General features: G+C 47.3%; 1 protein-coding gene across 1 annotated transcript; it reads left to right on the top strand.

Annotated features, from left to right (window-relative positions):
- Positions 1 to 105,888: 105,888 nt before the first annotated feature.
- Positions 105,889 to 266,241, top strand: LOC135057537 (T-box transcription factor TBX10-like). Its single transcript, XM_063963385.1, has 7 exons — positions 105,889 to 106,037; positions 122,487 to 122,588; positions 143,953 to 144,124; positions 249,862 to 250,017; positions 252,225 to 252,292; positions 252,795 to 252,851; positions 266,123 to 266,241. The coding sequence occupies exons 1-7, from the start codon at positions 105,958 to 105,960 to the stop codon at positions 266,163 to 266,165; spliced, it is 678 nt and encodes a 225-aa protein (XP_063819455.1). The 5' UTR covers positions 105,889 to 105,957; the 3' UTR covers positions 266,166 to 266,241.
- The last annotated feature ends 22,117 nt before the right edge of the window (positions 266,242 to 288,358 follow it).

The following is a 288,358-nucleotide window of genomic DNA, read 5'->3' as shown; positions in this document are numbered from 1 at the left end:
CTCTCTACTTGTCACCCCTGCCTCAGTCACCAACTCTACCTGTCACCTCTGCCACAGTCATCCACTATCTCCCTGTCACCCTGCCTCAGTCACCAACTCTACACGTCACCCCTGCCTTAGTCATCTACTCTCTACTTGTCACCCCTGCCTCAGTCACCCACTATCTCCCTGTCACCCCTGCCTCAGTCACCCACTATCTCCCTGTCACCCTTGCCTCAGTTACCCACTGTCTCCCTGTCACCCCTGCTTCAGTCACCCACTATCTACCAGTCACTCCAGCCTCAGTCATCTACTCTCTAATTGTCAACCCTGCTACAGTCACCCACTATCTCCCTGTAGCCCCTGCCTCAGTCATCCACTATCTCCCTGTCACCCCTGCCTCAGTCAACCACTATCTCCCTGTAGTCTCAACCTCTGTCATCTACTCTCTACTTGTCAACCCTTCCACAGTCACCCACTATCTACTTGTTTCCCTTGCCTCAGTCACTCACTATCTCCCTTTCACCCCTGCCTCAGTCACCCACTATCTCCCTTTCACCCCAGCCTCAGTCATCTACTCTCTACTTGTCACCTCTGCCTCAGTCACCCACTATCTCCCTGATGCCCATGCCTTAGTCATCTACTCTCTACTTGTCACCCCTGCCTCAGTCACCAACTCTACCTGTCATCCATGCCTCAGTCACCCACTATCTTTCTGTCACCCCTGCCTCAGTCACCAACTCTACCTGTCACCCTACCTCAGTCACCCACTATCTCACAGTCACCCCGTCCTCAGTCACCCACAATCTCTGTCACCCCTGCCTCAGTCTTCCACTTTCTCCCTGTCACCCCTGCTTCAGTCACCCACTATCTCCTTGTCTCCCCTGCCTCAGTCACCCACTATCTCCCTTTCTCCCCTTCCTCAGTCACCCACTATCTCCCTGTCACCCCTGCCTCAGTCTTCTACTCTCTACTTGTCACCCCTGCCTTAGTCACACACTATCTCCCTGTCACCCCTGCTTCAGTTACCCACTGTCTCCCTGTCACCCCTGCCTCAGTCTCCCACTAGCTCTCAGTCACCCCTGCCTCAGTCACCCACTATCTCCCAGTACCCCGTCCTCAGTCAACTACTATGTCCCTGTCACCCCTGCCTCAGTCATCTACTCTCTACTTGTCAACCCTGCCTCAGTCACCAACTCTACCTGTCACCCCTGCCACAGTCACCCACTATCTCTCTGTCACCCCTGCCTCAGTCACCAACTCTACACGTAACGCCTGCCTTAGTCATCTAATCTGTACTTGTCACCCCTTCCTCAGTTACCCACTATCTCCCAGTCCCACCATCCTCAGTCACCCATTATCTCCCTATCACCCCTGCCTCCATCATCTTCTCTCTACTTGTCTACCCTGTCACAGTCACCCACTATCTCCTGGTCACCCCTGCCTCAATCACCAACTCTAGCTGTCACCCCTGCCTTAGTCCTCTACTCTCTACTTGTCACCCCTGCTTCAGTAACCAACTTTTCCTGTCACCCCTGCCTTAGTCCTCTACTCTCTACTTGTCACCCCTGCCTCAGTCACCCACTATCTCACTTTAGCCCAAGCCTCTGTCATCTACTCTCTACTTATCACACCTGCCTCAGTCACCAACTCTACCTGTCACCCTTGCCACAGTCACCACTATCTCTCTGTCACCCCTGCTTCAGTCACCAACTCTACACATAACCCCTGCCTTAGTCATCTACTCTCTACTTGTCACCCCTTCCTCAGTCACCCACTATCTCCCAGTCCCACCATCCTCAGTCACCCACTATCTCCCTGTCACCCCTACCTCTGTCATCTTCTCTCTACTTGTCAACCCTGCCACAGTCAACCACTATCTTCCTGTCACCCCTGCCTCAGTCACCAACTCTACACGTCACCCCTGCCTTAGTCATCTACTCTCTACTTGTCACCCCTGCCTTAGACTCCCACTATCTCCCTGTCACCCCTTCCTCAGTCACCCACTATCTCCCTGTCTCCCCTGCTTCAGTTGCCCACTTTCTCCCTGTCACTCATGCCTCAGTCACCCACTATCTCCCTCTCACCCCTGCCTCAGTCATCTACTCTCTAATTGTTAACCCTGCCACAGTCACCCACTATCTCCCTGTCGCCCCTGCATCAGTCACCCACTATCTCCCTGTAGTCCCAACCTCTGTCACCTACTCTCTACTTGTCACCCCTTCCACAGTCACCCACTATCTCCTTGTTTCCCTTGCCTCAGTCACCCACTATCTCCCTTTCACCCCTGCTCATTCACCCACTATCTCCCTTTTACTCCAGCCTCAGTCATCTACTCTCTACTTGTCACCTCTGCCTCAGTCACCCACTATCTCCCTGTTGCCCCTGCCTTATTCATCTACTCTCTACTTGTCACCCCTGCCTCAGTCACCAACTTTACCTGTCATCCCTGCCTCAGTCACCCACTATCTCTCTGTCACCCCTGCCTCAGTCACCAACTCTACTTGTCACCCCTGCCTCAGTCCCCCACTATCTCTCTGTTGCCCCTGCCTTAGTCATCTACTCTCTACTTGTCACCCCTGCCTCAGTCACCAACTCTACCTGTCACCCCTTCCACAGTCACCCACTATCTCCCAGTCCCACCATCCTCAGTCACCCACTATCTCCATGTCACCACTGCCTCTGTCATCTTCTCTCTACTTGTCAACTCTGCCACAGTCAACCACTATCTCCCTGTCACCCCTTCCTCAGTCACCCAATATCTCCCTGTCACCCCTGCTTCAGTTACCCACTGTCTCCCTGTCATCCCTGCTTCAGTCATCTACTCTCTACTTGTCACCCCTGCCTCAGTCACCCACTATCTCCCTGTTGCCGCTGCCTTATTCATCTACTCTCTACTTGTCACCCCTGCCTCAGTCACCAACTTTACCTGTCATCCCTGCCTCAGTCACCCACTATATCTCTGTCACCCCTGCCTCAGTCACCAACTCTACTTGTCACCCCTGCCTCAGTCACCCACTATCTCCCTGTTGCCCCTGCCTTAGTCATCTACTCTCTACTTGTCACCCCTGCCTCAGTCACCAACTCTACCAGTCATCCCTGCCTAAGTCACCCACTATCTCTCTGTCACCCCTGCCTTAGTCACCAACTCTGCCTGTCACCCTGCCTCAGTCACCCACTATCTCCCAGTCACCCCGTCCTCAGTCACCCACTATCTCTGTCACCCCTGCCTCAGTCACCCACTTTCTCCTTGTCTCCCCTGCCTCAGTCACCCACTATCTCCCTGTCACCCCTGCCTCAGTCACCAACTCTACATGTCACCCTTACGTAAGTCATCTACTCTCTACTTGTCACCCCTGCCTCAGTCACACTATCTCCTTGCCTCCCCTGCCTCAGTCACCCACTATCTCCCTTTCACCCCTGCATCAGTCACCCACTATGTCCCTTTCACCCCTGCCTCAGTCATCTACTCTTTACTTGTCACACCTGACTTAGTCACACACTATCTCACGTTAGCCCCAGCCTCTGTCATCTACTCTCTACTTGTCACACCTGCCTCAGTCACCAACTCTACCTGTCACCCCTTCCACAGTCACCCACTATCTCCCAGTCCCACCATCCTCAGTCACCCACTATCTCCATGTCACCACTGCCTCTGTCATCTTCTCTCTACTTGTCAACTCTGCCACAGTCAACCACTATCTCCCTGTCACCCCTTCCTCAGTCACCCAATATCTCCCTGTCACCCCTGCTTCAGTTACCCACTGTCTCCCTGTCATCCCTGCTTCAGTCATCTACTCTCTAATTGTCAACCCTGCCTCAGTCACCCACTATCTCCCTGTCGCCCCTGCCTCAGTCACCTACTATCTCCCTGTAGTCTCAACCTCTGTCATCTACTCTCTACTTGTCAACCCTTCCACAGTCACCCACTATCTCCTTGTTTCCCTTGCCTCAGTCACTCACTATCTCCCTTTCACCCCTGCCTCAGTCACCCACTATCTCCCTATCACCCCAGCCTCAGTCATCTACTCTCTACTTGTCACCCAAGCCTCAGTCACCAACTCTACCAGTCATCCCTGCCTCAGTCACCCACTATCTCTCTGTCACCCCTGCCTCAGTCACCAACTCTACTTGTCACCCCTGCCTCAGTCACCCACTATCTCCCTGTTGCCCCTGCCTTAGTCATCTACTCTCTACTTGTCACCCCTGCCTCAGTCACCAACTCTACCAGTCATCCCTGCCTCAGTCACCCACTATCTCTCTGTCACCCCTGCCTTAGTCACCAACTCTACCTGTCACCCCTGCCTCAGTCACCCACTATCTCCCAGTCACCCCGTCCTCAGTCACCCACTATCTCTGTCACCCCTGCCTCAGTCACCCACTTTCTCCTTGTCTCCCCTGCCTCAGTCACCCACTATCTACCGGTCACCCCTGCCTTAGTCCTCTACTCTCTACTTGTCACCCCTGCCTCAGTCACCCACTATCTCACTGTAGCCCCAGCCTCTGTCATCTACTCTCTACTTGTCACCCCTGCCTTAGTCACCAACTCTACCTGTCACCTCTGCCACAGTCATCCACTATCTCCCTGTCACCCTGCCTCAGTCACCAACTCTACACGTCACCCCTGCCTTAGTCATCTACTCTCTACTTGTCACCCCTGCCTCAGTCACCCACTATCTCCCTGTCACCCCTGCCTCAGTCACCCACTATCTCCCTGTCACCCTTGCCTCAGTTACCCACTGTCTCCCTGTCACCCCTGCCTCAGTCACCCACTATCTACCAGTCACTCCAGCCTCAGTCATCTACTCTCTAATTGTCAACCCTGCCACAGTCACCCACTATCTCCCTGTAGCCCCTGCTTCAGTCATCCACTATCTCCGTCACCCCTGCCTCAGTCAACCACTATCTCCCTGTAGTCTCAACCTCTGTCATCTACTCTCTACTTGTCAACCCTTCCACAGTCACCCACTATCTACTTGTTTCCCTTGCCTCAGTCACTCACTATCTCCCTTTCACCCCTGCCTCAGTCACCCACTATCTCCCTTTCACCCCAGCCTCAGTCATCTACTCTCTACTTGTCACCTCTGCCTCAGTCACCCACTATCTCCCTGTTGCCCATGCCTTAGTCATCTACTCTCTACTTGTCACCCCTGCCTCAGTCACCAACTCTACCTGTCATCCATGCCTCAGTCACCCACTATCTTTCTGTCACCCCTGCCTCAGTCACCAACTCTACCTGTCACCCTACCTCAGTCACCCACTATCTCACAGTCACCCCGTCCTCAGTCACCCACAATCTCTGTCACCCCTGCCTCAGTCATCCACTTTCTCCCTGTCACCCCTGCTTCAGTCACCCACTATCTCCTTGTCTCCCCTGCCTCAGTCACCCACTATCTCCCTTTCTCCCCTCCCTCAGTCACCCACTATCTCCCTGTCACCCCTGCCTCAGTCTTCTACTCTCTACTTGTCACCCCTGCCTTAGTCACACACTATCTCCCTGTCACCCCTGCTTCAGTTACCCACTGTCTCCCTGTCACCCCTGCCTCAGTCTCCCACTAGCTCTCAGTCACCCCTGCCTCAGTCACCCACTATCTCCCAGTACCCCGTCCTCAGTCAACTACTATGTCCCTGTCACCCCTGCCTCAGTCATCTACTCTCTACTTGTCACTCCAGCCTCAGTCACCCACTATCTCACTGTAGCCCCAGCCTCTGTCATCTACTCTCTACTTGTCAACCCTGCCTCAGTCACCAACTCTACCTGTCACCCCTGCCACAGTCACCCACTATCTCTCTGTCACCCCTGCCTCAGTCACCAACTCTACACGTAACCCCTGCTTTAGTCATCTAATCTGTACTTGTCACCCCTTCCTCAGTTACCCACTATCTCCCAGTCCCACCATCCTCAGTCACCCATTATCTCCCTATCACCCCTGCCTCCATCATCTTCTCTCTACTTGTCAACCCTGTCACAGTCACCCACTATCTCCCGGTCACCCCTGCCTCAATCACCAACTCTAGCTGTCACCCCTGCCTTAGTCCTCTACTCTCTACTTGTCACCCCTGCTTCAGTAACCAACTTTTCCTGTCACCCCTGCCTTAGTCCTCTACTCACTACTTGTCACCCCTGCCTCAGTCACCCACTATCTCACTTTAGCCCAAGCCTCTGTCATCTACTCTCTACTTGTCACACCTGCCTCAGTCACCAACTCTACCTGTCACCCTTGCCACAGTCACCCACTATCTCTCTGTCACCCCTGCTTCAGTCACCAACTCTACACATAACCCCTGCCTTAGTCATCTACTCTCTACTTGTCACCCCTTCCTCAGTCTCCCACTATCTCCCAGTCCCACCATCCTCAGTCACCCACTATCTCCCTGTCACCCCTGCCTCTGTCATCTTCTCTCAACTTGTCAACCCTGCCACAGTCAACCACTATCTTCCTGTCACCCCTGCCTCAGTCACCAACTCTACACGTCACCCCTGCCTTGGTCATCTACTCTCTACTTGTCACCCCTGCCTTAGACTCCCATTATCTCCCTGTCACCCCTTCCTCAGTCACACACTATCTCCCTGTCACCCCTGCTTCAGTTGCCCACTTTCTCCCTGTCACTCATGCCTCAGTCACCCACTATCTCCCTGTCACCCCTGCCTCAGTCATCTACTCTCTAATTGTTAACCCTGCCACAGTCACCCACTATCTCCCTGTCGCCCCTGCATCAGTCACCCACTATCTCCCTGTAGTCCCAACCTCTGTCACCTACTCTCTACTTGTCACCCCTTCCACAGTCACCCACTATCTCCTTGTTTCCCTTGCCTCAGTCACCCACTATCTCCCTTTCACTCCAGCCTCAGTCATCTACTCTCTACTTGTCACCTCTGCCTCAGTCACCCACTATCTCCCTGTTGCCCCTGCCTTATTCATCTACTCTCTACTTGTCACCCCTGCCTCAGTCACCAACTTTACCTGTCATCCCTGCCTCAGTCACCCACTATCTCTCTGTCACCCCTGCCTCAGTCACCAACTCTACTTGTCACCCCTGCCTCAGTCACCCACTATCTCCCTGTTGCCCCTGCCTTAGTCATCTACTCTCTACTTGTCACCCCTGCCTCAGTCACCAACTCTACCAGTCATCCCTGCCTAAGTCACCCACTATCTCTCTGTCACCCCTGCCTTAGTCACCAACTCTACCTGTCACCCTGCCTCAGTCACCCACTATCTCCCAGTCACCCCGTCCTCAGTCACCCACTATCTCTGTCACCCCTGCCTCAGTCACCCACTTTCTCCTTGTCTCCCCTGCCTCAGTCACCCACTATCTCCTTGTCACCCCTTCCTCAGTCACCCACTATCTCCCTGTCACCCCTGCCTCAGTCACCAACTCTACATGTCACCCTTACGTAAGTCATCTACTCTCTACTTGTCACCCCTGCCTCAGTCACACTATCTCCTTGCCTCCCCTGCCTCAGTCACCCACTATCTCCCTTTCACCCCTGCCTCAGTCACCCACTATGTCCCTTTCACCCCTGCCTCAGTCATCTACTCTTTACTTGTCACACCTGACTTAGTCACACACTATCTCACGTTAGCCCCAGCCTCTGTCATCTACTCTCTACTTGTCACACCTGCCTCAGTCACCAACTCTACCTGTCACCCCTTCCACAGTCACCCACTATCTCCCAGTCCCACCATCCTCAGTCACCCACTATCTCCATGTCACCACTGCCTCTGTCATCTTCTCTCTACTTGTCAACTCTGCCACAGTCAACCACTATCCCCCTGTCACCCCTTCCTCAGTCACCCAATATCTCCCTGTCACCCCTGCTTCAGTTACCCACTGTCTCCCTGTCATCCCTGCCTCAGTCATCTACTCTCTAATTGTCAACCCTGCCTCAGTCACCCACTATCTCCCTGTCGCCCCTGCCTCAGTCACCTACTATCTCCCTGTAGTCTCAACCTCTGTCATCTACTCTCTACTTGTCAACCCTTCCACAGTCACCCACTATCTCCTTGTTTCCCTTGCCTCAGTCACTCACTATCTAACTTTCACCCCTGCCTCATTCACCCACTATCTCCCTTTCACTCCAGCCTCAGTCATCTACTCTCTACTTGTCACCCCTGCCTCAGTCACCCACTATCTCCCTGTTGCCCCTGCCTTATTCATCTACTCTCTACTTGTCACCCCTGCCTCAGTCACCAACTTTACCTGTCATCCCTGCCTCAGTCACCCACTATCTCTCTGTCACCCCTTCCTCAATCACCAACTCTATTTGTCACCCCTGCCTCAGTCACCCACTATCTCCCTGTTGCCCCTGCCTTAGTCATCTACTCTCTACTTGTCACCCCTGCCTCAGTCACCAACTCTACCAGTCATCCCTGCCTCAGTCACCCACTATCTCTCTGTCACCCCTGCCTTAGTCACCAACTCTACCTGTCACCCCTGCCTCAGTCACCCACTATCTCCCAGTCACCCCGTCCTCAGTCACCCACTATCTCTGTCACCCCTGCCTCAGTCACCCACTTTCTCCTTGTCTCCCCTGCCTCAGTCACCCACTATCTCCTTGTCACCCCTTCCTCAGTCACCCACTATCTCCCTGTCACCCCTGCCTCAGTCACCAACTCTACATGTCACCCTTACGTTAGTCATCTACTCTCTACTTGTCACCCCTGCCTCAGTCACACTATCTCCTTGCCTCCCCTGCCTCAGTCACCCACTATCTCCCTTTCACCCTTGCCTCAGTCACCCACTATGTCCCTTTCACCCCTGCCTCAGTCATCTACTCTTTACTTGTCACACCTGACTTAGTCACACACTATCTCACGTTAGCCCCAGCCTCTGTCATCTACTCTCTACTTGTCACACGTGCCTCAGTCACCAACTCTACCTGTCACCCCTGCCACAGTCACCCACTATCTCCCAGTCCCACCATCCTCAGTCACCCACTATCTCCATGTCACCACTGCCTCTGTCATCTTCTCTCTACTTGTCAACTCTGCCACAGTCAACCACTATCTCCCTGTCACCCCTTCCTCAGTCACCCAATATCTCCCTGTCACCCCTGCTTCAGTTACCCACTGTCTTCCTGTCACCCCTGCCTCAGTCATCTACTGTCTAATTGTCAACCCTGCCTCAGTCACCCACTATCTCCCTGTCGCCCCTGCATCAGTCACCTACTATCTCCCTGTAGTCTCAACCTCTGTCATCTACTCTCTACTTGTCAACCCTTCCACAGTCACCCACTATCTCCTTGTTTCCCTTGCCTCAGTCACTCACAATCTCCCTTTCACCCCTGCCTCAGTTACCCACTATCTCCCTTTCACCCCAGCCTCAGTCATCTACTCTCTACTTGTCACCCCTGCCTCAGTCACCCACTATCTCCCTGTTGCCCATGCCTTAGTCATCTACTCTCTACTTGTCACCCCTGCCTCAGTCAGCAACTCTACCAGTCATCCCTGCCTCAGTCACCCACTATCTCTCTGTCACCCCTGCCTTAGTCACCAACTCTACCTGTCACCCCTGCCTCAGTCACCCACTATCTCCCAGTCACCCCGTCCTCAGTCACCCACTATCTCTGTCACCCCTGCCTCAGGCACCCACTTTCTCCTTGAAACCCCTGCCTCAGTCACCCACTATCTACCGGTCACACCTGCCTTAGTCCTCTACTCTCTACTTGTCACCCCTGCCTCAGTCACCCACTATCTCACTGTAGCCCCAGCCTCTGTCATCTACTCTCTACTTGTCACCCCTGCCTTAGTCACCAACTCTACCTGTCACCTCTGCCACAGTCATCCACTATCTCCCTGTCACCCTGCCTCAGTCACCAACTCTACACGTCACCCCTGCCTTAGTCATCTACTCTCTACTTGTCACCCCTGCCTCAGTCACCCACTATCTCCCTGTCACCCCTGCCTCAGTCACCCTTGCCTCAGTTACCCACTGTCTCCCTGTCACCCCTGCCTCAGTCACCCACTATCTACCAGTCACTCCAGCCTCAGTCATCTACTCTCTAATTGTCAACCCTGCCACAGTCACCCACTATCTCCCTGTAGCCCCTGCCTCAGTCATCCACTATCTCCCTGTCACCCCTGCCTCAGTCACCAACTCTACATGTCACCCTTACGTTAGTCATCTACTCTCTACTTGTCACCCCTGCCTCAGTCACACTATCTCCTTGCCTCCCCTGCCTCAGTCACCCACTATCTCCTTTTCACCCCTGCCTCAGTCACCCACTATGTCCCTTTCACCCTTGCCTCAGTCATCTACTCTCTACTTGTCACACGTGACTTAGTCACACACTATCTCACGTTAGCCCGAGCCTCAGTCATCTACTCTCTACTTGTCACACCTGCCTCAGTCACCAACTCTACCTGTCACCCCTGCCACAGTCACCCACTATCTCCCAGTCCCACCATCCTCAGTCACCCACTATCTCCATGTCACCACTGCCTCTGTCATCTTCTCTCTACTTGTCAACTCTGCCACAGTCAACCACTATCTCCCTGTCACCCCTTCCTCAGTCACCCACTATCTCCCTGTCACCCCTGCTTCAGTTACCCACTGTCTCCCTGTCACCTCTGCCTCAGTCATCTACTCTCTAATTGTCAACCCTTGCCTCAGTCACTCACTATCTCCCTTTCACCACTGCCTCAGTCACCCACTATCTCCCTTTCACCCCAGCCTCAGTCATCTACTCTCTACTTGTCACCCCTGCCTCAGTCACCCACTATCTCCCTGTTGCCCATGCCTTAGTCATCTACTCTCTACTTGTCACCCCTGCCTCAGTCACCAACTCTACCTGTCATCCATGCCTCAGTCACCCACTATCTCTCTGTCACCCCTGCCTCAGTCACCAACTCTACCTGTCACCCTACCTCAGTCAACCACTAACTCACAGTCACCCCATCCTCAGTCACCCACAATCTCTGTCACCCCTGCCTCAGTCATCCACTTTCTCCCTGTCACCCCTGCTTCAGTCACCCACTATCTCCTTGTCTCCCCTTCCTCAGTCACCCACTATCTCCCTTTCACCCCTCCCTCAGTCACCCACTATCTTCCTGTCACCCCTGCCTCAGTCTTCTACTCTCTACTTGTCACCCCTGCCTCAGTCACGCACTATCTCCCTGTCACCCCTGCTTCAGTTACCCACTGTCTCCCTGTCACCCCTGCCTCAGTCTCCCACTAGCTCTCAGTCACCCCTGCCTCAGTCACCCACTATCTCCCTGTACCCCGTCCTCAGTCAACTACTATGTCCCTGTCACCCCTGCCTCAGTCATCTACTCTCTACTTGTCACTCCAGCCTCAGTCACCCACTATCTCACTGTAGCCCCAGCCTCTGTCATCTACTCTCTACTTGTCAACCCTGCCTCAGTCACCAACTCTACCTGTCACCCCTGCCACAGTCACCCACTATCTCTCTGTCACCCCTGCCTCAGTCACCAACTCTACACGTAACCCCTGCCTTAGTCATCTAATCTGTACTTGTCACCCCTTCCTCAGTTACCCACTATCTTCCAGTCCCACCATCCTCAGTCACCCATTATCTCCCTATCACCCCTGCCTCCATCATCTTCTCTCTACTTGTCAACCCTGTCACAGTCACCCACCATCTCCCGGTCACCCCTGCCTCAATCACCAACTCTACCTGTCACCCCTGCCTTAGTCCTCTACTATCTACTTGTCACCCCTGCTTCAGTAACCAACTCTACCTGTCACCCCTGCCTTAGTCCTCTACTCTCTACTTGTCACCCCTGCCTCAGTCACCCACTATCTCACTTTAGCCCAAGCCTCTGTCATCTACTCTCTACTTGTCACACCTGCCTCAGTCACCAACTCTACCTGTCACCCTTGCCACAGTCACCCACTATCTCTCTGTCACCCCTGCCTCAGTCACCAACTCTACACGTAACCCCTGCCTTAGTCATCTACTCTCTACTTGTCACCCCTTCCTCAGTCACCCACTATCTCCCAGTCCCACCATCCTCAGTCACCCACTATCTCCCTGTCACCCCTGCCTCTGTCATCTTCTCTCTACTTGTCAACCCTGCCACAGTCAACCACTATCTTCCTGTCACCCCTGCCTCAGTCACCAACTCTACACGTCACCCCTGCCTTAGTCATCTACTCTCTACTTGTCACCCCTGCCTTAGACTCCCACTATCTCCCTGTCACCCCTGCCTCAGTCACCCACTATCTCCCTGTCACCCCTGCTTCAGTTGCCTACTTTCTCCCTGTCACTCATGCCTCAGTCACCCACTATCTCCCTGTCACCCCTGCCTCAGTCACCAACTCTACTTGTCACCCCTGCCTCAGTCACCCACTATCTCCCTGTTGCCCCTGCCTTAGTCATCTACTCTCTACTTGTCACCCCTGCCTCAGTCACCAACTCTACCAGTCATCCCTGCCTCAGTCACCCACTATCTCTCTGTCACCCCTGCCTTAGTCACCAACTCTACCTGTCACCCCTGCCTCAGTCACCCACTATCTCCCAGTCACCCCGTCCTCAGTCACCCACTATCTCTGTCACCCCTGCCTCAGTCACCCACTATCTCTCTGTCACCCCTGCCTTAGTCACCATCTCTACCTGTCACCCCTGCCTCAGTCACCCACTATCTCCCAGTCACCCCATACTCAGTCACCCACTATCTATGTCACCCCTGCCTCAGTCTCCCACTTTCTCCTTGTCGATTCTTTTATTAGAAAACTTGCAACATAGAATAAATAAATAAATAAAGCATAAAACCAAGCCAAAACACAATTATGGCTGAAAATAACATGTCATAAATATAAATCAACAGAATCTTACATATATAATTTCCATGCTTTAACAATTTGTTAAGCCCAACAGCCTATACTAGACAACACACAACTATACACAATATACAAATGTAACCACAGCACTACAAACCACTTACATTAAATTCAAGTAGAGAGAAAGTAAAGGGCTTTTAGCTGCATGTAAACCATTTTAAACAAAAAAACAAGTCCAAAATCTACAGGGAGTGAGAAAAATAGATAGCCAAAAGATGGAGAAGGAGAAGATGTCTGCCACCCACTCAAGGAGGCTTCAGGTGGCGCCAAAGCCTGGACCACCCAACAGCATCCATCCTCTCCTTATCCATATCCATCAACCTCTTCACCTCGTGTAGAATGCTTTCCACCACCACTTCGCAGGGGAGAACTTTCTGTCTAAGGGATACCTGACACCGTGCTCTCCACGTGTGATGTCTAACAGCTAAGCTAACTATAAAAATAGTGGTCAAATCAAATCTCCTATACCCTTTAAATGCCCCATAAGCGCACTCAGGGTAACTAAGCCCCGAGAGGCACGGGATGCGTAAGGCTCTTGAAACTCCCTTGTAAACTTTTACATTGAAAGGACACTCAAGAAAAAAATGGTCTAACGTCTCCTCCTCCCCTAGACATTCCTCACGCGGGCAGCCACAATCACCGGCACTTTTAAACTTGAGATTACCTTTCACGTAAAGCTTCCCATGAAAGGAGAGATAGCAATGTCCCTGAACTTCAGTGGGATCCTCTGAGAATTGATCTGAGATAACCCATCTGAGCAAACATTACCCGGGCAGTCCCTTAGCGACAGCGGAACAAAGAAGTGAGTTCGCCAAATTCTTCTCTCCAACTCCCTTCTGGAGAAGTTTTTAACTTCACCCTCTTCCAGCCCCCAACGCCTTGTCATCTTCAAGCACAAGATGACGTAGATCGGGAGGTAGCCATGCCGGACCCAGAAATTTTTCACTTGACCACCATCAAACCAGAGCTTAAGGAAGGGAAACACCCATGCCCAAAAGCTCTCGACCCATCGAGGGGGGGAATCTAAAAATAAACTCCCAAGGTTATGTTTTATAAAGGTAGAAGCAAAAAACACCACAGGGTTGACCATACTTAGGCCACCCTGTTCCCTCGACAATAATAGGAAGAATAAAGAATTCATCCTGGTCCACAAGGACTCTGGCAAAAAGCACACGTAGCTGACATAGCGAAACAAAGGGATCAGGTAAGTTTTGCACAAGTCAATCCTCTGCCTGTAAGAAAGCTGCCACTTTCTCCAAGACTGCACCTTCTTGGTAGCATCTTCAAGCCTTTTCTCCCAATTTTGAGTGGCATAATCACCACGGCCAAATCGTATACCTAAAATTTTGATCTCTGGGCTGGCCCGGGGGAGGCTGTCCGGAAGGGCAAATTCATCACCTTCCTCTCCCATCCAGAAAGCTTCACACTTGTCCTGGTTGACTCTGGAACACGAAGCTTCAGAGTACTCACAGATAAGATGTTCCACGTCACGTGCCTCTGCCACAGATGACAGGACAAGAGTGACATCATCTGCATAGGCCACCACCCTCAATGGAGACTCAGGGCCCAGCTGCACCCCCTCTACAGTGCCACTCTCAATCCTCCTCACAAAAGGATCAATTGCAAACACATATAAAAGGGGGCTCAGAGGACATCCCTGACGGACACCCGAATCAACAGTGACAGCAGGGCCTACCAAGCCATTAACCAGTGGGAAGCTCTCGGCCTGATTATAAATAACACGCAGCCAATCTACCACCCGCACAGGAAGACCATACCTTTCCAATACAGTCCACAAATACTGATGATTCACACGGTCAAAAGCTTTGGACTGATCCAATGCAAGGAAATACTTCCCCCACTTTTCAGCACGACATCGTTCCACGGCCTCCCGGACGCCAAGGACAGCACTAAAGGTGCTACGGCCCTTCACGGTGCAATGCTGAGATGGGGAAAGCAACAGTCCGGAAACTTCCATCAACCGATTGAAGAGTACCTTTGCCAGAATCTTTCTGTCCGTATTGAGAAGAGCGATGGGGCGCCAATTCTCAATACGGGCTGGGTCCTTACCTTTGGACAACAATATAAGAGCAGAAGATCTCATGGAGGGAGGGAGCAACCCCTCACCCAGGCTTTCATTAAATACCTCTACAAGATGAGGAGCCAAGATGTCAGAAAACACTTTATAAAATTCAGATGGTAATCCATATGGGCCTGGAGACTTCTTCATAGACAGACTGTCTATGGCATTCTTGACTTCCTCCACTGTTACATCACTACCCAAAGAGTCAAAAGAGGGATCAAGCCCTTCAAGCCCAGGTGTTTCCCTCAGAAAATGCTCCATCCTCTCTCTGATAAGTGGCTGCTCAGATAAGAGGTTGGAGTAGTAGGACCTAATGACTCCCAAGAAACCTTCCTTATCCTCACGAAGAGTACCCTGTTCATCATACAGGCCCCGGACCTCCCTCAAATCTACTGATCTGCTGCAACTCTGGTAGGGATCCGGTGAGTGGTATTTACCGTAATCCCTCTCCAGAATCAATGAAGACAGACGATTGTACTGGTATTCCTTCATCTGAGCCTTCACTCGAGAGATTTCCCCACTATCTCCACGCTCAGAAATCAAGAGATCAAGTTTCCTTCTCAAGCTCTGGTAGATGCACCTTTTTGACAAGCTTTTCCTGGCTACCAGCCTTTGGAAAAATTTCTGGGTCCTCTTTTTACACTCCTCCCACCACTCAGACCTACTCCAGCCAGTGTCCAGAAGTGTCTCTTGTAATTGAAGAAAGTCTCTAAAGGACTGTCTGACCCTCTCCTCCTTTAGGAGCTCGGAGTTCAAACACCAAAGGCCCCGCCCTTTCTGAGGGGTTTCTGAGGCATTTAAAGTAACACTGAGAAAAACGTGATCAGAGAACTCTACTGGCTTTGTCTCTGGAGGCAAAGTTTTCGAGGACTCCTTAACAAAAATCCTATCTATCCTAGATCTACGACTACCACTATGAAAGGTGTAACCTGTGAGGTCTGGGAAATGGCGAACATGCACATCCACCAGACGTGCCTCTCTAATCATACTAACTAAAAAGTTGGAATCATAGCCCAGGGTTGCTCTGGTGTCTCCTCTGTCTTTAGGCCTAATGATGGTGTTAAAATCACCTCCAAAAACAATCTGCTGGGCTGTAAAAAGAAACGGCTTTATCTCCCTGAAAAGACATTTCCTGTCCCACTTTGACTGGGGCCCATAGATATTAATCAGCCTCAGGTCATGTCCTCTCAAGTTGACATCCAGAACCATGCACCTACCTACCTGCAACTCTATAATCCTGTGCACAGTTACCATACCAGTAAAAAGAACTGCCAACTCACCATACAGCTCAGCCGCAAGAGACCAGAAAGAAGGCCCCCTCCTCCACTGAGATTTGGCCCGATGGAGTGTGGCCAAATCGCCCACCCTGGTCTCTTGCAAAAATAAAAAATCGACATCAACCGCATCGAAAAAATCAAAGGCCATAAATCGAGCTTGTTCGGAAAGCACGGAAGCCACATTAATGGTGGCACATCGTATAGGTTGGGGATCCATGGTTCTTGGATTATAGAAGTAGGACCCATTTACTTTCTCTTTACTTCTTTCTCACAGTCCTCATCGGAGGACCCTACCCTCTTACAAGACAAACCAAAGGGAATTACATCATCATCCTCCACAACAACCTCTTCCCCAGCACTTTCTCCCACCCCACACCCACCACCAGAATCAGAAGCCACAACCCCATCATGTGGGCTCTTAGGTCCCACTGTTCCAGGAACCTCCTTGGTATCAGTTTCAACCCCACACCCAATCTTTTCTGGGGGAGGATCCGGATCAGGAGGCTTTGGGTCTACACCTGGGTCATCCCCACCATCAATCCCCTTAAGGGGGTCCAGTGAAGAAAATCCCTGGCATCCAAGTTCTTGACTAGGAGTTTCCTCCACCACCATCTGGCTCTCGTTCCCTTCTTCACCCTGTCTACCTTTAGCTTGCTCATCCAACAAGGATTCCAATGCCTGACTAAGCTCCGTCCCAGCTGGATCCCACTCTAGATCATTTTGAGTGGACTCTCGCTTAGCCTTCTTAGTATTTCTACCATTCCTCCCCCTCTTATCCTTAGACTCCACCCGCACAGCCACATCACTCACTAGTAAGCTGGAGCTCTTCTTCACATTTTTAGGTCTGCATTTACTTGGGACAAAGATAAGCTCCTTGCCACCTACCATCACAATCTCACCTTCACCCTCCCCCTCATCCTCAGAAGAAGCCAAGACATTGAATTTATTTGCACAAATAACATCTATGTTCTTTGTCTTTGCCTTCTTCTTTCCTCCATTCTTCACAGTCTGAAAGGGCACTTCACTAGACTCTGGCTGCATTTTGCTTCCACCTTCCACCTGTTTCTGTGACTTACTAGCCCTCTCCTCCAATTGCTGTAACATTTCCTGGTGCATAATTGCCTCCAACATGCTTTTATCACCAATATCATTTACAGTCTTATCTACCGTCACATTAACATTGTGTGATGCATTTGGGCATCTGCTGTAGGGGTGCCCTTCAGTGCCACAAAGGTTGCACTTGACCTTTACACATTCCTTTGAAACATGGCCTGTCTGATTGCATAAAGCACACTTAACAACTGTGCAATCTCCACTAAGATGCCTAAAATCCCCGCACTTGTGGCAGGTCCTCGGCTGCCCCGGGTAGAAACATTGAAGCCTGTCTCTACCGATATAGGCAGCCGAGGGCAAATGCTGGGTCTCTGCACCACTAGAATGAAGACGCACAAATGTGGAGTAGGCACCCCCCAAACACCCTTGGTATGGTCAAACTTGATCAGTGGAGACAGCACAGAACAATATCTAGACAGCCAGAAGACAATATCAGCAGTAGGTAATGATTCATTCCTCACTAATATGGTGATTTTAACCTTATCCGGCCTAGTGACTGTGTTTGTTTTGAAAAATATGTAAGGTTCTCCCATTTTGTACAGAAAGCTTGGAGACCATTTAATGACACAAAACTTAAGTCATATTCAGGGGACTTCACCGGGTGTATGCAGGCATAAAGATCAGCTGCTTCAACCCCTAAAGAAAAAATTAAGTCCAGAAAATCAGATTTAGAAGGGGGAACCCCATCACCAACCCATCTAAACTGTATTACATTCCTCCTTTTAATTGACTGACCCCCACTTGCTCTCACCTAAGGCGCAACACCTATAGCCTCAGACACCGCTCGAGCATAAGACACGGGGTTGGGTTTTACTGGACCAGAAGAAAATTGAGGAAGGGATAAAGAAGTCTGTACATTCACCCCCTCCCTTTCTTTATTTACTGCACTAGCAGTGGCTTCTGATAACCTAGCCTGATTGGCACAGATAAGGTTGACAGCTGCCATTACCCTGGCTGGGGCAATCATATCACCATAAATAGTCTCTGTAACAGCAGACTTCTCAGGGGTTAATACACGTTTGTCCAGTGCAGGCAGTCCTTGTGCCTTAGCGTCCATACACCCCGGCTGCGTAACAGTCTCTCTGCTACCCAATGACATCACCACTTGTGCGTCTTTGGCCACGCCCCTTACCGCCTCCGCAACGACCAAGCCGGAGCTGCCGCTACAGGTATATGGTGGAGACCAGCCTCAGCACGGCCTACCTTTCCAGGCAGACTACCAGCCCGCGCTGGACCCTCACTCGCAGCCTTCGGGTTAGGCACCGGCGGAGACAGACCCTGGGAAGCTGCTACAACTGAAATGGATCCGGTGCTAGCCATTACCATATCAATTGATGCGCCCCCACCCCGCTACCGCCCGGCACTGCCCCCAGGAGAGACGCCTCCCCTCCACCGTGGAACGCACCGCAAACCGCATCTGTCGCCATTTTAGGTTCCTCAGCATTCCGGTTTTCACTGCTTTTTGCTGCCTCTTCCAGGTTGCCTGTCTCCATTGGTATACTGACTTCCATCATTGGCTCCCCAGGAACATGGTCACTGTCCTGCACAGGCAATTCAGCTTTCCTAAGTTCTTTCTGTTTCTGCAGAAATGCTTCTGCTTGCAGAGTAGTGCACCTGCTTTTAGCTTGAAACAACATTTCATTTAACTGCTCCAGCTCCTCTCTCAAAATGGGCCGCTCCCAGGTGCGGCAGGAGTTCCTTTTTCTCCTTTTAGTACTGATTTTATATTGTATTTTCCTTATTTCTTTCTTTAGCTCATCCAAATTTAAATGAGAAAACATTTCTTCAGAGGGCTCAGATTCATCTGGGCTGCTACAAACATCCTGCAGATTTTCAACACAATTCCCCGCTTCACTACAGGCAAATGTAGATGTCATTTCTCTTACCTGAGTTACTTCACTCAGAGAGTCAGCAACCTGCAGTTTGGGGAGATCCAATTGGGGATCCTGTTCCTTCACAGGACCCGAAGTCATCAGACCACCTTTCACAGATGCACGGTCCCCATCAACATCAGACTGGGCTGTTGCCATCACAGCCTTTGCCAGGCCCAGATCACTAGGGCCTCCACCAGACCCTGAAGCCAGGGGATCGCCTTCATCATCCTCCCCAGGGGGATCCATCCTCCCCTGGGAGGCCTTCCAGGAAACACTGCAGGCTCCAAAAACTTCCAGAGGCCTAGGAGCTCAGTAGCACAGGTCTGCCCCTGGTGGAACATACAGCAACACTGTCTCCCCTGCCTCAGTCAACCACTATCTCCCTGTCACCCCGTCCTCAGTCACCCACTATCTCTGTCACCCCTGCCTCAGTCACCCACTTTCTCCTTGTCTCCCCTGCCTCAGTCACCCACTATCTCCTTGTCACCCTTTCCTCAGTCACCCACTATCTCCCTGTCACCCCTGCCTCAGTGACCAGCTCTACATGTCACCCTTACGTTAGTCATCTACTCTCTACTTGTCACCCCTGCCTCAGTCACACTATCTCCTTGCCTCCCCTGCCTCAGTCACCCACTATCTCCCTTTCACCCCTGCCTCAGTCACCCACTATGTCCCTTTCACCCCTGCCTCAGTCATCTACTCTCTACTTGTCACACCTGACTTAGTCACACACTATCTCACGTTAGCCCCAGCCTCTGTCATCTACTCTCTACTTGTCACACCTGCCTCAGTCACCAACTCTACCTGTCACCCCTGCCACAGTTACCCACTATCTCTCTGTCACCCCTGCCTCAGTCACCAACTCTACACGTAACCCCTGCCTTAGTCATCTACTCTCTACTTGTCACCCCTGCCTCAGTCACACTATCTCCTTGTCTCCCCTGCCTCAGTCACCCACTATCTCCCTTTCACCTCTGCCTCAGTCACCCACTAACTCCCTTTTACCCCAGCCTCAGTCATCTACTCTCTACTTGTCACCCCTGCCTCAGTCACACACTATCTCCCTGTCACCCCTGCTACAGTGACCCACTGTCTCCCTGTCTCCCCTGCCTCAGTCTCTCACTATCTCTGTCACCCCTGCCTCAGTCATCCACTTTCTCCCAGTCACCCCTGCCTCAGTCACCCACTATATCCCTGTCACCCCTGCCTCAGTCACCCACTTCTCCCTGTCACCCCTGCCTCAGTCACCCACTATCTCCTTGTCTTCCTTGCCTCAGTCACCCACTATCTCCCTGTCACCCCTGCCTCAGTCATCAAAGGGAGATGGGAGAAGAGCTTTCAGTACTTGTTGGACCGATGCACATTTCCTATTCTAGCCTCCAAAAACAGATTCAGTTGCATTTTCCAGCGTGTTTTGGATGCGCCTTTGCAAATGTGTTACATCAACAAACTTATTTAGTACTATTTTGCAAATAGGGTTACAATGTCGCAACATTGTGTTCCCTAATTGCTTGATTTTTTAAATGCAACAATTGATAAAGACACCTGAAAACTGCTCTGTGGAGTCTTATTTTGTGTCTACTTCTTATCTACATTTAATTCACTACCTCTAATCAGGGCATTTTTAAATGCTCGGGGCTGCCAGGACGTGAGGCCTACCTAGACTTTAGATCTGAATTTTAATGTACTTGGGAACTAACTTAATTTCCTACTTCTAAATTCATTCCTAAATTCAATACTTACATTAATCCTGTAGTTGGGCATTTTGGGCCTTCGATTGTGGGCATTGTTTTGTGTCCAGACTAGCAGCAGGTGGTGTGCATTTGCTGGAAAGGCATCGAAGACCTCCGATATGCTGCATCTCCTGATGTGTGTCTCCCTCAAGTGGCTGTCAGCAAATGCATACTAGACACCCCATTCCAAGCTGATTGTGACATCATGGAACATGCATCATAGAACAGGCATGCTAGAAAATGGGTCTGCGACCCTCCAGTTGCTGTGGAACTACACATCCCAGCATGCCCTGCCTCAGTTTTAGCATACCTTAATAGCAAAACTGTGGCAGGGCATGCTGGGATGTGTAGTTTCACCGCAGCTGGAGGGCCACAGGATGAAGACCCATGTGCTAGAGCCAAGCCGCAGGTACATTGAATGCTAGCAAGCTGAATGTTTAAATCCTTTTTGTTCCACAGCATTCCAATGCGGAAGATTCCATGGAACCAGAGATCCTTCCATTGAGAAGGACATGCTGCCTGGATGACTGCACTGTGCAAATTAAATCACGGAGCCAGTTGGCTTGTGGGTGGCCCTGGTGACTTAGTGGTTGGGTGGGCGGTGTGTCGGAAGTGGAGCACATGCAAATGATTGTGTATCATCCAGCTAGTGAGAGAGAAAACTCACGCAGGAGTGTGCCTGCTTGTCAGTGGGTTATGCACCTTGCCAGACGTCAAATCTACATGGAGCAGCTGGAGGGGACAAGAGCAGGATTACAAAATATAAATAGAAGAGCATATATGCTGGCGCATTCTCCATGATTGTGTCAGCTTATATTTTGGTGCACTGCACTTTCCTCCATCCAATTTCAGCCTATAGCTAAGTTTTAGCCATTTTGGTTAAGATCGAGTGTAGTCGCTTCTCGGCCTTTTGGCTGTGATCCTGTATCGTGGTTGAAGGGTCTGCTGGAGGGATTGTTTTCTTCATTAATGAAAGACCGAAGATATTCCAGGATGGAAGGCTTGGGAACACTATCTGTTTTTCAGTTGTGGAAGAGCAGAAAGACCGGATTGGACTACATTCTATAGTAAAGGATATCTTCTCCCATCTCCCTTTTCTGAAAAGCCATTTAATATATGGTCCCAGATAGGGGACATATCAGATATTGGCTTTCAAAAGCAGCAAATATCATACCACTTCTATTGCCATCAAAGATAAACATTGATTGTTTTCAGATATTGGATTGAAAAAGCAGTCTTTATTGACATAAAGAAGCAAAAAAACATACATAAACATTACACACATAAGTACCGTGTTGCAGCACAGCCAAAACACAATACAAATGCTGACATTATAGTACAGTCAGAAAAGGGTGGGGGGTTTTGGGTTTGGGAATACCGCACAGGATCAAAAAGAGACATTATGATGAAAACAATAAATGAAATATTCGCTCCGAGGAAAACTGACAAATTAGACGATAGTCTAAAATAGATCACCTTCTACCATCAGAATAAATATCTATGGGCAGAAAAAATGGTGATTGTCAGCGGTGCTCCCAAAGGTCCGACCATGTTTGAAATTAAAGAGAGAAGAAAAAATGACCTTGGTTGGGAGCACTCATTCCCGGAGAGTTATTTGCAGATATAGTGTCTGTGTGAATAATAATGTGATAATGAAGTAATTAAAACATAACTTTTAATAGTTTATATGTAATAAAAAACTAGGTACACTAATTGAAATTACTAAGAAAAAATAATAAATAAAAAAACCACAAGATACCCAATTTAATGATGAGATGGCTTAAAACTTTCTAAGTCATACATAAAGTAAAATCTGCGAATATATTTGATGGATTATTACTGTGATAATTCAGTGTCTAGCAAGCAAATGCCCATCCCTCATTATAGTACAGTTCAAGAACTACAGCACAGGCCAGCCTACACTATAAATCATGAACTGCACTATACATTTAAACTATACAATAATACAACAGTTAATAAGGCTATGGGTGTGGAGTGTAAGAGGGTGAGGGAATCACAAGCCCGAAGCTTTATTGTAACACAGACACATATAAGGGGAGGGTCAATAAATAGAAAGATATCCTTTACTATAGAATGTAGTCCAATCCGGTCTTTCTGCTCTTCCACAACTGAAAAACAGATAGTGTTCCCAAGCCTTCCATCCTGGAAAATCTTCAGTCTTTCGCCAATGAAGAAAACAATCCCTCCAGCACGACCCTTCAACCACAATACAAGATCACAGCCAAAAGGCTGAGAAGCGACTACACTTGATCTTAACCAAAATGGCTAAAACTTAGCTATAGGCTGAAATTAGGTGGAGGAAAGTGCAGTGCACCAAAACATAAGCTGACACAATAATGGAGAATGCGCCAGCATATATGCTCTTCTATCTATATTTTGCAAACCTGCTCTTGTCCCCTCCAAGCTGCTCCATGTAGATTTGACGTCTGGCAAGGTGAATAACCCACTGACAAGCAGGCACACTCCTGCGTGAGTTTTCTCTCTCACTAGATGGATGATACACAATCATTTGCATGTGCTCCACCTCCGACACACCGCCCACCCAACCACTAAGTCACCAGAGCCACCCACAAGCCAACTGGCTTTGTGATTTAATTTGCACAGTGCAGTCATCTAGGCAGCATGTCCTTCTCAATGGAAGGATCTCTGGTTCCATGGAATCTTCTGCATTGGAATGCTGCGGAACAAAAAGGATTTAAACATTCAGCTTGCTAGCATTCAATGTACCTGCGGCTTGGGTCTTCATTCTGTGGCCCTCCAGCTGCTGTGAAATTACACATCCCAGCATGCCCTGCCACAATTTTGCTATTAAGGTATGCTAAAACTGAGGCAGGGCATGCTGGGATGTGTAGTTCCACAGCAGCTGGAGGGTCGCAGGTTGAAGACCCATGTTCTAGCATGCCTGTTCTATGATGCATGTTCCGTGATGTCACAATCAGCTTGGAATGGGGGGTCTAGCATGCATTTGCTGACAGCTACTTGAGGGAGACACACATCTGGATATACAGCATATCGGAGGTCTTCGATGCCTTTCCAGCAAATGCACACCACCTGCTGCTAGTCTGGACACAAAACAATGCCCACAATCGAAGGCCCAAAATGCCCAACTACAGGATTAATGTAAGTATTGAATTTAGGAATGAATTTAGAAGTAGGAAATTAAGTTAGTTCACAAGTACATTTGAATTCAGATCTAAAGTCTAGGTAGGCCTCACGTCCTGGCAGCCCCCAGCATTTAAAATGCCTTGATTAGAGGTAGTGAATTAAATGTAGATAAGAGGTAGACACAAAATAAGACTCCACAGAGCAGTTTTCAGGTGTCTTTATCAATTGTTGCATTTGAAAAATCAAGCAATTAGGGAACACAATGTTGCGACAATGTAACCCTATTTGCAAAATAGTACTAAATAAGTTTGTCACAATAAGACATTTGCAAAGGCGCATCCAAAACACGCTGGAAAATGCAACTGAATCTGTTTTTGGAGGCTAGAATAGGAAATGTGCATCAGTCCTAAAAGTACTGAAAGCTCTTCTCCCATCTCCCTTTTCTGAAAAGCCATTTAATATATGGTTCCCAGATAGGGGTGATAATGTCAATTATTATTTTAAAACTCAAAGCTATACAACTAGACCTTCTATTGCCTTTGAGCCGCTATGGCCGCTAGACCAATTACACACACTACGTACTAAGTACGCTATTTGCGTACTGAGTACCGTATTGATACGCACTTTGCGTATCAGATGCCGTGCCGTGGGCACAACGTACACGCTGCACGTTCGCACACGATTCACGCTACGTACTAAGTACGCTATTTGCGTACCGAGTAACGTATTGATACGCACTTAGCGTACAAGACGCCGCGCCGTGGGTACAACGTACACGCGACACATACGCACACAGAGTGATACAATGTAAACCTTATTGATAACACAATACAATAGTATGATTACACCTTACCAAAGCTTATATACCTTATATCGATTAATACACTATAAAGCCCTTTGCGGGAAAGTGAAAACACAACACCGGTTTGTGGTAAACCACTGGGCTCTAACACCACAGTGGATTATTCAGAGAAAAAGGTAAACAATACACTTCATAGACTATAGGCTAACAAGTAAATCTAAACAGAATAACGGAATAATGGCAACAGAGAATGTACATATGTGAGAATCATTCGCAAGCGCGTCCTGGTCCAGTCCTCCGCTATCAGGTAGATAGCGTTCAGAGTCTTCTGACCGGCCAGGCAACAATGGTCTTTTTATACCTAACATGCATACACAATACAATGGTCGCTGTAATCTCATTGTCCATTGGACACAGGGATATGTCTTTACATTACAGAAGAGGTCATAGGTGGATTTGAATAGGTGGGCGATGTCTTTCCTCAACTGCTCTTGTGGGAGGTATCCTCTGGATTCCCGCCGCATACATAATATACAATAAACACAGTCTGTAACTATATTATACTTTTGCACATAACTATACGCTGGGACATGCAATCTTTTCATAACTAACACCGGAATGTTACCCTTAAAATACCTTACAGCTGGATACTAGACATCACCTTCCAACCTTTATCTGACCCTTCCTATCATGCAAAGGCGAATCTCTCCGTCCAGGGATTGTTTAAACTATTAATACTCGCTGAGGTGGTGCAAGGGAACTGTGGGTACAAAATGCACTATTTGGGTTAAATATGCAATGTTCTAGTAACACGCTACACGTTCCCAAACTCCGTCGTAAATACCCATATCACGCGCAGGGTCGCCGGAGCGACTCCAACGTAAACTGCGTATCACGCACAGGATCGCTGGAGCGACTCCTACGCAAATTGCGGATATGTGCACGCACGGAGGACTGAGTGCACGAGCAGCGGGCATGTGCATGAGGTTAGTTCAATACATATGTATAACAATATGTTTCGACTTTAACAGTCCACCCTTTGGCAGTCAACAATAACTGCCATTATCTAAACATTAAACAGGAAAAATATTCAATACAATATCTACAGATGGTTAGATTAAAAGAAAAACAATACAATAAATTGGACGTTAGGAGGAGAGGGGTAGGTGGGAAATATATGACCTAGTGGGATAGTAAAAGTATGAATGTTTGAAATCCATGTCTGAGGGGCATGTATCATCATGCCGTACATGTTCTAGATAAGCTTCGAGGTGTTGCGAAGTATTCATTAAATCCTTCTTATCCCGTATTAAGGGTCTGTAAGTGGGCCAACAAACACTACTGAGCTCTTTTCAGCTTCTTGTTCCAACAAATGGGGTGCACATTTAGTTGATGATACATGAAGGGGGAACATATGTGAATGCTAATATGTGTATATATATATATATATATATATATATATCGCCTGTCGACTATGTGTGTCACTACCTGGAGGTTGTAGAGATGAAGATAAGAAACATATCACAAATACATTCTCATAACATTTATGCAGTTGTCCTTGGGTGTTGATTGAAGTCTTGTCCGGATGGGTGTATCCTTGCTGTGGGTGGTAATCAAAGTCTTTCAAGTGTCCATAAAAAGTCTTTAAAAGTCTTTAAAGTGTCTATCAACGTCTGTAGAATGTCCATCAAAGTCTGTAGAAATGTCCATCAAAATCTTCTTCCGAATGGATGTATTTTTGCTTGGGAGAAAAACAAAGGAGAAACGGATGAAAGAAACGGACCGTGCAATCACGTCTTATCACAACATTGTCTCAATTGATGGATCATAAATTAAATCAGTTGTTTTAACAGTGCCCCCGCTCCTTAAACTCATCACTTTGGTACTATGCTTGCGCCACATTAAAACTCGAACACACCTAAATATCAAACCAATCATTATGACAACTACCAGGATACAAAAGAGAAACTTTCCTATACTCACGATAACATTTTGAGCCCATTCTCCTAAACCTGAGAACCAATTGCGTGGGTTCAACCATGAGACCCAGCCAGTCAGTTCATTACTCACAGCCATAAGGGTAAGGTTGTGTCTCCTTCTGAGCTCCCACTTCAACTGTAAGATATCGTCCATCTTTTGATCTATGACCTCGGTTGGGTCATCAGTGCTGTTTGTAATATACATGCAGCACTCCACACCATACTGAGTTGCTAGGGTGACACAATACCCGCCTGTCACCGCTGTGATGTAATTGAGAACCATCCTGTGCTGGATCAGTTCCGTTTTGTAAGCTTGCAATTCCCTCCCAGTATACCTGAGGGTGTCATCATACATCTCGGTGATATTTTATCTATCAGGTTCACTAGCACATGAATATACCTATAATTTATAATTCCTCTGGCGGTATGGGTGATATCTAACGCGAGTAGGAATTGAATCCCGGTGGATTCGTGGATCATATCAGAGGCTGCGTGCTCTGTCCTATCTATAAGGTGTCTTTTAACGATGTGTTCATAGTGAGTGTGAGTGTAAGGAGCTTGAGCATTGCAGTGAATGTCTTTCATCTTATTATGGGTTATGGTCATTACTTCTGGCAACACTCTTCCAATGTAACACAATCCCTCTGAGTTTGGGGCAAGCCATTTATACGCCTTTCTCCCGCATATGAAATATGCATCATCGGGGAGAACATATGGGACAGAATATGACATCACCATATTACAAACCTTCCAAGTGAAAAATCCTATCCCTATCTCCCTCATCTGATCAGTACACGTATCAGGCTGTATGATATGCGCACAGTATCCTGGTGATACTTCTCCAACCCGCATGATCCTACTTCCTAGAGTATACCTATACCGAAAATACCTTCCACTGTTGGCTATTTGGTGTATAAGTTCAGGGTCTACAGGCATTCTGTCGGCTCTATGTGAAAATGCCATGGTTTGGTTATTCCATGTCACTTCCCAATTTCCCGGCTTTCGGGGATTGGAAATGTTGAAACATACTAAGGACCTATCCACGTGATATTGGTGGAGCTTCAGACTAGGGGCGTAGAAATATTAAATTTTCTGTCCACCGGCCTCCCACCCCGTAATTCAAGTACCTCATCTTTTGCTAAAGGATATGGCACTAGTCCTGACTGACTCTGACCTTGAGGTACTTGTGAGCACACCCAGCATTCTGTTTGGTTTAAAACCTTACCCACTAATGAGTGATAGTCACTCAATGGATGACGGTCCATGTTGATATTAAGACTGGACTGACATCTTTGGATGCACCCGTCCTCAACTATGTTTTCACAATTTCTACAGATACAATTTTCCTCAGCCAATAACCCTTCACAGTGCTTTCTAGCTTCATGATTACCAGATCGTTTTCTGATACTCGCCTTTGCTCGGTGATTGTGTTGCTCTTGGAATTCTACGAATCCGTCCTTGTCATCAGAACCCATTCCAGATCCTTTCTCGACCTCTCTGGTACTCTCACTGAAACAGACTGCTCTGGTCAACAACAGGGTCAACAGGAAAGCCCTGATCACAGTCTCTTGGTGTAAGTCCATCTTGTTAAAGGAAGAGAAAAAGAATGAGATGGGGGGGGAAAGGAGGGTGATGGGAGGTGGAGAAAATAATAAAAGGGAAAAAGAAAACTGGTGCGACAACCGCCTCCAGTCGTATTGTTCTCAGTGCTCAGGTGCTGTCTCAGCCTTCCCGAAACAGACACTCCAGTGATACGATTTCCTTTACCGTCTGTTCTTTGTCACAGGATCTCTCTGGGTCAGCGACCTTCTTACAGTGTGATGAGTGGACCCAAGTCTCTCTTTCGGCAACCTTTAATGCTGTCATGCTGGTCAGTAAGACTTGGTACGGTCCTTCCCATCTGTCAATAAGGCTTCCTGAGCGTAGAAAATTTCTAATCAATACATAATCCCCAGGTTCAATGTCATGACAATTACTGTCTGGTAGGTCAGGGATCACCAGCTTTAGATTTCTATTCTGATTCCTCAGTTGCTGGCTCATCTTAACCATATATCTTACAGTCACCTCATTATTGCATTTCAAATCATCCTGGGGGTCAATCATTACATGGGGTTGTCGACCAAAAAGAATCTCAAAAGGTGATAGGTTAAGGGGGGACCTGGGAGTGGTTCTGATGCTGTACAATACAAGCGGCAAAGCTTCTGGCCACAACAATCCAGTCTCAGCCATCACTTTACTCAGCTTGTTCTTAATAGTGTTGTTTACTCTTTCCACCTTCGCACTCGCCTGTGGGCGGTACGGAGTATGCAGCTTGCTATTAATTCCCATCAGTTTGCACATTACCTGAAAGACTTCACCTGTAAAATGGGTACCCCTATCACTTTCAATTATCCTAGGGATACCATATCTGCACACAAATTCCTGCACAATTTTCTTTGCCGTAAACGTAGCAGTATTTGTGGCAGCCGGAAATGCTTCTACCAAATTGGAAAACACATCAATACATACTGACAATGTCTATAATATTTGTCCTATTAAAAACACGTTAAAGGTTAAAGAACACAGTACGCAATTGGCGCAAAAAGTACCGCAAGGGTACTCCCTTAACTATACCTTAAGGAATGTACTTATACTGTAAACATTTGTGCAGTGACAATGTGTAGATGTAATGCAGTGTAACCTTATTAACTTAAAAGCTGTTTGAGCGTCACCGACGCTCTGTGAATACTTAACATTATAATAAATACACAACTACCGGGCTTAGGGTCTAACGCCTTATATGAATGTTATACTTGCAAAAGGAATAATACAGTACAAGTCATACACTACAATATAACATAGACTAACTAACCAGGTAACTACACAGGAAATACAATACAATACTATTACGTTTAAGGGAAAAAATGAGGGAGAAAGAGGAGAAGAGAGAGACAGACAGAGAGAGAGAGAGAGAGAGAGAGATATGGCTCACAATAACTATAAAGACAATATGGTTTCAGAGAAGCTTACACATGTGGGGAACAATCGCTGCGCAGTTAGTCAATGCTGAAAATCTTTGTGGAGAAAATACTTGAGCTTACCCATACTGGCTGTCCCTATATACACAACCCTACAATACCGCATGGGACAGAAGCTAGACTCCATTTTGGGAAAACTCCAATGATTCCAAAGACTGCAACACATGGTTGAAAGGGGGATGCTAGCAGCCATTTTAGATTTGCAGGTCCAAACACATGGCACTCTCTGCTACACCACAATCACATAGCAGAAGACACAAGACTCCATTTTATTCCAAAATGTCCAAGCCTCAAAACAATGCATATGTTCTATTTTACAATTCCAAACCATCTAAATCACCTTTCACAATTTCAAGCAAACACAGTATCTCAATAACCAGAGCATATGAGCTATCACAAGACCAGACCACCAGGTACCCACAAGTATCAGCCTGCCATTGCTACAAGCACATATTCAAATGTAACTGCATGGTGGTATTCATGATTAACAAGATATATTATAACAAACCAGCACAATCTATTTTAAATCACCATAGGCAAACAAATACCACAAATGCTATGCTACAGGTTGTCTAATGTCCCAGCTACCATCACAGATTCCCAGATCTATCACACAAACAAGTTACAATATCCTATTTAAACCAGCACCATTGACCTTAAAGCAATCTGTCTATATTTCCTTATCTAGCCATGTGAATTCAATACTTAGCCTTTAGCTTGGAGGTCAGTCCTGGGGATGTAGCCGTCATGCTGCTGGGTGCCAGGTAGCTGTGTGAGTGAGTCTGAGCCCTGTGATTTCCAGTGGATAATATCATACCTGCATTCCAGCTGTGGGGGTGTGTCAACCACAGGAAGTGTGTCTTTCTTGTATCAGGGAGCTGAGCATGTGAGCTTGGTTATGCAAAATGTTGGGTGATGACTAACACATTCCTGTCTTCTGGAGAGCTATTGTTTGGTGAATACAAAACAAAACCCTGTCTCTGGGTTTTGTTCGATATTCATGATGTCCACTTTCAGTTGAGACAATGACATCTCAGCAATCATTCTTCTGGAGACAAATCCAGCCCCATTTCGTAAACACAGGTGTTGGCCCTCCTCATTGAGTCTCAAAGCTCAGTGTAATTAAAGGCTATTGTACTCCGTCTGCGGGAAAGATACTGATTCGGAATACAATTAATCTTCAATTACTATTCCTGTGCTTAACTATGCATATGAAGATGTGAAGCCCTCCCAACATGCAAACTATTGTTTGGGGAATCTCTAAGGTCAAAGAGCCATTTGAGACCCACTGATACCTGCTGGACTCAGGGGAATATTAACTTATAAAATACATTATATGGTTAAATTATGTAACGATTGAGTCGCACGCTATGAACACAAACTCTACCGTAAATGCGCATACCGTGCGCCTGCGGGTGCACGCAACAGCGAGTATGCGCACGCACGGGAGAGCTCACGCATGCGCAGCGCGGACATGTATGAGGTGCAAATATGGCAGTGTGCATAGTGATATTTTTCTGACTTTGACAGTCCACCCTTTGGCAGTCAACCATAACTGCCACTTTCTAAAACATTTCAAAAAGAGAAAAATATATGTCAGGGGTTAATACATTTCCATGGTTGGGTAAGGGAGGAGAGAGGAGAAGGTGTGAAGAGGGTATGACCTAGTGAGATAGCAGAAGCATGTGTGTATGAATCCATGTTTGGGGGGTCATGTATCATCGTGCCGTACGTGTTGTACATCAAGCTTCGAGGTATTGCGAAGTATACATTTGAATTCCTTCTTATCCCGCGGTACGGGTCTGTGGATGGGCTGTCAAACTTTACCGAGCTCTTTTCGGCTGTGGTTGTAACAAAATGGGGAGCACATTTTAGTTGATGATACATGAATGGGGGAATATGTGATTGCTGATATCTGTGCCTGTATTCCCTATCGACTATGTGTGTAATTACCTGAAGGTTGTAGAGATGAAGATAAAGAACACTTATGGTAAAATGCAGTGGTATTCTATGTCAGGTTAATGAACATTTGTCGGATGAAGTCTTGTTCGGTGTCTGTTGAATGCAGTCTTCTTTGTGCTTTTGCCAAAAGGCGTGTGGGCAAAAAGCTTTGTCAATGTCCATAGACTTACAAAAGTGTTGGGCTAGCGTAATTTTAAAATTTCTAGGGAAACTGGGGGTCCATGGCAAAGTTCATCAAATATCTGTATATAAGGTTGTCAAAACTTCTTCTTTAATCCATCAGTTGTCTGTATACAGGATCATCAAATTCCTCGTCCAAGTGGGTCTTTTTACCTTGGAGAAAACGGAAAAACAGGTGAAAGAAACGGACCGTAGAAATCGCATTTTCATCACATCATTGTTTCTACATTTGGGTCATAAATCAAATCCATTGGAATTACAATTTCCTCACTCCTTAAACTCATTACCTCAGGTAGTACTTTTCCAATATAACACAATCCTTCAGAGTTTGGGGCAAGCCACTTTATACGCCTTCCTCCCGCATATGAAATATGCATCATCGGGGAGGACATATGGGACGGAGTAGGACATTACCATATTACACATCTTCCATGTGAAATCTCCTAACCCTAATTCTCCCATCTGTTTAGTACACGTATCAGTTTGTACGATATGTGCACAGTATCCTGGTGATACCTCTCCAACTCTCGTAATCCTACTTCCTAGGGTATACATATACCGGAAAGATTTTCCTCTACTGGCTATGTGGCGTATAAGTTCTGTATCTGTTGGCATTCTATCGGCTCTATGTGAAAAGGTCATGGTTTGGTCACTCCCTGACACTTTCCAATTTCCCGGCTTTCGGGGATTGGAAATGTTAAAACATATTAGGGATCTATCCACATGATATTGGTGGAGCTTCAAGCTAGGAGGACTGGAGATATTAAACCTCCTGTCCACCGGTCTCCCACCCTTTAGCTCAAGTACCTCCCCTACCGTTAAAGGAAATGGTACTAGCCCTGATTTGCTATGACCTTGAGGTACTTGAGAGCATACCCAACAATCTGTCTTATTTAACACACTACCCACTAAGGAGTGATAGTCACTCAATGGATGCCGGTCCATGTGGATATTAAAACTGGATTGGCATTTCTTAATGCACCCATCCTCAACTACATTGTCACAGAGCCTACAGATACAGTTTTCTTCAGCTAACAATCCTTCACAATGTTTACAAATAACATGGCTGCTAGATCGTTTCCGGTACTCGCCTTTGCTTGGTGATTGTGTTGCTATTGGAAATTTACACCTCCGTCTCAGTCATCGGAACCTTTCTGGATCCTTTCTCGACCTCACTGGTACTCTCACCGAAACAGACTGCTCTGGTCAACATCATGGTCAACAGGAAAATCTGGATCACAGTCTCTTGGGGCGAGTCCATCTTACAGGAGGAGAAAAAGGAGAAATTTGTAATGGGGGTACAGGAAAACAGTTTGAGGGGGAGAGAAACTTGTTACGATAATTAGTTCTCTAGTCTTGTTGTTCTTAAGGTGCTGTCTCTCAGTCTTCCAAACGAACATTCCGGTGATGCAATATTCCTTCCAAACCAGCGAACTTTCTGTAAGGAGCAAAAATCTTGCATTACTATTTGTCTAACTGATGTGTGACATACCATCTTTAAAACATGAAAACATGAGTGAGAAGAGAGAAAACAAAAAAAAACAAAAAAGAGAGAGAGAACAATTCATATATATATATATATATATATATATAACATAACACATCAATAAACAACAACAGGAAAAAAACATTTTTCAAACATTTTAAAACATTGTCAGATCATCAGGCTGTCATATCTACATGTCCAATGGTATCCTTGCATAGTCCCTCCCACCAGCACCTCCATACTCTGTATCTGGCCAGGATACATTGATGCGGATAGGTCATGCTGGGGTTTGGTAGACTTCTGCAAAGACCAAGCAGATATGCAATGTTTGAGTCCTATCAATAATCGTCAGAGATGGGGAGAGAAAAGAAACATTTCACAGATACATTTACAACGTTTCACCCGGTCATTCCTGTGTCTTCAGGGAATGACCTCCCAATTTATTAACTGTTACCTCAGGCTTACCATCAGTCCTAATGATCACCTTTTATAGTTTGGTGTGTCATATTCATGCTCATATTCATGTCTAGGGGGTCTGACTTTATGTGGGCTGTTGCAGTTACTGGCATAATGCCCTTCTCTTTTGCAAAGATCACAAACCCTGGGCTTCCTCCAAGTGTCAGTGAAATGGGGTCTTGGTTGATTTGATGCCTCCTCAAACGCTTGGATGCTCATCACCATCAACCGCTTTCCCTGTACCTCCCTGATTCCTTGGATACCATGATTATGTCGTTGTCTAGGGAGTTGATATACCTTCTGTGAATCTTTGATCATACACTTAGATCTTTCCTAGGATCTGGGAAATCAGACATGATTGGTCTCAATTCTGTCCGGGACCAGGGACGGCGCATTGCACTGTCCTTGACGGGAATGATTCCCTGATCGTCAGTCTTCCCATTGGGGACTGTGATCACCCTGACAGGACTAAATTCAATTACATCACCTTGTGTTGGTCTTACAATATAGGGTACATTTGTTTGTGCGTGATATAAAACATTGTACGTACCTGTGGACACGACCTCACCTGACCCTCCGTTAGGGGGTTTGATTATTGCCTTTACCGATTTGGTCGCGTCCACCTGGATGTCTTGTAGGATGGCTTCTGGAAGAGATGCCGACATCGTTCTGGGCTCACTTTCTTGTTTGTATTCCTGAGGGAAGTTTGACATGGGGTGCGACTTGCACAGGTTAACATTTGTGATTTTTACACTTTCATTTTTATAAACATTATTACATTTGTTACTTTCGTTCTTAATACAGTTACTAAGTGCATTTTTATCGTACAACATTGTGCCATTTCTCTGCAACCATAATCCTCTCCATTGCCATGTCTCTCTTCCCAAGATGAGGGTCAGATATGTAAGTTAAATTTCTTTGCATTTCACTTTCCTGTTGCCATAATTTTAAACAATCATAATGTTTGTTCCGTCTCTTTACTGATTTAATGAGACCTATCCTTCTCCTTAGATTTAGTAACACTTCTGGGCTAAAGCTGCCTACTCTTGGGAATTTCTCCCCGTCATGTACAGTCATTCTCTCCCATTCATCACACAAAACTTCTGTGTGTGAGCCGTATTTTTCACACATTACGTACCTTGCCGACCCGATTGGTCGGTTCACTAAATCAACCCGAACCGAGGTTGATCGCCCCCTTCCTGAACAACTGGCCCCCATAATTTGCAGGTGTTGCTTGCTCTACCTCTGACCTTTATATCAGGGTCTTCAGCGAACCCTTACAAAAAACCAAAATGTTCACGATAGGCTGACGGTGGTGGTTTACCGAGTACCCCACTTACTCGCCCACGCCGACCAATACGCCCACACACTGATATAGTGCTGGCGTACTTGACCCAGGGCCCCTATGAACCTTCGTTTACTGGAACATGTGGGTGTGATCCGCAGAGCATTAACCCTTTCCAGTAACTGTGGGGTTGTTGGATAATTCCTGAGTGACCAGCGAACTTCCCTTTTAAAAATAAAAAATTACACAAATCACGTCAGAATGTACAAATAGTGTTTATGACCGGTTTCGTACACAAATGGTACTGGTCAGACTAACTAGTGCACACAATTACGTGCGGTACAATCGTTCAGCACATAAGCAACTAATCTTATGTGCAGAGCGACCAGTGGAATCGACATTCAGCAGCTGCGAATTCCTTCAGCCTGAGCTTTATGGCCTATATGGGTTCCGCTCCAACCCTTCTTGGTGTTGGGCTACTTGACTCTATAGCGGACTTCCTTGTCTGCTGTACCTGGACCTCCTGGTCTGTTATGCGACCTCCTGGTCTGTTACAGTATGACCTCCTGGTCTGCTACACTCTAATGCTCTTTATATGTTTAACAAGGGATGCCTCCCTAGCCACCATGTATGTCACTTACACGTATGTACTTCACGAGAACTCGATGATTTCTGTGGTTCAATCCCCAAAATTGTAAAACTTATATAATTGCAAACACTCACTCACCACATGTACACTTTTGTTTCTATTTCTATTTCTGCGCAGAAATTTTTTTCTTTAGACCAGATGTGTTGTAAATTTGGAGAAGGATCTGTTAATTTAAATTTCGGATATTAAAATAGATTTGCGCTATTTATCGCCTGTTGCGCTATTTATCGCCTGTTGCGCTATTTATCGTGTTTTGCGCTATTTATCGCCTGTTGAAAATCAACACTATCGTGTGACTTGAGTTACGTGGGCGTACCCAGACGCTCTGTTGCGTAATTTACGCTGCGTGCGTCGGCCTTTGCGTACGCGAGTCTCAGCCCTTTGTTAGAGACACGTGTACACAAAACCAATGTCCACCGTAACACAATGTACACGTTTATCAATGTAGATGATCCTCGATCCTCTACTGAACCCCACACCAATCTCTCCTTGTACCTTTAGGTAGAGTTGCGTGTGCGCTTTACACTTTATCCCTTAACGCATTACTTTTACACTTTAACTATGAAATAGCGACAAATCTCTCTTAGCACGTTTTATCAATTATAAAATGGCAAACAGGAAAGTGAGATGTGAAAATTACACAAATGAACATGCAATTCTAAATTTAATCTAATAACATACATTGATGTAAGCACACGCATATAGATATTACATATAAGTACCAATCACTATTACTTATGATTGACTATGATATAGATTAAATAAATGCATAAAAAAAAAACTCATTAAATGATGATTTCGTTTTGACAATGGATGGCTGATTATTTCCTGAGTCAACTGAAAATCAGCCGCTTAGGGAGAAAAATAAAAAATAAAAAAATGTGACCTTCCCAAAATGGCCGCTGCTCCTCCCCCTTCCACCTCCATGAGGGTCACACAAAATGGTGGACAGACCATGCTGCTTCTTGTCACAAAGAAAGTCATCATTCAAACTCCTAAAGTTATCATGCTATGCAGAGCGATTAAAAATAATTTTAAACCTATTTAAACAGACAAACCATCCAATCTGCGTGTGTAGTTGGCACCAAATAGAAATAAAAACCAGATTTACAAAGACAATAACGTACTGTTCTTACCTTCCAGTTCCGGATTACTTCAGCACCCTTTACTAAGCGAAACAGACGCTTATCCAGACAGCACTACGAGGAATATAACCTCCCGCCCTTTGCTGAAGGATAATGTCTGCTGGGATTACCTAGTATAGATATGTGAAGGACCGACGAGCCGCCAATTGACAATGTCTGTAATATTTGTCCTATTAAAAACACGTTAAAGGTTAAAGAACACAGTACGCAATTGGCGCAAAAAGTACCGCAAGGGCACTCCCTTAACTATACCTTAAGGAATGTACTTATACTGTAAACATTTGTGCAGTGACAATGTGTAGATGTAATGCAGTGTAACCTTATTAACTTAAAAGCTGTTTGAGCGTCACCGACGCTCTGTGAATACTTAACACTATAATAAATACACAACTACCGGGCTTAGGGTCTAACGCCTTATATGAATGTTATACTTGCAAAAGGAATAATACAGTACAAGTCATACACTACAATATAACATAGACTAACTAACCAGGTAACTACACAGGAAATACAATACAATACTATTACGTTTAAGGGAAAAAATTAGGGAGAAAGAGGAGAAGAGAGAGAGAGAGAGAGAGAGATATGGCTCACAATAACTATAAAGACAATATGGTTGCAGAGAAGCTTACACATGTGGGGAACAATCGCTGCGCAGTTAGTCAATGCTGAGAATCTTTGTGGAGAAAATACTTGAGCTTACCCATACTGGCTGTCCCTATATACACAACCCTACAATACCGCATGGGACAGAAGCTAGACTCCATTTTGGGAAAACTCCAATGATTCCAAAGACTGCAACACATGGTTGAAAGGGGGATGCTAGCAGCCATTTTAGATTTGCAGGTCCAAACACATGGCACTCTCTGCTACACCACAATCACATAGCAGAAGACACAAGACTCCATTTTATTCCAAAATGTCCAAGCCTCAAAACAATGCATATGTTCTGATTTTACAATTCCAAACCATCTAAATCACCTTTCACAATTTCAAGCAAACACAGTATCTCAATAACCAGAGCATATGAGCTATCACAAGACCAGACTACCAGGTACCCACAAGTATCAGCCTGCCATTGCTACAAGCACATATTCAAATGTAACTGCATGGTGGTATTCATGATTAACAAGATATATTATAACAAACCAGCACAATCTATTTTAAATCACCATAGGCAAACAAATACCACAAATGCTATGCTACAGGTTGTCTAATGTCCCAGCTACCATCACAGACTCCCAGATCTATCACACAAACAAGTTACAATATCCTATTTAAACCAGCACCATTGACCTTAAAGCAATCTGTCTATATTTCCTTATCTAGCCATGTGAATTCAATACTTAGCCTTTAGCTTGGAGGTCAGTCCTGGGGATGTAGCCGTCATGCTGCTGGGTGCCAGGTAGCTGTGTGAGTGAGTCTGAGCCCTGTGATTTCCAGTGGATAATATCATACCTGCATTCCAGCTGTGGGGGGGTGTCAACCACAGGAAGTGTGTCTTTCTTGTATCAGGGAGCTGAGCATGTGAGCTTGGTTATGCAAAATGTTGGGTGATGACTAACACATTCCTGTCTTCTGGAGAGCTATTGTTTGGCGAATACAAAACAAAACCCTGTCTCTGGGTTTTGTTCGATATTCATGATGTCCACTTTCAGTTGAGACAATGACATCTCAGCAATCATTCTTCTGGAGACAAATCCAGCCCCATTTCGTAAACACAGGTGTTGGCCCTCCTCATTGAGTCTCAAAGCTCAGTGTAATTAAAGGCTATTGTACTCCGTCTGCGGGAAAGATACTGATTCGGAATACAATTAATCTTCAATTACTATTCCTGTGCTTAACTATGCATATGAAGATGTGAAGCCCTCCCAACATGCAAACTATTGTTTGGGGAATCTCTAAGGTCAAAGAGCCATTTGAGACCCACTGATACCTGCTGGACTCAGGGGAATATTAACTTATAAAATACATTATATGGTTAAATTATGTAACGATTGAGTCGCACGCTATGAACACAAACTCTACCGTAAATGCGCATACCGTGCGCCTGCGGGTGCACGCAACAGCGAGTATGCGCACGCACGGGAGAGCTCACGCATGCGCAGCGCGGACATGTATGAGGTGCAAATATGGCAGTGTGCATAGTGATATTTTTCTGACTTTGACAATACTAATACATATTTAAAATTTCTGCAGGGTGGTAACTATATGAAATCAATCTGTATTACCTGAAAAGGGCTGTCTGTTGGAGGGATATGGGATGGTTCTGTTGGTATTGACTTTCCAATATTCTTTCTCAAGCAGATAAGGCCTGTCATTGCTCTTTTACCCGCATGAGAAGAGAATCCTGGCGCACACCAGTAGGCTCTTACCAACTTACACATACCTTCTTTGCCTAGATGAGTCAGACCGTGTGCCGCCTCAGCTAAGCTTGGAAGGTATGCTCTGGGGGCTACTGGCTTGCCCTGTCCATCTGTCCAGAGTCCTGAGGACTCCTGGCCATATCCTTTTGACCTCCAGACTGCCTTTTCCTGTGGAGAACAAAAATTTTGCATTTCACTTAATTTTTGTGTATTCATGGTGTTGAATACTATCAGGTTTGTGGTATCTGTCCGTATGGGGGTGCTGGCTGCTGATTTGGCAGCTTCGTCTGCCCTGCTGTTACCAAGTGACACTGGGTCCTGACTGTAACTGTGGGCTTTGCACTTGATAACGGCCACTCTGTCTGGTTCCTGTATCACTGTTAGAAGCCTTTTTATGTGGGATGCATGCGCTATGGGTGTGCCAGCTGTCGTCATGAAATTTCTGAGGCGCCATAGGGCCCCGAAATCATGCACTACTCCAAAGGCATACCTAGAATCTGTATATATATTGTCTGACTTACCCTTAGCCAATTCACACGCTCTAGTTAGGGTGACCAACTCAGCGACTTGTGCTGAATGTGGTGGGCCCCGGGGGTTCCGCTTCTATGGTACCTCTGTCATCTACGACTTCGTATCCAGTACACAAGTCTCCTGAGTCCGTCTGTCTGTGGCAACTACCGTCAGTGTAAAAGTAAAATTTACGCCTTCCAGTGGGTTGTCACTAATGTCGGGTCCAGCAGTAAAAGTTTGATTCAGATATTCCATACAATCATGTGTGTCAGTGTCTGTACTAAATCCTCCTTCACCATCACTCTTATCCTCCACCCTTTGTGCCTGTCCAGGCACACCTGGTAAATAGGTTGCAGGATTTAGTGCACTGCATCTCTTTATGGTGATGTTTACAGGGGCCATTAGTGCTAATTCCCACCTTGTAAACCATGCTGATGAGACATGTCTGGTTTGGGCAGAGTTTAGTGAGGCTGACACTGCATGAAATGTATGGACCGTCAGATTGTGTCCTAACACCATGTGTTCGCTTTTACTGACTAGCAAAGCTATCACTGAAACACTTCGCAAGCATGTGGGGAGAGACCGCGCTACGGTGTCCAACTGTGCACTGTAGTAAGCTACCGGCCTGCTGGCGTCACCATGTCTATGGGTTAAGACACCTGCCGCACACCCAGCACTTTCCGTACCGTACAATTCAAAGGGTTTCCCATAATCTGGCATGCCTAATGCTGGTGCTTGTGATAGGCACTGCTTGAGTCTCTCAAATGCCAGTTCGGACTCATCAGTGTGCGAGATCCGATCTGGTTTGTTCGAGGAGACCATTTCTTGTAAAGGTAAAGCCAGTATGGAGAACCCTGGTATCCACTTTCGGCAGTACCCACACATTCCAAGGAAAGTGCGGATCTGCTGCTGGGTTTGCGGCAGTCATGTCGCGAATCGCCTGTATTCTATCAGCGGTGAGGTATCTGAGTCCTTGTGTCAAGCAATGTCCCAAATATTTTACCCTGGTCTGGCATAACTGCAACTTGTCCTTTGAAACCTTGTGTCCTGTGTCAGAAAGGTGAAACAGAAGCTGTTTCGTGTCTCTTAAGGATGATTCGAGTGAATCAGAACACAGCAGTAAGTCATCTACATACTGTATTAATACTGATCCGCTTTCAGGTTGAAAGGATTGTAAACAGTCATGCAAATCCTGGGAGAAAATACTTGGGCTGTCAATGAAACCTTGGGGAAGACGAGTCCAGGTGTACTGTACTCCCCTGTATGTGAATGCAAACAGATATTGGCTGTCAGGGTGTAGAGGGACCGAGAAGAAAGCGGAGCAGAGGTCAATAACAGTGAAAAATTTCGCAGTAGGGGGAATTTGCATAAGGATGACAGCTGGATTTGGCACTACTGGAATTGGCTCTCAACTATTTTGTTTATCCCCCTTAGATCCTGCACTAGCCTGTAACCCCTCCCCCCACTTTTTTTCACAGGGATGATGGGACTATTGGCAATGCTGGACGTCCTAACTGGGATGCCCTGTTGCAGCAAGCGCTCTATGACTGGGTACACTCCTAATTCCACCTCTGGCTTCAGAGGATACTGTGGGAGATCCTGCACTAGCCTGTAACCCCTCCCCCCACTTTTTTTCACAGGGATGATGGGACTATTGGCAATGCTGGACGTCCTAACTGGGATGCCCTGTTGCAGCAAGCGCTCTATGACTGGGTACACTCCTAATTCCACCTCTGGCTTCAGAGGATACTGTGGGATTTTTGGAGCTATCCTACAATCTTTTACTTGCACTTCTATGGGAGCTACATTTGCAATTAATCCAGTGTCTTGTCCATCTTTGGTCCAGAGGGATTCCGGTATCTGGGAGATCATTTCCTCTACCTTGGATGGACACTTGTCTATAACAGCAGAGTGTGACATTAACCTTTGTGGGGTGTCTAGCACATCCTGCACTTCCTGAACGTGATTCTCAGGTATATCTAAAAAGACACCTTCAGGAGCACAGTATATGACACACCTCATCTTACATAATAAATCTCTCCCAAGTAGATTAGTTGGAGCCGATGCAGCCAGCAAAAAGGAGTGCTTGGTTTGCAAAGGCCCTATCGTAATCTCCGCGGGTCTACTTAAAGGGTAGTGTTGCACTATTCCTGTTACTCCCATTGCTGAAATTGTTTTACCCGTGGTTTTCATACCTACCGTCGAATTTAACACTGACCTGGCCGCCCCTGTATCTACAAGAAAAGGTAGTGATCTACCAGCTATATCAACTGTGACCTCAGGTTCACTTCCAAGGCTCGCAATTAACTTCACTATTTGCAGACTACAGGTGTGGCCCCACCCCTATTGTGTGTGGTGACCCTCCCACAGCGCGCTGGCAGCTACAATATGTGAGGGGGGTAACTGAGAATTTTCAGAGACCTGCCAGTCTCTCTTTGGTGGGTACCTCTTTGTTTCCCCTGCATGCGGTCCATAACTTCTCTTCTGCGATCCCTGATCCCAATTACGTTTATCATAGTGTGGTTCGTGTTCTGGTCTAGGGGGTCGATATACCTTATGTGTACTTACAGATCTGCAATTCCGTGCAATATGTCCTTCCTTTTGACAGTTATAACATTTTAATACATACGACTTACCATCAGGGGTCTGGGGTTTCAGCTGATGTGGCCTCGTTGTAAGGGCCTGTATACTTACTGTCATCAGCTTATCCCCCTGTGACTCCCTGTGTTTAATGATGTTCCGATCGTGCTCAATAGCGGACTTAAGGCAGCCACCGAGATACCTCTCCAGCCAGGTTGAGTGGTTTGTACCCTGGTTCTCAACGCTTCCTTTAACCCGTCCATTAATACGGACACAGCTACCTCCCTCTGGGATGACGATCGACTCCCAGCAGCAACAACAGCAGCACCAGCAGAAGGAGGCGTAACACTCAAGGATGCATCGGAGGAATCCCAGGCAGGAGAGGACTCGTCAGACTTGCCAGTGACATGACCTGCAGGACTATTGGCTTTCCTGTGTAAGGAGGAAATTGACACTGAGGGAGTTGGTGGTGTGGTTTGCAGGAGCTTGGTTACAAGAGGAAGGGATTTAGTGGTCAGTGGACTGCTTCCGCAGTCATCCAAAGTTTTTGAACTTGTCACTGACTTATGATGAATGCGCTGCAGGTGATGTATAAGGGAGGATGTTCCGAGGTGGTTAACGTCCTTATCCCTACTTATTACAGCTTGACAAATGCAACACATAGCTTGACACCTGTTGTCCGCATTTGTGTTAAAATAATGGTGATTTTTTTTTGTAATTTGACCAGGCACGTCAATAGCCATATTCGTCCTACGGACAACAGGTGTCTCCCCGGGTGCCTGACAAACCACCTCCCCATCAGAATCCTCCTTGTCAATTTCCTCCTCAGCGCCAGCAACACCCATATCCTCATCTTGGTGTACTTCAACAGTGACATCTTCAATTTGACTATCAGGAACTGGACTGCGGGTGCTCCTTCCAGCACTTGCAGGGGGCGTGCAAATGGTGGAAGGTGCCACCTCTTCCCGTCCAGTGTTGGGAAGGTCAGGCATCGCACCCGATACAATTTGACTCTCCTTGGGGTTTTGTGATTTAGAAGAACGCACAGTTCTTTGCTGTGCTTTTGCCAGCTTAAGTCTTTTCATTTTTCTAGCGAGAGGATGAGTGCTTCCATTCTCATGTGAAGCTGAATCACTAGCCATGAACATAGGCCAGGGCCTCAGCCGTTCCTTGCCACTCCGTGTCGTAAATGGCATATTGGCAAGTTTACGCTTCTCCTCAGACGCTTTTAATTTTTGGGTCATTTTACTGAACTTTTGTGTTTTGATTTTACATTCTCTCTACTATGACATTGGGCATCGGCCTTGGCAGACGACGTTGATGGCATTTCATCGTCTCGGCCATGACTAGTGGCAGCAGCTTCAGCACGAGGTGGAAGTGGATCTTGATCTTTCCCTATTTTACCCTACACATTTTTGTGTTCCATTTTTTAATGTGTGGAATTATATGCCAGTATCAATAGCAATGGCCTACTACTATATATACTGCGCAAAACTGAAATGCACCACAGGTATGGATAGATAGTATACTTGACGACACAGAGGTAGGTAGAGCAGTGGCCTACTGTACCGTACTGCTATATATTATATACTGGTGGTCAGCAAACTGCAAAACTGAAATGCACCACAGGTATGGATGGATAGTATGCTTGACGACAGAGAGGCAGGTAGAGCAGTGGCCTACTGTACCGTAATGCTATATATTATATACTGGTGGTCAGCAAACTGTGCAAAACTTAAATGCACCACAGGTATGGATGGATAGTATACTTGACACAGAGGTAGGTAGAGCAGTGGCCTACTGTACCGTACTGCTATATATTATATACTGGTGGTCAGCAAACTGTGCAAAACTGAAATGCACCACAGGTATGGATGGATAGTATACTTGACGACACAGAGGTATGTAGAGCAGTGGCCTACTGTACCGTAATGCTATATATTATATACTGGTGGTAAGCAAACTGTGCAAAACTTAAATGCACCACAGGTATGGATGGATAGTATACTTGACAACACAGAGGTAGGTAGAGCAGTACCGTACTGCTATATATTATATACTGGTGGTCAGCAAACTGTGCAAAACTGAAATGCACCACAGGTATGGATGGATAGTATACTTGACAACACAGAGGTAGGTAGAGCAGTGGCCTACTGTACCGTACTGCTATATATTATATACTGGTGGTCAGCAAACTGTGCAAAACTGAAATGCACCACAGGTATGGATGGATAGTATACTTGACGACACAGAGGTAGGTAGAGCAGTGGCCTTCTGTACCGTACTCCTATATATTATATACTGGTGGTCAGCAAAATTATGCACTGTTCTCCTACTATATACTACAATGCAGCACAGATATGGAGCGTTTTTCAGGCAGAGAACATATAATACTGTTGGTCACTGGTCAGCAAAACTCTGCACTGTACTCCTATATAATACTGCTGGTCCCCAGTCCCCACAATAAAGCAGTGTGAGCACAGATATATGCAGCACACTGAGCACAGATATTGAGCGTTTTTCAGGCAGACAATGTATACTGGTGGTCACTGGTCAGCAAAACTCTGCACTGTACTCCTATATAATACTGCTGGTCCTCAGTCCCCACAATAAAGCAGTGTGAGCACAGATATATGCAGCACACTGAGCACAGATATGGAGCATTTTTCAGGCAGACAACGTAAAATACTGGTGGTCACTGGTCAGCAAAACTCTGCACTGTACTCCTCCTATATAATACTGCTGGTCCCCAGTCCCCACAATAAAGCAGTGTGAGCACAGATATATGCAGCACACTGAGCACAGATATGAGCGTTTTTCAGGCAGACAACGTATACTGGTGGTCACTGGTCAGCAAAACTCTGCACTGTACTCCTCCTATATAATACTGCTGGTCCCCAGTCCTCACAATAAAGCAGTGTGAGCACAGATATATGCAGCACACTGAGCACAGATATGGAGCGTTTTTCAGGCAGAGAACGTATACTGGTGGTCACTGGTCAGCAAAACTCTGCACTGTACTCCTATATAATACTGCTGGTCCCCAGTCACCACAATAAAGCAGTGTGAGCACAGATATATGCAGCACACTGAGCACAGATATGGAGCGTTTTTCAGGCAGAGAACATATAATACTGGTGGATTGTCATATACCTTCTGTTCTTCCGTATAATACAGGTGGTCACTGGTCAGCAAAACTCTGCACTGTACTCCTCGTATATAATACTGCTGGTCCCCAGTCCCCACAATAAAGCAGTGTGAGCACAGATATATGCAGCACACTGAGCACAGATATGGAGCGTTTTTTAGACAGACAACGTATAATACTGGTGGTCACTGGTCAGCAAAACTCTGCACTGTACTCCTCCTATAATACTGCTGGTCCCCAGAATAAAGCTATGCAGCCCCCTGAAACAAAGTGAGAGGACGCCAGCCACGTCCTCTCACTATCATTTCCAATGCACGAGTGAATAATGGCGGCGACGCGCGGCTCCTTATATAGAATCTGAATCTCGCGAGAATCCGACAGCGGGATGATGACGTTCGGGCACGCACGGGTTAACCGAGCCATACGGGAGAATCCGAGTATGCCTCGAACCCGTGTAAAATGGGTGAAGTTCGGGGGGGTTCGGTTTCCGAGGAACCGAACCCGCTCATCTCTAGTATACTGTAGTCATAAACCTTTTCTGCAAATAGATTACTATTGCATAATAATAATAGTTGGTCAGTTACCTATGCCGGTACTGTTGGATGAGCGCATGGACTGGGATATGCAATCATTTGTAACTGTGTTCTTGGGCCGTACAGTTATACAGATGCTACTAAACTTGCCACAGGAACCACCAATAAGCCTTGGATTGCTTGCACCCAGCCTGCGGGTCTCCAGTATAATCTATGCTATAGATGGATAAGTGTACATAGGGTAGTGATCAATAGTTCTGATGTGCCAAGCCTTTTTGCTGCTGCTTTCATGCCGGAAGCACCTCTCATTAATCAGGGCTTGTCAGGGAGAGATTAATGGAGCCTGTTAGAAAGTGTGACTGCGAATGGCAGCCTCAAGATGGATGAGAGACTGCTAGAGGCAGAATGAGAGCACACCTGCCAGAAGTGTGGCATTGCTCACTGCTTCTTGGGCTCAAGGGGCCTATCCCAATACAGCTCTCGCTATCTTCCAAGTCACATATGTGTAGGTGTTGAGTGCCAGCTTTTATCACTAGCACAATAATCTCATTATGAGCAATTGATTGAGTTTAGAACATCACTCTGCAGAACATCTCTGATACTTAGTATAGCCTTACTTGCCCTCCTGTCATTGGGATATTTTGTCACACCAGGGAGCCCATAAAGTGAGAGAAAGGGGGGAAGGGGGAGTTAGAGGCGACACACACACGGACAAACGCACACAGGAAGGCAAAGAGACTCCAGAAAGAGAGATTTTAAATGACAGTGTGACCGAAAGTGACCACGGATTAAGATACAGTGCAGAAAAACCCACATTACTCAGGTGCCTGCAAAGCCAGCAATGCACCATTCTCACGCAACAGGTAAGATATAGAGAAAATACTTAAAATGCTTATCATACTAATCAGATGAGCCAGTAATGTTTATTAACATATATTCAAAAGTAATTGCTTTTTGTTATTATTTTGTTTACTTTTTTAAGTTTTGTTGTTAAAAATAACAATTTGTCCTTTTACAGATAATACTGTACCTGGTGTATTTTATTACTGAGCTACTCAGACCTATACAGGTTGAGTATCCTATATCCAAATAGTTTTTGGAGTGAGACTGAGATAGTGAAACCTTTGTTTTCTGATGTACACAAACTTTGTTTAATACACATAGTTATATAAAAATATTATATTAAATGAGCTTCAGTCATAAGGTGTATATGAAACATAAATGAATTCTGTGCTTAAACTTGGGTCCCATCACCATGATATCTCATTATGGTATGAAATTATTCCAAAATACGGAAAAATCCGATATCCAAAATACTTCTGGTCCCAAGCATTTTGTATATGGGATACTCAACCTGTACAGAACTTTCCAATGATCCCCAGATCTTGTCGCCATTACACATAGGCATATACTGTAGTAAATATTGTCTATGACAGATGTGGCGTGTGAGTCTGTGTGTTATATTATTGCCCAGCAAGTGTAGTTAGAGACTGCCTGGGAATTTCAGAATTAGTTTCTGTGTTGTCCTAGTAACAACATACCTACAGAAGCTTATTAAGGGGGACATTTATTAAGCAGTGATAAGAGCGGAGAAGTGAGCCATTGGAGAAATTGCCCCATCAACCAATGTGTTACTTCAGTGCTGATTGGTTGCCATGGGCAACTTCTCCACTGGCTCACTTCTCCGCTCTTATCACTGCTTAGTAAATGTCTCCCTTAGTCTTCATTGTTTGAGACTAGTGCATCACTCACTGTACTGTATGTATTCCCTGCTGAGACAAGTCTATGGGCAGCTGGCTGAGTAACCACTGTAAGAGGCTGACCATTGTTTTAGTAGCCAGTTTATATAATCATGTATAAACTGCTGGGCTGATGTCTAATGTTTTCTCAATCTCAATGACTACTGAAAAATGTAAAACTTTTAAACAGTCACTATTATAGTCCAGCAATAAAAACAATCTCTCTCTCTCTCTCTCTCTCTCTCTTCTTACTAATGGACTATATTTTTATATTTCAAACAGTTTTTAATAAGAAATCACTTGTTAAGGATCACTGTCTTACTATATATCCTTTCAGGTGATATAGAGACCATGATAAACTGTACTTGTTACTTACATGGATAAAGGGGGGTACACACGGGAGTTTTCTCCCGGAGATGTGTGCTGAGCGATCTATCGCAGACCACTCAGCACACATCTCTCCCCTCGTTCAGCACACGCTGAGATAGGGGCGGGGTGGGGGGCAGGTGGGGGCAGGGGACCGCTCATTTCACCCAGCGATGAAATGAGCGATCTCACTAGATTGGGCATGCAAGCTTTGATAAATACCTCCTAAGATTGTAACCTGATGCCTTGAATACTGATTGCACATTCTGCTTATTTGCTTGTAACCATAGCTATTTATTATCAGCCTGGTGTTACGATAATAGAGTTTAAAAAATTAACTATTTTTAAACCCTTGATAAGAATACATATATATATCTAATAGACAGGAAAAAAACAGACACCAAACCGACTTTTCAAACATTTGTATTCCCACCATAGAGTGGGAATAGAACCTGTGGAGAGCGCAGTGAACCACCGAGCCCACTGCTTGCGAGTGTAGTGAGCCCGCAAGGGGCTTTGTTGCACTCGCACCCCCGCCGGCATTCTGCTGTCGGGATCCCGGGGTCGGTATGCTGACCGTCGGGATCCCAAGTGCCGTTCTCCCAGCCCCAACCTATCCAGGCAATAGTACAGTACAATGATCCTGATGCTTTCTACCTTACGGAGCATATTGCTCATATACAGTAGTATCACCTGCCATCTGTACTACGCAGAGACCGAATACTGAGTGCAGTTAAAACACGTGGGTAATGCATGTTATCTTTTGTAATGCATCCTGAAGTTTGATAATAAATCCTGCATGTCTGTGGTATTCGTGAAGCATGAGTGAAACATAACTGCACATGCAGTATCGGACTGGGGCATGAAGGGCCCATAGGGGGAATGCTGCTATAGTGTCCCATACTTAAAAGGTGTAGCCAGCCACCACAGAGGTTTGGCTAACCATTACATGTTCTGTGCCCCTTGGTAAATATTAGAGATGAGCGGGTTCGGTTCCTCTGAATCCGAACCCGCCCGAACTTCAGGTTTTTTACACGGGTCCGAGCAGGCTCGGATCTTCCCGCCTTGCTCGGCTAACCCGAGCGCGCCCGAACGTCATCATCACGCTGTCGGATTCTCGCGAGGCTCGGATTCTATCGCGAGACTCGGATTCTATATAAGGAGCCGCGCGTCGCCGCCATTTTCACACGTGCATTGAGAGTCATAGGGAGAGGACGTGGCTGGCGTCCTCTCCGTTTAGAGAAGAGAGAGACAGTATTTTCGGGGAGCATTATTAGGAGGAGTACTACTGTATACTACTATACTACTTGCTGAAGTGATATTTATAGATTAGATAGTGTGACTGTAAGTGTATTATCTGACTTGTGGGGGAGACACTGACAGTGGGGAGCAGGACTCAGGAGTACATATAACGTACAGTGCACACTTTTGCTGCCAGAGTCAGTGCCACACTGCCATTGTTGTGACCACACTGACCACCAGTATAATAATATATTTTGTGATTGTCTGCTTAGGCCTCGGAGTACTAGTTGCAAGTTGCAACGTGACCTGTCCTGAAGTGACCACCAGTTTAATAATCAATCACCACCAGTTTAATATATATATATATATATATATATATATATATATATATATATATATATATATAATATTGTATACCACCTACCCGTGGTTTTTTTTTTTTTTCATTCTTCTTTATACATACTACTATAGTAGCTTACTGTAGCAGTCTGCGGTGCTGTGCTGACCTGACAGTGTCCAGCAGGTCCGTCATCAGTCATTACATAATAAATATATATAGTACCTGTCCGGCTGCAGTACTAGTGATATTATATTGATTTCATCTCATTATCAATAATTTATCATCCAGTCTAGACTCTATATTAGCAGCAGACACAGTACGTTAGTCCACGGCTGTAGCTACCTCTGTGTCGGCACTCGGCAGTCCATCCATAATTGTATACCACCTACCCGTGGTTTTTTTTTTTCTTTCTTCTTTGTACATACTACTATAGAGTATAGTAGCTTACTGTAGCAGTCTGCGGTGCTGCTGAGCTGACAGTGTCCAGCAGGTCCGTCATCAGTCATCATTACCTAATAAATATATTATCTACCTGTCCGGCTGCAGTACTAGTGATATTATATATACATACATATATATATTGATTTCATCTCATTATCAATCATCCAGTCTATATTAGCAGCAGACACAGTACGTTAGTCCACGGCTGTAGCTACCTCTGTGTCGGCACTCGGCAGTCCATCCATAATTGTATACCACCTACCCGTGGTTTTTTTTTTCTTTCTTCTTTGTACATACTACTATAGTATAGTAGCTTACTGTAGCAGTCTGCGGTGCTGCTGAGCTGACAGTGTCCAGCAGGTCCGTCATCAGTCATCATTACCTAATAAATATATTATCTACCTGTCCGGCTGCAGTACTAGTGATATTATATATACATACATATATATATTGATTTCATCTCATTATCAATCATCCAGTCTATATTAGCAGCAGACACAGTACGTTAGTCCACGGCTGTAGCTACCTCTGTGTCGACACTCGGCAGTCCATCCATAATTGTATACCACCTACCCGTGGTTTTTTCTTTTCTTTCTTCTTTGTACATACTACTATAGTATAGTAGCTTACTGTAGCAGTCTGCGGTGCTGCTGAGCTGACAGTGTCCAGCAGGTCCGTCATCAGTCATCATTACCTAATAAATATATTATCTACCTGTCCGGCTGCAGTACTAGTGATATTATATATACATACATATATATATTGATTTCATCTCATTATCAATCATCCAGTCTATATTAGCAGCAGACACAGTACGTTAGTCCACGGCTGTAGCTACCTCTGTGTCGGCACTCGGCAGTCCATCCATAATTGTATACCACCTACCCGTGGTTTTTTTTTTTCTTTCTTCTTTGTACATACTACTATAGTATAGTAGCTTACTGTAGCAGTCTGCGGTGCTGCTGAGCTGACAGTGTCCAGCAGGTCCGTCATCATTACCTAATAAATATATTATCTACCTGTCCGGCTGCAGTACTAGTGATATTATATATACATACATATAAATATTGATTTCATCTCATTATCAATCATCCAGTCTATATTAGCAGCAGACACAGTACGTTAGTCCACGGCTGTAGCTACCTCTGTGTCGGCACTCGGCAGTCCATCCATAATTGTATACCACCTACCCGTGGTTTTTTTTTTTTCTTTCTTCTTTGTACATACTACTATAGTATAGTAGCTTACTGTAGCAGTCTGCGGTGCTGCTGAGCTGACAGTGTCCAGCAGGTCCGTCATCAGTCATCATTACCTAATAAATATATTATCTACCTGTCCGGCTGCAGTACTAGTGATATTATATATACATACATATATATATTGATTTCATCTCATTATCAATCATCCAGTCTATATTAGCAGCAGACACAGTACGTTAGTCCACGGCTGTAGCTACCTCTGTGTCGGCACTCGGCAGTCCATCCATAAGTATACTAGTATCCATCCATCGCCATTGTTTACCTGAGGTGCCTTTTAATTGTGCCTATTAAAATATGGAGAACAAAAATGTTGAGGTTCCAAAATTAGGGAAAGATCAAGATCCACTTCCACCTCGTGCTGAAGCTGCTGCCACTAGTCATGGCCGAGACGATGAAATGCCAGCAACGTCGTCTGCCAAGGCCGATGCCCAATGTCATAGTACAGAGCATGTCAAATCCAAAACACCAAATATCAGTAAAAAAAGGACTCCAAAACCTAAAATAAAATTGTCGGAGGAGAAGCGTAAACTTGCCAATATGCCATTTACCACACGGAGTGGCAAGGAACGGCTGAGGCCCTGGCCTATGTTCATGGCTAGTGGTTCAGCTTCACATGAGGATGGAAGCACTCAGCCTCTCGCTAGAAAACTGAAAAGACTCAAGCTGGCAAAAGCACCGCAAAGAACTGTGCGTTCTTCGAAATCCCAAATCCACAAGGAGAGTCCAATTGTGTCGGTTGCGATGCCTGACCTTCCCAACACTGGACGTGAAGAGCATGCGCCTTCCACCATTTGCACGCCCCCTGCAAGTGCTGTAAGGAGCACCCGCAGTCCAGTTCCTGATAGACAGATTGAAGATGTCAGTGTTGAAGTACACCAGGATGAGGAGGATATGGGTGTTGCTGGTGCTGGGGAGGAAATTGACCAGGAGGATTCTGATGGTGAGGTGGTTTGTTTAAGTCAGGCACCCGGGGAGACACCTGTTGTCCGTGGGAGGAATATGGCCGTTGACATGCCAGGTGAAAATACCAAAAAAAATCAGCTCCAGTGTGAAGGTATTTCAACAGAAAAGCGGACAACAGGTGTCAAGCCGTGTGTTGCCTTTGTCAAGCTGTAATAAGTAGGGGTAAGGACGTTAACCACCTCGGAACATCCTCCCTTATACGTCACCTGCAGCGCATTCATAATAAGTCAGTGACAAGTTCAAAAACTTTGGGCAACAGCGGAAGCAGTCCACTGACCAGTAAATCCCTTCCTCTTGTAACCAAGCTCACGCAAACCACCCCACCAACTCCCTCAGTGTCAATTTCCTCCTTCCCCAGGAATGCCAATAGTCCTGCAGGCCATGTCACTGGCAATTCTGACGAGTCCTCTCCTGCCTGGAATTCCTCCGATGCATCCTTGCGTGTAACGCCTACTGCTGCTGGCGCTGCTGTTGTTGCTGCTGGGAGTCGATGGTCATCCCAGAGGGGAAGTCGTAAGCCCACTTGTACTACTTCCAGTAAGCAATTGACTGTCCAACAGTCCTTTGCGAGGAAGATGAAATATCACAGCAGTCATCCTGCTGCAAAGCGGATAACTGAGGCCTTGACAACTATGTTGGTGTTAGACGTGCGTCCGGTATCCGCCGTTAGTTCACAGGGAACTAGACAATTTATTGAGGCAGTGTGCCCCCGTTACCAAATACCATCTAGGTTCCACTTCTCTAGGCAGGCGATACCGAGAATGTACACGGACGTCAGAAAAAGACTCACCAGTGTCCTAAAAAATGCAGTTGTACCCAATGTCCACTTAACCACGGACATGTGGACAAGTGGAGCAGGGCAGGGTCAGGACTATATGACTGTGACAGCCCACTGGGTAGATGTATGGACTCCCGCCGCAAGAACAGCAGCGGCGGCACCAGTAGCAGCATCTCGCAAACGCCAACTCTTTCCTAGGCAGGCTACGCTTTGTATCACCGCTTTCCAGAATACGCACACAGCTGAAAACCTCTTACGGCAACTGAGGAAGATCATCGCGGAATGGCTTACCCCAATTGGACTCTCCTGTGGATTTGTGGCATCGGACAACGCCAGCAATATTGTGTGTGCATTAAATATGGGCAAATTCCAGCACGTCCCATGTTTTGCACATACCTTGAATTTGGTGGTGCAGAATTTTTTAAAAAACGACAGGGGCGTGCAAGAGATGCTGTCGGTGGCCAGAAGAATTGCGGGACACTTTCGGCGTACAGGCACCACGTACAGAAGACTGGAGCACCACCAAAAACTACTGAACCTGCCCTGCCATCATCTGAAGCAAGAAGTGGTAACGAGGTGGAATTCAACCCTCTATATGCTTCAGAGGTTGGAGGAGCAGCAAAAGGCCATTCAAGCCTATACAATTGAGCACGATATAGGAGGTGGAATGCACCTGTCTCAAGTGCAGTGGAGAATGATTTCAACGTTGTGCAAGGTTCTGATGCCCTTTGAACTTGCCACACGTGAAGTCAGTTCAGACACTGCCAGCCTGAGTCAGGTCATTCCCCTCATCAGGCTTTTGCAGAAGAAGCTGGAGACATTGAAGGATGAGCTAACACGGAGCGATTCCGCTAGGCATGTGGGACTTGTGGATGGAGCCCTTAATTCGCTTAACAAGGATTCACGGGTGGTCAATCTGTTGAAATCAGAGCACTACATTTTGGCCACCGTGCTCGATCCTAGATTTAAAGCCTACCTTGGATCTCTCTTTCCGGCAGACACAAGTCTGCTGGGGTTGAAAGACCTGCTGGTGAGAAAATTGTCAAGTCAAGCGGAACGCGACCTGTCAACATCTCCTCCTTCACATTCTCCCGCAACTGGGGGTGCGAGGAAAAGGCTCAGAATTCCGAGCCCACCCGCTGGCGGTGATGCAGGGCAGTCTGGAGCGACTGCTGATGCTGACATCTGGTCCGGACTGAAGGACCTGACAACGATTACGGACATGTCGTCTACTGTCACTGCATATGATTCTCTCACCATTGAAAGAATGGTGGAGGATTATATGAGTGACCGCATCCAAGTAGGCACGTCACACAGTCCGTACTTATACTGGCAGGAAAAAGAGGCAATTTGGAGGCCCTTGCACAAACTGGCTTTATTCTACCTAAGTTGCCCTCCCACAAGTGTGTACTCCGAAAGAGTGTTTAGTGCCGCCGCTCACCTTGTCAGCAATCGGCGTACGAGGTTACATCCAGAAAATGTGGAGAAGATGATGTTCATTAAAATGAATTATAATCAATTCCTCCGTGGAGACATTGACCAGCAGCAATTGCCTCCACAAAATACACAGGGAGCTGAGATGGTGGATTCCAGTGGGGACGAATTGATAATCTGTGAGGAGGGGGATGTACACGGTGATATATCGGAGGATGATGATGAGGTGGACATCTTGCCTCTGTAGAGTCAGTTTGTGCAAGGAGAGATTAATTGCTTCTTTTTTGGTGGGGGTCCAAACCAACCCGTCATTTCAGTCACAGTCGTGTGGCAGACCCTGTCACTGAAATGATGGGTTGGTTAAAGTGTGCATGTCCTGTTTATACAACATAAGGGTGGGTGGGAGGGCCCAAGGACAATTCCATCTTGCACCTCTTTTTTCTTTAATTTTTCTTTGCGTCATGTGCTGTTTGGGGAGGGTTTTTTGGAAGGGACATCCTGCGTGACACTGCAGTGCCACTCCTAGATGGGCCCGGTGTTTGTGTCGGCCACTAGGGTCGCTTATCTTACTCACACAGCTACCTCATTGCGCCTCTTTTTTTCTTTGCGTCATGTGCTGTTTGGGGAGGGTTTTTTGGAAGGGACATCCTGCGTGACACTCCTAGATGGGCCCGGTGTTTGTGTCGGCCACTAGGGTCGCTTATCTTACTCACACAGCTACCTCATTGCGCCTCTTTTTTTCTTTGCGTCATGTGCTGTTTGGGGAGGGTTTTTTGGAAGGGACATCCTGCGTGACACTGCAGTGACACTCCTAGATGGGCCCGGTGTTTGTGTCGGCCACTAGGGTCGCTTATCTTACTCACACAGCTACCTCATTGCGCCTCTTTTTTTCTTTGCGTCATGTGCTGTTTGGGGAGGGTTTTTTGGAAGGGACATCCTGCGTGACACTGCAGTGACACTCCTAGATGGGCCCGGTGTTTGTGTCGGCCACTAGGGTCGCTTATCTTACTCACACAGCTACCTCATTGCGCCTCTTTTTTTCTTTGCGTCATGTGCTGTTTGGGGAGGGTTTTTTGGAAGGGACATCCTGCGTGACACTGCAGTGACACTCCTAGATGGGCCCGGTGTTTGTGTCGGCCACTAGGGTCGCTTATCTTACTCACACAGCTACCTCATTGCGCCTCTTTTTTTCTTTGCGTCATGTGCTGTTTGGGGAGGGTTTTTTGGAAGGGACATCCTGCGTGACACTCCTAGATGGGCCCGGTGTTTGTGTCGGCCACTAGGGTCGCTTATCTTACTCACACAGCTACCTCATTGCGCCTCTTTTTTTCTTTGCGTCATGTGCTGTTTGGGGAGGGTTTTTTGGAAGGGACATCCTGCGTGACACTGCAGTGACACTCCTAGATGGGCCCGGTGTTTGTGTCGGCCACTAGGGTCGCTTATCTTACTCACACAGCTACCTCATTGCGCCTCTTTTTTTCTTTGCGTCATGTGCTGTTTGGGGGTTTTTTGGAAGGGACATCCTGCGTGACACTGCAGTGACACTCCTAGATGGGCCCGGTGTTTGTGTCGGCCACTAGGGTCGCTTATCTTACTCACACAGCTACCTCATTGCGCCTCTTTTTTTCTTTGCGTCATGTGCTGTTTTGGGAGGGTTTTTTGGAAGGGACATCCTGCGTGACACTGCAGTGACACTCCTAGATGGGCCCGGTGTTTGTGTCGGCCACTAGGGTCGCTTATCTTACTCACACAGCTACCTCATTGCGCCTCTTTTTTTCTTTGCGTCATGTGCTGTTTGGGGAGGGTTTTTTGGAAGGGACATCCTGCGTGACACTGCAGTGCCACTCCTAGATGGGCCCGGTGTTTGTGTCGGCCACTAGGGTCGCTTAGCTTAGTCATCCAGCGACCTAGGTGCAAATTTTAGGACTAAAAATAATATTGTGAGGTGTGAGGTATTCAGAATAGACTGAAAATGAGTGTAAATTATGGTTTTTGAGATTAATAATACTTTGGGATCAAAATGACCCCCAAATTCTATGATTTAAGCTGTTTTTTAGTGTTTTTTGAAAAAAACACCCGAATCCAAAACACACCCGAATCCGACAAAAAAAATTCGGTGAGGTTTTGCCAAAACGCGGTCGAACCCAAAACACGGCCGCGGAACCGAACCCAAAACCAAAACCCGAAAAATTTCCGGCGCTCATCTCTAGTAAATATATAATAAACCAAATTATTTGTATAATGTAACATATGTATAATGCATAAATCCAGTGCACTATGATATTCTGGAACTTGATCCCACAGGCAGTAGGGCCCGCCGGTGCTTTCCCCTGTTACCCTGTGGGCAAGTCCGACCCTGTGCACATGTATATGTCACGTACTGTCCCGTGACTTCTGTAAGTGAAGGTTCTGCCAGCCAATCAGGGAGCGCCACGTCATGGCACTCTCCTGATTGACAGTGCAGGAGCGCACAGCCAATCAGGAGGAGTACACTGGTTACAATGTAGCGTAGCGCAGCTCTATTGTAACCAATGATGGGAACTTTGTGGTCTGCGGTTTACCGCAAAGTTAATTGGGGTCACTCTTGTGGGTTACCCCAATTAACTCCGCGGTTAACCGCAGACCACTATTAGCTCAGTGATAGGGATTGCCAAAAGAAACCTGGATGTGTGTTTGAATGATGTTTGACTGACATCCTTACAATAAATTAGAGCCCCCCCCCCCAGAAATTAATTGCGAGTTTCATTTTAAAGACTTTAGAGTCACAATACACAGCAGTAAAATAGTAAAAGAAAATGTCAGTGAAAGGATGAATTAAGGTGCCAATTCACGAAGGTTAGCATATTCTGCTAATAAGCAGAATTTGCTAACCATTAGCATGCATGCTGGGTCCGCCCAGCGCTGGGCAAGGCCGTCCAGCATGCTGACTGGCGCCGCCCCCCTGCTTCAAGCAGAAATTGCGAACAGCACGCAATTTCTGCTTGTTAGCAGAAATTAAGGATGACTCCTGCCAGCGCAGCTTAGCTGCAGCTGCAGGAGTCCCGGCGCAATTTTTGCTGTTGCAGCAGCTGCGTGTGACATCACGCAGCTGCTGTGGCCGCTCCCCCGACACCCACCTTTCGCGCATACCAGCCCACCGTTTGTGCTGGCACTCCCCCGCAACTCTCTGTTTCCACCCAGAAAACGGAGCATTGCCGCCCCGCGACCGCTTCTACCTGTCAATCAGAAATTGCGGGCGCATGCGCAGTAGGGCATTCCGTACGAATCGCTATTTGCGATTCATAATGAATTTGCCCCTGAATCTATTATTGGAAGAAGATATAAAACCATTGGAAGATTAAAAAAAAGATTTAGAACCAAATGTCATAAAATTGGAAGATATAAAACCAAATGTCAAACGTAATTACTGAAATTTAGAAGTGATATGTGACACAAGTTGATTCCCTTGACCTTTATTATATTCAGTAGTAATATAGGAGTGTCTTATGTATTTCCTACAATATTTAGCGGTTTATGGTTATTTCCTAAATAAAATAGATTCCAAGAGCCTGTGTGCACCGCACATCCTGCACTCATTATAGATACACCACTGTTTCCTATCTATTCCCACCTTTCTTAAATAACAGTGATCCCATGTGATGTTTAAGATAGCAGAAGAACTGAGAATGTATGAAATATACTGTGTTCCACACAACGAGTGCTCTTAAAAATATGAGGTGAATGCATAAAAACAAAGTAAGAACAGATTATGCAGCATTAAATATTGCTATGCTGTGTCCTGTGCTACCTTTTAGGCTGCTCACATTACAACACCAATAACAGCATTTCGTTTATGCGGTACTGTACTTACACATTTTATACCTTGTTTGTGGGAGACTTCTTATTTTCAGAAAATACCATGAGTTTGCTTAGTCCTTCTGACACGACAAAGAAAAGCTAGGATTTTCTTCACCTAAACATTTATTCTGATTGGAATTAGGTGCATAATAAGGGTGGTCAGGTGAGTTGACTTAGTAGGTAATAAATGATATTATTAAATTATGGGAAAAAAACTATTCCTTTTTGGCAATATATGAGATGAGGTGTTGCTAAAATGTGATAACTATTGGATAACACAGCCAGGCTTTCACAAGGATAGGTAAGAAAGGCTGTAATCAGTGCTATGCTAACCTTACAGTAACAACTACTGAACACTTGTGCAAAGGATCCCAGTCCCAGTCATACATTTTCCTTTTACTGTCTAACTTCTACAAGATCATTCAAAGCTAAATGCTGAGTGGTGGTCATGGATCAGTTTACTTTTGCATTTTGCCAAAAAATAACCCACATTGGTTACTCTGGAATCCAATCATGATGTCAGCTGCAGCATTCAGAATGTCAACATAACATGCCACACCCAAATAATATTCGATTTGTAAACAGACATCTTGACAAGTACGATGCAGATAAAAGAGAAAATGAGGTGTACACTCTAAGGGGGTCATTCCGAGTTGTTCGCTCGCTAGCAGATTTTAGCAGCATTGCACACGCTAGGCCGCCGCCCTCTGGGAGTGTATCTTAGCTTAGCAGAATTGCGAATGAAAGATTAGCAGAATTGGGAATAAAAAATTCTTAGCAGTTTCTGAGAAGCTTGAGACTTACTCCTACACTGCAATCAGCTCAGCCCGTTTCGTTCCTGGTTTGACGTCACAAACACGCCCTGTGTTCGGCCAGCCACTCCCCCGTTTCTCCAGACACTCCCGCGTTTTATCCTGGCACGCCTGCGTTTTTCCACACACTCCCAGAAAACCGCCCAGAAACACCCACTTCCTGTCAATCACACTCCGATCACTTCAACTATGGAAATTCTTCGTTCGGACTAGTGACGTGCACCGGAAATTTTTCGGGTTTTGCGTTTTGGTGTTGGATTCGGTTCCACGGCCGTGGTTTGGATTCGAACGCGTTTTCGCAAAACCTCCCTGAAATTTTTTTGTCGGATTCAGGTGTGTTTTGGATTCGGGTGTTTTTTTTCACAAAAAACCCTCAAAAACAGCTTAAATCATAGAATTTGGGGGTCATTTTGATCCCATAGTATTATTAACCTAAATAACCATAATTTCCACTCATTTCCAGTCTATTCTGAACACCTCACACTATTATTTTTAGTCCTAAAATTTGCACCGAGGTCGCTGGATGACTAAGCTAAGCGACCCAAGTGTCCGACACAAGCACCTGGCCCAGCTAGGAGTGGCACTGCAGTGTCAGACACGATGGCAGATTTAAAAACTAGTCCCCAAACAGCACATGATGCAAAGAAAAAAAGAGTTGCAATGAGGTAGCTGTGTGACTAAGTTAAGCGACACAAGTGGCCGACACAAACACCTGGCCCATCTAGGAGTGGCACTGTAGTGTCAGACAGGATGGCACTTCAAAAAATAGTCCCCAAACAGCACATGATGCAAAGATAAATTAAAGAAAAAAGAGGTGCAAGATGGAATTGTCCTTGGGCCCTCCCACCCACCCTTATGTTGTATAAACAGTACATGCACACTTTAATAAACCCATCATTTCAGCCACAGGGTCTGCCACACGACTGTGACTGAAATGACTGGTTGGTTTGGGCCCCCACCAAAAAAGAAGCAATCAATCTCTCCTTGCACAAACTGGCTCTACAGAGGCAAGATGTCCACCTCCTCCTCATCCTCCGATTCCTCACCCCTTTCACTGTGTACATCCCCCTCCTCACAGATTATTAATTCGTCCCCACTGGAATCCACCATCTCAGGTCCCTGTGTACTTTCTGGAGGCAATTGCTGGTAAATGTCTCCACGGAGAAATTGATTATAATTCATTTTGATGAACATCATCTTCTCCACATTTTCTGGAAGTAACCTCGTACGCTGATTGCTGACAAGGTGAGCGGCGGCACTAAACACTGTTTCGGAGTACACACTGGAGGGGGGGGGGGCAACTTAGGTAAAATAAAGCCAGTTTGTGCAAGGCCCTCCAAATTGCCTCTTTTTCCTGCCAGTATACGTACGGACTGTCTGACGTGCCTACTTGGATGCGGTCACTCACATAATCCTCCACCATTCTTTCAATGGTGACAGAATCATATGCAGTGACAGTAGACGACATATCAGTAATCGTTGGCAGGTCCTTCAGTCCGGACCAGATGTCAGCACTCGCTCCAGACTGCCCTGCATCACCGCCAGCGGGTGGGCTCAGAATTCTTAGCCTTTTCCTCGCAGCCCCAGTTGCGGGAGAATGTGAAGGAGGAGCTGTTGACGGGTCACGTTCCGCTTGACTTGACAAGTGTCTCACCAGCAGGTCTTTGCACCTCTGCAGACTTGTGTCTGCCGGAAAGAGAGATACAACATAGGCTTTAAACCTAGGATCGAGCACGGTGGCCAAAATGTAGTGCTCTGATTTCAACAGATTGACCACCCGTGAATCCTGGTTAAGCGAATTAAGGGCTCCATCCACAAGTCCCACATGCCTAGCGGAATCATTCCATTTTAGCTCCTCCTTCAATCTCTCCAGCTTCTTCTGCAAAAGCCTGATGAGGGGAATGACCTGACTCAGGCTGGCAGTGTCTGAACTGACTTCACGTGTGGCAAGTTCAAAGGGTTGCAGAACCTTGCACAACATTCAAATCATTCTCCACTGCGCTTGAGTCAGGTGCATTCCCCCTCCTTTGACAATATCTTAGGTAGCTGTATAGGCTTGAATGGCCTTTTACTGCTCCTCCATCCTCTGAAGCATATAGAGGGTTGAATTCCACCTCGTTACCACCTCTTGCTTCAGATGATGGCGGGGCAGGTTCAGAAGTGTTTGCTGGTGCTCCAGTCTTCGGCACGTAGTGGCTGAATGCCGAAAGTGGCCCGCAATTCTTCGGGCCACCGACAGCATCTCTTGCACGCCCCTGTCGTTTTTTAAATAATTCTGCACGACCAAATTCAATGTATGTGCAAAACATGGGACGTGCTGGAATTTGCCCACGTGTAATGCACACACAATATTGGTGGCATTGTCCGATGTCACAAATCCCCAGGAGAGTCCAATTGGGGTAAGCCATTCTGCGATGATGTTCCTCAGTTTCCGTAAGAGGTTGTCAGCTGTGTGCCTCTTATGGAAATCAGTGTTTTAAAGCGTAGCCTGCCTAGGAACGAGTTGGCATTTGCGATATGCTGCTACTGGTGCCGCCGCTGCTGTTCTTGCTGCGGGAGCAATACATCTACCCAGTGGGCTTTCACAGTCATATAGTCCTTAGTCTGCCCTGCTCCACTTGTCCACATGTCCGTGGTTAAGTGGACATTGGGTACAACTGCATTTTTTAGGACACTGGTGACTCTTTTTCTGACGTCTGTGTACATTCTCGGTATCGCCTGCCTAGAGAAAGGGAACCTAGATGGTATTTGGTACCAAGGACACAGTACCTCAATCAATTCTCTAGTTCCCTGTGAATTAACGGTGGATACCAGAAACACGTTTAACACCACCCAGGCTGCCAAGGCCTGAGTTATCCGCTTTGCAGCAGGATGACTGCTGTGATATTTCATCTTCCTCGCAAAGGACTGTTGGACAGTCAATTGCTTACTGGAAGTAGTACAAGTGGTCTTCCGACTTCCCCTCTGGGATGACGATCGACTCCCAGCAGCAACAACAGCAGCGCCAGCAGCAGTAGGCGTTACACTCAAGGATGCATCGGAGGAATCCCAGGCAGGAGAGAACTCGTCAGACTTGGCAGTGACATGGCCTGCAGGACTATTGGCTTTCCTGTCTAAGGAGGAAATTGACACTGAAGGAGTTGGTGGTGTGGTTTGCAGGAGCTTGGTTACAAGAGGAAGGGATTTAGTGGTCAGTGGACTGCTTCCGCTGTCGCCCAAAGTTTTTGAACTTGTTAATGACTTCTGATGAATGCGCTCCAGGTGACGTATTAGGGAGGATGTTCCTAGGTGGTTAACGTCCTTACCCCTACTTATTACAGCTTGACAAAGGCAACACACGGCTTGACAAATTTTGTCCGCATTTCTGTTAAAATAATTCCACACAGACGAGGTGATTTATTTTTTATAATTTGACCAGGCATGTCAATGGCCATAATCGTCCCACAGACAACAGGTGTCTCCCCGGGTGCCTGACTTAAACAAACCACCTCACGATCAGAATCCTCCTTGTCAATTTCCTCCTCAGCGCTAGCAACACCCATATCCTCATCCTGGTGTACTTCAACAGTGACATCTGCAGGGGGCATGCTAATTGTGGAAGGCGCCACCTCTTCCCGTCCAGTGTTGGGAAGGTCAGGCATCGCAACCAACACAATTGGACTCTCCTTGGTGATTTGTGATTTCGAAGAACGCACAGTTCTTTGCTCTGCTTTTGCCAGCTTAAGTCTTTTCATTTTTCTAGCGAGAGGATGAGTGCTTCCATCCTCATGTGAAGCTGAACCACTAGCCATGAACATAGGACAGGGCCTCAGCCGTTCCTTGCCACTCCGTGTCGTAAATGGCATATTGGCAAGTTTACGCTTCTCATCAGACACTTTTAATTTTGATTTTTGGGTAATTTTACTGAACTTTTGTTTTTGGACTTTAAATTCTCTCTACTATGACATTGGGCATCGGCCTTGGCAGACGACGTTGATGGCATTTCATCATCTCAGCCATGACTAGTGGCAGCAGCTTCAGCATGAGGTGCAAGTGGATCTTGATCTTTCCCTATTTTACCCTCCACATTTTTGTTCTCCATTTTTTAATGTGTGGAATTATATGCCAGTAATATATCAATAGCAATGGCCTACTGTACCGTACTGCTATATATTATATACTGGTGGTCAGCAAAATTCTGCACTGTCCTCCTACTATATATACTGCGCACAACTAAAATGAACCACAGGTATGGATGGATAGTATACTTGACGACGTAGGTAGAGCAGTGGACTAATGTACCGTACTGCTATATAATACTGGTGGTCACTGGTCAGCAAAATTCTGCACTGTCCTCCTTCTATATACTACAGTGCAGTACAGATATGGAGCGTTTTTCAGGCAGAGAACATAGATATTTTCAGCACACTGAGCACAGATATTTGCAAGCACACTGAGCACAGATATTTGCAGCACACTGAACATAGAAACTGAGAGAACGCTGCACGTCCTCTCCCTATCATCTCCAATGCACAAGTAAAAATGACGGCGACGTGCGGCTCCTTATATAGAATATGAATCTCGCGAGAATCTAACAGCGGGATTATGACGTTCGGGCACGCTCGGGTTAACCGAGCAAGGCGGGAGGATCCGATTCTGCCTCAGAACCGTGTAAAAGGGTGGAGTTCGGGGGGGTTCAGATTCCGAGGAACTGAACCCGCTCATCACTAGTTCGGACGTGAGTAAATCTACTAAGTTTTGTTCTAAAATACTTAGCGCATGCGCATGCACATTTTCACCTTAATCGCTCCTTTGTGAAAATCGGCAATGAGAGAACAACTCGGAATGACCCCCTATATACTAAACACTGCTAATCAGAATAGTTATATTAAACTCTGTGATAAGGTGTATAATTTTGGACAAAAATATGGGACCACCAAGTACAACCAGGTGACCTCATCTGGTGGGTCCCAAACACTAAGGTTTATATCCAGGGCATGGGACCCCCCAGGCCAGCATCAGCCCACCACCCCAAGGCATCACACTAGTGAGAAGTTTAAGGGGTCTATTCAATTGGTATCAGATCCTCTCCGATGGAGAGGATCCGACACTGCACTATTTAATATGCGGGCGTTTTAAAGTCGAATCGGCATTGTTGAAAATGGGCCAAATACCTGTCGAAAATGCCTGCAAATCCGACAATATACGCGGATCCACGGCTAATCTGCTGAGCCACGTGTATTCCGACAAGTCGGAATTACCGACAAGTCTTTTGACAAACAAATGACTTCAATAGGTTGAATCCACATTTGACCTAAGAAAGTCAGAAAAGGCTGTTTTTCTGACTTGTTGGATCAATTGAATAGACCCCTAAGGGTTAAAAAGTGTAATAATTAGAGTCTTAAAAAGTGTTTTTTTCTGTGTGGAACTACAAATCTCAGCATGGTAGCACCTCTCGTTACATTTATAACTAGGGTGTTCAGTACAAGGCCCCCTTCTCTATATATACACTTGACAAGTATATGTTGTACCCAGGGACAAGGTAAGCAGGTATATGTGTAGAATTAACTCACCAGTCATTGGATGGGACGTTCAAACGGCACCGCCTTGATTTGCCACATGATTACATACACTGTTCACTCTCTTCCCGCATTTTTTATGGAATAGTGTGGGTGGACAGAGTAATCCTCAGCTGGATACCCCCTTTATTTATGAGATAGCAACTCAAACACTGCACCATATGTGTACTGTACGTCAATTCAAAAGTGATAATCTGGGTAGGACATGCATATACTAGAGATGAGCGGGTTCAGTTCTCAGAGAACCGAACCCGCCCAAACGTGACCACCTGAGCCTGGATCCGAGTCAGGCTCGGGTTTTCCCACCTGACTCGGAAACCAGAACAAGGCAAAACATCATCATCCCGCTGTCGGATTCTCACATGGTTTGAATTCCATATAAGTCACCATGTGTCGCCGCCATTTTCACTCCGGGATTGGAGAGTGTAGAGAGAGGACATGTCTCCATCCTCAGTGTCTTGCATCAGTTCAGTGGTAGTGTCTTGTGCTGCATCAGTCCAGTCACAGTGGTAGTGTCCTCTGCTGCCATATGTCCAGTGCTGCTGTATAACTCCAGTCCAGTGGTGCTGTGTTGTGCTGCATCAGTTCAGTGGTAGTGTCTTGTGCTGTATCAGTCCAGTCATAGTGGTGGTGTCCTCTGCTGCCACATGTTCAGTGCTGCTGTATAGTCCAGTCCATTGCTGTGGTGCTGTGTTGTCCTGCAACAGTCCAGTGGTGGTGTCCCTGTGCTTCTGTATATGTCCAGTGGTACTGCCGTATATGTCCAGTGATACTGCCGGTACTGTCGTAAAAATCCAGTGATCCTGCCATATAATTCCAGTGATCCTGTCGTATAATTCCAGTGGAACTGGCACATAAGTCCAGTGCAGTGATACTGCCGTTTATGTCCAGTGGTACTGCCGTAAAAGTCCAGTGGTACTACCGTATAATTCCAGTGATCCTGCCGTATAATTCCAGTGATCCTGCCGTATAATTCCAGTGATCCTGCCGTATAATTCCAGTGATCCTGCCGTATAATTCCAGTGTGTCACGTCTAGCAAAGTTTTAGGATCCGACAGCTGAGACTTGCCGAGGAGGTAAATGGCTGTGGGTGAACAAGATGAGGGGGTTGGATAAAGTTCCTTCGCATGGGACACGGAGCAATGAAGAACGTAGGCGGGGTTGAAAGTCAATGAATAGTATTTATTATGTACAGGGCTGAGGTAGAGAACTGGGGATGGAGCACGATGGTTAAAGAACGTAGTTGTGGATGTAAACGTCGGTTTACTTTCAGGACTAAAAAGCATATACCTTAAACACACTTGATACACTTTAAGATTGAGCCGCTGCGGCCGCAGTAATTAACCTTTCACCTTTATATTATTTACAAACCTTACGTACACAAGGTCGCACAGAGTATGCACTCTGCGTATGTACGCTGAAAGGGCATAATGACTACACAGTTTGCGTACACAGGCCTATACACTGTTAGCACAATGCAGAAGCCCGAGTGGCTGTAAATACACTTTAAACCTTAGCAAGGAAATGGAACATGACACCAATTATAATTCAAAACTAGGTTGGGGTCTAACCCACCAACGGTTCTTTACTTTCAGGGGGTAACAATATAAACAATACAATACAATACAATAGAATAATGGTTACAGTCAATGGTACATACTTGTTTTATTTTTCCTGCGCTCCCCAGTTTGGTCCTCAGTCATCAGGGTAGATGACCTTTAGAGTCTGTGTGTGACCGGGCATGCAGCTGGCTCTTTTATACAATCTTCCAAAACCTAACACAATGGATACTGTTATCTCTTTGTCCATTGGGCACAGGGATGGTCATTTACAGTACAGGAGAGGTCATAGGTTGGTTTGAATAGGTGGGCGATGTCTGTTTCAGATGCACTTGTAGGTGGCCTCCTCTGGGTTCCCGCCGCATAACAAATGTACAGTAAATACAGTTTATATTTAAATTCTGCTCCTGCGCATAACTATTCGCAGGAGCGTGCGATCTTCTGCAAACCAACACCGGAATATTGCCCATAAAATACCCTACAGCTGGATACCAAACACCTTTTAACCTTGTTCTGCCCCCTCCTATCCTGTAAAGGTGAATCCCTTTGTTCTGATACCATTTAAACTGTTGTATCTTGCTGGTGTGATGCAGGGAGACTGTTTACATTGTGCACTATTTGGATTAAATATGTAATGTGTTTTGATGGCTTTTCCATGCGTTCACAAACTCTACCGTAAATACTCATATGCTAATGCACAGGACCGCGGGAGCGACTATACGCAAATTGCGAATATGCGCACGCACAGAACAAGTACATGCGCGGAGGCCATGTGTGTAGTTTGTACGTGATGTGTGCATTGCAATATTTTTCGACTTCGACAGTCCACCCTTTGGCAGTCACCAATAACTGCCACTACCTAATCAATAAACAGAATATCTATACAATATATACAGAAGCTTGGATGATCGGGGGAGAGTTGTAGGTGGGAAACGCATGGCCTAGTGGGATAGTAAAAGCATATATGTATGAATCCATGTCTGAGGGGCATGTATCATCGTGCCGTATATGTTCTAAATAAGCTTCGAGGTATTGCGAAGTATACATTAAATTCTTCTCATCCCGTATTAAGGGTCTGTAAATGGGCCAACAAACACTACCAAGCTCTTTTCGGATTCTTGTTCCAACATATGGGGTGCACATTTAGTTGATGATACATGGAGGGGAAAACATATGTGAGTGCTAGTATATGTGGATATCACCTGTCGACTATGTGTGCCATTAACTGGGGGTTGAAGAGATGAAGATAAGACACATATATAAAAATACATTCACATAAACATTTTTGGCTAGGGCTGACATCTTTTCCAGTTAGATGTATCTGGGCAGAGGGGGAGACAAAGAAAAATGGGTGAAAGAAACAGGCCATGAAATTAATTTGCAGTCCTTATCATAAGGCTGTCTCTATGGATGGATCATAAATTAAATCTGCTGCTGTAACAGTGCCCTCGCTCCTTAGACTCATCAAATTTGTGCCGTGCTTGCGCCGCATTAGAATTTGAACACACCTAAATATCAAACCAATAATTATGATGACTCCCAGGATACAAAGGAGAAACTTGCCCACACTCATAATGACATTTTGAGCCCACTCTCCTAAACCTGAGAACCATTTGCGTGGGTTCAACCATGAGACCCAACCAGTCAGTTTATTACTCACAGTCACTAAGGTAAGGTTGTGCTTCCTCCTGAACTCCCACTTCAACTGCAAGATCTCGTCCATCTTCTGATCGATGATCTCCGTTGGGTCGTCAGTGCTGTTCGTAATATATGTACAGCACTTCACACCATATTGAGTTGCCAGAGTAACACAGTACCCACCTGTCACAGCTGTGACATAATTAAGGACCATCCTGTGCTGGATCAGTTCCTTCTTGTTGGCTTGTAACTCCCTTCCCGTATACCTGAAGGTGTCATCATACATCTCAGTGATATTATCTATCAAGTTCGCTAGCGCATGGATATACTTATAATTTATAGTTCCTCTGGCAGTACGGGTGATGTCTAATGCGAGAAGGAACTGAATCCTGGTGGATTCGTGGAACAAATCAGAGGCTGCGTGCTCTGCCCTATCTATGAGGTGTCTCTTGATGATGTGTTCATAGTGAGTATGAGTATAAGGAGTCTGAGCACTGTGGTGAACGTCTTTCATTTTATCATGGGTTATGGTCATGACCTCTGGTAGTACTCTCCCAATATAACACAATCCCTCTGAGCTCGGGGCAAGCCACTTGTACGCTTTCCTCCCACATATGAAATACGCATCATCTGGGAGAACATATGGGACAAAATGTAGCATGATCATATTACAAATTTTCCAAGTAAAGAAACCAATCCCTAGTTCTCCCATCTGCTCAGTACAAGTATCGGGAGGGATGATATGAGCACAATACCCTGACAATACTTTTCCAACCCACATGGTCTTGCTTCCACGGGTATACCTATACCGAAAATACCTCCCACTGTTAGCTATTTGGCGTACAAGTTCAGCAGACCATATCCCTTCACAGTGCCTCCGAGCTCCATGACTACCAGAGCGCTTACTGATACCAGCCTTTACTCGAGTGATGTGCTGCTCCTGAGATCCTACAAATTCGTACTCGCCATCAGAATCCATTCCAGATCACCGCTCGACCTCTCTGGGACCCTCACCAAAACAAATTGTCCTGATCAAAAACAGAATTACTAGTAGAACCCGAAAAGCAGAAAAGCAGTGTCTTGTGATAGATCCCTTTCGTTAGGGGAAAGAAGGAAAATAAGAAGAAAAGAATGGAAAATGTAAGGGGGGGGGGGGAGTGAAAAAAGACAATGGTGCGACAACCGTCCTAGATCTTGTTGCTCTCCGTGCTCAGATGCCCTTCAACAGTCCTGCCTCTCAACTTTCCCGGAACAAACACTCTAGTGTCTCTTTGCCTTGCTCTTTGAACACACAGTTCACTTTGAACACACAGTTACCAAACTACTTGTTAGATTCCTGGTGCTCAGAACAAGGGAGATGTTGCATAGTGAGTCCAGAGCACCAGAACGTGATGCTGAAATAAGGTGTGGTGTGGAAATAGCCCCTAGCACCCTACCTCCATTGTTTCACCCGTGTGGTCAGTTCACGCCTGAGTGACTATGGTTTCTTGGGCCCACGGCAGCCAAATTTGAAGGGCGGATTAGGTCTGCCCAACTCCGATGCCCCCAGGTCTTAGAGTGAGACAAGGCGTGAACCGAGACAGGATAATAACAAGGGGACCTCTAACTAAAGCAAACAGAAGGCTAGGGGCTACTAACAACCCTAAACCTAAATATATGTGCGGCACACTGCCAAAGGAAAAGAACAACAAAGGAAATGCTGTCCACTCGCCGACACAATACCGTTGTGTACCGGCGGTGACAGCACAAGCAGAACCTTCTGCAAAACACCAGAAACAAATTATAACCAAAGAATATTGCGGCCTAGGCCAACGGATGCGGCAAAGCCGCTACTCACGGAACCGGTACAAATACTGGCAAACGGACAGGAACCTCCAATGTAGCCTACACAGACTCTCAGAACCGGAGGACAGGCAGAATCCCAAACGACAGACCGGTGGACACCAAGAAGCCAGATACTCGACCAGGCACAGACAAAGCCACAGGACTACTGGACAGGAACGCTTCACAGCAAGACACGGGATCAGACACAGGAACCGACACAGGAACCGACACTGGCACCGACATAGGAAGCAGCTAGACAGACAGTGCTAGACTGGATCTCAGGTACTGGCAGGGACTAGCTCAAAACTCAAGAACTCTGGAAATATCACCAGCATCTGTGAATTGCACTGAGCCAGAATATAACAGAGAGTCTTAATTATGTCGTGCAGCTGCCCTGCTGCACAACTGAGAGGTGCAATCAACAGACAGGTGAGGCTGAACACATGGAAACAAGCTGCAATCACACAGACTCACCACCGGCAGCAAACAAGAGTCTTCTCAAACCAGAGCAATGGGAAATCCTGGCCTGCAAGACAATTATAAACATAGAATAGGAATGAACCACTACCTGTGGTTCATAACACTACTTTGTCACGAGTTCTCTCCGGGTCAGCGACCTTCTTACAGTGGGACGGGTGGATGCAAGTCTCTCTTTCGGCCACCTTTAGTGCTGTCGTGCTGGTTAACAAGACTTGATATGATCCTTCCCACCTGTCTATGAGGCAACCTGAGCGTAAGAAATTTTTAATCACCACCTAATCCCCAGGCTCAATGTCATGACAATTACTTTGTTGATTTCTCAGCTGCTAGCTCATCCCAACCAAATATTTCACAGTCACTTCATTATTACATTTCAAATCATCCTGGGGGTCTATCATTACATGAGGTTGTCGACCAAAAAGAATTTCAAAGGGCGATAAGTTAAGTGGAGACCTGGGAGTGGTTCTGATGCTGTACAACACTAGTGGCAAAGCTTCTGGCCACAACAATCCAGTTTCAGCCATTAATTTGCTCAGCATCCCATCAGTTTGCACATGACCTGAAAGACTTCACCTGTAAAGTGGGTACCCCTATCACTTTCAATTATTCTATGGATACCATATCTACACATAAATTCCTGCACAATTTTCTTTGCAGTGAACGTAGCAGTATTTGTGGCAGCAGGGAACGATTCTACCCAATTGGAAAATACATCAATACAAACTAACACATTTCAAATTCCTACAGGGTGGTAACTGTATGAAGTTGATTTGTATTACCTGAAAAGGTACATCTGTCGGAGGGATATGGGATGGCTCTGTTGGTATAGTCTTACCAATATTCTTCCTCAAGCAAGTAAAACATGTCTCTCTTACTTGCATGAGAAGAGAGTCCTGAAAATCCTAAAATTTGACAACTGGATTGGGCACTATGGGGAAGTGATTCTCTACTGTCTATACCCCCAAAAAAATGATATGTGTCATCTCTATTGGGACTATCCCAGCCATCAATCCAGTGTCCTGTCCATCCTAAGTTCATAGGGAACCCGGTATCTGTGAGATAATTTCCTCTACCTGTGATGGACATGCATCTAGAACAATGAAATGCAACATTAGTCTTTGTGGGTATCCAACATACTTTGTACTGCCTGGGCGGAAGCACGATATATGTATACCATATCTAACAAAACTCTTGTTAAGTTAATCAGGGGCCATTTCTGCTAGAGAAAGAAGCAAAAGTTTAGAGGCCTCATCTTAACCCCAGCAAGTTTTGTCAAAAGGTAAAGTTGCATTTATTCCGTTCTTCCCATTAACCGAATCTGTGTTTTCTATATGGCTCGTGATTCCTTACTATATGTCCCTTGATCCCGCCTATGTGTTTAATAATGTGGCTTGTTTTCTCTATCTAGGGGTCTATAATGACTATGTGTTCTACGATACCCACACTCTATGGCAAAATGCCCTTTATTTCTACAAATGTAACATATTATCGGTCTTTTCTTACTACCCGGGTTTTGGGGTTTAGGTTGATGAGGCTTTGCTGCAAGAGCCTGTAGACTTATTGTCATCAGCTTCTCCTCCTGTTGTTTTCTGCGCCTAGCAATATTCTTGTGGTGTTCAATTGCGCACTCTCTAAGACAAGCTACTGTGGCCCCTCTCCAATTCGGCAAAGATGTTTGTACCCTATCCTTTACTGCCTTATTGAGCCCTCCATTAGCACAGAGACAGCCATAGCCCTGTAATTCCCATCGTTCCCTGTATCTTATATCCCAATGTATCTATCCATTATTTGCAGGGCCAGATGAAAATATTCAGATGCCATTACATTTTCCCTCTGATTTATGGAGAAAATTTTTCTCCACTTAACAGTAGTGGGGAAATACAACTCTAGTTGCCTGTTAATTTGTTTCACATTCTCCTGATTGTATTCATCAGTTATAGGACTATCCGACTCTAATCTACAATCAGTGATACATTTTTGGGTGTCAATATTAGGGGGTAGGCACGCTTTAAAAAATATCCGCCAATCTTTGTTAGCTGGTTCATGAGCATTACCCAGATCTCTGATACACTTTTGACATCTGGCTAAATGATTCCGGGGATCAGGGAATTCTGAAATGATTGACCGCAGCTCAGCTCTGAACCACGGGCAATACATTGCATTTTTTCCTGGTGAGGATCACTCCCTGACTATCGGTGTTGTTGTCTCTGTGCAATGACCCGTCTCACACTTACCGGTAGCTGTGAACACACCAGTTCTTTCAGTGGGGCATACTGTTACTGCTCTAACTGGATGGACAGGCCCCACCTGAGTTTCCTGCAAGGTGACTGCCTGAATGAGAGCTGTGATTTGGCTGGGTCCTTCATCTTCCTGTGACCTATAACCTTGAAAATACTTCAAAACAGGATACATCTTGCAAAAATTAGGGTTAATACATTTCTCTTGCATTCTACTATCATTCATAGATATACCATTGACAATAGCCATCTCTTCCCTCTCGACCTGTGTCGATAATGGTGTGTTTGTGTCCTCATTCCTGCTAGGTTTGGAACCTGCTTTGCGAGTTTGTTCCCTTTGCATCTCCCCCTCTTGTTGCCACAGTTTTAAACAATCGTTATGTCTAATCCTTTGTTTTCTGGATTTAAGCAGACATATTTTACTGCCTACATTCTGCAGTACCTCTGGTTCAAAGCTGCCCACCCTAGGGAATGATACCCTATCATTGTCAGTCATACGTACCCATTCGTCACAGTAAACTTCAGCGTGTGGACCATATTTTCCACACATAATAAACCTTGCTGACCCTCTCGGCCGCAATTCTGACCTTCTCGGTTTTAAGTCTGACCTTCTCGGTCCCAACTCTTCTGCCTGAACCCTGGCTACCATACGTCCCTTAGTTGAGCAACTGGCCCCCATAATTTGCTGGTCTTGCCTTCTCGGCTAATCCCACAAATATCAAAATACTCAATATAAGGCGACGGTGAAAGTTCTCCGAGCGCTTCCACCCACTCTCGTCCACGTTGGCCGGTACTACCATACACTGTCAATAGCGAAGGCAATGTACCCAACTTAGGGCCCCTAATTGACCTATATTTACTGGAAGTTTTTAGGAGTAACTTACCCTTTCCAGTAAATATCTGTCGTTGGAGATTTTCCTGAGAGAGACCAGCGGACACTCCCTATGCACTTTTTATACACAAATCACGCTTGCGTATGCTCTACACGGCGCTAATGATACCGTGATTTTACGCAAAAGCTCGTAAAAAGGGTATCAAGTTGCGCTATATATCGCACCCACAAACGCGCGCTCCAATCGCACAGCGTATAGGTACTTGTCACCATTCCGCCCTACGACCACTGGAATCAAATCCCAAGCTGCGAAACCTCAGCCGGAGCGTATCAAAAAACAATATGGGTCACAAAGTTCACAATTCCCTACCAAGCTCCTGTGTAAGTCTCCTCACGACATACGTATTCCAATCTATACTAATGTGAGTCAGCTGCCTCACGCCGCCAAGCCTCCACTCACTTGGTGTACCACACTACGGGATCCCGAATTCCCGGGGTTCAATAGGTTCACTCTTACTTTCATTCACTCAAATATGCTTTGTTTTTCTGTACAGAAATATTTTCACGCGTTCTGATTGGCAGCTTGACCCCCAGAGGCAATACAGTTTAAACAAAAGTTTTATACTAATCTGCTTTAGAAACCGGATAGTTATGTGCTATTGTAGCATAGCTACTGTCCCACCTTTTAACTGAAAAAACTATTGTGTGGTTTTATTATGCACCCACAACCCTACGCAAGCTTGCGTAATTACGCAACCATGCTGTTAGGTTCCTGGTGAAATGGAACGGGAATAGCCCCTGGCACCCTACCTCCATTGTTCTACCCGTGCTGTCAACTCACTCTTGCGAGATTAGGGTTTCTTGGGCCCATGGCAGCCGCGTTTGAAGGGCGGATTAAGTCTGCCCAACTCCGATGCCCCCTCAGGTCTTAAGGAGAGACAAACAGTAAACTGAGACAGGGTAATAACAAGGGGCCCTCTAACTGAAACAACAAGGCCAGGGGCTACTGGCTAACCTAAAACTAAATGTATGTGCGGCTTGCCGCCAAAGGAAAAGAACAACAAAGGAAATGCTGCCCACACGCTGACACAATACTTTTGTGTACCGGCGGTGACAGCATAAGCAGAACCCTCTGCAAAACACCAGTGACAGATATAACCAAGAAATACAGCGGCCTAGGCCGATGGACGCGGCAGAGCCGCTGCTCACGGAACCGGTACAAATACTGGCAAACGGACAGGAACCCCCAATGCTGCCGACACAGACTCTCAGAACTGGAGGACAGGCAGAATCCCAAACGACAGACCGGTGGACACCAAGAAGCCAGAAACTCGACCAGGCACAGGCAAAGCCACAGGACTTCTGGACAGGAACGCTTCACGGCAGGACACGGGATCAGACCAGGAACTGACACAGGAATCGACTTAGGAAGCAGCTAGTCAGACACTGCTAGACAGGAGCTCAGGAATTGGCAGGAACAAGCTCAGAACTCAAACACTCTGGAAGACTGGAAACCTAGAAATATCACCAGCGTCTGTGAATTGCACTCAGCCAGCATATAACAGAGAGGCCTAATTAATTATGTCATGCAGCTGCCCTGTTGCATGACTCCAAACTGACAAGATGCAATTAGCAGCCAGGTGAGGCTGAACACATGGGAACAAGCTGCAATTACACAGACTCACCACCGGCAGCAAACAAGAGTATTCTTAAACAGAGCAACGGGAAATCCTGGCCTGCAAGACAACTTATAAACATAAAATAGGAATGAACCACTACCTGTGGTTCATAACAGTATCCCCTCCTTAAGGGTGAGCTCCAAACACCACATGACACCCACGGGGAACATAAACAGAAGTATAACATAAAATACATAACCAAAATGCAAAATGGAAATGAGCCACAGCCGTGGCTCATAACATTACCCCCCCCCTTGAGGAGGGGTCAAAGGACCCCAAAATTCAGACTATCCAACACAAGGGATACAAAAAAAAAAAAAACCCTGAGACACTGGTCTAACAGACAAGAAAACAGAAGCAAGCTGTAACAACAGCTTGTAACAGTGCCCTCCCCTTGACGGTGGCCACTGGACACAAGACAAGGAAAAAAAAAATATATATATATCTTTTTTTTTAAAATATATCAAGGCAAGAGTCAAAAAAAATTATTTCTTTTTCTTCTTCTTCTTCTTTTTACATAGCTCTTTAGGTCTGACCAAGGTAATTCCCCAAACATTGTCTGAACTGATGGTACCACACAGCAAGGCTGCGTTCAAATCAGAGATAGGTTTCTTACCCTTGGGAGCTGAACTTTCAGGCAAAGTACTACTATTAGAAGAAGACAGAAAAGCACATCCTGCAGTCAAAACAACGGGCTGAGACTTTTGTGCCGAGTCTACAGTATACGGTGGACTCTCAGCATAAAGGACGGGTGACCTAGAGGAACCTGAACCAATTTCTTTGGAACCATATCTCTTAATAACTGCATCACTGAATGCTGGGGGATCCTGAAGAATGGGATCTTCAGCTTTCATTAGGCTGGTTGCCCACTCGAAAGGCTCTCCTCTAAATGAATATATCAGATAGAGCACCAGGTTCTCTGAAGTGATGCCCAGGAATGGTCTAGACAACAAAATGGTGTAATAGTGTTTGTAAAGTGCCAGAAATTGGACTAAGTCCCCATCAAAGATTATAGATGTTGAGATATCAACAGAATCAGGATCTGCTTCCTTCCCATCTGACTGACTAGAGTGCTTTGCTAGGACCTGGTCACTATTGACCTTACTCGAGGCTGAGACTTTCTGAACCCCACCTGGGGCAGTGACTTTCTGAACCCCACCCGGGGCAGTGACTTTCTGAACCCCACCCGGGGCATTGGCCTTCGGGAACCCCACTGGGGCAGTAGCCTTCAGGAACCCCGCTGGGGTCAGCACCTCGGATTCTTTTACTGGGACCGAGCAGTCAGCCTCCCTCACTGGGACCGAGCCATCGGCCTCCCTCACTGGGACCGAGCCATCGGCCTCCCTCACTGGGACTGAGCCATCGGCCTCCCTCACTGGGACTGAGCCATCGGCCTCCCTCTCTGAGTCGATAATTTTCGAAACTCCTCCCGGGACTATGACTTCCGGGACTTCTGCTGAAGCTATAACCTTCGGAACCTCCACTAATGCTATGCCTCTTAAGTTCTTTTCTGGGGAAATGACCTCTGGACCCTTCTTTGAGGCTGTGTCTCTCGAGACCCCACTTGGGGATATTACTTCAAAGATCCCTTCTGGGGTTTTGCTTCTTGAGTTCCCTTCTAGAACTATGGTTTTAGATACCCTTTCTGGGGTTGCGCTTTTCAAGTCCCTACCTGGGGTAACAGCTTCTGAGACCCCTTCTGGTATGGACACCTGAGCTATAAAATTTGACATCCCTCTATAACCTAGAGCATCGGGTACCGCTCCAGCACTCTGGGCATCGGGTACCGCTCCAGCACTCTGGGCATCGGGCACCGCTCCAGCACTCTGGGCATCGGGCACCGCTCCAGCACTCTGGGCATCGGGCACCGCTCCAGCACTCTGGGCATCGGGCACCGCTCCAGCACTCTGGGCATCGGGCACCGCTCCAGCACTCTGGGCATCGGGCACCGCTCCAGCACTCTGGGCATCGGGCACCGCTCCAGCACTCTGGGCATCGGGCACCGCTCCAGCACTCTGGGCATCGGGTACCGCTCCAAGATCCTGGGCATCGGGCACCACTCCAGGACCCTGGGCATCGGGCACCACTCCAGGACCCTGGGCATCGGGCACCACTCCAGGACCCTGGGCATCGGGCACCACTCCAGGACCCTGGGCATCGGGCACCACTCCAGGACCCTGGGCATCGGGCACCACTCCAGGACCCTGGGCATCGGGCACCACTCCAGGGGTGTGCAACTCTGCTTCAACAGGAAAATCAAGAGAGGAGAGAATCATTCTCTTTTGATTCCTGAATCTATAATGGGGCTCCCTTGCCCAAGGACCCCAATTATAGGACAGAGAGCTTTTTAGTGTGGGTTGTGTGACAAGTACCTCTGCCACAGTAGAGACAGGAGTAGGTCTTGTATCCTGACTCAACTTGGCCAGAGGGCAAGACTTGTCACCACACTTTGACTTGCGCAACTCACAGGTCTGCAGACAGTGGCCTAAACCCCCACAATATAGGCATAAGTTTAAGTTTCTGCGATGCAGACGCTCCTCTTCTGAGAGCCTGGGCCGCAGAAAACTTTTAAACCTTTTCTCTTCAATTAAACCAGAGGATTCTCTTGTCACCATACTGTGAACAAGAGTCTCTTTAGAGATAGATGTACTCTCAACGACTTCTGGCAAGATGAGCAAGATTTTAGTCAGAAGGTTTTGCAGTTGCTTTAAGGATTGCTGCAAAACTTCTAGTTGCTCAGGTTTCGAAGCACTGAAAGCAGAGTTCAGGGCTGAGAGAGATGCCTGCAGGGCTTGCATAGTAGACATAGGAGGATTTAAAACTAGACAAGGCAAGACTAGACAAGGCAAGACTGAATTTTTAAACTAGACAAAACAAGACTGGATTTTTTTTAAATACCGGACTGGATTCTGCACACTGAGTTCTAGACAGGACTGGATTTCTAGTCACCGGACTGGATTCTGCATACTGAATTCAAGACAGGACTGGATTTCTAGTCACCGGACTGGATTCTGCACACTGAATTCTAGACATGACTGGATTCTAGACTAGACACTGGACTGGGCCAAAAAATAAAAAAGTTTTATTTCTTTTTTGTGGTATGGCTGGTGATGTTAGGTTCCTGGTGCTCAGAACAAGGGAGATGTTATGAAGTGAGTCCAGAGCACCAGGACGTAATACTGGATTTGGTGAAATGGAACGGGAATAGCCCCTGGCACCCTACCTCCGTTGTTCTACCCGTGCTGTCAACTCACTCTTGCGAAACTATGGTTTCTTGGGCCCATGGCAGCCGCGTTTGAAGGGCGGATTAAGTCTGCCCAACTCCGATGCCCCCTCAGGTCTTAAGGAGAGACAAAGAGTGAACTGAGACAGGGTAATAACAAGGGGCCCTCTAACTGAAACAAAAAGGCCAGGGGCTACTGGCTAACCTAAAACTAAATGTATGTGCGGCTTGCCGCCAAAGAAAAAGAACAACAAAGGAAATGCTGTCCACACGCCGACACAATACTTTTGTGTACCGGCGGTGACAGCATAAGCAGAACCCTCTGCAAAACACCAGTGACAGATATAAACAAGGAATACAGCGGCCTAGGCCGACGGACGCGGCAGAGCCGCTACTCACGGAACCGGTACAAATACTGGCAAACGGACAGGAACCCCCAATGCTGCCGACACAGACTCTCAGAACTGGAGGACAGGCAGAATCCCAAACAACAGACCGGTGGACACCAAGAAGCCAGAAACTCGACCAGGCACAGGCAAAGCCACAGGACTTCTGGACAGGAACGCTTCACGGCAGGACACGGGATCAGACCAGGAACTGACACAGGAATCGACTTAGGAAGCAGCTAGTCAGACACTGCTAGACAGGAGCTCAGGAATTGGCAGGAACAAGCTCAGAACTCAAACACTCTGGAAGACTGGAAACCTAGAAATATCACCAGCATCTGTGAATTGCACTCAGCCAGCATATAACAGAGAGGCCTAATTAATTATGTCATGCAGCTGCCCTGTTGCATGACTCCAAACTGACAAGATGCAATTAGCAGCCAGGTGAGGCTGAACACATGGGAACAAGCTGCAATTACACAGACTCACCACCGGCAGCAAACAAGAGTATTCTTAAACAGGGCAACGGGAAATCCTGGCCTGCAAGACAACTTATAAACATAAAATAGGAATGAACCACTACCTGTGGTTCATAACAGTATCCCCTCCTTAAGGGTGAGCTCCGAGCACCCCATGACACCCACAGGGAACATAAACAGAAGTATAACATAAAATACATAACCAAAATGCAAAATGGAAATGAGCCACAGCCGTGGCTCATAACACATGCGTACCTTTATGCCACGTGTGCGGCCTTGCGCCATGTGCACATTTTTGTACGCAGTCCTCATGTTCCGTACCCCGTGTACCAATGTGCTTACACAATAAAACAATTTACACATCTCTATAAATGTGAGCACTGCTAACTATACTCGCTCACAAGCACAACCGCTTGTTCTGTGTAATCTTTAACGACTGGGCCAGACCTGCATGTTGTGCTTTATTTTTACTTCCTTTAACACTTTTATTTCAATTTTAACTATATAGCAACAAATGTATACGATTTCACACAGATCTAAATGAATCTAGCAATCTAAATCTTGTGGCAACAATGTGAGAGAGTATGCAAAGCATCGGTGCCCCATGTGAACACTTTTGGCGCCAAAAAAAATTCACAGATTTTTAAAATATCTTTTTTCCTGTTTTATGGGTTCTATCAGCATCTCTGCAGACCAGACAAAGCAGATGCAATCTAACAGCACACAAATAGGGTTTTCAGTACATCCATCGACCAGGAAAAGGTTACGTAGGATAACTTTCCGCCCTTTGCTGATAGATTAAGTCTGCTATGACCTGTTAGGCTGTGAGCATGTGAAAACCGGACAATGCTCCCAATTGTAAACGTCGGTTTACATACAGGACTAAAAAGCATATACCTTAAACACACTTGATACACTTTAATTTGGAGCCACTGTAGCCGCAGTAATTAACCTTTCACCTTTATATTATTTACAAACCTTACGTACACATGGTCGCACAGTGTATGCACTCTGCGTATGTACGCTGAAAGGGCATAGTGACTACACAGTTTGCGTACACAGGCCTATACTCTGTTAGCACAATGCAGAAGCCCGAGTGGCTGTAAATACACTTTAAACCTTAGCAAGGAAATGGAACACAACACCAATTGTAATTCAAAACTAGGTTGGGGTCTAACCCACCAACGGTTCTTTACTTGCAGGGGATAACAATATAAACAATACAATAGAATAATGGCTACAGTCAATGGTATATACTTGTTTGATTTCGCCTGCGCTTCCCAGTCTGGTCCTCAGTCATCAGGGTAGATGACCTTTAGAGTCTGTGTGTGACCGGGCATGCAGCTGGCTCTTTTATACAATCTTCCAAAACCTACCACAATGGATACTGGAATATCTTTGTCCATTGGACACAAGGATGGTCATTTACAGTACAGGAGAGGTCATAGGTTGGTTTGAATAGGTGGGCGATGTCTGTTCCAGATGCACTTGTAGGTGGTCTCCTCTGGGTTCCCGCCGCATAACAAATGTACAGTAAATACAGTTTATATTTATATTCTGCTCCTGCGCATAACTATTCGCAGGAGCGTGCGATCTTCTGCAAACCAACCCCAGAATATTGCCCTTAAAATACCCTACAGCTGGATACCAAACACCACCTTTTAACCTTGTTCTGTCCCCTCCTATCCTGTAAAGGTGAATCCCTTTGTTTTGATACCATGTAAACTGTTGTATCTTGCTGGTGTGATGCAGGGAGACTATGTGTACATTGTGCACTATTTGGATTAAATATGTAATGTGTTTTGATGGCTTTTCCATGCGTTCACAAACTCTACCGTAAATACTCATACCACACACTAATGTGCAGGACCGCGGGCGCGACCATACGCAAATTGTGAATATGCGCACGCACAGCAGAACAAGTACACACGTGGAGGCCATCTGTGTGTAGTTTGTACATGATGTGTGTATTGCAATTTTTTTCGACTTCGACATGGATAAAGAACTGCAAGTTGTGGCTTGAAAGACGAGGTTGTGAATAATGAACTGCAGAACTGTGGATGGTGGTTAAAAGACGTGGCTGGAGACAAGGACTGTGGACTGTGGTTTGAAGGATGAGGCTGAAGATAACAATCTGCAGGTTGTGGTCAGTGGTACAAAGACGTGGCTGGTGAAGTAGATCTGTGGAGTGTGGCTTAAAAGACGAGGCAGAAGACCAAAGAGTCCTACTGGACCGGGTTTTCCAGGAGCACTTCCACAGGCAGTAGCAGGTTAGGAATGGTAGGACTGCAGCAGCAACAGAGAACCGACCAAGCAGGAGCAGGAGTAACCAGAATACGACAAGGATCCTGGGAGCACAGGCTAAAGCACCTACAACAGGGTTGTAACTTGAAGCACTGGCATCCCTGTCCTATACCAGCCCCCTTTATAGGGAGAGCTTCCCCTGGATTGGCTGGAAGAAACAGGAAACAGGAACTATGCTTAAAACTTGGTCTCCAACATGGCGGCACCCAGTAATGCAGACCTTTCTGCAAAGCCACATTGCTCACTGCCTCAGGTCTCCTAGCAATGGCTCAGCAAGAGCGTTCCGCTGTAGCAGCGTCCCGCCACCACGAGCGGACCCCCTCACCGACGCAACTGCTACCCACGGACCTGGCGCAGCAGCCTACCTCCGCCGCTGCCCGCACACCACCAGAGAAGCCAGCCCCGCGGCCCCAGCGTACTGGTAAGACTCTGGACACTGACTGTACCCCCCCTTTGCGGGTGGACTCCGGACACCTATATGCTTTAGTTGGGAACTTGGCATGAAATGTCTGAAGAAGTCTAGGAGCATGGACATCTTCTGCTTCTACCCAAGATCTCTCCTCTGGTCCATATCCCTTCCAATCAACAAGGTACTGGAGGTAACCATAACGTCTGTGAAAATCGAGGATCTTGTGAATCTCAAATTCGTCTCCTTGTGCTGATTGGATCTTTGGTGATTTAGGCAAAGCAGCTCTGAATTGTTTAAGTACCAATGGTTTTGAGAGAGAAATATGAAATGCATTAGGGATTCTTAACTGCAGAGGTAATTTTACTTTATAAGCCACAGGATTCAAAACTTTTTTGATTGGGTAGGGCGCAATAAATCTGGAAGCAAACTTTTTCGTAGGAACCTTTAATCTTAGGTTACGTGTGGAAACCCAAACCCGATCTCCTACCTTAAGGCTTGGTACAGCTTTTCGCTTCAGCTCTGCATAGGTCTTATACCTCTTGGATGTCTTGAGCAAGGCCTTGTGAATTTGTTTCCAGGTTTCAGTAAATTGTCGAAATGTTGACTCTGCGGCAGGAGCCTCGAGCGCAGGTAGAAGTTGGAAGTCAGGAAATCTCGGATGGTAACCATAATTAATGAAGAATGGAGAAGATTTTGTGGCAGAGTGATAGAGATTGTTATGGGCAAACTCTGCGAACGGGAGGAAGTCCAGCCAGTCGTCCTGTGAGGAGGACATGAATAAACGCAGAAAAGTCTCCAGATCCTAGTTCACTCTCTCTATTTGACCATCCGTTTGGGGATGTTATCCTGAAGTTTGCCATTTTAGAGAATCGGTCAACTATGACCCATACGGTGTTCCGTCCACCAGACGTAGGTAAATCAGTAATAAAGTTCATGGTCTTAGTGGCACAGGTAACGGATGGAGTAACCCGGCTGGAGGACCTTTGGGACTCTTATGCTGGGAACATTTTGGACAGGAAGCCACAAATTCCTGAACGTCAGTCCTGAGATGAGGTCACCAGTAGGAGCGCTGAATAAATGATTGTTTTATGACCACCTGCATGGCCCATGAAGGAGGAGGAGTGAGCCCATGTAAGAAGTTTCTTGCGAAGATTTGGTGCAACGAAGATCTTTCCTGGAGGAGGAAGTGGAGAAGTATTAGTTGCTGAAAAAGAGGTGGATTCCAGGATGAATTGCTCTTTTGAACGGTCAGAGGGTTCTTCAGAACTTAGGGAGCGAGATAATGCATCTGCCTTTTTGTTGAGGGAACCTGGTCGGTAGCTAAGTTTAAAGTTAAAATGGGTAAAGAAGAGTGCCCATTTTGCTTGGCGTGGGTTCAGACATCGGGCTGACTGTAGGTACAGGAGGTTCTCATGATCCGTGGTTACCGGTATTGGATGCTGAGCTCCCTCCAACAAATATCTCCACTCCTCAAAAGCCAACTTAAATCGCCAGTAATTCCTGTTCCCCAATAGCGTAATTCTGTTCAGCGGGGGAAAATCTTTGCAAGAAGAACGCACAAGGATGGACCTCCTGTCCTCGAAGAGTTGAGATAATACTGCTCCTACTCCTACAGTAGAGGCATCAACCTCCACCAAGAACGGACGTCTGAGATCAGGTTGTCGAAGAACTGGAGCGGTCATGAAGGCCTCCTTTAAAGACAAAAAGGCTTTGAAAGCCTCCGGAGACCACTTGGCAGGATCGGCTCCTTTCCTAGTTAATGTGGTTATTGGAGCTATGACAGAAGAATAATTTTTAATGAATCTTCGGTAGACGTTAGCAAACCCCAGAAAACGTTGAACTCCTTTAAGGGTAGCTGTAAGTGCCCAATCCTGAATCGCCTGGACTTTAGAGGGGTCCATCTGTAACCTCTGCTCTGAAAGAATGTAACCGAGGAATGGAATTGTGGGTACTTCGAAGGTGCACTTCTCTAATTTACAGAATAATTAATTCCTTTGTAAACGAGTTAGCACTTATCTGGATGACATCCAGATACACTACTAAGCAGTCATAGAGGAGGTCTTTGAAAATTTCATTAACGAACTCTTGAAAGACGGCTGGGGTGTTACATAGGCCAAAAGGCATTACCAGGTATTCATAATGGCCATCGCGGGTATTAAATGCTGTCTTCCATTCATCACCTCGGCAAATACGTATAAGATTGTAGGCCTCCCGTAAGTCCAGTTTAGTAAACACAGTAGCTCCTTTAACACGGTCTAACAGTTCTGGAATCAGGGGTTCTTAATTGTTATGTCATTGACACCTCTATAGTCAATACAGGGCCGCAAACCCCATCTTTCTTTTTGATGAAGAAAAACCCTGCCCCGCCTGGAGATGTGGAAGACCTGATTAACCCTTTATCCAAGTTCTCCCGGATATACTCCAACATGGCCTGTGTCTCGGGAAGTGAGAGAGGGTAGATTCGACCTCGGAGAGGAGTCTTACCAGGTGGGACAATGGGACATTCCCAAGTACGATGCGGGGGCAAGGTGTCCGCCCCATGCTTACTGAAAACATCTTGAAAGGCTTGGTATTCCACAGGAAGGCTGGAAGGACTGGAAGAACAGAGAGGTCCCCAAGAGAGAACATCCATAGTTTGCCAGTCTATGTGGGGATTGTGTCTGATTAACCATGGAAACCCTAGGATGAGTTCATGAGAGGCTTTAGGAATTACAAGGAAAGAGATTTTTTCTGAATGAAGAACTCCGACCTTCATCTTGAGAGGAATAGTACGAAAGGATATAATACCCTCAGGGATATAACTTCCATCCACCGCAGTAACAGAAATGGTACGATCCGTTTGTATTTCAGATTGTTTAACCAGAGCTGATGTAATGAAGCTTTTGGCAGCTCTGGAGTTGAGTAGTGCAGGGATGAGAAGAGAAGAAGAAGGGAGTTCCAATTGGGTTAACAGAACAGACTCTTTCTTGGTATGTAATTCTGAGAATTCTCCTAGCTTGACCTTTCCAGCACAAGCTAGGAGCTGGCGTTTCCCAGATATAGATTGCAAGTTTTGACGAAGTGATCAGATGCACCACAATACAAGCAGAGGTTCCCTTGTCGCCGTCTCTGACGTTCTTCGTTGGAGAGGCAGGAGCGATTGATCTGCATGGGTTCTTCTGCAGTTGGTGATGATGGTGTTGGTGGAAGAACAACTCTAGGCTTAGGGCGATCTGACCGCGACCTCTCCATACAGCGTTCTCTGTACCTCAGGTCTAATTTATTGCATAAAGAAATTAATTTATCCAACTTATCAGGTACGTCCTGAATTGCGAGGTCATCTTTGATCTTTTCAGAGAGACCGCTCCAGAAAGCTGCAATAAGAGCCTCCTCATTCCAGTTCAGTTCTGAGGAGAGAGTACGAAACTGGATCACGTACTGACTGACCGTACGCGTGCCCCGACGCAAGCGCAGGATCTCCAATGAGGTGGCAGAAGTCCTGCCCGGTTCGCCGAAGATTCTTCGAAAGGTGGCCACGAATTCTGAATAGTTAGATAGGATGGGATCCATCCTCTCCCACAAGGGTGAAGCCCATTCCAACGCTTGCCCGGTAAATAAAAAAAATTATATAAGCTACTTTGGTTTCGTACTGATGGGAAGTTGGCCGACTGTAGTTAGAACTGGATTTTCGCACTGGCATTGTTTTGGATTCCCATCGAACTTACTGGGAGATGGCAAATGCAACCGTGGAAGTGGTACTGGAGGAAGCGGGACCGGAGGTGCTAATGTGGGAGCAGCTGTAGATACTTGAGGGGCCGTCATGGCAGCACAGAGAGAGTCGAGACATTTGGACATATTCTGCATGAACTGCGCAACTTGAGATTGTGTGGCCTCCTGCTTACTTAAGCGAGACCAGATATCTGCAGTTGAATCCCCTCCTGACGCTTGATCACCTGTCAAATCCATTGCGCCAGTGCTTACCGTCACATCTAGCAAAGTTTGAGGATCCAGCAGCTGAGACTTACCCGAGGAGGTAAATGGCTGTGGGTGAACAAGATGTTCCTTCGCATGGGACACGGAGCAATGAAGAACGTAGGCGGGGTTGAAAGTCAATGAATAGTATTTATTATGTACAGGGCTGAGGTAGAGAACTGTGGCTGGAGCACGATGGTTAAATAACATAGTTGCGGATAAAGAACTGCAGGTTGTGGCTTGAAAGACGAGGTTGTGAATAATGAACTGCGGAACTGTGGATGGTGGTTAAAAGACGCGGCTGGAGACAAGGACTGTGGTTTGGAGGATGAGGCTGAAGATAACAATCTGCAGGTTGTGGTCGGTGGTACAAAGATGTGGCTGGTGAACTAGATCTGTGGAGTGTGGCTTGAAAGACGAGGCAGAAGACCCGGGGCCGACTGTGTCCAAAGAGTCTTACTGGACCGGGTTTTCCAGGAGTGCTTCCACAGGCAGTAGCAGGTTAGGAACGGCAGGACTGCAGCAGCAACAGAGAACCGACCAAGCAGGAGCAGTAGTAACTAGCAACCGTTCAGCAAGAGCGACCTGCTGTAGCAGCATCCTGCTGTAGCGGCATCCTGCCGCCACGAGCGGACCCCCTCACCGTCGCCACGGCTGCCCACGGACCCGGCGCAGCAGCCCACCTCCGCCGCTGCCCGCACTCCGCCAGCCCCAGCGTACCGGTAAGACTCCGGACGCTGACACAGTGGTACTGGTATATAAGTCCAGTCCTGTGATACTACTGTATATATCCACTGGTACTGCCGTATAATTCCAGTGGTACAGGCGTATAAGTCCATTCCAGTGATACGGTCATATATGTCTAGTGGTACTGCCATATAAGTCCAGTGGTACTGTCGTATAATTCCAGTAATACTGGCGTATACGTCCAGTCCAGTGATACTGCCGTATATGTCTAGTAGTACTGCCATATAAGTCCAGTTGTACTGCCGTATAATTCCACTGATCCTGCCATATAATTCCACTGATCCTGCCATATAATTCCACTGATCCTGCCATATAATTCCACTGATCCTGCCGTATAATTCCACTGATCCTGCCGTATAAATCCAGTGATCCTGCCGTATAATTCCAGTGATCCTGCCGTATAATTCCAGTGATCCTGCCGTATAATTCCAGTGATCCTGCCGTATAATTCCAGTGGTTCTGGCGTATAAATCCAGTCCAGTGATACTGACGTATATATCCAGTGGTACTGCCGTATAAGTCCAGTGGTACTGCTGTATATTTCCAATCAACCTACTGTATAATTCCAGTGATCCTGCCGTATAATTCTAGTGGTACTGCCGTATAAGTCCAGTACAGTGGTGCTGCCATATAAGTTCAGTGGTGCTGTCCTGTGCTGTATATTATTTACTCCAAATAAAGGGGTTATTAATATTTAATCCAAATAATTTTCACAGGGTTTGCCCTATGTGGTGTAGAGGTACGCGCTCCTGTACTGCATATTGTTATATAACTCCAGAAAAATAATGGAGAACAAAAATTTGGAGGATAAAATAGGGAAAGATCAAGAACCACTTTCTCCTAGTGCTGAAGCTGCTGCCACTAGTCATGACATAGACGATTAAATCCCATCAACGTCGTCTGCCAAGACTGATGTGCAATGTGATAGTAGAGGGCATGTAAAATCCAAAAAGCCAAAGTTCAGTAAAAAGCCCCCCCCCCAAAAAAAAATTTTTAAATGGTCTGAGGAGAAACATAAACTTGCCAATATGCCGTTTACGACACGGAGTGGCAAGGAACGGCTAAGGCCCTGGCTTATGTTCATGACTAGGAGTTCAGCTTCACATGACGATGGAAGCCCTCAGCCTCCCGCTAGAAAAATGATGAGAGTTAAGCTGGAAAAAGCACAGCAAAGAACTGTGCGTTCTAAGATGGTATCACAAATCCCCAAGGAGAGTCCAAGTGTGTCTGCGGCTGTGATGCCTGACATTCCCAACACTGGACGGAAAGAGGTGGCTCCTTCCACCATTTGCACGACCTCTGCAAGTGCTGGAAGGAGCACCCACAGTCCAGTTTCTGATATTTAAATTGAAGATGTCACTGTTGAAGTACACCAGGATGAGGATATGGGTGTTGCTAGCGCTGAGGAAGAAGTTGACGATGAGGATTCTGTTGGTGATGTGGTTTGTTTAAATCAGGCACCGCGGGAGACACCTGTTGTCCATGGGAGGAATAAGCCCATTTTGATGCCTGGGCAAAATACCAAAAAAGCCACCTGTTGGTGTGGAATTATTTCTCCATAAATCCGGACAACAGGTGTCAAGCCGTGTGTTACCTCTGTCAATCTGTTATAAGTAGGAGTAAGGACGTTAACCACCTAGTGACATCCTCCCTTATACGTCACCTGCTGCGCATTCATCAGAAGTCAGTGTCAAGTTGTGAAACTTTGAGTAAGAGCGTAAGCAGTCCACTGACACCTAAATCCTTTCGTCCTCTTGATCCCAAGCTCGTGCAAGCCACACCACCAACTCCCTCAACGTCAACTTCCTCCTCAGTCAGGAACGTTAGTAGTCCTGCTTGCCATGTCACTGGCAAGACTGAGGAGTCCTCTCCTAACCGGGATTCCTCTGTAGGATCCTTGAGTGGTACGCCTGCTGTTGCTGCCGCTGCTGTTGTTGCTGCTGGGAGTCGATCGTCATCCCAGAGGGGAAGTCGGAAGACCACTTGTATTACTTCAACTAGGCAATTGACTGTCCAACAGTCCTTTGTGAGGAAGATGAAATATGACAGCAGTCATCCTTTTGCAAAGCGGATAACTGAGGCCTGACAGCTATGTTGGGGTTAGACGTGCGTCCGGTATCCGCCATTAGTTCAGTGGGACTTAGAGAATTGATGGAGGTAGTGTGTCCCTGGTACCAAATCCCATCTAATTCCAGTTCACTAGGCAGGCGATACCGAGAATGTACACAGACATCAGAAAAAGTGTCCCCAGTGTCCTACAAAATGCAGTTGTACCCACTGTCCACTTAACCACAGACATGTGGACAAGTGGAACAGGGCAGACTAAGGACTATATGACTGGGTAGATGTATGGCCTCCCGAAGAAACAACAGCAATGGCACCAGTAGCAGCATCTCGCAAACCTCAACTCGTTCCTAGGCAGGCTACGCTATGTATCACCACTTTCCATAAGAGGCACACCGCTGACAACCTCTTATGGAAACTGAGGGACATCATCGCACAATGGCTTACCCCAATTAGACTCTCCTGGGGATTTGTGATATCGGACAATGCCATTAATATTGTGCATGTATTACATCTGGGCAAATTCCAGCACGTCCCATGTTTTGCACAAACAATTACTAGGGTGGTGCAGAATTTTTTGAAAAATGACAGGACGATGCAGGAAATGCTGTCGGTGGCCCAAAGAATTGTGGGCCACTTTTGGCATTCAGCCACCGCGTGCCGAAGACTGGTGCACCAGCAAACACTCCTGAACCTGCCCTGCCATCAACTGAAGCAAGAGGTGGTAACGAGGTGAAATTCAACACTCTATATGCCTCAGAGGATGGAGGAGCAGCAAAAGGCCATTCAAGCCTATACATCTGCCTACAATATAGGCAAAGGAGGGAGAATGCACCTGACTCAAGTGCAGTGGAGAATGATTTCCGTCTTGTGCAAGGTTCTGCAACCCTTCGAACTTGCCATATGTGAAGTCAGTCCAGACACTGCCAGCCTGAGTCAGGTGATTCCCCTCATCAGACTTTTGCAGAAGCAGCTGGAGAAATTGAAGGAGGAGCTAAGATGGAGCGATTCCACAAAGTATGTGGGACTTGTGGATGGAGACCTTCATTCGCTTTGACAGGATTCAAGGGAGGTCAATCTGTTGAAATCAGAGCACTATATTTTGGCCACCGTGCTCGATCCTAGGTTTAAAGCCTACATTGTATCTCTCTTTCCAGCAGACACAAGTCTGCAGAAGTTCAAAGACCTGCTGGTGAGAAAATTGTCAACTCAAGCGGAACGTGACCTGTCAACAGCTCCTCCTTCATTTTCCCCTGCAACTGGGGCTGCGAGGAAAAGGATTTCCTAGCCCACCCACTGGTGGTGATGCAGGGTAGTCAGGAGTGAGTGCTGAAATCTGGTCCGGACTGAAGGACCTGCCAACGATTACTGACATGTCGTCTACTGTCACTGCATATGATTCTGTCACCATTGAAAGAATGGTGGAGGATTATATGAGTGACAGCATCCAAGTAGGCATGTCAGACAGTCCGTACGTATACTGGCAGGAGAATGAGGCAATTTGGATGCCCTTGCACAAACTGGCTTTATTTTACCTAAGATGCCCCCCCCCCTCCAGTGGGTACTCTGAAAGAGTGTTTAGTGCAGCCTAAAACCTTGTCAGCAATCAGGGTAGGAGGTTAATTCCACAAAATGTGTAGAAGATGATGTTAATCAAAATTAATTATAAATTTCTCCAGGAAGACCTTTACCAGCAATTGCCTCCAAAAAGTCTAGAGGGCCCTGTGATTGTGGATTCCAGTGGGGATGAATTAATACTCTGTGAGGAGGAGGATTTACACACTGAAATGGGTCAGGAATAAAGGGATGATGAGGTCGACATCTTGTCTCTGTAGATCTAGTTTGTGCAAGGAGAGATGAATTGCTTCTATTTTGGTGGGGGCCCAAACAAACCAGTCATTTCAGCCACAGTCGTGTGGCAGACCCTGTCGCTGAAATGATTGGTTTGTTCTGTTTATACAACATAAGGGTGGGTGGTAGGGCCTAAGGACAATTCCATCTTGCACCTCTTTTTCTTCTTTGCATCATGTGCTGTTTGGGGACTAGTTTTTTTTTTAAGTGCCATCCTGTCTGCAACTGCAGTGCCACTCCTGGATTGGCCAGGTGTTTGTGCCGCACACTTGTGTCGCTTGCTTAGTCATAAAGCTACCTCATTGGACCTTTTTTCTTCCTTGCATGATGAGCTGTTTAGGGCATAGTTTTTTTGAAGTGCCATCCTGTCTGCAACTGCATTGCCACTCCTAGATGGGCCATGTGTTTGTTCCACACACTTGTGTCGCTTAGCTTAGTCATACAGCTACCTCATTGCACCTCTTTTTCTTCTTTGCATCATGTGCTGTTTGGGGACTATTTTTTAAATCTGCCATCCTGTCTGCCACTGCAGTGCCACTCCTAGATGGACCAGGTGTTTGTGCTACACACTTGTGTCGTTTAGCTTAGTCATACAGCCACCTCAGTGCAACTTTGAGGCCTAAAAACAATATTGTGAAGTTTGAGGTGTTCAGAGTAAACTGAAAATGAGTGGAAATGAATGTTATTGAGGTTAATAATACCGTAGGATCAAAATTACCCCCCAAGTTCTGTGATTTAATCTGTTTTTATGTTTTTTTTAAAAATCATCCAGATCCAAAACCAAAACACAAAAGGGTGGTTTTGGCAAAACCAATCCAGATCCAAAACACGAGGATGGAACCAGGACCAAAACCAAAACACAAAAAGTGCCCGCTGCACATCTCTAGCATATACACATAATCACTGAGCAACATCTGATTGACTAAATACTGTACGTCATGGTGATTTGGAACATACACTTCAGTAGGACTGTTATGGATAAAGAAGAAAATAAGAATTTACTTACCGATAATTCTATTTCTCGGAGTCCGTAGTGGATGCTGGGGTTCCTGAAAGGACCATGGGGAATAGCGGCTCCGCAGGAGACAGGGCACAAAAAGTAAAGCTTTAGGATCAGGTGGTGTGCACTGGCTCCTCCCCCTATGACCCTCCTCCAAGCCAGTTAGGTACTGTGCCCGGACGAGCGTACACAATAAGGGAGGAATTTTGAATCCCGGGTAAGACTCATACCAGCCACACCAATCACACCGTACAACTTGTGATCTAAACCCAGTTAACAGTATGATAACAGCGGAGCCTCTGAAAAGATGGCTCACAACAATAATAACCCGATTTTTGTAACTATGTACAAGTATTGCAGATAATCCGCACTTGGGATGGGCGCCCAGCATCCACTACGGACTCCGAGAAATAGAATTATCGGTAAGTAAATTCTTATTTTCTCTATCGTCCTAGTGGATGCTGGGGTTCCTGAAAGGACCATGGGGATTATACCAAAGCTCCCAAACGGGCGGGAGAGTGCGGATGACTCTGCAGCACCGAATGAGAGAACTCCAGGTCCTCTTTTGCCAGGATATCAAATTTGTAGAATTTTACAAACGTGTTCTCCCCTGACCACGTAGCTGCTCGGCAGAGTTGTAATGCCGAGACCTCTCGGGCAGCCGCCCAAGATGAGCCCACCTTCCTTGTGGAATGGGCCTTAACCGATTTAGACTGTGGCAGGCCTGCCTCAGAATGTGCAAGTTGAATTGTGTTACAAATCCAACGAGCAATCGACTGCTTAGAAGCAGGCGCACCCAACTTGTTGGGTGCATACAGTATAAACAGCGAGTCAGATTCTCTGACTCCAGCTGTCCTGGAACATATTTTCAGGGCCCTGACAACTTCTAGCAACTTGGAGTCCTCCAAGTCCCTAGTAGGTGCAAGGCACCACAATAAGCTGGTTCAGGTGAAACACTGACACCACCTTAGGGAGAGAACTGGGGACGAGTCCGCAGCTCTGCCCTGTCCGAATGGACAAACAGATATGGGCTTTTTTGAGAAAAAACCACCAATTTGACACTCGCCTGGTCCAGGCCAGGGCCAAGAGCATGGTCACTTTTTATGTGAGATGCTTCAAATCCACATATTTGACTGGTTTTAAACCAATGTGATTTGAGGAATCCCAGAACTACGTTGAGATCCCACAGTGCCACTGGAGGCACAAAAAAGGGGTTTGTATATGCAATACTCCCTTGACAAACTTCTGGACTTCAGGAACTGAAGCCAATTCTTTCTGGAAGAAAATTTACAGGGCCGAATTTGAACCTTAATGGACCCCAATTTGAGGCCCATAGACACTCCTGTTTGCAGGAAATGCAGGAAACGACCGAGTTGAAATTTCTTTGTGGGGCCTTCCTGGCCTCACACCACGCAACATATTTTCGCCACACGTGGTGATAATGTTGTGCGGTCACCTCCTTTCTGGCTTTGACCAGGGTAGGAATGACCTCTTCCGGAATGCCTTTTTTCCCTTAGGATCCGGCTTTCCATCGCCATGCCGACAAACGCAGCTGCGGTAAGTCTTGGAACAGACATGGTACTTGCTGAAGCAAGTCCCTTCTTAGCGGCAGAGGCCATAAGACCTCTGTAAGCATCTCTTGAAGTTCCGGGTACCAAGTCCTTCTTGGCCAATCCGGAGCCATGAGTATAGTTCTTACTCCTCTACGTCTTATAATTCTCAGCACCTTAGGTATGAGAAGCAGAGGAGGGAACACATACACCGACTGGTACACCCACGGTGTTACCAGAACGTCCACATCTATTGCCTGAGGGTCTCTTGACCTGGCGCAATACCTGTCCCGTTTTTTGTTCAGACGGGACGCCATCATGTCCACCTTTGGTATTTCCCAACGGTTTACAATCATGTGGAAAAAACTTCTCAATGAAGTTTCCACTCTCCCGGGTGGAGGTCGTGCTGAGGAAGTCTGCTTCCCAGTTTCCATTCCCGGGATGAAAAACTGCTGACAGTGTTATCACATGATTTTCCGCCCAGCGAAAAATCCTTGCAGTTTCTGCCATTGCCCTCCTGCTTCTTGTGTCGCCCTGTCTGTTTACGTGGGCGACTGCCGTGATGTTTTTCCCACTGGATCAATACCGGCTGACCTTGAAGCAGAGGTCTTGCTAAGCTTAGAGCATTATAAATTTACCCTTAGCTCCAGTATATTTATGTGGAGAAAAGTCTCCATACTTGATCACACTCCCTGGAAATTTTTCCCTTGTGTGACTGCTCCCCAGCCTCTCAGGCTGGGCTCCGTGGTTACCAGCATCCAATCCTGAATGCCGAATCTGCGGCCCTCTAGAAGATGAGCACTCTATAACCACCACAGGAGAGACACCCTTGTCCTTGGATATTGGGTTATCCGCTGATGCATCTGAAGATGCGATCCGGACCATTTGTCCAGCAGATCCCACTGAAAAGTTCTTACGTGAAATCTGCCGAATGGAATTGCTTCGTAGGAAGCCACCATCTTTACCAGGACCCTTGTGCAATGATGCACTGTTTTTAGGAGGTTCCTGACTTGCTCGGATAACTCCCTGGCTTTCTCTTCCGGGAGAAACACCTTTTTTTCTGGACTGTGTCCAGAATCATCCCTAGGCACAGCAGACGTGTCGTCGGGATCAGCTGCGATTTTGGAATATTTAGAATCCACCCGTGCTGATTGTAGCAGTATCCGAGATAGTGCTACTCCGACCTCCAACTGTTCCCTGGACTATGCCCCTATCAGGAGATCGTCCAAGTAAGGGATAATTAAGACGCCTTTTCTTCGAAGAAGAATCATCAATTCGGCCATTACCTTGGTAAAGACCCCGGGGTGCCGTGGACAATCCAAACGGCAGCGTCTGAAACTGATAGTGACAGTTCTGCACCACGAACCTGAGGTACCCTTAGTGAGAAGGGCAAATTTGGGACATAGAGGTAAGCATCCCTGATGTCCCGGGACACTATATAGTCCCCTTCTTCCTGGTTCGTTATCACTGCTCTGAGTGACTTCATCTTAATTTGAACCTTTGTAAGTGTTCAAAAAAAAAATTTTTAGAATAAGTCTCACCTAGCCTTCTGGCTTCAGTACCACAATATAGTGTGGAATAATACCCCTTTTCTGTAGTAGGAGGGGTAATTTAATTATCACCTGCTGGGAATACAGCTTGTGAATTTTTTCCCATACTACCTCCTTGTCGGAGGGAGACTTGGTAAAGCAGACTTCAGGAGCCTGCGAAGGGGAAACGTCTCGACATTCCCATCTGTACCCCCGGGATACTACTTGTAGGATCCAGGGGTCCTGTACGGTCTCAGCGCCATGCTGAGAACTTGTCAGACGCGGTGGAACGCTTCTGTTCCTGGGAATGGGCTGCCTGCTGCAGTCTTCTTCCCTTTCCTCTATCCCTGGGCAGATATGATCTTATAGGGACGAGAGGACTGAGGCTGAAAAGACGGTGTCTTTTTCTGCAGAGATGTGACTTAGGGTAAAAACCGGTGGATTTTCCAGCAGTTGCCGTGACCACCAGGTCCGATGGACCGACCCCAAACAAGTCCTCTTCCTTTATACGGCCATACTGTGCCGTTTGGAATCTGCATCACCTGACCACTGTCGTGTCCATAACATCTTCTGGCAGTTATGGACATCGCGTTTATTCATGATGCCAGAGTGCAAATATCCCTCTGTGCATCTCGCATATATAGAAATGCTCTATAGTCAATAAAATACTGTCCCTGTCAAGGGTATCAATATTTTTAGTCAGGGAATCCGACCAAGCCACCCTAGCTCTGCACATCCAGGCTGAGGCGATCGCTGGCCGCAGTATAACACCAGTATGTGTGTGTATATACTTTTTATTATATTTTCCAGCCTTGTCAGCTGGTCCTTGAGGACGGCCCTATCTATAGACGGTACCGCCACTTGTTTTGATAAGCGTGTGAGCGCCTTATCCACCTTAAGGGGTGTTTCCCAACGCGCCCTAACTTCTGGCGGGAAAGGGTATACCGCCCATAATTTTCTATCGGGGGGAACCCACGCATCATCACACACTTTATTTAATTTATCTGATTCAGGAAAAACTATGGTAGTTTTTTCACATCCCACATAATACCCTCTTTTGTGGTACTTGTAGTATCAGAAATACGTAACACCTCCTTCATTGCCTTTAACGTGTGGCCCTAATAAGGAATACGTTTGTTTATTCACCGTCGACACTGGATTCAGTGTCCCTGTCTGTGTCTGTGTCGACCGACTAAAGTAAACGGGCGTTTTAAAACCCTTGACGGTGTTTTTGAGACGTCTGGACCGTACTAATTGTTTGTCGGCCGTCTCATGTCGTCAACCGACTTTGCAGCGTGTTGACATTATCACGTAATTTCCTAAATAAGCCATCCATTCCGGTGTCGACTCCCTAGAGAGTGACATCACCATTACAGGCAATTGCTCCGCCTCCTCACCAACATCGTCCTCCTACCTGTCGACACACACGTACCGACACACAGCACACACACAGGGAATGCTCTGATAGAGGACAGGACCCACTAGCCCTTTGGAGAGACAGAGGGAGAGTTTGCCAGCACACACCAAAAACGCTATAATTATATAGGGACAACCTTATATAAGTGTTTTCCCTTATAGCATCTTAATATATATATAAGCATATCGCCAAATTAGTGCCCCCCCTCTCTGTTTTAACCCTGTTTCTGTAGTGCAGTGCAGGGGAGAGCCTGGGAGCCTTCCCTCCAGCCTTTCTGTGAGGGAAAATGGCGCTGTGTGCTGAGGAGATAGGCCCCGCCCCTTTTTCGGCGGCCTCGTCTCCCGCTCTTAACGGATTCTGGCAGGGGTTAAATATCTCCATATAGCCTCCGGAGGCTATATGTGAGGTATTTTTAGCCAAAATAGGTATTCATTTGCCTCCCAGGGCGCCCCCCTCCCAGCGCCCTGCACCCTCAGTGACTGCCGTGTGAAGTGTGCTGAGAGGAAAATGGCGCACAGCTGCAGTGCTGTGCGCTACCTTTAGAAGACTGAGGAGTCTTCTGCCGCCGATTCTGGACCTCTTCTTACTTCAGCATCTGCAAGGGGGCCGGCGGCAAGGCTCCGGTGACCATCCAGGCTGTACCTGTGATCGTCCCTCTGGAGCTGATGTCCAGTAGCCAAGAAGCCAATCCATCCTGCACGCAGGTGAGTTCACTTCTTCTCCCCTAAGTCCCTCGTTGCAGTGATCCTGTTGCCAGCAGGACTCACTGTAAAATAAAAAACCTAAGCTAAACTTTCCTAAGCAGCTCTTTAGGAGAGCCACCTAGATTGCACCCTTCTCGGCCGGGCACAAAATCTAACTGGCTTGGAGGAGGGTCATAGGGGGAGGAGCCAGTGCACACCACCTGATCCTAAAGCTTTACTTTTTGTGCCCTGTCTCCTGCGGAGCCGCTATTCCCCATGGTCCTTTCAGGAACCCCAGCATCCACTAGGACGATAGAGAAACTAATAGTAATCAAATCACACATCAATTGTAACCATCAGTAAATATCGGGTCCCTTGGTATGGATCACACTTTAAACTCAAAACATCACAAATCAATTTTGCAATCAGAAGATGGAGACTTTAGAACAATGGGAGTAATTCCAAGTTGATCGCAGCAGGATTTGTGTTAGCAGTTGGGCAAAACCATGTGCACTTCAGGGGAGGCAGATATAACATGTGCAGAGAGAGTTAGATTTGGGTGTGGCGAGTTCAACCTGCAATATAAATTGCAGTGTAAAAATAAAGCAGCCAGTATTTACCCTGCACAGAAACAAAATAACCCACCCAAATCTAACTCTCTCTGCACATGTTATATCTGCCTCCCCTGCAGTGCACATGGTTTTGCCCAACTGCTTACAAAAATCATGTTGCTATCAACTCAGAATTACCCCCAAAATACCAGTCACTTACTGTAAATCACGTTGTGCTCTATTATCTGGGCATAAATTCTGAAATCACCCTTGAGTGGAGTCACGTTCCTCTATTTATGTACTGTATATTATGCATATATATGTTGGATGCGTCACCTTATGTCTACTCGCACCAGTGCAGATTTGATTACTTAACTATCCTGACCTGTGGGTCACTTCACACGTTTTGGTTATAGTGCGGTGGCACTGATAAATGGAAAACTGATGTCAAGTCAATACAGGGTTCTCCTTGTCAGTGTTGGCAGAAATTACTTGCTGAGGAAAGCAAAATACTTTATGCTCACACTTGTAGCCCAGGGGGATGATACTGAGACAATGGAATGAGTCTCAGGCCTAAAGCGTGTGGGAGTAGTTAGTTGAACAAAGTTCCAGATCCCAAATATAAAGTTCCCTGCTTGGGCAGTTACAGTTGACTGTATGAGCCGCCTCCCTGAGGTATCCCGCTATGAACAGTAAAATTACCCTTCTCGTAGTGTGTGCGGTAGTGTGCCACAGGTTACTTACAGCTGCCGGATATGCTACACTGGCATCTCCCTGCAACTCCGGAAGACTGCTTATCAGGTTGTCAAGCGGGTTAGGAACAGTCTCTGCTGAGCACACCGATACCTGGGGAGGATTGAGACTACTGGGCTCTCTCTTTTCTCCACATCCGTCCCTGGCTGCTGTAGCTCCGGTCTCGGGTTGCTGCGGCTGGAGACCCGCTCAGGCGCGCTGTATATTTGGGAGTCTGGGGGTGGCTCTGCTGACCGCGCTGCACTGCCGCAACTCACTGAACTCCCAGACACCTTCCGGTAACCAGAGGTGCCAGGCGGCCTCTAATGTGTGTGTACTGGGGATTAACAGGGTGGCCGGGGATGCTGCAGGTCCTGCTGAATTGGAGTCGTCACACGCTCCTCGCCTCCTCACTCATTTCCCGGATGACCTTCCCGCCAACTGCGGCTCCCTTTTAACCCCTTGACTACTGGAGTTCCGGATGTCTTCCGCTCAGACAGTTATCCAATCAGGTCAGTCTTTAAACCTCATATAATCTGAGGATTGTCCGTAAACTTAAACCATAAAATCTTAACACTTAACTACAATAAATAAAGACACGGAAACTTGAATTTGGCAGAAAATGTTAGCTATTTATTTAAATGAACCATTAACCGATGAACAAAAAACCTATCTTATAAAAAACTAACGTAAACCTTCCAACAAACAATAGGTATCCGCTCAACCTCCATCTTGACTACCCACCAGTGAAGGTGATGAGGCTGCCCCCGTGAAGGTGGTCCAGCAGATGTAATACCAGTCAACGAAGGAGAGCGCACCTTTAAAAACCAACCACCAAACGACCTCCAATCAACTCCTTTAGTACAACAAAAGTTAACTTGCCATTTTTTCCCGCCACAACAAAAACCGTGACAACCCAGACCACGGAAATAGCCAACGCACACAACACAATAAAACAAACACAACCAGTAGGGAGGGAGGGTGAATAAATAGCTAACATTTTCTGCCAAATTCAAGTTTCCGTGTCTTTATTTATTGTAGTTAAGTGTTAAGATTTTATGGTTTAAGTTTACGGACAATTACAGCAGAAGAGGCTGACCCAGCCCCTTTACCAGGCTTAAAAACCCTTTCCATCTACCCCCAACTTTCACTCCTATTGGCTAACAATAAACGCCCATAATGCCTTACCGTCCTGCCCCCATACTAGCTGAGGTTTAACCCACTCCTCTCCTATTCTGTCAATTCGTTCTCCTAAAACTCATATAGTCTGAGGATTGTCCGTAAACTTAAACCATAAAATCTTAACACTTAACTATAATAAATAAAGACACGGAGACTTGAATTTGGCAGAAAATGTTAGCTATTTAAATGAACCATTAACTGATGAATAATTAAACTAAAGTATGGTGGCCAGAAAGAACAGCTAAAACCACCCTATCCCATGAACAAAAAACTTATCTTATAAAAAACTGACATAAACCTTCCAACAAACAAAAGGTATCAGCTCAACCTCCATCTTGACTACCCACCCGTGAAGGTGATGAGGCTGCCCCCGTGAAGGTGGTCCAGCAGATGTAATACCAGTCAACGAAGGAGAGCGCACCTGAAAAACCAACCACCAAATGACCTCCAATCAACTCCTTTAATATAACAAAAGTTAACTTGCCGTTCTTTCCCGCCAACAGCAAAGTTCTGCCCAACAGCAACTACGCTCCGCCACCATACCCCTAACCCAAAGAATCAACCACTGAAAATAGATCCTCAAGGAAAATACCTAGTCCCTGCCTAGTTAAATGAACCCCATCCGGTCTAAACAAGTAGAAGAACCGAAACTTGATCCGCTGGTGCTACACCACAGCACCGCCAAGAGCCACCACAAACTTAGCAACTGCGGAATTGACCTTCCGCCGAGAGGCATCGATCGCCCTACAGTCCGGAACTCCACGCCAACACAACCGCGGCACTATACAGGACCAGACAAGTCTACAGCCCGGCCAAGCACCCGCAATCACCTGTAAGTCATGAACAATGGCCAATCTAAGATTCACTGTCTTCCTCTTACCCAGGTCATTGCCACCTAAGTGTAACAATCTGGGCAGGCCAAAACACTTAACCTGCTCCAAAAAAGTAACCTTCAGATCCTGCCACAACATCCCCCTAACTCCTATCCACCTCACGTTATCCGACCCAACAAAGCCAGGAGCCTCCTCCGAAGCCACCAACTCGGCTGCCCAAAAAACATAGGAGTGACCAATCACCCAAACACTAAACTCATCCTCTCACCAACCTATAATGGAAAAAACAGACAAACAATCGTGAATATACAAAGGAAAGCAAAAACTCCAGACCAGAACAGGAACCAACTACAAGAACGAGGATCTGCCAAAAAGAAAAATTGAATAGAGGACTATGAATTTCCTCTCGGACAAGCTTCAGGCCAATCGAAGCAACAAAAAGAAACGGAAAATAAGAAAAAGGGGAATTGGGGGGGGGGGGGATTGTTAGGGAGTGGAGGGGAGGGGGTCACACAGAATAACTCGGCTGGAGTAAAAACCTGCTGAGGAACTTATAATTAGAAGTTAATTAGCCAAATTGAATGAATTAAGACAAATCAGGACGTCAGTTCAGGCAAAAAAAAAAAATCGCAAAAAACACTCCAGACCCCCACTGCCAGCAGTGGCGAGTAGCTAGCCATCCGAGTAGGGAGGACAGGGGAGACAAACAATACAAACGAACAAACTGAACCGAAACGTAGAAACAGTAAACGAACAAAATGTTAGTAGAACAAACAACTTGCTCATGCAACAACGGGCCGAATGGAACGCTTATAAGCCGCCGACTTCCAGCGGCCCAAAGCCTTAATTTCGTCCACTGCGCACCCTGTAGCTGCTGCGGAAGAGGCGGCCCCAATTCTAAATGAATGCAAACCAAAATCCCGAGTGGAGAGGCCCAAACTGGACAGGCAGTGCCGCATCATCCAAGTAAATTGGTATTTCGTCAATGGCAACCCATCATAGTGCAGAAGCCAGGATCCTTCTAACAAGGGCCTGACCTCCGCATACTGATTAACCAATGCCACCGGACAACAGGCCCCATTACCTGAAGGTGCGAAAGTGATCCAATGACCTCTACCCATCTGATCAGTTTTGGAGCGGCGCAGCCTGCACAGCACAGACCCCACACCCACGGCAACATCCGCGCGCCGCATAATGGCATCCGACTTTTTAGAAGCCGCAACCAACTCATAGACCCTAAACGCTCCATGGAAAGCCATGGAAAAAGCCAACTGAAATAAAAGCATTTCAAAATGGCCGCCGCCGCCCCCATGAGGGAAGAAAGCAGGGACGCATCGATAGGGCGCCGACTATCAGGAGGCACCGGCGCAGAGCGCGCCCAACCTTTAAGCGCCTTCGTCAGCAGGAAACTGTTCGTAAAATCTGGAACACCCTTCAACTTTGAATAAAAGGATATTCCAGTGAGGTATCGAGACACCACGGCTCTCGATCTACCCGTCACGAAGAGTTGCCAAACGAAGTCCAGAAACAATCCCTGACCCCTCTTACCTCTAAGCCCTTGGTCACGGGAAAAGTCTTCCCATTTCTTCCAGGCCTGACGGTATCCCGTGAGAGTGGATGGAGCCAAAGATAGCTCGGCTAGCCCTTCCAATCCGCCATGATGACCTGCCAAACATAAGAAGGGCAGGGCAAACCCGCTGAATCAGCCTCCGGGGTCAATAAACGGAACCTATCCCACTGCTTCCTGGACAATGCATCGGCGATCCCATTATCAACCCCGGGGACGTGCTGAGCCCGAAACAGAATATTACATCGCATATAAGTCAGCACAAGTCGCGACAACAACCAGAGGACCCGCAGGGCCTTAGCCCTTTGGTTGTTAACCACGTGCACGACCCCTAAATTATTGCAGCGAAAAAGAATAATGCGATCGCAAAGGCGCTTCCCCCAAACCTCCAAGGCCACCATGACGGGAAAGAGCTCCAGCAAGTCGTTGATCAGCCCCTCCCGCGACCAAGACTCGGGCCACGAAGCCGCGCACCAAGCCCCGTCGAGATAACAACTGAACCCCGACGAGCCCGCCGCGTCCGTGAACAACTGAAAGGTCGAAATTGTCAACGAGCGGGGCCATCCAGATCAGCACACCATTGAAGTCCGCCAGAAACAAAACCCACACAGCGAGGTCTCTCTTAATCTCAGCCGAGAAACGGACAAAATGGTGCGGCCTGGACACCCCAGACGTGGACCGCTTCAACTTCCGACAAAAAACCCTGCCCATGGGAATCACCCGACAGGCAAAGTTCAACAGCTTGAGGAGGGATTAAGCCTCCCGCAACGTCACCTTACGCCGCTCCAAGCACCACGCTATGGACTCCTGAAGCCTCGCAACCTTGTCCCGTGGCAGCCGGCAAGCCCCTGCGACAGTATCAATCTCGATACCCAAAAAGGACAAACAGGAGAGAGGCTCCTCCATCTTGTCTTTGGCCACAGGAACGCCAAAATGCCCAAAAAAGGCACGCAGCGAAAACAGGAAACCACAGCGAGGAGAATGTGCGGGCCGAATACACAAAAAGTCGCCAAGGTAATGCGCGATACCGCTACCTCCGCAAGAAAACTCCACACACCAATGTAAAAAGGTGCTGAACTTTTCGAAAAAGGCACACGAAACGGAACACCCCATAGGCAGACACTTGTCTACAAATTATTCCTCCCCGACACGGAAACCCATGAATCGAAACGACTCCGGGTGCAAAGGGAGCAAGCGAAAGGCTGATTCAACATCAAGCTTATCCATGAGGGCCCCAGGGCCGCAGCCCCGTACCATGCCCAGGGCATCCTCGAAAGACTGATAAACCACCGAACAACACTCCGGTGGAATTGCATCGTTAACCGAGGACCCCGATGGATAAGACAAATGCCGAATGAGCCGGAACTTACCCGTGGCCTTTTTGGGCACGACCCCCACCGGGGAAATAATCAAATCCTCGATAGGCGGCAGCGAAAGGGGCCCGCCATTCTCCCCAGGCGAACCTCCTGCTCGACCTTTTCGCGAAGCACGTCGGGGAAATCCCGAGCAGACTGCAGGTTCCTGGCGGCCCGAACTAAAACTTCCCCCTCCACCGGCAAACGAAAACCCGGCGCAAAACCATCACGCAGAAATTTAACGTCGTCTCTGTTTGGGCACCACCCCAACCATTTGAGCATGGCCCCCAACGAACCGGGGATGGCGCCCTAACTAGCGGCAACCCCCCAGCTGGTTTTCCTGCCGTGCCCCCGGTTGCCTTAGCTCCCGGCCGCCCTGCGCAAAAGCAATTGGAAGCCGGGTGTGATCCATTACATCGCAAGCAAAGGTGTCGAAAACGACACCATTGACCGAGGGGGAACGCGGAATTGTTGTACGCAAAGCACTTACCCTTCCCCGGCGCCTGCTGCGCAGAATGGGCCGCGCTCCAAGGGCGGTGCGGCGCAGCCTCAAAGGCGGGCCGGGTCTGATTCGCCACCGCGGTCAGAGCCACGGACCCCCCTTTCGCCACCATTTTCATATTCTGCGCCCGTGTGACCCGAAGCCATACCGCCACATCTTTGCACCCGAAGTCAATGATGTGCAGGCAATCGTGCTTCTGACGGAACTGCTTGTCATTATGCAGCCACGTATCGTCCTAAGACTGACGCTGCATGTCATGCATGAGGTGAATGTACCTGATGATGTTGATGTGCTCATCAGGGCGATCCTCCAAGTAGCATGTCGCTAACATGCAGAAACCCGCCAACCAATTGTCGTACGAGCAAAAGGCCTCCGCCCCAATACCGCCCTTCGCAAGCGCTTCCTTACCTTCCCCTCTTGGTGTCCTCCGTCAATGTGAAAAGGTTGACGTATTCCCCCCGCCTAATCCTCTTCCTGCAACTCTCACGCAACCCCTGCAACACCGCCATGTAATTGCAGTGAACTACACCCGGAAAATTACGCCGCCTCCTTTCCCTACGGGAACTACCACCACTCTTCCTAGACCGCTTATCCCGGTGCCGCGCCTCACGCCGCGCATACTTGCAAGCCCTCTTTTTAGCCTTCATGGAGCTACTAGCTGCCGACTGCAACGAGGAAGAAGAGGAAGAAGACCTACTGGACCTACTGCCGGAGGAAGAAGACCCACGAGACACAGTAACTGTATCGGTGTCCCACTCACCGGTTGGCCCGCTTCCTGAAGGCGTAACGTCCGCCACGACTGGCTCCTCTTCCCGATCGTCACCCGCATTCGAATCTGAAAAAGAAGGGAAAGCCACCACGGGTGCCGAAGCCCCCCCGGCGGGGATGAAAGCGCCCGACAGGGTGACAGGGCAGTGCCACCCAGCAACGCAGCGGCGGAGCCCATAGCGCGACACGCCTGGAGAAACTGCGCCATGGCGGGGCCAGAAGCACCAGGGAGAATGGCCGCGTCGACCGAAGCGGGAGCCATGGAAATGCCACCCGGGGACACAGCCGACAAAAACGTTGCAAACGCCGCCGTCATTGATGACATTGCTGCCGCAACTGCAGAGGGATCTGGAGCCGCAGCCCCAATGGTCCCCCCGCTCCCGGGTCCGCAGCAGGGACGGCCCTCTTATCGCTGCCGTGCCGTCCCGGTCGGCCCCGACTGGGACCGGCGCCAGATGGCCTCCGCAGACCCGCAATCTCCCGCGATGCACAAGCCGCCCCCTCACTGCTCTGACCCCCACTGGCCCCGCCCACCTGGGGAACCGGATGGCCACCATTCCCAGATCGCACCTCCCCTCTCTGGCCCTGCACTGTGATGACAGAAGCATCTTGGGAGCCCCACCCGCTGGAGCGGGGAGAGCTCCCAGGAAGCACGAGCGCCAGCTGCAGACGCGCGCGCGTGTGCACCCGAAACAGGAGCCGCCTGGAAGGGGCGACCACTGGATGAGCCACTGTCCGCAACCCTAAACACAACCCCCTCATCATCTGGGGACCCCGGATCGACTCTCAGCGGTGGAGTGCGCGTGGGCCGCGCGCGCGCTTTCCCGAGCCGCCGCTGCCTGAGAGAGATTCCCGCCAGCGGGCACTCCCGCTGGCTCCCCCTCCGACCGCCCGATCTCATCCTCCGCCGCCCAGCGCCCCGTCCCTCACCAGCCGCCGCTGCGCCGGGAGAATCCCCCGGTGCCCGCGGCTCAGCCAGCACGGGAGCGGGGCCCGAGACGGAGAAGGGGAGCAGCAGTATAACGTGCAGGGGCACCAGCAGAGCGGCGGGGACGGGACATGGCGGCCAGCACGAAATAACCAGGACGCAATGGGCAACAGAAAGGGGGACACAAGGTGGGCACAATATAAAATGCACCCAGGCCAGGCAAGTGAGTAAAAGTAATAAGGGGCAAGCAGCACAAACACAGGAGAAAGGGGGGTGAAGAGCACTCACCCCTACCACAATTACAGCAGCCCCTTTACCAGGCTTAAAAACCCTTTCCACCTACCCCCAATGTTCACTCCTATTGGCTAACAATAAACTCCCATAATGCCTTACCGTCCTGCCCCCCAGACTAGCTGAGGTTTAACCCACTCCTCTACTATTCTGTCAATTCGTTCTCCTATTAGTTTCTCTCTCCTCCCACCTCCTTGCTGTAGCTGGACCAGACAGCAGAGGGGGGAGGAGGGGGGGGGGCAAATTGAATTGTGGGCAGTGTACTTGTGTCTCTGGTGATCCAGGGCCACACAGTTTAGATTACTGAGACCCTGTATAAGGGTATAACATTAGGCCCGGGGTACCACATATGCTCTTATGATCCTCTATAATACTAATACACAAGCCCTCCTGTAACCAAGAATTTGCTCCTTTACTCTCAGACACACGGAATGTTCCTTCTGGATGTTTTGCGCCTGCCGACATCATTCCTTGGTCTTCCACTCTCCTAGATGTTCCTCGGCTGCCTCAAAATGACGTGTCAGGCAAAAGTGCAGCTCTGCGTGGAGTGATGGTCAGCCTGGAGACTTCAGCACTATGGGAGACATTTAACAATCTCGGAACTGAGATGATTGTGACAAGAGCAGGAAGGTGAGGAGCAGTGTGTCAGGTGCATGTGTGTGAGAATCTATACTGGCAACAACTTTCATTGAAAATGGATACAATTTTGTATGAAAATGTTACAATACTTATTTTTCTGTACTGTTTGTTTCTCTAACGTCCTAGAGGATGCTGGGACTCCGCAAGGACCATGGGGATAGATGGGCCCCGCAGGAGACATGGGCACTTTAAGAAAGACTTTGACTCTGGGTGTGCACTGGCTCCTCCCTCTATGCCCCTCCTCCAGACCTCAGTTTGATACTGTGCCCAGTGGAGACTGGGTGCATTTCAGGAGCTCTCCTGAGTTTCCTGTAAGAAAGCATTTTTGTTAGGTCTTTTATTTTCAGGGAGCCTGCTGGCAACAAGAAAGAAATTTTGTGGGCGCACTGAAAAAATACTTAAAAAGCGGCTGCTGGTTTTGTAATCACAATTTTAATCACAATAATTAAAAACTTAAACAATTTATAATCTTTACACACCGTAAAAACGACTAGATGGAACTAGAACACTTAACTTAGATCTATAAACTTGCCACTATGGTATATTTGCTGGTTAGTTAGACACAAATTTGCATGCATGCACTATAGATTATGGCCACTGCACATGAAGCTCAAGCAGAATGTTAGTGTGACAGGACAGTTCTTATATTTGTAAGCCTGTATACTTCACCAATGTGGGGCTGATCTTTATAAAGTCAACTGAAGCATGGGATCGTTTGAGTCCACTGAATTGGTGGTATCCACACTTGTGTTTGCTGGCCCCTGTCTGGGATAGGGTTAGGTGATAATTACTAACCAGTTCCAAACTGCCGCTCTGCAGCGGCTCCCTCAGGCTGTATCCTGTTGCTAGGTGCGCCGCACGGTACCGGGGCTGGAGAGCAGATTTCAACTACAGGAGACGCTGAATTGCCGCGTTCCGCGGCTTCCGGGTTCGGGGCTTCTGGCTTCCGGATGCGTTCCACCTGCGTTCCACTGGCGTGTACGGGTCACCTGACGCGTTTCTCCGCCTCTAAAGGGGCGGTTTCATCAGAGGTATAACTGGGAGGGTTCGGTGTCTGCATTTATATTTTATACCCACTCTGGGTACATAATTAGTTACAGCTTTAATTAATTAGTTGTTATCCGTTTTATACATCCACACCAGCAATCGATAATATAAAACCAGCAATTACGAAGTAATTACATTATTCTTCCATCTTAAGACTAAAAGCCATTAAAAGGAATACATTTAAACCGCATCCTTAAAACGTTTAATTTATATTCATCTAATTAATTTCTCCTATATGTTTAATTGAAGAGATATAAATATATAATATAAAAATATATAAATAGACCACTGTGAGGTGCCTGCCTATCTATCCATAAAATCAGTATATTTATAGTTATAATACTTAATGAAATTTCATTAGTTGAAAAACTGACAAATAAATATATATTCATTAGCTATATCCACAAATGACTAAATATATGAGACATGAGGTATCTAAATATCTGTATCTTAATAATCTATTGTCTTTACTTTCTAAGACAATATAAAACCAACCTAGCTTAATCTGCCTTAGCAGGTTAATATGGAAAGCCATGAGTGAACTGACAAATAACTATTTCTCACTTAATGTGGGACACTGGGAGATATAATCACATATCTAGAGACCTGGGGGGGAAAAACAGACAGGCAACAGACTCCCTGCATCGAGGGACTGAGGAGAGAGAAACAGACCCACTTCTCTGAATTTCAGGGCTCTGTTTCTTAAGCTACTGGACACCATTAGCTCCAGAGGGAGTCAGAACACAGGTCTCACCCTGGAGTTCGTCCCGGAGCCGCGCCGCCGTCCTCCTCACAGAGCTGGAAGATAGAGTATGAGAGGAAAGACAGAGCCGGAAGATAGAGTATGAGAGGAAAAGATCTTCAGAGGCGGCAGAAGACTTCATTGATCTTCACTGAGGTAACACACAGCACTGCAGCTGTGCGCCATTGCTCCCATACACCTCACAAACGGCAGTCACTGTAAGGGTGCAGGGCGCAGGGGGGGTGCCCTGGGCAGCAATATAAACCTCTTATTTGGCAAAAGAGAGCATATATACAGCTGGACACTGTATATATGCATGAGCCCCCGCCAATTTTACACTTTTAGTGGGACTGAAGCCCGCCACCGAGGGGGCGGGGCTTCTCCCTCAGCACTCACCAGCGCCATGTTTTTCTCCACAGCACCGCTGAGAGGAAGCTCCCCGGACTCTCCCCTGCTTATGCCATAGTAGAAGAGAGGGTTTTAAAGAAGAGGGAGGGGGGCACATAATTCGGCGCAGATAATAATAACAGCGCTACGGGGTAAACATTAAATTGCTGTGTTTTTTCCCCGGGTCATATAGCGCTGGGGTGTGTGCTGGCATACTCTCTCTCTCTCTCTCTCTCTGTCTCTCCAAAGGGCCTTGTGGGGGAACTGTCTTCAGAAGAGCATTCCCTGAGTGTGTGGTGTGTCGGTACGTGTGTGTTGACATGTCTGGACATGTAAGGAGGAGATGGAGCAAATGTGTGTGTGTGTGTGTGTGTGTGTGTGTGTGTGTGTGTGTGTGTGTGTGTGTGTGGTGTCTCCGTCGACAACGCCGACACCTGATTGGATATGTGAAATTAAGTGCTAAGATGAATTTATTACACAAAAGATTAGAGAACAGACATGTCTGTCCCTATGTCGCAGAGACCTTCAGAGTCTCACAACGCTCACTATCCTAAGGAGGAGATGGAGCAAATGTGTGTGTGTGTGGTGTCTCCGTTGACAACGCTGACACCTGATTGGATATGTGAAATTAAGTGCTAAAATGAATTTATTACACAAAAGATTAGAGAACAGACATGACTGTCCTTATGTCGCAGAGACCTTCAGAGTCTCACAACGCTCACTATCCTAAGGAGGAGATGGAGCAAATGTGTGTGTGTGTGGTGTCTCCGTTGACAACGCCAACACCTGATTGGATATGTGAAATTAAGTGCTAAGATTAATTTATTACACAAAAGATTAGAGAACAGACATGTCTGTCCCTATGTCGCAGAGACCTTCAGAGTCTCACAACGCTCACTATCCAAAATAATAGACACTGATATCGACATGGAGTCTGACTCCAGTGTCGACTACGATAATGCAAAGTACAGCCAAAACTGGCAGAAAAGTATTCAATATATGATTATTGTAATAAAAGATGTTTTGCATATCACTGATGACTCATCTGTCCCTGACACAAGGGTACACATGTTTAAGGGGAAGAAAGCTGAGGTAAATTTCCCTCCTCTCATGAAGAAAAAGAGTGGGAATCTCCAGACAAGAAGCTGCAGCTTCCCAAAAAGAATTCTCAGGGAGTATCCTTTCCCTAATGGGGCCAGGATACGATGGGAATCTTCCCCTAGGGTGTACAAGGCATTGACACGTTTACCCAAAAAGGTAGCGCTGACTTAACAGCTATCCTCAGGGATCCTGCAGATAGCATGCAGTAAAAGTACTTTGAAGTCCATTCACACACATTCTGGTACACTACTCAGACCGGCGATTATGTCGGCATGGGTTTATAGCGCTATAGCAGCGTAGACAGATACCTTATCAGCGGAGATTAAAACCCTAGATAAGGATACCATGTTATTGTCCCTAGTATATATATATATATATAAAAGATGTTGTCTTATATATATATAAGACATGCCCAAAGAGACGTTAGTCTACTGGGTGTCAGGAATCGACTCACCAAGCTGACATCTGTCCGCCGCTGCGGACTCCGTCCTGGGTCCCTGCGGTCATCTGTCGTCCACGTCCCTGCCATCGGACGCCATCATGGGCCTGGGAGCGCTCCTGTGACAGCGGGCGTGTAGCACGCCGCGTTCCCGCTAGGCCGCGGCATGGGCGCCGCCATGACAGTTTCCAACAGTCAGCATACAGCGGCCAATCCGGTGCTTGGCCGCACCCACTTTCCCTCACTCCACCAATGTCTGTGAACCAAGGGGTATATAAGAGACTGCAGGATCAGTCTGCAGGCATCCTGGACTTTGTGTCACTCCTGCGACCCATGTGAAAGGATCTGTTCCTGTTTCCTCCGTGTTCCTGGCTCTCTACCTAAGACTTGTACTCCTGGTTATTACACAGCTCCGTGGAACTTCAAGTCCCAGCAATACCTGCATCTCATCAACAGGCTTCACACCCATCATCATCTTGTGTGCTTCAGCCTTGCAGTAGAGACTGACTCCAGGTGTGTTCCATTCCTCCACCTGTGATACAGCTTGCTTGCTGTCAGTGCTTCACCACCTGCACTGTGGACTTAGTCAGACTCCTGCCTCTGCTACCAGGTTTGCCATTTAACATCTTCACTACCAAGTTCCATGTTTTAACCTGCACTGGTTTCCATACCAGAATCATCTTTACAAGTTATCATTTCATCTGTTTATCATCTTACCGGTTATCATTTCTCAGTCATCATTCATTCCGCTGCCATAAGACTTTCAGCTATTACGCTGTGTGATTGACATTTGCATTTATTATTATTATTATTATTTCTGCTGCCGTTCTGTTAACCATCTGTTGAATAAATATCATTGCGCTCATGCGCAGAAACGTTATCCAGCCTCCTCGTTTTCTCCCATCCACCTCCACTGACCCACTAGCGCCCCCTCCGGGGACACAGTCAAAACACAATCTGACAGTAAGTCCAGGATCGATGGACTCGGATGGTGGACGGAGTGTGGGGTCAGAGGCCTTGCAAAATCTGGTCTCCCGTCTGGATGGTCAAGAGGCTGCGCAGCAGCAGATGTTCCAGTTCCTGCAAGGGATGTCCTCCCGGATAGATACACTACAGCAATCCCTGCCTAGTGTACACACTTCTGCAGTTCCTGTTACTCCAGCACCTGCCAGTACTGTGAGTTCCTCTACACCGGCTGCATCAGCTCCAGTGTCACGTCTGCACCTGCCCGTGCCAAGCAAGTATGATGGCAGTCCAAAGTTATGTCGCGGGTTTCTCAACCAATGTGAAATCCAGTTTGAGTTGTTGTCACATAATTTCCCCACGCCAAGATCCAAGGTTGCCTACATCATCTCCTTACTTTCTGGATCTGCTCTGAGCTGGGTGTCTCCTCTGTGAGAACGTGCTGACCCTCTGATTAACAACTACACAGAATTCGTGTCAACCTTCAGACGGATCTTTGACGAGCCTGGTCGTGCAACATCAGCTTCTGCTGACCTGATCCAACTTCGTCAAGGTACCCGTAGTATGGGACAATATGTCATTCAGTTCCAGACGTTGGCCGCAGAGATTCAGTGGAACAATCAGGCCCTGGTAGCAGCTTTCTGGCATGGACTTTCTGACCGGATCAAAGACGAACTGGCGACCCGCGACCTTCCTGTACAATTGTCTGAATTAATTTCCTTGTGCATCAAGTTGGACTCTCGCATCCGCGAACGCAATAATGAACGCGCTCGGAGTGAGCCACGCAGATCAAGGATGATACCCTCCGTACAGTTCCAGTCTCCCTCTTCTGACGAGCCTATGCAAGTAAATAGGTCCCGCCTAACTCCTGAAGAGCGGGCAAGAAGAATTCGTGAGAGACTTTGTCTGTATTGTGCGGCTGCAGGCCACCAGATTAACTCCTGCACAGTGCGTTCGGGAAACGCCAGATCCTGACTTGTAAAGGAGGAGTCAAGTTGGGATCTTCTAGACAAGCTCCTTCTAATCAAGACCTTATCCTTCCAGTGACATTAGAGACTTCAGTTGGGCTCCAGTCCGCATCAGCATTAGTGGACTGTGGAGCTGCAGGAAACTTCATCACCCAAGCTGCGGTAAAAAAATTTTCCTTGCCTATTTGTGAACTTTCCTGTCCAGTGTATATTACCGCCGTGGATGGTAGTCGAATCTCCAAGGGGAATATTTCCCATCAAACTGTACCAGTGGTCTTGGGAGTTGGATTCCTACACTCTGAACTGATTAAGTTCTTAGTCATTCCTCAAGCCACCCAGGAGATCGTCTTGGGCATGCCCTGGCTCCAGCTACATAATCCACAGTTTGACTGGTCAACGTTACAGCTTACCTCATGGGGTTCACATTGCCATCAGTCCTGTTTTGCCCAAATTTGTCCCATAAAGTCTACTGAAGTAAAGACACAGTCAAGTCTACCTGCGGTTTATCAAGATTTCTCTGATGTTTTTAGTGAGAAGGCCGCAGATGTCCTGCCGCCCCATAGGGAATGGGATTGTCCCATCGATCTCCTTCCTGGCAAGAAGCCACCTAGGGGGCGCACCTACCCGTTGTCTGTTCCTGAAACTGAGGCGATGAGCGTTTATATCAGGGAGAACCTACAGAAGGGATTCATCCGTCCTTCATCATCACCCGCTGGTGCAGGCTTCTTCTTTGTCAAAAAGAAGGATGGAGGACTGCGTCCATGCATTGACTACCGAGGTCTCAATGACATTACCATTAAAAATAGTTATCCATTACCACTCATTACCGAATTATTCGACAGAGTTAAAGGAGCCCGCATCTTCACCAAGTTAGATCTCCGCGGTGCCTACAATCTCATCAGAATCCGGAGTGGTGACGAATGGAAGACAGCCTTTAACACTCGAGATGGCCATTACGAGTACCTGGTAATGCCATTCGGGTTGAGTAATGCTCCAGCAGTGTTCCAACACTTTGTGAACGAAATCTTCCGTGACGTTCTGTATAAGTACCTCGTTGTTTATCTGGATGATATCCTCATCTTCTCCCAAGACCTTCCATCTCATCGTCTACAAGTCCGTGAAGTCCTCCGACGTCTTCGTGAGAACCGGCTCTACGGTAAACTATCCAAATGCACCTTTGAAGTTCCCTCTATACCCTTCCTGGGTTATATAATTTCCGGATCGGATCTCCAGATGGACCCGACAAAGTTGGAAGCCATTGCCAATTGGTCCATCCCAAATTCTCTCAAGTCTATTCAGCGGTTCCTGGGATTTGCCAACTACTATAGGAAATTTATTCGGGGATTCTCCACTCTCATCGCTCCTATTACCAACCTGACTCGGAAAGGGGCAAATCATTCCAACTGGTCAGAAGAAGCTTTAGCAGCTTTCCAGAAGATCAAGCTGGCCTTTATGTCTGCTCCAGTTCTGTCTCAGCCAGATGTAAACAGACCGTTCGAGTTAGAGGTGGATGCCTCCACAGTTGGAGTTGGAGCTGTTCTCTCCCAGAAGGGAACCGATGGGAAAATCCACCCCTGTGGATTTTATTCGCGTAAATTCCTTCCTGCAGAAGCTAACTACTCCGTTGGAGATCAAGAACTACTGGCGATCAAGCTGGCCCTCGAGGAATGGAGGTATCTCCTAGAAGGGGCCAAACATCCGTTCAACATCTATACGGATCATAAAAACCTGCTATATTTAAAGGCAGCCCAGTGCCTTAATCCTCGCCAGTCCAGGTGGGCTATGTTTTTCTCACGTTTTAACTTTAAGCTTCATTTCCGCCCAGGTTCGCAGAATGTTAAAGCTGACGCTTTATCCCGATCTATGGAATCCGAAGAGGAAACGCCTGACTCAGTTCCACATTCCATCCTGAGTCCAGTGGTATTCGCTGCATCTCAAGTCTCCCCAGCTCCTCCTCCTGGTAAGACTTTTGTTTCCCCAGAACTCCGCCCTAAGTTGCTATCTTGGGCCCATCAATCCAAGTTCACCGGTCATCCTGGTGTCCTGAAGACCTTCAAGTTTCTCTCTGAGACATACTGGTGGCCAAAGATGAAGGCTGACATCAAGGATTTCGTGGCATCCTGTCCTAAGTGTGTGCAGCACAAGACTCCTCGTCAGTCTCCAGCAGGTCAGTTACAACCATTATCTGTTCCTAGTCGTCCCTGGTCACACCTGTCCATGGATTTTATCACCGACCTTCCTCCTTCCCAAGGATACAATACCATCTGGGTCGTAGTGGACAGATTTACCAAGATGGCCCATTTTGTTCCTCTCCAGGGTCTCCCTTCTGCCCCAAAACTTGCCCAAATCTTCCTACGGGAGATTTTCCGCTTACACGGTCTACCCTCAGAAATAATATCCGACCGAGGTGTACAGTTTGTAGCAAGGTTTTGGAGGGCTCTCTGTTCTGCCATGCAAGTCAAGCTGAAGTTTTCGTCATCTTACCATCCTCAGACGAATGGGCAGACAGAGAGGGTAAATCAAGAACTAGAGACGTTTTTAAGATTGTATGTTTCATCTTCTCAGGATGACTGGTTCGATCTGCTCCCATGGGCCGAGTTTGCCCACAACTTCCGCTACCACACTGCCACTGGGACAACACCATTCTTTGCGGTATATGGGCAGCATCCTCGTGTTCCAGACTTCCAAGAACTCCCTCATATGGACGTTCCTGCTGCCACTACTGCATTGACTCAGTTTTCTTCAATCTGGAAGAAGATTCACATTTCTCTCAAGAAGGCCTCCAGCCGGTATAAATACTTTGCTGACCGCAAAAGACGCGCGGTTCCTAGCCTGAAACCTGGGGACAAGGTTTGGCTGTCGACCCGTAACCTCCGTCTTAGGGTCCCGTCTATGAAATTTGCACCACGTTTCATTGGTCCCTTTCCTGTCGAAAAAGTCATTAACCCTGTGGCCTACAAACTGAAGTTACCACCTTCTCTTCGAATACCTAATGCTTTTCATGTTTCTCTCCTCAGACCTTTAGTCCTGAACCGTTTTCAGAGTGCTCTTCCAGTTGGCCCCAAAATTCGAACTCAGCGGGGCGTGGAATTCGAGATTGGCAAAATTCTGGATTCCCGTTGCCGGTATGGACGTCTCCAGTACCTGGTCGATTGGTCCGGTTATGGCCCAGAGGAGAGAAGTTGGGTAAATTCGATGGATGTCCATGCTCCAAGGTTGGTCCGTGTCTTCCATAACACTCATCCTTCCAAGCCACGTGGGTGTTCGGTGCCCACCCTTAAAGGGGGGGGTACTGTCAGGAATCGACTCACCAAGCTGACATCTGTCCGCCGCTGCGGACTCCGTCCTGGGTCCCTGCGGTCATCTGTCGTCCACGTCCCTGCCATCGGACGCCATCATGGGCCTGGGAGCGCTCCTGTGACAGCGGGCGTGTAGCACGCCGCGTTCCCGCTAGGCCGCGGCATGGGCGCCGCCATGACAGTTTCCAACAGTCAGCATACAGCGGCCAATCCGGTGCTTGGCCGCACCCACTTTCCCTCACTCCACCAATGTCTGTGAACCAAGGGGTATATAAGAGACTGCAGGATCAGTCTGCAGGCATCCTGGACTTTGTGTCACTCCTGCGACCCATGTGAAAGGATCTGTTCCTGTTTCCTCCGTGTTCCTGGCTCTCTACCTAAGACTTGTACTCCTGGTTATTACACAGCTCCGTGGAACTTCAAGTCCCAGCAATACCTGCATCTCATCAACAGGCTTCACACCCATCATCATCTTGTGTGCTTCAGCCTTGCAGTAGAGACTGACTCCAGGTGTGTTCCATTCCTCCACCTGTGATACAGCTTGCTTGCTGTCAGTGCTTCACCACCTGCACTGTGGACTTAGTCAGACTCCTGCCTCTGCTACCAGGTTTGCCATTTAACATCTTCACTACCAAGTTCCATGTTTTAACCTGCACTGGTTTCCATACCAGAATCATCTTTACAAGTTATCATTTCATCTGTTTATCATCTTACCGGTTATCATTTCTCAGTCATCATTCATTCCGCTGCCATAAGACTTTCAGCTATTACGCTGTGTGATTGACATTTGCATTTATTATTATTATTATTATTTCTGCTGCCGTTCTGTTAACCATCTGTTGAATAAATATCATTGCGCTCATGCGCAGAAACGTTATCCAGCCTCCTCGTTTTCTCCCATCCACCTCCACTGACCCACTAGCGCCCCCTCCGGGGACACAGTCAAAACACAATCTGACACTGGGTTCTAGAGTCAACGCTATGTCGATTTCTGCTAGACGTGTCCTGTGGAACATGCAATGGACAGGTGATGCCGACTAAAAGAGGCATATGGAGGGTTTACCTTACAAGGCTGAGGAATTGTGTGGAGAAGGGCTCTCGGACCTGATCTCAACAGCTACAGCTGGTAAATCTGATCTTTTGCCTTATATTCCCTCACAGACTAAGAAAGTACGACATTATCAAATGCAGTCCTTTCGGTCGCAGAATAACAAGAAAGTACGAGCTGCGGCCTTTCTTACCAGAGGTAAGGGCACAGGGCACAGCTAGTTCCCAGGAACAGAAGTCCTCCCCGGCCTCTACTATATCCACCACATGACGTGGGAGCTCCGCTAAGGGAGTCCGTCCCAGGGGGAGCACGTCTTCGACTCTTCAGCCACATCTGAGTTCACTCACAGGTGGATCCCGGGGCAATAAAAATTGTTTCTCAGGGTTACAAGCTGGAATTCGAAAGATGCCTCCTCGCCGGTTTTCCTTATCGGACCTACCGGCTTCTCCCCCAGAAAGGGAGATAATATTAAATACAATTCACACATTGGGGTATATTTACTAAGGTCCCGATTTTGACCGAGATGCCGTTTTTTCTTCAAAGTGTCATCTCGGGAATTTACTAAACTCAAATCACGGCAGTGATGAGGGCATTCGTTTTTTTTTTTGAAGTCCTGGTAAAAAAATACGAATGAATACACCATCGGTCAAATACGCCAGCAAATTGGTAGAACTCTGTAATTTACTAAAAAGTGCAAATCACAAAATAACCAAACACTGCCATGAAAAATTACAATTCGTAATAAAGTGCTAAAAAAAAACAGACCTGCTTTTTTTTTACCGTGATTGGATAGGCATGCACGGATCCATGAGATCCGTGCATGTATATCAGTGGGAAGGGGTGGGAAAGTGTTATTTTTATTAAAAAAAATTGTGTGGGGTCCCCCCTCCTAAGCCTAACCAGCCTCGGGCTCTTTGAGCCGGTCCTGGCTGCAAAAATATGGGGAAAAAATTGACATGGGTTCCCCCATATTTAAACAACCAGCACCGGGCTCTGCGCCTGGTTCCAAAAATACGGGGGACAAAAAGCGTAGGGGTCCCCCGTATTTTTGAAACCAGCACCGGGCTCCACTAGCTGGACAGATAATGCCACAGCCGGGGGTCACTTTTATACAGTGCCCTGCGGCTGTGGCATTAAATACCCAACTAGTCACCCCTGGCCGGGGTACCCTGGGGGAGTGGGGACCCCTTCAATCAAGGGGTCCCCCCCCAGCCACCCAAGGGCCAGGGGTGAAGCCCGAGGCTGTCCCCCCCATCCAAGGGCTGCGGATGGGGGGCTGATAGCCTTAGTGAAAAGTGTTTGATATTGTTTTTAGTAGCAGTACTACAAGGCCCAGCAAGCCTCCCCCGCAAGCTGGTACTTGGAGAACCACAAGTATCAGCATGCGGCGGAAAAACGGGCCCGCTGGTACCTGTAGTACTACTACAAAAAAAATACCCCAATAAAGACATAATACATACATCCACACCAACATACATACATACATACATACTTACCTATGTTCCCACGCAGGTCGGTCCTCTTATCCATGTAGAATCCATGGTGTACCTGTTAAAAAAATTATACTCACATAATCCAGGGTAGAAGGCTCCTTTTGTAATCCATTTGTAATCCACGTACTTGTCAAAATAAAAAAACGGATACCCGACCTCGAACTGAAAGGGGCCCCATGTTTTCACATGGGACCCCTTTCCCCGAATGCCAGGAACCCCTTCTGACTTATGTCTAAGAGGGTTCCATCAGCCAATCAGGGAGCGCCACGTTGTGGCACCCTCCTGATTGGCTGTGTGCTCCTGTACTGTATGACAGGCGGCACACTGCAGTGTTACAATGTAGCGCCTATGCGCTCCATTGTAACCAATGGTGGGAACTTTGAGGTCAGCGGTGAGGTTACTTTCGGTCAACCGCTGACCTCAAAGTTCCCACCATTGGTTACAATGGAGCGCATAGGCGCTACATTGTAACACTGCCGTGTGCCGCCTGTCATACAGTACAGGAGCACACAGCCAATCAGGAGGGTGCCACAACGTGGCGCTCCCTGATTGGCTGATGGAACCCTCTTAGACATAAGTCAGAGGGTGTTCCTGGCATTCGGGGAAAGGGGTCCCATGTGAAAACATGGGGCCCCTTTCAGTTCGAGGTCGGGTATCCGTTTTTTTATTTTGACAAGTACGTGGATTACAAATGGATTACAAGAGGAGCCTTCTACCCTGGATTATGTGAGTATAATTTTTTCAACAGGTACACCATGGATTCTACATGGAGAAGAGGACCGACCTGCGTGGGAACATAGGTAAGTATGTATGTATGTTGGTGTGGATGTATGTATTAAAGTTATACTTTCAAGGTGTGTGTGTGTTATGTCTTTATTGGGGTATTTTTTTAGTAGTAGTACTACAGGTACCAGCGGGCCCGTTTTTCCGCCGCATGCTGGTACTTGTGGTTCTCCAAGTACCAGCTTGCGGGGGAGGCTTGCTGGGCCTTGTAGTACTGCTACTAAAAACAATATCAAACACTTTTCACTAAGGCTATCAGCCCCCCATCCGCAGCCCTTGGATGGGGGGGGACAGCCTCGGGCTTCACCCCTGGCCCTTGGGTGGCTGGGGGTGGACCCCTTGATTGAAGGGGTCCCCACTCCCCCAGGGTACCCCGGCCAGGGGTGACTAGTTGGGTATTTAATGCCACGGCCGCAGGGCACTGTATAAAAGTGACCCCTGGCTGTGGCATTATCTGTCCAGCTAGTGGAGCCCGGTGCTGGTTTCAAAAATACGGGTGACCCCTACGCTTTTTGTCCCCCGTATTTTTGGAACCAGGACCAGGCGCAGAGCCCGGTGCTGGTTGATTAAATATGGGGGAACCCATGTCATTTTTTCCCCCATATTTTTTCAACCAGGACCGGCTCAAAGAGCCCGAGGCTGGTTTGGCTTAGGAGGGGGGATCCCACGCAATTTTTTTTAAAATTTAAAACTATTTTAATAACTTAAAAAAGGTTCACAATGAACCCCAGCACGGATCTCACAGATCCGGCCGTGATTCATTGTGTTAAAGTCGGCAGTGTTTTGCAATTTACTCCCGTAAAACACTGCAAAAAAAAAAACGAATGACATCGACATCGGTAAAAACGAAAATGCAGAATACGACAGCTTAGTAAATTAGTCGTAAAAAATTCAAAAAGTTGCAGTTTTACACTTTCGATGTCATTCGTGATTAATCTCCCACCAAATCGGGAGAATTACGATTCTTAGTAAATATACCCCATTGTATCTCCAACAGGTGGTGCTCAAGGTTCCCCTCCTGCAACAAGGAAGGGGCTATTACTCAACATTGGCTGTAGTCCTGAAACCGTACGGTTCGGTTAGACCTATTTTAAAATTAAAATCTCTGAACCTATACTGGAAAAGGTTCAAATTTAAAGTGGAATCGCACAGAGCGATCATGGCCAGCCTGGAAGGGGGGATTTGATGGTGTATCTAGACATAAAGGCTGCATACCTTCATGTTCCCATTTATCCACCCCATCAGGCGTACCTGAGAATTGCGGTACAGTATTGTCATTACCAATTTCAGGGTAATTGGCGGAAATGATGGTGCTCCTACGCAAGCAAGGAGTCACAGTTATCCCATACTTGCACGATCTCCTATAAGGGCGAGATCAAAAGAGCAGTTGTTGAACAGCGTGTCACTTTCGCTGAAGGTGTCACAGCAACATGGCTGGATTCTCAATATCCCGAAGTCACAGTTGGTTCCTATGACTAGTCTGCCCTTCTTGGGTATGATTCTGGATACGGACCAGAAATGGGTTTACCTTCAGATAGAGAAGGCCCAGGAACTCATGACTCTGGTCAGGAACCTATTGAAACCAAGACAGGTGTCAGTGCATCACTGCACCCGAATCCGGGGGAAAAACATTCCCTTCAGCAGGTTCCATGCGAGGACTTTCAAATGGGACCTACTGGACAAGTGGTCCGGGTCACATCTACAGATTCATCAGTTGATCACCCTCTCCCCCAGGGCCAGGGTATCTCTCCTGTGGTGGCTGCAGGGTGCTCACCTTCTATACGGCCGCAGGTTCGGCATTCAGGACTGGATCCTGGTGACCACGGACGCGAGCCTCCGAGGTTGGGGAGCAGTCACACAGGGAAAAATAAAATTTCCAAGGTCTTTGGTCAAGTCAAGAGACTTGTCTTCACATCAACATCTTGGAACTAAGGGCCATATACAACGCCCCACGTCAAGCGGAGACCTTACTTCGCGACCAAGTCAGACAACGTCACCGCAGTAGCTCATGTAAACCGCCAAGGCGGCACAAGGAGCAGAGTGGTGATGGCGGAAGCCACCAGAATTCTTCGCTGGGTGGAGAAACATGTAAGCGCACTGTCAGCAGTGTTCATTCTGGGAGTGGACGACTGGGAAGCAGACTTCCTCAGCAGACACGACCTACGTCCTGGAGAGTGGGGACTTCATCAGGAAGTCTTAGCACAGATTGCAATTCGGTGGAGACTGCCACAGATAGACATGATGGCGTCCCGCCTCAACAAAAAGCTGCAGAGTTATTGCACCAGGTCTAGAGACCCTCAGGCAGTAGCGGTAGACGCCCTAGTGACACCGTGGGTGTTCCAGTCAGTCTATGTATTTCCTCCTCTTCCTCTCATACCCAAGGGTTGAGAATAATAAGAAAAAGAGGAGTGAGAACAATCCTCATTGTTCCAGATTGGCCACGATGGACCTGGTATCCGGATCTGCAGGAAATGCTTACAGAAGATCAGTGGCCTCTTCCTCTAAGACAGGGCCTGCTGCAATAGGGCCCATGTCTGTTCAAGACTTACCGCGGCTGCGTTTGACGGCATGGCGGTTGAAAGCCGGATCCTAGCGAAAAAAGGCATTCCGAATGAGGTCATTCCTACGCTGATAAAGGCTAGGAAGGATGTGACATCTAAACATTATCACCGTATATGGCGAAAATATGTTTCTTAGTATGAGGCCAGGAATGCTCCTACGGAAGAATTCCATCTGGGCCGTTTCCTTCACTTCCTACAAATTGGAGTGAATTTGGGCCTAAAATTAGGCTCCATTAAGGTTCAGATTTCGGCCCTATCCATTTTCTTTCAAAAAGAATTGGCTTCTCTCCCAGAAGTTCAGACATTTATGAAGGGAGTGCTGCATATTCAGCCTCCTTTTGTACCTCCGGTGGCGCCTTGGGACCTTAACGTAGTGTTAAGTTTCCTTAAGTCACATTGGTTTGAACCACTTAAAACAGTGGAGTTAAAATATCTCACTTGGAAGGTGGTCATGTTGTTAGCCTTAGCTTCGGCTAGGCGAGTTTCGGAATTGGCGGCTTTATCACATAAAAGCCCCTATCTGGTTTTCCATATGGATAGAGCGGAATTGCGGACCCATCCTCAATTTCTCCCTAAGGTGGTCTCATCCTTTCATATGAACCAACCTATTGTCGTGCCTGTAGCTGCACGTGACTTGGAGGATTCCGAGTCCCTTGATGTGGTCAGGGATTTTAAAATGACGTGGCCAGAGCGGCTAGAATCAGAAAAACAGAAGCACTGTTTGTCCTGTATGCAGCCAACAAGGTTGGCGGCCCTGCTTCAAAGCAGACTATTGCTCTCTGGATCGGTAACACAATTCAGAAGGCGCATTCTACGGCAGGATTGACGTTACCGAGATCGGTTAGGGCCCATTCCACTGGGAAGGTGGTCTCGTCTTGGGCGGCTGCCCGAGGGGTCTCGGCACTACAGCTGTGCCGAGCTGCCACTTGGTCGGGGTCAAACACCTTTGCAAAGTTCTATAAGTTTGATACCCTGGCTGAGGAGGACCTCCTGTTTGCTCGATCGGCGCTGCAGAGTCATCCGCACTCTCCCGCCCGTTTGGGAGCTTTGGTATAATCCCCATGGTCCTTACGGAGTCCCAGCATCCTCTAGAACGTTAGAGAAAATAAGATTTTAAACCTACCGGTAAATCTTTTTCTCGTAGTCCGTAGAGGATGCTGGGCGCCCGTCCCAAGTGCGGACTACTTCTGCAAGACTTGTATATAGTTATTGCTTACATAAGGGTTATGTTACAGTTTCATCGGTTTTGGACCGATGATAAGTTATTTTTCATACTGTTAACTAGATAGTATATCACAAGTTATATGGTGTGATTGGTGTGGCTGGTATGAATCTTGCCATTGGATTAACAAAAATCCTTTCCTCGTACTGTCCGTCTCCTCTGGGCACAGTTTCTTTAACTGAGGTCTGGAGGAGGGGCATAGAGGTAGGAGCCAGTGCACACCGAGAGTCAAAGTCTTTCTTAAAGTGCCCATGTCTCCTGCGGAGCCGGTCTATCCCCATGGTCCTTACGGAGTCCCAGCATCCTCTACGGACTACGAGAAAAAGATTTACCGGTAGGTTTAAAATCTTATTTTCTTTCTTCAATATCTTTACATTCCATACCTAGGAGAATGTTCCCACTATTCCAGGTTCGTATTTGGGGGATGGATCCCACTGCAGAATATTCACTTCTTCTCGATTTCCTGCCAGTAGGAGACAAAAGATACAGGTAACGGAGTCTGTACCTAAGGATTGCACACAAAAGAGGCTGAAATGTGTTATTCTCAAACTAATGAATACAGAAGAATTATGTGCTGGTGAGAGGTGCAAAAAAGAAAGGCTTAATATATAATTTAGAGATGTTTCATATGTACTGCCTCTCTTTCTTGGATAAGACTGTTTATTTATACAGTAGATTTATAAGTGAATATTAGCAGCAATGGTTGTGCATGTGATTTAGTAGATAAGTACAATGATAAGGATTTATACACAGACCAGGGTGTTGCTACAGTATGTTCTAAATGGACATGGAACAGGGTCCTCAATCTGCAGTGCCCAGTTAAAAGGTGTCAGCTATAAGATTCAGACTGGATTCCTAAGCTATATTATTAGTTCAGGACAGTGATGGACATTTGCAGGTACACTGTAACTGTATAAGAGATTAAATTTAACCTGCAGACCTACAGGCAGAAGTTTTGTGACTGAGGGGCCTATGTACTAATCTTTGGAGAGAGATAAAGTGGATGGAGGTGGGGTACCAGCGGTATACGATTAACATACCGCACGTCGGGATCCCGGCTGTCTCAATATCAATGTTGAAATCCCGATGGGGGTACTATACTGCCGCTGGGATACCGACAGGGTAGGTGATTCCCCCTCTCTGGGTGTCCACGACAGACGACGTCTGCAGCGTGGTGAGCTAAGCGAGTCCGCAAGGGGCTTCGTTGCACTCTCCCCCCTGCCAGCATTCTAGTGCCCGGGATGCCGATGTTGGTATACTGACATTTGGCATCCCGTGTGGCAGGATTACATACCGATCCTATACCAGCCTGTTAGCAATTGGGCAAAACCATATTGCACTGCCGGTGGGGCAGATATAACATGTGAGTTATATTGTTTCTGTGCAGGGTAAATAATGGCTGCTTTATTTTTACACTGCAATTTAGATTTCAGTTTGAACACAACACACCCAAATCTAAATCTCTCTGCACATGTTATATCTGTCCCCACCTGTAGTGCACATGGTTTTGCCCAGTAGTATGCTTTTTTGGTTTGTTAATAACTCTGAATAACCCCCTGTGTTTGAAAATTGACAGTTAGGTGCTGGGTGGCTGGTACTTTTTCTCTACCAACTTTGGGTGTATCGCCGGGGCAAACACAAGATTTCTAGAGGGGGGTTTTCCAAATGTAATCAACATCGGAACACTGCAGCAAGTGAAGGAGTCAGGGGGAGTGGCAAAAGAAACTACAGTAGTACCGACCTGCTGGACATGTATGTACATGTTTTTTTCATGTGTTTGGAATACAGTATTAATAATTAGCACCATTACTCATGTAGATGGTATAGGTTAGTGTTTCCCAACCTCAGTCCTCAAAGTGCAATAACCGTCTAGGGGGGTAATTCTGTAAGCCTGTGTGCCATTGTTAGTTAAAAACATTTTTTTCCAGGTCATCTACTTGGAATCTAATTGAATAGCTTTAAAAAAAATTATCAGTGAAACATCGGGAAAAACTTAAATTTTTTGCACACCTAGGTTTTCTCATGCCTAATTGGCTTAGTACATAGCCAAGTACAGCAGCAATACCCATGAGGAATTCACCAACCAGCTGTGGAAGTTGGTGGTAAGGCATGTCAATAAGACCCTGGGTCTGGATAAGGTAAAATACTTTTTTGTAGGGCAATTTCATAGCCAGTATGCATAGATTGCATACCTCCCAACTGTCCCGATTTTCACTTGCCAGTCCCGTTTGTTTGGGACTGTCCCGCTGTCCCACCTGTGGGCAGAAGTGTCCCACGGTGAAGGGGGGGAGGGGGGCAGTTAGGAGACTCGTATGTCACAGTGTCTATTCATGGGAGGCAGAGGGAGAGGGGGCATGCCAGCAGCTCAGAGAGCGCTGGGCATGCCCCCTCAATGATGAAATATGAGGCGTGGCTCATGATTGCAGCACTCCCATGAAGCAGACTTTCATACCTCCCAACATGACCCTCTGTCCCTCCTGGAGAGGGTCATGTTGGGAGGTATGCACTTTCCTATATACCACGCCCCATATGTCCCTCCTTTGCATCTGCCAATGTTGGGAGGTATGCGTATGCAGTGGAGTTAAAGAAACAGATGATAGGGAACATTCTACCTTCAATGCAGTTCAGTTGGCAATACAATTTGAGGTGGATCGGTCAGTGTCATAAGTGCCCATCTAACTGCGAGCCTGAAATCATTTTTTTAAACAGTGAAACACCATTTTCTTCTTCGCTACTTCATGGCAGCCATAACTATTGGGATTGTATCCCATCCCTAACTTTTAGACAGGGAGTTTTTTTTTTTTTTAAGGTCCACCCACTATGGGTATATAGCAGCACTCCACCCCCTTCTCCTTAGTCTTTTTCCTGTCTCCTAACTAGACAGGGTAGGAGTTGTGTTTATTAAGGACTTACCTCAGTTTTTTCCCAGCTAATACGTCTCCTTGGTAGCCGTGCTGGAAGAAGGGTGGCTCCCTGAGTGTTTGGCTAGGTGTGCTGGGGCGGTTAAGTAAGTCCCCTCTGGTCAGCTTAAGGTGTCTGCCTGTCACCTCTCGTTTTTTGGACCCCCTCTGGCACTCAACCGCCGCCCGTGGCCGCCGTTCTGCTGCCCTACGCTGTGTGGAGCCTCTCACTGAAGGTGTTAGGCGCCGAGGGTCCGCTCGTCAGTGCGGCCGGCGCCTAGCAACGGGGACGCCACTGTCGGATCGTGTTCCCCGTTGCTGGGTCTAAGTTTATATCATCACTGGTTTCCTGGCTGTGTAGCATGCAGCTGCACGGCATGTTGTAATTATCACTCATCTGTTTCCCTGGCCATGCAGCTTGTCAGCTGCATGGCATTTAATCCAATCAGCCTCCAAACAGCTGATTGGAAGACTCTCTGTTAAAAGCACTCCCAGGACTCCTCACAGACGCCGGTGATAGCTTCCTGTTTGCCTGATTCTGCTGCAGAGAGAGTTCCCAGTCCCGGTCTGTTCGTTTGTTCCTGTTCTCAGTGATCCAGTACTCGGAAGTTACCATCTGTTCCTGGAGTCTGACCGAGCACCTTTAACATCTGGTGGTGTTCGTGAGTCGCGGCGCAGCCGTGTGTTGTGGCTTGTCCGCTACTATTTATTATTGTGTTTATTTTGAGTTCTGGTGCTTTGCGGAGGATTCCGCTTCCACAAGATCCACTCTGGTGTCCAGCGGTGCCGGATAGGAGTGTCGGATCCGTGGATCCTTGGTTGTCCTTTTCCCTGGCGGCTAGTCCGCACATACCTTTTTGATTTAGTAAGTTAGCTTGTAACCCCTGGCTTGGTTGCTTAGTCAGAGGGCCCCTTGTTATCTCCCTGTCTCGGACTTCCCCTTGTCTCCCATTAAGACCTGCGGGGGCATCGGGGTTGGGCAGACATAATCCGCCCTTCGAACGCGGCTGCCATGGGCTCAAGCAACCATAGTCTCGCAGGGGATTTCTGATAACACGGGCGAGACAACGGAGTTAGGGCGCCAGGGGTTACTAGGCTCTCCAGCTCCCACAACCTGTATTTCATTCCTGTACTCAGATCTCTGCCATAAGATCTTCTCCAGTCTGGAGTACAGGAATCGTAACATTATCACCGGCCAGACAAAAGAAAAAATTTCAACAGGAGTTAATTTTTTCACTTATCCAGTAGGGAGAATTTTGTCGGCCTCATGAATCCCACCGGTGTTGGGCCAAATCCTGGCCAGTTTTTGGTTAGTCAGATTCAGGAACTTACCCAGATGGTTCAGGATCTGTCCCTCCGGGTGAGCTCACAGGAAGATCTGTTACGGACTTCCCCGAGGGTCATCCCTGAACCAAAAATGCATCTGCCTGACCGTTTTTCTGGGGATAGAAAACAGTTTTTTAATTTTAAAGAGTCTTGTAAACTGTATTTTCGTTTAAGACCAGTTTCCTCAGGTACGGAGGCTCAGCGGGTTGGAATTATAATTTCTCTGCTTCAGGGGGATCCTCAGACCTGGGCTTTTGGTTTAAAGACAGACGATCCGGCCTTATCATCTGTAGACGCTTTTTTGAAATCTTTAGGGCTATTGTATGACGACCCTGATAGAGAGGCATCCGCAGAAAGTCAGTTGCGTGCTCTAAGACAGGGTAGGAATCCTGCAGAGAATTATTGTACGGAGTTTCGCCGTTGGTCGAACGACTGTGGCTGGAATGATCCTGCCCTGCGCAGTCAGTTTCGCCTCGGCTTATCTGAATCTATAAAAGACAGCCTCCTTCAGTATCCCGCTCCTGAGAACCTTGATAAACTCATGGAGCTCTCTATTAAAATAGATCGTCGGCTCAGAGAGCGGAGGACTGAGAAAGGGGCATCTGTAGTTTCTTTTCCCTGTGTTTCTTCCGTTCCGATAGACATGGAGGAGCCTATGCAGATTGGTCTCTCCAAATTGTCTCCGGAAGAAAGAACCAGGAGGCAAAATTCTGGTCTGTGTTTGTACTGCGGAGGTAAGGGACATTTTGCCCGTAGTTGCCCAAACAAGTCGGGAAACTTCCTGACCAAGTGAATAGTGAGGGGGTTCACTTTGGTTTACAGCTCATCTCCTCAAATAATTCACTATTGGTTCCTGCTAAAGTTTCTTATGACAGCCTCGGTTCCTCGGTCTCTGCTTTTGTGGACAGTGGAGCTGCAGGAAACTTTATGGACTTAACTTGGGCCAAGGCCTTAGGTATTCCTCAGTTAACCTTAAGTAGGTGTATCACCATGCATGGTTTAGATGGGAGTCCCTTATCCAATGGGGTTATTTCTCTATGTACACCTCCTGTTTTGCTCTCGGTGGGAGCTCTACATTCTGAAAAGATTGAGTTTTTTCTTACCCATTGTCCAGCAGTTCCTGTGGTTCTGGGTCACCCTTGGCTGGCCTTTCATAATCCCATCATAGATTGGCAGTCTGGGGAGATTCTACAATGGAGTACCATCTGTGATAAAGAATGTATTACACTTCCTATCCGAGTAGCTGCTGCCAGGCCCGCACATATTCCTGGAGAGTACCAAGATTTTTTGGATGTGTTTTCCAAGGGCAATGCGGATATTTTGCCTCCCCATAGGCCTTATGATTGTACCATTGAGTTAATTCCTGGTGCCACGTTGCCTAAAGGAAGGTTATATGCATTGTCTGGTCCTGAAACTGTGGCCATGAATGAGTATGTGAAAGAAAGTCTTGAGAAAGGGTTTATCAGGCCATCTAAATCCCCTTTAAGTGCAGGTTTTTTCTTCGTAGAGAAGAAGGATGGTTCCCTCAGACCCTGCATTGACTTTCGAGCCCTGAATAAAATCTCAGTAAAGAATACTTACCCTCTGCCTCTGATCTCTGTCCTCTTTGATCAGCTACGTTCGGCTGTTATTTTTTCCAAGATTGACCTGAGAGGAGCATATAATCTCATTAGAATCAGATCGGGGGATGAGTGGAAAACGGCATTCAGTACTCAATCAGGTCACTATGAGTATCTGGTCATGCCTTTCGGCCTATCTAACGCTCCGGCAGTCTTTCAGGATCTCATTAATGATGTGCTCCGTGAGTTTCTGGGAAGATTCGTTGTGGTCTATTTAGACGACATTTTGATTTTTTCTGACTCTATAGAACAACATGTTACCCAGGTGCGTCAGGTACTTAAGAAATTACGTGAAAATCACTTGTATGCCAAACCGGAGAAGTGTGAATTTCACGTCACGGAGGTATCCTTTTTAGGGTACATTATTTCCCCTCGGGGATTCCGAATGGAACCTAAGAAGCGCCAAGCCATCCTGAGTTGGGCGCAACCCACCAACTTAAAAGCAATTCAGCGCTTTTTAGGGTTTGCGAACTACTACAGAAGGTTTATTCACTCTTTCTCTGACATAGTTGCTCCCATTGTGGCACTCACTAAGAAGGGAGCAGATCCTACCAATTGGTCATGTGAAGCTAAAGTATCTTTTCAGGCCTTGAAACAAGCCTTTGTCTCAGCCCCTGTCCTTAGACATCCCAACCCAGAATTGCCTTTCATCGTTGAGGTAGATGCCTCGGAGGTTGGTGTAGGGGCTATCCTTTCTCAGAAGGATCCAGATTCCCTTGAGTTACATCCTTGTGCCTTTATGTCCAGGAAATTCTCATCTGCTGAATCCAACTACGATGTTGGTAATCGGGAGTTGCTGGCTATTAAATGGGCTTTTGAGGAGTGGAGACATTGGCTTGAAGGAGCGACCCATACCATTTCTGTTTTGACAGATCACAAAAATCTTCAATACATTGAATCAGCTAAGCGACTGAATGCCCGACAGGCTCGTTGGGCTTTATTTTTCACTCGTTTCAAATTCATTATCACCTTCAGACCTGGTTCCAAGAATACCAAGGCAGATGCCCTCTCACGCAGTTTTCTTCCAGCTCAAGACAACAGTCCTGTTACTCTCATACTTCCGCCTTCAGTCATTCAGGCAGGTCTCACACAGGATGTTTTTTCTCAATTGAAGCTGCTTCAACATCAAGCTCCGGGAAATACTCCTGCTGGTCGTCTTTTTGTTCCTGAGTTTTTGAGAGCAACTGTTTTGGAGGAATTTCATGATAGCAAAGTTGCAGGGCATCTGGGAGTCGCTAAAACTTTTGAATTGGTATCCCGCGCAGTGTGGTGGCCTGGTCTTTCTAAAGACATTAAAGAGTTTGTTTTTTCGTGTCAGGTCTGTGCACAGCATAAAGTTCCCCGTTCTTTGCCTATTGGTCAACTTATGCCATTGAATGTTCCTCTTAGACCATGGTCGCATATCTCCATGGATTTTGTGGTGGATCTCCCTCTGTCAGCTGGATGCACAGTCATATGGGTGGTAGTGGACCGTTTTAGTAAGATGGCTCATTTTATTGGTCTTCCCCGATTGCCATCTGCCCAGGGATTGGCAGTCTTGTTCCTCCGTCATGTTTTCAGACTCCATGGGTTACCCACTGATATTGTTTCTGACAGGGGTCCACAATTCATTGCACAGTTTTGGAAGTCTTTTTGTGCTTCGTTAAAAATGAAATTATCATTAACCTCCGGTTATCATCCACAATCAAATGGACAGACTGAGCGAGTGAACCAATCCTTAAAACAATATTTGCGTTTGTACTCGGCCAAACTCCAAAATGACTGGTCTGAGTTTCTTCCATTGGCAGAGTTTGCTTATAATAATGCCTGTCATTCCTCTACCAATGTGTCTCCATTTTTTGCAGTTTTTGGTTTCCACCCCAGAGCTAATTCTTTTTTCCAACATTCCTCTGTCTCCTCTCTGGCCCTGACCTCTCATCTTAAACTTATTTGGAGAAAAGTGCACATAGCTCTCAGAAAAGCAGCTTTCAAGGAAAAAGATTTTTCGGACAGGTTCCGGCGGCCGTGCACTTTTAGAGTAGGAGACAGGGTGTGGCTGTCGACTCGCAATATCAAACTTCGACAAACCTCAGCCAGATTGGGTCCTAGATTTATTGGACCATTTCTCATTATCAAAAAAGTCAATCCAGTTGCTTTCCGGTTACAGCTACCAAAAACGTTACGAATCGGAAATACCTTCCATTGCTCTTTGCTCAAACCATATGTTTCATCTAGCAGATTTCCTCGTAAAAAACCTCAGGGGAGATCACCAGTTAATGTACAGGGTCAGCAGGAGTTCGTGGTTGAGAAGGTTCTCGATTCCAAGCTGTCCCGGGGTCGGCTTTATTTTTTGGTGCATTGGAGAGGTTATGGTCCTGAGGAAAGGTCGTGGGTCCTAGATGAGGACCTTCATGCCCCAAGGCTCAAAAGGGCATTTTTTCAAGAATTTCCTCAGAAACCCGGATTTAGGGGTTCCTTGACCCCTCCTCAAGGGGGGGGTACTGTTAGGCGCCGAGGGTCCGCTCGTCAGTGCGGCCGGCGCCTAGCAACGGGGACGCCACTGTCGGATCGTGTTCCCCGTTGCTGGGTCTAAGTTTATATCATCACTGGTTTCCTGGCTGTGTAGCATGCAGCTGCACGGCATGTTGTAATTATCACTCATCTGTTTCCCTGGCCATGCAGCTTGTCAGCTGCATGGCATTTAATCCAATCAGCCTCCAAACAGCTGATTGGAAGACTCTCTGTTAAAAGCACTCCCAGGACTCCTCACAGACGCCGGTGATAGCTTCCTGTTTGCCTGATTCTGCTGCAGAGAGAGTTCCCAGTCCCGGTCTGTTCGTTTGTTCCTGTTCTCAGTGATCCAGTACTCGGAAGTTACCATCTGTTCCTGGAGTCTGACCGAGCACCTTTAACATCTGGTGGTGTTCGTGAGTCGCGGCGCAGCCGTGTGTTGCGGCTTGTCCGCTACTATTTATTATTGTGTTTATTTTGAGTTCTGGTGCTTTGCGGAGGATTCCGCTTCCACAAGATCCACTCTGGTGTCCAGCGGTGCCGGATAGGAGTGTCGGATCCGTGGATCCTTGGTTGTCCTTTTCCCTGGCGGCTAGTCCGCACATACCTTTTGATTTAGTAAGTTAGCTTGTAACCCCTGGCTTGGTTGCTTAGTCAGAGGGCCCCTTGTTATCTCCCTGTCTCGGACTTCCCCTTGTCTCCCATTAAGACCTGCGGGGGCATCGGGGTTGGGCAGACATAATCCGCCCTTCGAACGCGGCTGCCATGGGCTCAAGCAACCATAGTCTCGCAGGGGATTTCTGATAACACGGGCGAGACAACGGAGTTAGGGCGCCAGGGGTTACTAGGCTCTCCAGCTCCCACAACCTGTATTTCATTCCTGTACTCAGATCTCTGCCATAAGATCTTCTCCAGTCTGGAGTACAGGAATCGTAACAGAAGGGGACGTAGGTATGCTGGCCGGGAAGTCCGCTTGCGGAAGGTAGTGTGCGCGACTTCCGGCTAGCAAGGTCAGCGCACTGAAGGGTGTGTGTGCGGCGGTTCCCTCAGTGAAGGGGATGTTCGCGGCTTCCGCCGGAAGGTCCCCGCGGTGAAGGGGATAGACGGCGAGGGTGGGCGGAAGTTCCAGGGGGAGGCGGCGGAGGCGGGCGGAAGAGCTGTAGCAGCCATCCCAGATAGAGTGAGGGACGGTCTGCAGTGACGCCGCAGCCTTTATAAGGCACAAATGTTTTGAATTAAAGGCGCTGCACACAGGAGTGAGGAAAGCTTCTTTTTGGTTGCCGGGCTGGTCTCTGAGCTTACCAGCAGGATGGAAAAAGAGCCTTCTCCCCAAAAGCCGGTCAGTGCCCTAAAGAGGTAAGTCCTCATAGAGGGCATGGTTTTTTTTGCTCTGTTGTTGTGGTTAGATTAGGTTTAAAGGTAGGTTTATTTTTACTATTTTTAGTGTGTCTCCACCTAAGAAGAGATTATGTAAGAAGAGGCATAAGGACATGCAGTGTGCAGCTTGTGATAAGATCTTTGCAGCTGCTGAAAATGTTAAGTTCTGTGAAGAGTGCATGCAGAGTGATTCTCAGGAGTCTGTACAGTCCAAGCAGATACGAGATTTGATGAGGTGGATGAAGGAGTCTTTTGTTACTAAGGAACAGCTCTCGGAATTCCAGGGGAATAAAAGGGCTAGGTCTCTGGATAGAGTTGATGCTGTGGATGAGTCGGGCCCTCAGGATCTTGATTGTGATGATTATCAGGTTGTCTCCAGTGCAGAGTCGGTTGACATGCAGGAGGATAGAAAGTTTAACCTGGAGCTTGTGGATAGTCTTCTAAAGGATATCTTTAGGACCATGAATTATAAAGAGCCTGAAGACAAACAGACTGATGAGGATATTCTGTTTGGTGATAAAGCTAGAAAGAACAGGTGTTTTCCAGTCCATAAGGCATTGAAAGATGTTGTGATTAAAGAGTGGAAAAATATTGATAAAAGGCTGGGTAATACTAAGAGACTTGATCGTATGTTCCCGGTAGAGGATGAACAATTTACTAGTTGGTGTACAATCCCCAAAGTCGATGCAGCAGTCGCAGAGATAGTATCAAAAACCACCATTTTGTTAGAAGACGGTGCGGTCTTGAGAGATGGGATGGATAAACGCATGGAGAGTGCGTTAAAAAAATTGCATATGTCTTCAGCAATATCGCTAAAATCCGGTGTGGCGGTAGCGTCTGTCTCTAGAGCATTGAGAGTCTGGGGGTCGGTGTTGTCGACTGATCTAGAAGAAGGTATTTCAAGGCAGTATCTGCAAAGAAGTCTAAGCATAATGTCTAAAGAAATCGAGTATATCTGTGAAGCCTCTTTGGATGCTCTAGATTTTGCTGCGAAGTCTATGGCAGCAGGTGTGATGGCAAGGAGAGCTTTGTGGCTTCGTTCGTGGTCGGCGGATATGCACTCCAAGAATAGGTTGGTGTCCTTGCCATATGAGGGCTCCCTGCTGTTTGGTAATAAGTTGGAGGCCATCATACAAAAAATATCAAGAGGAAAATTGGCCAAGTTACCTCAAGACAGGAGGAATAGGTTTCCAATACCTTCCTCTAAGCAGCAGTTCAAGGAGGCAAGAGGATATCGACCGGGACGGTTTTACTCAGGGAGGTACTCCTCAGGTACCAGTAGGCAGTCCTTTCGGCAAGCCTACAGGAGAGGTGGTCGAAGAGCATGACCATTACAGGCTTCCAGTATCTTTCCCGGTAGGGGGCAGGCTTCAGAAATTTGTAAGACGCTGGATGGAGTCTGTACAGGATACGTGGGTAATAGACATCATATCCCAAGGATACCGGATAGAATTTTCAAAACTTCCAATATGGGACAGGTTTCTAGATTCAGAGACACCAGCTACAGATCTAGAGTTAAGAGCCATGGAGGACAGTTTAAGGAAGCTGGTAAGAGCGAGAGCTGTGGATACTGTCCCTTTTCTAGAAAGAAGGAGTGGTTTCTATTCAAGACTGTTTCTGGTGAGGAAACCTTCCGGTGAGTTCAGAACTATCTTAGATCTAAGACAGCTCAACGAGTATATAGAAACGAAAAAATTTTGTATGGAGACTTTAAAGTCCATTCTGTTGGGAGTGAGAAAGGAAGACTTTTTGGCCTCAGTAGATTTAAAGGATGCTTACTTACATGTTCCCATTTGCAAACGGCACAGGAAATACCTAAGGTTTTGTGTCCTCGGCAAACACTTTCAGTTCACGTGCCTGCCGTTCGGTCTGAAGACATCTCCAAGGGTGTTCACCAAAGTTCTGACATCACTCGTAGCCGTAATAAGAAGTCAAAAGGTAGCAATATGGTCATACCTGGACGACCTGCTGGTGTGCGGAGAGTCAATAGAGAAAGTGGAGATAGCGTTAGATGTGACGCTACAGATTCTGCAGGAACATGGCTGGCTCATAAACTGGGAAAAAAGCAGACTGTCACCAAAACAAATAATACAATTTCTAGGGGTGCAAGTAGATACCCTCGACTACACGATAAGCCTTTCAGAAGAGAGATGTCTAAAACTTCAAAGTCTAGCTACCCTCATAAAGGGGTGCAACAGTGTGAAGATTCGCCAGGGAATGCGTCTTTTGGGGATGATGTCATCCACCATAGATGTGGTTCCTTGGGCGAGGTGGAGGATGAGGGATCTTCAATCGGACATCCTGAACTACATCCGGAAAGGGTATTCTCTAAATAACCGTATGAGACTAAGTTGGAAGGCCAAAGAATCTTTAACCTGGTGGACGGACGAACGGTTGGTCAGCAGGAAGACGTCTTTATCGGATCATCATTCTCTGGTTCTGACAACGGATGCAAGTGCAACAGGTTGGGGTGCACATCTGTTGCACAGAAGCTGTCAGGGTACTTGGAGCATGGAGGAAGCACGTTTATCTTCGAATCACAGAGAGATGAGAGCAGTGTGGAATGCCATACAGCATTTTCAGGAATAGCTTCAGGGAAGGCATCTCAAAGTTTTCTCGGACAACGTATCCATGGTGGCGTATCTCAATCGCCAAGGGGGCACCAGGAGTCGGGTACTGATGGAAGAAGTGTTGAAGATATTGAAGTGGGAGGAATGCCATCTCAGAACTCTGGCAGCCCTACATGTTCCAGGGGTGAACAACAGGGTGGCAGACTTCCTCAGCCGACAGGAGGTATTAGCAGGAGAGTGGGAGCTGAACGATGTAGTTTTTCAGCAGATCATGCAGAAGTTCGGAAGGCCTCAGATAGATTTGATGGCCACACAGGTCAATGCAAAAGTACCACTCTTTTTCTCCCGATATCATCTTCCAGGAACGGGGGGAGTAAATGCTTTCTCCCTTCCTTGGACATTCAACCTAGCGTATGTGTTTCCTCCGTTCCCCATGATTCCGATAACTCTCAGGAAGATCAGGGAAGAGAAGGCGCAGGTGATAATAATTCTTCCTTACTGGCCGAAGAGGGTTTGGTTTCCTTCAGTGCTCAGGATGGCGGTGCAAGGTCCTTGGTGGTTGCCGTTGAAGAAGGACTTACTACGTCAGGGGCCGTTGTTACATCCGAATCTGCAACAGCTTCATTTGACGGCATGGAAATTGAACGGCAGTTGTTAAGAAATAGGGGCCTATCTGAACAGGTCCTTAATTTGCTTATGCAGTCAAGAAAGAGAGTGTCCTCTAGTGTTTACCATAGGGTCTGGAAGAAGTTCATCTCGTGGTCTGGATCAAGATTTAATCCGTTGGAAGCGGAAACATCTCAAGTTTTACAATTCCTGTTTGATGGCTTTGAGAAAGGGTTGGCAGTGTCCACTATCAGGGTTCAGATATCAGCCCTAAGTATTCTATTGGGACGGAAATTGGCTGAGGAGGACTTGGTTAGAAAGTTCTGTCAGGCAATCAAAAGAATAAGACCTCGAGTTAGGTCAACGCTTGCTCCTTGGGACTTAAACTTAGTTCTCAATGCGTTGATGCTGCCTCCGTTTGAGCCTCTGCAGGATATTTAGCTGAAGTTCCTGACTTGGAAAGTAGTGTTTCTGGTAGCTATCACAACGGCCAGAAGAGTTAGTGAATTACAGGCTCTGTGGTCGGAGGAAAGAAGTAGTGAGGCTGCGCTGAATTTGATGAATATAACAATATTAATGTAATGAGTAAAACACAGTTTTATTCCTAAAATAGGTACAATAGGTATATATTAAAAACTAAATACATAAATGCATATCAGAAACAAATGGTATAGTTTCTATGTTTCGAAAAACAATTCTAAAGGGTTACCCAATTCGCCAGGTAGAAGGTGTGGAATTGTGGAGTTTTTTGCAGTGACCGTTCCAAGATGTTTTCCCCTGTAGTGTTATAGTCCAGCATAGACAACGCGAAATGCGTCAGGTGTACCAGGGACCCCCACCAGGAATTGTTCTGAAGGAGGACCGAACCATTCCCCGAACTCTGTCCAGACGGCCTTACCAAACTCTCAGACTGCATACAGCAACAATTGCATAAAGGACTGTACCAACCGTAACGCATGAGGAGCTCTCCACCAAAGAATCTGGCGCACACTACCCTCTAACGGTAATTAGTTCACCCATTGGATATTGCTTAATTCTGAGACTGTTGTCTATGCTGGACTATAACACTACAGGGGAAAACATCTTGGAACGGTCACTGCAAAAAACTCCACAATTCCACACCTTCTACCTGGCGAATTGGATAATCCTTTAGAATTGTTTTTCGAAACATAGAAACTATACCATTTGTTTCTGATATGCATTTATGTATTTAGTTTTTAATATATACCTATTGTACCTATTTTAGGAATAAAACTGTGTTTTACTCATTACATTAATATTGTTATATTTATCAAATTCAGCGCAGCCTCACTACTTCTTTTCTGTGCATTGTATACGGGAGTGACTTCCCCTTTCTTGAGACTGCAGCTTGGTGAAATATCTCCTACCTAAAGCGCCCGAGTACCCTTGGGTAACCAAATTTTCTGTGGTCGGAGGAGCCTTACCTCAACTTTTTTCCGGACAAGATTGTTCTTAGAACTAATCCAGATTTCCTGCCGAAGGTCGTGTCGGAGTTTCACCTCAGTCAGGACATTGTATTACCATCTTTTTATCCAGATCCGCAGAATGAGGAGGAGCAGGCAATGCATAACTTGGATTTAATTAGAGCAGTTTCAAACTATGTGGAAAAAGTTAAGCAGTTTCGCAGAACAAAGCATCTGTTTGTGCTGCACTCGGGTGTAAAGAAAGGTGAAAATCCTACGAAACAGACCATTTCCAGATGGATAACGGAGCTTTTGACGTTTATTTACGAGAGAAGTGGACGTAGAGTTCCAGAAGGGTTAAAGGCACACTTTACTAGGGCCGTGGCAACTTCGTGGGCTAGGAGGAGTCAAGTGTCGGCGAAAGACATTTGAGCAGCGGCTACGTGGTCTTCAATACACACGTTCTCTAATCATTATGCGTTGAATATTGTTGACACCCAATCTGGGAAACAGGTCCTTCAGGGGGCATTAAAATAAATAATAAGAATTTACTCACCGGTAATTCTATTTCTCGTAGTCCGTAGTGGATGCTGGGTACTCCGTAAGGACCATGGGGATTAGCGGGCTCCGCAGGAGACTGGGCACTCTAAAAGAAAGATTAGGTACTATCTGGTGTGCACTGGCTCCTCCTTCTATGCCCCTCCTCCAGACCTCAGTTAGGGAAACTGTGCCCGGAAGAGCTGACATTACTAGGAAAGGATTTGGAATACAGGGTAAGACTCATACCAGCCACACTAATCACACCGTACAACTTGTGATAACTATACCCAGTTAACAGTATGAAACAACAAATGAGCCTCAGTAACAGATGGCTCATAACAAAAACCCTTTAGTTAAGCAATAACTATATACATGTATTGCAGAGTGTCCGCACGTGGGACGGGCTCCCAGCATCCACTACGGACTACGAGAAATAGAATTACCGGTGAGTAAATTCTTATTTTCTCTGACGTCCTAGTGGATGCTGGGTACTCCGTAAGGACCATGGGGATTATATCAAAGCTCCCAAACGGGCGGGAGAGTGCGGATGACTCTGCAGCACCAAATGAGCAAACTCAAGATCCTCCTCAGCCAGGGTATCAAACTTGTAAAATTTTGCAAAAGTGCTTGAACCCGACCAAGTAGCAGCTCGGCAAAGTTGTAAAGCCGAGACCCCTCGGGCCGCCGCCAAAGAAGAGCCCACCTTCCTCATGGAATGGGCTTTTACAGATTTAGGATGCAGCAGTCCAGCCGCAGAATGTGCAAGTTGAATTGTGCTACAGATCCAGCGAGCAATAGTCTGCTTTGAAGCAGGAGCACCCAGCTTGTTGGGTGCATGCAGGATAAATAGCGAGTCAGTTTTCCTGACTCTAGCCGTCCTGGAAACATAGATTTTCAGGGCCCTGACTACGTCCAGCAACTTGGAATCCTCCAAGTCCCGAGTAGCCGCAGGCACCACAATAGGTTGGTTCAAATGAAACGCTGATACCACCTTAGGGAGAAATTGGGGACGAGTCCTCAATTCCAGCCTATCCATATGGAAAATCAGATAAGGGCTTTTACATGACAAAGCCGCCAATTCTGACACACGCCTGGCCGAAGCCAAGGCCAACAGCATGACCAATTTCCACGTGAGATATTTTAGCTCCACAGTTTTAAGTGGCTCAAACCAATGAAACTTTAGGAAATCCAACACCACGTTGAGATCCCAAGGTACCACTGGAGGCACAAAAGGGGGCTGAATATGCAGCACTCTTTTAACAAATGTCTGAACTTCAGGCAGTGAAGCCAGTTCTTTTTGGAAGAAAATCGACAGAGCCGAAATCTGGACCTTAATGGAACCCAATTTGAGGCCCATAGTCACTCCTGACTGTAGGAAGTGCAGAAATCGACCCAGCTGAAATTCCTCCGTTGGGGCCTTCCTGGCCTCACACCAACCAACATATTTCCGCCATATGCGGTGATAAGGTTTTGCGGTCACATCCTTCCTAGCTTTAATCAACGTAGGAATGACTTCCTCCAGAATGCCCTTTTCCATTAGGATCCAGTGTTCAACCGCCATGCCGTCAAACGCAGCCGCGGTAAGTCTTGGAACAGACAGGGCCCCTGCTGCAGCAGGTCCTGTCTGAGCGGCAGAGGCCATGGGTCCTCTGAGATCATTTCTTGAAGTTCTGGGTACCAAGCTCTTCTTGGCCAATCCGGAACAATGAGTATAGTTCTTACTCCTCTCCTTCTTATTATCCTCAGTACCTTGGGTATGAGAGGAAGAGGAGGGAACACATAAACCAACTAGTACACTAGAGCGTCCACAGCTATCGCCTGAGGGTCCCTTGACCTGGCGCAATATCTTTTTGGCTTTTTGTTGAGGCGGGACGCCATCATGTCCACCTGTGGCCGTTCCCAACAGTTTACAATCAGCTGGAAGACTTCTGGATGAAGTCCCCACTCTCCCGGGTGGAGGTCGTGCCTGCTGAGGAAGTCTGCTTCCCATTTGTCCACTCCCGGAATGAACACTGCTGACAGTGCTAGCACGTGATTCTCCGCCCATCGAAGAATCCTTGTGGCTTCTGCCATTGCCACCCTGCTTCTTGTGCCGCCCTGGCGGTTTACATGGGCGACCGCTGTGATGTTGTCTGACTGAATAAGAACCGGTTGGTTTTGAAGCAGGGGTTCTGCTTGACTCAGGGCGTTGTAAATGGCCCTTAGTTCCAGAATATTTATGTGTAGAGAAGTTTCCTGACTCGACCATTGTCCTTGGAAGTTTCTTCCCTGGGTGACTGCCCCCCAACCTCGGAGGCTTGCATCCGTGGTCACCAGGACCCAGTCTTGTATGCCGAATCTGCAGCCTTCGAGCAGATGAGCACTCTGCAGCCACCACAGCAGAGACACCCTGGCCCTCGGGGACAGGGTGATTAACCGATGCATCTAGAGATGCGATCCGGACCACTTGTCCAACAGATCCCATTGGAAGATCCTTGCATGGAACCTGCCTAAGGGAATTGCTTCGTAAGAAGCTACCATCTTTCCCAGGACTCGCGTGCAGTGATGCACCGACACCTGCTTTGGTTTCAGGAGATCCCTGACCAGAGATGATAATTCCTGGGCCTTCTCTATCAGGAGAAAGATCTTCTTCTGTTCTGTGTCCAGAATCATGCCCAAGAACAGCAGACGCGTCGCAGGAATCAGCTGCGACTTTGGGATATTCAGAATCCAGCCGTGCTGATGCAGCACTTCCTGAGATAGTGCTACGCTGACTAGCAACTGCTCTTTGGACCTCACCTTTATAAGGAGATCGTCCAAGTACGGAATAATCATGACTCCCTTCTTTTGGAGGAGCTTCATCATTTCGGCCATTACCTTGGTAAATACCCGCGGTGCCGTGGACAGACCAAACGGCAACGTCTGGTATTGGTAATGACAGTCCTGTACCACAAACCTGAGGTACTCCTGGTGGGGTGGATAAATGGGGACATGCAGGTAAGCATCCTTGATGTCCAAAGACACCATAAAATCCCCCTCTTCCAGGCTTGCAATAACCGCCCTGAGCGATTCCATCTTGAACTTGAACTTTTTTATGAAAAATGTTCAAGGATTTCAAATTTAGAATGGGTCTCACCGAACCGTCTGGTTTCGGTACCACAAACATTGTGGAATAGTAACCCCGTCCCTGTTGAAGGAGGGGTACCTTGATTATCACCTGCTGAAGATACAGCTTGTGAATTGCCGCCAGTACTACCTCCCTTTCTCTGAGGGTAGCAGGCAAGGCTGATTTGAGGTAACAGCGAGGGGGAGTCGCCTCGAACTCCAGCTTGTATCCCTGTGATACTACTTGCAGAACCCAGGGATCCACCTGTGAGCGAGCCCACTGGTCGCTGAAGTTCCGGAGACGCGCCCCCACCGCACCTGGCTCCGCCTGTGGAGCCCCAGCGTCATGCGGTGGACTTAGAGGAAGCGGGGTAAGATTTTTGATCCTAGGAACTGGCTGTCTGGTGCAGCTTTTTCCCTCTTCCCTTGCCTCTGGGCAGAAAGGAAGCGCCCTTGACCCGCTTGCCTTTCTGAGGCCGAAAGGACTGTACCTGATAATACGGTGCTTTCTTAGGCTGTGAGGGAACCTGAGGTAAAAATGTCGACTTCCCAGCTGTTGCTGTGGATACGAGGTCCGAGAGACCATCCCCAAACAATTCCTCACCCTTATAAGGCAAAACCTCCATGTGCCTTTTAGAATCAGCATCACCTGTCCACTGCCGAGTCCATAATACTAACCTGGCAGAAATGGACATTGCATTAATTCTAGATGCCAGCCGGCAAATATCCCTCTGTGCATCTCTCATATATAAAACGACGTCTTTAATATGCTCTATGGTTAGCAAAATCGTATCCCTGTCGAGGGTATCAATATTTGCTGACAGGGTATCGGACCAAGCTGCTGCAGCACTACACATCCATGCTGAAGCAATTGCAGTTCTCAGTATAGTACCTGAGTGTGTATATACAGACTTCAGGATAGCCTCCTGCTTTCTATCCGCAGGCTCCTTTAAGGCGGCCGTATCCTGAGACTGCAGTGCCACCTTTTTTGACAAGCGTGTGAGCGCCTTATCCACCCTCGGGGATGTCTCCCAACGTAACCTGTCCTCTGGCGGGAAAGGGTACGCCATCAGTAACTTTTTAGAAATCACTATTTTCTTATCGGGGGAAGCCCACGCTTCTTCACACACTTCATTCAACTCATCTGACGGGGGAAAAACCACTGGTTGCTTTTGCTCCCCAAACATAATACCCTTTTTAGTGGTACCTGGGTTAATGTCAGAAATGTGCAACACATTTTTCATTGCCGTAATCATGTAACGGATGGCCCTAGTGGAATGTACATTAGTCTCGTCCTCGTCGACACTGGAGTCAGACTCCGTGTCGACATCTGTGTCTGCCATCTGAGGTAGCGGGCGTTTTTGAGCCCCTGATGGCCTTTGAGACGCCTGGGCAGGCACTGGCTGAGAAGCCGGCTGTCCCACAGCTGTTATGTCATCGAACCTTTTATGCAAGGAGTTGACACTGTCGTGTAAAACCTTCCACATATCCATCCATTCTGGTGTCGGCCCCGCAGAGGGTGACATCACACTTATCGGCACCTGCTCCGCCTCCACATAAGCCTCCTCATCAAACATGTCGACACAGCCGTACCGACACACCGCACACACACAGGGAATGCTCTGACTGAGGACAGGACCCCACCAAGTTCTTTGGGGAGACAGAGAGAGAGTATGCCAGCACACACCACAGCGCTATATAATCAGGGATTTACACTAACACAAAGTGATTTTCTCTATAGCTGCTTTACCTATACAGTTTACGCCTAAATTTAGTGCCCCTCCTCTCTTTTTTACCCTTTGAGCCTGGAAACTGCAGGGGAGAGCCTAGGGAGCTGTCTTCCAGCGGAGCTGTGAAGAGAAAATGGCGCCAGTGTGCTGAGGGAGATAGCCCTGCCCCTTTCTCGGCGGATTTCTCCCGCTCTTATATTTATATTATGGCAGGGGATTTTTGCACATATATAGTTTGTTAGACTATATTATGTGCTGTTTGCCAATGTAAGGTACTCTAATTGCTGCCCGGGCCGCCCCCCCCCCCCCCCCTGCGCCCTGCACCCATCAGTGACCGGAGTATGTGGTGTGCATAGGGAGCAATGGCGCACAGCTGCAGTGCTGTGCGCTACCTTAATGAAGACCGGAGTCTTCAGCCGCCGATTTTCAGGACGTCTTCTTGCTTCTGGCTCTGCAAAGGGGACGGCGGCGCGGCTCCGGGACCGGACGACCGAGGCTGGGCCTGTGTTCGATCCCTCTGGAGCTAATGGTGTCCAGCAGCCTTAGAAGCCCAAGCTAGCTGCAAGCAGGTAGGTTCGCTTCTATCCCCTTGGTCCCTCGTAGCAGTGAGTCAGTTGCCAGCAGATCTCACTGATAATAAAAACCCTAACAAATACTTTCTTTACTAGAAGCTCAGGAGAGCCCCTAGTGTGCAACCAGCTCGGACCGGGCACAGATTCTAACTGAGGTCTGGAGGAGGGGCATAGAGGGAGGAGCCAGTGCACACCAGATAGTACCTAATCTTTCTTTTAGAGTGCCCAGTCTCCTGCGGAGCCTGCTATTCCCCATGGTCCTTATGGAGTACCCAGCATCCACTAGGATGTCAGAGAAAAGTATTATTTAGCATCAGAAAAATGCTTCCTGTGTGTTTATATTGCCCTCCCTATGATAAGCGTTGGTATATCCCAGTAGTTATGGCTGCCATGAAGTAGCGAAGAAGAAAGAAGCAAATTATACTTACCGATAATTTAATTTCTTCAAGATACTTCATAGCAGCCTACAAAATACCCTCCCTTAAGGGGGGTACTCACGGGAGAGATGTGTGCTGAGCGATCTTAACACAGACCGCTCAGCACACATCTCTCACCCCGCTCAGCACAGCGCGATGTGCTGAGCGAGGGGGAAAGCCGACGGGGGGCCGCTCACTTCACACAACGGTGAAGTGAGCGACCCGCTAGATTGAGCCTGCATGCAGGCTCAATCTAGCATCGGCGATAGGGATGCGCGGGGCCGCGCATCGCTATCGCTGGAGGGCATACACACGGCAGATCCGTGCTTAAAATCTAAGCAATCTAGCAAGATTGCTCAGATTTTAAGCACGGATCTCTCCGTGTGTACCCCCCTTTAGTTGGTTTTTCTCAGAGGCACTGGTCATAGGAGACACTCAAAAGACTAAGGAGAAGGGGGTGGAGTGCTGCTATATACCCATAGTGGGTGGACCTTAAAAAAAAAAAAACTCCCTGTCTAAAAGTTAGGGATGGGATACAATCCCAGTAGTTATGGCTGCCATGAAGTATCTTGAAGAAATGAAATTATCGGTAAGTATAATTTGCTTCTTTTATAGCCATACACCCAGGTGCTTGTAGTCAGCCACCACTCCACCACTCCTGAAGACCATGACGTAGAGAACGTCTTATGACTGCAGACTGACTATCCCAAAGCCCAAGTACATCAGTGGAGTTCAGTAGGATTTGCCGGCGCATGGGATGCCGGTGGTCAGAATACCGATGTTGGTATCCCAATAGTTGTAATCCCGACAGGGGGAGATAAGAGCATTACCCCCTCTCCCCTACCCCCTCCCTCCACGCAGCCTAACCCTAACCTCCCTGTTAGTACCAGACCTTAACCTCTCCCCCCTGTGGTGCCTAACCCCCCCTCTCTGCAGCCTAACCCTAAGCCCCCCCCCCACACACACACACACACACATGCAGCCTAGCCCTATCCCCCCCCCCCCCCCCCCACACACACACACACCCCACCCGGGTGTTGCCTAAAGGAAGCATGTTTGTTACTGACAAGCAGTCTGGAGTGCAACTTATACCACTGCCAGGCATAGGAAGACAGATTTCTTTTACTGATTTATTCTTGTGTTAATATTGTACATGGTGGCATTTTCTTTATTAATCAGAGAAGGAATCATTTCACCAGGTATGCTTTCCACTCCTCCTCCTGGCTGGTTTCAGGCACTGCAGACCCAGCACCACCCGGCCGCCTCCATTTTCACCCAGACTCTCCTGCAAGAGGATCACACTGGATGCGCCAGACTGTTTCATTTGATCGTCTCAAGCTCACCAACAATGTGCAGGACATGAGAGGACATGTGAGTGATCTAACTAGTAACTACGGGGTTGGGTGGGATCGTAGAGCATTTATGCCACACTATCTGTTCTACCCGTTCTTCGCACGGGAGTTTCTGATTTTCATGGTTGTAAACGTAAATGAGTGTTAAAAATGTGGTAAATCTATAGAGATGTAAATTTGAGACTTCCTAATGTAAGTAAATATTATTCCATGGTTCTTGGCGTTACCCGAGGAGCACCCGTAGCAGACACGGTAAAAAGTGAGAGGACCATTTTTGTAGTTTATTAAATTCTACACACTGCAGATGCAGTCCAAATATTGATCCGATTTTCTATTTGGGCATTATCGTTCACGCAATGCAAGCCACGCACCGGTAATGATGTCGTTATGTCAACCCCCTTTTCACGGGGGGCGGGGTTATTAAAATTCTGATTACATAGTTTACTTATTTCCCACCTGAAGAATACCTATGTTATAGTTCAGCTTCCTAACATATCGCATAGTAAGAGAATTTGTGATGAGTCAGTCAGTTAGTGAGTGAGGACTTTCGCATTTATATATATAGAATGATGATTATGTTTTGATGAATGATATGCATGTATAAATGTATACGTGTTGAAGAAATTAATCTTACTATTATTTATCCCACAAACTGTAACACAGGGTAAATCCTTAATGCTGCACTGTTATACAGGAATATATGTTACTACTTGCCCCCTCCCAGTGCCCCAGAGATTGAGGGGGTTATTCAGTGCAGCAATAGCCCTGTCGGCGGCACCAGTAAACACGTGCAGGTACCGTGTTGCACGTGCGCTGCCACCGAATGTGTTTGGCTTGCAGTGGATGACGGGCAACAGGCAGCGGGGGCAGCGCAAATGGGGGTGGGGCGGCTGCCGATGCAATCTAAAAAATTGTGGCGCACCTCCTTCAAACCCAGCTTAGCTGTGGAAGCAGGGGGTCGTCCACAGTTGCTTAAATTGCCGTCACAGCCACTGAGCAGGCCATTCTGCATGCTGGGCGGCCTTGTCCTGTGATGGCCGAGTCCCCAGCATGCAAATGAAGGGATTGCAGGTTCTGCTATGTAGCAGAGTCTGCACTACTGAATAATCCCCTGAGGTTTCAGATTTGGTCATTTGACTAAAACTGCTCCACCACCCTTTAAACATAATGAGATGTATACATTTTCCTATTCTGCATTACAGAGCTGCTGAAAAAATGGTGACAGCTTAAGCAGAGCATAACTTAACCACTGGCTAGTATATAAATATATGCCCTTATTTATCAAGCCTATTTTGGTCCTAAATTGCACTGAAAGTGATAATTAAGGTAGATCTTTATTTATAAACACCGCCAAAGCCCTGTTTTCCGTCTGTGATATATATATATATTTGTTTGCCCTCTCACACTCCCCACCTTTCTGGAACCTGGGAACCTTTATTTATCTAAACATTTTTTGCAAGGTTTAGTGCTGTTCTTACCTCGCCGTTTTTTGTCATCTGTTAAATAGCGCTGACGGCGTTGGGCTCTGTGTCTCCATGAAGACTTAAGGCCCATACACACTTGACGATAAAATGAGCGACGTCGTTCATTTCAGCCCTCATCAACGACGTCGCTCATTATATCGTCAAGTGTGTATGCATCCGACAACCCTCGCTTATATGTGGAGCATGTATGCTCAATTTCCACTATGGTCGTTACCGACCAGAGACGTCGTTGAATGTGTATGGTGTGAACGACCAACGACCAAGCCACTGTTCACCAGCCCTGTTCCCAGCTCATTATTTTAATAAACTGTTCAGCTTGGATGCTTTAACGATGAATGGTCTTTGGTCTTTGGTCGTTGGTAGTGTGTATGCTCATGTCGTTTGCTCAGCTGTTCAAGGGAAGTTCAAGGGAAGTTGTTAACGACGGTCGTTAACGACGTGTGCATCGTCAAGTGTGTATGGGCCCTTACATTTTTGCTCCCACAATCCCCCCGCTCCTTCTCGATCTCCATGGCAACGCTCTGTGACCTGAGAGAGAGAGAGATTGGGCGCGGCGTCTGGAAGCTATTACTGTGCATGTGCCGTGAATGGCTGAGGACGGCGCATGCGCAGTAAGCTGGGCAGGGCAGCGCTATTCTTCATTCATCAGCGATGCTGGAAAGAAATCAGCTGACAAGGCAGAATACATTAACGCTCACCGTGGTATGAGCTCATGTTAAATAGATGCAATTTACCATGGTGAGTGCTAAACTTAAATAACACTTCACGGAGGACCAGATGATAAGTAAGGGCAATAAAATGATCAGAAATTGTTTTGTTTTTCTATAGTTGAATTATGTTTAGTGATGAGCGGGTTCGGTTTCCGAGAAACCGAACCCCCCCGAACTTTACCCTTTTTACACGGGTCCGAGGCAGGTTCGAACCTTCCCGCCTTGCTCGGCTAACCCGAGCGCGCCCGAACGTCATCATCCCGCTGTCGGATTCTCGCGAGATTCAGATTCTATATAAGCAGCCGCGCGTCGCCGCCATTTTCACACGTGCATTGAGATTGATAGGGAGAGGACGTGGCTGGCGTCCTCTCCGCGAGACAGTTGATCTGATAGCTTTGCTTGTTAAATTATTTTACTATTGTGGGGAGGATTGGGGAGCAGCTGTTAGGAGGAGTACAGTTCAGAGTTTTGCTGATAACTTAAGTGACCACCAGTTTTTTATCCGTTCTCTGCCTGATAAAAACTCTCCATACCATATCTGTGCTCAGTGTGCTGCATGATATATCTGTGCTGAGTGCTCACACTGCTTAATTGTGGGGACTGGGGAGCAGCTATAGCAGGAGCACAGTGCACAGTTTTGCTGACAGTGACCACCAGTATACGTTTGTCTGCCTGAAAAACACTCCTGTGGCTTTTTTTTTATACTAGTAGTTTAGCAGTCTGCTGACAGTGTCCACCAGGTCCATTATACTGTATATAGCAGTACGGTAGGCCACTGCTGTACCTACCTCTGTGTCGTCACTCGTCATCCATAAAGTATACTATCCATCCATCTACATTGTATACCTGTGGTGGCTTTTTTTTATACTAGTAGTTTAGCAGTCTGCTGACAGTGTCCACCAGGTCCATTATACTGTATATAGCAGTACGGTAGGCCACTGCTGTACCTACCTCTGTGTCGTCACTCGTCATCCATAAAGTATACTATCCATCCATCTACATTGTATACCTGTGGTGGCTTTTTTTTTTATACTAGTAGTACTAGTTTAGCAGTCTGCTGACAGTGTCCACTGTCCACCAGGTCCATTATACTGTATATAGCAGTACAGTAGGCCACTGCTGTACCTACCTCTGTGTCGTCACTCGTCATCCATAAAGTATACTATCCATCCATCTACATTGTATACCTGTGGTGGCTTTTTTTGTTATACTAGTAGTTTAGCAGTCTGCTGACAGTGTCCACTAGGTCCATTATACTGTATATAGCAGTACGGTAGGCGACTGCTGTACCTACCTCTGTGTCGTCACTCGTCATCCATAAAGTAGAGATGAGCGGGTTCGGTTCCTCTGAATCCGAACCCGCCCGAACTTCAGGTTTTTTACACGGGTCCGAGCAGGCTCGGATCTTCCCGCCTTGCTCGGCTAACCCGAGCGCGCCCGAACGTCATCATCACGCTGTCGGATTCTCGCGAGGCTCGGATTCTATCGCGAGACTCGGATTCTATATAAGGAGCCGCGCGTCGCCGCCATTTTCACACGTGCATTGAGAGTCATAGGGAGAGGACGTGGCTGGCGTCCTCTCCGTTTAGAGAAGAGAGAGACACAGTATTTTGGGGAGCATTATTAGGAGGAGTACTACTATACTGTATACTACTATACTACTTGCTGAAGTGATATTTATAGATTAGATAATAGATAGTGTGACTGTAAGTGTATTATCTGACTTGTGGGGGAGACACTGACAGTGGGGAGCAGTTAGAGTCTGAGAGCAGGACTCAGGAGTACATATAACGTACAGTGCACACTTTTGCTGCCAGAGTCAGTGCCACACTGCCATTGTTGTGACCACACTGACCACCAGTATAATAATATATTTTGTGATTGTCTGCTTAGGCCTCGGAGTACTAGTTGCAAGTTGCAACGTGACCTGAAGTGACCACCAGTTTAATAATCAATCACCACCAGTTTAATATATATATATATATATATATATATATAATTGTATATAATATATATATATATATATATATATATATATAATATTGTATACCACCTACCCGTGGTTTTTTTTTTTTTCATTCTTCTTTATACATACTACTATAGTAGCTTACTGTAGCAGTCTGCGGTGCTGTGCTGACCTGACCTGACAGTGTCCAGCAGGTCCGTCATCAGTCATTACATAATAAATATATATAGTACCTGTGCGGCTGCAGTACTAGTGATATTATATTGATTTCATCTCATTATCAATAATTTATCATCCAGTCTAGACTCTATATTAGCAGCAGACACAGTACGTTAGTCCACGGCTGTAGCTACCTCTGTGTCGGCACTCGGCAGTCCATCCATAATTGTATACCACCTACCCGTGGTTTTTTTTTTTTCTTTCTTCTTTGTACATACTACTATAGAGTATAGTAGCTTACTGTAGCAGTCTGCGGTGCTGCTGAGCTGACAGTGTCCAGCAGGTTTGTCATCAGTCATCATTACCTAATAAATATATTATCTACCTGTCCGGCTGCAGTACTAGTGATATTATATATACATACATATATATATTGATTTCATCTCATTATCAATCATCCAGTCTATATTAGCAGCAGACACAGTACGTTAGTCCACGGCTGTAGCTACCTCTGTGTCGGCACTCGGCAGTCCATCCATAAGTATACTAGTATCCATCCATCTCCATTGTTTACCTGAGGTGCCTTTTAGTTGTGCCTATTAAAATATGGAGAACAAAAATGTTGAGGTTCCAAAATTAGGGAAAGATCAAGATCCACTTCCACCTCGTGCTGAAGCTGCTGCCACTAGTCATGGCCGAGACGATGAAATGCCAGCAACGTCGTCTGCCAAGGCCGATGCCTAATGTCATAGTACAGAGCATGTCAAATCCAAAACACCAAATATCAGTAAAAAAAGGACTCCAAAACCTAAAATAAAATTGTCGGAGGAGAAGCGTAAACTTGCCAATATGCCATTTACCACACGGAGTGGCAAGGAACGGCTGAGGCCCTGGCCTATGTTCATGGCTAGTGGTTCAGCTTCACATGAGGATGGAAGCACTCAGCCTCTCGCTAGAAAACTGAAAAGACTCAAGCTGGCAAAAGCACCGCAAAGAACTGTGCGTTCTTCGAAATCCCAAATCCACAAGGAGAGTCCAATTGTGTCAGTTGCGATGCCTGACCTTCCCAACACTGGACTTGAAGAGCATGCGCCTTCCACCATTTGCACGCCCCCTGCAAGTGCTGGAAGGAGCACCCGCAGTCCAGTTCCTGATAGTCAGATTGAAGATGTCAGTGTTGAAGTACACCAGGATGAGGAGGATATGGGTGTTGCTGGCGCTGGGGAGGAAATTGACCAGGAGGATTCTGATGGTGAGGTGGTTTGTTTAAGTCAGGCACCCGGGGAGACACCTGTTGTCCGTGGGAGGAATATGGCCGTTGACATGCCTGGTGAAAATACCAAAAAAATCAGCTCTTCAGTGTGGAGGTATTTCAACAGAAAAGCGGACAACAGGTGTCAAGCCGTGTGTTGCCTTTGTCAAGCTGTAATAAGTAGGGGTAAGGACGTTAACCACCTCGGAACATCCTCCCTTATACGTCACCTGCAGCGCATTCATAATAAGTCAGTGACAAGTTCAAAAACTTTGGGTGACAGCGGAAGCAGTCCACTGACCAGTAAATCCCTTCCTCTTGTAACCAAGCTCACGCAAACCACCCCACCAACTTCCTCAGTGTCAATTTCCTCCTTCCCCAGGAATGCCAATAGTCCTGCAGGCCATGTCACTGGCAATTCTGACGATTCCTCTCCTGCCTGGGATTCCTCCGATGCATCCTTGCGTGTAACGCCTACTGCTGCTGGCGCTGCTGTTGTTGCTGCTGGGAGTCGATGGTCATCCCAGAGGGGAAGTCGGAAGACCACTTGTACTACTTCCAGTAAGCAATTGACTGTCCAACAGTCCTTTGCGAGGAAGATGAAATATCACAGCAGTCATCCTGCTGCAAAGCGGATAACTGAGGCCTTGACAACTATGTTGGTGTTAGACGTGCGTCCGGTATCCGCCGTTAGTTCACAGGGAACTACACAATTTCTTGAGGTAGTGTGCCCCCGTTACCAAATACCATCTAGGTTCCACTTCTCAAGGCAGGCGATACCGAAAATGTACACAGACCTCAGAAAAAGACTCACCAGTGTCCTAAAAAATGCAGCTGTACCCAATGTCCACTTAACCACGGACATGTGGACAAGTGGAGCAGGGCAGGGTCAGGACTATATGACTGTGACAGCCCACTGGGTAGATGTATGGACTCCCGCCGCAAGAACAGCAGCGGCGGCACCAGTAGCAGCATCTCGCAAACGCCAACTCTTTCCTAGGCAGGCTACGCTTTGTATCACCGCTTTCCAGAATACGCACACAGCTGAAAACCTCTTACGGCAACTGAGGAAGATCATCGCGGAATGGCTTACCCCAATTGGACTCTCCTGTGGATTTGTGGCATCGGACAACGCCAGCAATATTGTGTGTGCATTAAATAAGGGCAAATTCCAGCACGTCCCATGTTTTGCACATACCTTGAATTTGGTGGTGCAGAATTTTTTAAAAAACGACAGGGGCGTGCAAGAGATGCTGTCGGTGGCCAGAAGAATTGCGGGACACTTTCGGCGTACAGGCACCACGTACAGAAGACTGGAGCACCACCAAAAACTACTGAACCTGCCCTGCCATCATCTGAAGCAAGAAGTGGTAACGAGGTGGAATTCAACCCTCTATATGCTTCAGAGGTTGGAGGAGCAGCAAAAGGCCATTCAAGCCTATACAATTGAGCACGATATAGGAGGTGGAATGCACCTGTCTCAAGCGCAGTGGAAAATGATTTCAACGTTGTGCAAGGTTCTGATGCCCTTTGAACTTGCCACACGTGAAGTCAGTTCAGACACTGCCAGCCTGAGTCAGGTCATTCCCCTCATCAGGCTTTTGCAGAAGAAGCTGGAGACATTGAAGGAGGAGCTAACACGGAGCGATTCCGCTAGGCATGTGGGACTTGTGGATGGAGCCCTTAATTCGCTTAACAAGGATTCACGGGTGGTCAATCTGTTGAAATCAGCACTACATTTTTGCCACCGTGCTCGATCCTAGATTTAAAGCCTACCTTGGATCTCTCTTTCCGGCAGACACAAGTCTGCTGGGGTTGAAAGACCTGCTGGTGAGAAAATTGTCAAGTCAAGCGGAACGCGACCTGTCAACATCTCCTCCTTCACATTCTCCCGCAACTGGGGGTGCGAGGAAAAGGCTCAGAATTCCGAGCCCACCCGCTGGCGGTGATGCAGGGCAGTCTGGAGCGACTGCTGATGCTGACATTTGGTCCGGACTGAAGGACCTGACAACGATTACGGACATGTCGTCTACTGTCACTGCATATGATTCTCTCACCATTGAAAGAATGGTGGAGGATTATATGAGTGACCGCATCCAAGTAGGCACGTCACACAGTCCGTACTTATACTGGCAGGAAAAAGAGGCAATTTGGAGGCCCTTGCACAAACTGGCTTTATTCTACCTAAGTTGCCCTCCCACAAGTGTGTACTCCGAAAGAGTGTTTAGTGCCGCCGCTCACCTTGTCAGCAATCGGCGTACGAGGTTACATCCAGAAAATGTGGAGAAGATGATGTTCATTAAAATGAATTATAATCAATTCCTCCGTGGAGACATTGACCAGCAGCAATTGCCTCCACAAAGTACACAGGGAGCTGAGATGGTGGATTCCAGTGGGGACGAATTGATAATCTGTGAGGAGGGGGATGTACACGGTGATATATCGGAGGATGATGATGAGGTGGACATCTTGCCTCTGTAGAGCCAGTTTGTGCAAGGAGAGATTAATTGCTTCTTTTTTGGTGGGGGTCCAAACCAACCCGTCATTTCAGTCACAGTCGTGTGGCAGACCCTGTCACTGAAATGATGGGTTGGTTAAAGTGTGCATGTCCTGTTTATACAACATAAGGGTGGGTGGGAGGGCCCAAGGACAATTCCATCTTGCACCTCTTTTTTCTTTAATTTTTCTTTGCGTCATGTGCTGTTTGTGGAATGTTTTTTGGAAGGGCCATCCTGCGTGACACTGCAGTGCCACTCCTAGATGGGCCCGGTGTTTGTGTCGGCCACTAGGGTCGCTTATCTTACTCACACAGCTACCTCATTGCGCCTCCTTTTTTCTTTGCGTCATGTGCTGTTTGGGGAGGGTTTTTTGGAAGGGCCATCCTGCGTGACACTGCAGTGCCACTCCTAGATGGGCCCGGTGTTTGTGTCGGCCACTAGGGTCGCTTATCTTACTCACACAGCTACCTCATTGCGCCTCTTTTTTTCTTTGCGTCATGTGCTGTTTGGGGAGGGTTTTTTGGAAGGGCCATCCTGCGTGACACTGCAGTGCCACTCCTAGATGGGCACGGTGTTTGTGTCGGCCACTAGGGTCGCTTATCTTACTCACACAGCTACCTCATTGCGCCTCTTTTTTTCTTTGCGTCATGTGCTGTTTGGGGAGGGTTTTTTGGAAGGGCCATCCTGCGTGACACTGCAGTGCCACTCCTAGATGGGCCCGGTGTTTGTGTCGGCCACTAGGGTCGCTTATCTTACTCACACAGCTACCTCATTGCGCCTCTTTTTTTCTTTGCGTCATGTGCTGTTTGGGGAGGGTTTTTTGGAAGGGCCATCCTGCGTGACACTGCAGTGCCACTCCTAGATGGGCCCGGTGTTTGTGTCGGCCACTAGGGTCGCTTATCTTACTCACACAGCTACCTCATTGCGCCTCTTTTTTTCTTTGCGTCATGTGCTGTTTGGGGAGGGTTTTTTGGAAGGGCCATCCTGCGTGACACTGCAGTGCCACTCCTAGATGGGCCCGGTGTTTGTGTCGGCCACTAGGGTCGCTTATCTTACTCACACAGCTACCTCATTGCGCCTCTTTTTTTCTTTGCGTCATGTGCTGTTTGGGGAAGATTTTTTGGAAGGGCCATCCTGCGTGACACTGCAGTGCCACTCCTAGATGGGCCCGGTGTTTGTGTCGGCCACTAGGGTCGCTTATCTAACTCACACAGCTACCTCATTGCGCCTCTTTTTTTCTTTGCGTCATGTGCTGTTTGGGGAGGGTTTTTTGGAAGGGCCATCCTGCGTGACACTGCAGTGCCACTCCTAGATGGGCCCGGTGTTTGTGTCGGCCACTAGGGTCGCTTATCTTACTCACACAGCTACCTCATTGCGCCTCTTTTTTTCTTTGCGTCATGTGCTGTTTGGGGAGTGTTTTTTGGAAGGGCCATCCTGCGTGACACTGCAGTGCCACTCCTAGATGGGCACGGTGTTTGTGTCGGCCACTAGGGTCGCTTAGCTTAGTCATCCAGCGACCTAGGTGCAAATTTTAGGACTAAAAATAATATTGTGAGGTGTGAGGTATTCAGAATAGACTGAAAATGAGTGGAAATTATGGTTTTTAGGTTAATAATACTTTGGGATCAAAATGACCCCCAAATTCTATGATTTAAGCTGTTTTTTAGTGTTTTTAAAAAAAAAACACCCGAATCCAAAACATACCCGAATCCGACAAAAAAAATTCAGTGAGGTTTTGCCAAAACGCGGTCGAACCCAAAACACGGCCGCGGAACCGAACCCAAAACCAAAACCCGAAAAATTTCAAGTGCACATCTCTACCATAAAGTATACTATCCATCCATCTACATTGTATACCTGTGGTGGCTTTTTTTTAATACTAGTAGTACTAGTTTAGCAGTCTGCTGACAGTGTCCACCAGGTCCATTATACTGTATATAGCAGTACGGTAGGCCACTGCTGTACCTACCTCTGTGTTGTCACTCGTCATCCATAAAGTATACTATCCATCCATCTACATTGTATACCTGTGGTGGCTTTTTTTTTATACTAGTAGTACTAGTTTAGCAGTCTGCTGACAGTGTCCACTGTCCACCAGGTCCATTATACTGTATATAGCAGTACGGTAGGCCACTGCTGTACCTACCTCTGTGTCGTCACTCGTCATCCATAAAGTATACTATCAATCCATCTACATTGTATACCTGTGGTGCCTTTTAGTTGTGCGCATTAAAATTATGGAGAACAAAAATGTGGAGGTTAAAAAAATAGGGAAAGATCAAGATCCACTTCCACCTCATGCTGAAGCTGATGCCACTAGTCATGGCCGAGACGATGAAATGCCATCAACGTCGTCTGCCAAGGCCGATGCCCAATGTCATAGTAGAGAGCATGTAAAATCCAAAACACAAAAGTTCAGTAAAATGACCCAAAAATCAAAATTAAAAGCGTCTGAGGAGAAGCGTAAACTTGCCAATATGCCATTTACGACACGGAGTGGCCACGAACGGCTGAGGCCCTGGCCTATGTTCATGGCTAGTGGTTCAGCTTCACATGAGGATGGAAGCACTCATCCTCTCGCTAGAAAAAAGAAAAGACTTAAGCTGGCAAAAGCACAGCAAAGAACTGTGCGTTCTTCGAAATCACAAATCCCCAAGGAGAGTCCAATTGTGTCGGTTGCGATGCCTGACCTTCCCAACACTGGACGGGAAGAGCTTGCGCCTTCCACCATTTGCACGCCCCCTGCAAGTGCTGGAAGGAGCACCCGCAGTCCAGTTCCTGATAGTCAAATTGAAGATGTCAGTGTTGAAGTACACCAGGATGAGGATATGGGTGTTGCTGGCTCTGGGGAGGAAATTGACAAGGAGGATTCTGATGGTGAGGTGGTTTGTTTAAGTCAGGCACCCGGGGAGACATCTGTTGTCCGTGGGAGGAATATGGCCCTTGACATGCCTGGTCAAAATACAAAAAAAATAAGCTCTTCGGTGTGGAATTATTTCAACACAAATGCGAACAACAGGTGTCAAGCCGTGTGTTGCCTTTGTCAAGCTGTAATAAGTAGGGGTAAGGACGTTAACCACCTCGGAACATCCTCCCTTATACGTCACCTGCAGCGCATTCATCATAAGTCAGTGACAAGTTCAAAAACTTTGGGTGACAGCGGAAGCAGTCCACTGACCAGTAAATCCCTTCCTCTTGTAACCAAGCTCCTGCAAAACACACCACCAACTCCCTCAGTGTCAATTTCCTCCTTACCCAGGAAAGCCAATAGTCCTGCAGGCCATGTCACTGGCAAGTCTGACGAGTCCTCTCCTGCCTGGGATTCCTCCGATGCATTCTTGAGTGTAACGCCTACTGCTGCTGGTGTTGCTGCTGGGAGTCGATCGTCATCCCAGAGGGGAAGTCGGAAGACCACTTGTACTACTTCCAGTAAGCAATTGACTGTCCAACAGTCCTTTGCGAGGAAGATGAAATATCACAGCAGTCATCCTGCTGCAAAGCGGATAACTGAGGCCTTGGCAGCCTGGGCGGTGAGAAAAGTGGTTCCGGTATCCATCGTTACTTCAGAGCCAACTATAGACTTGATTGAGGTACTGTGTCCCCGGTACCAAATACCATCTAGGTTCCATTTCTCTAGGCAGGCGATACCGAAAATGTACACAGACCTCAGAAAAAGACTCACCAGTGTCCTAAAAAATGCAGTTGTACCCAATGTCCACTTAACCACGGACATGTGGACAAGTGGAGCAGGGCAGACTCAGGACTATATGACTGTGACAGCCCACTGGGTAGATGTATTGCCTCCCGCTGCAAGAACAGCAGCGGCGGCACCAGTAGCAGCATCTCGCAAACGCCAACTCGTTCCTAGGCAGGCTACGCTTTGTATCACCGCTTTCCAGAATACGCACACAGCTGAAAACCTCTTACGGCAACTGAGGAAGATCATCTCAGAATGGCTTACCCCAATTGGACTCTCCTGGGGATTTGTGACATCGGACAACACCAGCAATATTGTGCGTGCATTACATCTGGGCAAATTCCAGCACGTCCCATGTTTTGCACATACCTTGAATTTGGTTGTGCAGAATTATTTAAAAAACGACAGGGGCGTGCAAGAGATGCTGTCGGCGGCCAGAAGAATTGCGGGACACTTTCGGCGTTCAGGCACCGCGTACAGAAGACTGGAGCACCACCAAAAATACCTGAACCTGCCCTGCCATCATCTGAAGCAAGAGGTGGTAACGAGGTGGAATTCAACCCTCTATATGCTTCAGAGGATGGAGGAGCAGCAAATGGCCATTCAAGCCTATACATCTGTACACGATATAGGCAAAGGAGGTGGAATGCACCTGTCTCAAGCGCAGTGGAGAATGATTTCAACGTTGTGCAAGGTTCTGCAACCCTTTGAGCTTGCCACACGTGAAGTCTGTTCAGACACTGCCAGCCTGAGTCAGGTCATTCCCCTCCTCAGGCTTTTGCAGAAGAAGCTGGAGACATTGAAGGAGGAGCTAAAACAGAGCGATTCCGCTAGGCATGTAGGACTTGTGGATGGAGCCCTTCATTCGCTTAACCAGGATTCACGGGTGGTCAATCTGTTGAAATCAGAGCACTACATTTTGGCCACCGTGCTCGATCCTAGATTTAAAACCTACGTTGTATCTCTCTTTCCAGCAGACACAAGTCTGCAGGGGTTCAAAGACCTGTTGGTGAGAAAATTGTCAAGTCAAGCGGAACGTGACCTGTCAACAGCTCCTCCTTCACATTCTCCCGCAACTGGGGGTGCGAGGAAAAGGCTAAGAATTCTGAGCCCACCCGCTGGCGGTGATGCAGGGCAGTCTGGAGCGAGTGCTGACATCTGGTCCGGACTGAAGGACCTGCCAACGATTACTGACATGTCGTCTACTGTCACTGCATATGATTCTCTCACCATTGAAAGAATGGTTGAGGATTATATGAGTGACCGCATCCAAGTAGGCACGTCATACAGTCCGTACGTATACTGGCAGGAAAAAGAGGCAATTTGGAGGCCCTTGCACAAACTGGCTTTATTCTACCTAAATTGCCCTCCCTCCAGTGTGTACTCCGAAAGAGTGTTTAGTGCAGCCGCTCACCTTGTCAGCAATCAGCGTACGAGGTTACTTCCAGAAAATGTGGAGAAGATGATGTTCATTAAAATGAATTATAATCAATTCCTCCGTGGAGACATTCACCAGCAGCAATTGCCTCCAGAAAGTGCACGGGGACCTGAGATGGTGGATTTCAGCAGTGGGGATGAATTAATAATCTGTGAGGAGGGGGATGTACACAGTGAAAGGGGTGATGAATCGGACGATGATGATGAGGTGGACATCTTGCCTCTGTAGAGCCAGTTTGTGCAAGGAGAGATTGATTGCTTCTTTTTTGGTGGGGGCCCAAACCAACCAGTCATTTCAGTCACAGTCGTGTGGCAGACCCTGTCGCTGAAATGATGGGTTCGTTAAAGTGTGCAATGCATGTCCTGTTTATACAACATAAGGGTGGGTGGGAGGGCCCAAGGACAATTCCATCTTGCACCTCTTTTTTCTTTCATTTTTCTTTGCGTCATGTGCTGTTTGGGGAGTATTTTTTTGAAGGGCCATCCTGCGTGACACTGCAGTGACACTCCTAGATGGGCCAGGTGTTTGTGTCGGCCACTAGGGTCGCTTAGCTTAGTCACACAGCTACCTCATTGCACCTCTTTTTTTCTTTGCGTCATGTGCTGTTTGGGGAGTATTTTTTTGAAGGGCCATCCTGCGTGACACTGCAGTGCCACTCCTAGATGGGCCAGGTGTTTGTGTCGGCCACTAGGGTCGCTTAGCTTAGTCACACAGCTACCTCATTGCGCCTCTTTTTTTCTTTGCGTCATGTGCTGTTTGGGGAGTATTTTTTTGAAGGGCCATCCTGTCTGATACTGCAGTGCCACTCCTAGATGGGCCAGGTGTTTGTGTCGGCCACTTGGGTCCCTGAGCTTAGTCACACAGCTACCACATTGCACCTCTTTTTTTCTTTGCGTCATGTGCTGTTTGGGGAGTATTTTTTTGAAGGGCCATCCTGCGTGACACTGCAGTGCCACTCCTAGATGGGCCAGGTGTTTGTGTCGGCCACTAGGGTCGCTTAGCTTAGTCACACAGCTACCTCATTGCGCCTCTTTTTTTCTTTGCGTCATGTGCTGTTTGGGTAGTATTTTTTTGAAGGGCCATCCTGCGTGACACTGCAGTGCCACTCCTAGATGGGCCAGGTGTTTGTGTCGGCCACTAGGGTCGCTTAGCTTAGTCACACAGCTACCTCATTGCGCCTCTTTTTTTCTTTGCGTCATGTGCTGGTTGTGGAGTATTTGTTTGAAGGGCCTTCCTGTCTGACACTGCAGTGCCACTCCTAGATGGGCCAGGTGTTTGTGTCGGCCACTTGGGTCGCTGAGCTTAGTCACACAGCTACCTCATTGCGCCTCTTTTTTTCTTTGCGTCATGTGCTGCTTGGGGAGTATTTTTTTGAAGGGCCATCCTGGGTGACACTGCAGTGCCACTCCTAGATGGGCCAGGTGTTTGTGTCGGCCACTAGGGTCGCTTAGCTTAGTCACAGAGCTACCTCATTGCGCCTCTTTTTTTCTTTGCGTCATGTGCTGTTTGGGGGGTATTTTTTTGAAGGGCCATCCTGCGTGACACTGCAGTGACACTCCTAGATGGGCCAGGTGTTTGTGTCGGCCACTAGGGTCGCTTAGCTTAGTCACACAGCTACCTCATTGCGCTTCTTTTTTTCTTTGCGTCATGTGCTGTTTGGGGAGTATTTTTTTGAAGGGCCATCCTGTCTGACACTGCAGTGCCACTCCTAGATGGGCCAGGTGTTTGTGTCGGCCACTTGTGTCGCTTAGCTTAGCCAGCCAGCGACCTCGGTGCAAATTTTAGGACTAAAAATAATATTGTGAGGTGTTGAGAATAGACTGGAAATGAGTGTAAATTATGGTTATTGAGGTTAATAATACTATGGGATCAAAATGACCCCCAAATTCTATGATTTAAGCTGTTTTTTAGGGTTTTTTGAAAAAAAACACCCGAATCCGACAAAAAAAATTTGGTGAGGTTTTGCCAAAACGCGTTCGAACCCAAAACACGGCCGCGGAACCGAACCCAAAACCAAAACACAAAACCCGAAAAATTTCCGGTGCACATCACTAATAATACTATAGGATCAAAATTACCCCCAAATTCTATGATTTAAGCTGAATCCGACAAAAAAATTTCAGGAATGTTTTGCCAAAACAAGTCCGAATCCAAAACACGGCCGCGGAACCGGAACCAAATCCAAAACCAAAACAGAAAACCCGAAAAAAAAGTTCCGTTACAGGGCAGTGTTATTTGAAGGATTTATAAGGACAGGAAGTGTGCCTTGATATTGTATGTAGTAGTTTGGCAGTATTATTATTTTCTTGTATTTGAATATGAATATCTTTGCAAGTTTGGATTGCCCTCTATCGTAAACATGCACTGGTCCTTTCAGGCGAGTCCTCCCACTGCTACTCCAGTCTCAATACTCACCAAGGGGCTTCTGTAGATCTGAGCGCAATTATGAGCCAAACATACATGTAAGTGCAGGCCACATTCTTATAGGATCCGGTCAGGATTCCGGTGGCCGGGATTCCGGCGTTAGCCACATCAACACATGTGGTAAACAAATCATGATGAGGCTGCTTACTAGATATACAGTAAATAATAAAAACAGGGTGCCTGATACTGCTGCAGGTTTCCTAATCCTTGTATCTTGGAATGTTTGGGCCTCCTCATTGAAACGAAGCAACTCATCAACACCATGCGCCTCTCTCTCCCCACCTTGCCCTGACATTTGGACCAATTCTTCAGGGGGGGTACACACATGGAGATATGTGCTGACTGAGTGATCTAGCACAGACCGCTCAGCACACATCTCCCCCCCCCCCCCCCACTCAGCACACAGTGCGATGTGTGCTGAGTGAGGGGGGGTACGTGGGGGAGCCACACTTCACACAGCGGTGAAGTGAGCGATGTACTAGATTGTTCCGCGCATCGCTATCGTCAGATTGCTTAGAAATTAAACACTGATCTCTCCGTGTGTACCTCCGTTTTCTTTTAATCTTATCTATAACCAAATGTACAGAGTATCAAGTAGAGATATTTCATCAAGTATATGGGTATGTCTGCTGGACATGCAATATACATTATTACCATAGTGTAAGCAGTTAATACACCCAAAATGAAGTCAGGCAATATTTCAATACAGTATATATTACCTGCGTTGGGGAGAGAGCATACATAAGGTAATGATAATGTACATAACACAAACATACCTTTCACATAAGCAGAGTCAAGAATTCCAGCACCAGGATTTGGACTGCCGGCATCCCGACCACCGGCATTCTCAATAGCGCTTACACTCACCACATCATGACATTATTAGGCTACACCCCCCACCCCAACATTTTTGTAATATGGATCCACAATTAGCTTCTTTCAAACTCTTCTGTCTTGCTCCCTTGTGGTTTGTACACATTCAGGGCGAGATGTATTAAGATGTATTAAATGAACATTGTAATATGGTGCAGAGACCTCTGCGATACATAGCCTCATAGTCACATAGTCAATGAGGTTGAAAAGAGGCAAAATGCCCATTGGGTTCAACCTGTATTCTGCGTTAATCTGTGCATATTATAATGCACCTGCTGGAGTCAGAGTCGGCGCAAGCCACTCAGCAAAGGGATGCAGTGCAGGGAGGCGCCAAACTGAAGAGGCGCTCAGCCTCTCCCTGCTCTGCATCCCTGCTGCTGCCAGCTGCCGCTGCGCCTGTCACACTGGATGACAGGTAGCGGCGCTGGCAGCTTGCAGCGCGTCTCCCTCCTCCTCCCCAGAGTGTGTATGCAGTGTGCGGCCTCAGCCCACACACAGCGCTGCTGGCATCCTGATTCCGGACCTGCTTAGAGGGTGGGGGCGTGGCCTAATCGCGGGAACCGTGGCCACGCCCCTTTTGGTGGGGTTTTTATTTTTATTAAAGTTCTTGCAGCACAGTGCAGGGTGGGTGCAGTGCCTGATCCCCGAGCGCCCAGCCCTCAGCCAGGATCATTTCGAGGGGGGAGTGTGATCACTGTGATCACACTCCCCACACCCATGCAGGAACACACAATGGATCAGTATTAGCAGCAGCCTCTCTGCCCCACTGCAGCACAGCACACTGCAACATGTGCTGTGCTGCCAAGATGAGAGCTGCTGCCAGGGCCGTAACTACGTGTGTGCCAAGTGGGCTTGGCACACAGCGCAGTTGCTCTGAGGGCGCAAGGCCAGCGGCATGTAATGAGTCAAATTTACATGCCGCCTCTGAAGTCTGCGCCGTGCGCCGCTGCCGCACTGGGGAGGAGAGCAGCGCTGGGCTGCGGAGAAGGAGGCGGAGGGAGGGGGACTGGAGCCGCAGAAACGCTATTTCATTGGTAGTAAGCGCCGCTGCAGCAGCCCCCTCTCCTTCCGTATTGGCTGCCCGGCGCTGCTGTGAATGCTGGGATGCGGTTCCTCCATCCCAGCATCCACAGCAGCGCCGGGCAGCCAATACAGAAGGAGAGGGGACAGCTGCAGCGGCGCTTACTACCAATGAAATAGCGCTGCTGCGGCTCCAGTCCCCCTCCCTCCTCCTCCTTCTCACCTGCCTGCACCGAGGGAGCTGTACGAGGAGCCTGACTGCCAGATGGTAAGTATCTCTCTCTCTCTCTCTCTCTTTCTTTCTTTCTCTCTCTCTCTCTCTCTCGGGGACACCGTCTACCATAATGTGTAAAAAGGGGGACTGCCTGCCGCAATGTGTAAAAAGGGGGACTGGCTGCCGCAATGTGTAAAAAGGGAGACTGGCTGCCGCAATGTGTAAAAGGGGGACTGCCTGCCGCAATGTGTAAAAAGGGGGACTGGCTGCCGCAATGTGTAAAAAGGGGGACTGGCTGCCACAATGTGTAAAAAGGGGGACTGGCTGCCGCAATGTGTAAAAAGGGGCACTGGCTGCCGCAATGTGTAAAAAGGGGGACTGGCTGCTGCAATGTGTAAAAAGGGGGACTGTCTGCTGTAATGTGTAAAAAGGGGGACTAGCTGCCGTAATGTGTAAAAAGGGGGCCTGGCTGCCGCAATGTGTAAAAAGGGGGACTGTCTGCTGTAATGTGTAAAAAGGGGGACGCTGTCTGCTGTAATGTATAAAAGGGGCTCTACCTGGTGTAGTGGCGCTACTGTGCAGCGTAATTTGAATAATGGAGACTACTGTGCACCGTAGTATGAATTGCTATTATTTTGTGGCCACGCCCCTTCCCCATGAAGCCACGCCCTTATATATATTTTTGCGCGCCTATCGTACATGTGGGGGGAGCGCCAATGTCATTTCTTGCACACAGCGCTAAAATGCCTAGTTACGGCACTGGCTGCTGCTGCCCAGTAAGGTGGGAGTGTAGCGGACCAGGGCCCCCTCCGGGCCCAAGTAATTAGTACCCGCTCCCTCCCCCTCATCACTGACAGCACCCTAAAGAGCCACTGGAGTAACGGAGCCTGCGAGAAACCGGCGGAGAAGGGAGAGGAGGAGCAGCGCCCGAACCGGGACCTCCTGCAGGTAACGGGGCCGCACTGTGGAGGGAACGAGGGCTGTACCTAGCATAGGGGGTCATTCAGAGATGAACGCAGATCGCTGAATATGCAGCCGGATCTGCGTTCATCTCTGCACATGCTCAGGGCCGCCCAGCACAAAGCAAGGCTGCCCAGCATGTGTAACGCCGCCTCCCGATGTAATTGCCGATGCATCTGATGTAAGGTTGACCCCTGGCTGCGCTGTCAGCAGCCTTTTTTTTCAGACACTACTATGCGGTGTAATGTGACTGACGCACACTACTGTGCTGTGTAATGTGACTGACGGACACTACTGTGCTGTGTAATGTGACTGACGGACACTACTGTGCAGTGTAATGTGACTGATGGACACTACTGTGCAGTGTAATGTGACTAGCGGACACTACTGTGCTGTGTAATGTGACTGACGGACACAACTGTGTGGTGTAACGTGACTGATGGACACTACTGTGCTGTGTAATGTGACTGACGGACACTACTGTGCTGTGTAATGTGACTGACGGACACTACTGTGTGGTGTAATGTGACTAACGGACACTACTGTGCAGTGTAATGTGACTAATGGACACTACTATGAGGTGTATTGTGACTAGCGAACACTACTATGCAGTGTAATGTGACTAACGGACACTACTGTGCAGTGTAATGTGACTAGTGAACACTACTGTGCAGTGTAATGTGACTAACCAACACTACTATACAGTGTAATGTGACTAGCGAACACTACTGTAAAGTGCAATGTGACCAAAGGACATAGTATGTGGTGTAATGTGACGAGCGAACAATACTGTGCAGTGTAATGTGACTAGCGAACACTACTATTCGGTGTAATGTGACTAGCGGACACTACTGTGCGGTGTAATGTGACTAGTGAACACTACTATTCGGTGTAATGTGACTAGCGGACACTACTGTGCGGTATAATGTGACTAGTGAACACTACTGTGCGGTGTAATGTGAATTGGTACTATTCTGTGGCCCCTATATGTTTGGCGCTTCCCCCTGCTGGGGGGAAGTGGCATGTGTAAAAGGGTGCTCTACCTGGCGCAAAGTGTAAAAAGGTGCTCTACCTTGAATAATGTGTGACTGGCTCTACCTGGTGCAATATGTAAAAGGGGGCTGTATCTGGCGTAATGTATATAAGGGGCACTACCTGGCGTAATGTATATAAGTGGTACTACTGTGTGGCGTAATTTTGAATATTGACCACTGTGCGTCATAATTATTTTCGCACCTATATTTTATGTCATTTTTTTTATGACCCTATATTTATGGATCTTGAGGGGGGGGGGGGGGGACCAAAATGTCTAGTTGCAGCTCTGAGGATGAGATCGGTCACATTTGTATTTGTAGAAAGGCGCAAAATTGATAGTTTGCAGGAGGGCGCCGAACATCCTAGCACCGGCCCTGGCTGGAGTAATGGTTTAGTGCCAATTGACAGCTATGATTCTTACCACTCCCAGATAATTTAATGTCAATATATTAAATGCTATAGCCCTGGATACATTTCCAGTTAGGAATTTGTCCAATCGTTTTTTAAATACATTTACAGAGTCCGCCATTATTACCTTCTCCGGCAGAGAGTTCCAAATCTTTATTGCCCTTACCGTGAAGAACCATTTCTTACGTTGTGTACAGAATTTTCTCTCCTCTAGCCTAAGCGAGTGCCCACACGTCCTATACAAAGTTCTTTTAATAAGCAAATCCGCTGCTAGCTCCTTACATATTTGAAGATATTAATAATGTCTCCTCTTAGACGTCTCTTTTCTAGTGTATACATATTTAGCGTAGTAAGCCTTTCCTCATACTTCAGAGAGTAACGCTTTAATCAATTTAGTAGCTCTTCTTTGAACTCTTTCTAGTTCTGCAATATATTTTTTATAATACGGTGACCAGAACTGAACACAATACTCCCCAACTTTGGTGTTTCATATAATGTCCACATTCTTGGTAATAACTAGGTCCAGAATAGTTCATGTGATACAATACCTGTGAGAAGAATTGCGGGGGGAGGGGGGGGGGGGGGGGGGGGGCTCTGTGAGTTCCTTCACTTCCCAGACCCGGGAGATGACATGTGCAGTAAGTCCACGGGCTCCTCCTCCCTCCTGCAGCTGGAAGGACAAATGGATGTGCTGTGGGGGAGAAGAAGAAGGGGGGCCGCACCAGCATCACGCACATAGGCAGTGGCTTACTGCACACAGGTATGCGGGGGGGGGGAGTTTGTCGTGAGCGGCGCGGGGTGGCAGGATGCGGCAGTAAAAAAGCCCATAGGCTTCTATAGGGTAACGCCATCTTTTGGCGATACCAAAGGCATCGAAAACCCGGTGGCTGGGGGTTAGTACATATGAAAATGCAGTAAATCCCCCGAAAATGGGTATTTCACCGCATTTTCCCTTTAGTTGAATGGAGGTGAGTGTTTGCATATAGTGAATGCCCAGATGCAAATTTACCCATCTTTGTGTATGCCTGTCCTAGTTGGACGCTACTTGGCTGGATCTGTCTTTCTGTGAAATAGGGCATTTTCTGGCAGGTACTGGGCAGTGACAATGATGTGTGGATATATTGTGGGCGTGTCTCAAAAGCTCAGTATAATTCTAAGGCTTGTATGACTGAGGTAAAGAAGCCTGTTTTTTAAGTAACTCTTGCACCTATCATTGCGCTGGTGCAAGTGCGGAAACTAATGGTTGCAGTGACCAGATTAAAATCAATTGGTTTCACGGCTCTTTGCGTGCACATGCCCATTGGATGAAACAGATACTTGAATTAGCGCATGGCAGTAAATCAGGCTACCGTAGGTGCCGCCAACTACAGCCACTTTGCTTGCGACTCAGAATCAGCCACATTGGGTGGTGCTCACATGTCAGGAGACCCACATGTGACTTGCTGAGATGGAGGGGAAAGCCAACACAAGCTGAGGGGATAGGAGGGAGTGGAGACAAAGGGATTGACTGTCACAAGCAGAGGGGAAGGAGGGGAGACAGAGAGAGTGGATGTCATACACTGAGGCAAGGGGATACAGGGGGAGTGAATATTACACAGAGGTAGAAGCGATCATGCAAGGAGGGGGATAAGGGAAGAAATCTGGGGTAATGATCACATGTGGTAGGTAGGGATTTTGAGACAGAGGTAACGACTCACATGTGAAGGTGGAAAAGGAGGGGGAGGCTGTCACAAACAGAAGGGAAGGGGTGAAAGAATATCACACAAAGAGTAAAGGAAGGGACAGGCATAGGAATAATAAGAATTTACTCACCGGTAATTCTATTTCTCGTAGTCCGTAGTGGATGCTGGGAACTCAGTAAGGACCATGGGGAATAGACAGGCTCCGCAGGAGACTGGGCACTCTAAAAGAAAGATTAGGTACTATCTGGTGTGCACTGGCTCCTCCCTCTATGCCCCTCCTCCAGACCCCAGCCAGGGAAACTGTGCCCGGAAGAGCTGACACAACAAGGAAAGGATTTGGAATCCAGGGTAAGACTCATACCAGCCACACCAATCACACTGTACAACTTGTGATAACCATACCCAGTTAACAGTATGAACAACAACTGAGCCTCATTTAATGGATGGCTCATAACAATAACCCTTTAGTTAAGCAATAACTATATACATGTATTGCAGAGAGTCCGCACTTGGGACGGGCGCCCAGCATCCACTACGGACTACGAGAAATAGAATTACCGGTGAGTAAATTGTTATTTTCTCTGACGTCCTAGTGGATGCTGGGAACTCAGTAAGGACCATGGGGATTATACCAAAGCTCCCAAACGGGCGGGAGAGTGCAGATGACTCTGCAGCACCGAATGAGCAAACTCAAGGTCCTCCTCAGTCAGGGTATCAAACTTGTAGAACTTAGCAAACGTGTTTTGAACCCGACCAAGTAGCAGCTCGGCAAAGCTGTAAAGCCGAGACCCCTCGGGCAGCCGCCCAAGAAGAGCCCACCTTCCTTGTGGAATGGGCTTTTACTGATTTTGGATGCGGCAAACCAGCTGCAGAGTGAGCCAGCTGAATCGTGCTACAGATCCAGCGAGCAATTGTCTGCTTCGAAGCAGGAGCGCCAACCTTGTTGGCTGCATACAGAATAAACAGCGAGTCACACTTTCTGACTCCCACCGTTCTCCAAGTCCCTAGTAGCCGCAGGCACCATAATAGGTTGGTTCAAATGAAACGATGATACCACCTTAGGGAGAAATTGGGGACGAGTCCTCAATTCTGCCCTTTCCATATGGAAGATCAGATAGGAGCTGTTACATGACAAAGCCGCCAATTCTGACACACGCCTAGCCGAAGCTAAGGCCAAAAACATGACCACTTTCCACGTGAGATATTTTAGCTCCACGGTCTTAAGTGGCTCAACCAGTGGGATTTCCGGAATCCAACACAACGTTAAGATCCCAAGGTGCCACTGGTGGCACAAAAGGAGGCTGAATATGCAGCACCCCCATAACAACGTCTGAACTTCAGGCAGTGAAGCCAGTTCTTTTTGAGAAAAAATGAATAGGGCCGAAATCTTGACCTTTATGGATCCTAATTTTAGGCCCATAGTCACTCCTGACTGTAGGAAGTGCAGGAATCGACCAAGCTGGAATTCCTCTGTAGGGCCTTCCTGGCCTCACACCAAGCAACCTATTTTCGCCATATACAGTGAAAAAGTCTTGATGACACGTCTTTCCTAGCCTTTATCAGCGTAGGAACAACTGCATCCGGAATGCCCTTTTCCACTAGGATCCAGCGTTCAACCGCCATGCCGTCAAATGCAGCCGCGGTAAGTCTTGAAACAGACAGGACCCCTGTTGCGACATGTCCTGTCTGAGAGGCAGAGGCCATGGGTCCTCTGAGAGCATTTCTTGCAGTTCCGGGTACCGAGTCCTTCTTGGCCAATCCGGAGCAAAGAATATTGGCCCTCATTCCGAGTTGATCGGTCGCAAGGCGAATTTAGCAGAGTTACACACGCTAAGCCGCCGCCTACTGGGAGTGTATCTTAGCATCTTAAAATTGCGACCGATGTATTCGCAATATTGCGATCACAAACTACTTAGCAGTTTTAGAGTAGCTCCACACTTACTCTGCCTGTGCGATCAGTTCAGTGCTTGTCGTTCCTGGTTTGACGTCACAAACACACCCAGCGTTCGCCCAACCACTCCCCCGTTTCTCCGGCCACTCCTGCGTTTTTTCCGGAAACGGTAGCGTTTTCAGCCACACGCCCATAAAACGCCGTGTTTCCGCCCAGTAACACCCATTTCCTGTCAATCACATTACGATCGCCGGAGCGATGAAAAAGCCGTGAATAAAAATACTATCTTCATAGCAAAGATACTTGGCGCAGTCGCAGTGCGAATATTGCGCATGCGCACTAAGCGGAATTTCACTGCGATGCGATGAAAAATACCGAGCGAACGACTCGGAATGAGGGCCCTTGTTCTCACTCCTCCTTTTATTACAATTCTCAGCCTTTGGGTATGAGAGGAAGAGGAGGGAATACATAGACCGACTGGAACACCCACGGTGTTACTAGTGCGACCACAGCTATCGCTTGAGGGTCCCTTGACCCGGCGTAAAACCTTTTTTAGCTTTTAATTGAGGTGGGACGCCATCTAGTCCACCTGAGGCAGTTCCCATCAATTTGCAAACTGCGTTAAGTCTTCCTGATGAAGTCCCCACTCTCCCGGGTGGAGGTCGTGCCTGCTGAGGAAGTCTGCTTCCCAGTTGTCCACTCCCGGAATGAACACTGCTGACAGTGCGCTTACTTGATTCTCCGCCCAGCGAAGAATTCTGGTGGCTTCTACCCTCGCCACCCTGCTCCTTGTGCCGCCTTGGCGGTTTACATGAGCCCCTGCGGTCTGACTGGATCAGAACCGGTTGGTCGCGAAGCAGGATCTCCGCTTGACTTAGGGCATTGTATATGGCCCTTAGTTCCAGGATACCGATGTGAAGGCAAGTCTGTTGACTTGACCACAGTCCTTGGAAATTTCTTCCCTGTGTAACTGCCCCCCACCCTCGGAGGCTTGCATCCGTGGTCACCAGGACCCTGTCCTGAATGCCGAATCATGCGGCCCTCGAGAAGGTGAGCACTCTGCAGCCACCACAGGAGAGACACCCTGGCCCTGGGGGATAGGGTGATTAACCGATGCATCTGAAGATGTGATCCGGACCACTTGTCCAGTAAGTCCCATTGGAAGGTCCTCGCATGGGACCTGCCTAAGGGGATGGCCTCGTATGATGCCACCATCCTTCCCAGGACTCGAGTGCAGTGATGCACTGACACCTGTTTTGGTTTTAATAGATTCCTGACCAGTGTCATGAGCTCCTGAGCTCTTTCTATCGGGAGATAAACCCTTTTCTGGTCTGTGTCTAGGATCATGCCTAGGAGAGGCAGATGAGCTGTATGAACCAACTGCGACTTTGGAATATATAGAATCCAGCCGTGTTGCCGTTACACTTCTAGAGAAAGTGATACGCTGTTCAGCAACTGCTCTCTTGATCTCGCTTTTATGAGGAGATCGTCCAAGTACGTGATAATAGTGACACCTTGCTTCCGCAGGAGCACCATCCTATCCGCCATTATCTTGGTGAATATTCTCGGGGCCGTGGAGAGACCAAACGGCAACTCTGAAATTGGTAGGACAATCCCGTACCGCAATTCTGAGGTACACCTAATGAGGTGGATAAATGGGGACATGAAGGTATGCATCCCTTATGTCCCGATTCATGATAAAGTCTCCCCCTTTTCAGGCTTGCAATGACCGCTCTTAGCGATTCCATCTTGAACTTGAACCTTCTCAGGTATATGTTCAGGGATTTCAAATCAATATGGGTATGACCGAACCGCCTGGTTTCGGGATTACAACATGTTCGAATAATAACACCCTCATGTTGAAGGAGGGGACCCTTGACCACCACCTGTTGAAGATACAATTTGTGAATTGCAGCTAACACTGGCTCCCTCTCTTGGGGGGCAGCCCGCAGGGCCGTCGGTGAGGGGGCATCTTCTCCCAGTCCAGCTTGTATCCCTGAAACACAATATCTATTGCCCAGGGCTCTAACAGGGAGTGAACCCACTTGTGGCTGAACTTACGAAGGCGTGTCCCCACCGGGCCTAGCTCCGCCTGTGGAGTCCCAGCGACATGCAGTGGATTTTTGTAGAGGCCGGGGCGGACTTCTGTTCCTGGGAACTAGCTGTGTTGTGCAGCTTCTTTCCTCTGCCCCTGCCTCTGGCAAGAAAGGACGCACCTCAGACTTTCTTGTTTCTTTATTCGAAAAGCTGCATTTAATAATGTCGTGCTTTCCTAGGCTGTGCAGGAATATAAGGCAAACTAGCAGAATTACCAGCTATAGCTCTGGAGACCAGGTCCGAGAACCCTTCTCCACACAATCCTCAGCCTTCCATATGCCTCTTAAGTCGGCATGATCTGTCCAATGCATATTCTACAGGACACGTCAAGCAGAAATCGACATAGCTTTGACTCTAGGACCCAGTATACTCATGTCTTTTTGGGCGTGCTTTATAATTATATATCTATCACTTAAGACAGCATCTTTAATATATTTATATCTATATGCATACTATGGTCTCAATCTTTGCTGATAAGGTACCTGTCCACGCTGCCACAGCGCTATAAACCCATGCCGACACAATCGCAGGTCTGGGTAGCATACTAGAATGTGCACACTATCTACAGGATCCCTGAGAATAGCTAGTGCTACCGTCTGTGCAAACAGGACACCGTAGGGGAAGATTCTCACCACAGCCTGAGAATTTTCTCAGCAGTCCTCCCCTTAACATGTGTACTCTCGTGTCAGGGACAGATGAGTCATCAGTGATATGCAAATCATCTTTTATTCCAATAATCATATATTGAATATCTTTTAGCCCTCTTGGCTGTAACTTTGCATTATCGTAGTCGACAGTGGAGCATACTTACCTACTTTCCCGGAAGCTGCGGGAGGCACCCGTTTTTTGGGGTAGCCCCCCGCACCCCCGGAAGAGTGGGCAGGTCTCCCGCATCCTGCTCGCACCCTAGTGATGCGAGCAGGATGGAGAGATTTGCGGGTCCGTCGGGTGGAGAAGGGGTTAAAATGACGCAAATTGCATCATTTTAGCCCCGCCCCCTTCCCGCGGACCCGCGAATCGCGGCAATTCCCGATGTGGGGGCGGGGCTTAGTGATGTCACAGTCCCGCCCCGCCCCCTGAAGACACCTGCAACGTCTCCTCTCCGGGCTTCTCCCGGAGAGGAGACTTACAAAGTAGGTAAGTATGCAGTGGAGTTAAACTCCGTGTCGATACCAGTGTTTGTTATTTTGGATAGTGAGCATTGAGAGACTCTGAAGATCTCTGTGACATAGGGACAGACAAGGGTAGATTTCCTTTCTGTTCCCTAACCTTTTGTGCAATAAATTCACCTTAGCACTTACACATATCCAAACAGGTGTCGGCGTTGTCGACGGAGACACCCTCCCACACACATATTCGCTCTATCACCTCTTTAGAGGAGCCTTTTACCTCAGACATGTCGACACAAGCGTACCGACACACCACACACACAGGGGATGCTCTATTTGAAGACACTTCCCCCACAAGGCCCTTTGGAGAGACAGAGAGAGAGTATGCCAGCACACACCCCAGCGCTATATAACCCCGGGATTACACTACAACTCAGTACCCAGTAGCTGCTGTATATACAAATTTTGCGCCTAAATTTATGTGCCCCCCCCCCTCTCTTTTCACCCTTTGTGTACCAGGATACTGCAGGGGAGAGCCTGGGGAGCTTCCTTCCAGCGGAGTTGTGAAGAAAAAATGGCGCCGGTGTGCTGAGGAAGAAGGCCCTGCCCCCTCAGCGGCGGGCTTCTGTCCCGCGTTTTATATACTTTAATGGCGGGGGGTTTTACACATATACAGTTATGTGACTGTATTATGTGTATTTTTGCCAAAAGGTTTTATGATTGCTGCCCAGGGCGCCCAACCCCCCCCCCCCCCAGCGCCCTGCACCCTACAGTGACCGGAGTGTGTAGTGTGCAGTGGGAGCAATGGCGCACAGCTGCAGTGCTGTGCGCTACCTTAATGAAGACAGGAGTCTTCAGCCGCCGATTTCATTGCTTCTCTTCTGTCTTCTGACTCTGCAAGGGGGACGGCGGCGCGGCTCCGGGAACGGACGATCGAGGTCAGGCCCTGTGTTCGAACCCTCTGGAGCTAATGGTGTCCAGTAGCCTAAGAAGCATGGCTAGCTGCAAGCAGGTAGGTTTGCTTCTCTCCCCTCAGTCCCACGTAGCAGTGAGTCTGTTGCCAGCAGATCTCACTGAAAATAAAAAACCTTTTCTAGTAAGCTCAGGAGAGCCCACTAGGTGCATCCAGCTCTGGCCGGGCACAGATTCTAACTGGGGTCTGGAGGAGGGGCATGGAGGGGGGAGCCAGTGCACACCAGATAGTACCTAATCTTTCTTTTAGAGTGCCCTCCTGCGGAGCCCGTCTATTCCCCATGGTCCTTACGGAGTTCCCAGCATCCACTAGGACGTCAGAGAAATAATGTCACACACTGAGGAAGGGACAGTTAGAGAGGCTGGCTTGGCATCATGAGCTGCGAGATATTTCTTCATCCTGAGAGCTCCTGTCATCCCCAAAATGATGGGCAAACTGGTGGTCAAAAATCCCTGCCTAGAGCACTCCTTACCCCAGGACAGCCCTAAGCTATAACTATAAGCAGAACTGTACAGAATGCCAGGTGCCCATTGCTGTGCTGCGCAGAAGCTCTTCTGGGCCTACTTTTATGGCCAGGCCAGTGGACAAGCAGGCTAGCAGAGAGCCTCCGAAGTACTGTATCGCACCATCCTGATGCACTTTTGGAGTTCTTCTCTCCCTGATAACTTATTCCTGTAAAATAGATGATTTGAAAATGTCATATATAATACACTGGTCACACCCAAGTCTGCCCCAGACATGAAGTCAGGTTGGCATTCTCGGTGAAAGAAAGGGGTAGGGAGCAGAGGTTGGTACAATGATAAGTGACAAGCAGGTATTCAATTGTTGTGGATGCAGGCTTGTATAATGCTAGGACACACACTGGTATAATATTGTGCTGTGTGATGGCACTGGCTGGAATAATGCACAGAGCAGTGCAATATGATAGAAAGAGGCTCATTTACTATATTAGGTTTATGATGTTATAAGGGCTAGAACATAGGGCCTAATTTAGACCTGATTGCTAGCAGGCGATTTTTGCACTGCTGTGAACAGATTGTCACTGCCTACAGGGGAAGTGTATTTTAGCTGTGCAAGTGTGCGAACGCATGTGTAGCAGAGCTGTACAAACAGATATTGTGCAGTCTCTAGGCAGCACAGGACTTACTGAGCCGATGCGATCACTTCAGCCTGTCCGGGACCAGAATTGACGTCAGGAACCCTCCCTGCAAACACATGGACACGCCTGCGTTATTCAAAACACTCCCAGAAAACGGTCAGTTGCCACCCACAAACGCCTTCTTCCTGTCAATCTCCTTGCGAACGCCCATGCAAATGGATCCTTCGCTTTGTACCTGTGCGACACGCCTGCACATTGCGGTACATATGCATGCGCAGTTTAGACCTGATTGCCCGCTGTACGAAAACACAGCCTAGCGATCAGGTCTGAATTACCCCCATAGATTCATACTTTGGGCGCAGATAACATTGGGGAAAGCAGAAATGAGTTACAGTACAGTATAAGAAATTTGGGAGGAGATGTAAAAAGAGGTTGTGCTATAACCAGCGCTATCTGGCATGTACAATAAGACTTCGTGTGTATGAAAGCAAATAACGTAGAGATAAGTCACTTCTAAAAAAAAATTAAAAAAAATAAGTGGACTTTTGCTGCTTATCGTTTATTCACACATCAGCAGGTAAAACTTGTGTGCTAACCTGCTGTGGAGTCACAAGGAGCGTGCAGACTGCACCTGGGTGTAGAGATGAGCGGGTTCGGTTTCTCGGAAACCGAACCCCCCCGAACTTCACCCATTTTACACGGGTCCGAGGCAGGTTCGAACCTTCACGCCTTGCTCGGCTAACCCGAGCGCGCCCGAACGTCATCATCCCGCTGTCGGATTCTCGCGAGATTCGGATTCTATATAAGCAGCCGCGCGTCGCCGCCATTTTCACTCGTGCATTGGAGATGATAGGGAGAGGACGTGGCTGGCGTCCTCTCCGTTTATTGTTGAACTTGATTGCTTTATTGCTTAATTGTGGGGAGGACTGGGGAGCAGCTGTTAGGAGGAATACAATGCAGAGTTTTGCTGATAAGTGACCACCAGTTTTATCCGTTCTCTGCCTGAAAAAAACGTTACAGGAGCCGGATGCTGTACTGTAGCATTATGTGCAGCAACTGGCTCCTGTAATAGTGTACTGCAGCCACAGCAGTCTCCGGGGGCAGCCCGCATCTCCCAGACCCCCAGAATGATAAAAACAGGGATCGGAGATGAAGACACAAAGCCACACCCTCTTTTTGCACAATGCATCGATGGACTCTGAAGCACTGCGTCAGTTGTTCATTTGGTAAATAATACACTGCTCAAAAAAATAAAGGGAACACTTAAACAACACAATGTAACTCCAAGTCAATCACACTTCTGTGAAATCAAACTGTCCACTTAGGAAGCAACACTGATTGACAATCAATTTCACATGCTGTTGTGCAAATGGAATAGACAACAGGTGGAAATTTTAGTCAATTAGCAAGACACCCCCAATAAATGAATTGTTCTGCAGGTGGTGACCACAGACCACTTCTCAGCTCCAATGCTTTCTGGCTGATGTTTTGGTCACTTTTGAAAGCTGGCGGTGCTTTCACTCTAGTGGTAGCATGAGACGGAGTCTACAACCCACACAAGTGGCTCAGGTAGTGCAGCTCATCCAGGATGGCACATCAATGCAAGCTGTGGCAAGAAGGTTTGCTGTGTCTGTCAGCGTAGTGTCCAGAGCATGGTGGCGCTACCAGGAGACAGGCCAGTACATCAGGAGACATGGAGGAGGCCGTAGGAGGGCAACAACCCAGCAGCAGTACCGCTACCTCTGCCTTTGTGCAAGGAGGAACAGGAGGAGCACTGCCAGAGCCCTGCAAAATGACCTCCAGCAAGCCACAAATGTGCATGTGTCTACTCAAAGTAACGATCAGAAACAGACTCCATGAGGGTAGTATGAGGACCCGATAAGGGAGACATTCATTTTGGAGAAGACCTCAATAAGATTGTGGCTGACCTGGCTTTCGGCTAAAACAGCTTGCCTACCAAGTACGGCTCCTTCTGCACCGAAGGCTAAAAGTAATTTCTCTCAGTCCTATCGTCCTCCATGAAAAGCAAAAGGTCAGGCGTACCCGAAACAAACTCGTACTTCCAAACCTGCCAAGCCCAGACCAAAGCGGGCCTGGGCTGCCCATCAGCCTATTTCCAAAACTGACAAGCCTGCCGCATGATGGGGTGGGCCTCCCCCTGGGGGATCCCAGGGTGGGGGGCCAGCTTCTAGGTTTTGCCCAGGAATGGTTGAAGACCACTTCAGATGCCTAGCTAAGGGAAGTCGTCACTCGAGGTTACGCCGTATCCTTCAAGAAACATCCCCCTCATCGATTTTGCCTGGCAGACGTCCCTTTGGACCCGGTAAAGGCAAAAACTCTTCATTTGGTAGTACAATCCCTCCTGACCACAGGAGTAGTAGTACAGGTGCCTCTGGCTCAGAGAGGCAAGGGGTACTATTCACTGCTGTTTCTAGACCCAAAACCGAACTGGTCCTCGCGGCCCATTCTCAATCTCAAGTCCTTAAACAAGTATGTGAGGGTCTCCAAGTTTTGTATGGAAACTCTACGTTCTATTGTTCTGGCCTTGTAGACTGGGGTCTATATGGTCTCCCTGGACATACAGGATGCCTACCTGCATATTCCTATTGCAATGTCGCATCAGCAGTACCTGAGGTTTGCGGTGGGCAACCTTCATTACCAATTTCAGGCGTTACCTTTTGGTTTGACAATGGCTCTGCGAGTTTCCACCAAAGTAATGGCGGTAATGACGGCTGTACTACGCCATCAAGGGGTAAGGATCCTGCCGTATCTGAAGATTTGTTGATCCTGGCAAATTCCCCAGAAATTCTCCAGTGTCATCTAGACCTGACTACACAGTTTATGAAAGCCCACGGGTGTCTAGTCAACTGGAAGAAATCTTCCCTGGTTCCTGCTCGGAGCATGGTGCACCAGGGAGCGTTATTGGACACTCACAACCAGCGGTTGGTCTTGTCTCAGGAGAAAGTACTGAAACTTCAGGACAGGATTCAATGCTTCCTATCTCGTCCGCAAGTGTCGATACATTCAGCAATGCAAGTGCTAGGTCTCATGGTGTCGGCTTTTGACATGGTGGAGTATGTTCAATTACATTCTCGCCCTCTGCAGAAGTTAATTCTGACCAAGTGGGACGGCCTGCCTCACCGGATCAGATCTCACATGATCTCCTTGTCTCCGGAGGTCCACCTGTCACTGAGCTCATGGCTTCAAGACCATCAATTGAGCAGGGGTCATCCCTTCTGGATATCCAACTGGGTCCTGCTGACGACGGATGCCAGTCTGAGAGGTTGGGGTGCAGTGCTGGAACAACACTCCCTTCAGGGTCGGTGGACTGAAGGGGAGTCTCTGCTCCTAAAAAACATTCTGGAACTGCGGGCAGTGTTCAATGCATTGAACCTGGCCCAGCATTTGATACAGAACAGACCTGTTCAAGTACAGTCGGACAGCGCCACCACGGTGGCCTACATCAATCATTAAGACAGCACTCGAAGCCGCATGGCAATGAGGGAAGTATCACGGATTCTTCAGTGGGCAGAACGCCATCTGCCGGCCATATCCGCAGTGTTCATTCCGGGGGTCCTAAATTGGGAAGCGGACTTTCTCAGTCGTCAGGACGTTGACGCCAGAGAGTGGAGCCTCCATCCAGAGGTGTTTCAACTTCTCGTGGACAAGTAAGGCCTTTTGGATGTGGACCTGATGGCGTCTCGACACAATCACAAGGTTCCAGTCTTCGGAGCAAGGACAAGGGATCCTCAAGCAGTGTTCGTGGACGCTCTGGCAATTCCATGGAACTATGCGAGAGAAAAACAAGTCGTTGGATAATAGCAGAGAGGCCCCCTTAATTTCCAATTGATATCTTAGTATGGATATTCTATAATGGGGGGTGCTACCTAGGCAAAAAATAGAATCATATACACGAGAGAAGAAAAAAGAATTGCCTTAAAGTGGTGCACATTGGTTCATGTAAAACATAACTAATATTCTTTATTATACTTAAAAAAAAAAAACTTGCGAAATATAAAAAAAAAATTATATTTCACAAGTTTTTTTTAAAGTATAATAAAGAATAAAAGTTATGTTTTACATGTACCAATGTGCACCACTTTAAGGCAATTCTTTTTTCTTCAATTCCATGGAACTTTCGGCTGCCGTACGTGTTCCCTCCGGTGTCACTCCTGCCCAGAGTAATACGGAAGTTCAAGCAAGAAGGAGGAAACCTACTTCTGATCGCTCCAGCGTGGCCCCAGATGGCACTGGTTCTCCGATCTACAGGGCCTCTGGCTAGATCGTCCCCTTCTACTTCCACAATGGTCAGACATCCTCGTTCAGGGCCCTTGTATTTACCAGGACTTGGTCCGTCTGGCTTTGACGGCGTGGCTCTTGCAGCTTCCGTCTTGAGGGCCAAGGGTTTTTCTGAGGTGGTCATTCAGACTATGTTGAAGGCCCGTAAGCCAGCTTCTGCTTGGATATACCATAGGGTCTGGAATTCTTACTTTACTTGGTGCGCATCTCATAATCATGATGTTTTCAAGTTTAGTACGGCCAAACTGTTGGCCTTCCTGCAACAGGGCCTGGACTTAGGCCTTCGTCTGGCCTCCCTCACGGCTCACATTTCTGCCTTGTTGGTTTGGTTTCAGAGAAAGATTGCTACCCTACCTGATGTTCATACTTTCGCTCAGGGTGTGTTGCAGATTCAGCCTCCTTATGTGCCACTTGTGGCCCCTTGGGATCTGTCGGTGGTTCTGGAGGCCTTGCAAGGGTCTCCGTTTGAACCTCTTGCGTCTGCAGACCTTAAGTGGCTTTCCCTTAAGGTTTTGTTTTTGCTGGCTATCGCTTCAGCTAGAAGGGTCTCGGACTTAGGTGCCTTATCCTGTAAGTCCCCCTATCTGATTTTTCACCATGACCGAGCGGTTCTTAGAACGCGTCCGAGTTATTTACCCAAGGTAGTGTCTTCCTTCCACCTTAACCAGGAGATTGTGGTTCCGGACTTTAATTCTCCTGAGTTGTCCTCCAAAGAGCGGTCTTTGGCAGTGGTACGGGCTCTCCGTATCTATGTGAAGAGAACCTCCTGCATTCGGAAATCTGATTCTCTTTTTGTACTGTTTGGATTTCACAAACGTGGCTGGCCTGCTAACAAGCAGACCTTGGCCAGATGGATTAGAATGGTGATTGCACTTGCTTATGAACAGGCTGGCTTCCAGCTCCTGCTACCATTAAAGCCCATTCTACTCGGACTGTTGGACCTTCTTGGGTGGCCCGCCGTGGTGCGACCCTTGAACAATTGTGCAAGGTGGCTACGTGGTCCTCAGTGAACACATTCATAAGGTTCTATGCCTTCAATACTTCCACCTCCCAGGATGCTTCCTTTGGACGCCGGGTTCTTGTGCCCACTACAGTGCCTCCCCTCCCATAAGGAACTGCTTTAGGACATCCCCAATGTTAATCCTTGTGGAGCCCAGTGTATCCCGCAGCAGAAAATTAGATTTATGGTAAGAATTTACCATTGTTAAATCTCTTTCTGCGAGGTACACTGGGCTCCACAAGGCGCCCACCCTGACGCACTTAGCTTCTTTGGGTTGGTATGACATTAGCCGCTGACACCCTCTCCTGTAGTGAGTGTGTGGTGTATGTGGCTACTAACGATGGTTGTCTCTGGTACCTGCTACTGCATTGGACTGGTTAACAAAACTGAGCTCCTTTGCACGGAGGCGGGGTTATAGAGGAGGCAGCGCTGTGCATCTTTGGCATAGGCGTGCGCACGGGGAGTGCCTAGTGCGCACGGGCACCCCCTAATGTCCGGCACCCCCGCACACTCCACGCCTGCTGCAGCACAGTGATCTCTAAGTGTATGATCGGAGCCCAGGCTGCAGCTTAATCCTGTGCCCCGCGCCCGACGCTAATATATGCTGGCTGTGTGCGAACACTTTACTGTCCGGCAGCCTCACAGGGGGGGGGACTGACATCACCTTGCGATGTGACATAATGGTGTCACACCGCGCACCCACCCACCCGTTCTCTCCTGTTGATCGCCCCGCCCACACGCCCGTCCGTTCTCTCCTGCTGATCGCCCGCCTGTGCTCTTCTGACCACCCGTCCTCCTGGGCTCTCCTGGCGGCCCTCCCGCCCACGCTCTCCTGCTGCTCGCCCGCGCTCTCAGTCCTCCACAGGCAGCGTCTCTCTCATTGGTACTTGGAGCTGCTGCCGGAGGACTAGTGATGTGCACCGGAAATTTTTCGGGTTCTGTGTTTTGGTTTTGGGTTCGGTTCCGCGGCCGTCTTTTGGGTTCGGACGCGTTTTGGCAAAACCTCACCGAAAATTTTTTGTCGGATTCAGGTGTGTTTTGGATTCGGGTGTTTTTTTCAAAAAACCCTAAAAAACAGCTTAAATCATAGAATTTGGGGGTCATTTTGATCCCATAGTATTATTAACCTCAATAACCATAATTTCCACTCATTTTCAGTCTATTCTAAACACCTCACACCTCACAATATTATTTTTAGTCCTAAAATTTGCACCGAGGTCGCTAGATGGCTAAGCTAAGCGACACAAGTGGCCGACACAAACATCTGGCCCATCTAGGAGTGGCACTGCAGTGTCAGACAGGATGGCACTTGAAAAAAATACTCCCCAAACAGCACATGATGCAAAGAAAAATGAAAGAAAAAAGAGGTGCAAGATGGAATTGTCCTTGGGCCCTCCCACCCACCCTTATGTTGTATAAACAGGACATGCACACTTTAACGAACCCATCATTTCAGTGACAGGGTCTGCCACACGACTGTGACTGAAATGACTGGTTGGTTTGGGCCCCCACCAAAAAAGAAGCAATCAATCTCTCCTTGCACAAACTGGCTCTACAGAGGCAAGATGTCCACCTCCTCCTCATCATCACCCCTTTCACTGTGTACATCCCCCTCCTCACAGATTATTAATTCGTCCCCACTGGAATCCACCATCTCAGGTCCCCGTGTACTTTCTGGAGGCAATTGCAGCTGGTGAATGTCTCCACGGAGGAATTGATTATAATTCATTTTAATGAACATCATCTTCTCCACATTTTCTGGAAGTAACCTCGTACGCTGATTGCTGACAAGGTGTTAGGATCTCCTGTTCTGTGCTGCCACGTCGCCATGGCAACCGGGAGGCAAGTGTTAGCGAAGTAACCTGAGCGCAGCTGATACTCCGGTCCGGGTTTTTACTGTGTAGTGGTTACATGCTCTGTGCACGGCAGGGAATCCGGCGCTGGTTTTGTGCTCACAGTCTGTGAGGTCTGAGTGGGGCGTGGACAGCACCTGCTATATAAACCATCCTCTCAGGCTAGGCAAATGCTGCTGAATCTTTGTTTGTTAGTCAGTTCCAGAGAGTTAGCTAGTATGTTTGACTTTGTATTTACTTGTTGCTTACTGCGAATAGGCCTTGGGATTCGGTACTTCATTCTGCCAATCCGGACCTAGCAGTAAGACTGGAGTCAGTTGTTTAACCTGCTGGGGTTCTTTTGCTATTCTGTGAACCCAGCAGGTTTGCGGCTGTACTCTCAGACCTGCTTGCTTAATCCTCCCTCACTGTGCAGGGCGTCCAGGTGTCAGTTTAGTGGCAGTAAGCTGAACCTGTGCCCTGCAAGTGGGGGTTAGGATTGTGAATACTCTCCTTGTGTCTATATTTCTATCTCTGACCAAGGAGTTTATTCCCACACCCGTTGGTAACCCTTTGGGGTTTTTTCTGTTGCTCTTAGCAACATCATTTCGGGTGCTCCACATGTTAAATCACTACATCTCGCTTCGTTGTCCGCTCTATTCCATCTGAGCATTCCTGACACTAGGGAGATACCCAATTCCTGAGCCTTTGGGCTTCTCCGTTCACTTTGTGTTTTATTAGTTATTCCATCACATCCTGTGTATGTTGTGTTATACTGTCTGTGAGTTCGTTTGTTTCGCATCCCTCTCTGTTCATACACCGGTATACTCCTGTTAGCACTGGTGTGCGTAACATATTCAGCAGCCCTACTCCTGTTGAAATTTTGTGGGAATATGGAGCATACCCCTCAAAATACTTTGCAACAGGTGGTCGATCAGGTGCAGGTCCTGACTCGACAATTTAATGAGATGTCCATTAAAATGAACACCCCGCAGGCCGCTAGCGGAGCTCCCGCAGCAGCAGCGGCAAGTTTAGGGGTTAAGGAGCCGAAAGTAAATCTCCCGGATCGTTTTTCTGGAGATCGCTCGCAGTTCTTTTGTTTCAAGGAGAGCTGTAAGCTATATTTCAGGCTTAGGCCCCAGTCTTCTGGGTCGGAGATTCAGCGGGTGGGCATGGTGATTTCCTTGCTACAAGGAGACCCACAGGTCTGGGCATATGGGTTGCAGCCTGACTGTCCATCGCTTAAAAGTGTTGATGCTTTTTTTACGGCACTGGGCCTTTTGTATGATGACCCTGACAAGATGGCTTCAGCCGAGGCTCAGATTACGGTCCTTAAGCAAGGGCGACGGCCAGCTGAGGTTTATAGTATGGAGTTTCGGAGGTTGGCTCATGATACCAAGTGGAATGACCCAGCCCTGAGAAACCAGTACCGAAGGGGCCTTTCTGACCAGATAAAGGACCAACTGGTACAATATCCTCGCCTGATAGCTTAGATCAGCTCATGCAGTTATCCATCCAGGTGGATAGACGGCTAAGAGAGCGTAGGCTTGAAAGGGAGAACGCAGTTTCCTTTTTTCCCAAGGGAACCTCAGACTCTGAAGAATATTCCGAGGAGCCTATGCAGTTTGGGGCTACCCACCTCTCCTCGCGTGAGAAGACGCGGAGGAGACAGCAGGGTTTGTGTTTGTACTGTGGGAATAAAGGTCATGTTGTAGTATCATGCCCAGAAAAGCCGGAAAACTTCAGGGCCTGAGGGTGATGGGAAATATCCTGTCAGGCCAGAAGTCAGAATTTCCCAAAAAGACTTTTCTCATTCCGGTGACTTTGGAGATCCTCGGTCAAACTGTCAAGACTGAGGCCTTTGTTGACAGTGGGGCCGATGGGGTTTTCATGGACCGTCAATTCGCCCTGGAACACTCTGTTCCCTTAGTACCTTTGGCATCAGAGATTGAGATCTGTGGGTTAAACGGGGAACCATTGTCCCAGGGTAGAATTACCTCCTGCACCAGCCAAATTCCTTTGTTTATTGGAGCCACACACTCTGAAAAATTGTCTTTCTATGTGACTGTCTGTTCTTTTGCCCCATTGGTTTTGGGGTTACCCTGGTTAAGGGCCCATAACCCTCAATTTGACTGGGTCTCTGGGGAGATTCTTAGTTGGGGTAGTGATTGTTTCAGGAGTTGCTTGAGCCTTCCAGTCAGGCTCTCGCAGCTAAGTTTGCCAGGATTGCCAGGATGTTATGCAGATTTTGCGGATGTGTTCTCCAAAAAAGTTGCGGAGGTACTGCCTCCCCATCGCCCCTATGACTGTGCCATTGATTTGTTGCTGGATGCTAAGCTTCCCAAGAGCAGGTTGTACTCCCTGTCACGTCCTGAGACTCAGGCTATGGCAGAGTACATTCAGGAGAACTTGGCTAAGGGATTTATCAGACCCTCACAGTCCCCAGTTGGGTCGGGGTTCTTCTTCGTGGGTAAAAAGGACGGTTCCTTGCGACCCTGCATCGACTTCAGGGAATTGAACCGTATCACGATTAAAAACTCGTACCCACTGCCTCTCATTTCGGTTTTGTTTGACCAGCTTCGTACTGCCACCATTTTTTCTAAGATTGACCTACGCGGTGCTTACAATCTAATCCGAATAAGAGAGGGGGATGAATGGAAGACTGCCTTTAATACCCACTCAGGGCATTATGAATATTTGGTGATGCCTTTTGGGCTCTCTAATGCCCCGGCAGTCTTCCAGGAATTCATGAACGATGTGCTCAGGGAATATTTGGATAGATTCTTAGTTGTTTATCTAGATGACATCCTAATCTTCTCCCATTCCCTGGAGGAACATCGGAAGCATGTACGCTTAGTCCTCCAGAAACTCAGAGACCACCAGCTTGGGGCGAAGCTGGAGAAGTGCGAATTTGAAGTCCAGCAAATCGCATTTCTAGGGTATATTATCTCCTCAGAAGGTTTCCAAATGGAGGGTTCTAAGGTACAGGCAGTCCTGGATTGGGTGCAGCCCACTAGTTTGAAGGCGCTTCAGCATTTTCTGGGCTTTGCAAATTTTTATAGACGGTTTATCGCTGGATTTTCGTCTATAGTGGCCCCCTTGGTGGCACTCACTAAGAAAGGGGCAGATGTTGCTCACTGGTCTTGTGAGGCCAAAGCGGCTTTTGCCCGTCTCAAAAGGGCATTTGTCTCGGCCAAGGTCCTGCGACACCCAGATCCAGAGCGTCCTTTTGTGGTAGAAGTGGATGCCTCTGAGATAGGTATTGGGGCAGTGCTCTCTCAGATGGGGGTGTCTGATAATCGCCTTCATCCCTGTGCTTACTTTTCCCGTAAATTTTCGTCTGCCGAGATGAATTATGATGTGGGTAACCGGGAATTGTTGGCTATAAAGGATGCACTCGGGGAGTGGAGACACTGGCTTGAGGGGGCTAAGTTTGTGGTCTCAATTCTCACCGACCATAAGAATCTGGCATATTTAGAGTCAGCGAAGCGGCTCAATGCCAGGCAGGCACGATGGGCTTTGTTTTTTGCTCGCTTTAATTTTTTGATAACATATCGCCCTGGGTCAAAAAACATCAAGGCTGATGCGCTCTCGCTGAGTTTTGCTCCAGTCCAAGAGACCACCGAGGAGCCATTGCCCATTGTGTCCCCATCATGTATTAAAGTGGGCATTACCCAGGACCTCTTGTCATTAGTCCTTAGAGCACAGGAGTAGGCTCCTCCAGACCTTCCGGTAGGTCTCTTGTTTGTGCCTCCTAGGTTAAGACAGCGAGTGTTCCTGGAATTCCATGCCAAGAGGTTGGCAGGGCATCCGGGTATTTCCAGAACTCGGGAGTTGCTGTCTAGGGCGGTGTGGTGGCCCTCGGTGGCTAGGGATGTGGATCAGTGGGTTCGGGCATGTGACGTTTGTGCCCGAAATAAAACTCCTAGAGGGGTTCCTGTCGGCCCATTACATCCACTCTCTATTCCTTCTAAGCCATGGACCCACATTTCCATGGATTTTGTGGTGGACTTGCCCAAATCCTCGGGGATGACAGCCATTTGGGTTGTCGTTGACAGGTTTTCGAAGATGGCGCATTTCGTTCCACTGGTTGGGTTGCCATCGGCCAGACGCCTGTCTGAGTTATTTATGCAGCATGTTGTGCGCCTCCACGGGTTGCCACTTGATGTGGTCTCTGACCGTGGATCCCAGTTTGTGGCCAAATTCTGGAGGGCATTTTGTTCTGATCTCCAGATTTCTGTGAGCTTGTCGTCAGGCTACCATCCACAGTCTAATGGGCAGACTGAGAGGGTGAACCAGTCCTTGGAGCAGTTCCTCAGGTGTTATGTCTCCAAGTGTCATACTGACTGGGTTGCTCATCTGTCCATGGCGGAGTTTGCCTATAACAACGCAGCTCACTCTGCTACAGGGATCTCTCCCTTCCTTTGTGTGTATGGGCATCATCCTAAGGCCAATTCTTTTGATCCCCTGGATTCCACGCCTGGTGGTTCCTCTATGGTTTCGGCCCTTAGGGGTATTTGGAGGAAAGTGAAGAAAGCCCTTGTGTCTGTGTCATTAGTGACCAAAAGGGTTTTTGATAAGCGGAGAAGACCCTGCAGCTTCAAATTAGGAGACTTCGTCTGGTTGTCCACCAAGAATTTGAAGTTGAGACAGCCATCTCATAAGTTAGGCCCCCGGTTCATCGGCCCTTATAAGATCACCAGGGTTATCAATCCGGTGGCATTTCAGTTAGATCTGCCCCGTTCATTGGGTATCAATAAAACATTTAATTGTTCCCTTTTAAAACTGGCGGTTAGTAATCCTTCTTCCAGTGGAAGACCTTCTCCTCTTCTGATACGGGGTCAGAGGGAGTTTGTGGTTGAAAGGGTTCTTGACTCCAAGATGGTTCGGGATCGGCTGTCATTTTTGGTGCACTGGAAGGGGTATGGCCCGGAGGAGCGGTCGTGGGTGCGCAGTTGTGATCTTCATACCCCCAGACTGATACGCTCTTTCTTCTCGCAGTTTCCCGATAAACCCGGTGGTAGGGGTTCTTTGACCCCTCGTCAGAGGGGGAGTACTGTTAGGATCTCCTGTGCTGTGCTGCCACGTCGCCATGGCAACTGGGAGGCAAGTGTTAGCGAAGTAACCTGAGCGCAGCTGATACTCCGGTCCGGGTTTTTACTGCGTAGTGGTTACAGGCTCTGTGCACGGCAGGGAATCCGGCGCTGGTTTTGTGCTCACAGTCTGTGAGGTCTGAGTGGGGCGTGGACAGCACCTGCTATATAAACCATCCTCTCAGGCTAGGCAAATGCTGCTGAATCTTTGTTTGTAAGTCAGTTCCAGAGAGTTAGCTAGTACTGTTTGACTTTGTATTTACTTGTTGCTTACGGCGAATAGGCCTTGGGATTCGGTACTTCATTCTGCCAATCCGGACCTAGCAGTAAGACTGGAGTCAGTTGTTTAACCTGCTGGGGTTCTTTTGCTATTCTGTGAACCCAGCAGGTTTGCGGCTGTACTCTCAGACCTGCTTGCTTAATCCTCCCTCACTGTGCAGGGCGTCCAGGTGTCAGTTTAGTGGCAGTAAGCTGAACCTGTGCCCTGCAAGTGGGGGTTAGGATTGTGAATACTCTCCTTGTGTCTATATTTCTATCTCTGACCAAGGAGTTTATTCCCACACCCGTTGGTAACCCTTTGGGGTTTTTTCTGTTGCTCTTAGCAACATAATTTCGGGTGCTCCACGTTAAATCACTACATCTCGCTTCGTTGTCCGCTCTATTCCATCTGAGCATTCCTGACACTAGGGAGACACCCAATTCCTGAGCCTTTGGGCTTCTCCGTTCACTTTGTGTTTATTAGTTATTCCATCACATCCTGTGTATGTTGTGTTATACTGTCTGTGAGTTCGTTTGTTTCGCATCCCTCTCTGTTCATACACCGGTATACTCCTGTTAGCACTGGTGTGCGTAACACAAGGTGAGCGGCTGCACTAAACACTCTTTCGGAGTACACACTGGAGGGAGGGCAACTTAGGTAGAATAAAGCCAGTTTCTGCAAGGGCCTCCAAATTGCCTTTTTTTCTGCCAGTATACGTACGGACTGTCTGACGTGCCTACTTGGATGCGGTCACTCATATAATCCTCCACCATTCTTTCAATGGTGAGAGAATCATATGCAGTGACAGTAGACGACATGTAAGTAATCGTTGGCAGGTCCTTCAGTCCGGATCAGATGTCAGCACTCGCTCCAGACTGCCCTGCATCACCGCCAGCGGGTGGGCTCGGAATTCTTAGCCTTTTCCTCGCACCCCCAGTTGCGGGAGAATGTGAAGGAGGAGCTGTTGACGGGTCACGTTCCGCTTGACTTGACAATTTTCTCACCAGCAGGTCTTTGAACCCCTGCAGACTTGTGTCTGCCGGAAAGAGAGATCCAAGGTAGGTTTTAAATCTAGGATCGAGCACGGTGGCCAAAATGTAGTGCTCTGATTTCAACAGATTGACCACCCGTGAATCCTGGTTAAGCGAATTAAGGGCTCCATCCACAAGTCCCACATGCCTAGCGGAATCGCTCTGTTTTAGCTCCTCCTTCAATGTCTCCAGCTTCTTCTGCAAAAGCCTGATGAGGGGAATGACCTGACTCAGGCTGGCAGTGTCTGAACTGACTTCACGTGTGGCAAGTTCAAAGGGTTGCAGAACCTTGCACAACGTTAAAATCATTCTCCACTGCGCTTGAGACAGGTGCATTCCACCTCCTTTGCCTATATCGTGGCCAGATGTATAGGCTTGAATGGCCATTTGCTGCTCCTCCATCCTCTGAAGCATATAGAGGGTTGAATTCCACCTCGTTACCACCTCTTGCTTCAGATGATGGCAGGGCAGGTTCAGGTATTTTTGGTGGTGCTCCAGTCTTCTGTACGCGGTGCCTGAACGCCGAAAGTGGCCCGCAATTCTTCGGGCCACCGACAGCATCTCTTGCACACCCCTGTCGTTTTTTAAATAATTCTGCACCACCAAATTCAAGGTATGTGCAAAACATGGGACGTGCAGGAATTTGCCCAGATGTAATGCACGCACAATATTGCTGGCGTTGTCCGATGTCACAAATCCCCAGGAGAGTCCAATTGGGGTAAGCCATTCTGCGATGATCTTCCTCAGTTGCCGTAAGAGGTTTTCAGCTGTGTGCGTATTCTGGAAAGCGGTGATACAAAGCGAAGCCTGCCTAGGAACGAGTTGGCGTTTGCGAGATGCTGCTACTGGTGCCGCCGCTGCTGTTCTTGCAGCGGGAGGCAATACATCTACCCAGTGGGCTGTCACAGTCATATAGTCCTGAGTCTGCCCTGCTCCACTTGTCCACATGTCCGTGGTTAAGTGGACATTGGGTACAACTGCATTTTTTAGGACACTGGTGAGTCTTTTTCTGAGGTCTGTGTACATTTTCGGTATCGCCTGCCTAGAGAAATGGAACCTAGATGGTATTTGGAACCGGGGACACAGTACCTCAATCAAGTCTATAGTTGGCTCTGAATTAACGATGGATACCGGAACCACGTTTCTCACCGCCCAGGCTGCCAAGGCCTCAGTTGTCCACTTTGCAGCAGGATGACTGCTGTGATATTTCATCTTCCTCGCAAAGGACTGTTGCACAGTCAATTGCTTACTGGAAGTAGTGCAAGTGGTCTTCCGACTTCCCCTCTGGGATGACGATCGACTCCCAGCAGCAAGAACAGCAGTGCCAGCAGCAGTAGGCGTTACACACAAGGATGCATCGGAGGAATCCCAGGCAGGAGAGGACTTGTCAGACTTGCCAGTGACATGGCCTGCAGGACTATTGGCTTTCCTTGGTAAGGAGGAAATTGACACTGAGGGAGTTGGTGGTGTGGTTTGCAGGAGCTTGGTTACAAGAGGAAGGGATTTACTGGTCAGTGGACTGCTTCTGCTGTCGCCCAAAGTTTTTGAACTTGTCACTGACTTATGATGAATGCGCTGCAGGTGACGTATAAGGGAGGATGTTCCGAGGTGGTTAACGTCCTTACCCCTACTTATTACAGCTTGACAAAGGCAACACACGGCTTGACCCCTGTTGTCCGCATTTGTGTTGAAATAATTCCACACGAAGAGCTGATTTTTTTTGTATTTTGACCAGGCATGTCAATGGCCATATTCCTCCCACGGACAACAGGTGTCTCCCCGGGTGCCCGACTTAAACAAACCACCTCACCATCAGAATCCTCCTTGTCAATTTCCTCCCCAGTGCCAGCAACACCCATATCCTCATCCTGGTGTACTTCAACACTGACATCTTGTTATGCACACCAGTGCCTGCAGGAAAGTACTAGTGTCAGAACTGTTATGCACTCCAGTGTCTGCAGGAATGTACTGGTGTTTGAACTGTTATGCAAAACAAATGGACTCACAGACAAACTGGGGAATATGACATAACGTACACAGAAGGTGATAGGGTAACAAAATACACACACAGTGAACAGAGAAGCCCAGAGGCTAAGGAACTGGGTATCTCCCTTGTATTAGAACTGCTCAGATGTAAAAAGCAAGATGTTGTGTTTTAATACGTAGAGAACCCGAAATGCTGTTGCTAAGGGCAACAGCAAAACCCTAAAGGGTTACCAACGGGTGTGGCAGTAAACTCCTTGGTCAGAGATGGAATGATAGACACAAGGAGAGCCTCCACAATCCTGATTCTCACTTGCAGTGCACAGGTTTAAGCTTACTGCCACTAAACTGACCCCTGACACCTAGCACAGTGAGACAGGATTAGACAGGCAAGTGTTAGAATACAGCCGCAAACTTGCTAAGTTCACAGAGTAATAACAGAACCCCAGCAAGCTAAACGACTGACTCCAGTCTTACTGCTAGGTCTGGATTGGCAGAGTGTAATACCAAATCCCCAGGCCTATTTGCAGTAAGCAACAAACAAATACAAAGCTACACAGTACTGGCTAACTTTCATGAACTGACTAACCAACAGAGATTCAGCAGCATCTGCTTACCCTGAAAAGAGGCCTTATAAAGCAGGTGCTGTCCACGCCCCACTCAGACCTCACAGACTGTGAGCACAAAAACCAGCACCGGATCCCCTGCCGTGCACAGAGCCTATAACCACTGCACAGCAAAAGACCCGAACCGGAGTATCAGCTGCGCTCAGGTTACTCCACTAGCACTTGTCTCCCGGTTGCCATGACGACGTGGCAGCACAGGGCAGGAGACCCTAACAGTACCCCCCCTCTGACGAGGGGTCAAAGAACCCCTACCACCAGGTTTATCGGGGAACTGCGAGAAGAAAGAGCGTATCAGTCTGGGGGCATGAAGATCACAACTGCGCACCCACGACCGTTCCTCCGGGCCATACACCTTCCAGTGCACCAAAAATGACAGCCGACCCCGAACCACCTTGGAGTCAAGAATCCTTTCAACAACAAACTCCCTCTGGCCACGTATCAGAAGAGGGGAAGGTCTTCCACTGGAAGAAGGATTACTAATCGCCCGTTTTAAAAGGGAACAATGAAATGTTTTATTGATACCCAAAGAACGGGGCAGATCTAACTGAAAAGCCACCGGATTGATAACCCTGGTGATCTTATAAGGGCCGATGAACCGGGGCCCTAACTTATGAGATGGCTGTCTCAACTTCAAATTCTTGGTAGACAACCAGACGAAGTCTCCTAATTTGAAGCTGCAGGGTCTTTTCCGCTTATCAAAAACCCTTTTGGTCACTAATGACACAGACACAAGGGCTTTCTTCACTTTCCGCCAAATACCTCTAAGGACCGAAACCACAGAGGAACCACCAGGCGTGGAGTCCAGGGGGTCAAAAGAATTGGCCTTAGGATGATGCCCATACACACAAAGGAAGGGAGAGATCCCTGTAGCAGAGTGAGCCGCGTTGTTATAGGCAAACTCCGCCATGGACAGATGAGCAACCCAGTCAGTCTGACACTTGGAGACATAACACCTGAGGAACTGCTCCAAGGACTGGTTCACCCTTTCAGTCTGCCCATTAGACTGCGGATGGTAGCCTGACGACAAGCTGACAGAAATCTGGAGATCGGAACAAAATGCCCTCCAGAATTTGGCCACAAACTGGGATCCGCGGTCAGAGACCACATCAAGTGGCAACCCGTGGAGACGCACAACATGCAGCATAAATAATTCAGACAGGCGTCTGGCTGATGGCAGCCCAACCAGTGGAACGAAGTGCGCCATCTTCGAAAACCTGTCAACGACAACCCAGATGGCTGTCATCCCCGAGGATTTGGGCAAGTCCACCACAAAATCCATTGAAATGTGGGTCCATGGCTTAGATGGGATAGAGAGTGGATGTAATGGGCCAACAGGAACCCCTCTAGGAGTCTTATTTCGGGCACAGATGTCACATGCCCGAACCCACTGATCCACATCCTTAGCCACCGAGGGCCACCACACCGCCCTAGATAGCAACTCCCGAGTTCTGGCAATACCCGGGTGACCTGCCGACTTCTTGGCATGGAATTCCAGGAACACTCGCTGTCTTAACCTAGGAGGCACAAACAAAAGACCTACCGGAAGGTCTGGAGGAGCCTGCTCCTGTGCTCTAAGGACTAATGATAAGAGGTCCTGGGTAATGCCCACTTTAATACATGATGGGGAAACAATGGGCAACGGCTCCTCGGTGGTCTCCTGGATTGGAGCAAAACTCCGCGAGAGCGCATCAGCCTTGATGTTTTTTGACCCAGGGCGATATGTTATCAAAAAATTAAAGCGAGCAAAAAACAAAGCCCATCGTGCCTGCCTGGCATTGAGACGCTTCGCTGACTCTAAATATGCCAGATTCTTATGGTCAGTGAGAATTGAGACCACAAACTTAGCCCCCTCAAGCCAGTGTCTCCACTCCTCGAGTGCATCCTTAATAGCCAACAATTCCCGGTTACCCACGTCATAATTCATCTCGGCAGGCGAAAATTTACGGGAAAAGTAAGCACAGGGATGAAGGCGATTATCAGACACTCCCATCTGAGAAAGCACTGCCCCAATACCCATCTCAGAGGCATCCACCTCCACCACAAAAGGACGCTCTGGATCTGGGTGTCGCAGCACCTTGGCCGAAACAAATGCCCTTTTGAGACGGGCAAAAGCCGCTTTAGCCTCACAAGACCAGTGAGCAACATCCGCCCCTTTCTTAGTGAGTGCCACCAAGGGCGCCACTATAGACGAAAATCCAGCGATAAATCGTCTATAAAAATTCGCAAAGCCCAGGAAACGCTGAAGCGCCTTCAAACTAGTGGGCTGCACCCAATCCAGGACTGCCTGTACCTTGGAACCCTCCATTTGGAAACCTTCTGGGGAGATAATATATCCTAGAAATGCGATTTGCTGAACTTCAAATTCGCACTTCTCCAGCTTCGCCCCAAGCCGGTGGTCTCTGAGTTTCTGGAGGACTAAGCGTACATGCTTCCGATGTTCCTCCAGGGAATGGGAGAAGATTAGGATGTCATCTAAGTATACAACTAAGAATCTATCCAAATATTCCCTGAGCACATCATTCATGAAATCCTGGAAGACTGCCGGGGCATTACAGAGCCCAAAAGGCATCACCAAATATTCATAATGCCCTGAGTGGGTATTAAAGGCAGTCTTCCATTCATCCCCCTCTCTTATTCGGATTAGATTGTACGCACCGCGTAGGTCAATCTTAGAAAAAATGGTGGCAGTACGAAGCTGGTCAAACAAGACCGAAATGAGAGGCAGTGGGTATGAGTTTTTAATCGTGATACGGTTCAATTCCCTGAAGTCGATGCAGGGTCGCAACGAACCGTCCTTTTTACCCACGAAGAAGAACCCCGACCCAACTGGAGACTGTGAAGGTCTGATAAATCCCTTAGCCAAGTTCTCCTGAATGTACTCTGCCATAGCCTGAGTCTCAGGACGTGACAGGGAGTACAACCTGCTCTTGGGAAGCTTAGCATTTGGCAACAAATCAATGGCACAGTCATAGGGGCGATGGGGAGGTAGTACCTCTGCAACTTTTTTGGAGAACACGTCCGCAAAATCTGCATAACACCCTGGCAATCCTGGCAAACTTAGCTGCGAGAGCCTGACTGGAAGGCTCAAGCAACTCCTGAAACAATCAGTACCCCAACTAAGAATCTCCCCAGAGACCCAGTCAAATTGAGGATTGTGGGCCCTTAACCAGGGTAACCCCAACACCAATGGGGCAAAAGTACAGACAGTCACATAAAAGGACAATTTTTCAGAGTGTGTGGCTCCAATAAACAAAGAAATCTGGCTAGTGCAAGAGGTAATTTTACCTTGGGATAATGGTTCCCCGTTTAACCCACAAATCTCAATTTCCGATGCCAAGGGTACTAAGGGAACAGAGTGTTTTAGGGCGAATTGGCGGTCCATAAAAACCCCGTCGGCCCCACTGTCCACAAAGGCCTCAGTCTTGACAGTTTGACCGAGGATCTTCAAGGTCACCGGAATGATAAAAGTCTTCTTGGGAAATTCTGACTTCTGGCCTGACAGGATATTTCCCATCACCCTCAGGCCCTGAAGTTTTCCGGCTTTTCTGGGCATGATACTACCACATGACCTTTATTCCCACAGTACAAACACAACCCCTGCTGTCTCCTCCGCGTCTTCTCACGCGAGGAGAGGCGGGTAGCCCCAATCTGCATAGGCTCCTCAGAAAATTCCTCAGAGTCTGAGGTTCCCTTGGGAAGGAAGGAAATCTCAGTCTCCCTTTCAAGCCTACGCTCTCTCAGCCGTCTATCCAACCGGATGGATAACTGCATGAGCTGATCCAAGCTACCAGTTGGTCCTTTATCTGGTTAGAAAGACCTCTTCGGTACTGGTGTCTCAGGGCTGGGTCATTCCACTGGGTATCATGGGCCAACCTCCGAAACTCCGTACAGTAAACCTCAACTGGCCTTCGCCCTTGCTTAAGGATCGAAATCTGAGCCTCGGCTGAGGCCGTCTTGTCAGGGTCATCATACAACATGCCCAGTGCCGTAAAAAAAGCATCAACACTTTTAAGCGACGGACAGTCAGGCTGCAACCCATATGCCCAGACCTGTGGGTCTCCTTGTAGCAAGGAAATCACTATGCCCACCCGCTGAATCTCCGACCCAGAAGACTGAGGCCTAAGCCGGAAGTATAGCTTGCAGCTCTCCTTGAAACAAAAGAACTGCGAGCGATCTCCAGAAAAACGATCCGGGAGATTTACTTTCGGCTCCTTAACCCCTGCAGGTGCTGCTGCTGCGGGAGCTCCGCCAGCAGCCTGGGAGGTGTGCATTTTAATGGACAAATCATTAAATTGTCGAGTCAGGACCTGCACCTGATCGACCACCTGTTGCAACGTATTTTGAGGGGTATGCTCCATATTCCCACAAAATTTCAACAGGAGTATTAGGCTGCTGAATATGTTATGCACACCAGTGCCTGCAGGAAAGTACTAGTGTCAGAACTGTTATGCACTCCAGTGTCTGCAGGAATGTACTGGTGTTTGAACTGTTATGCAAAACAAATGGACTCACAGACAAACTGGGGAATATGACATAACGTACACAGAAGGTGATAGGGTAACAAAATACACACACAGTGAACAGAGAAGCCCAGAGGCTAAGGAACTGGGTATCTCCCTTGTATTAGAACTGCTCAGATGTAAAAAGCAAGATGTTGTGTTTTAATACGTAGAGAACCCGAAATGCTGTTGCTAAGGGCAACAGCAAAACCCTAAAGGGTTACCAACGGGTGTGGCAGTAAACTCCTTGGTCAGAGATGGAATGATAGACACAAGGAGAGCCTCCACAATCCTGATTCTCACTTGCAGTGCACAGGTTTAAGCTTACTGCCACTAAACTGACCCCTGACACCTAGCACAGTGAGACAGGATTAGACAGGCAAGTGTTAAAATACAGCCGCAAACTTGCTAAGTTCACAGAGTAATAACAGAACCCCAGCAAGCTAAACGACTGACTCCAGTCTTACTGCTAGGTCTGGATTGGCAGAGTGTAATACCAAATCCCCAGGCCTATTTGCAGTAAGCAACAAACAAATACAAAGCTACACAGTACTGGCTAACTTTCATGAACTGACTAACCAACAGAGATTCAGCAGCATCTGCTTACCCTGAAAAGAGGCCTTATAAAGCAGGTGCTGTCCACGCCCCACTCAGACCTCACAGACTGTGAGCACAAAAACCAGCACCGGATCCCCTGCCGTGCACAGAGCCTATAACCACTGCACAGCAAAAGACCCGAACCGGAGTATCAGCTGCGCTCAGGTTACTCCACTAGCACTTGTCTCCCGGTTGCCATGACGACGTGGCAGCACAGGGCAGGAGACCCTAACACATCTTCAATTTGACTATCAGGAACTGGACTGCGGGTGCTCCTTCCAGCACTTGCAGGGGGCGTGCAAATGGTGGAAGGCGCAAGCTCTTCCCGTCCAGTGTTGGGAAGGTCAGGCATCGCAACCGACACAATTGGACTCTCCTTGGGGATTTGTGATTTCGAAGAACGCACAGTTCTTTGCTGTGCTTTTGCCAGCTTAAGTATTTTCTTTTTTCTAGCGAGAGGATGAGTGCTTCCATCCTCATGTGAAGCTGAACCACTAGCCATGAACATAGGCCAGGGCCTCAGCCGTTCCTTGCCACTCCGTATCATAAATGGCATATTGGCAAGTTTACGCTTCTCCTCAGACGCTTTTAATTTAGATTTTTGGGTAATTTTACTGATCTTTTGTGTTTTGGATTTTACATGCTCTGTACTATGACATTGGGCATCGGCCTTGGCAGACAACGTTGATGGCATTTCATCGTCTCGGCCATGACTAGTGGCAGCAGCTTTAGCACGGGGTGGAAGTGGATCTTGATCTTTCCCTATTTTTTTAATCTCCACATTTTTGTTCTCCATATTTTAATGCGCACAACTAAAAGGCACCACAGGTATACAATGTAGATGGATGGATAGTATACTTTATGGATGACGAGTGACGACACAGAGGTAGGTACAGCAGTGGCCCACCGTACTGCTATATACAGTATAATGGACCTGGTGGACACTGTCAGCAGACTGCATTTATAGTATAAAAAAAAAAAGCCATCACAGGTATACAATGTAGATGGATGGATAGTATACTTTATGGATGACGAGTGACGACACAGAGGTAGGTACAGCAGTGGCCTACCGTACTGCTATATACAGTATAATGGACCTGGTGGACACTGTCAGCAGACTGCGTTTATAGTATAAAAAAAGCCACCACAGGTATACAATGTAGATGGATGGATAGTATACTTTATGGATGACGAGTGACGACACAGAGGTAGGTACAGCAGTGGCCTACCGTACTGCTATATACAGTATAATGGACCTGGTGGACACTTTCAGCAGACTGCGTTTATAGTATAAAAAAAAAGCCACCACAGGTATACAATGTAGATGGATGGATAGTATACTTTATGGATGACGAGTGACGACACAGAAGTAGGCACAGCAGTGGCCTACCGTACTGCTATATACAGTATAATGGACCTGGTGGACACTGTCAGCAGACTGCGTTTATAGTATAAACAAAAAGCCACCACAGGTATACAATGTAGATGGATGGATAGTATACTTTATGGATGACGAGTGACGACACAGAGGTAGGTACAGCAGTGGCCTACCATACTGCTATATACAGTATAATGGACCTGGTGGACACTGTCAGCAGACTGCGTTTATAGTATAAACAAAAAGCCACCACAGGTATACAATGTAGATGGATGGATAGTATACTTTATGGATGACGAGTGACGACACAGAGGTAGGTACAGCAGTGGCCTACCGTACTGCTATATTCAGTATAATGGACCTGGTGGACACTGTCAGCAGACTGTGTTTATAGTATAAAAAAAAGCCACCACAGGTATACAATGTAGATGGATGGATAGTATACTTTATGGATGACGAGTGACGACACAGAGGTAGGTACAGCAGTGACCTATCCGTACTGCTATATACAGTATTATGGACCTGGTGGACACTGTCAGCAGACTGCGTTTATAGTATAAAAAAAAAGCCACCACAGGTATACAATGTAGATGGATGGATAGTATACTTTATGGAGGACGAGTGACGACACAGAGGTAGGTACAGCAGTGGCCTACCGTACTGCTATATACAGTATAATGGACCTGATGGACACTGTCAGCATACTGCGTTTATAGTATAAACAAAAAGCCACCACAGGTATACAATGTAGATGGATGGATAGTATACTTTATGGATGACTAGTGACGACACAGAGGTAGGTACAGCAGTGGCCTACCGTACTGCTATATACAGTATAATGGACCTGGTGGACACTGTCAGCAGACTGCGATTATAGTATAAAAAAAAGCTACCACAGGTATACAATGTAGATGGATGGATAGTATACTTTATGGATGACGAGTGACGACACAGAGGTAGGTACAGCAGTGGCCTACCGTACTGCTATATACAGTATAATGGACCTGGTGGACACTGTCAGCAGACTGCTAAACTACTTGTATAAAAAAAAGCCACCACAGGTATACAAATGTAGATGGATGGATAGTATACTTTATGGATGACGAGTGACGATACAGAGGTAGGTACAGCAGTGGCCTACCATACTGCTATATACAGTATAATGGACCTGGTGGACACTGTCAGCAGACTGCGTTTATAGTATAAAAAAAAGCCACCACAGGTATACAATGTAGATGGATGGATAGTATACTTTATGGAGGACGAGTGACGACACAGCGGTAGGTACAGCAGTGGCCTACCGTACTGCTATATACAGTATAATGGACCTGGTGGACACTGTCAGCCGACTGCGTTTATAGTATAAAAAAAAAGCCACCACAGGTATACAATGTTGATGGATGGATAGTATACTTTATGGATGACGAGTGACGACACAGAGGTAGGTACAGCAGTGGCCTACCGTACTGCTATATACAGTATAATGGACCTGGTGGACACTGTCAGCAGACTGCTAAACTACTTGTATAAAAAAAAAAGCCACCACAGGTATACAATGTAGATGGATGGATAGTATACTTTATGGATGACGAGTGATGACACAGAGGTAGGTACAGCAGTGGCCTACCGTACTGCTATATACAGTATAATGTACCTGGTGGACACTGTCAGCAAACTGCTAAACTACTAGTATAAAAAAAAAAGCCACAGGAGTGTTTTTCAGGCAGACAAACGTATACTGGTGGTCACTGTCAGCAAAACTCTGCACTGTACTCCTGCTATAGCTGCTCCCCAGTCCCCACAATTAAGCAGTGTGAGCACTCAGCACAGATATATCATGCAGCACACTCAGCAGAGATATGGTGTGGAGCGTTTTTTTCAGGCAGAGAACGGATAAAAAACTGGTGGTCACTATTAGCAAAACTCTGCACTGTACTCCTCCTAACAGCTGCTCCCCAATCCTCCCCACAATAGTAAAATAAACAAGCAAAGCTAAGCAATAATCAGATCAACTGTCTCGTATATAAATAAACAGAGAGGATGCCAGCCACGTCCTCTCCCTTTCAATCTCAATGCACGTGTGAAAATGGCGGCGACGCGCGGCTGCTTATATAGAATCCGAATCTCGCGAGAATCCGACAGCGGGATCATGACGTTCGGGCGCACTCGGGTTAACCGAGCCATACGGGAGAATCCGAGTATGGCTCGGACCCGTGTAAAAAGTGTGAAGTTCGGGGGTGGTTCGGTTTCTCGGAAACCGAACCCGCTCATCACTACGGAGGACACATGAGACAGACAGTAAGTAACTATTTGTATCTTGTGTTCAATTCCCCATCAGCCCCATTGTCTGCAGAACATATAGTAAGAAAACCCCACTGGGAGAGGCTGAAAGTTAATTGAGATCATTCTTTCTTTCTTTATTACCCTGCCGGTCAGGAGTGTATTACTGGATGCTCGACGGCCGGGCCCACGGGTTTATCATGGGTACGTGTAAACCTCCTCTAGTCTCCTCCTCTAACTGCGTGATGTGACGCAATCATGTCGCGCCCTCGCACCTATCAATGCTCTATTTCCGCATGTCCCACGCCAACGCCGCTCTGGAAGAGCTGCATATAGGTTCTGCTAGGATGGTGCCAGAGGAGGACAAATTTTAAATTCATTGGCCTCGATTAAATTCTAAGCGAGTTAAATAGCTCTGGGAATAAGCTCCCAGGGCTATTCAATACAGTGCAGTGGTAAATCGGAGAAAGCCCGTTGTCCCGGTCTAAATAGTGTGTTTTATCAACAGAACTGGCATTCTCCGATTTAAGTACCCGGCGTGATGTTGTTTCCGTCACGCTAAGGGGAGATATCAGCATCGCGCCGACACTTTTGTCGGATTTCTATTCACACCCCTACGGGGGTGTAAGAAGAAATCCAGTTCTCAGGTTTCACAGCGCATTGTATTGAATAGCCCAAGGAACTAATTACCAGCTCTATTTAACTCGCTTAGAAATGAATCGAGCCCATTGACTTAATGAATCAGCCAGCGGTTGTTCAGCAATGCTGTCTGTCACAGTGAGTGGCGTAATGTGAATGTCGGCTCATACTGGGTGGCGTAACGTGAATTTCAGCTCCTACTGTGTGGTGTAATGTGAATTTCGGCTCCTACTGTGTGGCGTAATGTGAATTTCAGCTCCTACACAGTACCTCAATCAAGTCTATAGTTGGCTCTGAATTAACGATGGATACCGGAACCACGTTTCTCACCGCCCAGGATGCCAAGGCCTGAGTTATCCGCTTTGCAGCAGGATGACTGCTGTGATATTTCATCTTCCTCGCAAAGGACTGTTGTACAGTCAATTGCTTACTGGAAGTAGTACAAGTGGTCTTCCGACTTCCCCTCTGGGATGACGATCGACTCCCAGCAGCAACAACAGCAGCGCCAGCAGCAGTAGGCGTTACACACAAGGATGCATCGGAGGAATCCCAGGCAGGAGAGGACTCGTCAGACTTGCCAGTGACATGGCCTGCAGGACTATTGGCTTTCCTGGGTAAGGAGGAAATTGACACTGAGGGAGTTGGTGGTGTGGTTTGCGGGAGCTTGGTTACAAGAGGAAGGGATTTACTGGTCAGTGGACTGCTTCCGCTGTCGCCCAAAGTTTTTGAACTTGTCACTGACTTATGATGAATGCGCTGCAGGTGACGTATAAGGGAGGATGTTCCGAGGTGGTTAACGTCCTTACCCCTACTTATTACAGCTTGACAAAGGCAACACACGGCTTGACACCTGTTGTCCGCATTTGTGTTGAAATAATTCCACACCGAAGAGCTGATTTTTTTTGTATTTTGACCAGGCATGTCAACGGCCATATTCCTCCCACGGACAACAGATGTCTCCCCGGGTGCCCGACTTAAACAAACCACCTCACCATCAGAATCCTCCTTGTCAATTTCCTCCCCAGCGCCAGCAACACCCATATCCTCATCCTGGTGTACTTCAACACTGACATCTTCAATTTGACTATCAGGAACTGGACTGCGGTTGCTCCTTCCAGCACTTGCAGGGGGCGTGCAAATGGTGGAAGGCGCAAGCTCTTCCCGTCCAGTGTTGGGAAGGTCAGGCATCGCAACCGACACAATTGGACTCTCCTTGGGGATTTGTGATTTCGAAGAACGCACAGTTCTCTGCTGTGCTTTTGCCAGCTTAAGTCTTTTCTTTTTTCTAGCGAGAGGATGAGTGCTTCCATCCTCATGTGAAGCTGAACCACTAGCCATGAACATAGGCCAGGGCCTCAGCCGTTCCTTGCCACTCCGTGTCGTAAATGGCATATTGGCAAGTTTACGATTCTCCTCAGACGCTTTTAATTTTGATTTTTGGGTCATTTTACTGATCTTTTGTGTTTTGGATTTTACATGCTCTGTACTATGACATTGGGCATCGGCCTTGACAGACAACGTTGATGGCATTTCATCGTCTCGGCCATGACTAGTGGCAGCAGCTTCAGCACGAGGTGGAAGTGGATCTTGATCTTTCCCTATTTTTTTAAACTCCACATTTTTGTTCTCCATATTTTAATGCGCACAACTAAAAGGCACCACAGGTATACAATGTAGATGGATGGATAGTATACTTTATGGATGACGAGTGACGACACAGAGGTAGGTACAGCAGTGGCCTACCGTACTGCTATATACAGTATAATGGACCTGGTGGACACTGTCAGCAGACTGCGTTTATAGTATAAAAAAAAGCCACCACAGGTATACAATGTAGATGGATGGATAGTATACTTTATGGATGACTAGTGACGACACAGAGGTAGGTACAGCAGTGGCCTACCGTACTGCTATATACAGTATAATGGACCTGGTGGACACTGTCAGCCGACTGCGTTTATAGTATAAAAAAAAAGCCACCACAGGTATACAATGTTGATGGATGGATAGTATACTTTATGGATGACGAGTGACGACACAGAGGTAGGTACAGCAGTGGCCTACCGTACTGCTATATACAGTATAATGGACCTGGTGGACACTGTCAGCAGACTGCTAAACTACTTGTATTAAAAAAAAAGCTACCACAGGTATACAATGTAGATGGATGGATAGTATACTTTATGGATGACGAGTGATGACACAGAGGTAGGTACAGCAGTGGCCTACCGTACTGCTATATACAGTATAATGTACCTGGTGGACACTGTCAGCAAACTGCTAAACTACTAGTATAAAAAAAAAAGCCACAGGAGTGTTTTTCAGGCAGACAAACGTATACTGGTGGTCACTGTCAGCAAAACTCTGCACTGTACTCCTGCTATAGCTGCTCCCCAGTCCCCACAATTAAGCAGTGTGAGCACTCAGCACAGATATATCATGCAGCACACTCAGCAGAGATATGGTGTGGAGCGTTTTTTTCAGGCAGAGAACGGATAAAAAACTGGTGGTCACTATTAGCAAAACTCTGCACTGTACTCCTCCTAACAGCTGCTCCCCAATCCTCCCCACAATAGTAAAATAAACAAGCAAAGCTAAGCAATAATCAGATCAACTGTCTCGTATATAAATAAACGGAGAGGATGCCAGCCACGTCCTCTCCCTTTCAATCTCAATGCACGTGTGAAAATGGCGGCGACGCGCGGCTGCTTATATAGAATCCGAATCTCGCGAGAATCCGACAGCGGGATGATGACGTTTGGGCGCGCTCGGGTTAACCGAGCCATACGGGAGAATCCGAGTATGGCTCGGACCCGTGTAAAAAGTGTGAAGTTCGGGGGTGGTTCGGTTTCTCGGAAACCGAACCCGCTCATCACTACGGAGGACACATGAGACAGACAGTAAGTAACTATTTGTATCTTGTGTTCAATTCCCCATCAGCCCCATTGTCTGCAGAACATATAGTAAGAAAACCCCACTGGGAGAGGCTGAAAGTTAATTGAGATCATTCTTTCTTTCTTTATTACCCTGCCGGTCAGGAGTGTATTACTGGATGCTCGACGGCCGGGCCCACGGGTTTATCATGGGTACGTGTAAACCTCCTCTAGTCTCCTCCTCTAACTGCGTGATGTGACGCAATCATGTCGCGCCCTCGCACCTATCAATGCTCTATTTCCGCATGTCCCACGCCAACGCCGCTCTGGAAGAGCTGCATATAGGTTCTGCTAGGATGGTGCCAGAGGAGGACAAATTTTAAATTCATTGGCCTCGATTAAATTCTAAGCGAGTTAAATAGCTCTGGGAATAAGCTCCCAGGGCTATTCAATACAGTGCAGTGGTAAATCGGAGAAAGCCCGTTGTCCCGGTCTAAATAGTGTGTTTTATCAACAGAACTGGCATTCTCCGATTTAAGTACCCGGCGTGATGTTGTTTCCGTCATGCTAAGGGGAGATATCAGCATCGCGCCGACACTTTTGTCGGATTTCTATTCACACCCCTACGGGGGTGTAAGAAGAAATCCAGTTCTCAGGTTTCACAGCGCATTGTATTGAATAGCCCAAGGAACTAATTACCAGCTCTATTTAACTCGCTTAGAAATGAATCGAGCCCATTGACTTAATGAATCAGCCAGCGGTTGTTCAGCAATGCTGTCTGTCACAGTGAGTGGCGTAATGTGAATGTCGGCTCATACTGGGTGGCGTAACGTGAATTTCAGCTCCTACTGTGTGGTGTAATGTGAATTTCGGCTCCTACTGTGTGGCGTAATGTGAATTTCAGCTCCTACACAGTACCTCAATCAAGTCTATAGTTGGCTCTGAATTAACGATGGATACCGGAACCACGTTTCTCACCGCCCAGGCTGCCAAGGCCTCAGTTATCCGCTTTGCAGCAGGATGACTGCTGTGATATTTCATCTTCCTCGCAAAGGACTGTTGTACAGTCAATTGCTTACTGGAAGTAGTACAAGTGGTCTTCCGACTTCCCCTCTGGGATGACGATCGACTCCCAGCAGCAACAACAGCAGCGCCAGCAGCAGTAGGCGTTACACACAAGGATGCATCGGAGGAATCCCAGGCAGGAGAGGACTCGTCAGACTTGCCAGTGACATGGCCTGCAGGACTATTGGCTTTCCTGGGTAAGGAGGAAATTGACACTGAGGGAGTTGGTGGTGTGGTTTGCGGGAGCTTGGTTACAAGAGGAAGGGATTTACTGGTCAGTGGACTGCTTCCGCTGTCGCCCAAAGTTTTTGAACTTGTCACTGACTTATGATGAATGCGCTGCAGGTGACGTATAAGGGAGGATGTTCCGAGGTGGTTAACGTCCTTACCCCTACTTATTACAGCTTGACAAAGGCAACACACGGCTTGACACCTGTTGTCCGCATTTGTGTTGAAATAATTCCACACCGAAGAGCTGATTTTTTTTGTATTTTGACCAGGCATGTCAACGGCCATATTCCTCCCACGGACAACAGATGTCTCCCCGGGTGCCCGACTTAAACAAACCACCTCACCATCAGAATCCTCCTTGTCAATTTCCTCCCCAGCGCCAGCAACACCCATATCCTCATCCTGGTGTACTTCAACACTGACATCTTCAATTTGACTATCAGGAACTGGACTGCGGGTGCTCCTTCCAGCACTTGCAGGGGGCGTGCAAATGGTGGAAGGCGCAAGCTCTTCCCGTCCAGTGTTGGGAAGGTCAGGCATCGCAACCGACACAATTGGACTCTCCTTGGGGATTTGTGATTTCGAAGAACGCACAGTTCTTTGCTGTGCTTTTGCCAGCTTAAGTCTTTTCTTTTTTCTAGCGAGAGGATGAGTGCTTCCATCCTCATGTGAAGCTGAACCACTAGCCATGAACATAGGCCAGGGCCTCAGCCGTTCCTTGCCACTCCGTGTCGTTTATGGCATATTGGCAAGTTTACGATTCTCCTCAGACGCTTTTAATTTTGATTTTTGGGTCATTTTACTGATCTTTTGTGTTTTGGATTTTACATGCTCTGTACTATGACATTGGGCATCGGCCTTGACAGACAACGTTGATGGCATTTCATCGTCTCGGCCATGACTAGTGGCAGCAGCTTCAGCACGAGGTGGAAGTGGATCTTGATCTTTCCCTATTTTTTTAAACTCCACATTTTTGTTCTCCATATTTTAATGCACACAACTAAAAGGCACCACAGGTATACAATGTAGATGGATGGATAGTATACTTTATGGATGACGAGTGACGACACAGAGGTAGGTACAGCAGTGGCCTACCGTACTGCTATATACAGTATAATGGACCTGGTGGACACTGTCAGCAGACTGCGTTTATAGTATAAAAAAAAAGCCACCACAGGTATACAATGTAGATGGATGGATAGTTTACTTTATGGATGACGAGTGACGACACAGAGGTAGGTACAGCAGTGGCCTACCGTACTGCTATATACAGTATAATGGACCTGGTGGACACTGTCAGCAGACTGCGTTTATAGTATAAAAAAAAAGCCACCACAGGTATACAATGTAGATGAATGGATAGTATACTTTATGGATGACGAGTGACGACACAGAGGTAGGTACAGCAGTGGCCCACCGTACTGCTATATACAGTATAATGGACCTGGTGGACACTGTCAGCAGACTGCGTTTATAGTATAAAAAAAAAGCCACCACAGGTATACAATGTAGATGGATGGATAGTATACTTTATGGATGACGAGTGACGACACAGAGGTAGGTACAGCAGTGGCCTACCGTACTGCTATATACAGTATAATGGACCTGGTGGACACTGTCAGCAGACTGCTAAACTACTTGTATAAAAAAAAAAGCCACCACAGGTATACAAATGTAGATGGATGGATAGTATACTTTATGGATGACGAGTGATGACACAGAGGTAGGTACAGCAGTGGCCTACCGTACTGCTATATACAGTATAATGGACCTGGTGGACACTGTCAGCAAACTGCTAAACTACTAGTATAAAAAAAAAGCCACAGGAGTGTTTTTCAGGCAGACAAACGTATACTGGTGGTCACTGTCAGCAAAACTCTGCACTGTACTCCTGCTATAGCTGCTCCCCAGTCCCCACAATTAAGCAGTGTGAGCACTCAGCACAGATATATCATGCAGCACACTCAGCAGAGATATGGTATGGAGCGTTTTTTTCAGGCAGAGAACGGATAAAAAACTGGTGCTCACTATTAGCAAAACTCTGCACTGTACTCCTCCTAACAGCTGCTCCCCAATCCTCCCCACAATAGTAAAATAAACAAGCTAAGCTAAGCAATAATCAGATCAACTGTCTTGTATATAAATAAACGGAGAGGACGCCAGCCACGTCCTCTCCCTTTCAATCTCAATGCACGTGTGAAAATGGCGGCGACGCGCGGCTGCTTATATAGAATCCGAATCTCGCGAGAATCCGACAGCGGGATGATGACGTTCGGGCGCGCTCGGGTTAACCGAGCCATACGGGAGAATCCGAGTATGGCTCGGACCCGTGTAAAAAGAGTGAAGTTCGGGGGGGGTTCGGTTTCTCGGAAACCGAACCCGCTCATCACTACGGAGGACACATGAGACAGACAGTAAGTAACTATTTGTATCTTGTGTTCAATTCCCTATCAGCCCCATTGTCTGCAGAACATATAGTAAGAAAACCCCACTGGGAGAGGCTGAAAGTTAATTGAGATAATTCTTTCTTTCTTTATTACCCTGCCGGTCAGGAGTGTATTACTGGATGCTCGACGGCCGGGCCCACGGGTTTATCATGGGTACGTGTAAACCTCCTCGTCTCCTCCTCTAACTGCGTGATGTGACGCAATCATGTCGCGCCCTCGCACCTATCAATGCTCTATTTCCGCATGTCCCACGCCAACGCCGCTCTGGAAGAGCTGCATATAGGTTCTGCTAGGATGGTGCCAGAGGAGGACAAATTTTAAATTCATTGGCTTCGATTCAATTCTAAGCGAGTTAAATAGCTCTGGGAATAAGCTCCCAGGGCTATTCAATACAGCGCAGTGGTAAATCGGAGAAAGCCCGTTGTCCCAGTCTAAATAGTGTGTTTTATCAACAGAACTGGCATTCTCCGATTTAAGCACCCGGCGTGATGTTGTTTCCGTCACGCTAAGGGGAGATATCAGCATCGCGCCGACACTTTTGTCGGATTTCTATTCACACCCCTACGGGGGTGTAAGAAGAAATCCAGTTCTCAGGTTTCACAGCGCATTGTATTGAATAGCCCAAGGAACTAATTACCAGCTCTATTCAACTCGCTTAGAAATGAATCGAGCCCATTGACTTAATGAATCAGCCAGCGGTTGTTCAGCAATGCTGTCTGTCACAGTGAGTGGCGTAATGTGGACACTGTCAGCAGACTGTGTTTATAGTATAAAAAAAAGCCACCACAGGTATACAATGTAGATGGATGGATAGTATACTTTATGGAGGACGAGTGACGACACAGAGGTAGGTACAGCAGTGGCCTAATGTACTGCTATATACAGTATAATGGACCTGGTGGACACTGTCAGCAGACTGCGTTTATAGTATTAAAAAAAAGCCACCACAGGTATACAAATGTAGATGGATGGATAGTATACTTTATGGATGACGAGTGACGACACAGAGGTAGGTACAGCAGTGGCCTACCGTACTGCTATATACAGTATAATGGACCTGGTGGACACTGTCAGCAGACTGCTAAACTACTTGTATAAAAAAAAAAGCCACCACAGGTATACAAATGTAGATGGATGGATAGTATACTTTATGGATGACGAGTGATGACACAGAGGTAGGTACAGCAGTGGCCTACCGTACTGCTATATACAGTATAATGGACCTTGTGGACACTGTCAGCAAACTGCTAAACTACTAGTATAAAAAAAAAGCCACAGGAGTGTTTTTCAGGCAGACAAACGTATACTGGTGGTCACTGTCAGCAAAACTCTGCACTGTACTCCTGCTATAGCTGCTCCCCAGTCCCCACAATTAAGCAGTGTGAGCACTCAGCACAGATATATCATGCAGCACACTCAGCAGAGATATGGTATGGAGCGTTTTTTTCAGGCAGAGAACGGATAAAAAACTGGTGGTCACTATTAGCAAAACTCTGCACTGTACTCCTCCTAACAGCTGCTCCCCAATCCTCCCCACAATATGATGTGACGCAATCATGTCGCGCCCTCGCACCTATCAATGCTCTATTTCCGCATGTCCCACGCCAACGCCGCTCTGGAAGAGCTGCATATAGGTTCTGCTAGGATGGTGCCAGAGGAGGACAAATTTTAAATTCATTGGCCTCGATTCAATTCTAAGCGAGTTAAATAGCTCTGGGAATAAGCTCCCAGGGCTATTCAATACAGCGCAGTGGTAAATCGGAGAAAGCCTGTTGTCCCAGTCTAAATAGTGTGTTTTATCAACAGAACTGGCATTCTCCGATTTAAGCACCCGGCGTGATGTTGTTTCCGTCACGCTAAGGGGAGATATCAGCATCGCGCCAACACTTTTGTCGGATTTCTATTCACACCCCTACGGGGGTGTAAGAAGAAATCCAGTTCTCAGGTTTCACAGCGCATTGTATTGAATAGCCCAAGGAACTAATTACCAGCTCTATTCAACTCGCTTAGAAATGAATCGAGCCCATTGACTTAATGAATCAGCCAGCGGTTGTTCAGCAATGCTGTCTGTCACAGTGAGTGGCGTAATGTGAATGTCGGCTCATACTGGGTGGCGTAACGTGAATTTCAGCTCCTACTGTGTGGCGTAATGTGAATTTCGGCTCCTACTGTGTGGCGTAATGTGAATTTCAGCTCCTACTGTGTGGCGTAATGTGAATTTCGTCTCCTACTGTGTGGCGTAATGTGAATTTCAGCTCATACTGGGTGACGTAATGTGAATTTCGGCTCATACTGTGTGGCGTAATGTGAATTTCAGCTCCTACTGTGTGGCGTAATGTGAATTTCGGCTCCTACTGTGTGGCGTAATGTGAATTTCGGCTCCTACTGTGTGGCGTAATGTGAATTTCAGCTCCTACTGTGTGGCGTAATGTGAATTTTCGGCTCATGCTGTGTGGCGTAATGTGAATTTCAGCTCATACTGTGTGGCGTAATGTGAATTTCGGCTCCTACTGTGTGGCGTAATGTGAATTTTGGCTCCTACTGTGTGGCGTAATGTGAATTTCGGCTCCTACTGTGTGGTGTAATGTGAATTTCGGCTCCTACTGTGAATTTCAGCTCATGCTGTGTGGCGTAATGTGAATTTCTGCTCATGCTGTGTGGCGTAATGGGAATTTCGGCTCCTACTGTGTGGCGTAATGGGAATTTCATCTCATACTGTGTGGCGTAATGTGAATTTCAGCTCATACTGGGTAACGTAATGTGAATTTCGGCTCATACTGTGTGGCGTAATGTGAATTTCGGCTCCTACTGTGTGGCGTAATGTGAATTTCGGCTCCTACTGTGTGACGTAATGTGAATTTCGGCTCATACTGTGTGGCGTAATGTGAATTTCAGCTCCTACTGTGAATTTCGGCTCATGCTGTGTGGCGTAATGTGAATTTCTGCTCATGCTGTGTGGCGTAATGTGAATTTCGGCTCATACTGTGTGGCGTAATGTGAATTTCGGCTCATACCATGTGGCGTAATGTGAATTTTGGTTCATACTGTGTGGCATAATGTGAATAAGGGGCACTACTGTCAGTAGCTGGTGAGCATGGGGACATGTGTTACAAATGCTGGTGTCCTGCAGAGGAGGCTGATGGCATAGAAAGAGGCAGATGTGGCTCTAATGGCACATGTGTAAATTGTAAACTTTACTTGTGTTATATTAAAACTTAATTGTTCGGCCCCCTAAATCTCCCATACTTTTCAGAGTTGCCCACTCAAAATCAGGGTGTAGATGCTGGGGGTGCAAGGGGTGGGGTGTGTTTGGAGGGTATGCATATGCACCACACTCTAGTTCCACCACTGGGTCAGGAATAGGTTGGCAGCTTAGGAGTCAGGGTTATGCCATAGCAGACAGTCATTTTATTTCTCCTGGGTTTATTATAGCTACCTGTATTATTAGGAACTAGGGAGAAATTATGTTAAGAAATGTGATTTTATTGAGAGAATGTAAAATAGTTCTAGACATGTCCCTGGGCGGTGCTAAACACACCCCTCCGGAGTTGCACCCCCTAATAAAATTAGCTGCGCACGCCTATGATCTTGGGAACAGTCAAAGCTTTGAGCCTCGGATCAAGATCCTACTCTACACCCCGATGTTAATCCTTGTGGAACCCAGTGTACCTCATAGAAAGAGATTTAACAATGGTAAATTCTTACCATAAACCTCGATTTCTCTATAATTGTTCCTTCTGTTTATTTTCCTCTGTTAATCCCTGGGCTCTGACAGACAACTCGGAGCGTGACCCAGCATCTGGTATGCAGGAGAAGGCCAGTTTTGGGAGGGAGGAGGGATCCCATCATTCAGGAACCTGTGTATCCTCCCCAGGTGAACACGGCATGATGGGCATTTGGAAGGTTTTAAAAGAGGTTGCGCAGGTCAGCTCCTGATGTTAGTTGCAGGACTTTGGCTAAAGGGTGATACTCTGCCAAGGTACCTTGTGGAACGCATCACCAGTGCTGTGTGGACTTATACAAATTTACTACTGCATGGGCTTCTACAAATATTCTCCTGTGGACTAATCTGCTATCACTGCTGTGTGGACTCAATGATAGTTCTGCTGTTTGGACCTGTTTATCTCTAACTTCTGTGTGGAACTGCTGTGGACCTAAATGCTCTACTGGGACTTACTATCTGGTCTTTTACCTCTGTATTATTTCTGGGCTATATTTACTCCTGTTTCCTGTGTGATATCTACCCCTGTGTCCAGTGAGAAATAAACCATCACTGTGGTTTCATCGGCTCTGTATCTGAGTGATTGAAAGAACCTTGTATCCTCACATTTGGCGGCAGCGACAGTGGGATCATTCAGACACCAACCAATGACCACAGGAAGAGCAGGTGTCAGTCCTGTGCAAGATAAAATGTTTCTAAGGAAAGAAAATGAACACCTCAAGGCTCCCAGGGCAGTGGAGCTCGTGGACGGAGGTTTGTCAGTGTATCGGCAGGCTGATAAGCCGGATTTGTTATTGATTGTTACAAAAAAGCAGTACATTTGAAAGTACTGGAAAAAAGCTAGGCGGATGATCAGTGGCTGGAGAGTATCCAGCATACAGGACAAATTGTGTTACCTGGGGGATGCAGTCCTGCACTGTAAAAGTGAGGCAGGATCATGGAATCTGCTGGGGGAGACAGAGTTTATAGAATTCACAGAGGAAGCGATTGCTACAATGACCTAAATAATACAGAGAAGCCAATATTCTGAGGCTGAAGGGCAAGTCCAGAATGAATTATATTCTGTGTTAGAGCCAGAGGAAATATCCAAAATAGGCCATCTGCAACACAGGCAGATGACTGAGGGGTCTGCCTTGCAAATGCCTGTTACCAAGGGAGAAGAGTCATGGTCAGTGAGGGCCATAACCACATTGGAAGAAATGAGCATGAAGGAGCTGATAGCAGATTGCCAGCTGCGAGACATCCCTTTCCATTTCTGCACTCACAGAGAAATCCTCCAGCTTATTCTCCAGGATCAGGGGGACCCTACAAAAACGTTCACCGATTATCGGACATGGATCCTCCATCTCGGCCCAGGGATGAGTGTGTGGGAACAGCTGGAGTGTCTGGAGGAGTGCATCATTGTGGCAGAGGACGAGGCAATGGATCAGGGGCTCCTGAATACCCCAGCATGACCCCAGTGTTGCAGGGTCGATGCAGAAAGGCACCATCTGCAACAACTTCTCCCACACCCAAGGGAAGCAGTTGCCCACTGTATTATGCTAGGAGAGGCTAGCGCTGAAGTGAAGAAGGCTATGACCACAACAGCCATCCCAAAAGGAGCTGCACTACACCTTTCCTTTTGCTGAGGTGAAAGATGTTGATCTAGTAACCAGCTGCCAGGGAATCTTTGAAGACTGTGTCCGAGAGATCACCATGTATTGTTCTACTCCCCGACTACAAATATACCAGTCATGGATGGCCTCTTGCTCCAGGAAGCCCAGCCTATTCAGCTGGGGGAGGCTCATGGCGACGGATTGGCGATAGCAGCCCCATTTATTTCACTGAGGAAGGCTGATGAGAAAATGCCCTGTGTATATCCTGCAACACTAACGCCACCAGAAAATTATGAAGGATAATTCCCATTTAACAATTTGGGGAATGAGGAGCTGCAATCTGAATACTGGTACGTACCCTGTGATTCAAAAGGGACATTGGTAGCCGAGACTGTTGACATAATATCAGTGCAGGAACTAGAAAGGGATGTGTTGCACCACTGTAATACCTTTGAAAGTGTTGTGGGCTGTAACTATGTGCCAAGGGATATGCCTGTCATAACAAGATCCAAGCAACTACAGATCAAGTGGAGGTTGGGAAACGCCGCTTGCTATCTCATCTCCTTTGGTGATGCAGGGTGCTGGCACAGTGAAACCCACTCCCCTTCCACCTGCAGAGCAAGAGGAAGTTGTGAAAATAATTGTGGAAGCTTCAGTTGATAAAACACTGAGTGGTAGTCCACCAGCTACCCAGCTCACAGGGCTGGCGGGGAAAGAGGTTATCCAGTGCGCAGAACGAGCTGCAGGTGAGATACTGGTTTTTGAAGGGGGAGCGCTGGCACAGGACCAGCCTGTGCTGTTGACTCCCCTGCAGCCACCAGGTAAATTGTTTCTGATGGAGGGTCCATCCATCCTCAGCACTGGGCATTGAGCCCACATGTTTTACTGAAATTTGCCAGCCCCATAGTTGGGTTTGAGGAAGGAAGGACTGGACAGAGTTGCGGAAGTGCTGGGGGCAGAACCCTAACATTGGCCTGCCTTTAGGCAGCTGTTCCTTGTGCAAGGGGGGAAGTAGAAAGTACTCCCTGCCCCGTTGTGCTAGAGGAAAATGTATTAATACACCCAATATGTGTGCCGAGTGTAAGAGTTTGCAATGTTGCGGAGTGGGGATACCCAACATCTGAATTGCTAAATACCCTGTTGGTGAAAATGGATATGTCATATTGTAATCTTTGGGGTCATTCCGACCCGTTCGCACGCAGTGGTTCTGCGCTGCAGTGCGAACGGGTCGGGACTACGCATGCCGGCAAACTGAAGACCACCTTTCAGTTCCCATGTCTCTCTGGCTTGTGTCCCTATTATCCCATGTGCGTTTTCATTCGTTAGCCTATATATTCTGAACTATAATCTTACGCAGGTAGATACAGGTGTGCTGTGACCTGGCACCTAGTGCTGTCATGTTGTGTTATTTTAGGAGGATGCCATTCTGTGTATGAGGTTACAAGTTATCATGGATAATCCTGCTTAATCCATCGATTATCCTTATATGGTCACACAGGAAATAAACATGAGGGACAGGTAATCTCTCTCTGCAGATGCACCTCCACAGGGGACAATCAGTACTTAATCGAATTTCCCTATCATTGGGGGTCATTTCAAGTTGTTCGCTCGTTATTTTTTTTCGCAACGGAGCGATTAGTCGCTAATGCGCATGCGCAATGTCCGCAGTTCGACTGCGCCAAGTAAATTTGCTATGCAGTTAGGTATTTTACTCACGGCATTACGAGGTTTTTTCTTCGTTCTGGTGATCGTAATGTGATTGACAGGAAGTGGGTGTTTCTGGGCGGAAACTGGCCGTTTTATGGGAGTGTGTGAAAAAACGCTACCGTTTCTGGGAAAAACGCGGGAGTGGCTGGAGAAACGGCGGAGTGTCTGGGCGAACGCTGGGAGTGTTTGTGACGTCAAACCAGGAACGAAACTGACTGAACTGATCGCAGTTGCCGAGTAAGTCTGGAACTACTCAGAAACTGCTAAGAAGTGTCTATTAGCAATTCTGCTAATCTTTCGTTCGCAATTTTGATAAGCTAAGATTCACTCCCAGTAGGCGGCGGCTTAGCGTGTGCAATGCTGCTAAAAGCAGCTTGCGAGCGAACAACTCTGAATGAGTGCCATTGTTCCTTCTGTTTATTTTAGAGATGTGCAGCGGGCATTTTTCGTGTTTTGTGTTTTGGTTTTGGATTCGGTTCCACGGTCGTGTTTTGGATTCGGATGCGTTTTGGCAAAACCATCCTTTTGGATTTTTGGCGGATTCGAATGCGTTTTGGATTCGGGTGTTTTTTTTTTTTTAAACTAAAAAACAGCTTAAATCATAGAATTTGGGGGTCATTTTGATCCTATAGTATTATTAACATCAATAACCATAATTTCCACTCATTTACAGTCTATTCTGAACACCTCACACCTCACAATATTATTTTTAGTACTAAAATTTGCACCGGGGTCGCTGGATGACTAAGCTAAGCGACCCATGTGGGCGGCACAAACACCTGGCCCATCTAGGAGTGGCACAGCAGTGTCAGACAGGATGGCACTTAAAAAAATAGTTCCCAAACAGCACATGATGCAAAGATAAATAAAAAAAGAGGTGCAAGATGGAATTGTCCTTGGGCCCTCCCACTCACCCTTATGTTGTATAAACAGGACATGCACACTTTAACAAACCCATAATTTCAGCGACAGGGTCTGCCACATGACTGTGGCTGAAATTACTGGTTGGTTTGGGCCCCCACCAAAAAAGAAGCAATCAATCTCTCCTTGCACAAACTGGCTCTACAGAGGCAAGATATCCACCTCATCCTCATCCTCCGAATCCTCACCGCTTTCACTGTGTACATCCTCCTCTTCACAGATTATTAATTCGTCCCCACTGGAATCCACCATCACAGGTCCCTGTGTACTTTCTGAAGGCAATTGCTGGTAAATGTCTCCACGGAGGAATTGATTATAATTCATTTTGATGAACATCATCTTTTCCACATTTTCTGGAAGTAACCTCATACGCCGAACACTGACAAGGTGACCGGCTGCACTAAACACTCTTTCAGAGTACACACTGGAGGGAGGGCAACTTAGGTAGAATAAAGCCAGTTTCTGCAAGGGCCTCCAAATTGCCTCTTTTTCCTGCCAGTATACGTACGGACTGTCTGACGTGCCTACTTGGATGCGGTCACTCATATAATCCTCCACCATTCTTTCAATGGTGAGATAATCATATAACAGTGACAGTAGACGACATGTCAGTAATCGTTGGCAGGTCCTTCAGTCCGGACCAGATGTCAGCACTCGCTCCAGACTGCCCTGCATCACCGCCAGCGGGTGGGCTTGGAATTCTTAGCCTTTTCCTGGCAGCCCCGGTGGCGGGAGAAAATGAAGGAGGAGCTGTTGGCTGGTCACGTTCTGCTTGACTTGACAATTGTCTCACCAGCAGGTCTTTGAACATCTGCAGACTTGTGTCTGCTGGAAAGAGAGATACAACGTAGGCTTTAAACCTAGGATCGAGCACGGTGGCCAAAATGTAGTGCTCTGATTTCAACCGATTGACCACCCGTGAATCCTGGTTAAGCGAATTAAGAGCTCCATCCACAAGTCCCACATGCCTAGTGGAATCGCTCCATTTTAGCTCCTCCTTCAATGTCTCCAGCTGCTTCCGCAAAAGCCTGGTGAGTGGAATGACCTGACTTAGGCTGGCAGTGTCTGAATTGACTTCACGTGTGGCAAGTTCAAAGGGTTGGAGAACATTGCACAACATTGAAATCATTCTCCACTGCACTTGAGTCAGGTGCATTCCACCTCCTTTGCCTATATCGTAGGCAGATGTATAGGCTTGAATGGCCTTTTTCTGCTCCTCCATCCTCTGAAGCATATAGAGTGTTGAATTCCAACTCGTTACCACCTCTTGCTTCAGCTGATGGCAGGGCATGTTCATGAGTGTTTGCTGGCGCTCCAGTCTTTGGCATGCGGTGGCTGAATGCCGAAAGTGGCCCACAATTTTTCAGGCCACCGACAGCATCTTCTGCATGTCCCTGATGTTTTTCAAAAAATTCCGCACCACCAAGTTAATTGTATGTGCAAAACATGGGACGTGCTGGAATTTGCCCACATGTAATGCACGCAAAATATTGGTGGCGTTGACCAATATCACAAATCCCCAGGAGAGTCCAATTGGGGTAAGCCGATCTGTGATGATGTTCCTCAGTTTCCGTAAGAGGTTGTCAGCTGTGTGCCTCTTATGGAAAGTGGTGATACAAAGCATAGCCTGCCTAGGAATGAGTTGGCATTTGCGAGATGCTGCTACTGGTGCCGCCGCTGTGTTGCTGCGGGAGGCAATACATCTACCCATTGGGCTGTCACAGTCATATAGTCCTTAGTCTGCCCTCCTCCACTTGTCCACATGTCCGTGGTTAAGTGGACAGTGGGTACAACTGCATTTTTTAGGACACTGAGGACACTTTTTCTGATTGTGTACATTCTTGGTATCGCCTGCCTAAAGAAGTGGAACCTAGATAGGATTTCGTATCGGGGACACACTACCTCAAGCAATTCTCTAAGTCCCTGTGAACTAATGGTGGATACCGGATGCACGTCTAACACCAACATAGTTGTCAAGGCCTGAGTTATCCGCTAATGGTGGATACCGGATGCACGTCTAACACCAACATAGTTGTCAAGGCCTCAGTTATCCGCTTTGCAACAGGATGACTGCTGTGATATTTAATTTTCCTCGCAAAGGACTGTTGGACAGTCAATTGCTTACTGGAAGTAGTACAAGTGGTCTTTTGACTTCCCCTCTGGGATGATGATTGACTCCCAGCAGCAACAACAGCAGCAGTAGGTGTTCCACTCAAGGATCCATCGGCGGAATCCCAGTTAGGAGAGGACCCGTCATACTTGCCAGTGACATGGCCTGCAGGACTATTGGCGTTCCTGTCTAAGGAGTAAATTGACATTGAGGGAGTTGGTGGTGTGGTTTGCAGGAGCTTGGGTACAAGAGGAAGAAGGGATTTAGTTGTCAGTGGACTGCTTCCGCTGTCACCCAAAGTTTTTGAACTTGTCAGTGACTTCTGATGAATGCTGCTCCAGGTGATGTATAAGGGAGGATGTTCCTAGGTGGTTAACGTCCTTACCCCTACTTATTACAGCTTGACAAAGGCAACACACGGCTTGACACCTGTCTGCATTTCTGTTGAAATAATTCCACACTGAAGAGGTGATTTTTTTTGTAATTTGACCAGGCATGTCAATGGCCTTATTCATCCCATAGACAACAGGTGTCTCCCCGGGTGCCTGACTTAAACAAACCATTTCACCATCAGAATCCTCCTCATCAATTTCTTCCTCAGCGCCAGCAACACCCATATCCTCATCCTGGTGTACTTCAACAGTGACATCTTCAATTTGAATATCAGGAACTGGACTGTGAGTGCTCCTTCTAGCACTTGCAGGGGGCGTGCAAATGGTGGAAGGAGCCACTTCTTCCCGTCCAGTGTTGGGAAGGTCAGGCATCACAACCAACACAATTGGACTCTCCTTGGGGATTTGTGATTTAGAAGAACGCACAGTTCTTTACTGTGCTTTTGCCATGTTAACTCTTTTCATTTTTCTAGCGGGAGGATGAGTGCTTCCATCTCATGTAAAGCTGAACCACTAGTCATGAGGAACATAGGAGAGGACCTCACCCGTTCCTTGCCACTCCGTGTCGTTAATGACATATTGACAAGTTTATGCTTCTCCTCAGATGATTTTAATTTAGATTTTTGGGTCATTTTACTGAACTTTTGCTTTTTGGATTTTACATGCTCTCTACTATGACATTGGGCATCGGCCTTGGAAGACGACATTGATGGCATTTCATAATCTCTGCCATGACTACTGGCTTCAGCACTAGGTGGAAGTGGATCTTGATCTTTCCCTATTTTACCCTCCAAATTTTTGTTCTCCATTTTTTAATGTGTGGAATTATATGCCAGTAATATATCTGGAATTAGATGGCAGTAATGTCTGGAATTAAATACCACTAGATACCAGATACCACTGTGACTGGAATGATGATGACCTATGCACAGTGACAGGACACTACCACAGCACCCTACTGCAGCAAGATGCAGCACAAGACACTGTATTAGTATTAGTAATGTTGTATTACTGAGCACCACAAGACACTGAGCACTGATGATACTGAGCACTGATTATACTGAGCACTGATGATACTGAGCACTGACACTGAGCACTGATGATACTGAGCACTGATACTGGATACTGAGCACTGATTATACTGAGCACTGATTATACTGAGCACTGATGATACTCAGCACTGATACTGAGCACTGATGATACTGAGCACTGATACTGAGCACTGATGATACTGAGCACTGATACTGAGCACTGATTACACTGAGCACTGATGATACTAAGCACGATTATACTGAGCATGATTATACTGAGCACTGAGGATACTGAGCGCTGATGATACTGAGCACTGATGATACTGAGCACTGATGATACTACGGAGAACTGACACTGAGCAGCAAGATGCAGCACAAGAGAGACCCACTACTAGTATTACTGAGCAGCACAAAAGCACTCACCCCCCAGATACCACTGTGACTGGAATGATGATGAACGATACACAGTCACAGGACACTACTACCAGAGCACCCTACAGCACAAGAGAGACACTGTACTAGTATTACTGAGCAGCAAAAAGCACTGATATTGAGATTTGCCACTGAGAGAACATAGCCACGTCCTCTCTGCACCCTCTACAATGCATGAGTGAAAATGGCGGCAACGCGCGGCTCTTTATATGGAATCCGAATCTCGCAAGAATCCGACAGCGGGATGATGATATTTTGCCTCGTTCGGGTTTTGGCTCGGACCCGTGTGAAACACGTGGAGTTCGGGGGGGTTCGGTTCTCGGAGAACCGAACCAGCTCATCTCTAGTTTATTTTTCTCTGTTAAACCCTGGGTTCAGACAAACAACTCGGAGCCTGACCCAGCATGTGGTTTGCATGAGAAGGCCAGCTGTGGGAGAGAGGAGGGAGATACCTGAAATGGGATCCCACCAATCAGGAACATGTGTATCTTCTTCAGGTGAGCACGGCATGATGGGCATTTGGAAGGTTTTAAAAGAAGTTGCGCAGGTCACAGGACTTTGGCTAAGGGGTGATTCTCTGCCAAGGTACCTTGTGGAACGCATCACTAGTGCTGTGTGGACTTATATGAATTTAATACTGCTTGGATTTTTAAAAATATTCTCCTGTGGACTAATCTGCTATCACTGCTGTGTGGGCTCAGTGATAGTTCTGCTGTTTGGACCTGCTTATCTGTAACTTCTGTGTGGAATTGCTGTGGACCTAAATCCTCTACTGGGACTTACTATCTGGACTGCTATGTCCGACCGAAGGCTGAATATATATATATATGTAAGCACTGAGGTCATATTAAACCACAAGATGTTTTGAGGGTTGCTACTTTAAGGATGTGTTATGATTGTCTTTGTTTGTTATGGCATGATTAGGGGTCAGCCAATGGTGGTCAAGTGGGGAGGAGAGTTTTGTTTGAAATTAGGCTGGTTCCTGTTTTTCTGGACAGAGAAGTACTCCATTTTGGGCTCTCATAGTCACTGATAATTCTTTCCCAGTGCTGTTTTCCTAATCTTTGATTTTCTTTTGCATTTCTTACTACTTTCTGTTTCATCTCCTATTCTTCACTATATATGCCATCTCTATTCTTTCCCTGTTCCTCTCCCTCTCATGATGTCTCACCCCCAGCGCCTCTCCCCCCCCCCCCCCCTCCCCCGCCCACTTTATGGATGCTTATACTATTGGGGGCCAGGCAGCTGCTGGCTCCCAGGCTGTTACCCGCAGCGGTAGCTAGGCGGTTCTGGTATCCAAGCCCGTGCGGCCTCGTCTGCCTACAGCCCCTGCCGCCAGTTCCTGTGAAGCGAGCAGCCTTCACCGGGTACTTCTCCCGGCTACGGCTGCTGGCTTTGGCACTGCTCGCAGGTCTGAGCCCGGCGCTACTCCCGCCGGGTCCCAGCGGGAGCGCGTTCGAGTGGTGCTCTCCCCGGAGGCGGCGGTTGGTGGGGGTGCTGCTGGGGGGTCCAGGCACGGGCATTCGTGCTCCCGCCGGGCTGCCCCTGCGGCTAATGAAAGCCGAGCACCACGGCCTCCGGGTCCAGGCAGCAGTGCAGGCTACACAGGATCTCCTCGGCGGCGGCCGCTGCCGGGGGATCAAGACGCGGGCGTCCACCCTCCCGAGATCTGGGCAGTCGAGGGGGCAGGGCTTAGCTCCATGCCACAGTTTCACTGACATTCAGGAGGGGGAGGCTGTGGCTGCTTGTCATCGCAGCGGACAGGCAAGGCAGGCTTCTCCCTCTCCTGTGGTGCCACAGAATAGGGGGGCAGGCAGGGGAGAGGTATTAGGGCTAATTATGATAAGCCTCCAGTGCAGGGGGACAATCAGGGGGCAGCAGGCGGCCACCGCCTGGAACAGGGGGCTGACGGGTCCAGTTGGGTAGTAGGGGCTGCCGCTAGCGTCCCACTGTATAGCGAGCTGGTGAGTCATGGGGGGCATTCACAGGGTGAAGCGGCGGTTGGGACCACGGATGTGGTGTCTTCAACTGCGTTCCACCGTACTGCCATTCTAGGACTGGCACCTGGGCTCCCGAGTACATCAGTCATGGTGGATAGGGTCGAGCAGTCACCGCGGACCCAGGTTACGGGGGTCCGGGAGGGCTGCGTAGGCACAGCACCTTCTTTAGCTCCACCTCGGGTGCTGTCTCCATTGCGCAGGGCTAAGCGGGCATGGCTACAGCGCTCCCGTTTAATTCCTCAGAGGTGCTCCACCCCCACGGTCACGCCAGCGCTCCCTGTCACCGTGACTATCGCATCGGCTAATGCTACCCCTGACCATTCCGAATCGTTGGAGGCGGTCCAAAAGTTGGTGTCGCTGGCGGAAGTTTTGGCCCCATTGTTGGCGGGGTTACCTTCGCAGGCAACTGGCGCGGCAGCTGGGCAATCTGGTCCGGATACTTCATCCCTGCAGATGGCGCATGGACAGGAACAGCTAGGTACCCTTGCTGGTCAGGTGCTTGTGGCGTTGGGGGTTCAGACGCCCCTTTCTTCCACCCAGCTTGATACCAGGACTTCTGCTCCCACTGTCTCTTTCGATGCCTCGTTGTCCGCTCCTTTTCCGGATGTCTCCACAGGTGCTACCCCGGATGTGGTGGTGGAGGCGCAAGCCGTTTCGGGTCATGCGGCAAAACATGATGCGGTTGCAGGTCCTTCAGGTGGGTCTTCTGCGCCTGCCAAGCGATCCAGCAAGCGGGCAGTATCGTCGTCTTCTTCCTCTAGTTCCAGTTCGGATAGCTCAGAAGGGAAGGGCGCAAAATGGTCAAGGTGCAGCCGTCGCCATTCTAGATGTAGGGCTAGGAGTTCCCGCTCCTCCAGTGAAAGCAGTTCTGGGTCACCGGTGTTCCCACGAGGGGAGGTAGTCCATTGTGATAATACGGCGGTGCTTCGGGTTTTGCGCCGTAGTATTCGCGATAGAATTAAAAAGGGGAAGTTCGTTAATTTGTTTGCGCTGACAGCTAAGAATAAGAAAGCGCTTAGGGCAGCAAAGCGGCGAGGTGGCGTGGGCAAAGATACTTATTGTTCATATCACAGATGGCAGTCTGGGTTTTTTCATGTTCGCTGCATGTTATATGGAGACCAGGCCTCAGGAGCACATGAATATTATCAAGTATCTCCATTTGATACATTCCATGTTCCGCTACGATAGTGATAATTCTTGGCGGACGTATGATGAGGAATTCTGGCTCAAGCAGTCGGGTACCTCTGTTATTGACTTTGGGAGTTAAGATGTTGAGGTGTGGCTGGAGCTCCCACAGTCAACTTCTGCCCAGGCAGTCCCCGCGCTTCGGCGTCCGCAACCTCCCTTTCGAGGGGCTCCTCCATCGCGTCCACAGGGGGCGGGTCTAAGTAAGGCCGCATCTCCAATCCGACTCAGCCGGATGGATTGTTGGCTGAGGCTGAGTTTTTGTATTCAGGTTTTCGAGATGGTTTTCAGTTGCCAATTTTTGGGGCGGTCTCGGTGGGGTTACCAAAAAACTGCAAGGGAATTGCTGCAGGTGGTGTTGAAGAGGGCGCGAAAGGAGGTCACGTTGGGCCGAATGGCTGGATCTTTTCCATCACCCCCTTTGGCGGACCCGGTTCTGTCTCCGGTGGGTGTTGTCCCCAAGAATGAACCAGGTAAATATCGGCTGATACAGCATTTGTCTTACCCATGGGGATCCTCTGTAAACTATGCCATTCCTGCAGAATTGTGTCGGGTGCGATATCAGTCATTCGATCAGGCATTGGATCTGGTTAGAGCTTCTGGTCAGGGATCCATTGTTGGCCAAGACTGATGTGGAATCTGCCTTTCGCCTGCTGCCGCTACATCCTGAGTCATTTCGGTTCATGGGCTTTCGCTTGTCTAGCGGTTTCTACGTTGACAAGTGCTTGCCCATGGGCTGTTCTATTTCGTGCGCCTTTTTCGAACGTTTTAACACTTTTCTACACTGGTGTGTGATGGCTGGCACTGGGGAACGCGGGGTGGCTCACTACCTTGATGATTTCCTGTGCATTGGGCCGACAGATTCGCCCCGTTGCGGTGAGCTCCTGTTTTCCTGTCCTTTTTGGGTATCGAGATTGATACCCTAGCTGGCTGCTGTCGTCTTCCTCACGAGAAGATAGATAAGTTGCGTGAGGCTATTACAGTGGCATTGTCAGTTGGTAAGCTCAAGCTGTGTCAGATACAGTCCATGCTAGGCCTACTTCACTTCGCTTGCCGGATGGTGCCCATTGGTATGGTGTTTTGCAGGAAACTGGAGCGCTCCACATCCGGTATTGCGCTCCCGCACCATTCTGTAAGGTTGTCAGCTGAGATAAAGCGAGATTTAAGGATTTGGGATGTCTTTCTTTCCCAGTTCAATGGCGTATTGATTTGGCCAGCTACCGCCTGCAGCAACTTGCAACTGCAACTCTTTACTGATGCTGTGGGGGTGTCCGGCTTTGGGGTATTTCTCAATGGTTCTTGGTGTGCCGCACCTTGGCCGGCGGACTGGATTCAGGAGGGGTTGACAAGGAATATGCTGTTGCTTGAACTGTTTCCCATAGTGGTGGCATTGGAATTGTGGGGGGACCGTTTGAGCAACTCTAGCATTGTTTTTTGGTGTGACAACCTTGGAGTTGTGCTGGTGATCAATCGTCAGAGTTGCTCCTCTCTGCCGGTTGTTCGTTTGCTGTCCAGGCTGGTCCTTCGCTGCCTTATCCTTAACATTCAGTTTGTAGCAAAACATGTGCCTGGGGTTCAAAATGTAATTGCGGATGCACTTCCTAGATTTGATTGGCCTAGGTCTTGTGCACTGGCTCCTCAGGCAGAGTTAGTGGGTGACCCATGTCCTCTTTATGTTTGGCAGGTGATCAGGCCGGCATGGAGGAATTAGAAACCCATGCGATTGCACCAAGAACATTGCGGTGCTATCGAGCGGGTTGGCTTGAATGGGAGCTTTTCCATAAATCTGCGGCTCAGGCAGGTAAGGGCTTACGTAAGACTATGCTGGCTTTCATATGGAGCCTTTACACTCAAGGGCGTTCGGTTGCGTATTCTAGCAGGCGTTTCTTATTTCTCATCACTGTACGATAGGCCTGATCCCTCAAGGTCCTTTCTGGTGTCAAGGGCATTGAGGGGTTGGTACCGGTCAATTCCCCCGTCGGTTGATTGCAGACGACCAATTGACAATTTGCTTTTGCCCCGTCTTTTGGATTCAGTTTCAGAGATACGTTACTCTTCATACGAAAGTTTATTTTTCCGTTTAAGTTTTTCCATGGCGTTCCATGGAGCATTCCGGGTTTGTGAGCTTGTTGCTCCTTCCAAACGGATTGAATCTCCCCTCTCTTGTAAGGACGTAATAGTTCAACCTGAGGTTCTTTTATGTCACCTGCGGCATTCCAAGACTGACCAGGCTGGTAGAGGGCGTTGGCTATCACTTCGGCTGTGCTCAGACGATAGGGTGTGTCCTGTGACGCTGGCTCAGGCCTTCCTGCAGGTGTGGCCTGACCTGTCTGGGGCATGGTTGATGCATGCAGATGGGATCCCGGTTACAAAATACCAGTTTTGTCATGTCTTGAAGCGTGGTCTGGCTGCATTGGGCCTATCCTCGGAAGAGTTCGGGACGCATTAATTTCGTATCGGGGCTGCAACATCTGCGGCTGTCGCAGGCCATTCCGATGCTGAGATTCAGTCTCTGGGTCGGTGGCGCTCTAATGCGTTTCGGTCATATATACGTCCTAGTTTATCTGTTTTTTGTCAACAAACAGCTGACTGGAGGACTAACCACTCGTCGACATACTGCGGGAGTTTTTGAGGAATTTCGCTTCCCCCGGGGGTCCAATTGGCACTCCAATTATGATTATGTGGCGTTAGTAATGTTAGCTACTCCGGGGGTTGAATGTTTTTGCTTCAAGGTCCGGTCGGCTACATTTGTCTTCCCCTACTGTCCCTCGTTTGTTGCTGTGTTGTGTTGCATGGAGGTGGATTTTTGTTGGTTTTGTTGTTCTCATATATATCTGCCCTTCATGTGCTGACTGAATTTTAATGTGTTTCAGGTGGACCTGATTGCAAGCCGGTGTGGGTGCTAGGGCATTCTTATGTTTTTTGGGCGGCTCGTTGCCGAGCTGCTGTGGATGCCGATTATTTTCAACATGCTCCACTGATTCGGTAGTTAGGTTTTCGAGGGATGCGCTGGGGCTCACTCTGGGCTCGCCTTGTTGAGGCTGTATGGTGTTTTGGATTGCCGAAGGTTTTAATGTTACACTTAGGGTGCAATGATATTGGTCAGCAGACAGCTCTGGAGTTGCGTTCAGTTATCATCAGGGACTTGTATGTGATTGCTGAGGCTTTGCCTGAGTGTAAAATGGTTTGGTCTTCTTTGGTCCCTAGGCGTGTTTGGCAAAATCCTAGGTCTGGTGCTCGGTTGGATGTGGCTCGGAAAAAGGTAAATATCGCAGTGGCTCGTTATCTTTTGGAGAATGATGGTGGAGTGGTGGAGCATGGTTTGATTAGATTCCAGGATGCACACCTTTACCAGTCGGATGGGATTCACCTTAGCGCTGAAGGTATGGCCATTTTCGTGGAGTATTTGTTCTGCTGTTAAGGGAGTTTCTTTAGAGATTGTTTGGTGGCGGTGCTGCGGTGTAGGCCTGGCTTTGGCAGTAAAGAATGTTTGGTTGTTAAGTTTTTAGGTTTTAGTGGGTGCGCTCTCCTTGCAGTGGGGCGTAAACCAATTGTCCTGGACGGGAAATGGTTACACCACCTGAATGGGTGGGTTGTGGAGTGGAGAGTTGAACACCAACACTTGGTTTTGTGTGTGTGTGTTTTTTTCCCTGTCCGTTCTTTAGTGCCGCCACCATTTAAAGAAAAAAGAAAAAATAGTACCTGTCAATAATAAATTTGACAAAGATTTTAAACGCCAGCACTGTTGTCTGTGTCTTTATTTTAGTTGTTAAGTTATAATAGGTAGTTGTGATTAAATACAGGTAAAGGGGGTAACACAAAAAATACCCCGATAGTGGGTTTAATGTGTATTGTTTCTGGGCTATATTTATTTCTGTTTCCTGTGTGATATCTACTCCCGTGTCCAGTGAGAAATAAACCATCACTTTGGTTTTATCAGCTTTGTGTCTGAGTGATTGAAAGAACCCCGTATTCTCACAAACAACATAGCCAGGTGAGTGCTGTATGTAATGGGGGGGGAGATGTAATGTGGAACTGACTGGGTGTAATATGGGGTAGGGGGTATGTATGATGTGGTACTGGGTATAATATGGGTGGGTTGTGTATAATGTAATGTTCTGGGTACAATATGGGGAAGGGGGTAGTGTATAATGTAATGTGCTGGGTTTAATATCGGGGAGGGTGTTTGTGTATGTAATGTAATAAGGTACAGTGTGTAATAAGTGGGAGGGGGCTGTGTATAATGCAATGTACTATGGTGCTGTGTGTACTAGGTGTAATATGTATGTGGGTGCAGTGTGTGTATGCATACCTCCCAAACATTTGCCCTAAGGAAAGAGGGACACACGCATGGCTTCCCAAAAAGGGGCATGGCCTATGAAAAGGGAGCGTGGCTTCACGGGAGGAACCACAATCGTGAGCCACACCCCCATTTTTGTCAGCGAGGGGGGATGCCCAGTGCTCCGTGAGCTGCTGGCATGCCCCCTCTCCTCCTGTCTGCTGTTGCTCCCTGTCGCTATGTCCCTGCTGTCACTCTCCCTGTCCCTGAATTTTGTCTCATTCTGTGTGGCATAATATGAATTTCGCCTCATTCCTTGTGGATTGTGGCTCATACTGTGTAGCAAAATGTGAATTGTGGCCCATACTGTGTGGCTTAATGTGAATTTTGGCTCACACTGTGTGGCATATTTGAATTTCGGCTCATACCTTGTGGCATATGTGAATTTCGGCTCATACCATGTGGTATAATGTGAATTTCGGCTCATACCATGTGGTATAATGTGAATTTCGGCTCATACCATGTGGCATAATGTGAATATCGGCTCATACCGTGTGGCATAAATATATATATAAAATCCCGCATCAGTGTATATAGATTTTGGTATTCTCAGTCACTTAATGTACACAGTACATTAATATATCTTGCACATATATTGTAACTTTTTTCTTTCTTCTTTTCTTGCTGCTTTTAGTACTATAGTTTTCACCTGCCATTGCAGGACAAAATCCTGATTGCAATAAATACACCCATAGGCGGAAGTAGACACCTTGGGTGGAGCTAGACACACCCCTGCACGGCGCATTCTGCTGCCGCCTGGAATCTCCCTGAAACTAGTTTTCAAAAGTAGGCATGTATGGTGTACTGTAAGTACGTGTGAATCCTGGTGTGTCTGTGTGAGACCCCCCCCCCAGTGTGTTTGTGTGTGTGTGGCCCTCCCCCCATGTATGCACCGGTGGCAGCAGCAGGGAGTACTGCATCTAACAGCAGCCACCTCCCCTCCCACCAGCTTCTTTCCCTCCCGGCATCCTCGTTCGCAGTGGAATGCTGGAGGGGAGCTGACAGAGAGAAATGGAGACCACTGGATCACCAAGAACACACAGGTAAGTAAGCCTTTTTCTCTTACATCCTAGTGGATACTGGAGTCTTGTACTTTAGTACCATGGGCTATAGATCGGGTCCACTGGAGCCTGGCATTTTAAAACTTTTAGTGTGGGTATGTATGTGCTGGCTCCTCCCCTCTATGCCCCTCCTACAAGACTCAGTTTCGAAAAATGTGCCCATGGAGCTGGGTGCACTTATCTGGATCTCCAGAGATTTTTCTGTAATTTTAATTTAGTTTATTCTTTTCAGGTACCTCTGCTTGGCAGACAAACTACCCCCTTCGTGGGACTTAGAGGGTGGACCGAACCAACCTCCTGAGGGTTAATGGTTCGTAATCCTAACTGACAAAACACTGAGCTCCTGAGGTTCTGATCACTCATCGCCAGTATGTGTGCCCACGCCAGCAGCTAGCCGCCACCCTCTAACAGATGCCCAAGACCTAGGTGCGGTGAGTGTTACACCGGGGCCCCGGTTAGTGGGTCCCCGGTGCAGTTTGGCGTCATGTCATGCAGCAGTTACGAGCCCGGAGATGCGGTGCCTGCCGCGGACAAACTGGCTCAGGGCTGTTGCCTCGCAGCGCTAAGGCTTTGTGTGGACTGTTTAATGCATTTCTCATGTGTTTTATTACTGTGGCCATTATAATCTTTGTGAAGGACCGTACGTTATTCCAAGGGGTGTGGCTTCCCAGAGCTGGTCCAGCAGCAGGAAGGCGCCATTTCCTGCTGCTGCAGATGATCAAGGCTGCAGGCACGCTGCTCCTCCAGGACCCACGCAGTTACAGACTGTTAAAACTGGTACCAGGGGGTCATAGACAGGGGGGGGGGGGGCACGTAAGAGGTAGTGTGGCTGCCCTTATATCACATACACTTATTTCCACACATTGTACTGCTGTGTTCTGTGTGCTGGGTCCGCTCCTCAGTGTCACTCCAGGGGCTCTCTAGGGTCTGTGTGGGGTGTTGGTCAAAGGGCTGCACTGTAGTTTTCCTAAATAATGTCTGTGGACATGAGGGGTCATTCCGAGTTGTTCGCTCGTTGCCGTTTTTAGCAGAATTACGATCAGGCTAAAAACTGACAGTTCTGCACATGCGTATGGGCCGCAGGGTGCACGTGCTAAGTACTTTCACAGAAAACTATGCAATTTTACACAGGGCCGAGCGACGCTTTTCAGTTGCTCTGCTGATCGGTGAATGATTGACAGGAAGTGGGTGTTTCTAGGCGGAAACTGAGCGTTTTCCGGGAGTGTGCTAAAAAACGCAGGCATGCCAGATGAAAACGCGGCAGTGGCTGGAGAAACGGAGGAGTGGCTGGCCGGACGCAGGGCGTGTTTGTGACCTCAAACCAGGAACTAAACAGACTGCATTCATCGCAAGATAGGAGTAGGTCTGGAGCTACTCAGAAACGGCATGACATTTTTCCTGTGCAATTCTGCTAATCTTTGGTTCGCACTTCTGTTAAGCTATGATACACTCCCAGAGGGCGGCGGCCTAGCGTTTGCATTGCTGCTAAAAGCTGCTAGCGAGCGAACTCGGAATGAGGGCCATGGTTATGTGTGCTGCTTGTAATTCTACCCTGTATTCAGAGGGGTCACTCATGTGTGAGCAATGTTCCTTATCTCCTCAAGGGCCCAGCTCACAGGCACCTGACTGGTTAGATAGTTTTAAGAGCATGATTCAAAATGTAAATTCTGAATTAACTGCAGCTAAAAGAGAGAGACAGGTGTTAAAACACTCCATTGATTGTGTGGTTAAAGCAGCAGATTCCAAGAAGGCTTCTTAGACCCTTCTAGTGGCTTCACATAAACACTCTCTGCCACAGGTTTTCCAGTCTGATTCTGATCAGCCAGATGTGGATGATGATGATATGGACGAGAGGTCCTCCACATACCGGATCAGGAGGCGGAACCAGATGAGGAGTTATACTTTAATGTTAGACCAAAGAGTTCAGCTACCTTTCCGGTGTCTAAAGAGTTAAACTCCCTGGCAAGGGAGGTTTGGTTAAACCCCGATAAAAAAAAATTAAATTCCTCAGAGGTTTTTAGCTACCTTTCCCCTTTCAGCTGGTGTTAACAGAGCATCTGTGTGTCCCTCTGAAATTGTCGGGTGGTTGAATTCCGCTGCGGGGCTCTGTCTTGAGCCACCCGGCAATGAGAGGAGGCATCGCACGGCAAAGTGCTGGATTTTACATTGCTCCGTGAGCTGTTTGAACCTGCGGGTAGCGGCAACTCTGTTAACACCAGCGGCCAGCATCCACCACTCCTCTGGAGACGTGCAGTGTCCCCTAAACGGAGCGGCCGCTATTCAATTGCAGCAGTCATCTGACAGTACATTTCTTACTCTACGTGCAAACATATCATCTGAAAGGACCCTGTTTGCATTATCCACAGGAACCAGCACATGGGTAATTATTACAGACTGCACAGTTTTACCACTAATATAACCATTGCGATTGTGGACACCTATTGCGGGACATTTATTTCATTACACACTGGGACGCCAGTTTTTTTGATGAGTATTATTTCATCATCTGAGAGAGCTGAAATTAATTATCACATATATTTTAAACTATGTATGCTAATTATTATATTTGGTATATAGCGATTAATTAAATTATTATATTTTATGTTGTATATGTTATATGTTTTTTTTTATAAACTGCTTATCTATATTCTAAGTCTCACTGAGTCAATCACTCTCGATGGTGAACTGCACAGTAATAATTTATAAGATAACATTTAAAGTGATTTTAAGCGCAGAGTAATTCCTCCTCAACATATGCAGGATGCTGCAAATTTTATGAGCGAGGCTATTAAGGAGTTGTGTAAGATAAATGGCCCCACTACTGCATTGGCTGTCTCAGCATGCAGAGCTCTGTGGTTACGTCAAAGGGCGGCGGATGCGGATTCCAAAAAGAGTGTAGAAAATCTTCCCTTTACAGGTGATGCCTTGTTTGGAATCAAATTAAATAAGTGGATCTCCCAAGCAACGGCGGGTAAGTCTACCTATCTGCCGTCGGCTGTGCCACCTGCTAGACGTTCGTTCTTACACAGGACCCTCCAAGCAGTCCTTTCATGTGGCAAGGTTCAGAGTCAGGGGCCGAGGGGTCTCCACCACTTCCAGAGGATCTCGTGGTAAGTCCCGTAAACCTGCACCTGCTGTCTAGCAGATGACCGGTTCCCCTGCCGCTAAGCCTTCTTTGTGCCGGTTGGCCCCAGCGACAAGGCAACTTTCAGGTAGGTGCTCACCTTCAACACTTTGCTTACATGTGACCGGAGTCCTGCCGGGATCCTTGGGTGAGGGAACTAATTTCCCATGGATACCGGCTGGAATTTCAAGCACTCGCTCCTCAGGTTTTTCATGTCGGGCTTACCAGCTTTACCCGCAGCAAAAGTTACCTTGCAGGAGGCTATTCAAAAACTTTTCAAAACAGGGGTGGTAGTTCCTGTACCTCCTCCGTTACGCAACAGGGGTTTTTACTCCAGTCTTTTGTCAATCCCAAACCAGACAGTTCGGTGCGCCCCATCTTGAACCTGAAGTCTCTAAACCCGTATCTGCGGGTATTCAAATTCAAGATGGAGTCTCTGCGGGCGGTGGTGTCTGCTCTGGAGGAGGGGGGGGGGGGTTCCTGGTACCTCTGGATGTCAAGGATGCTTACCTACACATTCCCAGGTGGCCCCCTCATCAGGCTTACCTCAGGTTCGCCATCTTGGATGACCATTTCCAGTTTCAGGCCTTACTCTTTGGATTATCCACAGCTCCGAGGTTCTTCACCAAGGTCATGGCGGAGATGATGCTGCAGCTTCGCAGGATGGGTGTGAACACAGTCCCCTATTTGGACAATAACCTAATAAAGGCTGTGTCCAGAGAGTGTCTACTGCACAGCATCGATCTGACTACTCGCCTACTCACAGATCATGGGTGGATCCTAAATTTTCAGAAATCTCACCTGGAACCGTCCCAGCGTCTTCAGTTCCTGGCGTTGATATTGGGGACGGTATCTCAAATCAGTCCTTGCAGGGTGTCCATACATCTTTGCATCCGATTACTGGACAAGATGGTGGCTGCTTACGAGACACTCCAATACGGATGGTTGCATGCCCAGCCATTTCAACTGGATCTGCTAGTCAAATGGTCAGGATCTCACCTTCATATGCATCAGAAAGTGACCCTATCTCCGAAAGTCCGGATTTCTCTATTATGGTGGCTTCAAACTCCTCACCTGGGAGAGGGCAGAAGTTTCAATATCCACTCGCAGATTCTACTGACAACGGATGCCAGCCTCCAGGGTTGGGAAGCGGTGACCCAAGGGGCCCAGTTCCAAGGGTTATGGCCAGATCAGGAATCAGCTTTACCGATAAACATCCTGGAACTCAGGGCAATTTACAATGCTCTTCTACAAGCCTCCCATCTCCTGAACGGCCAGGCGATCCAGGTTCAATTTGACAACGCCACAGCAGTGGTGTAGATAAACTGACAAGGGGGAACAAGAAGCAGAACGGCAATGCGAGAGGTATCAGAAATCCTCCACTGAGCGGAGGCCAACGCAAAGGCCATCTCAGCCATTTTCATTCCAGGAGTGGACAACTGGGAAGCAGACTTCCTCAGAAGGCACGACCTCCATTCAGGAGAATGGGGCCTACATCCCCAGGTGTTTCAACAGTTAGTTTGCCGGTGGTGCTGTCCGCAGATAGATCTGATGGCTTCTCATCTCAATAAGAAGCTATGTTGTTACTGTTCCAGAATGAGGGTTCTGCAGGCTGTAGCAGTGGACGAGCTGATGACACCGTGGATGTACCGGTTTGTGTACTTGTTCCCTCCTCTACCACCGATCCCAAGGGTGCTAAATAGGCTAAAAAGGCAAAGTGTTCAGGCAATTCTAATTCCCCCAGATTGGCCTCAACGGCCGTGGTACTTGGACCACCTGACCATGTCTCTGGAGGATCCCTGGCCTCTGCCACTCCAAGATGATCCAGACTTACAGCGGCTCCGTTTGATGGCTTGGAAGTTGAGAGGTAGACTCTAGCGAGAAAGGGTCTTCCCTCCCAGGTTATTTCCACCATGGTCCAGGCCATGAAAATGGTTACGTTAAAACATTATCATCATATCTGGAAAAAGTATGTTTCCTGGTGTGAAAGTAGAATTGCGGGAGTGGATATGGGCCTACGTTTGGGCTCCATCAAAGTTCAGATTTCTGTGCTCTCTATTTTCTTCCAGAAACAACTTGCCATGTTACCAGAAGTACAGACTTTCCTGAAAGGTGTTCTTCATATGCAACCGCCCTTTGTACCTCCCAAGGCTCCATGGGACCTCAATGTGGTTCTGTCCTTTCTCCAATTGGATTGGTTTGAACCAAAACAAAGGGTGGAGTTGAAATTTCTCACCTGAAAGACTGTAATGTTTTTGGCATTGGCGTCTGCCAGATGTGTCTCTGAATTAGGGGCCTTATCCTGTAAGAGCCCTTATTTGATTTTTCATGAAGACAGGGCGGAACTTAGGACTCATCCTCAGTTTTTGCCTAAAGTGGTGTCAGCTTTTCATGTGAATCAGCCTATTGTGGTTCCAGTGTTATCTGATGCTTCTGTTGGTCCTGAGTCCTTGGATGTGGTCACGGCTCTGATGGTTTATGTAAAAAGGACGGCCCATCATCGGAAATCTGACTAGCTGTTTGTCCTTTATGATGCCTCCAAGATTGGTCGGCCGGCTTCTAAGCAATCTATTGCTCATTGGCTCAGGTTAACTATTCAACAGCCCTATACTTCGACGGCTCTGCCTTTGAAGACGTCTATTCAGGCCCACTCGATGAGGTTGGTGGGCTCTTCCTGGGCAGCTGCCCAGGGTGTATCAGCCCTACAGTTGTGCCAAACTGCAACTTGGTCGGGTTCAAACACGTTTGTTAAATTCTATAGATTCGATACCTTGGCCAAGGATGATCTTCAGTTTGGTCAGGCGGTTTTACAGGGGTCTCAGCACTCTCCTGCCCGTTTGGGAGCTTTGGGACTTCCCCCTGGTACTAAAGTACAAGACCCCAGTATCCACTAGGACGTAAGAGAAAATAGGATTTTTAATACCTACCAGTAATTCCTTTTCTCCTAGTCCGTAGTGAATACTGGGCGCTCGCCTCAGTGCTTCAATCCTGCTAACCTGTGTAAGTATTTGGTTGGACCAACATTGCGGTCCCATTATGTTGTTGGGATGGACATGTTATCCGGGTTAGGTTGGTGTTGATAATCTCTGTTCTGGTTAGCGCCCTCCTTTCGTTTATGGGCCCACATTCCGAGTTGTTTGCTCGCTAGCTGCTTTTAGCAGCATTGCAAACGCTAGGCCGCCACCCTCTGGGAGTGTATCTTAGCTTAGCAGAATAGCGAACGAAAGATTAGCAGAACTGCTACTAAATAATTCCCTGCAGTTTCTGAGTAGCTCCAGACCTACTCCTAGATTGCGGTCACCTCAGTCCGTTTAGTTCCTGGTTTGACATCACAAACACGCCCAGCGTTCGGCCAGCCACTCCCCCGTTTCTCCAGCCACTCCTGTGTTTTTACCTGGCACGCCTGCGTTTTTTAGCACACTCCCTGAAAACTGCCAGTTTCCGACCAGAAATACCCACTTTCTGTCAATCACACTACGATCACTCGAGCGATGAAAAAACGTCGCTCGAGCTTGTGTAAATCTACAAAGTTTTGTGTGAAAGTACTTAGCGCATGCGCGCTGCATACCATGTGCATGCGAATTTTTACCGTTTTTTCACTTAAACGCTGCACTGCGAAAATCGTCAGCGAGCGAACAACTCGGAATGACCCCCATGGTTGTGTGTTGGCTTGTTGCCTCTCCTGTTGTATTGTTCTTCTCTCAAGTTATACTATAAATTGGAGGGTTACGCGCACTGAGTGTCTTTATTCTATAGCTAGCCGGGGTGTGCTGCTCGTTCTGATGGGTGTTCCAACCCACCTATACGTAAATGGAGAAGCTTAGTGGATATACCACAATAGAACTGCGCTCAACCCCTAAGGTGTGTGTGTTTAGCTAACGAATGCACATTAGATGTAATAAAGGATAATGTATGAACAGGCCCAAATTTGAGTTTGCACTTGGATATAGAAATCACAAAAATAACAATATGATGCAAATTAATTGTTGTGAGCCACTGTATTTATTGTATACTGGACAATCTAAAGGTGTGTGGTTAATGCCCAGGGTAGGCGATATTGTCTCTTATAAAGTTCATGCAGGTGGGCGATATTGTCTCTTATAAAGTTCATGCAGGTTATAATACAGACTGCGGAGTCTCGCACATCTGCTGTTGAAAAGTCTTTAGGAAAAAAATAATAATAATAAATGCTGATGTTGGTAAAAAATCTTTAAAACCTTTACGATACCCTGAGCTTACGGTGGTGGCATAAGTGGGGTAAAAAGGGGTCTCCGGACTGGTTTCCCCTCTCTGCCCCTGCTGCACGTGGTGCATCCTTGTTTAGTCGCCCCCCGGGTGCAGGTCGGTCAGAGAGGTGGACCCAGCCGCTAGACAGGTAAACATAAACATTTTGGGTAGGGTTGACGTCTTTTCCGGTTGGATGTATCTGGGCAGAGGGGGAGACAGAGAAAAATGGGTGAAAGAAACAGGACATAAAATTCATTTTTACAATCCTTATCATATCACAGTTTCTATTGAGGGGTCATAAATTAAATCTGCTGCTCGCGCCCTCGCTCCTTAGACTCATCAAATTTGTGCTGTGCTTGCGCCGCTTTAGAATTCGAACACACCTAAATATCAGACCAATAATTATGATGACTCCCTGGATACAAAGGAGAAACTTCCCCACACTCATAATGACATTTTGAGCCCACTCTCCTAACCCTGAGAACCATTTGCGTGGGTACAACCATGAGACCCAGCCGGTCAGTTCATTACCCACAGTCACTAAGGTAAGATAGTGCTTCCTCCTGAATTCCCACTTCAACTGTAAGATCTCGACCATCTTCTGATCGATGATCTCAGTGGGGTCGTCAGTGCTATTCGTGATATACGTACAACACTTCACGCCACATTGAGTTGCCAGGATAACACAGTACCCACCTGTCATGGCTGTAACATAATTAAGGACCATCCTGTGCTGAATCAGTTCCTTCTTGTAGGCTTGTAACTCCCTTCCCGTATACCTGAAGGTGTCATCATACATCTCGGTGATATTGTCTATCAAGTTCGTTAGCGCGTGGATGTACCTATAATTTATAGTTCCTCTGGCAGTACGGGTGATATCTAATGCGAGAAGGAACTGAATCCCGGTGGATTCATGGATCAAATCAGAGGCTGCGTGCTCTGCCCTATCTATGAGGTGTCTCTTGATGATGTGTTCATAGTGAGTATGAGTATAAGGAGTCTGAGCACTGCGGTGAACGTCTTTCATTTTATCGTGGGTTATGGTCATGACCTCCGGTAGTACTCTCCCAATATAACACAATCCCTCTGAGCTCGGAGTAAGCCACTTATACGCTTTCCTCCCACATATGAAATAGGCATCATCTGGGAGAACATAGGGGACAAAATGTAACATCACCATGTTGCAAACTTTCCAGGTAAAGAAACCAATCCCTAGTTCTCTCATTTGTTCAGTACAAGTATTGGGCTGGATGATATGGGCACAATACCCTGACGATACTTTCCCAACCCACATGGTCCTGCTTCCACGTGTATACCTATACCGAAAATACCTCCCACTGTTGGCTATCTGGCGTACAAGTTCAGAGTCAATAGGAATCCTATCAGCTCTGTGTGAAAAAGTAATTGTCTGGTTATTCCACGTCACTTCCCAATTTCCTGGTTTTCGGTAACTGGAAATATTAAAACACAACAGTGACCTATCTATGTTGTACTGGTTGAGATTCAAGCTAGGGGGCCTAGAAATATTGAATTTCTTGTCCACCGGTCTCCTACCCCGTAATTCGAGTACCTAATCTATTGCTAAAGGGTATGGTACTAATCCTGACTTACTCTGTCCTTGAGGTACCTGTGAGCACACCCAACATTCTGTCTGGTTTAAAACCTTACCCACTAATGAGTGGTAATCACTCAATGGATGTCAGTCCATATCGATATTAATGTTGGACTGACACCTCTGGATGCACCCGTCTTCGACTATGTTCTCACAATTCCTACAAATACAATATTCATCAGACAATAACCCTTCACATTGTCCCCGAGCTCCATGACTACTAGAGCGCTTACTGATACCAGCCTTTACTCGAGTGATGTGCTGCTCCTGAGATCCAACAAATTCGTACTCGCCATCAGAACCCATTCCAGAACCTTGCTTGACCTCTCTGGGACCCTCACTAAAACAAATTGTCCTGATCAAAAACAGAATTAATAGTAGAACCCGAAACGCAGTCTCTTGTGCTAGATCCATTTCGTAAGGAGCAAGAAGGAAAATTAGGAGGAGAAAAGAAAGGAAAAGGAAGGGGGGTGGGTTGAAAAAAGAAAATGGTGCGACAACTGCCTTGGTCTTGTTGCTCTCCGTGCTCAGGTGCCGTTCAACAGTCCTGCCTCTCAACTTTCCCGGAACAAACATTCTAGTGAAACGAGGTTCTCTTCACCTTGCTCTTTGTCACGAGTTCTCTCCGGGTCAGCGACCTTCTTGCAGTGGGACGAGTGGACCCAAGTCTCTCTTTCGGCGACCTTTAGTGCTGTCGTGCTGGTTAACAAGACTTGGTATGGTCCTTCCCACCTGTCTATAAGGCAACCTGAGCGTAAGAAATTTCGAATCATCACATAATCCCCAGCCACAATGTCATGACAATTACTGTTCGGTAGGTCAGGAATCACCAGCTTTAGATTTCTTTGTTGATTTCTCAGCTGCTGGTTCATCCTAACCAAATATTTCACAGTCACTTCATTATTGCATTTCAAATCATCCTGGGGGTCTATCATTACATGAGGTTGTCGACCAAAAAGAATTTAAAAGGGTGACAAGTTAAGAGGAGACCTGGGAGTGGTTCTGATGCTGTACAACACTAGTGGCAAAGCTTCTGGCCACAGCAATCCAGTTTCAGCCATCACTTTGCTCAGCTTGTTCTTAATAGTGCTGTTCACTCTCTCTACCTTTTGCACTCGCCTGTGGCCGGTATGGAGTATGCAGCTTGCTATTAATTCCCATCAGTTTGCACATGATCTGAAAGACTTCACCTGTAAAATGGGTACCCCTATCACTTTCAATCAATCAATCTAGGGATACCATATCTACACACAAATTCCTGCACAATTTTTTTTGCAGTGAACATAGCAGTATTTGTGGCAGCAGGGAATGCTTCTATACATCAATACATACTAACACATATTTCAAATTCCTACAGGGTATGTATGAAGTCGATTTGTATTACCTGAAAAGGTCCGTCTATAGGAGGGATATGGGATGGCTCTGTTGGTATTGTCTTACCAATATTCTTCCTCAAGCAAGTAAAACATGTCATTGCTCTCTTACCCGCATGAGAAGAGAATCCTGGCGCACACCAGTAGGCTCTTACCAGCTTGCACATACCCTCTTTGCCCAGATGAGTCAGACCGTGTGCTGCCTCAGCTAGACTTGGAAGATACCCTCTGGGGGCCACTGGCTTACCGTGTCCACCTGTCCAAAGTCCTGAGGACTCCTGACCATACCTTTTCGATTTCCAGACCGCCTTTTCCTGTAGGGAACACAAATTTTGCATTTCAATTAGCTGTTGTGTGTTGACCGTGTTAAATGTCATCAGTGATGTGAAGTTAGTCTGTATGGGGGTGCTTGCTGCTGATTTAGCAGCTTCGTCTGCCCGGCTGTTACCAAGTGAAATTGGGTCTTGGTTGTAAGTGTGTGCTTTGCACTTGATAACAGACACTCTGTATGGTTCCTGTATTGCTGTCAAAAGGCGCCATAGGGCCCCAAAATCATGCACCACTCCAAAGGCGTACCGAGAGTCTGTGTATATATTAGCTGACTTACCCTTGGCCAATTCACATGCTCTGGTTAGGGCGACCAGCTCTGCAACTTGTGCTGAGTGCGGTGGGCCAAGGGGTTCAACCTCTATGATACCTTCGTCATCTACAACTGCATATCCGGTGCACAAGTCTCCCGATTCTGCCTGTCTGTGGCAACTACCATCAGTGTAGAAGGTAAAGTCTACTCCTTCCAGTGGGTTGTCACTGATGTCAGGTCTCGCAGTAAAAGTTTGGTTCAGGTATTCCATACAATCATGCGTATCAGTATCTGCACTAAATCCTACTTCATCATCATTCTCATCCCCACCCTTTGTGCCTGTCCACACTTGGCAAGTAAGTTGCAGAATTTAGTGAGCTGCATCTCTTAATGGTGATGTTTACATGGGCCATCAGTGATAATTCCCACTTTGACTGAGCAGATGAGACATGTCTGGTTTGGGCGCAGTTTAGTAAGGCTGATACTGCATGCGGTGTATGGATGGTCAAGTCGTATCCTAACCCTATGTCCTTGCTTTTACTTACCAGCAAAGCTATCGCTGCAACTCTTCGCAAGCAAATGGGGAGAGACCACGCTACAGTGTCCAACTGTGCACTGTAGTAAGCTACCAGTCTGCTGGCATCACCATGTCTCTGTGTTAAGACTCCTGCCGCACACCCAGCACTTTCAGTACCATACAATTCGAAGGGCTTCTCATAATCTGGCATACCTAATGCAGGTGCTTGTGATAGACACTGTTTGAGTCTCTCAAACGCCAGTTCGGACTCATCTGTGTGAGAGATCCATTTCGGTTTGTTCGAAGAGACCATTTCTTGCAAAGGTAAAGCCAGTATAGAGAACCCTGGAATCCAGTTTCGACAGTACCCACACATTCCAAGGAAAGTGCGGATCTGTTGCAGAGTTTGTGGCAGAGTCATGTCACGAATCGCCTGTATTCTATCAGCGGTGAGGTGTCTAAGTCCTTGTGTCAAGCAGTGTCCCAAATATTTTACCCTGGTCCGGCACAACTGCAAGTTATCCTTTGAAACCTTGTGTCCTGTATGGGAAAGATGAAACAGAAGCTGTTTCGTATCTTTCAAGGACGATTCGAGTGAGTCAAAACACAACAATAAGTCATCGACATACTGTATTAGTACTGATCCACTCTCAGGTTGAAAGGATTGTAAACAGTCATGCAAGGCCTGGGAGAAAATACTCGGGCTGTCAATGAAACCTTGGGGAAGACGAGTCCAAGTGTAATGTACTCCCCTGTATGTAAAAGTAAAGAGGTATTGGCTGTCAGGGTGAAGAGGGACAGAAAACAAAGCGGAGCAGAGATCAATGACAGTGAAGAATTTTGCGGTAGAGGGAATTTGCATGAGGATGACAGCTGGATTGGGCACTACGGGGAATTGGCTCTCAACTATTTTGTTTATCCCCCTTAGATCCTGCACTAGCCTGTAACCCCTCCCCCCACTCTTTTTCACAGGGAAGATGGGACTATTGACAGTGCTGGAAGTCCTGAATAGGATGCTCTGCTGTAGTAGCCGCTCTATGACAGGGTACACTCCTAATTCTACCTCTGGCTTCAGAGGATACTGAGGGATTTTTGGAGCTATCCTACCATCTTTTACTTGTACTGCTATTGGAGCGACATTCGCCATCAATCCAGTGTCCTGTCCATCTTTGGTCCACCGGGAACCTTGTATTTGCAAGATAATTTCCTCTACCTTTGATGGACACGTGTCTATAACAGTAGAATGCAACATTAGCCTTTGAGGGGTGTCTAGTATATCTTGTACTTCTTGAGCATGGTTCTGAGGTATATCCAAGAAGACACCCTCAGGAGTGCAATATGTGACACACCGCATTTTACACAATAAGTCTCTGCTGAGTAGATTAGTTGGAGCCGATGTAGCCAACAGAAAAGAATGTTTGGTTTGCAAGGGCCCTATCGTAATCTCTGCAGGTCTACTCAAAGGGTATTGTTGCACCGTTCCTGTTACTCCCATTGCTGAAATTGTTTTACCTGTGCTTTTTACACCTGATGTGCAATTCAACACTGACCTGGCCGCCCCTGTATCTACAAGAAAAGGTAATGGTACACCAGCTACATCAACCATGACCTCAGGTTCACTACCAAGGCTAGCAATCAACTTCACTGGCTGTAGACTACAGTTATGGCCTGACCTCTATTGTGTAGTGGGACCTTCGCGCAGTGCACTGGCAGCTACGATATGTGAGGGGGATAACTGAGAGTTTTCGGAGGTCTGCCAGTACCTGCCAGTACCTCCTAGGTGGATACCTCCGTATTTCCCCTCTGTGTGGTTCCTGTTCCCAATTATGTGTGTTATAGCGTGGTTCGTATCCTGGTCTAGGGGGTCTGTATACATTATGTGTCCCTTTATTCCTACATTCCCTTGAGTAATGTCCTTCCTTCTGGCAATTATAGCATACTATTACACGTGACTTACCATCAGGGGTCTGGGGTCTTGGCTGATGTGGTTTTGATGTGGTTTTGTTGTAAGAGCCTGTATACTTAGCGTCATCAGCCTATCCCCTTGCGACTCCCTGTGTTTAATGATATTCCGATCGTGCTTGATTGCGGACTCTCTCAATGCAGCCACCGAGATACCTCTCCGGTTAGGTAGAGAGGTTTGCACCTTTGTCCTTAGTGCCTACTTTAAACTGTCCATTAACACAGAAACAGCTACCTCCCTGTGATGTGCTAAATCCCAGTGTATCTAGCTATTTCCTGCAGTGCTCAATGGAAATATTCAGATGCCATTTCACCTTCCTTTTGTCTTATGGAATTTTTTTTATTCCATTTAACAATAGTAGGGAAATACACTCCTAATGGCAGATTGATTTGCTTTACGTTCTCCTGATTGTATTCATCAGTGAGAGGTACCTCTGCGTCTAACTTACAATCCATTATGAATTTCGTGATGTCAATATTTGAGGGTAGACACACTCATAGCACTGTTCGACAATCTTTATTTGTGGGCTCGTGGGCATTACCTAACTCTTTATTGAACCTCTAGGATCCTACTAAATCTTTTGTGGGATCGGGGAATTCTAACATAATTGACCTTAACTCTGCTCGGGACCAAGGACAATGCATGGCAATGTTCCTGATGGGAGTTACTCCCTGAGGGTCAGTCTTCCCTTTGGTGACTGCAATCACCCTGACAGGATTTAATTCAACTACATCATTCTGGCTTGACTCTATAAAGTGGGGAGCTTTTGTCTCTGCATAGTGTATGGTGCCGTACTTACCTGTGGACATGACCTCACTTATCCCTCTGCCAGGGGGCTTTGCTACAACTCTTGGTGGTTGGGCCGTGCCCACCTGGGTATCCTGTATGGTGGCTGCTAGAGAGAGTGCCGATATAGTGCTGGGCTCATCTTCCTGCTCACAGTCCTGGGGAAAATTTAAAACGGGATGCAGCTGGCAAGGGTTAGCGGTAGTACATTTATCAATTACTTTCCTATACTGCCAATTTCTCCCCATCAACATAGGGTGGTGGTGGTGTGGTCGCCATTGTTTTCCCCCTAGGTTTAGAACCTGCTGTGTCAGCCAGTTCCCTCTGCGCATCCCCCTCTTGCTGCCACAAGTTTAAACAATCTGTATGTCTAATCCTTTGTTTCCTGGATTTTATCAGACATATCCTAATCCTTTTGTTCTGTAATACCTCCGGCTCAAAGCTGCCCACCCTAGGGAATGATACCCTATCTTCTGCAGTCATACGTACTCATTCAGAACAAAAAGTCTCCACGTGTGGACCATATTTCCCACACATAATAAACCTCGCTGACCCTTTGGGCCGTGGCTCTTCAGCCTGAACCCTGGCTACCATACGTCCACCGCTTGTGCAATTGGATCCCATCGCGGACTTTTTCCTTTTACGCAATCCCCAATGCACGACACGAATAGACGGTGAAAGTTCTTAGAGCGCTTTCACCCACTCCTTTTCCGCTGATGTACCACTACTCACTCCAATAGTGACCACCGCGTACCCAGTGAGGTCCCTAACTGGTTTCTATTTCACTGGAAGTGTTAGGAGTGACTTACCTTTTCCAGTTAATATCCACCGTTGGAGATTTTCCTGAGAGAGACCAGCGAAAACTCCCTATGCACTTACAAACAAATCACGCTTGCGTATGCTCTACACCGTGCTAATGATATCGCGATTTTGTGCAACAACATTCGCACAAGGGTATCAAGTTGCATCACGTATCACACCCACAAACGCGTGGTCCAATCGCACAGCGTATAGGTACTTGTTACCTATCCGCTCCACGACCACAAGTCGAATATACAAACTGCGACTCTCAGCCGGAGCGTAACAAAAAACCTTTTAAACGACACAATGCACAATTCCCTATTACGCTCCTCTGCAAATCTCCTCACAATTTGCGTACTTTACTATCTATACTAACGTGAGACAGCCGCCTCACGCCGCCAAGCCTCCACTCACTTGGTGTACCAAACGACAGGATCCCGAATTCCGGGGTTCAAACCCACTCACTCCTGGTTTCAGCTCACACAAATACAGTGTTTTTCTGTACAGAAAATTTCCATTCTTTCTGATCGGCAGCTTTTACCCTAAAGGCAGTACAGTTTAAACAAAAGTACAGATACTAATCTGCTTTTGAAATCGGATAGTTATGTGCTATTGTATTTAAAGTATACTATCCCATGTTAATTGAACAACTATCTTGTGGTTTTATTATGCGCACACAACCCTACGCAAGCTTGCATAATTACGCAACCATGCGTACCTCTATGCCACGTGAGCGGCCTTGCACCACGTGCACGTTTTTTTGTGCGCTGTCCCCATGTTTCGTACCACGTGTACCGATCTGCGTACACAATAAAACAAATCACACAACTTCGATAAATGTGAGCAATAAAAACTACTATTGCCTACTAGACACAACCCACACTTGTTCTGTGTAACCATTTATGACTGGGCCAGCCCTGCATTTTGTGTCTTTAATTACTCCCTTAACACGCAATTCAAATTTATCTATTTAGCAACAAATATATCCGAATTCACACAGATCTAACCTGGCCTAGCAATCTATACCTTGCGGCAACATTATGTGAGAAGGTATGCGAAGTATTTGTGCCCTTTGTGTACGCTTTTGACGCCAAAACAAATTACACAGATTTTTAAATAGCTTTTTACCTGTTTACCTACGGGTTCTATCAGCACCTCTGCAGACCAGACAGAGCAGACGCAATCTAACATAGTAACATAGTATCTGAGGTTGAAAAAAGACAATTGTCCTTCGAGTTCAACCTAATTGTGGTCTCCTATGCATGATGATTTGACTAAAATTTTTGACTGATGCTGCTGTCAGCCGTTGCATTTTATCCCTATTTATAGTAACTATAATGCATGACAATGCACCATACCCCTGGATATCCTTATCCATTAGGAATTTATCTAACCCATTCTTAAAGGTGTTGACAGATTCCGCCATTACAACTCCCTCGGGCAGGGAATTCCAAACACGTATTGTCCTTACCGTGAAAAAGCCTTTACGCCGTATTGTGCGGAATCTCCTCTCCTCTAACCTGAGCGAGTGTCCACGAGTCCTCTGTGTTGATCTAACCAAAAACAGGTCCCGCGCAAGCTCTGTGTATTGTCCCCTTATATATTTGTAGATGTTGATCATATCCCCTCTTAGTCTCCGCTTTTCCAATATAAACATGCCTAGTCTTTCAAGCCTTTCCTTGTATTCCATCGTCTCCATGCCCTTAATTAGTTTGGTCGCCCTCCTCTGTACCTTTTCAAGCTCCAGGATATCCTTTTTGCAGTACTGTGCCCAGAATTGTACACAGTATTCAAGGTGTGGCCTCACTAGTGATTTATATAACGGGAGTATAATACTCTCGTCCCTAGCATCAATACCCCGTTTTATGCATGCTAATATCTTATTAGCCTTCTTTGCTGCAGTCCTACTTTGGGTACTACTGCTTAGCTTGCTATCTATGAGGACACCTAAGTCCTTTTCTAGTACAGAATCCCCTAATTTTACCCCATTTAGTAGGTAGGTGTAATTTTTGTTCTTGTTACCACAGTGCATTACCTTACACTTGTCTGTGTTGAAGCGCATTCTCCATTTGGCTGCCCATGCTTCTAATTTAACTAAGTCATTCTGAAGAGACTCGGCATCCTCCTCTGTATTTATAGCCTTACACAATTTGGTATCATCTGCAAAAATTGACACCATGCTCTCTAGACCTGCTGTTAGGTCGTTAATTAAAATATTGAACAATAGCGGTCCTAATACTGAGCCTTGCGGCACACCACTTAGCACTTCAGTCCAAGTTGAAAAAGATCCATTAACCACAACACGCTGCTCCCTATTATCTTACCAGTTTTTGACCCAAGTGCATATTGTGCTTCCTAGCCCTTATTCTTGTAGCTTGTAGATAAGTCTCATGTGTGGTACAGTATCGAACGCTTTGGCAAAGTCTAAAAAGATTACATCCACGTCTTTACCCTGATCTAGGTTTGCGCTTACTGTTTCATAAAAGCCATGTAAGTTGGTTTGACAGGATCTGTCCTTAATAAACCCATGTTGATTCCTTTTAATGACCTTATTGACTTCAAGGAACTTCTGAATACTATCTCTTAGAATACCTTCCAATACTTTCCCCACTATAGATGTAAGACTAACTGGTCTATAATTACCTGGTTCAGCTTTACTTCCCTTTTTGAATATAGGCACTACTTCCGCTATACGCCAGTCTTTGGTAACCATACCTGATATAACTGAATCCTTAAAGATCAAAGATAGCGGTTTGGCCAGTTCAGAGTGAAGCTCCATTATATACCCTTGGGTGAATACCATCGGGCCCTGGTGATTTATTAATCTTTAAATGTTTTAATCAGTCACAGACTACTTCCTCGCTTAAATAAGTACCTATCAGTGGGATATTCTCATTATTGAGATTGTGTGTCAGTCCCTGAATTGGGTTCTCTCTAGTGAATACTGTTGAAAAAAACTCATTTAGTGTGTTCGCTATGTCATTATCATTTTTGCTTAAGACTCCCAACTTGTCTTTTAAAGGGCCTATACTCTCCTTCTTTAATCTCTTGCTATTAATGTATTTAAATATTTTTTTGGGATTCGCTTTGCTTTCCTTTGCTACTAGTTTTTCAGTTTCTACTTTAGCCGCTCTTATTTCCTTTTTGCAAATTTTGTTACATTCCTTATAGTGCTGAAATGACTCTGCTTCCCCGTCAGATTTGTATTTTTTAAATGCTCGCCTTTTCTTGCCCATAAGTTCCTTAATCTTTTTGTTAAGCCACATCGGTTTATGATTTTTATTCCTTTTTGTGCTACTCATAGGAATAAATTTGAGTGTATTTTTAGCTAGCATGAATTTTAGTACTTCCCATTTCTCTGTAGTATTTTTTCCTAAAAACAAACCTTCCCATTCAATATCCCTGAAAAATACCCTCATTTCAAAATTTGCTTTGCTAAAGTTTAGAGTCCTAGTTGAGCCAGTATAGGGCTGTTTATGGAAACTGATATTGAATGTGACCATATTGTGGTCGCTGTTTCCTATGGGTTCCCCTACTATAATACCTGATACCAAATCCCCATTGTTTGTTAATACCAGGTCTAAGATTGCATTGTACCTAGTTGGTTCCTCAATTAGTTGGACTAAGTAGTTATCTTTAAGTGTGTTTAAAAACATATTGCCCCTAGCAGTATCACATGAATCGTTTTTCCAGTTTATCTCTGGATAGTTAAAATCTCCCATCACTACTATGTCTCCTACTCCTGCTGCTCTTTCAATTTGCTTTAGTAACAATTCCACATCAGATGCGTTGATACCAGGCGGCCTATAGCATACACCCAATACTAACTTTTTTATTCCTTTTTCCCCCGCATGTAATTTCTACCCATAATGTCTCGACAGTGTCTACAGTCCCCTCCTGAATATCTTCCCGTATATCAGGATTTAAAAACGGCTTTACGTAAAGACACACCCCTCCACCCTTTTTATTTAGTCTGTCTCTCCTAAACAGTGTATAGCCCTCTAGATTGACTGTCCAATCATGAGATTCATCCCACCAAGTTTCAGTAATGCCTATAATATCATACTGTTTGCTTGCTGCAAGTATTTCTAGTTCACCCTTTTTACCAGTAATGCTTCTGGCGTTTACATACATACAACTAAGATAAGTATTTTCCCTTGCGTTAGGGACATCTTTCACCTTATGTAGCAATGATGACCTGTAATCGTCATTGGTTAGTGCTTTGGTAAAATCTCTTTTAGTACCCATGTTAGTAACCTTACCGCCTGCTCTTACCCTCTTCCCAACTTCTCCCCCATTTCGTTTACTACCGCCATCCCCACTATTCTCACTGCATGACCCGTAGTTTCTAGCTAAACCCTCCCCCCAGGCTCCTAGTTTAAAATCTCCTCCAACCTTCTAACCATCCTTTCCCCCAGCACCGCTGCCCCCTCCTCAGTCAGGTGCAATCCGTCACAACAAAAGAGATGGCGCCTGACTGAGAAGTCCGCCCAGTGTTCCAGGAACACAAACCCCTCTTTCCTGCACCAATCCCTAAGCCACACATTTTCCTCCCTAATCTCCCTCTGCCTCCCTGGACTAGCGCGTGGCACGGGTAATAATTCCGAGAATATTACCTTAGATGTCCTTACCTTCAGTTTCTTTCCTAAGTCCCTATAGTCTTTCTTAAGGACATCCCACCTTCCGCTAACTTTGTCATTGGTGCCAACGTGCACCAAGACCGCCGGGTCTTTCCCAGCCCCTCCCAACAATCTATCTACCCGGTCCGCGATGTGCCGTACCCGAGCACCCGGGAGACAACAGACTGTACGGCGATCACGGTCCCGGTCGCAGATTGCCCTATCTGCCTTCCTGATGATAGAATCCCCTACCACCACCATCTGACTAGGTACCTCTCTATCTTTTATCCCAACTGCACCAGATGGTCCCTGGATGCTAGAGGGAGCGGTCTCCTCCGGCACCGTCATTTCTTCACTATCATCCTCCGATTCCTCGTCCAATCGGGCAAATTTGTTCGGGTTTGATTGTTCGGATATGTCGAGCCTCCCCCTCTTTTTCTTCCTTCTAATGGTGACCCAACTGGCTACCTGATCATCATCCTCTTCTACCAGTGACCCCTCCCGCAATTCCTCCACCGTTCTGTCTAAACTACGCTCGAGATTGTGAATCTCCCTCAGTCGCGTAACGGTTTGCTCTAGATCAGTTACCTGGGCTTCCAGGGCAGCAGTTCGCACACACCTCGTGCAGATGTAATCACACTGGGCCGGTAGCTCCAGGTGTGCATACATCTTGCACGACATGCACTGAGTGAGGTCCCCAATCACAGCCCCTCCCATATTGTTTGCAAGGTCTAACTCCCTGTTACTCTCAAAGAAAAAGCAGCAAAAATAAAAAGTAGAAGACAAGCAATCTCACTTATACAATAATTAAGCTGGCTTATACTTATCTATCTTTGTGCGGGTCTTGGTCCTTCACTTTTATGCAGCCGTAGTACTCTCTCCTGCAGCACCTATACTCCACTTAGCAGTTGCAGTTGTTCCAGCTCACTGCACCTCCTTTTCACTCGGCTTCCAGCTCCTGCTTAAATAAAAAAATAAAAAAAAATGCTCTTCACACACGCACAATCACAGCCCCTCTGCTACTCCAAGAAAGAGACCCTCTCACTCACTCACAAGGTCAGCCCCTTGCAGCCTCACCAGAAGTTTAATGGCACTGCAAATGTGTGTTCCTGATTGTGTATTATAAAACTCACCTTTTTCTGTATTCTAACTCACCTTTTTGCTATTTACAACTCACATTTAGAAATCCAAGCAGCACTTAAAAAAGACAAGCCTTTACACAGAGCAAACAACAGCACACAAAAAGGGTTTTTAGAACATCCAACAACCAGAAAAAGGTTTAGCGTAGATATCTTTCCACCCTTTGCTGATAGATTAAAGTCTGCTATGACCTGCTAGCCTGTGAGCATGTGAAAACCAGATCGAGCCCCCAATTGTAAATGTTGATTTACTTACAGGACTAAAAGCTATACTTTAAACACACTTAATACACTTTAATATTGAGCTGCTGCGGCCGCTGTAATTAACCTTTCACCCTTATATTGTTCGCAAACCATATGTACACAGGATTGTACCGTGTACGCACTCTGCGTACGTACGCCAAAAGGGCGTAGTGACTACACAGTTTGTGTACACAGGCCTATACGCTGTTAAAACAATTCAGCAGCCCGAGTGGCTGTAAATACACTTTAAACCTTTAGCAGTGAAATGGGACATGACATCAATTGTAATTCAAAAACTATGTTGAGGTCCAACCCACAACGGTTGTCTTTACTAGCAGGGGGTTACAATGATAATACAATACAATTAGAGAAAAAGGCTACAGTCAATGGTACATACATTTGTTCGCCTGCGCTTCCCGGTCCGGTACTCAATCATCGAGGTTGATGATCTTCAGAGATTGAGAGAGTGACCTGGCCTGCAGCTGGCTATTTATACATTTGTCCAAAACCTAACACAATAGGAACTGTAATCTCTTTATCCATTGGACACAGAGATGGTCATTTACAGTACAGGAGAGATCATAGGTCAGTTTGAATAGGTGGGCGATGTCTGTTCCAGGTGCACTTGCAGATGGTCTCCTCTGGGTTCTCGCCGCATATCAAGAGCACAGTAAATACAGTTATTATTTATATTCTGCTCCTGCGCATAACTATGTGCAGGAGCGTGCGATCTTCTGCAAACCAACACCGGAATATTGCTCTTAAAATACCCTACAGCTGGATACCAAACACCAACTTATAACCTAGTTCTGTCCCCTCCTATCCTGTAAAGGTGAATCCCTTTGTTCTTATACCCTTTAAGCAAGTATAACTCGCTGGTGTGGTGCAGGGAGACTATGGGGAATATGCAATTAGCGGCGAATCGCGGCAATTTTTCGGCCGCTTTTTCATTCGACACAATTCGACCTTCTAATTTCAGCAAGTGGGTGCCGAAATGAACCATATTCAATAAAAAATGGATTCGACAGTCCCGCTGACGAAAAATGCCCGATTTGACGGATTTTGATCCGATTTTTAAAAAACGGTAAAAAACCCGAAAAAAAATGGCGTGGGGTCCCCCCTCCAAAGCATAACCAGCCTCGGGCTCTTCGAGCTGGTCCTGGTTCTAAAAATCCGTGAGGAAAATGACAGGGGATCCCCCGTATTTTTAAAACCAGCACCGGGCTCTGCGCCTGGTGCTGGTGCAAAAAATACGGTGGACAAAAAGAGTAGGGGTCCCCCGTATTTTTAACACCAGCATCGGGCTCCACTAGCTGGACAGATAATGCCACAGCCGGGGGTCACTTTTATACAGCGCCCTGCGGCCGTGGCATTAAATATCCAACTAGTCACCCCTGGCGGGGTACCCTGGGGAAGTGGGGACCCCTTCAATCAAGGGGTCCCCCCCCAGCCACCCAAGGGCCAGGGGTGAAGCCCGAGGCTGTCCCCCCATCCAAGGGCTGCGGATGGGGGGCTGATAGCCTTGAGAAAATGTCAAGAATATTGTTTTTTCCAGTAGTACTACAAGTCCTAGCAAGCCTCCTCCGCAAGCTGGTACTTGGAGAACCACAAGTACCAGCATGCGGGAGAAAAATGGGCCCGCTGGTACCTGTAGTACTACTGGAAAAAAAATACCCAAATAAAAACAGGAGACACCGTGAGAGTAAAACTTTATTTCATACATGCCGACACACACATACTTACCTATGTTCACACGCCGACCTCTGTCTACTTGTCCATGTAGAATCCACGTGTACCTGTGAATCAAATTATACTCAGCTGATCCAGTGTCCAGATATAAATCCACGTACTTGGCAAATAAAATAAACGAACACCCGACCAAGCCGGACTGAAAGGGGTCCCATATGTAAACATGGGACCCCTTTCAGTCCGGCTTGGTCGGGTGTTCGTTTATTTTTTTTGCCAAGTACGTGGATTTATATCTGGACACTGGATCAGCCTTGGGTGGCTGGGGGGGATCCCTTGATTGAAGGGGTCCCCACTCCCCCAGGGTACCCCGGCCAGGGGTGACTAGTTGGATATTTAATGCCACGGCCGCAGGGCGCTGTATAAAAGTGACCCCCGGCTGTGGCATTATCTGTCCAGCTAGTGGAGCCCGATGCTGGTGTTAAAAATACGGGGGACCCCTACTCTTTTTGTACCAGCACCAGGCGCAGAGCCCGGTGCTGGTTTTAAAAATACGGGGGATCCCCTGTCATTTTCCCCCCCGGATTTTTAGAACCAGGACCGTCTCGAAGAGCCCGAGGCTGGTTATACTATGGAGGGGGGACCCCACGCCATTTTTTTCCTGGATTTTACCATTCCATCTAAAAAAATAAAATAAAATAAAAATATTTTTTAAAATATATAAATAATACTTGTGCCTCCCAAAAAGACAAACCAAGTACCTAATCCCTATAAATAGATATGCTATTACCAATAAAAAAAACACCAAAAAAAACATGTTTTAAATTTTTTTTATTAGATTCACCCACCAAAGTGTGGCGGATTGAAAATGACGAATCTACTGTCTAAAAGCACTGTTGTCGAGTTTCCAAACTTCAATTGAATATACTTTTGTCGAATTGCCGCATTTGTATCATTGCAGAAATGTCGAATTTGACAAATGACGAATTTCAAAAAGTCGAATTTGGAAAGTCCGTTTTTTTGACGGAAAGTACTGAATTGCATTGTCGATTTTTTTTTTTTTTTGCAAAAAAGTCCAGTTTTTCGACAATTTCGGGAATTCGACCGCAATTGCATATACCCCTATGTGTTCATTGTGCACTATTTGGATTAAATATGTAATGTGTTTTTATGGCTTTTCCATATGATTACAAACACTACCGTAATTACTCATACCACGCGCTAATACGCAGGACTGTGGGAGCGTCCATACACAAGTTGTGAATATGCGCACGCACGGCAGAGCAAGTACGCGCACAGAGGACATCTGTGTGTAGTTTGTACGTGATGTGTGTACTGCAATATTTTTCAACTTTTACATATTACACCTTATGCCAGTCATACTGATCACTGGAGGTGTCATATGCCTATCTATGTTATATATACCATATGTTCCCTGTATATTTATCATTCTTCTTCTGTCATCATGTAGATAATTCTGAACTCCATGCATCGCTACCAACCAAGGCTCCATATCCTGCTGTCTGACCGCCGTCAGGGAGGAGAGGCTCGTGCTGCACAGAACTTTGTTTCCTTTGTGTTTCCGGAGACTCAGTTTATAGCGGTCACCGCGTATCAGAATCATAGAGTAAGCTCTATAGTCCCCACTGTATAAATCCTCCTCACGTCTGCTTTCCAGCCCTCCCCCCTCTTGTAGCTGCTGGTGACAGCTCACCCAACTCTGGGCACTGAGCGATCATCAATATTTGCTTGGAGCTACACACACACAGGGGTCAATTAAATTGTCGTTGATGCCGGTGATCTAGCATGTGCATGACTTACGGTAGACCCAAGATCCGTGTAACGTTATTCATACCCCTATGGGGCTGAAAACAAAAAAAATTGTATCTGTAAATGGGATGAATTTCTGTGCTGGTGCTGGCATAACGTGGGTATGCCCGCTAACGAATTGATTCAGTCTCAGCTTGTAACAGTGTTTTTTTTCCATTTGTTGTGGTCAGATATCTGGAATTACTCTAATAATCTTTCCTATTCCTACTCCCACCTTTATTTCCCTCACTAGTGCACAACTATCCCAGTTACCTCTGTGTGCCAACATGGCTGCTCTTGTGTCACATGTGACCTCTTCTAGTTAAACTGTAAGCTATCTCATGAGCAGGGCTTTCCCTACCCTTTTGTTTTCATGTCTGCATTTATTCTTTCTATCTTGAATGTGCCTGTTGTTATGTAGGCCATGGTTTAGGACACTTGTATAAAATATAACATTAGTAGTAGAGATAGGGATCATCAGGGGCATGGTCAGCTCAGGAGAACTGCAGAATAAGAGCATATGCAGACAGGAGTTAGACTCACACCCAGGGCCAGCAACAGAAATCTTGGGGCCCTGTACAGTGATACTACTGTGGCCCCCTCAGATTATTATATATATATATATATATATATATATATATATATATATATATAGAATGTGGTTGCGGGCGGCACTCTCGGCGTAAATGAAGACAGACACGTAAGTCTTTTAAGTCATCAACGTTTCAATGTCCAGAGTGACATTTTCGTCAGGACATTGAAACGTTGATGACTTAAAAGACTTACGTGTCTGTCTTCATTTACGCCGAGAGTGCCGCCCGCAACCACATTCTATACATCAGGGTACAGGTGCACTGTATACCTCAGGGAGGGCACCGGCATTTAAACCATTGCTACATTCACTTAGGGGACTTGGGAGTGCCGTCGACTTTGCTTACCTATATATATATATATATATATATATATATATATATATATATATATAAAAAAAGTAAAGCACTCACCAAAATAAGCTCAATTATCCTCACAACATCTATGGATAAATGAATAAACGATGGGGGTTTAGTTAGTGAATTGGCCAATGCACGGAAGCCTGCATACCGCTCCACGGTACCCCACCTTCATGCAGGTCCTACACTATCACCAAATCATCTAAATTAAAACCTGGCAACTGTATCTCATAATATAACTGCAAAAATGCCCACTTGGTGTAAGGTATACCTGCCATGAACTGCATGGCTTTTAAAAGGTACACTAGTCACCTGACACTGGCTAATCATTTACTAAAGGGCAGCTGACACAGGTTTAAGATAATTGGGGTGCATGAACAGAGTTTGTGGCCACAGTTTATGAGTTAACCAGGAGTTAACCCTAAAATATACCAGCATATAGAAAACCACAGCACTCGCCACCCCAGAAGTGGGGTGCAGTATCCACACTCGCCACTAATAGGGTGGGGTGCATGTAGCCCATGGCCACCTACTCAAAAATATAGAAACAAAAAGTACAGCACTCACCAAAATAAGCTCAATTATCCTCACAACATCTATGGATAAATGAATAAACGATGGGGGTTTAGTTAGTGAATTGGCCAATGGCATACATTTATGTATATGCGCAATGGAATTTGTTGCACTATAGAAGAATCTATATATTTATACACATATATGTATATCTCTCCTTCCTCCCCCACGCACCCCACAGTCTGTCTGTCCCCAATGACTCCATGCTTCATTCCAAGCAGCTCCACCAATCTCAAAGCCCTGTATCCCCTCAGCAAGCCACTCTTACTGAGAACTGTCACTCTGAGGCTGCTCCCTCACTCTGCCTACATCTAGCTGCCCTATTTGGACAAGACTGCTCACATCCCTGCTGGACACTAAGTGGTGTATCCTTGGGGCCCCTCTGATACTTGGGTCCCAGTACAGGTGTCCCCTTTGACCGCCATTGTCGCCGGCCCTGCACACACCCAGGATTGAATGCCTACCTATTTCAATAAGTTATTTTTCCTTTGTATTCTAACAGATCACACAGCTGAAGATTGCCAGCAACCCATTTGCTAAAGGTTTCCGGGATGTGGAAGGAGATGAATGGTAATGACAGAATGTTTCTCATAATAGGTTCTGTTTCACTGTGTGGCCATACCTCCCAACTTTTAGGATGCTGATAGCGGGACTCTTGCACGGCGAATCCGTGCGCCGACCCAAAAAGGGGGCGTGGCCTCACTCGTGATGGGCGTGGCTACATTTGAGTGGGCGTGGCCTCGCCAAATGGTCCTGTTTTTTTTCTTCTCATTTTGGGGGCGTGCCCAACGCTCTCCCAGCAGCTGGGCAGCCTCCGCTCCCCTCCTAGCTCTGAATACATGCCGTGCGCGTGCGCACAGCATGTATTCAGTGATCACCGGCTGCTTTGCAGAGCAGAGCAGCGGGTGATCAAAGCCTCCCCTAACTGCCCCCCACCCGCGGGACATTGCTGCCCGCGGGTGGGACAGCGGGACAGGGTCCAAATAGCGGGACTGTCCCGCTGAAAGCGGGACAGTTGGGAGGTATGGTGTGGCTGTATAGACCTCAGTATTTATATATTTTTCTTTCAAAGGTTACTTTCTCGTGTTTCAGAACCTATCAAAATACACGTGAAGGATTCTCCAGAAAGGTAAAATGTCTCCTATAAGTGACTGACACTTTATTGACCTATTTCATGCACAGAAATGTGTAGGTGATGCTCTGCCGACAGTTGCAATCTAGTTCAGCCTCACTGAAAGAAATGCTTTAAGTAATGACAATGAGGTTTTCATGATTCAATTCGAGCCTATCCAGGGTCCCTGAGCTGTATGCATATGTTCCACTGTAGCCCCATTGCAGAGTGAGAAGGGAGTAAGAGGAGAGAAAGCAAGGTGAGGCAGTTGTACTAAGACAGGGGTGATTAGGTGGGGGGCAGGGTGCCATCTGCTCCACGGCCAGTGTAATTTAAGTGTTCAAGGACCACCTGACTGCGGAGGCAGGCAGAGGATGCTCCTGTTCCCCCTGGCCGCTCCTCAGCTAGAGACAGATACAGGTTGAGTATCCCTTATCCAAAATCACACATTTCTCTTACGTCCTAGAGGATGCTGGGGTCCATTTAGTACCATGGGGGTATAGATGGTCCTTTGGGAGCCAGTGGCACTTTAATAGTTTAATAGTGTGGGCTTGGCTCCTCCCTCTATGCCCCTCCTGCCAGACTCAGTTTAGAAAATGTGCCCGGAGGAGCCGGTCACAGCTAGGGGAGCTCTTAGGAGTTTTTCTAGTTTTATTATTTTCTGAGTTTAGTTAGGTACAGGCAGGCTGCTGGCAACAGCCTCCTTGCTTCGTGGGACTTAGTGGGGGAGTAGGAACCAACTCTAGAAGTTAATGGTTCTCTGTCTCCACTGACACTGAGCTCCTGAGGGTGTTGATCGCAAGGCCCATGAGGCGACCGTTCACTCCTGCAGCACGGCCGCCACCCCATAACAGAGTCAGAAGAAAGAAGAGTGGTGAGTAGGACGCCGGCGGCCCCAGAAACAGGTTGCCGGCGGTAATGGCGGCACAAGGGTGGGAGCGCAGCTCTGACAGGCTGAGCTCCGGAAGGCTCAGCGGCACTTGGTGTAAGGCACTGTGAGGGGCGTCCTGGGCCAGCGCACATACCCTACACTGGTCAAATATGCTAATAGGGGCTATCCCCGCTGTTAGCAGCACAAATACCTCAGGCCAGTATAATCTGTTAAGTGTGGGAAGTCGCACCATTACAGGGGGCGGGGCTTCTCCTCAGAGCGGATCCAGCACTCACCAGCGCCATTTTCTCCCTACAGATCCCACAGATGAGATGCTGACAGGGAGCACTGCCCTCCTCATAACTCCAGTATACCTCTGCGGCGGTACCAGGGTGTTGTAGACAGGAGGGGAGAGTATTATAAAGATTGTTTATCCTATTAAGGTTACTCAGTAAGCGTCGTCTGTTTATTCTATTAACTGCCTATTGGGGCGCTGTGTGGCAGGCTCCTTATACTCTGTGACTCTCTGAAGGTACTCTGGGGGAAACTGTGTCTGACAATTTCCTATGTGTTTGTGTAATGTATGTGTATTTATCCACATTACCATGTCTAAGGGCTCTGTATCCTGTGCTGCAGAGTGTGTATTTTCTCCTGAAGAGTCTATCCCATGTACTCAGGACTGCAATGTGCTTTCCCAACCTGTCGAATCCGAACCCCCATGGGTGGATTCTTTAAGGGGAATGATATCACAGTTTTCATCACGGATGTCAAATAATGAGAAAGAGATGCAGTTTTTGAGAAAGTCTGTAGAGGGCATACAGCATTCAGTTACTACTCCCTCCCATACCCCACCTACATACCGTATAAAACGTACACTTGCCCAAATAATGCAAGTTGACACTGATACCGACTCTGACACAGGGGATGGTGATGGGGATATGCAGGAAGGGGGGGGATGCATCCCTTGCTAAGGGGGTGCAGCTGATGATTGAAGCCATTAGGGATGTTTTGCATATTACTGAGAAGGTACCAGAGCCGGAAGAGGAATCTTATTTTACAGAAAATAAGAAATCCTCTCTCACCTTCCCTGCTTCTAAAGAGCTGAACTGTTTATTTGAAAAATCCTGGGAAAACCCAGAGAAAAAATTCCAATTTCCTAAAAGAGTTCTCATTGCTTTCCCTTTCCCTGAAGAGGATAGAAAGAAATGGGAAACTCCACCTATAGTAGACTCTTCTGTATCTAGGTTGTCTAAAAAGGTGGTTTTACCTGTCCCTGGTTCAACCGCTCTAAAGGAGCCGGCTCACCGCAAGATTGAGACTACGCTCAAATCTATATACACTGCTACAGGTGTGGCTTTAAGGCCCACTATTGCTTGTACATGGATTTCTAAAGCCATAGTAAAGTGGTCAGGCACATTACTAGAGGACGTGGATGCTATAGATAGGTGTGACATTGAATTGTTTTTGCGTCACATACAGGATTCTGCTGGATTCATGGTAAAGGCCATGAAAGACCTTGGAATGCTGAATGCAAGGACTACTTCCATGGCAGTATCAGCACGCAGAGGTCTCTGGCTATGCCAATGGACTACGGATGCAGAATCCAAGAAAATTGTGGAGAGCCTACCCTTCACAGGTCAGGCTCTGTTTGGGGATGCATTGGATGCGTGGATTTCCACGCCAACTGGGGGTAGGTAAGTCAACCCTTCTCCCCTCAGTGGCTCCACTGACTAGGAAATCTTATCCTACATCTACGTTGCAGTCTTTTCGGACCGCAAAATATAAAAAAAATCCAAATCCCCTTCCACCTTCTTTAGGGGTGGTCGGGGGAAAATCCAAAAAACCTGCACCAACAGGTTCTCAAGAACAGAAACCAGGTTCTGTATCCTCAAAATCGTCAGCATGAGAGTGGAACACCCAGACTGGGGATCAGGCAGGTGGGGGCAAGACTAAAAAATTTCAGTCACATCTGGGCGTCATCAGGCCTAGACCCCTGGGTGACAGAAATTGTTACCCAGGGCTACAGACTGGAGTTTCAGGAACTCCCACCTGACAGATTCTTCAAATCAGGCTTGCCAGTTTCATTGACAGAAAGTGCTATCCTACAGGAAGCCATTCAAAAATTGGTCAAAACAGATGTTATTGTCCCAGTTATACCTCACCTACACCACAGGGGTTATTATTCCAACCTGTTTGTGGTGCCGAAACCAGATGGTTCGGTAAGGCTGATTTTAAACCTAAAATCATTGAACCCCTACTTAAGGGAATTCAAATTCAAGATGGAATCCCTGAGAACGGTGATACCAAGTCTGGAGGGAGGGGAATTCCTGGTATCCCTGGATATCAAGGATGCGTACCTTCACATTCCGATCTGGATGCCTCATCAGGCTTATCTCAGATTTGCGATGCTGGATTGTGACTATCAGTTCCAAGCGCTGCCGTTTGGCCTCTCCACAGCACCAAGAGTGTTCACCAAGGTCATGGCTGAGATGATGCTACTCCTCCGCAGGCAAGAAGTGAACATAATTCCATATCTGGATGATCTCCTGATAAAAGCGTCTTCCAGGGAAAGGTTGTTGCAGAGTATTGCTCTCTCAACTCGACTACTCCAGGATCATGGGTGGATCCTGAACCTTCCAAAGTCACATTTTGAACCGACAAGGAGACTTCCCTTTCTGGGGACACGGAAGTGCAGAGAGTATTTCTACCAGTGGAGAAAGCGTTGGTGATCCAATCAATGGTACGGTATGTCCTGAAGCCAGTCCAGGTATCGGTTCATCACTGCATTCGCCTTCTGGGGAAGATGGTAGCCTCCTACGAGGCTCTTCAGTACAGATGATTCCGTGTAAGATCCTTCCAACTGGATCTCCTAGACAAGTGGTCAGGATCACATCTTCACATGCACCAGCAGGTACGCCTGTTGCCGAAAGCCAGAATTTCACTCCTCTGGTGTCTGCAAGCTTCTCACCTACTCGAGGGCCGCAGGTTCGGGATTCAAAATTGGATCCTTCTAACCATGGATGCAAGTCTCAGGGGTTGGTCAAGTCTGGAATCCATCCTTCCTATAAACATTCTGGAACTAAGGGCCATATACAACGGCCTTCTACAAGCGGCACATCTTCTGCAAGATCAGGCCATTCAGGTTCAGTCGGACAATCTGACGGCAGTGTCCTACAGGGCGGAATGGAGAGAAGAGCGGCAATGTCAGAGGTAACAATAATCCTCCTCTGGGCATAAAAAAAAAGACCGGGGTTGTGCTATCAGCAATCTTCATTCCGGGAGTGGACAACCGGGAAGTGGACTTCCTCAGCAGATACAATCTCCATCCAGGAGAATGGGGCCTCCACCCGGAGGTGTTCGCAGAGGTGACAAGCCATTGGGGTGTACCTCAGGTAGACATTATGGCCTCTTGCCTCAACATGAAGCTTCGTAGGTACTGTTTCAAGCCGAGAGACCCACAGGCAGTGGCATTGGACGCGCTTGTAACTCCATGGGTGTTCCAGTCAGTGTATGTGTTCCCTTCCACTTCCACTCATCCCAACAATTATCAAGCTAATAAAAAGAACAAGAGTTCAGGCGATCCTCATTGCTCCGGACTGGCCAAAGAGTGCTTGGTACGCGGATCTTCTGGAGTTACTCCTGGAGGATCCGAGGCCTCTTCCTCTTCAGGAGGACCTTCTTCAACAGGGGCTGCTCGCTTATCAAGACTTACCGCGGCTACGTTTGACGGCATGGAGGTTGAACGCCAAATTTTGGCTCAGAAGGGCATTCCGAAAAAGTTCATTCCTACCCTAATTCAGGCTAGGAAGGGAGTTACGTCTAAACATTACCAACGAATTTGGAAAAACTTTGTGTCTTGGTGTGAATCCAAGAAGTATCCAACGGTGGAGTTTCAACTAGGACGGTTTCTCCTCTTTCTGCAGGCTGGTGTGGATGTGGGCCTACGCTTGGGCTCCATTAAAGTCCAGATTTTGGCCTTGTCCATTTTCTTCCAGAAACAATTGGTTGCCCTGCCGGAGGTGCAGACTTTCTTGAAAGGGGTTCTGCACATCCAACCTCCCTATGTGCCTCCTATGGCACCTTGGGATCTTAATGTGGTGCTGCAGTTCCTGCAATCGGATTGGTTCGAACCTTTGCAGGAGGTAGACGTCAAGTTTCTTGCTTGGAAGGTAGTCGCACTGTTGGCATTTGCATCTGCTAGACGTGTGTCTGAATTGGGGGCTTTGTCTTGCAAGAGCCCCTAATTTATTTTCCATGAAGATAGGGCTGAGCTCAGAACGCGTCAGCAATTTCTTCCTAAGGTTGTGCCAGCTTTTCATATCAACCAACCTATTGTGGTGCCAGTGGCTACTGACTCCTCAATTACCTCAAAGTCCTTGGATGTGGTGAGGGCTTTGAAGATTTACAGATGGGTCCACGGTTATCTTGACTAGTTTTCTGCGTCTAGGCACAGCATGATTTATTAGCATAAACATGCTATTGTTCTCAGCTGCAATACAATACAGGGAACAATACAGCAGGGGATTAAGTCATTACAGCAGGGGATTAAGTCTGACTGGCCAGTCTCAGTTAATCCTATTAAAGGTCAAGATAAACATGGACTCATCTGTATGTGAAGAGAACCTCTCATCACAGGAAGTCGGACGCTTTGTTCGTCCTTTATGATCCCAACAAGGGTGTCCTGCTTCTAAGCAGACAATTTCTCATTGGATCAGGTTTATTCTACATGCTTATTCTACGGCAGGCTTGCCATTCCAAAATCTGTTAAGGCCCACTCTACTCGTAAAGTGGATTCTTCCTAGGCAGCTGTCTGGGGTGTCTCGGCTTTACAGCTTTGCCGAGCAGCTACTTGGTCTGGGTCGAACACATTTGCTAAGTTCTACAAATTCGATACTTTGGCCTCTGAGGACCTAAAGTTTGGTTAATCTGTTCTGCAGGAACCTCAGCACTCTCCCTCCCATACTGGGAGCTTTGGTACATCCCCATGGTACTAAATGGACCCCAGCATCATCTAGGTCGTCAGAGAAAATAGGATTTTAATTACCTACCGGTAAATCCTTTTCTCGTAGTCCGTAGAGGATGCTGGGCGCACGCACAGTGCTTCGTATTTCTGCATTGTTACTTGGTTCAGTATTGTTGTTTCAGCCGTTGCTGAATTGTTCCAAGTTGGTTAGTTTGGCTTTCCTTTTTTGTTGTGTGTGAGCTGGTGTGAATTTCACCACTATCTGTGTATTACCTTCTCTGGAAGTATGTCCGTCTCCTCGGGCACAGTTTCTAGACTGAGTCTGGTAGGATGGCCATAAAGGGAGGAGCCAGCCCACACTATTAAACTCTTAAAGTGTCAGTGCCTCCCAAAGAAACCGTCTATACCCCATGGTACTAAATGGACCCCAGCATCCTATATGGACTACGAGAAAAGGATTTACAGGTAGGTAATTAAAATCCTTTTTTTTTGTTCCCCTACGGAGATAACATACTATATCTATATATACACATAATATATAATATATATTTCATTATCTCAGTAGGGAACCTAAAAATTTGGGATTTTTAATATTGGATAAGGGATACCTAACCTGTAGAGAGTAGCAGAGGTGTTAGATTTTTTGTAAATTCGCACCTAATTGAATGTGTGTGTGTGTGTGTGTGTGTGTGTGTGTGCGCGCGCGCGTATATATATATATATATATATATATATATATATACACACACACACACACACACACACACACACACACACACATACATATATATATATATATATATATATATATAGCAAGAAGGTACGAGGTGGCACTCAGAGACTTTCAATTCAAAAGTATATTTGTGCAAATAGTGCCAACAATGGCATCAAGGTTTGGGGACCTAGTCCCCTTATTCAGGATGCTGAAGAAGGGGACTAGGTCCCCGAAATGTTGATGCTATTGTTTGCACTATTTGCACAATTATACTTTTGAATTGAAAGTCTCTGAGTGCTGCCTCATACCTTCTTGCTATTTGCCACCGGTTGTTCCCCAGCTGGGGACGGCACCTGAGCAGCATCAGTCCAGGTTCGGATCTCGTAGAGTGCCGGAGCAGTTGCATCCATATATATATATATATATATATATATATATATATATATATATATATAGCAAATACCAGTGACTCATCAGAAAATCTCCTGAACCACAAGGACTAGGAACTTGTAATTTGGACAGTAGCTTGTTTTTGTGACATAGGCACCCACTAATTAGTGATTTTTCAAACTGTCACCCACAAAGGGATTAAGATGGGTGAGATAAATCTCCCCTCACAGAGGGGAACGGGACACAATGCTCTGTTCCTGGAATTTCTTGCCAGTGGCAGATGCAGAGCATTATTCAAATAGGGGAGCCACATCAACTGCCACCCCTAAACACTGTCAAACATCGCTGGGCGTGGCTCCCCTATTTGATTTTGTGATGGGTCAGTGGCATTTGCCTTTTATATAAATAGATTTCAGATATAAGTACTTAACCAACCTATTTCCAGTCAGGAGAGCATAGTGTCTCAATTATCAGAGGTTAAACTATCACTTGAACTAAACTTTGCCATACCTCTCAGAGAGCAATAGGAGGAAAGGAAATAATAAGATTTTACTTACCGATAAATCTATTTCTCGGAGTCCGTAGTGGATGCTGGGGTTCCTGAAAGGACCATGGGGAATAGCGGCTCCGCAGGAGACAGGGCACAAAAAGTAAAGCTTTTTCCGATCAGGTGGTGTGCACTGGCTCCTCCCCCTATGACCCTCCTCCAGACTCCAGTTAGGTACTGTGCCCGGACGAGCGTACACAATAAGGGAGGATTTTGAATCCCGGGTAAGACTCATACCAGCCACACCAATCACACCGTACAACTTGTGATCTAAACCCAGTTAACAGTATGATAACAGCGGAGCCTCTGAAAGATGGCTTCCTTCAACAATAACCCGAATTAGTTAACAATAACTATGTACAATTTATGCAGATAATCCGCACTTGGGATGGGCGCCCAGCATCCACTACGGACTCCGAGAAATAGATTTATCGGTAAGTAAAATCTTATTTTCTCTATCGTCCTAGTGGATGCTGGGGTTCCTGAAAGGACCATGGGGATTATACCAAAGCTCCCAAACGGGCGGGAGAGTGCGGATGACTCTGCAGCACCGAATGAGAGAACTCCAGGTCCTCCTTAGCCAGAGTATCAAATTTGTAAAATTTTACAAACGTGTTCTCCCCTGACCACGTAGCTGCTCGGCAAAGTTGTAATGCCGAGACCCCTCGGGCAGCCGCCCAAGATGAGCCCACCTTCCTTGTGGAGTGGGCCTTTACAGATTTAGGCTGTGGCAGGCCTGCCACAGAATGTGCAAGTTGGATTGTGCTACAGATCCAACGAGCAATCGTCTGCTTAGACGCAGGAGCACCCATCTTGTTGGGTGCATACAATATAAACAACGAGTCAGATTTTCTGACTCCAGCTGTCCTTGCAATATATATTTTTAATGCTCTGACAACGTCCAGTAACTTGGAGTCCTCCAAGTCACTTGTAGCCGCAGGCACTACAATAGGCTGGTTCAGATGAAATGCTGACACCACCTTAGGGAGAAAATGCGGACGAGTCCGCAGTTCTGCCCTGTCCGAATGGAAAATCAGATATGGGCTTTTGTAAGATAAAGCTGCCAATTCTGACACTCTCCTGGCAGAAGCCAGGGCTAGAAGCATGGTCACTTTCCATGTGAGATATTTCAAATCCACCTTTTTTAGTGGTTCAAACCAATGAGATTTTAGGAAGTCCAAAACCACATTGAGATCCCACGGTGCCACTGGAGGCACCACAGGAGGCTGTATATGCAGCACTCCCTTAACAAAGGTCTGGACTTCAGGGACTGAAGCCAATTCTTTTTGAAAGAAAATCGACAGGGCCGAAATTTGAACCTTAATAGATCCCAATTTGAGACCCATAGACAATCCTGATTGCAGGAAATGTAGGAATCGACCCAGTTGAAATTCCTCCGTCGGAGCACTCCGATCTTCGCACCACGCAACATATTTTCGCCAAATTCGGTGATAATGTTGCACGGTTACTTCCTTCCTTGCTTTAATCAAAGTAGGAATGACTTCTTCCGGCATGCCTTTTTCCTTTAGGATCCGGCGTTCAACCGCCATGCCGTCAAACGCAGCCGCGGTAAGTCTTGAAACAGACAGGGACCCTGCTGAAGCAAGTCCCTCCTTAGAGGTAGAGGCCACGGATCTTCCGTGATCATCTCTTGAAGTTCCGGGTACCAAGTCCTTCTTGGCCAATCCGGAACCACTAGTATCGTTCTTACGCCTCTTTGCCGTATAATTCTCAATACTTTTGGTATGAGAGGCAGAGGAGGAAACACATACACCGACTGGTACACCCAAGGCGTTACCAGCGCGTCCACAGCTATTGCCTGCGGATCTCTTGACCTGGCGCAATACCTGTCCAGTTTTTTGTTGAGGCGAGACGCCATCATGTCCACCATTGGTCTTTCCCAACGGGTTACCAGCATGTGGAAGACTTCTGGATGAAGTCCCCACTCTCCCGGGTGAAGATCGTGTCTGCTGAGGAAGTCTGCTTCCCAGTTGTCCACTCCCGGGATGAACACTGCTGACAGTGCTATCACATGATTCTCTGCCCAGCGAAGAATCCTTGCAGCTTCTGCCATTGCACTCCTGCTTCTTGTGCCGCCCTGTCTGTTCACATGGGCGACTGCCGTGATGTTGTCCGACTGGATCAACACCGGTTTTCCCTGAAGCAGAGGTTCTGCCTGGCTTAGAGCATTGTATATGGCTCTTAGTTCCAGAATGTTTATGTGAAGAGACGTTTCCAGGCTCGTCCATACTCCCTGGAAGTTTCTTCCTTGTGTGACTGCTCCCCAGCCTCTCAGGCTGGCGTCCGTGGTCACCAGGATCCAATCCTGTATGCCGAATCTGCGGCCCTCCAATAGATGAGCACTCTGCAACCACCACAGAAGAGACACCCTTGTCCTTGGAGACAGGGTTATCCGCAGGTGCATCTGAAGATGCGACCCTGACCATTTGTCCAACAGATCCCTTTGGAAAATTCTTGCGTGGAATCTGCCGAATGGAATTGCTTCGTAAGAAGCCACCATTTTTCCCAGGACTCTTGTGCATTGATGTACAGACACCTTTCCTGGTTTTAGGAGGTTCCTGACAAGCTCGGATAACTCCTTGGCTTTTTCCTCCGGGAGAAAAACCTTTTTCTGAACCGTGTCCAGAATCATCCCTAGGAACAGCAGACGAGTTGTCGGCATTAACTGGGATTTTGGAATATTCAGAATCCACCCGTGCTGTTTTAGCACTTCTTGAGACAGTGCTAATCCCATCTCTAGCTGTTCTCTGGACCTCGCCCTTATTAGGAGATCGTCCAAGTATGGGATAATTAATACGCCTTTTCTTCGAAGAAGAATCATCATCTCGGCCATTACCTTTGTAAAGATCCGAGGTGCCGTGGACAATCCGAACGGCAGCGTCTGAAACTGATAGTGACAGTTTTGTACAACGAACCTGAGGTACCCCTGGTGTGAGGGGTAAATTGGAACGTGGAGATACGCATCCTTGATGTCCAAGGATACCATAAAGTCCCCCTCTTCCAGGTTCGCTATCACTGCTCTGAGTGACTCCATTTTGAACTTGAACTTCTTTATGTACAGGTTCAAGGACTTCAGATTTAGAATAGGCCTTACCGAGCCATCCGGCTTCGGTACCACAAAAAGAGTGGAATAATACCCCTTCCCTTGTTGTAGAAGAGGTACCTTGACTATCACCTGCTGAGAGTACAGCTTGTGAATGGCTTCCAAAACCGTCCCCCTTTCGGAGGGGGACGTTGGTAAAGCAGACTTCAGGAAACGGCGAGGTGGATCTGTCTCTAATTCCAACCTGTACCCTTGAGATATTATCTGCAGGATCCAGGGATCTACCCGCGAGTGAGCCCACTGCGCGCTGTAATTTTTGAGACGACCGCCCACCGTCCCCGAGTCCGCTTGAGAAGCCCCAGCGTCATGCTGAGGCTTTTGTAGAAGCCGGGGAGGGCTTCTGTTCCTGGGAAGGAGCTGCGTGTTGCTGTCTCTTCCCTCGACCTTTGCCTCGTGGCAGATATGAATAGCCCTTTGCTCTCTTATTTTTAAAGGAACGAAAGGGCTGCGGTTGAAAAGTCGGTGCCTTTTTCTGTTGGGGAGTGACTTGAGGTAGAAAGGTGGATTTCCCGGCTGTAGCCGTGGCCACCAAATCTGATAGACCGACTCCAAATAACTCCTCCCCTTTATACGGCAAAACTTCCATATGCCGTTTTGAATCCGCATCGCCTGTCCACTGTCGCGTCCATAAAGCTCTTCTGGCCGAAATGGACATAGCACTTACCCGTGATGCCAGTGTGCAGATATCCCTCTGTGCATCACGCATATAAAGAAATGCATCCTTTATTTGTTCTAACGACAGTAAAATATTGTCCCTGTCCAGGGTATCAATATTTTCAATCAGGGACTCTGACCAAACTACCCCAGCACTGCCCATCCAGGCAGTCGCTACAGCTGGTCGTAGTATAACACCTGCATGTGTGTATATACTTTTTTGGATATTTTCCATCCTCCTATCTGATGGATCTTTAAGTGCGGCCGTCTCAGGAGAGGGTAACGCCACTTGTTTAGATAAGCGTGTTAGCGCCTTGTCCACCCTAGGAGGTGTTTCCCAGCGCTCCCTAACCTCTGGCGGGAAAGGGTATAATGCCAATAATTTCTTTGAAATTATCAGCTTTTTATCAGGGGCAACCCACGCTTCATTACACACGTCATTTAATTCTTCTGATTCAGGAAAAACTATAGGTAGTTTTTTCATACCCCACATAATACCCTGTTTAGTGGTACCTGTAGTATCAGCTAAATGTAACGCCTCCTTCATTGCCAAAATCATATAACGTGTGGCCCTACTGGAAAATACGGTTGATTCGTCACCGTCACCACTGGAGTCATCGCCTGTGTCTCGGTCTGTGTCGACCGACTGAGGCAAAGGGCGTTTCACAGCCCCTGACGGTGTTTGAGTCGCCTGGACAGGCACTAATTGATTGTCCGGCCGTCTCATGTCGTCAAACGACTGCTTTAGCGTGTTGACACTATCCCGTAGTTCCATAAATAAAGGCATCCATTCTGGTGTCGACTCCCTAGGGGGTGACATCCTCATATTTGGCAATTGCTCCGCCTCCACACCAATATCGTCCTCATACATGTCGACACACACGTACCGACACACAGCAGACACACAGGGAATGCTCCTAACGAAGACAGGACCCACTAGCCCTTTGGGGAGACAGAGGGAGAGTTTGCCAGCACACACCAAAAGCGCTATATATATATATCAGGGATAGCCTTATAATAAGTGCTCCCTTATAGCTGCTTTGTTATATCAAAATATCGCCATAAATGTGCCCCCCCCCCCCCTCTCTGTTTTACCCTGTTTCTGTAGTGCAGTGCAGGGGAGAGACTTGGGAGCCGTCCTGACCAGCGGAGCTGTGAGAGGAAATGGCGCCGTGTGCTGAGGAGATAGGCCCCGCCCCTTTTCTGGCGGGCTCGTCTCCCGCTATTTAGAAAAATTAGGCAGGGGTTAAATATCTCCATATAGCCTCTAGGGCTATATGTGAGGTATTTTTAGCCTTTATAGGTAATCATTTGCCTCCCAGGGCGCCCCCCTCCCAGCGCCCTGCACCCTCAGTGACTGCCGTGTGAAGTGTGCTGAAAGGAAAATGGCGCACAGCTGCAGTGCTGTGCGCTACCTTTAGAAGACTGCAGGAGTCTTCAGCCGCCGATTCTGGACCTCTTCTGATTTCAGCATCTGCAAGGGGGCCGGCGGCGTGGCTCCGGTGACCATCCAGGCTGTACCTGTGATCGTCCCTCTGGAGCTTGATGTCCAGTAGCCAAGAAACCAATCCATCCTGCACGCAGGTGAGTTGACTCCTTCTCCCCTCAGTCCCTCGCTGCAGTGATCCTGTTGCCAGCAGGAATCACTGTAAAATAAAAAACCTAGCTAAACTTTTTCTAAGCAGCTCTTTAGGAGAGCCACCTAGATTGCACCCTTCTCGGCCGGGCACAAAAATCTAACTGGAGTCTGGAGGAGGGTCATAGGGGGAGGAGCCAGTGCACACCACCTGATCGGAAAAAGCTTTACTTTTTGTGCCCTGTCTCCTGCGGAGCCGCTATTCCCCATGGTCCTTTCAGGAACCCCAGCATCCACTAGGACGATAGAGAAATATATTTTTTAACTCTTAAATGCATTAAAGGAAAGCTTGATAGTCAGCAACTGCTTATGTGCTGTTTAAAGAGTACCGACAGCTCTCCCAGTGACCTTAAATGTTGTGTGAAAATCTTTACCTTTTTACCTCCAAGGGGGAGCCCAAAGGAGAGAGAGAAGCTAAGTAAGGAGACCTAAGGCCCTGTGGAATAGAGTCATGCTACCCCTGCAAACCTTACATATTTGACATACAGCGGGCGGAGCTTGGCCTGTCTCAGCATTTACAGCACTGAACATGGCAGCGTCAGAGGTGGGATGGGGCAGAGAAGGATGCGGATTATTCGCCTCAACGCCAGCCTTTTGACAGCATCAGTCTGGGAAAGGCCCATCTCGAGGTGCATCCTGACAAAGATTGGCAGCGGCGGGCAGAGCATGTTCTGTTGTATGTCTAATTAGTTTACCAGGAAGTTCTTCAGAATTAAAGTTGTACGAATGGAAATTCTTGAAATTCCATAGCGAAGCACGGGTATTCAGCTAGTACAGTATATAGGAAGTTGGAACTGCCCGTTATTTTATCAGTTATTTAAACCACACCCCCAACATTACTGTCATGCCCAGTTTTGTATGGCATTCCCTGTGAAAAGCTGGGCCACTTGCTTGAGTCTGAACCCCAGGCTGGAAGTTGCCAGCCAGTGCCTGCACTAAGGCGCTCAGAAATATGGGCTGATGGCTGTGTAGATCTGAGGGATCTACAGTACATTACTTTGCCCAGAAGCGACTTTGACATTGTGGTTGTTATGTGGTTACTGTACTATATGGAAATGTCTTTCAATAACTTGTGACAAATGGCAAACCAGTTTAAAATAATAAAATAAGCATATTCACCCACCAGCTGGCCAAACACTTCCAAATATAAACTAGAAACTAGTAAACAACATGGCGGGGGGCCTTGCAGGCAGCACCATTGCTGCCCCATGGCATCTGTATCTGGCATGCAGAGTAACTAAAATGGCACCCTGCAGCCCCGGGGCGGATTGGGATAGAAAAGAATTCTGGGGAATTTCTGTAAGCAGCCCTAATGGGGGTGGGGTTTGTTGAGTGGGCGGTGTCTGTGGAGAGGGCTGGGATCCCTCCTCATAGGGCCTGATTCTGAGTTGTATAGAATTGTGGCTTTCCCTGCATCTTTTGCTGCAATTGCATCTGCAACTTTATGCTAATGCTGCTACAATGCTGTTCCCTTGTATGAATCCGTGCATCTGAATGTGCAAGTGCTGAGACGCCCCCTGTCAGCGTCTACAGACACTGCAATCATATTTTGTGCTGCTTTATACACCACCATCGGCCGCACATTGGGGGTCATTCCGAGTTGATCGCTAGCTTAAAATGGTCACTGCGCAGCGATAAAGCAAAAAAACTGCACTTCTGCGCATGCGTATGCGGCGCAATGCACACATGCAACGTACTTTCCACTGCAGTTTTACACAAGGTCTAGTGAAGCTTTTCAGTCGCACTGCTCGCTGCAGAGTGATTGACAGGAAGAGGGCGTTTCTGTGTGTCAACTGACCGTTTTCAGGGAGTGTTTGAAAAAACGCAGGTGTGCCAGGAAAAATGCATGCATGGTTGGGAGAACGCAGGGCGTGTTTGTGACGTCAAATCCGGAACTGAACAGTCTGAAGTGATCGCAAGCTAGTAGTAGGTCTGGAGCTACTCTGAAACTGCACAATTTTTTTTTGTAGCCGCTCTGCAATCCTTTCGTTCGCACTTCTGCTAAGCTAAAATATACTCCCAGAGGGTGGTGGCTTAGCGTTTGCACGACTGCTAAAAACTGCTAGCGAGCGATCAACTCAGAATGACCCCCCTTGACACTTACACAAGGCCTTTGCTAGGTGCAGATGATCCGTCTGTGTATGGCCTCCAATGTGCGCGATTCAGTGTTTCTGTACACCAGAGCCGGATTAAGGGGGGGGGCCGGGGGATACGTACCCCGGGCCCCCATTTCCAAAAGGGCCCCCTGCCACACCGCAGATCGGATCTCTCTTCCGATCCGATCTGCGATGCTGTGCTGCCCGGCTCCCGTCCTCACTGCAGCAGCAGCTGCGCACAGACAGGACAGCTGAGCAGAGCGACGGCTCAGCTGTCCAATAATGTATCAATGAAACAGCCTGCGTGCCCAGCCAATGACTAAGCGGCAGGCTGCTTCATTCATACTTTATTGGACAGCTGAGCCGTCGCTCAGCTCAGCTGTCCTGTCTGTGCGCAGCTGCTGCTGCAGTGAGGACGGGAGCCGGGCAGCACAGCATCGCAGATCGGATCGGAAGAGAGGGGGGACGGGAGTGCAGGGCACATACATCCCATAGCGCTCTACCTCCCAACATACCCTACTCCAGTCCCCCCATCTACGCGCACGCAAGGGGGGTTTCCGAGTACCTAGAAACCCCCCCAGGCCACCGATCCATCTGCGCTGCTGATCGTTTTTTGTTTTTTTGTGTTTATAGCGTGAGGAACTGACAGGCTGCAGCAGCTCCATCCTTACACAGAGACGCTTGCTGCTTTGTGCCTGTAGAGGAAGCTGCAGTGACAGCGCAGCACACAGCTCCTCTCAGGAGGTACTGTACGTGTGTACGTGTATGTGAGTTGTGAGGTGAAAGAGAAAAAGGCTGGTGAGGGTTCTGAGTAGGCAGTGGATGTGTCCAATACACTCATGGAATCCAGGTGGGTGTTAGATACTGTATGTAGGGATTGAAGGAGAGGCCGGTGGTGTGTAATGAAATAGGCTGGCTGGCTGGCTGGCGGGCGGGGGGGAGGAATGGTGAGGGAAGGCTGTAGTTACTTATAAAGGTGTGGGGAGTATGGCATGTGTAGTGTGTGTGTATGCAAAGCATGCTATATGCATCTATAGTGTGTGTGTGTGTGTGTGTGTGTGTGTGTGTGTGTGTGTGTGTGTGTGTGTGTGTATACTATGAATGCATGTATACCAGTGACGTGCGGTGAGGTCATTGGCTGGGGAGGCACTGATATATATTTTTTATATATATATATATATATATATATATATATATAGTGTTTGAAGTGGAAATTTTGAAGTGGGGGTATGCAACAGTTAAGGATGCAAGTATGTGCGCGCCAAAGGCGCGCACGCTCCAGAAAAGGGGGCGTGATCACCCAATAGGTGGCGTGTCCAGTGTAGTAGAACCCCTTATACTATCTAGTACTGGTGCCCCTTTTACCTTGTAGCACACGGTAGGAGCCGAAATTCACATTATAGCACATGGTACGAACCGAAATTCACATTGTAGCACACTGAATGAGCCGACATTCACATTGTAGCACACTGAATGAGCCGAAATTCACATTATAGCACACTGAATGAGCCGAAATTCACATTGTAGCACACTGAATGAGCCGAAAGTCACATTGTAGCACACTGAATGAGCCGAAAGTCACATTGTAGCACACTGAATGAGCCAAAATTCACATTGTAGCACACTGAATGAGCCAAAATTCACATTGTAGCACACTGAATGAGCCAAAATTCACATTATAGCACACTGAATGAGCCGAAATTCACATCGTAGCACACTGAATGAGCCTGAAAGTCACATTGTAGCACACTGAATGAGCCGAAATTCACATTGTAGCACACTGAATGAGCCGAAATTCACATTGTAGCACACTGAATGAGCCGACATTCACATTGTAGCACACTGAATGAGCCGAAATTCACATTGTAGCACACTGAATGAGCCGAAAGTCACATTGTAGCACACTGACTGAGCCGACATTCACATTGTGGCACACAGAATGAGCCGAAATTCACATTGTAGCACACTGACTGAGCCGAAATTCACATTGTAGCACACTGAATGAGCCGACATTCACATTGTAGCACACTGAATGAGCTGAAATTCACATTGTAGCACACTGACTGAGCCGACATTCACCTTGTAGCACACTGAATGAGCCGAAATTCACATTGTAGCACACTGAATGAGCCGAAAGTCACATTGTAGCACACTGAATGAGCCGAAAGTCACATTGTAGCACACTGACTGAGCCGACATTCACATCGTAGCACACTGAATGAGCCGAAATTCACATTGTAGCACACTGAATGAGCCGAAATTCACATTATAGCACACTGAATGAGCCGAAATTCACATTGTAGCACACTGAATGAGCCGAAATTCACATTATAGCACACTGAATGAGCCGAAATTCACATTGTAGCACACTGAATGAGCCGAAATTCACATTATAGCACACTGAATGAGCCGAAATTCACACTGTAGCACACTGAATGAGCCGAAATTCACATTGTAGCACACTGAATGAGCCGAAATTCACATTGTAGCACACTGAATGAGCCGAATTTCACATTGTAGCACACTGAATGAGCTGACATTCACATCGTAGCACACTGACTGAGCTGAAATTGTGATAGCAGGGAGAGCCAGAGTTACGACAGGGAGAGCTAGAGTGACGACAGGGAGAGAGAGTGACGACAGTGACAGCAGGGAGAGAGAGTGACAGCAGGGAGAGAGAGAGTGATGATAGTGACAGCAGGGAGAGAGACGACAGTGACAGCAGGGAGAGAGAGAGAGTGACAACAGTGACAGCAGGGAGAGAGATTGACGACATGGAGAGAAAGTGTGACAGTAGGGACAGGGACAGTAACGACAGGGAAAGAGGGTGACAGCAGGTGAACATTACCTGACTCATTTGTTGCGGCTGGTGGCGGTGAGTGGCTGGCGGCGGTGGGCGGCTGGCGGCGGTGAGTGGCTGTGCGCTCTACACAGCCGCCGGCCGTCAAGCAGGGGCTTCTGTCCGAGAGAGGGCGGAGAAGGAGAGCACCGGGCGCCGCTCAATTCACGCTGGGTCTGTGGCTTCCCGCCGCTGTCGCCGTGCACATTAGCCAGCGTTTGGGCCAGCGGGGGACATGGAACACACTTTAGCTAGTAGGGGGAGGGGGGTACATGGCACACACACATTAGCTAGTAGGGGGGGACATGGTACACACACACTAGCTAGTAGGGGGAGGGGGGACATGGAACACACACATTAGCTAGTAGGGGGAGGGGGGACATGGCACACATACATTAGCTAGTAGGGGGAGGGGGGGACATGCCACACACACATTAGCTAGTAGGGGGAGGGGGACATGGCACACACACATTAGCTAGTAGGGGGATGGGGGGGGGGGACATGCCACACACACATTAGCTAGTAGGGGGAGGGGGGACATGGAACACACACATTAGCTAGTAGGGGGAGGGGGGGACATGGAACACACACATTAGCTAGTAGGGGGAGGGGGGGACATGGCACACACACATTAGCTAGTAGGGGGATGGGGGGGGACATGCCACACACACATTAGCTAGTAGGGGGAGGGGGGACATGGAACACACACATTAGCTAGTATGGGGAGGGGGGGACATGGAACACACACATTAGCTAGTAGGGGGAGGGGGGACATGGAACACACACATTAGCTAGTAGGGGGAGGGGGGGACATGGAACACACTTTACCTATATTACAGTAGGAAGATCTGGTGATCCGCTCTCCCCCTCCTCCCTGTACCGCTGCTGCTGCACTCACTGTCTTCAGGCTCTGCCTGTGTGTGACAGGCGCCGGACCAGCAGCGGCAACAACAGCAAGGACACTGTGAGTAAGGAGGCAGGGAGGGGGAGCTGCTCTTAATGAAGTCAGCCCCGCATGGACTCCTGGGCATCCCGGCGCCGCCGCAGCTGCAGCAGTATGACTGGTCCCGGCGACGCTTCTCCCGGCCGCGTCTATGTGATTGGACCAGCGGATCCAGCACTGGATCCGCTGTCCAATCACAGGTGCCTCGCTAGCAGGGGCGTGCTTTCCCTGCCAGCGAGGCACTTGTATAAGTGCCGCATTCTAGACTTTTTGTAATGGGCTTTTCCAGCCCAGCGCATGGCCCCGCCCCCCCCCGCTTTGTCCCGTTATCACTAGCTACGGGAGGCACTAGCTGTCAGTGCCTCCCAAACGTATTAGATGGGCTAAAATGATTAAATTAATATAAAGAGGGTACAATACATATGACACAGAATATGTGTCTTATGTATCTTCTTTCTATTATTTTAATTATAATGACAGGGGAGGCACTGCCTCCCCTGCCTCCCCTGACTGCACGTCCCTGCTGTATACACACATACGCAGTATACATACGCATAGCATACACAGTATACATGCATACATACACACACAGTATACATCAGGGACGTGCAGTCAGGGGAGGCAGTGCCTCCCCTGTCATTATAATTAAAATAATAGAAAGAAGATACATAAGACACATATTCTGTGTCATATGTATTGTACCCTCTTTATATTAATTTAATCATTTTAGCCCATCTAATACGTTTGGGAGGCACTGACAGCTAGTGCCTCCCGTAGCTAGTGATAACGGGTCAAAGCGGGGGGGGCGGGGCCATGCGCTGGGCTGGAAAAGCCCATTACAAAAAGTCTAGAATGCGGCACTTATGCAAGTGCCTCGCTGGCAGGGAAAGCACGCCCCTGCTAGCGAGGCACCTGTGATTGGACAGCGGATCCAGTGCTGGATCCGCTGGTCCAATCACATAGACGCGGCCGGGAGAAGCGTCGCCGGGACCAGTCATACTGCTGCAGCTGCGGCGGCGCCGGGATGCCCAGGAGTCCATGCGGGGCTGACTTCATTAAGAGCAGCTCCCCCTCCCTGCCTCCTTACTCACAGTGTCCTTGCTGTTGTTGCCGCTGCTGGTCCGGCGCCTGTCACACACAGGCAGAGCCTGAAGACAGTGAGTGCAGCAGCAGCGGTACAGGGAGGAGGGGGAGAGCGGATCACCAGATCTTCCTACTGTAATATAGGTAAAGTGTGTTCCATGTCCCCCCCTCCCCCTACTAGCTAATGTGTGTGTTCCATGTCCCCCCTCCCCCTACTAGCTAATGTGTGTGTTCCATGTCCCCCCCTCCCCATACTAGCTAATGTGTGTGTTCCATGTCCCCCCTCCCCCTACTAGCTAATGTGTGTGTGGCATGTCCCCCCCCCATCCCCCTACTAGCTAATGTGTGTGTGCCATGTCCCCCTCCCCCTACTAGCTAATGTGTGTGTGGCATGTCCCCCCCTCCCCCTACTAGCTAATGTATGTGTGCCATGTCCCCCCTCCCCCTATTAGCTAATGTGTGTGTTCCATGTCCCCCCTCCCCCTACTAGCTAGTGTGTGTGCACCATGTCCCCCCCTACTAGCTAATGTGTGTGTGCCATGTACCCCCCTCCCCCTACTAGCTAAAGTGTGTTCCATGTCCCCCGCTGGCCCAAACGCTGGCTAATGTGCACGGCGACAGCGGCGGGAAGCCACAGACCCAGCGTGAATTGAGCGGCGCCCGGTGCTCTCCTTCTCCGCCCTCTCTCGGACAGAAGCCCCTGCTTGACGGCCGGCGGCTGTGTAGAGCGCACAGCCGCTCACCGCCGCCAGCCGCCCACCGCCGCCAGCCACTCACCGCCACCAGCCGCAACAAATGAGTCAGGTAATGTTCACCTGCTGTCACCCTCTTTCCCTGTCGTTACTGTCCCTGTCCCTACTGTCACACTTTCTCTCCATGTCGTCAATCTCTCTCCCTGCTGTCACTGTTGTCACTCTCTCTCTCTCCCTGCTGTCACTGTCGTCTCTCTCCCTGCTGTCACTATCATCACTCTCTCTCTCCCTGCTGTCACTCTCTCTCCCTGCTGTCACTGTCGTCACTCTCTCTCCCTGTCGTCACTCTGGCTCTCCCTGTCGTAACTCTGGCTCTCCCTGCTATCACAATTTCAGCTCAGTCAGTGTGCTACGATGTGAATGTCAGCTCATTCAGTGTGCTACAATGTGAAATTCGGCTCATTCAGTGTGCTACAATGTGAATTTCGGCTCATTCAGTGTGCTACAATGTGAATTTCGGCTCATTCAGTGTGCTACAGTGTGAATTTCGGCTCATTCAGTGTGCTATAATGTGAATTTCGGCTCATTCAGTGTGCTACAATGTGAATTTCGGCTCATTCAGTGTGCTATAATGTGAATTTCGGCTCATTCAGTGTGCTACAATGTGAATTTCGGCTCATTCAGTGTGCTATAATGTGAATTTCGGCTCATTCAGTGTGCTACAATGTGACTTTCGGCTCATTCAGTGTGCTACGATGTGAATTTCGGCTCATTCAGTGTGCTATAATGTGAATTTTGGCTCATTCAGTGTGCTACAATGTGAATTTTGGCTCATTCAGTGTGCTACAATGTGAATTTTGGCTCATTCAGTGTGCTACAATGTGACTTTCGGCTCATTCAGTGTGCTACAATGTGACTTTCGGCTCATTCAGTGTGCTACAATGTGAATTTCGGCTCATTCAGTGTGCTATAATGTGAATTTCGGCTTATTCAGTGTGCTACAATGTGAATGTCGGCTCATTCAGTGTGCTACAATGTGAATTTCGGTTCGTACCATGTGCTATAATGTGAATTTCGGCTCCTACCGTGTGCTACAAGGTAAAAGGGGCACCAGTACTAGATAGTATAAGGGGTTCTACTACACTGGACACGCCACCTATTGGGTGATCACGCCCCCTTTTCTGGAGCGTGCGCGCCTTCGGCGCGCACACACTTGCATCCTTAACTGTTGCATACCCCCACTTCAAAATTTCCACTTCAAACACTATATATATATATATATATATATATATATATAAAAATATATATCAGTGCCTCCCCAGCCAATGACCTCACCGCACGTCACTGGTATACAGTGTGTATGTATGCTGCGTGCATGTATAGTCTGTGTGTGTGTTTGTATGTATGCTGTGTGCATGTATACTTATACTATGTATGTATATATGTGTGCTGTATTGTGTGTGTGTGTGTGTGTGTGTGTGTGTGTGTGTGTGTGCGCATGCATGTATGCTGTGTCCATGTATAGTGTGTGTGTGTGTGTGTGTGTGTGTGTGTGTGTGTGTGTGTGTGTGTGTGTGTGTATGCTGCTGTATGTGTATGTACAGTGGTCTGGCACTCCTCTGACATTCAAAATAATACTCGAGTGCCCTCTGTAAATAATTATAATCCCGATAAAAAAAGTCAGGTGCACTCAGATTTTACCAAAAAACTGTAATGATGCAAAGTCACAGCATATATCCACGTTTCGGGGGCCCGTAGCCCTGACATGTTGATATGCTGTGACTTTGCATCATTACAGTTTTTGGTAAAATCTGAGTGCACCTGCCTTTTTTACTGGGATTATATACAGTATATTCATACACAGTACATGTATACCCACCCACACATATACGTATACAAACACATGAATACATACATGTACGGAAACCCCCCCATGGAAATCCTGCGTTTGCCACTACCCATACAATACACCCCATAACCCTCTACCCCTGCCACACACCCTATTCCCCCACATACACCCCATAATCCTCTACACCCCACAGCCTAGTCCCCGTGTTCACCCAAATTCTCTAACCCCACCACACATCCTACTCCCACTGTCTCCCACATTCACACCCCATAAACTCCCTCCTAACCCCCGCACCCGCACCTGGGAAGGGACCTCCTCTGGGATATACAGTGGAGGGACGGGGACCAAAGGGGTGTCAGGTACAGGAGGCACAGGGGAGTGGGTATGTGAGGCTGACAAGGGGCATGGTATACAGCCGGCTCTAGGCTTGTGTTGTACCCCACTAGTCCCTGCGAGGCCCTGGGTGTGTGTGTATGTATATATATATATATATATATATATATTCATATATATATTCTGCCTTCTCTATTAGGGGCCACACTCTCTTAAGTGCCCCGGGCCCCACATGGTCTTAATCGGGCTCTGCTGTACACAACACTGGGGGTAATTCAGAGTTGATTGCAGCTGCAAATTTATTAGCAGTTGGGTAAAACCATGTGCACTGCAGGTGGGGCAGATATAACACTTGCAGAGAGAGTTAGATTTGGGTGTGTTATTTCGTTTCTGTGCAGGGTAAATACTGGTTGCTTTATTTTTAGACTGCAATTTAGATTTCAGTTTGAACACACCCCATTCAAATCTAACCATCTACACACGTGTTTTATCTGCCCCCCCCTGCAGTGCACATGGTTTTCCCAACTGCTGACAAATTTGCTGCTGCAATCAACTCTGAATTACCCCCACTATCAGGAACACACCCATACTATGTTCCATCGACATCTGATTAGACAACCTGCGGTAACTGCCTAGGAAAGCCCAACACACATCTAATACACTTTGAGCATGCATACACTGTATATATCAATGCAAGTTCCTAATTGTCCAAATCTGAACACACTCAGAGGATGCTTTGCATGTGCTACCCCATTATGCACCACAATTATTACTGATTGTGTACCATTATTAGAGATGTGCGGCTGCCACTTTTCGTGTTTTGTGTTTTGGTTCTAATTCCACTTTCGTGTTTTGGTTTTGGCTTGGTTTTGCCAAAACCACCCTTTCGTGTTTTGGTTTTGGTTTTGGATCTGGATGATTTTTGAAAATAACATAAAAACAGCTAAAATCACAGAATTTGGAGGTAATTTTGCTCCTATGGTATTATTATCCTCAATAACATTCATTTTCACTAATTTCTATTCTGCACACCTCACACCTCACAATATTGTTTTTAGGCCTAAAAGTTGCACCAATGTGGCTGGATGACTAAGCTAAGCGACACAAGTGTGTGGCACAAACACCTGGCCCATCTAGGAGTGGCACTGCAGTTGCAGACAAGATGGCACTATTCAAAAACTAGTCCCCAGACAGCACATGATGCAAAGAAGAAAAAGAGGTGCAAGGAGGTAGCTGTATGACTAAGCTAAGCGACACAAGTGTGTGGCACAAACACCTGGCCCATCTAGGAGTGACACTGCAGTGGCAGACAGGATGGCAGATTTAAATAATAGGCCCCAAACAGCAAATGATGCAAATAAGAAAAGAGAGGTGCACTGAGGTAGCTGGATGGCCAAGCTAAGCGACACAAGTGTGCGGCACAAACACCTGGCCCATCTAGGAGTGGCACTGCAGTTACAGACAGGATGGCACAAAAAAAAACCTAGTATCTAATAGTGATGAGCGGGTTCGGTTTCTCGGAAACCGAACTCCCCCCGAACTTCACCCATTTTACACGGGTCCGAGGCAGGTTCGAACCATCCCGCTGTCGGATTCTCGCGAGATTCGGATTCTATATAAGCAGCCGCGCGTCGCCACCATTTTCACTTGTGCATTGGAGATGATAGGGAGGGGACGTGGCTGGCGTCCTCTCCGTTTATTGTTGAACTTGATTGCTTTATTGCTTAATTGTGGGGAGGACTGGGGAGCAGCTGGAATACAGTGCAGAGTTTTGCTGATCAGTGACCACCAGTTTTATCAGTTCTCTGCCTGAAAAAAACGCTCCATATCTGTGCTCAGTGTGCTGCATAATATATCTGTGCTCACACTGCTTAATTGTGGGGACTGGGGAGCAGCTGTATTATATAGCAGGAGTACAGTGCAGAGTTTTGCTGACAGTGACCACCAGTATACGTTGTCTGCCTGAAAAACACTCCATATCTGTGCTCAGTGTGCTGCTTTATTGTGGGGATTGGGGACCACCAGTATAATTAATATTATATAGGAGGAGTACAGTGCAGAGTTTTGCTGACCAGTGACCACCAGTATACTATATATAGCAGTACGATACGGAAGGCCACTGCTGTGCCTACCTCTGTGTCGTCATTAAGTATACTATCCATCTACATTCTATACCTGTGGTGCATTTTAGTTTTGCAGTTTGCCGACACAGTGACCACCAGTATACTATATATAGCAGTACGATACGGAAGGCCACTGCTGTGCCTACCTCTGTGTCGTCATTAAGTATACTATCCATCTACATTCTATACCTGTGGTGCATTTTAGTTTTGCAGTTTGCCGACACAGTGACCACCAGTATACTATATATAGCAGTACAATACGGAAGGCCACTGCTGTGCCTACCTCTGTGTCGTCATTAAGTATACTATCCATCTACATTCTATACCTGTGGTGCATTTTAGTTTTGCAGTTTGCCGACACAGTGACCACCAGTATACTATATATAGCAGTACGATACGGAAGGCCACTGCTGTGCCTACCTCTGTGTCGTCATTAAGTATACTATCCATCTACATTCTATACCTGTGGTGCATTTTAGTTTTGCAGTTTGCCGACACAGTGACCACCAGTATACTATATATAGCAGTACGATACGGAAGGCCACTGCTGTGCCTACCTCTGTGTCGTCATTAAGTATACTATCCATCTACATTCTATACCTGTGGTGCATTTTAGTTGTGCGCAGTATATATAGTAGTAGGCCATTGCTATTGATACTGGCATATAATTCCACACATTAAAAAATGGAGAACAAAAATGTGGAGGGTAAAATAGGGAAAGATCAAGATCCACTTCCACCTCGTGCTGAAGCTGCTGCCACTAGTCATGGCCGAGATGATGAAATGCCATCAACATCGTCTGCCAAGGCCGATGCCCAATGTCATAGTAGAGAGCATGTAAAATCCAAAAAACAAAAGTTCAGTAAAATGACCCAAAAATCAAAATTAAAAGCGTCTGAGGAGAAGCGTAAACTTGCCAATATGCCATTTACGACACGGAGTGGCAACGAACGGCTGACGCCCTGGCCTATGTTCATGGCTAGTGGTTCAGCTTCACATGAGTATGGAAGCACTCATCTTCTCGCTAGAAAAATGAAAAGACTTAAGCTGGCAAAAGCACAGCAAAGAACTGTGCGTTCCTCTAAATTACAAATTCCCAAGGAGAGTCCAATTGTGTCGGTTGCGATGCCTGACCTTCCCAACACTGGACGGGAAGAGCTTGCACCTTCCACCATTTGCACGCCCCCTGCAAGTGCTGGAAGGAGCACCCGCAGTCCAGTTCCTGATAGTCAAATTGAAGATGTCAGTGTTGAAGTACAACAGGATGAGGATATGGGTGTTGCTGGCGCTGGGGAGGAAATTGACAAGGAGGATTCTGATGGTGAGGTGGTTTGTTTAAGTCAGGCACCCGAGGAGACACCTGTTGTCCGTGGGACGAATATGGCCATTGACATGCCTGGTCAAAATACAAAAAAAATCAGCTCTTCGGTGTGGAATTATTTCATCACAAATGCGGACAACAGGTGTCAAGCCATGTGTTGCCTTTGTCAAGCTGTAATAAGTAGGGGTAAGGACATTAACCACCTCGGAACATCCTCCCTTATACGTCACCTGCAGCGCATTCATCAGAAGTCAGTGACAAGTTCAAAAACTTTGGATGACAGCGGAAGCAGTCCACTGACCACTAAATTCCTTCCTCTTGTAACCAAGCTCCTGCAAACCACACCACCAACTCCCTCAGTGTCAATTTCCTTTTTACCCAGGAAAGCCAATAGTCCTGCAGGCCATGTCACTGGCAAGTCTGACGAGTCCTCTCCTGCCTGGGATTCCTCCGATGCATCCTTGAGTGTAACGCCTACTGCTGCTGGCGCTGCTGTTGTTGCTGCTGGGAGTCGATCGTCATCCCAGAGGGGAAGTCGGAAGACCACTTGTACTACTTCCAGTAAGCAATTGACTGTCCAACAGTCCTTTGCGAGGAAGATGAAATATCACAGCAGTCATCCTGCTGCAAAGCGGATAACTCAGGCCTTGGCAGCCTGGGCAGTGAGAAACGTGGTTCCGGTATCCATCGTTAATTCAGAGGCAACTATAGACTTGATTGAGGTACTGTGTCCCCGGTACCAAATACCATCTAGGTTCCACTTCTCTAGGCAGGCGATACCGAAAATGTACACAGACCTCAGAAAAAGACTCACCAGTGTCCTAAAAAATGCAGTTGTACCCAATGTCCACTTAACCACGGACATGTGGACAAGTGGAGCAGGGCAGACTCAGGACTATACGACTGTGACAGCCCACTGGGTAGATGTATTGCCTCCCGCTGCAAGAATAGCAGCAGCGGCACCAGTAGCAGCATCTTGCAAATGCCAACTCGTTCCTAGGCAGGCTACGCTTTGTATCACTGCTTTCCATAATAGGCACACAGCTGAAAACCTAATACGGGAACTGAGGAAGATCATCGCAGAATGGCTTACCCCAATTGGACTCTCCTGGGGATTTGTGACATCGGACAACGCTAGCAATATTGTGCGTGCATTACATCTGGGCAAATTACAGCACGTCCCATGTTTTGCACATACATTGAATTTGGTGGTGCAGAATTATTTAAAAAACGACAGGGGCGTGCAAGAGATGCTGTCGGTGGCCCGAAGAATTGCGGGCCACTTTCGGCATTCAGGCACTGCGTACAGAAGACTGGAGCACCACCAAACATTCCTGAACCTGCCCTGCCATCATCTGAAGCAAGAGGTGGTAACGAGGTGGAATTCAACCCTCTATATGCTTCAGAGGATGGAGGAGCAGCAAAAGGCCATTCAAGCCTATACATCTGGCCACGATATAGGCAAAGGAAGGGGGAATGCACCTGACTCAAGCGCAGTGGAGAATGATTTCAACGTTGTGCAAGGTTCTGCAACCCTTTGAACTTGCCACACGTGAAGTCAGTTCAGACACTGCCAGCCTGAGTCAGGTCATTCCCCTCATCAGGCTTTTGCAGAAGAAGCTAGAGACATTGAAGGAGGAGCTAAAACAGAGCGATTCCGCTAGGCATGTGGGACTTGTGGATGGAGCCCTTAATTCGCTTAACCAGGATTCACAGGTGGTCAATCTGTTGAAATCAGAGCACTACATTTTGGCCACCGTGCTCGATCCTAGATTTAAAACCTACGTTGTATCTCTCTTTCCGGCAGACACAAGTCTGCAGAGGTTCAAAGACCTGCTGGTGAGAAAATTGTCAAGTCAAGCGGAACGTGACTTGTCAACATCTCCTCCTTCACATTCTCCCGCAACTGGAGGTTAAGAATTCAGAGCCCACCCGCTGGCGGTGATGCAGGGCAGTCTGGAGCGAGTGCTGACATCTGGTCCGGACTGAAGGACCTGCCAACGATTACTGACATATCGTCTACTGTCACTGCATATGATTCTGTCACCATTGAAAGAATGGTGGAGGATTATATGAGTGACCGCATCCAAGTAGGCACGTCAGACAGTCCGTACGTATACTGGCAGGAAAAAGAGGCAATTTGGAGGCCCTTGCACAAACTGGCTTTATTCTACCTAAGTTGCCCTCCCTCCAGTGTGTACTCCGAAAGATTGTTTAGTGCAGCCGCTCACCTTGTCAGCAATCGGCGTACGAGGTTACTTCCAGAAAATGTGGAGAAGATGATGTTTATTAAAATGAATTAGAATCAATTCCTCCGTGGAGACATTCACCAGCAGCAATTGCCTCCAGAAAGTATACGGGGACCTGAGATGGTGGATTCCAGTGGGGACGAATTAATAATCTGTGAGGAGGGGGATGTACACAGTGAAAGGGGTGAGGAATCGGAGGATGATGATGAGGTGGACATCTTGCCTCTGTAGAGCCAGTTTGTGCAAGGAGAGATTGATTGCTTCTTTTTTGGTGGGGGCCCAAACCAACTAGTCATTTCAGTCACAGTCGTGTGGCAGACCCTGTCACTGAAATGATGGGTTCGTTAAAGTGTGCATGTCCTGTTTATACAACATAAGGGTGGGTGGGAGGGCCCAAGGACAATTCCATCTTGCACCTCTTTTTTCTTTCATTTTTCATTGCATCATGTGCTGTTTGGGGCCAGGTGTTTGTGTCGGCCACTTGTGTCGCTTAGCTTAGTCACACAGCGACCTTGGTGCGCCTCTTTTTTCTTTGCATCATGTGCTGTTTGGGGACAATTTTTTTGAAGTGCCATCCTGCCTGACACTGCAGTGCCACTCCTAGATAGAAACATAGAAACATAGAATTTGTCGGCAGATAAGAACCACTTGGCCCATCTAGTCTGCCCCCTTTTTTTTTTATATTATTTTGATCTCTAACCTTATTTGATCATTATTTCTTTGTTATGTCTATCCCATGCATGTTTAAATTGCTCTACTGTCTTAGCCTCTACCACCTCTGATGAGAGGCTATTCCACTTGTCCACTACCCTTTCTGTGAAATTATTTTTTCGCAAATTTCCCCTGAACCTCCCCCCCTCCGGTCTCAGTGCATGTCCTCGTGTCCTATTGCTTCTCTTCATTTGGAGAATGTTTCCCTCCTGGACTTTGTTAAAACCCTTGATATATTTGAAAGTTTCTATCATGTCCCCCCTTTCCCTTCTCTGCTCCAAACTATACATATTGAGATTTCTTAGTCTTTCTGGGTATGTTTTGTGATGTAGGCCATGCACCATTTTAGTTGCCCTCCTTTTCTAATGTATTAATATCCTTTTGAAGATATGGCCTCCAGAACTGAATACAGTATTCTAGATGAGGCCGTACCAATGACCTATACAGTGGCATTATTACTTCTTTCTTTCTGCTGCTGATTCCTCTCCCAATGCAGCCAAGCATCTGACTAGCCTTCCTCATTGCCTTGTTACATTGCTTACCTGCCTTTAAGTCATCTGAAATAGTGACTCCTAGATCCTCCTCAGTCGTTTCCAGTATAGTGCCATTAATACTGTATTTAGCTTTACGATTTTTGAGACCCAAGTGCATGATTTTGCATTTTTTGGCATTAAACTGTAATTGCCAGACTCTTGACCATTCCTCTAGTCTACCTAGATCCTCAATCATTTGTTTTACCCCACCTGGTGTGTCTACCCTGTTGCATACCTTTGTGTCATCTGCAAAAAGGCATACTTTCCCTTTAATGCCATTTGCAATGTCACAAATAAAAAAATTAAAAAGCACTGGTCCAAGTACAGATCCCTGGGGTATTCCACTGGTAATATTTTCCTCCTGTGAATGCACTCCATTTACCACAACTCTCTGTTTTCTATCCTTCAACCAAGATCTTATCCATTCAATAATCCTAATATCCAATCCCAAACTTTCAAGTTTATTTAGCAGTCTGCGATGTGGAACTGTGTCAAAAGCCTTACTAAAGTCTAGATAAGCTATATCCATGGCTCCACCTTTATCCATCACTTTAGTCACACAATCAAAAAAGTTAATAAGATTTGTTTGACATGATCTCCCCCAGTGAATCCATGCTGTTTGGGATCCAGTAAATTGCCGGATTTGAGATAATCTACAACTCTTTCTTTTAAGAGTGTTTCCATCAATTTCCCTACTACTGATGTAAGACTCACTGGTCTGTAGTTGTTTTCCTCTTCCTTGCTTCCACTTTTGTGCAGTGGGACTACGTTTGCTCTTTTCCAGTCCCCTGGAATTACTCCTGTAGCTAATGACTGGTTGAATAATTCTGTCAATAGTGCTACCAGCACCTCTTTAAGTTCTTTTAGTATCCTTGGATGTATCCCATCTGGCCCCATAGATTTGTCCACTTTCAGCTTTGAGAGTTCTGTTAGGACCTTCTCCTCTGTAAATGTACTTGTTTCATTTTCCTGAATATCCCTGCAACTTAACTGTGGCCCCTTCCCCTCTCTTTCAGTAGTTAATACTGAGCAAAAATAATCATTAAGATGATCTGCTATTAAATTGTCTCCTTCAACAAGACTCCCAGTGTCCGTCTTTAGTTTTATAATTCCGCCTTTTGTTTTTCTCCTTTCGCTTATATACCTAAAAAAAGTTTTGCCTCCTTTACCCACTGACTGGGCCATTTTCTACTCAGCTTGTGCCTTTGCACATCTGATTACCTTCTTTGCCTCCTTCTGTCTAACAAGATATATCTTTTTGTCTTCATTATTTTGTGTCTGCTTATATTTCCTAAAAGCCATCTTTTTTGCTCTCACAATATTTGCTACTTCTTTTGCAAACCACACTGGCTTCCTTTTCCTTGTGTTTTTCCTAACAGTTTTGATACAAAGGTCTGTTGCCTTCAATATTGCACATTTTAATGTTTCCCACCTCTCCTGCACTGTTTCCAAGTTCCTCCACGCTGCCAAAGAATCGCTTACACATTTTCCCATCCCTACAAAATCAGCCTTCCTAAAATCCAACACCTTTGTTTTTGTATGGGACGAGTCAGTCTCTGTCTTAATGCTGAACCACACTGCTTGATGATCACTGGATCCCAGGTTTTCACCCACTTTTACGTCCGATAATCTGTCTCCATTTGTAAGTATTAAGTCTAATATTGCGTCTTTCCGAGTGGGCTCCCTCACCAATTGGTGGAGGGATGCTCCCTGAAGGGAATTTAAAATGTTCCTACTTCTAGTGGAACTAGCAACAGACACCTCCCAGTTTACATCAGGAAGATTAAAGTCTCCCATGATTATTACCTCTCCTTTTAATGCCATTTTAGTTATGTCCTGCAATAGGTTCTTGTCAAGTTCCTCTTCCTGACCTGGTGGCCTGTATATCACGCGAATACGAATAATCAACTTTTCCCCTGTTTCTATGGTCACCCAAAGGGGCTCAGTTTTTTCTTCAATACTTTGTATGAATGTAGTATTTATGGCATTTTTTACATACATTGCTACCCCTCCTCCGATTTTTCCAATTCTGTCCTTCCTAAATAAAGTATATCCCGGTATAGCTATGTCCCAGTCATGATTTTCATTGTACCATGACTCTGTAATTGCCACAATGTCTAGATCATCCCTTGTCATTATTGCAGTTAGTTCTGGGATTTTATTTCCTAAGCTCCTAGCATTTGCACACATAGCTTTTAGAGTTTTGTTTGCGCTTTTTCTGTTCCTAGCTATGTTCTTCTCTCTGCCTATTTTTATTTGGTTTTGATCTGAATTATCTTCTGTTGCTGTGGTTATGCTTCCTATTCCCTTTGCCTGCAGAAACAATACCTCTGTGTTGGGGGAGCAAATTTCTTTATTCCTGTTTGGCTCACTGCCCCCCTTTGTTAGTTTAAATAGTTCTTGATTAAGCATCCAAACTGGTCCAGGTGTTTGTGTCGGCCACTTGTGTCGCTTAGCTTAGCCATCCAGCGACCTCGGTGCAAATTGTAGGACTAAAAATAATATTAGGAGATGTGAGGTGTTCAGAATAGACTGAAAATAGTGGAAATTATGGTAATTGAGGTTAATAATACTATAGGATCAAAATGACCCCCAAATTCTATGATTTAAGCTGTTTTTTAGGGTTTTTTGAAAAAAACACCCGAATCCAAAACACACCCGAATCCGACAAAAACATTTCGGTGAGGTTTTGCCAAAATGCGTCTGAATCCAAAACACGGCCGCGGAACCGAACCCAAAACCAAAACACAAAACCCGAAAAATGTCCGGTGCACATCACTAGTATCTAAACAGCACATTATTCAAAGAAGAAAGAGAGGTACAAGATGGAATTGTCCTTGGGCCCTACCACCCACTCTTATGTTGTATAAACAACACATGCACACTTTAACAAACCAATCATTTCAGTGACAGGGTCTGCCACACGACTGTGGCTGAATGACTGGTTTGTTTGGGCCCCCACCAAAAAAGAAGCAATCAATCTCTCCTTGCACAAACTGACTCTACAGAGGCAAGATGTCCACCTCATCCTCAGATTCCTCACCCCTTTCACTGTGTACATCCTCCTCACAGAGTATTCATTTGTCCCCACTGGAATCCACCATCACAGGTTCCTGTGTACTTTCTGGAGGCAATTGCTGGTAAAGGTCTTCCCGGAGGAATTTAGAATTCATTATGATGAACATCATCTTCTCCACATTTAGTGGAAGTAACCTCCTACGCCGATCGCTGACAAGGTGACCGGCTGCACTAAACACTCTTTCGGAGTACACACTGGAGGGGGGGTAACTTATGTAAAATAAAGGCAGTTTGTGCAAGGGTCTTCAAATTGCCTCTTTTTCCTGCTAGTGTACATACGGACTGTCTGACATGCCTACTTGGATGCTGTCACTCATATAATCCTCCACCATTCTTTCAATGGTGACAGAATCATATGCAGTGACAGTAGACATGTCAGTATTCATTGGAAGGTCCTTCAGTCCGGACCAGATGTCAGCTTTCGCTCCTGACTGCCCTGCATCACCGCCAGCGGGTGGGCTAGGAAATCTTATCCTTTTCCTTGCAGCCCCAGTGGCGGGAGAAATTGAATCACAAGCTGTTGACGGGTCACGTTCCACTTGAGTTGACAATTTACTAACCAGCAGGTATTTGCACCTCTGCACACTTGTGTCTGCTGGAAAGAGAGATACAACGTAGGCTTTAAACCTAGGATCGAGCACGGTTACCAAAATGTAGTGCTCTGATTTCAACAGATTGACCACACTTGAATCCTGGTAAAGCGAATTAAGGGCTTCATCCACAAGTCTCACATACTTTGCGGAATTGCTCCGTCTTTGCTCCTCCTTCAATCTCTCCAGCTGATTCTGCCAAAGCCTGATGAGGGAAATGACCTGACTCAAGCTGGCAGTGTCTGAACTGACTTCACGTGTGGCAAGTATGAAGGGTTGGAGAACCTTGCACAAGACGGAAATCATTCTCCTCTGCACTTGAGTCAGGTGCATTACCCCTCCTTTGCCTATATTGTAGGTGGATGTATAGGCTTGAATGGCCTTTTCCTGCTCCTCCATCCTCTGAAGCATATAGAGTGTTGAATTCCACCTCGTTACCACCTCTTACTTCAGTTGATGGTGGGTCAGGTTCAGGAGTGTTTGCTGGCGCTCCAGTCTTCGGCACGCGGTGGCAGAATGCCGAAAGTGGGCCACAATTTTTCGGGCCACCGACAGCATCTCCTGCACACCCCTCTCATTTTTCTAAAAATTTTGCACCACCAAATTAAATGTATGTGCAAAACATGGGACATGCTGGAATTTGTCCAGATGTAATGCACGCACAATAATGGTGGCGTTGTCCGATATCACAAATCCCCAGGAGAGTCCAATAGGGTAAGCCATCCTGCGATGATGTTCCTCAGTTTCCGTAACAGGTTGTCAGCTGTGTGTCTCTTAAGGAAAGCGGTGATACATAGCGTAGCCTGCCTAGGAACGAGTTGGCGTTTGCGAGATGCTGCTACTGGTGCCGCTGCTGTTGTTGCTGCGGGAGGCCATACATCTACCCAGTGGGCTGTCACAGTCATATAGTCCTGAGTCTGCCCTGCTCCACTTGTCCACATGTCCGTGGTTAAGTGGACACTGGATAGAAGCGCATTTTGTAGGACACTGATGACTCTTTTCCTGACGTCTGTGTACATTCTCGGTATCGCCTGCCTAGAGAAGTGGAACCTAGATGGGATTTGATACCGGGGGGACACAGTACCTCAAAAAATTCTCTAAGTCCCACTGAACTATTGGCGGATACCGGACCCACGTCTAACACCAACATAGCTGTCAAGGCCTCAGTTCTCCGCTTTGCATATGGATGACTGCTCTCATATTTCATCTTCCTCACAAAGGACTGTTGGACAGTCAATTGCTTAATGGAAGTAGTACAAGTTGTCTTCTGACTTCCCCCCTGGGATGACAATCGACTCCCAGCAGCAACAACAACAGCGGCAGTAACAGCAGGTGTACCACTCAAGGATCCTATGGAGGAATCCGGGTTAGGAGAGGACTCCTCAGTCTTGACAGTGACATGGCCTGCAGGACTACTGACGTTCCTGACTTAGGAGGAAGTTGACGTTGAGGGAGTTGGTGGTGTGGCTTGCAGGAGCTTGGGTACAGGAGGAAGATGGGATTTAGGTGTCAGTGGACTGCTTACGCTCTTACCCAAAGTTTCACAACTTGACACTGACTTCTGATGAATGCGCAGCAGGTGACGTATAAGGGAGGATGTTACAAGGTGGTTAACATCCTTACCCCTACTTATTACAGATTGACAGACTCAACAGATGGCTTGACACCTGTTGTCCGGATTTGTGGGGAAATAATTCCACACCAAAGAGGTGGCTTTATTGGTAGTTTGCCCAGTCATCACAATTGGCTTCTTCATCCCACAGACAACAGGTGTCTCCCCCGGTGCCTGACTTAAACAAACCACATCACCATCAGACTCCTCATCGTCAACTTCCTCCTTAGCGCCAGCAACACCCATATCCTCATCCTGGTGTACTTCAACAGTGACATCTTCAATTTGAATATCAGGAACTGGACTGTGGGTGCTCCTTCCAGCACTTGCTGGGGGCGTGAAAATGGTGGAAGGAGCCACCTCTTCCTGTCCAGTGTTAGGATGGTCAGGCATCGCAACCGCCGACACACTTGGACACTTTTCTGTGCTCTTTCCAGCTTAACTCTTTTTATTTTTCTAACGGGACGATGAGGATTTCCATCGTCATGTGAAGCTGAACCACTAGCCATGAACATAGGCCAGGGCCTCAGCCAGTCCTTGCCACTCCGTGTCGTAAATGGCATATTGGCAAGT

This window comes from Pseudophryne corroboree, chromosome 3 (genome assembly GCF_028390025.1).
Source record: "Pseudophryne corroboree isolate aPseCor3 chromosome 3, aPseCor3.hap2, whole genome shotgun sequence".
In the NCBI taxonomy this organism is placed as follows: domain Eukaryota; kingdom Metazoa; phylum Chordata; class Amphibia; order Anura; family Myobatrachidae; genus Pseudophryne; species Pseudophryne corroboree.
This window is presented reverse-complemented; position numbering and strand designations above follow the sequence as displayed.

Coding starts and splice junctions, on each gene's coding strand:
- LOC135057537 (XM_063963385.1), top strand. CDS start 105,958: ATGGTCAGCCTGGAGACTTCAGCACTATGGGAGACATTTAACAATCTC. Junction 144,125..249,861: donor TGCAGGACATGAGAGGACAT/GTGAGTGATCTA, acceptor GTCATCATGTAG/ATAATTCTGAACTCCATGCA. Junction 252,293..252,794: donor GATGTGGAAGGAGATGAATG/GTAATGACAGAA, acceptor TTTCTTTCAAAG/GTTACTTTCTCGTGTTTCAG.